At 44.2% G+C, this 276,380-nt stretch overlaps 6 protein-coding genes, 1 non-coding gene and 2 pseudogenes across 23 annotated transcripts; 5 read left to right on the forward strand and 4 right to left on the reverse strand.

Annotated features, from left to right (window-relative positions):
- Positions 1–2,304: 2,304 nt before the first annotated feature.
- Positions 2,305–59,983, reverse strand: LOC116269531 (poly(ADP-ribose) glycohydrolase). Of its 6 annotated transcripts, none has more exons than XR_004177150.1 (9): positions 45,097–45,616; positions 38,664–38,730; positions 36,772–37,758; positions 35,698–35,881; positions 26,309–26,431; positions 26,098–26,181; positions 12,429–12,503; positions 9,646–9,719; positions 2,305–5,013 (listed from the first exon to the last, which is right to left on the reverse strand). XR_004177150.1 is itself a non-coding variant. In XM_031652687.1 (9 exons), exons 3-9 carry the CDS (start codon positions 38,699–38,701, stop codon positions 4,999–5,001), a joined length of 1,506 nt encoding a protein of 501 aa, XP_031508547.1. In that variant the 5' UTR covers positions 38,702–38,730; positions 51,907–51,913; positions 59,973–59,983; the 3' UTR covers positions 2,305–4,998. The 6 variants fall into 6 exon arrangements, 5 of the variants coding, with proteins under 5 accessions (XP_031508547.1, XP_031508543.1, XP_031508546.1 ...); XM_031652687.1 differs by lacking the exons at positions 9,646–9,719; positions 45,097–45,616 and adding exons at positions 51,907–51,913; positions 59,973–59,983; XM_031652683.1 differs by lacking the exon at positions 9,646–9,719 and having other exon boundaries at positions 45,097–45,611.
- On the forward strand, positions 6,086–6,418 carry LOC108587585 (annotated as a pseudogene).
- TIMM23 (translocase of inner mitochondrial membrane 23) lies at positions 45,605–83,217 on the forward strand. Of its 3 annotated transcripts, none has more exons than XM_003903616.3 (7): positions 45,605–45,890; positions 48,623–48,681; positions 55,712–55,805; positions 56,034–56,118; positions 58,492–58,550; positions 61,800–61,910; positions 82,680–83,217. In XM_003903616.3, the coding sequence occupies exons 1-7, from the start codon at positions 45,785–45,787 to the stop codon at positions 82,793–82,795; spliced, it is 630 nt and encodes a 209-aa protein (XP_003903665.1). In that variant the 5' UTR covers positions 45,605–45,784; the 3' UTR covers positions 82,796–83,217. The 3 variants fall into 3 exon arrangements, with proteins under 3 accessions (XP_003903665.1, XP_031508549.1, XP_021798931.1); XM_021943239.2 differs by lacking the exon at positions 45,605–45,890 and adding an exon at positions 45,936–46,137; XM_031652689.1 differs by lacking the exon at positions 48,623–48,681 and having other exon boundaries at positions 45,618–45,890.
- LOC116269586 lies at positions 57,781–57,981 on the forward strand. Its single transcript, XR_004177207.1, has one exon. It is a non-coding gene; the product is annotated as a small nucleolar RNA SNORA74 (small nucleolar RNA).
- Positions 83,218–84,544: 1,327 nt separating the features above from the next.
- Positions 84,545–108,495, reverse strand: NCOA4 (nuclear receptor coactivator 4). Of its 7 annotated transcripts, none has more exons than XM_017962784.3 (11): positions 108,311–108,426; positions 95,801–95,893; positions 95,058–95,212; positions 93,655–93,795; positions 93,383–93,471; positions 92,974–93,082; positions 92,078–92,167; positions 91,418–91,561; positions 89,947–90,933; positions 89,135–89,275; positions 84,621–86,059 (listed from the first exon to the last, which is right to left on the reverse strand). In XM_017962784.3, the coding sequence occupies exons 3-11, from the start codon at positions 95,196–95,198 to the stop codon at positions 86,054–86,056; spliced, it is 1,848 nt and encodes a 615-aa protein (XP_017818273.2). In that variant the 5' UTR covers positions 95,199–95,212; positions 95,801–95,893; positions 108,311–108,426; the 3' UTR covers positions 84,621–86,053. The 7 variants fall into 7 exon arrangements, with proteins under 7 accessions (XP_003903661.2, XP_003903662.2, XP_003903663.2 ...); XM_009214366.4 differs by lacking the exon at positions 95,801–95,893 and adding an exon at positions 104,660–104,723; XM_003903612.4 differs by lacking the exon at positions 95,801–95,893 and having other exon boundaries at positions 84,545–86,059; positions 108,311–108,495.
- A 2,631-nt stretch (positions 108,496–111,126) lies between these two features.
- Positions 111,127–123,526, reverse strand: MSMB (microseminoprotein beta). The gene is given in 4 exon segments (NM_001112650.1): positions 111,127–111,356; positions 116,458–116,563; positions 117,477–117,582; positions 123,492–123,526. Coding segments are annotated over 4 exon segments (345 nt in total). The 5' UTR covers positions 123,495–123,526; the 3' UTR covers positions 111,127–111,226.
- Positions 123,527–184,139: 60,613 nt separating this feature from the next.
- On the reverse strand, positions 184,140–192,870 carry LOC108587583 (endogenous retrovirus group FC1 Env polyprotein-like). Of its 4 annotated transcripts, none has more exons than XR_004177151.1 (4): positions 189,678–192,870; positions 186,753–186,818; positions 186,221–186,466; positions 184,140–184,968 (listed from the first exon to the last, which is right to left on the reverse strand). XR_004177151.1 is itself a non-coding variant. In XM_031652691.1 (3 exons), the coding sequence occupies exons 2-3, from the start codon at positions 186,278–186,280 to the stop codon at positions 184,489–184,491; spliced, it is 540 nt and encodes a 179-aa protein (XP_031508551.1). In that variant the 5' UTR covers positions 186,281–186,466; positions 189,678–190,879; the 3' UTR covers positions 184,140–184,488. The 4 variants fall into 4 exon arrangements, 2 of the variants coding, with proteins under 2 accessions (XP_031508551.1, XP_021798925.1); XR_004177152.1 differs by lacking the exon at positions 189,678–192,870 and adding an exon at positions 188,502–189,668 and having other exon boundaries at positions 186,753–186,821; XM_031652691.1 differs by lacking the exon at positions 186,753–186,818 and having other exon boundaries at positions 189,678–190,879.
- A 10,496-nt stretch (positions 192,871–203,366) lies between these two features.
- ANTXRL (ANTXR like) lies at positions 203,367–249,202 on the forward strand. Its single transcript, XM_031652693.1, is given in 17 exon segments — positions 203,367–203,968; positions 208,492–208,563; positions 210,127–210,198; positions 212,249–212,330; positions 212,449–212,482; positions 213,482–213,558; positions 213,636–213,704; positions 214,065–214,145; positions 214,230–214,290; positions 219,029–219,127; positions 225,870–225,942; positions 226,463–226,541; positions 228,185–228,274; positions 229,514–229,552; positions 230,567–230,748; positions 232,303–232,384; positions 248,672–249,202. Coding segments are annotated over 17 exon segments (1,920 nt in total). The 5' UTR covers positions 203,367–203,726; the 3' UTR covers positions 249,158–249,202.
- A 17,186-nt stretch (positions 249,203–266,388) lies between these two features.
- Positions 266,389–276,350, forward strand: LOC116268647 (annotated as a pseudogene).
- The last annotated feature ends 30 nt before the right edge of the window (positions 276,351–276,380 follow it).

Here is a 276,380-nt window from a genome sequence, read left to right on the forward strand (position 1 = left end):
AGCTAGAAAATACTAAGACACCCTGGAGAAATTGGGCCTCACAAATATTCAGACATTTCACGGCTATATGATGCCTAACGTAACAAGCACACGGAGGTGTGCACAGGTACTACTGTGAGCACACAGAGGAGTTTTTAGTAGAGGCTGAGAGGACAAAAAAGGATACTCAGAGGAGATAAAAAATGAGCTGAGTCTTGAAGGCTGGATTAAGAAGCAAGCAAACACCATGACAGAGAACCACAAGTAATTTAGAGTCATTAGACCATCAGGTTTGGAGCAGGAAAAGTGGTATGAAATGATGCTGGAGAGGTGGGCAGAAGCAAGGTCATGGAATGCCATAAATATCACCAATAGAGCTGAAAAGAGATGAAATGCCATGGAAGGTTTTAAGATCTATGCTTCAGAGAGATCATTGTGTGTGAGCAGCATGAAGGATGGATTTGAAGGGACCAACTGCACACAGGGGTCGGCTAGGTGACTGTTACAATATACTAGCTGAGTCACGACAATGGTATGGAGGAGACAAGTATAACAGAAATAGAGGCAAGACTCAAGAAGTATTTAGGAAGTAAAATTATGACATCATACTATAAAATGAGGAAATGGTAGATCAGCAGAAAAAGGTGGCTGAGGCAGAACAGGGCAGCTAGGATGATGAACCAGTTCTGGCTTGAGTGAATGAATAGATAAATGGTGGAACCATTCACTGACAGAATTTGGAGAGTGGCCACAAGGCTAGTTTTAGGTACTTGTGGAATATCCAGGTGAATAAATCCAATAGTCAATTAGAAGCTGGCAGAAAGAAAGAGCAGAAGAAAAAAGATTTGCGCATAACCTGCATTAAGTGATATTGAAAGTTCTCACTATGTTAAGTGCTAGGAACATAACAAAGAACAAATCACAGCCTTGTAAAAGGAAGCTTATAGAAGATGACTGTAAAACGTCAATTATAGAACTCTGAGTGGTAATGATGTACCAATGTAGGTTCATCAATTGTAGCAAATGCACTATTCTAGTGGGGGATGTTGACAATGGGGGAGGGTGTGCATGCCTGGAAGTGGGGGATATATGGGAAATCTGTGTATTTTGCTGTGAATCTAAAACTGCTCTAAAAAAAGAAAGTCTAGGTCGGGTGTGATAGCTCATGCCTGTAATTCCAGCACTTTGGGAGGCCCAACGCAGGCGGATCACCTGAGGTCAGGGGTTTGAGACCAGCCTGGCCAACATGGCAAAACGCCATCTCTACTAAAAATATAAAAATTAGCCAGGCAAGGTGGTGCACACCTGTAATACTCAGGAGGCTGAGGCAGGAGAATCGCTTGAACCCAGGAGGCGGAGGTTGCAGTGAGACGAGATTGTGCCACTGTACTCCAACCGAGACATCTCAGAAAAAAAAAAAAAAACAACCAAAACAGTCAACTGCAGAAGTGATAGTCATGCTGAATACTAAAAGTCAAGCAAGCACTAACCAGGCAGCAGGGAAAGAGGGTCAAGGCCAGAAAAGATACAGTGACATATGTATCCTAAAGTGTAACTGTTTTGGACATGCTGCCCTTGAGGAATGGAGTAAGACTAGCTTTTCCTTTGAGATAACAAGAAAGAGAAGCATAAAGTATGTTGAAACCCTTAAAATGAAGAAACTGAAAGAATTTACCTTTTAGATGTCCTCAAATCTCTCCAAGAGGTATGAAGTAGGAGCAGACGGATAGTGGAATGTCAGTAAACATTAGAAAACAATGAAAATGTTTGGAATCCTAGAGTAATGAGGAAATATATAAAAGATGGCAACAGGAAACAAAGGCCTACTTAAGATTGAATAACATGAACTCTTAGCAAGGCCTATCAGTAAGATTTATTATTCCCTCTCTCCCTCCTTCCCTCTCTCCTCTCTCCCTTTATTTCTTCCTCCTTCCCTCCCTTCCCCATTACAACTGTGTTGTGCAAAGTGTGCTCCATGGAATACTTGCTACAAAGGAAGTCAAAAGCTGTTACACGGAAGCTGTTTATAAATAAGTTTGGGGAAAAAAAAAAGGGTTTAATTAAATAAAGCCAAGCATGTTTCTTTACTGTAACACTCCTCAGAGCTATTCCCAGGAGGAGGATATAATACGCAGTACATTCCCCCATCTTAACCATTAACCCTTTACTCATGAAGTGTTAATATTTGCATAATACAACCTAGGACACAGTGGACCAGAAGAAAAGGGATGAAAGCAGTGGAGACTCAAAAAACAGAAAGCACAGTAGGAATAAGGGAATAGAAAACTAGGAGGCTGTGGTGGGAGAAGAATTATGAGTTCATGACTTCAGAGAAGGAGCTGGCTCAAGGGATAAGCAGGTCCAAGCTCTGGTCATTTGTGGTCACATGAGTTAATAAAGTAGAAGGTCTCACACTCAGACTTGGGTCTGACTAGTAAATGGTTCATCAACATGAATATCAACTGAAACGAAGTTGCCCAAGGTGATGCCAAGTAACAGGAGAGAGGAAAAGAGGTGTCAAAGATGGGCAGATAACAAGAATGGGAAGAGGGAGTACAACCAGATGGCAAAGGATTCAAAGGAACGAAGACTGCTGGAAGCTGGTAGGTGCTCTCCCTGAGACTGTGCTGTTGCTGCCTTTTTTTTCCCCCAGTAGAAACAGGGGTTCACCATGTTGGTCAGGCTGGTCTCAAACTTCTGACCTCAAGTGATCTGTCTGCCTCAGCCTCCCAAAGTATTGGGATTACAGGCGTGAGCCACATGCCCAGCCATGTGGTTCTAAATGATGCCAGATCTAAGGCTATGGGCCATTAAGGCCACCTTTTGCTAGAAGGTTTTCCTCTTCTTTCTACCTTTAATTCAAGTCTTTGAACTTACCAGGCCTCCCTAGCTTTACTCAATTAGTTTTTACAATGAATCTTCCCCTTTCCCTAGCCATTTTCAACTGACCTAATGTTTGGGTAGTATGTTTAATCTGATTCAGCTTCTTTCCTAGGTGCAATGTCAAAGACCGACTCTGATGGCATGTGCCACGGCCCATAGATAAAAGTGAGATGTCACTTAGTTACTTAAACTCCCTAAACCTTGGTTTTCCATTCTTCATTTGTAAAACAGAAATATTAATAGTATCTAACTCATGAGGTGGTTGTTAGAATTAAATCAGATAAAGCATACTGCTGACACTATAGCTGGTACATAGAAAACTCTCAGTAATAAGCACTACCACCTCCATCGCCACAGATAACCAAATAAGATGATCCAGCAAACACAAAGGAGATATCTACAGGGAGGATCTTGTAGAAGGGTGAGTTTGAAATGAGACAGACCTATGCCTGCAACAGATAAAAGTGTCCAAGAGAAGTGATGCTGGAAAAGTCTGCAACTTAAGCAGCAGGCATGGAAGAAGGAAAGGATTACAAAGGGAGACAGGAGCCAACCACCAGGAAAGAGGCTATGCATATGGTTACTTAAGGCAGTGAGCAGTTCCAACATTACACTCCCAGTGGAAGATGCCGTTTGTTTATCTTAGAGCTAGGCTTCTCAGGACTGAGGCAGATTAGACCAAGAGCAAGACTTCAACATATATCACTTTGGAGTTCATTTGAAAATATTCCGTATTTCACTATGCTGGAAATGGCCCCTGTTGCAGAAAATGTCTTTTTATAATGCTTTTCATGTAATCAGAGAGCATTTGTGGCAACACGGTACTATGTCACTCAGCTTACCAAAAACTTCTTTAACACACTATATAAAGAAAAATTATTTCGCTAGCTTAGAATCTGACAGACCCTTGTACTTAATGATTACCTGTCATTATCATCACAATAAATCGAGGATGAGTATTTTTCTCTACTAGTACTAATAGTAAATAAGGAGAAAGACCATTGGCTCAGTCTTTGGTAAACCATAGCACCAACAGCACAGCACCCCCTCATATAAAAGGACCAATGGATCTATTTAGTCTTTGATGACCAAGTTTACCGCTTGTTTAAATAGGCTACACATTGAAACAGTATATAAATTTGAAAAACAAATCTAACGTCCTATTTTCATTTACTCATTATTTCTACCTTCAGATAAAAATACTATAATAGTCCTTCCAGGGTTAAATATGAAATGTTACTTGTAGATAAAAATGTTCGAAGCATACTCAAAAAGACTACAGAATTTATTTTGATAGTAGGAACATAAGAAGAATAAATGTAAATTAATTTAACAGGAATTATAAATCAAGGCATCATGTTGAACTGTGTTAATAAAATACAAACAAAACAAAACAAAACCCAAAACACTTCAGAGCTAGCTGATAAAGAGAGACACAAATCACGGGCAAGATTAAAACATAAAATTATTTTCACTCGTCTAACAGTAGATTTTTGGATAATGAAATCAACACCACAGCAACATTTAAAAGGAATAAATTCTACTGCTATTTGATCCAAATGAAGGGTTAGAGTTATAGGACAAACTAAGTACTAGCTTAATTTAATTATTAGAATGTAAGAGAAAGTCCACTGAATGAATTTTCACTTTTGAGTATCTATAACTTCTAACCGCTTTGTCCACTACATAACTACAATCCAGATAGTGTTTTGCAAAAACAAAATAACAACTCTAACTTCATCAGTGATCTAGTGCATAGAGTGCTCAACTAAGACTGATATTCCATGGTAACTCATCAAGTTTATAAAAGCAAAGTGCCTTGTTCCAAATGGAGTAATCTGTCCTTTGGGATATGCACTATTTAGATATCATAAATATCAGACTCTCAACATATGTCCCAATTCAAAAGTACACATTACCCAAACCAGGGAGAGAAATTCCACATATTCCATACAAATCTAAAAGTCACAATTCATCTGTTTCAATATTTTAGTGACTCTGATTAGCTCCCTTTTGGCTCCTATAGTTCTTATGAATTAAATTGAGCTGTAAAGTAATGCAGACCTTATGATTCCAGAGACTGTGAGTCACCAAGGGAAGAGGTCCAAAAAGGTTAAATTTCCACTGAACTCCAAATCAGAGGTTCGAAAGCTAGAGAGATAAAGACATTAGCTGTAGTCTTATGGAACATTCAAGGCTGCTTTCATTTGATTAGGAGTTTGGTACAGGCTCTTTGTGACAAATATAACAAACACATTTCATATTTTTTAAGCTTTGAAGAAAATCCCAGAAAACAGATTATCTATGAAGAATGTTAAATCAATCTAAGTAATAATGTGTTTCTATACATTCAGAAACTTACTTCGGTGTTATCAAAAAAACCAAACCAAAACAAAACAAAAAATGATCACCAAAAGGCTATCACGGAAGGAGGCCACATTCCTTCAGTTACTGAAAAACGAAATCTGTTGTGATTTAAAATGGTAGTTACAACAATTTGCTGCCTTAGGTAAGCTTTTCCCAAACTATTCTAAAGAGCACTAACCCTCCATGAAATGTTTATAGATAGTCTGGGGATAAAGGGGTGGAGAGAAGAGGAATGAAGAGAGAAGAAAAATCCTCTAACAACATTTTTGTTCTAAAATTTTTAATACACAAAAATACTGAGTATATTTGATACAGTTATAATTACCATGAGATAAGCTACTCATAATAGCATGCCACACCTCAGAAAGCCAGGATGTTCACAGTATACCACATATGTATGAATGCATTGATGCTCAAGTGATGCATAAACATACAACTATTGTGTTTTACGTTATTGAATCATAGCTGATTTGTGCTATGATTTTTGCCTAATAATTTCAACATATATTTTAACTTTTTATTACATAATAGACATAAATCAAAACTTAATTTCTTCCAGCCATTACTCTGTGTCCATGAAATAACTTTTTTTGTAATCTGTTTTAATACAAGTTTATGTTCCTTTTTCTGAGTTTCTACTGATGCTCTGGCAATACATTATAATTTTTAAAGTTTTCCATAATCACAAGTTCAAAAACTGTTATTTTAGTTAAACACAGGTATAATAATACATGCCTCAATTTTGGAGACAATGAATTATGTTGTACCTGTTTTTAAAATTTTAAATGGCCTTTCTCTTTCTGCCAACTTGGAGCCTGTGGAGGCCTGCTGGGAACAGAACTTCTAAAAAGCAAATATGTCTGGAAGGCTGTGGTCCAAGGCCATTTTTGCTGAGTATAGGTGGAGTCTCCAGAACCAAAGAGAGCACACAGCTCTTTTTAAAATTGAAGGTGTTTATGCCCAAAATGAAACAGAATTCTATTTGGGCATAAGATGTGCTTATGTATACAAAGCAAAGAACAACAAAGTGACTCCTGGTGGCAAACCAAACAAAACCAGAGTAATCTATGGAAAGGTAACTTGGTGCCAGGGAAAGAGTGGCATGGTTCACGCCAAATTCTGAAGCAATCTTCCTGCTAAGGCCATTGGACACAGAATCTGTGTGATGTTGTACCCCTCAAGGATTTAAACTAATGAAAAGTAAATAAATAAAAGTGGATTTGTGCTCTTGAAAAAAAAAACTAAAAAAAAATTTAAATGATAGAGTTCTGAAGAAAAAGATAGCTTAGACATAACATGATGAATTTAATTTGCATCATTCAGAACTCAATATTATGTCCCATTTACCTTTTAAATTAAGTAGCACATAAACAAAAATGCAAGTTCAATACTAATAGAATTACACACTCTTATTTACAGTGATAGAGGCTTTAAACAGTCTTTCTCTGACAAGTTATAGGACAAGAGCTCATAGGAGAATGCATAGTCAATATTTTAGTAACGATAGCGAACACAAAAGATGCAGAATTTCTAAGTTGCAATAATCTATTTTGTATGTATGATTTGAAGTGAAGACTTTATGCTATATATGTATATTTAAATTGTAGTTTACAAACAGAAATATATTACTAGCCTCATTACAGCAACAAAATCATTCTAAAGTCTAGGTTTTTCATTTTTTACTTTTAAATGTCCTGTCATTCCTGTACTCCTATCTCTCACTCTCCACCTTTACCAGCCACAGATGCAAAAAACAAAACCAAAACCAAAACCACTCATTTTGTTATTTATGATAGCCTTCATGGAAAAACCAATGGAAGGATGAAACGAAAGGCATATACATTTCTATCTTTTCAATTCCAGACATAAAACTCAACACAGAAAGGAAGATGAAACAGTCACTAAAATCCTTAGGCTTCCTTTCAACGATTAATCCATTTTCTTAAGAAGTTTGCTACATAAATCAATTGCAGATTTAAAGCTCTTTAGTTTAACATTTTATACTTATTGTGAAATATTCAAAAAGTATATAAAAATATATATGTATAGTCTAATGAATAAATATAAAGCAAACATCCAAGTCCAGAAATAGAAGCCAACATCACAGAAATAGAAGAAACCCCCTTAAAAATATATCCCCCATGCTCTTCTTCAGTTACTACAGCTTTAATGTAAGTTTCACAAGTTAATACACTACGAATGAAATGAAACAGTGCCACAGGTGTTGTAAAAGAGGAGTATTTGGCTGGGCACTGTGGCTCATGCCTGTAATCCCAGCACTTTGGGAGGCCAATGTGGGTGGATCACCTGAGGTCAGGAGTTTGAGACCAGCTTTACCAATATGGTGAAACCCTATCTCTACTAAAAATACAAAAATTAGCCTGGCGTGGTGGCAGGTGCCTGTAATCCCAGCTACTCAGGAGGCTGACCGGGTAGAGTCGCTTAAACCTGAGATGCAGAAGTTGCAGTGGGCCGAGATTGTGCCACTCCACTCCAGCCTGAGTGACAGAGGGAGACTGTCTCAAAAACAATAAAAGAGAAGTGTTTAAAAATTCCTCCAAGATACATTGATAGAGGCCTTTTCTAACATATAGAACATTTTGTCCAACTTTCCAGTGAAAAATGCCAGGAGTAAGTATATTGATTCATTTAGAATATAAATTACAGAAGTGTTTGAATTTAATTTTGTGGAACACCACACAGGAGGGCCATAAAACACAGATTGTGTGTTTGTAGCACTTCCAGCAGCTGGCAGTGAGGAAGACCAATATTACCCCTGAAGATGCAGAAAATACTAAATAACAGCCATTTTGACTCAGTAGCACCTAAATATATAAATATAAATAACAAATTAACAGATTGCTCTCTGTGATCTTTGCCAGTTTCTAAAAAAATACCAAAAGCTGAGGTACTACTCCTTACTTCCATTCCTGTAGAGGTGCTCACACACCAGGGTGGGCTTCTGGGCCCCTTACCTCTAGTGCTAGAGACCAGAATGTAGGTAATTACAGTGCCATGGATTCACAATGACTGTTGATATAAACTCCTCTTGTTGTAAGGTAGTTTGAGTTACAAAATCCTTTACTTACTGAATTAATCAAAGAAAGGTTTTAAGGAGATAAATATCAATGGCCTCAAAATAAACGTAACTGCAAAATATTAATCTTAATATGATGTGAAATTTAATTATTTCCCTTAATAAAACAAGCCACTCAGAGTTCAATGTCACATTTAAGTAAAGAATTTCCAAATTCTGACTGGGAGCAGCCACTCACACCTGTAATCCCAACACTTTGGGAGGCCGAGGTGTGCAGATCACTTGAAGTCAGGAGTTCGAGACCAGCCTGGCCAATATAGTGAAACCCTGTCTCTACCAAAAATCCAAAAATTAGCCGGGCGTGGTGGTGCGTGCCTGTAGTCCCAGCTACTCAGGAGGCTGAGGCACGAGAATTGCTTGAATCTGGGAGGTGGAGGTTACAGTGAGCCGAGATCGTGCCACTGCACTCCAGCCTGGGCGACAGAGTGAGACACTGTCTCAAAACAACAAAAAATTAAAAAATAAAAACTGAAAAAAAATTGCCAAACCCTGCTAATAAACAATGTTTAAGAACCCTTAGTTTAAGGCCGAGTACGGTGGCTCCAGCCTGTAATCCCAGCACTTTGGGAGGTTGAGGAGGGGGGATCATGAGGTCAAGAGATTGAGACCATGATGGCCAACATGGTGAAACCCCGTCTCTAATAAAAATACAAAAAATTAGCTGGGCATGGTGGCGCACATCTGTAGTCCCAGCTACTTGGGAGGCTGAGGTAGGCGAATGGCTTGAACCCAGGAGGGGGAAGTTGCAGTGAGCCGAGATTATGCCACTGCATTGCAGTCTGGTGACAGAGCTAGAATGCATCTCAAAAAAAAAAAAAAGAACCCTTTATAGGCCAGGCAGAGTGGCTCATGCCTATAATCCCAGCACTTTGGGAGGCTGAGGAACGAAGATTGCTTGAGTCCAAGAGTTCAAGACCAGCCTGGGTAACAATGGTGAAAAATCATCTCTACAGAAATCTGTATAAAGACAATTTTGGGTAACAATCTAAGTAACGGTGGTGAAAAATCTGTCTCTACAAAAAAATACAAAAAACTAGCCAGGTGTGGTAGCACATGCCTGTAGTCCCAGCTACACGGGAGGCTAAAGTGGGAGGATGTATATAGCCCGGGAGGTTGAGGCTGCAGTGAGCTGTGACAGCACCACTGCACTATAGCCTGGCTTTAAATTAAAAAAAAAAAAAAAAGAACCCTTTATAAACAAGCCTTCCTACTGCAGAACAAGACACTGAAAATGCAAATCAAATATAATTTATTTGTTTCCCTTGCACTAAAAACCTTTGCTTCCACCAATCCCACCTACATATATGTCTGACACTTACTTCTCACTAACCACTGCAAGCATGGGCAACGTTGTCCCTGTGGATCACGACTTGGTAAAGTTCTAGAATAATATCTGGAGATTTGATGGATAGAAAAATACACAAGTGTATTAAACATCCAAGGTATTTTGTTAAGTATACAATAATGACAGAATAGCAAACAATCACAGGGAGAACCACCTTCAAATCTCTAGATAGGCTTTATACAAATTTCCTCAAATCTCTAACAAACACAGGAGTGGATGAGCAGACAATTTATCAATTTGATGGAATATTGCTGCAACCATTAAGGCTAACCATTATAAAGTTATATATCACAGAAGATTTTATAATACAGCATAAATTTTAAACATACATTTATATCTAGCTATAAGACATCATATATATATGGGCAAAGACTTAAAGAATACAATAAGAAATGAATACTTAGTGTAGTTGCAGGGACTTCTCTAACCCTCCATATGTTTACAAAGTAAATGCAAATCAGAAGGTCTGGTTGGGAGCGGTGGCTGACACCTGTAATCCCAGCACTTTGGGAGGCCGAGGTGGGTGGATCACTTAAGGTCAGGAATTTGGGACCAGCCTCACCAACATGGAGAAAACCCATCTCTACTAAAAATACAAAAATTAGCCGGGCAACGTGGCGGGCACCTGTAATCCCAGCTACTTGGGAGGTTGAGGCAAGAGAATTGCTTGAACCCGCAAGGCGGAAATTGCAGTGAGCTGAGATTGTGCCGCTGCACTCCAGCCTGGGTGACAGATGAGACTCCATCTCATAAAAAAATAAATAAGTATCAGAAGGTCGAAAATGCAAGGACTCTTCTCTCTAAAGAACTGTAAAACTATCATCAGCACCTGAGTAATCATTTCATATTTATGATCTACACTAAACACACCAAAACTTGCTATCTATTACCCGTTTCAGGCATGCTTCTGGGCAAGGTCACCAGATAAAGGGGAAACAAGGTCCTGTCTGAGTATTCTGATTAAGAAGAGAGAAAAAAATGACTACTCCATAGCAAGGTGACAGAGGTATTGTAACCAATGGCATGTTTTACTGCCATCTCAAGGTATCAAATTATACATTACTTCTTACCCCAATTAACCACTATATCCAATTTAAGCCCAGAAAGTTACAACACAAATGTTATGTCCTGATAACTTAAGTGACAAGGATAACGATTATATCAATTTGATCTACTTTTCATTGCATCAGATATTACATTGCTGTAACAGTGAAAGACATTTAGATTCAAGGATATCTGAGATATCCAATTTCCAGACACAAGGATAAGGCTTTCATTATTTACTTTATGTCTGCCTTGCAAAAGCCATATAGGTCAAAAGCTCAGTAAGACAATCCTGAAATTACTGGTACTACCTTGAAATGCAGAATTAGTTTGGATTCTATTAACCTGATGTAAGAATTGCCCTTAGCACCTAGGTTTGTTGCAGAAAGTAACAAATTAATCCTAAAACTCAGAGTGAAATGCAAAGAATCCAAAAATAGCCAAAACAAATTTGAAAAAAAAAACGAAGTTATAGGACACACACTTCCTGATTTTAAAACTTACCACAAAGCTATGGAACCAAGACTGTGTGGTACTGGCACAAGGATAGACACATAGATCAGTGGAGTAGAACTGAGGCCAGAAACAATCCTTACGTCAACTGATTTTGAAAAGGTGCCAACACAATTCAACAGGGGATAGAAGAGTCTTTTCAACAAATGGTGCTGGCACAACTTGTTATGCACATGCAAAATAATGAAGTTGAACTCCTACCTTATACCACATATGAAAATTAACTCAAAATGGATATTCACATGGAAAATAATAAAATTGGACCCCTAATTTACATTACATACAAAAATTAAATGGGCAATGGTCATAGTGTAAGAGCTAAAGCTATAAAATTCTTAGAAGAAACATAAATCTTCATGATCTTAGATTAGCTTCTTAAATATGATCCTGAAAACAGAAGAAAAAATAAACTAGACTTCATCAAAATTAAAAATTTTTGAGCTTCAAAGTGTACCATCAAGAAAATGAAAAAGGAAAAAAAAAACAAAAAATGGGAGAAAATATTTGAAACTCATATATCTGGTACGGAATCTGCATCTAAAATATATAAAGAATGCCTAAAATTCAATAATAAAGACAAAAAATTTGAATAGATATTTCTCCAAAGAAAATATACAAATGGCCAACAGACAAATGAAAAGACTCCCTCTGCTAATGGTACTGTGAAAGTGATATTCCTATCCACTACTGGCAGCATAGTAAATTGCTACAATTAATCTGTGGAAAAAGGATTTTATGGCAAAACTTTTTAAAAGATTTTAAAACAAATGTTTTGTGCCCTTTGACTTAGTCATGTAACTTCTGGAAATCACCTAAAGAAACAATATCAAATATGGGAAAATATATATACATATATAATGATGTTGTCACAATGTAATTGGGGGTGAAACTGGATGCAACCTATATGTTTGAGAATATGGGAACCATTATATTCTCAAAATCTAAGCATGGACTGTTATACATTCCTTGATAATGCTGATAATGGTATGAAAATATAACAGAAAATGTGTATTCTAAGAGACTAAAACAAAATTCAATATTAACTCCTAATTATATTTATCCAAGACATATATATAACAGCAAATTTATAAAACTAAAAGATGATAATTATCTTAGTGTGGCTGAATTATGGGTATTCTTCTCAAACCTTCTTATAGAGTAGTCAATAATATTTTCATAAAGAAATAAGGATACTTTTACCTTATCCCAGAAATCGATCAAAGCTGTAAAGTCCCATTTCTTAGAATACGCCACATTGTATTTCAGAATAGCATCCTGTGGAAAATGCAGAAACAAAACGTCATGTTATGGACAAGTGAATGACCCATGAAAAGCCTGTCTCTTATGAACTACCTCCAGTACATTTCATAATGTTAGACAAGCTTCCTACAACCTCCCCCTGCTACTGATATGGACATCAGTAGCTACAGACAAACAGAATGAATACTAATTTATTAGTCACTTAAAAAAATGAGATTAGAAAGGTCAAGTAATAGGTGAAAAAACACAATTACACCCTAAAGCATGTGCTCTAAATAGGGTGATGCGCTCCAAATAGACAAAAACTGGATCTTGAGGGATAAAAAATGAACTTGGATATCACAATTGTTGGTGGTCCTTGAAAGCGTCACATTATATATACACAGAGATACATAGTGTATTTGTAGTATGAAAATTTCATGGGTCAGTTAATAGGGTTGAGATATAAATTTTTTTTGTAAAAAACAAAAAATAAAAATTTCATGGGACGAGATTAGGAAAAAATATTTAAAAATTTTTTTTTTTCTTTACTATAAGGTATTTTTATACAATATATATAAATAATTATCTTCCTCTAGCAGTTCACATAAATTACACATTTATGTAGAATGAAAAGTCAAAATATGCCATCTACTGGTGTAGTTTTTAACTGTTTGAATAGGCAATACTATACATCTGGTTTCCGAGTCTGGTATGCATAAGACAATCCATTAGATGCGCAGAAAGAACAATTTATTTATAATTACCTTTTATCTCATCCTTTTAAATATCTACTTTGGTCTTATTTTATACTGTACATATTACATTAATAAAGTAAAAGATATGCAGAATTTATAAACAACTATTTATCTTGGTAATACACACTCAAAATTTTTTTTACTGAGGTACACAAGTCTGAAAACCACTGTTAGATTATTACTATAAATCTTTCAAATTTCGTTATCATTGAATAAGTTTTAAAAAAATTAATACTCTGTCAAAGCTTCCTGAATAGTACTTCATGCCATACTAAGCATCTAGGTTAAAAGATGAGCCAACAAAATGTGTCTTATTTACTTGGAATCAAGGGACATCCAAGCTCCTTAAGAAAAGAAAAAGAAAAATCATCCATAAAATAAGATAGCAAGAAAGAGTCTTTATTTTTCGCTCACAAGCCATAACATAACATTTTCTCTTAAGAATTAACAGATTTTAGGCTGGGTGTGGTGGCTCACGCCTGTAATCCCAGCAGTTTGGGAGGCCAAGGCAGGTGGATCACGAGGTCAGGAGATGGAGACCATCCTGGCCAACATGGTGAAACCCCGCCTCTACCAAAAATACAAAAACTAGCTGGGCGTGGTGGTGTATGCTTGTAATTCCAGCTACTAGGGAGGCTGAGGCAGGAGCATCACTTGAATCAGGGAGTCAGATGTTGCAGTGAGCCGAGGTCACGCCACTGCACTCCAGCCTGGGCAACAGAGTGAGACTCAGTCTCCAAAAAAAAAAAAAAAAAAGAATTAAGAGATTTTGGCCTGCACGGTGGCTCATAGCACACTTTAGGAGGCTCATAACACACTTTGGGAGGGCGAGGTAGGTGGATCGTTTGAGTCCAGGAGTTCGAGACTAGCATGGGCAACATGACAAGACCCCTAGAAAAAAATACAAAAATTAACCAGGCATGGTGGTGCATGCCTGTAGTCCCAGCTACTTGGGGGACTGAGGTGGGAGGATTGCCTGAGCCCAGGATGTTGAGGTTGCAGTGAGCCGAGATCGCACCACTGCACTCTCCAGCCTGGGTGACAGAGCAAGATCCTGTCTCAAAAAAAAAAAAAAGAAAGAAAAAAAAAATGAAAAGATTTTAAGGATTTTTTTTTCTAATCACTGGTATCTAATTTCAGAACCTCACAAAGTATTAAATAGAAATATGTATCAATAGGTGAATGAATAAAAAATGCATATACTGGAGCAAACTACCAATATACTGAACAACACGGATGAATCTCAAAAATCTTCATTTTGAGGGAATGAAGCCAGACATACCTACTATGATTCCATTCATGCAGAATGTAACTATAGTGAAAAAGAACAGATTAGTAGTTGTCTGGGGCCAGAGCAGAAAGCGGACTGGACTGCAAAGTGGGGAGAGGAACCTTTGGGGATGATACAAACATTCTGTATCTTGATTATAACGGAGCTTCATGGGTATGTGTAAATGTCAAAACTCATCAAATGACACACTTTAAAAGGATAAACTTTCTTATCCATACATTATTATTCCTCAAAGTTGGTAAGGAAAAACATTTTAAATGGCAATTGCATTCTAATTCTTCACTGTAATTCTCTAATTCTTTTAGTGTTTTATAATTAGCATTAAGCTCTGGCTCGTATTTATTTTCACTTCAGTCTTCAAGTCTCAAAAGTAGTCTATCATGAGGTCGCCTGTCATTAGAAAAACTGGATCCTACTCTGTACTCTTGAGTTATCAACTACTGAGTAAGTTCTTTTTAGTTCCTAATTCACAACAAGCACAAAAAATTCTTTATGTGCAAATTATCACACACATTATTTATATAAGTACTACTGTACTTACATGTAAAATCAACTTTTGAGGACACTATTACTTTTTAAAATTCCGAATGTCTCTAATCCCTCTAAATCCAACATCAAATGATATATAAACGGCAAAAAGATCATTGTATTCAATTAGAGGGATTTAATGTTTCCCTCTTCCTCTCTCAAAGCATTCTTTCAGCGAAGGAAACAATTACCATAAGCAGATAGAAAAATATCTTGATGGATTACTCCGTTCTATTGAATCTACCATAAGAGAAACGCAAAAAGGAAATTCAGATTAAAGCAATTACCCCTTCCTGAAATAATCATGGTGCACCAAGGAATTGCTAGAGAGGTAAGAAGATTGTGTGATTTAGAACACTATAGTTAATCTTTCATTTAGTTATTTTTTTTTGAGACGGAGTCTTCGCTCTGTTGCCCAGGCTGGAATGTAGTGGCCCGATCTCAGCTCACTGCAAGCTCCACCTCCTGGGTTCACGCCATTCTCCTGCCTCAGCCTCCCAAGGGGCTGGGACTACAGGTGCCCACCACCACGTCCGGCTAATTTTTTTGTACTTTTTAGTAGACAGAGGGTTTCACCGTGTTAGCCAGGATGGTCTCAATCTCCTGACCTTGTGATTCACCTGCGTTGGCCTCCCAAAGTGCTGGGATTACAGGTGTGAGCCATCATGCCCAGGTGCCTTTTTTTTTTAAGATGGAGTTTCGCTCTTCGTTGCCCAGGTTGGAGTGCAGTGGCGTGATCTCGGCTCACTGCAACCTCCACCTCCTGGGTTCAAGCGATTCTCCTGTCTCAGTCTCCCGAGTAACTGGGAGGCGTCCACCACCACGCCCGGCTAATTTTTGTATTTTTAGTAGAGTTGAGGTTTCACCATGTTGGCCAGGATGGTCTCGAACTCCTGACCTCTGGTGATCCACCCGCCTCGGCCTCCCAAAGTGCTGGGATTACAGGCCTGAGCCACTGCTCCTGGCCTCACTATAATTATTCTATTTGTGTTTGAAGAAATATAAAAATTCTTAAAAACAGCCTCTGTTTAGAAGAATAAAAATAAAGAACCTAAGATAGTGTTCTTCAAATGGACTCTGGGTAATATTCCTGAGTAGCCTGCTTCTATGTGAGTTTATAATTTTGTTTTTAGAAAATAACAGCCAAATGACAACATGCTATAGAAATGAAGGCTGGTACTATTAATAGACAAAAATAGTGAAAAGACTGAGCTGTCCTTCTATACACCACAGTACAGGTATGTTAAATTCTAAAGAACCTTGGTCCAGATGTGGTAATGACATGCCTGTAATCCCAATATTTTGGGAGGCCAAGGCAGGTAGAGCACTTGAGCTCAGGAGTTTGAGACCAGCATGGGTAACATGGCAAGACCCAGTGTCTCAGTCAAAAAATATAAAAAATTAGTCCAGTGTGGTGCCATGCGCCTGTGGCACACGCCTGTAACATTATACTAAAACTAAGTAAACTCTAGCAGAACTTGAGATTTTTTTCCAGCGACTCAGGAGGCTGAGGCACAAGAATCGCTTGAGCCAGTGAGGTGTAGGTTGCAGTGAGCTGAGATCGTGCCACTGCGATCTGATGTTCTACATAAGGATCCCATCTTTGTTTCCACCAACATCCATCAACTGTTCATGATTAGTAGGAAAAGTAGTAATTGCAAAATAATTTCTTCTTTATGTAGTATTTTAAAGAATTTCTCAGCAAACTATTTTGGTGTTTGGATCAGTGGTTTGAAAATTTCTGTGCAAAGAAAGGAACAACAACTACAAATTGTTTTCACTGTGATAATAAATACAAATCAAACGATGGTTCATTATACTTGAAATTAAAAAAAAAAAATCAGGACAGGCGCGGTGGCTCACACCTGTAATCCCAGCACTTTGGGAGGCCGAGGTGGGTGGATCACGAGGTCAGGAGACGGGAGACCATCCTGGCTAACACGGTGAAACCCTGTCTCTACTGAAAATACAAAAAATTAGCCAGGCTTGGTGGCAGGTGCCTGTAGTCCCAGCTATTCAGGAGGCTGAAGCAGGAGAACAGCGTGAACCCAGGAGGCGGAGCTTGCAGTGAGTCGAGATTGCACCACTGCACTCCGGACTGGGCAACAGAGCGAGACTCTGTCTCAAAAAAAAAAAAAAAAAAATTCAAACTGACGTATCTGTACAAGCACTACAGATATAAGGAGTTAGCTAGGAGCAGTGACCCACGCCTATAATCCCAGCCAGCACTTTGGGAGGCAAGGCCAGGTGGATCACTTGGGCCCAGGAGTTGGAGACCAGACTCGGGAACATAGAGAAACCCTGTCTCTATAAATAAATAAAATAAACAAAATTAGTCTGGACATGGTGGCATGCACCTGTAGTCCCCGCTACTCAGGAGGCTGAGATGAGAGGATCGCTTGAGCCTTGGAAACAGAGGTTGCAGTGAGCTATGATCGCACCACTGCACTCCACCCTAAGTGATGGACCGAGACTCAGTCTCAAATTAAAAAAAAAAAAAAAAAAAGTATAAAGAGTTTATATTTAGTTTTATGTTTGTATACACATAATTAACATTATACTAAAACTAAGTAAACTCTAGCAGAACTTGAGATTTTTTCCATTTGAAGAGTTTGCTTTTTGTAGTTGTGAGCCGTATTGTTGGTAATGCTGAAGGCAGGGTTGATTGCTCACTTGCTTGATACTTGCATTCAAGAGAATCTAAATTGTGTTGCGGAAGGGACTAACTGTACTCAAGGCTAACTTTAAGTATTAAAATAAGGCTGCCCCTAAAACCTTCTTAGTCACACAGGATCCCTGTAACCAAAACAGTGTATGTTCCAGCTGCAGAGAGCAGACTGCTCTCAGCTTGCATAGCACCTTAGGATTGGGAAGAATATACAGATAGGGAATGGGGTGGAGAAAGAAGGATGGAAATGCTGTCATCCAGGTGACTTTAGGGTCCTAAGGAGTGGAGAAACACAGCACTGGGAAGGTCTTCACGGATCTGTGTAGGAGGTTCCTTGTAGATAAATGACTGATCCCCCATCTACTATCCCCAGTATGTAATGGCTGAATTAATATGTAATCAACTACATTGTATCTAAAGCCTTAGAACTAGTCAGGTGCTCCCTCCACTTAATACCATTTCTTACCCTGTAATCCTACCTGATCTTTAACAAACCATTAATAATTCTAAGGAAAATCTCTATTTTGTTGTGCTTTTTTGTAACTGTTTTAAATAAATCAATTGTACTGTAAAAAATAAATAAATAAAAATAAAGAGTCTGCTTTTTTTTTTTTTTTTTAAGAGCCCATTAGAAGATTGAGAAACACTGTCCCCAAGGAACAGAGCCTTCAAAATACATTATGGCATAACATATCAATGTTTTCCATGTAAAGAAAAAAAACAGGAGCTACAGAAATGTATAGAAAGTTTAACAATAACTTGCAAGTGAGGAAAGAGAGAGACCCTCTCATACTGTTTTATATTCAGTACCTGTTTTAAGAAAAAAACAATGAAGTAAAGCCACAGGCAGGCAGCCCGGCACCAGGCCCGGAAGCAGGCCTGGGTCTGCCTGGCCTAAACCCAGTAGTTAAAAATCAACTCATGACTTAGAAACCGATGTTCCTGACATTGTATAGAAGAACATTGTGAAACTCCCTGCCCTGTTCTGTTTCACTCCGACCACCGGTGCATGCAGCCCCATCACATACCCGCTGCTTGCTCAAATCAATCACGACCCTTTCATGTGAAATCTTTAGTGTTGTGAGCCTTTAAAAGGGACATAAACTGTGCACTCGGAGAGCTCAGATTTTAAGGCAGTAGCTTGCCTATGCTCCCAGCTGAATAAAGCCCTTCCTTCTACAACTCGGTGTCTGAGAGGTTTTGTCTGCGGCTCGTCCTGCTATATTTCTTGGTTCCCTGACCAGGAAGTGAGGTAACTGATGGACGGATGGTGGAGGCAGCCCCTTAGGCAGCTTAGGCCTGCCCTGTAGAGTATCCCTGTGGTAGACTCTGGCCAGCCTGAATGAGGCGATCCAAAGAGAGCTCCCGGGTAGGCAATTGCCCCGGTGGAATGCCTTGCCAGAGCAGTGTGTAGCAGGCCCTTGTGGAGGATTAACACAGTGTCTGAACACCGGGAAGGAACTGGCACTTCGAGTCTGGACATCTGAAACTTGGTAAGACTAGTCTTTGGAACTTGCCCACTCCATCTGAGTGGAAGAGTGGCCTGGTCTGATCACCCACGGTGTGCCTGTATTGGCACTTTTGTTCTGGTTTTGACTTGACTTGGTAAGACCAGTCTTTGGAACTTGCCCACTCCATCTGAGTGGAAGCGTGGCCTGGTCTGATCACCCACGGTGTGCCTGTATTGGCACTTTTGTTCTGGTTTTGACTTGACTCGAATTGCTGGATACTTTGGTTTTAGTTTTGACTTGGCTTAGATTTCTTGGTACTTGGATTTTGGATTTTGTGGTATTCTGATTTTAGTTTGGTATAAACGATAAAAGTGTGTGTGTGCTCTCTTTACCCGTTCTTTGTTTTGTGGTGAGTGTGTGTGGTGAGTGTGGTATTTTGTCTTGAGAAAACATGGGTCAGGTGCAAAATAAGCCCACCCCACTAGGAACTATGTTGAAAAATTTTAAGAAAGAAAAAAAAAGGGAGGAGGCAGAATTTATATTAAAAAAATGTTCTATGGTAAATTCTTGTCCTGAAATAAATTAAGTGGTTATTTAAAAAAAAAAAGTTTGTAATAAGTCAAAAAAGTTGAGACATGTCAAAAAATTGTGAAAGTCATGAAAAAAAGGTTATAAAAAATGTTTATGCAAAAAATATCATATAATTTAAAAGTAATAAGGCCTCCTGAGTACAGTTATGTACAAGGTGTATTAAAAAAGTAAAATATATCTTTAATAAAAAGATTATAAGGAGGCATAAGAATGTGGATTTTTACCTACATTAAAAGGTTAAAAAACTGTTTTGAAAGTTTAAGCAAGTTTTAAAACGTTAATTGTAAAGCAAATTCTGTATGTAAACACATTAAAGTTAAAAAGGTATCATTCAGTTTTTTCTGCGAACTAGACGTTAAAGTAAAAATGCAACAGGTTTTTCTTAAAACATCAACCCGCTCTTTAACAAAAATTATAAAAGGTTAAAAAGAGTCTATAAAATCTTACCTTATGGTCAAACATGAAAAATTGGATAAATAAGTCTACAAGGTTTTATTAAAATTAATAACACACTAATATAAAGGTAAAATTTAGCTTATCTGGTATAAAAATCATACAAAAAGGATTATTAAATATAAAACGGTATTTAGCTTTTTTGGGTCTAAAACTAGTAAAAATAGGTGCTAAAGGAAACATTCATTTTACTAGAAGATCATAAAAGTTAAAGACTTAAAACAAACTTTGGCAATTAAGACAGCATACCAAGATGCAACAGCCTGGTTGAAATGGATCAAATATTCCATCTGCACATTAAACAAAAGCAATTGTTATGCTTGTGCACACGGCAGGCCAGAGGCCCTGACTGTCCCCCTTCCACTAAGGTGGTCCTCCAGTCAACCAGGCGTGGGCTGCATGGTAGCTCTTTTCCAGGATTCTACAGCCTGGAGTAATAAGTCATGCCAAGCTCTCTCTGCTATATCCCAAAGTCCCTGCAGGTCAGCCCCCGAGGGCCATCCAGCTTCCCCCAACACTAAGTCCACTTCATGTCTCTCACGGCAGGAAGCAAACTTAGCATTACTTGGAGACCTGAAGGGATGCAGTGAGCTCAAGAATTTTCAAGAGCTTATCAGTCAGCCCTTGTTCATCACTGAGCGGATGTGTGGTGATAGTGTGGTGGACCTTTACTGGGCACTCTGCCAAATAATTAGAGTGGCATTTGTGCTTTAGTTCATTTGGCTATCCCTTTCACCCTGGCGTTTCATCAGCAAGAGAAAAAAAAATAATAATAATACATTGTAAAGTTGAGAGAAGCCTCTTATAGATCTTACAACTCTCACATCTATTTAAATGCAATTGGAACCCCGCAAGAAATACCAGATCAATTTAAAGCTTGAAATCAAATAGTTACAGGATTTAAGTCAATATTTTGGTAAATGACAGTCAATAAAAATGTAGATTAGATAAACTACATCTATTACAACCAACAATGAGTTTTTCATGAGTTAAAAAGAGTTTTTCTCATGAGTTTTTCATGAGTTAAAAAGAAAAACTCATGTCGGATGCAGCCCTGAGGCTACCTGACCTGACAAAACTCTCTACACTCTATGTGTGTGTCGGGGGGGGGGGGGGGGAGGGAGGTTGGGGCTTGAACCCAGACTGTCTCTCAAAACAACTAGACAGGGTTTCCGAAGGCTGGCCCCCGTGTCCAAGAGCCCTGGCAGCAACGGCCCTGTCAGCACAAGAAGCAGATAAGCTAACTCTTAGGCAAAACCTAAAGTCCCCCCATGCTGTGGTAATTTTAATAAATACCAAAGGACACCATTAGCTAATAAATGCCAGACTAACTAGATACCAAAGCTTGCTCTGTAAAAATCCCCGCATAATCATCGAAGTTTGCAACACCCTAAACCCCGCCACTTTGCTCCTGGTATCAGAGAGCCCAGTTAAACATAATTGTGTAAAAGTATTGGACTCAGTTTATCCTAGTGGGCCCAACCTCCGAGACCATCTTTAAACATCCAGTAGACTGGGAGCTGTACATGGATGGGAGCAGTTTCGCCAAGCCTTGCAAAGTGACTCTGAAAAAGATGATAAGCCCTGCTCCAGTCACACCCGGAAGCTGACTGGTCCACGCAAGGCCGAAACACAAGGAAACTCATCGTGGGACTCATTTTCCTTAAAATTTGGACTTGTACAGTAAGGACTTCAACTGACCTTCCTCAGACTGAGGGCTGTTCCCAGTATACAGACATCAAGTTACTGAGGTAGGACACAAGACTGCTACAGTCCTATTATTTTATTTTTTTATTTTTTTGAGACAGAGTCTTGCTCTATAGCCCAGGCTGGAGTGCTGTGGCCGGATCTCAGCTCGCTGCAAGCTCCGCCTCCCGGGTTTACGCCATTCTCCTGCTTCAGCCTCCCGAGTAGCTGGGACTACAGGCGCCTGCCACCACGCCCGGCTAGTTTTTTGTATTTTTTTAGGAGAGACGGGATTTCACCGTGTTAGCCAGGATGGTCTCGATCTCCTGACCTCGTGATCCGCCCGTCTCAGCCTCCCAAAGTGCTGGGATTACAGTCTTGATCCACCGCGCCTGGCCAGTCCTATTATTTTATGGTTATTATAAGTGTACAAGGACTCTAAAAGAAACTTGTTTATATAATGACACCCAGTACAAAGTATGTAATCCAGGAAGTGACCAGCCCGATGTGTGCTATGACCCCTCTGAATCTCTCATAATCACAGTTTTCAAAATAAAATTAAGGAGTGGTCCTTTTCTAAGTGACACAGGTAAAGTAATAGCTTAAAAAAAAAAGGGGGGGTCGCCAAAAATGTAACCTTAAAATTTGAGGCCTGGCCCGGTGCGGTGGCTCGCGCCTGTAATCCCAGCACTTTGGGAGGCCGAGGAAGGCAGATCACAAGGTCAGGAGATCGAGACCACGATGAAACCCCATCTCTACTAAAAATACAAAAAATTAGCCGGGCGTGGTGGCAGGCGCCTGTAGTCCCAGCTACTCGGGAGGCTGAGGCAGGAGAATGGCGTGAACCCAGGAGGCGAAGCTTGCAGTGAGCCAAGATCGCACCACTGCACTCCAGCCTGGGGGACAGAGCGAGACTCCGTCTCAAAAAAAAAAAAAAAAAAAAAAAAAATTTTGATACCTGTGCCGCTATGAGTAATAAGCAGAATGGGATGGGATGCGGTTCTCTAGATTGGGAAAGAAAAGTTACACAGCAGAAAATAAGTATATCTGTCAAGAATTGTATTTATGTAAAATGTGTCAATACTGGTCTTATGTCATTTGGGCTACTTGAAAAAAAAATTAAAAAGATCCTGTTTCGCTCCAAAAAGGAAAAGTCAGCCCCTCCTGCATGAGTGGGAGCTACAACCCTTTGGAATTGGTAATCACAAACCCCTCAGACCCAAAATGAAAAAAAAAAAAAAAAAAAGTAACATTAGACATTAATGAAAAAGGACTAGATCCTAGCGTAAGCATCCTAATAAAAGGAGAGGTTCAATGAGACTCTCTAGAACCAGTATTTCAGACTTTCTATGATGAATAAAATGTGCCAGTACCTGAGATTCCAGGAAAAACTAAGAATTTGTTTTTGAGGCCGGGCGCGGTGGCTCAAGCCTGTAATCCCAGCACTTTGGGAGGCCGAGACGGGCGGATCACGAGGTCAGGAGATCGAGACCATCCTGGCTAACACGGTGAAACCCCGTCTCTATTAAGAAATACAAAAAACTAGCCGGGCGAGGTGGCGGGCGCCTGTAGTCCCAGCTACTCGGGAGGCTGAGGCCGGAGAATGGCGTGAACCTGGGAGGCGGAGCTTGCAGTGAGCTGAAATCCGGCCACTGCACTCCAGCCTGGGTAACAGAGCAAGACTCCGTCTCAAAAAAAAAAAAAAAAAAAAAAAAAAAAGAATTTGTTTTTGCAATTAGCCAAACATGTAGCCCAGCCTCTAAAAGTCACTTCATGTTATGTTTGTGGAGGAAGCCTAACAGGAGATCAATGACCACGGGACGCCCGAGAATTAGTTCCTACGGACCCAGCTCCTGATGAATTCCCGGCCCAAAAGAACCACCCTGACAATTTTTGGGTTCTAAAAGTCTCAATTATTAGACAGTATTGCATAGCTAGAGAAGAAAAAGAATTCACTCATCCTGTAGGGCGGCTTAGTTGTCTTGGGCAAAAGCTGTACAATAGTACCGCAAAAACAGTTACATGATGGAGTTCCAATTATGCAAAAAGAAATCCATTCAGTAAATTTCCAAGATTGCAGACTGTCTGGGCCCACCCAGAATTCCACCAGGACTAGACTGCCCCCACCAGGTTATACTGGATAGGTAGACATAGAGCCTACACTAGGCTGCCTGACCAGTGGACAGGTGGTTATGTTATTGGCACTATTAAACCACCTTTCTTCTTACTGCCCATAAAAACAGGTGAACTTCTGGGCTTCCCAGTCTATGCTTCCCGTGAAAAACGAAGCATAGCCATAAATAATTACAAAGATGATGAATGGCCCCTGAAAAAATCATACAATACTATGGACCCGCTGCTCGGGCACAAGATGGCTCATGGGGATATCGGACCCCCATTTACATGCTCAACTGAATTATACGGTTACAAGCTGTTTTAGAAATTACTACTAATAAAACTGGTCAAGGCTTGACTATTATGGCCTGGCAAAAAACAAACAAACAAACAAAACACTCAGATAAAAAATGCTATCTATCAAAATAGATTGGCTCCCGACTACTTGCTAGCAACTAAAAAAGGGTCTATAAGAAATGTAACCTTACTAATTACTGTCTACACATAGATAACCAAAGGCAAGTAGTTAAAGACATAGTTTAACATATGACAAAACTGGTACATGTACCTGTGCAAGTGTGGCACGGACTTAATCTGAGAGCCACGCTTAAAAATTAGTTCCCAGCACTAAGAGAATTTAAAACTCATAATAAAAGTTATAATAGTAATAAAAACCTGCCTACTGCTCCTTTGTTTGCTACCTGTATTTCTTCAAATGATAAAAAAGCTTCATTGCTACCTCAGTTCAACAAAATGCTTCAGCACAAGTGTACTATACGAATCACTATCAATCTACTGCACAAAAAGACATGAGTAGCAAAAATAAGAGTAAGAACTCCCACTAATAAAAAGTGTGAGTCTCCAAAGGGGGGAAATGAGGAAAGAGACAGACCCTCTCATATTGTTTTATGTTGTTTTATATTCAGCACCTGTTTTAAGAAAAAACAAAGAAGCAAAACCAAAGACAGGCAGCCCGGCACCAGGCCCAGAACCAGGCCTGGGTCTGCCTGGCCTAAACCCAGTAGTTAAAAATCAACTCATGACTTAAGAAACCGATGTTCCTGATATTGTACAGAAGAATACTATGAAACTCCCTGCCCTGTTCTGTTTCTCTCTGACCACCAGTGCATGCAGCCCCATCACATACCCTCTGCTTGCTCAAATCAATCACGACCCTTTCATGTGAAATCTTTAGTGTTGTGAGCCCTTAAAAGGGACATAAATTGTGCACTCGGAGAGCTTGGATTTTAAGGCAGTAGCTTGCCGATGCTCCCAGCTGGATAAAGCCCTTCCTTCTACAACTCGGTGTCTGAGAGGTTCTGTCTGTGGCTCACCCTGCTACACAAGTCTCAGTAGAAAATATTAAGAAATCTGAGAAACTATACACAACAAATTAAGTCTCTGAAAGAAAATAAAACCCATTTTCATGGATGTATAAAAAATTCTATCACTGTCTATATTTATAAAAACATTAAAATTTTCATGGCTATAGTGCCCCCCAATATAAATATATATATACATATATACACACACACGCATATTTTAGATATTAGAAAAACAATCTAATGGTTACCCTTGCAGTCTTAAATGAAATATAACAAAAATAAATTATTGCCAAAATATAAGATTAATAAATTATTAAACTGCTAGGAGCTACATTAAGAGCAATAAAAACCAGAAAGCTTAACGTATACTTTAATCATTAGGAAACTCAGCTTCCCTTTGGGCAAATATTGCTGAAGTCATAATTCTTTCCTGATTTACTTTTAAAGATATTTCAGAAACACGATAATTTTAAAACAAAAAATAAAAGAGAAGCTTGGACTGAAGGAAATTGGATGGGGAATCAAGAAACAGAGGTATTACTCTTGGTTCTCCAAATTATTCTGTGTGGCTCCAGGCAAGTCATTTTCAACTCTCAGTTCTTCTCATTTCCTAGTAGAATGTCTCTAAGGAGCCTTCCTTAGTGCCAGGAAGCAAGCACTTTGCATCTAAAGAATGTTGCTACCTGAATCTATTAAGACCAAAAAGTCTTTGAAAGAGGAGAGGAAGGGCCCATAAAGAGGCAAGAATGGTAAAAACAATATACCTTCAAGTTTTGGGGTCGTGTAAATTTGTTGAGAAGTGCAGTCTGAATGAGCTCCCACCGGCTCCCCGCAGTTCGCTCACCATTCTTTTGGAAAAAAGAAAAACACATGAGGAAGTTATTCTAAGTTCTTTTACATCACAGAATCAAAGGTCAAACAAGCAAGTACCAAACCATTTTTCAGAGATTAAAAGAATCTCGGTTTTGTTCTTACCTCATCTTCTACTGGGTACAAATTTTGTTCTGAACAAGGCATTTTAACATGCTTGTTATCCCACGAATCTTTATAATGTGTTGGAAAAGGTTTAGGAACTTCTCCTGCTCGCAAAAGATCTACCTGAAATTGAGGGTAAACAAAATTGTCAGTGCATAAAAACTAAATTTATCTTCTATAAAATAATCCAAAGTAACCAAAGCAAATGCTGTAAAATAAAGACCAGCTCCCAGGCAAGAAATCACCAAAGAACCCTTCAGCTCTTCCCATTTCTCACCTCTATTCAATCAGGTTCCAAGTCACCAGACACAGTACATATCCTAGCTCCATACCCCCTAGGAATCCTTCCTTGCCTCAGCTTTTACTAAGTGCTTCCTATCCTTCTGCCTAACTCCAGCTGTTGCTAGACACATCCAGCCCCCATAAAACCCTTACCCTCACTTTGGAATAACATTATCTTTCTAAGGAATTCCCAGGCTTCTAATGCTATAATGCCTATACTCTGATTATGTCATCCTGATTTTCATATACTTTCTTATCAAAACACTATTCATTCCGAACAAGTCTTAAACACTTAAAATTCCTTAAACATAGCAAATTCATTTTCATATCTACATCCCTGTATACATACTACTGTGGCCTCTCTTTTTAATACCACTACTACCAATTGCCACCTCCCCCACTGTATCTGGTTAAATCTCTATTGTCACCTTCACAGCTCTGCCAAATTTTCATTACCTTTATGAAGTCTTCAGAAACTTCAAAGTAGGCAGCTATTTATCTTGTTTTGTTAGATTATTATCATGCTAGAACACACTTGTTTTCTTTCCCTCATTAGATCCCAAACTTCCTGAAAATAACCATATTAACTTTGTATTCTGAATACGTAAACTAGAATCTGGCATGTATACATGTGTATGCACATACATGCAAATATATATGTACACACATATGCTACTACAGTAACTATTAAGTAAAAGTTTGAGGAAATGTTACAGTAGGTAGCCAGTCAGACATGAGCAGGGCAGGACAGGGCTCCTACCACCACCGGGAATGTCAGACAACCTTCAAGTGATGCACAGGCAGCTGTGAAACTGCCTCTCTAAAATAACTGGATGCAGCTGGCGCCAGGGAAAGGAGTCACCCAATAGATAGAAAAATCTGAAATTGGTGATCAGCAGCTTCCTGTTAAGATCTTAGGAGCTGGGCAAGTCAGCCCCAGCATGTGTACTAGGAAGCAAAATGGCAAAAGTTTAACTGGTATATGACCTTATAAGAACACTCGACTGGTAAGGGAAGAATACCTCAAGCGAGCATGTGTACAACTCCAGTAATCACACTGCGCATGCAGACAGCCCATCTCAAGGGAATAATCAGGGGAGAAGGGGCCATAACCCCCTGGAAGCATGCCAACATATAAAATCTCAAGTCAAAGGTCAAACTATGTACTTGATCTCTCAAGTCGCTTGCTTGGCCCTTTTCCAAGTGTATTTACTTCCTTTCATTCCTGCTCTAAAGCTTTTTAATGAACTTTCACTCCTGCTCTAAAACTTGCCTTGGTTTCTCATTCTGCCTTATGCCCCTCAGCCAAATCCTTTCTTCTAAGGAGGCTAGTATTAGCATTGCTGCAGACTCATATAGATTTGCCACTGGTAAGAGAAAGAGATTATGGTTTAAAGTTTAACATTATGCCTATTCTGGATATTATAAATAAAAGAAATCACATAATATGTGGCCTTTTGTGTCTGGGCTTTTTCGCTTAGCATAATGTTTTCAAGAGTAATCCATGTGGTAGTATGTATGAGTACTTCACTGCAGAGTATAATCACATAAATAAATATATAATTTCACTTGTAGTATGTTATGAATATAAGGAACATTGTGTTATGAGACCAGCTCAGATTTAGTTTATCTGGTAAACTTAGGTAAAGTTTCCTTGAGGAATGGTAACTGAGCTTAACTCTAAAGGAAAAAATTAACAAGGAAAAGGGTGAAACAAAAATAAAATTCTAAGCCCCCCAACCAACTGAATGGACCCCTCCCTCAGTCAAGGGCATTCTAAAGCAAACCCAAAACACTAGTTCAGGCCATGATGGGAACAGGTGGTTGGACATGCTTCATTATACCTTCCTCCCTTTGAAATTTAGACATGACTGACCAGCATTAACATTAAAACAGGTACCTTAAGCCTGACAAGGCAGACTCTTTATAGCAATTAAGATACCAACAAGACAGATACCAGGCCCTGAAAGAAACAGAAATACTTTACTCTAAAATATATTCCTTTGAAATATTTTGAAATAGCCCTGCTAAACTGTCTCTTGTGGGGAAAATCTACATTCTGTAGAGCAAGGGTCCCAAACTCCCCAGAATGCAGACAGGCATGGACTAGCAGTTTATGGCCTGTTAGGAACCAGGCCGCGTAGCAGGAGGTGAGTGAGGCTGACCTCTGCCTCCTGTCAGGTCAGTGGCAACATCAGATTCTCATAAGGGCAAGAAGCCTATTATGAACTGCACATGTGAGGGATCTAAGCTGCACACTCCTTATGAGAATCGAACTAATGCCTGATGATCTGAGGTGGAATAGTTTCATTCTGAAACCATCCCCTAACCCATGGAAAAATGGTCTTCCATAAAACTGGTCCCGGTGCCAAAAAGTTGGGGACTGCTGCTGTAGAGAATCCCCTTCCGTTTCCAGGTCTTCCCTGATCCAGTCCAGGAGAGAAGTAATGAAGTGTCTGATAAGAGCTCTGAAGCCTGTTATCTACAAGCATCATCTCCATGATAAAACCTTGGTCTTTAGAAACCCTTCTTAACCCAGACATTCCTTTTTCTATTGATTTCAGGTCTTTAGATAATAACTCTCTTAACCAACTGCCAAGCAGAGAATCTATGATCTGGAAGCCCCTTTCGAGTTGTCCTGCCTGCTGGACCAAATCAATATGCATCTTACATGTATTGAGTGATGTCTTATAGCTCTCTAATACATATAAAACCAACCTGTAGCCTGACTACCTTGGGCACACATACTCAGGATCTCCTGGGGCTGTGTCACAGGCCATAGGTCACTCATATTTGGCTTAGAATAAATTTCTTTAAATATTTTACAGAGTTTAACTCTATGCATCAACATTCCTTAAAAAGGGAACAACTATGGAAAGAAGACTGTCAAATAGACAGCTTCATAAAAACATCTGCTGAGACAGAGCAGGGAGCTCTCTTACGGGCCTGCTGGGGTGCCCTCAAGCAAGGAAATAAAAGAAAATCTCAAGTCCTTTTGTTAGGAATAATGCTCAAAATCCTAAGGAAATTGAACACTCAAATAAAGGATTCTTAGCAAAGCAATTTTACTTCTGCGCAGGAGTGCCTCCTTGGCCAGTCGCCATGAGAGCACACCTGAACAAAGGGGCACAAGAGCCTTTATTCCTGACGCAAGTCCTGCCTCTGTACCCTTTCCCTATTGGCTGGGGTTGGGTCGTACAATCTAAACTAATCCCGGTTGGCTAAACGTTTGATTTTTTTTAGATAGGCGGGCATGTGAAAGAAAGCGGAGAGGAAAGGGGAAGGCATGTCTGTAATGAGCTAGAAAGTTAGTTCTCTTTCCAAATAAGGAAAGGAATGTCAGCTGATATTGATAATGCTTGGTACTGTGGCATGCCTGGGCATCTAATAAAGGCAAAAAGGAAAAAAGGAGAAAAAGAAAAAAAAGGGAGGGGAGTACTATGAATTAAAGAATAAACGATTGATCAGGTTATTTGAAGAGAAACCTCATCATATCCCAAACTTCAAGGGAAATTCCAGGCACCTAGCTAGACTTGAGAAGTAAATGAGCCACCAGATTAACAAGGAGGTAATAACAGCTTAAACCAATAGCCTCTCATGGAAGTCAGAGCCACAAGATGTGTTGCTCCCTATAGAAAATAAAGATAACATCTTGACAAAGGTCTCTGAGTTATTTTTCAGAAACTCAGACTCGGCCAAATGGAAAATGCTAACCACCATCACATAAGGGGGAACTGAAGACTGAACTCTGACTGACGTTCTTTGTTCTAAATTTCTTCCTGAGGGGCCTGGAGACAGTGACACCCACGTGCCAAACCTTAACATTCTTTTCTGCTGATTCCAAGTTTCTAGACAAAGCCTTAGTTCCTTAACCAATCGCAAATCAAAGAATCTCTGAATTCTGCCACCCCACCTCAAGATATCCTGCCTTTTGGGACTAAACCAACATATAACCCCCACATATTGATGTATGATTTTGCCAGTAACTTCTGCTTTCCTAAAATATATCTCTACCTTAAAAAAATCTTGCTTGTATGTCACTGGGGAGGTCAAGTTTTAAGCAATAGTTATCCTATTCTACTTGCTTGGTGTCCTGCAAACAAACACCCTTATTTCTCTTGCTACAGATGTCAGTGTCGGTGTTTGGCTTTACTGCACTGGAGTGCACCCAGGTTCAGTTTAGTAACACTGCAACTTAAGAAAAATAAACTGGGCCGGTGGCTCATGCCTGTAATCCCAGCACTTTGGGAGGCCGCGGGCAGATCACGAGGTCAAGAGAGCAAGACCAGAGACCATCCTGGCCAACATGGAGAAACCCTGTCTCTACTAAAAATACAAAAATTAGTTGGGAATGGTGGCGCATGTCGGTAGTCCCATCTACTCGGGAGGCTGAGGCAGGCGAATCACTTGAACCCGGGAGGCGGAGGTTGCAGTGAGCGGAGATCAAGCCACTGCACTCCAGCCTGGCGACAGAGCGAGAATCCTTCTCAAAAAAAAAAAAGAAAAGAAAAAGAAACCTGTGAGCTATCTATATAGGTGATCATTAAAACCACAAGGGTGGGTGAGACGAACCAGAGAGAGAGAGAAGAAGAAAGGACCTACGAAAAAGGCTTGAGGAACTCCAACAACACTTACTGGTCACACACAGAAGAATAGCCTAAAAGGAAAATAAGAATTGGCTAAGGAGGAAGAAATTTAGGATTATATTGTGTCACGGAGCCAAAGGATGAGTATATTCCAAAGAGAAAAGAAATGTCTATAGTGTCAAATGTGGCCAGGCACAGTTGTTCACGTCTGCAATCTCAACACTTTGGGAGGTTGAGGCTAGAGGATCACTTGAGGCCTGGAGTTCAAAATCAGCCTGGGCCAACATAGCTACAAATTTAGAAAATTAGCAGGTGTGGTGGCACATGCCTGTAACCCCACCTACTCAGGAGGCTGAGGTGGGAAGATTGCTTGAACCTAAGAGTTGGAGGCTAGCCAAGATCACACAACTGCTTCTGCAATCCAGCCTGGGTGACAGAGTGAGATCCTGTCTCTTAAAAAAAAAAAAAAAGGCCAGGAACAGTGGCTCACACTTGTAATCCCAGCACATTGGGAGGCCCAGGCAGGTGATCACCTGATCTCAGGAGTTTAAGACCAGCCTAGCCAACGTGGCAAAACCCCGTCTCTATTACAAATACAAACATCAGCCGAGCTTGGTGGTATGCACCTGTAGTCCCAGCTACTTGGGAGGCTGAGGTAGGAGGATCGCTTGAACCCGGGAGGCAGAGGTTTCAGTGAGCCGAGATCGCACCACTGCACTCCAGCAGCCTGGGTGATAGAGCAAGACTTCATCTCGGAAAAAAAAAAAGTCAACTGTGACAGAATCAGCAGTTATGCTGAAAGTATTTTCACCCTCATAAGAACGTCCTAAAGGTGATTTTGTAAAGATGTTCCATATCATCTGATAAAACAGCATAGGTACCAGTTGAGCTTCACACAAAGGGGAACATACAGGCAATATGCTTTGTGTGTGGCTCTGTGTGTGTTTGCATGCATGCACACATGCATGTGTTTGTTGGAAATTGACCACTAAGTGAAATTTCAGATTGCCTTACCTTTCTAAAACTAAATGTTGGCTTTATTTTATTTTATTTTTAAGAAACAGGGTCTTACTCTGTCATCCAGGCTAAACTGCAGGGCTCAAGTAATCCTCTCGCCTTAGCCTCATGAGTAGCTAGGATTACAGGCCTGTGCCACCATGCCTGGCTAATTTTTTAACTTTTTGTACAGTTAAAAATGTACAGACTATGTACATTGTACTATGTTGCCCAGGCTAGTCTTGAACTCCTGGCCTCAAGCAATCCTCCTGCCTTGGCGTCTTAAAGCGCTGGGATTACAGGTGTGAGCTATTGTGCCCAACTGTCATTTTACTATTTCAAACTCTGTAACTATTAACATCTGAAATCTTAATAACTAAACACTGCTATTAAGTAACTGTTAATTACATTTATATCTTATTATCATATTCAGGAATAAGAATCTAGAAGAAAATACAACAAATTGTTAAACTCTGGGAATAGGACTGAGAGATGGGTTTTCTGAGTTACATGCTTTCATATAATAGTTGCATATTTTTTACAATAATCTTGCTTTACTGTTGTAATAAAATAAAAGATTTTAAAAACCTGAGGGTCACTGGGTACCTAAGAAAGAAACGTTAACTATAGAGATTAAATAATGATGGCATAGGATGGTTGGGGTTTTCTTTGTGGGAGGGTGGGAGAGAGGAGGAGGAGAAAAAAGCTAAAAATATCACTTAACACTCTCTGTCAATCTTTTCTCCAGTTCCTCACCTTTAACATTATCTCAGTAATCTAGACTAAGAACCTTAATTTTACATGCATTATCAACAACTCCTTTTTATCACTCATATTTAAGAATTCACCATATTCTATCAATTTTACCTCAAAACAATGCAGCCTTCTATTTTCTTTTTTATCTCTAGGACTATTACCTCAGTGATTTTCAAGCTCTTTAAAACAGCAGAATCCTTTTTTTCCCCTAAGAAATTTGACATAAAGTCAGTTAAAGTCACACCAAAGCTATTTTTAGAAATACAGTTTTTGGTAGAGCGCGGTGACTCACGCCTGTAATCCCAGCACTTTGGGAGGCTGAGGTGGGCGGATCACCTGAGGTCGGGAGTTCGAGATCAGCCTGACCAACATGGAGAAACCCCGTCTCTACTAAAAATACAAAATTAGCTGGGCGTGGTGGTGCATGCCTGTAATCTCAGCTACCTGGGAAGCTGAGGCAGGAGAATTGTTTGAACCCGGCAGGAGGAGGTTGCCGTGAGCCAAGATTGCGCCACTGCACTCCAGTCTGGGCAGCAAGAGCAAAAAACTCCGTTGAATAAAAAAGAAATACAGTTTTTATAGTAACTTTTACTTACTCTAATATCAGTAAGTGATGACAAGACAGTTTTAAATACAAAGTTAGAAATTAGGAGTTAGGGATGAGAGTTAAAGCTTACATCAATCTACCATTTAGTTTACATTTATCTCTCTCACACATCTGATTCACGCACCTATACAGTTGCAAATGGTAACATTTTACATACTATTTTGATATTAAGCTAACTCTTCAGATAAACGTAGCAAGGGAACCTTGGCTCTATGGTCTACACAAAAATGGGTTATCTTGACAAAAACAGCTGGCTCAAATGTGGAATTAAGCATCTTCAAATTTGATTGTGTAGTTCTTTTTTAACAAGTTTTTCACTGTTAAAAATATAATTTAGAAATGAAATTTGCATCAAACTTCAGAAGAACCCCTGAAGCAGCTCTATGTAGCACAATTCGGTACATACTGTTGCCTTACTTACCTCTTATCTGGGCTCTTACATTACCTCTCCCGGCTCCCAGTGTATCCTCACTTGTTTTCCTTACATGTAGCTGTCTGATTAATCTTGCTACAGCACAAATACTGTCTGCACAGACATGACTTAAGTCTGGTTCCTGGCACTTGAAGCTCTCTGTGATATGAACCCAATCCAATTTTCAAGTCTCCTCCTCATTCCCCACCCAAATTCCACACTACAGCAAAGGCACTGTTTTCCACTTCTGAAACAGATAGTTTTCAACCACACAGCCTGTTCTTATCAATCTTATATATCTGTCTGGAAGTCTCCTATCTTACTAACTCCACCTCAGAAAGTTATGCTCATCTTTTAGAGCTCAGCTCAAACCCTGTAACTCTGCTCAATGTTACTCGCACCTCTAAATATGCTAAGGAATTCTGAATTTCAAAATAGTTAATCACATCTACACTAAATTGTATGTTAAGAGGGATCACATCAATTTTTTTAGTACTGCGCGTGAAATCTATATAAAACCTGACTAATAAATGAGATCAATGTTTAAAACTACCCAGTGAGTGATGGCAATCTAAAACTGGATTATGGTGATGGTCACACAGCTCAATAAATGGACTCTATCACCAAATTGAGCACTTAAAATGGGTGAATTTTTACATACCTCAATGAAATTGGTTTTTAAAAGCAAGAACACACAGAAAGTATAAAAGAGGTAACTAAGAACTAGGAGAAGCAGGGAAGGAGGTTTAATTATTTAATATGTACAGAGTTTCTGTTAGTGTAGTGTTATGATATTCACATTGGTTTTTGTCCAGGTTCTTGGCTTGTAACTCCCATAAAATGTTAGTATTTTGTTATGTTTTGTTACAATGTTGTTATAATGTTTTAATATAATGTTAAAACAAAGACAGTAACAGCCCTTTCCCAAAAGAAACCCCCTTCTTGCCTGGGGACTAGACTGCCATTGTAGAACTAACAAAGTAGGCACAAGATTAGAAATTATGGTTTAGGGGTCGTGCAGCTGGGGGCTACAAGATTCCGACCCTCCCTAAATTGCTAAGATCAGTGCTTGGGTATTTTGCAGACCCTGCACTTGATGGATCAGCTGGCACCTGGACCCAGATGGATAAACTGGCTCATTTGATCTTGTGGTCCCCACCCAGGAACTGATGCAGCACAAGAAGACAGCTTCAACTTCCCATTATTTCTTCTTGTGACCCAACCAATCAGTACTCTTGACTCACTGGCCTTCCCCAACCCACCAAATTATCCTTAAAAACTCTGACCTCCGAATGCTCGAGGAGACTGATTTGAGTAATAAGAAAACTCTGGTCTCCTGCAAAAAAAAAAAAAAAAAAAAAAAAAAAAAGGCACAACTGGATAATGATTTAAGGACACTAAACTATGCGTAACTTTGAAATTTAGGGATGAATGCAGGATTGTGCAGTGGGTACACAATACTATCAACTGAGTAAAAAGACAGAAAAAGAATCCAATGAGGTTTCTTAAAAATACTGGAAAAAAAAATCTTCACCATCAGCTGACAATGATTGCTAATGATTGCTAATTTGTTAGGTTCTACATTAAGTAGGTTATTATTACATCGTTCCATACTGTAGGATTCTCAGTATTTTATATATGCAGAAAACAGAAGAACTTTCTAAGCCTTGGTCTGTTTCTCACTTAATAAATATCACAATAAATGAGGACTTCCAGTCTTCTCTCATGATAGATAAGAGGTGCTACCTACCCGAATAGTTACTGTGTGATTGGCAGATGGTCTCAAGAGAGGCAGCCGGATCCCACATCGAGGCATTCTTCTCATTTCCTCAATGGGAGTTCCAAGCCACTTCTTATCTGGAGAAAGGTGAGGCGGAACGTATTTAGGGATCTTCCTTTCTGTTCTTTGATGTTTGGTTTCACATTGTTCTTTTCTAAGGTCAAAACAAATGTATTTAGTCACAAATTATTTGCTGTTTTAATTCCCTTAGATACACAAGCACAAAACTTACCCAGATGTTATTGTTTAAAGTATGCCATACTTGGTCACTCATTTCATTATGTTTTATGTTTATAATCAACAGAAAAACTTATAAAGCTTATAAAACTCAAGAGCTTATTTTTAACAGTCTGTGGAAGAAAGTTCCAAACACATGTAAATCACCTTCTCAAAACAGAAATGAGTCATGGTTCACAGTATCATCTACACAGTAATTTTCAATGAAGTGAACTCACTATTGCATGCTGATTGCACTATCTCATGAAACTCAGATCACAGAAATCATGGATGGGATTTAAGAGTCCATATGGGGTAATGGCAAAATATAAGCTTTGTAATATGACACACCTGGATTTAAATCCCAGCATTACCACTCAGAAGGCACATGATTCCAGCGAATTCTCTAACCCAAACCTCAGTTTTCTCATTTAGTGAGTATAATACCATCTGTCTGCCTGTCACGGCATTAAACAGTGTAAAAAAAAAAAAAAAGTGTAATACACAATGGCCTACAAGAATGTCTGGCTGAAGAAACAGTAGCTACTATCAACCTAGTATTTTCATGTTCTAGTAATTCCCATAAATACCAAAAGGAAGCTCATGAAACTAAAAATCTGATTTCTAATACTCATTTTATTTCTTGTTTTCTGTTTCTAGCCTTTTTAGAGTTTAAACTTTGGAGTCTAGGTTTAAATTTCGCATAAGTAGTTAATAAGAAACAAAACCATTTTTTTGCTTTACTAGAAATCATAGCTTCGTTAAACTCCCTTACAAAACTATAAAGCATATTATGCTATTGGAGAGATATTCCTCACAGAAAATTACCTTCTGTCCTCTGCTTTGGGCAGTCTCATGAAATGATCTGTGATTTTAGAATCCTTTCTTCCATGTTGCTTGGAATTTCTGCATTCTACATTCAGGCTAGAAATATTTCCAGGTAGTTTAGCATTTAAATCATTCATTCCAGTGCGACTCTCTCCTCCTTCAAATTGGAAATGTAATCTAACTTCATCTCCCTTAGTAGAATACCGTTTCCTAAACTCAATGTCAGCGTCTCTTGCTTGGAACCTTGAAGGTTTATTTGTTGTTTGGGAGGAACTACCATCTTCTTGTTCATCAAAACCCGGACTTGTCTCCTCATCTGCTTCTGAGTCTTGACAACTATTTTTAGAATTATCCACATCCATCGGTGACTCGGGTTCACTTTCCTTCTCAAATGGAGGAGAATTTCCTAGGCAACTTTCTTGTCTACTCAATTTGTTGTCATTTTTTGGTCCAGTACCAACATCCTCAGAGCCAGCATCTGACAATGGACTCTCTGGCACGACGTCTATCTCCTCTTGCTGACAACTTGCACAGTCTTTCCCAGGATGGCAAGACTTGCTGCACTTCTGGTGGCTTCCGGCTTCTTTGGCCTGTTCATCTTCTGTAGTCTGCTTTGCATTTACAAGCTTTACCGTTGTGAGAAACTGTTGATTGTCTCTATTTTCTTCACTATCTGTGTCACTGTGATCATCATTTTGAGGTGACCGATCAATGTTAGCATTACTAAACTGCTCTGGTACCAGGGTTAGTGTTTGAGGCTCACTTTCCAAAAGCTGCTCCGTGTGTTTCCCTTCATTTTGCCACTTACACATCGCTGCAGTCTGATGCTGGTTCAAATACTGTGTACTTTTTTCAGTGGGTGACTTATCAAGACTTAGCTGAGAAACATTTTCTAATTTTTCTACATTATGTTGGTAAAAGTTATCTTTTTGTACAGAACTCATCATGGATTCTATTCTCGTATTGTTGTTTTCTTTACTATCCAAACTACAAGAGAACAGAAAGAACTAAAAACAACTTATAATACAAAAAAGTCACTTATCCAATCATACCCCCAGTGTCACAGCAGTAATTAAACTCCCTTTAGTTACCTGAGCACACACGTCTTCCACGACTCCATGCCTTTGCATGTGCCCCAGTGCCCTCCCTGCAGCTGCGTATCTGGCAAACACTTGCCTTTCCTTCAAGTCATAAATGTCACTCACTTCTCTATGCAGTCTTACTTTAGGGACCAAAAGTAAAGTTGAACATTTGTTTCTTCTACACACTAACCACCACTGTGCCTTGCTCATACCTTTACTATTGCATCCATCACACTAGGCAGTAAGTATGTGTTTTTGTGTGTGTGGCCACTGCTACGCTGTAAGTATCTTAAAGACACAAACTGGCCAGGCGCAGTGGCTCATGCCTGTAATCCCAGCACTCTGGGAGGCCGAGGCGGGCAGATCACGAGGTCAGGAGATCGAGACCATCCTGGCTACACCTGGTGAAACCCTATCTCTACTGAAAATACAAAAAATTAGCCAGGCGTGGTGGCGGGCGCCTGTAGTCCCAGCTACTCGGGAGGCTGAGGCAGGAGAATGGCGTGAACCCAGGAGGCAGAGCTTGCAGTGAGCCGAGATCTCGCCACTGCACTCCAGCCTGGGCGACAGAGCGAGACTCCATCTCAAAAAAAAAAGACACAGACTATTCCTGTCTCATCTCGGTATTTCAAGTATACAGGACCGTCCCTGACACAAAGGACTCTCTAAAAAATTACTTTTAAGGTGATTTTGAATTAACATAGATAAAGGAGAATAGAAAAGCATGAACAAAGAAAGAAAATACTAAAGCAACAAGATAAAACATCCATGTATTATTATTCATTTCTCCATATAGGAATGTCTCTATACCTTTCTGATTCCGCTGTCTTGATTCCTTTAGTGTCCATCCAACTGGTAATAGTCTTTTGTTTGAAAACTATAAAAAAAAATGTATATTCATACATTCCTTCAAACAGAAAACACATACAGCATATTATACATGCAAGGAACTATGCTAGGTTCTACAGGTTAAACAAAAGATTAATAACTCAAGTATTTGCCCTCAAGTAATACCAGTGAGATAGGAACATAAATGTTAATACATATGACACAGGGTAGAAAATGAGTGGTGCCTAAGAGAGTTGGTATGGCCTAATGGATAACAGCATAGGCTATGGAATCAGAACATTTGCATTCAAATCCTGATTCTCCCATTAGCTTCCTAAGTTACTCTGTGAGGGGTCATTTCTCCGTATCTTAGATCCCTCATTTGTAAACGTGCAAAATAACTATCTCTCATGAGACAAGGCTTAATTTAAGTAAAAACAGTTTATATAAAGTGTTTAGGGCATTATCTGGTTTATGCTTAGTAAATGTTGATTCTTAATTATCATTATTATTAAAAGAGGTCCCGATAAGGTTATTTCCCAGGAAGACACTACTTCGGTGAATAGGAGAAATTGGGGCATAATCGGTAAGATTTCTTTGGAAAAGGTAAGGCTTGAATTATGCCTTGAAAAGTAAACATGCAGTCACATAAAAAGAAAATTATAAGCAAAGGCACCAATATCGGGGAAATATAAAGAACTTAAAAAGAAAGCAAAAGAAAATATGGTTGAAAAGTCAGCCAGGATCATATCATACAACAGGATCTTGAATGACCCACAAAGAGAAGTACAAAAAAATGTGTTGAAAGATACGATTCCTCTCATCTGGGAGGCTCACAGTCATGCATGACAGCCTGGAGGATAAATCTGAGGGGCAAGAGTGAAGAGCTTATTGCCAGAAACCAGGGAGAAAGCTACTAGTCCAGGTCAGTGGTTCCTAAACTATTTGGATCATCAGAAAGCCAGCCACACTGAATCAGAATCTATATGTGAGTAGGATGAAGGCATGAGGGGAGCTGGAATCTTTTTTTTTTTTTTTTTTTTCCAAAAGTGATTTTGATAATCCACTAGATTGAACAATGACTGGCCAAGAACATAAACTAGTCCTTGTGAGAGTAGTAGAAGTGAGGAGAGTCATTACAGACTTCACAATAAGAGGGGAAGTTAAAAGTGACTTTAAGCTTTGGGCTTGAGAGACTTGAAAAATGATGACAGCCTTAAGTAGAAATATGGAATATAAGAGAATTGTGTTTAGGGAAAAAGCATGATTAGGTCAATTCTGCCTATACTAAATTTGAGATGCCAAAGAAGTAACTAGATAGAAAACAGTATCACTACTTCTGGCTTCCTAAGGTTTCCTTCCCAACACACCAGCAGATAGTAGCAACAGTAGAATTGATAGCTCAGGAGAGGGAGATGCAATATAAATAAATACAAGCCACATTTTATATAATCATTAGAAGTAAGTATGCTGTCAAAATTTAATATATTGAATAGGGATTAAATGTACATCATATTTTAGTATCAGAAATAAAATCTTAAACATTCGCAAATGTTTAAGATTTGAGATACTCACTAAATTGAATGTAAGAATCTTAGCACACTGAGTCACAGGATCTTTCTTATTTACCTACCTCTCCTCAAACACCATATTGAGCAAAACAGATGCAGGCTCAAACAGACGAAAATCAATGGTTTATTTTTCATTGAGATAATGGCATAATCAAAATACATTTCAGATGGGGAGAATTTTATACCAGAAAAATATTCAATGCTATATAATCTTTACCTTCCACAAAATACTTATAATCCAACTAGTAAAAATCTTTGATTAGTGTTTCAAAAATAGTTTCTATCACAAAAAAGTAATCATGCATAGTGATTTCTTATTGTTAAACACCATTACTTCAATGATTTTATTTAGCATTTCTGCAGCAGATCAGGCTTCAGAGAAAAAATGAGCCTCAGTCAGAGGGAGTAAGAGGATAAACCATCTGATTCTGAAACTTTTTCTATAGTTCTGTATTCTCTATTTATTTTCTTTATATCAAATACAGCAAGTATAGTTTAGAAAATCCTCAAATTGGGCCGGGCACGGTGGCTCACGCCTGTAATCCCAACACTTTGGGAAGCCAAGATGGGCTGATCACGAGGTCAGGAGATCGAGACCATCCTGGCTAACACGGTGAAACCCCGTCTCTACTAAAAATACAAAAAATTAGCCGGGCGTTGTGGCGGGCGCCAGTAGTCCCAGCTACTCGGGAGGCTGAGGCAGGAGAACGGTGTGAACCCGGGAGGCGGAGCTTGCAGTGAGCTGAGATCGTGCCACTGCACTCCAGCCTCAGCGACAGTGTGAGACTCCATCTTTAAAAAAAAAAAAAAAAATCCTCAAATTACAAACCAGTAATATGCCAAAACATTCATTTTTTGAGTTGGTTTAGAAGTTAAAACATCTTTTTTCCATAAATATAAGGATTAATGTTAAGATGCAATGACTAGGTTCCTAAAACACACACGAAGCACATACTCCAGTGATAAGTCCACAGAACCTAAAGACTGCACACATCATTTCATGAAAAACCAGGAGTGTTCCAGTGATGGTGAGGAAGAGAGCTCTCTCCTGTAGCCCTGACCCTGAGAATGTGTTTTCTCTCCAGTTTCAGGTTTCCTGAAGCCTGAGGAAGGGATGAAGGAGGAAAAGCAAGAGGCGAGGAACCAGTATCTTCTGCTAATAAAACATTGATCAGTCCTTCTTAGGGCCTCAGAGAAAAGACTGCTTACTGCTCTTTGCAATATCACCACTTCTGGCTTCCTAAGGTTTCCTTCCCAACACACCACAGGACTGTGTCAGAGCTTTATCCCTCTTACTCCTGAAGCATAAAATGATGCTTTCCAGGTTTCCTGTGAATTTTAACTAGAAATAGTCACAACAAGGCAAAAAGAGTGGCAATAAGAAGTGACGAAGGTACAAGATCTAGAGTCAGATCATCTTGGATTGAGATCTTTGTTCAGTCACTTACTAGTACCATCTTGGTCAAGTTGCTTCACTTTGTTAAGCCTTTATTTACTTACCCAGAAAATGAAGCTAACACCACCTACTTCTAAGGGTTATGTTGATCAATTAAAATGCAAAAATTAGAGAAAATATTGTGTTCAGTCTCACAAAACACTCAACAAATATGTTATCTCCCGACATTTCCACCCAGTCTTTTTTTTCCCCACTGAGATCAGTAATTCTTCAACTTTGACTTCACACCATTTACATTTATTCTCATCAGTAACATTACTCAGTAACCAGTGCATTTTAATCAGCAGGTCATTCAATTAACAGCTATAGATACAGCCAAAAGGCACAAAATGCAATAACATTCACCTACATTTCAAAGGCACGCTCCACTTTCACAAAAAGTCCATAGCAACACATCTGGATAAACCCTTTATCATCACAATGTGAATAACATCCTGAGTTCTGCCAATATGCAGGTTTGCAGATTTTTTTTTTTTCTTTTTTCAGAAGTGGGGTCTCGCTATGCTGCTTAAGCTGGACTGGAACTCCTGGGCTCAAGTGATCCTCTTGCCTTAGCCTCCCAAGTAGCTGGGACTACAGGTGCATGTCACCATGCCCAGCAAAATTTGCAATTTCAGTCAATATAAGAAACGTGCCCAGGAGGATAAATAATGTAAAATTTAAAGATACTGAGTAAATATCCATTTCTCTACCCCACCTACTTGTCCTAAGATAATTATGTATAAAAATTTAAATACCAAGTTCCTAAAGGAATCCCAAAAATTCAAACAATGGGCTTTTGATACAAATATAGTCTTTGAACATTGTTAATTGGTGTCCTGTCCCAGGTATATAGAAAACATTTAAACACGTGAAATACAGCCCCAAGTATTCATTTGGTACCTCTTCTGCAGAAATCTAAAGATCCAACCAGTGAGGACTGACTGTCCTTACCCCTATTGCAACTAACTCCTCCTTCTTTACATGAAAATAAGGTTAATGAAACCACAAATTATCCAGTCACAGGGGCTGAAGTACACCTGAACACACACCTGAAGTTCACCTTCAGTTCCCTCTCCCCTATACCAAGTTCTCTGAAATCTACATCCTAAATTTTAAATCCATCCCTTTCGTATACCCTTTAAACACATCACTTATTAGACAACTGCCATGTTTCTTGCAACTAGTCTCCCTGTCTATAATCTTGACTATCCAGTGTTCTACAAACTACAAATGACCAGTCAATTTTCAATGAAATAGCACAGACAATACACGAATGCATCACACATAGTAAAGTTAAGTATTATTTCATGGAGCATTTATTTCAGTTATAAATATGTCTTATTTGCCAGGTTACATATATTTCTAACTCTGTGTACTAGATAAAATTTATGCTGTGGGTTACAGTTAGAAAAGTCCAAAAGCCACTGTTTAAGCCATATTTTCTAAAATATTAACCAAATGGTATTCCCAAGCTTAAAAGTTTTTTAGTGGTTTCTCCATTAACCACAGAATAAGGTTGAAATTCCTTAAAATGGAACTTGAGTTTCTTCATAAGCTCCTGCCTGTCACTCAACCTCATCTGACACTCCTCTATCATCTTATGCTCCAGTCTTACCAACTTTTGCATGTCTTATTCCCTCTGCGTGTATAATTCTTTCTCCTCCTGATTTATACAGCAAATCTTCCTCATCCTTCAAGGCTCAGTGAAAGTCGGCTTGGTACTGCCCCTAAGTATGAAGACATCTAAGTGTACACTCTTCATCAGAGAACTGCCCGAGCTCTGCCCAGCCTCTTACACTGTTAACGAATGCATCCTTTTTGAAATGCTCTCCTTTGCCTGACACAACACAAGCCAGGCTTTCCTTCCACCTCTGCAGCCGCTTCTCTTCAGTCCACCCTTGAACTTTGGTGTTCCTAAGGCTTCTGCCCTAGGTCAACCTTTCCTTTCTCTACATGTTTATATGTTATCTATGCCCATAGCATCCATTATAATGTTTATGTCAAGAACTCCGCAATCTACTTTTCCAGCACAGAAATATTTCTTCTCAAGCATCCTATTCTTTCATGAATCCATCCCCTTCCCTATTGCCAGCATCCAGGTCTAAGTTACAATTATTTCCAACCTAGATTAGCTCCTTAACTGGGTCTTGAGGCTCCACTTGAGTTCCTTTCCAATCCATTCTTTATTGTCCACACACCAGCCACACAGACTTTTCAACAAATAAGTCTAATCAAATCACTCCCCTCCTAAAAACCCTTGAGTAGCTTCTCAATGCCCTTAAAGCTCAAAATCCTTAGAAATGTCTACATATCCAATTTGATTTGACTTTTTTGTACCACCCTGCAGCCTCATCTCTCAGTCTCCTGCGTTCACTCTATGTATCAATTACACTTCTGTTTTTGTTTTGTTTTGTTTTGTTTTTGTTTTTCTGAGGCGGAGTTTCGCTCTTGTTGCCCAGGCTGGAGTGCAATGGTGCCCTCTTGGCTCACTGCAACCTCCGCCTCCCGGGTTCCAGTGATTCTCCTGCCTCACCTGCCTCAGCCTCCCGAGTAGCTGGGATTACAGCTGCCCGCCACCACGCTCGGCTAATTTTTTTTTATTTTTAGTAGAGACGGGGTTTCACCACACTGGTAAGGCTGGTCTTGAGCTCCTGACCTCAGGTGATCCACCAACCCCGGTCTCCCAAAGTGCAGGGATTACAGGCGTAAACCACCGCGCCCGGCCTCAATTGCACTCCTGAAACACTCACTCACTTCCTCCTCATCTAACTTCTACTCATTCTAAAGTCCTCAGAATAAGCATCTCATCTTCTGGAGGACTATTTTCGATCCCATAAATTAGGTTAGGTAGAACAATCTGTCCTTCATGTATCAGAACATCCATTACATTTTATTATACTAACTTTTGCTATTGTCTATCTCTCCAGATAGATTTTAAGGTATGAAGGCAGAGGCCAAGCTTCTCTTGTTCAACACTGCATGCCAGGGACGGGTACAATGCCAGCTTAAGACTAATAGCTCTGCACCCTGGGACCCAGAATCTGAACAAGTGAAGTTGTTTTCTTCCTATCTAGAGGCCAAAGGGCCCTACTGTTTCACATACACAACTACATCTCCTTGACGACTAAGGCAATTTCTCAATCAAACCTGAAGAAGCAAACAGGTGGTGGAGTCTCCTGCCATTTTCCGCCCTGTGAGTGACTGCTCATCAGTTTCTCACATCAATAGCACTGGGAAAAATGCGGCCCCATTCACCCACTAGTGGCTTTGGTAGCTCAGCAAGTGGACCTCAGCATGATAATGCACACAAGACCAGAAAGGAGTGACTGGAGCCCCTGGGTCCTCAGACTGAGACCAGAAGGTTCCGGCCGAGGCGAAGAACAAATATTTTTATTTTCCCACGTACCAAGCGAGGTGGCGCTGCCTCTGTGCTGTCCCGCCCGCCCTGGGACGCAGGCTGGCGAGGACGGTGGGACCCTGAACTGCACGTGAGCGTCCTTGGGGTCGAGGACGCGCCTCTGCCTGCTGGGAAAGCTCCGGGCGTCCGAAGCAGCCGGCGAAGTTGGAGCGGCGCCCCAGCGGGGTCGCTTGGTGCAGGGTTCACAGCCGGGGCCCGCATTCATGCTGGGACCCGCAGCGCACTGTCCCCGGGCCGGCCCGGGCGGAGAGCCTCATTCACTAACCGTGAGAGGGATGGACTGCACCTCCTTCTCCGCGCCTCCCCGCACCATTCCCTCTCCGCTGCTTCCTGCTTCTGCAGTTGCTGACCGCCGGCCTCCCAAGTCAGGCCGTAAACAGTCTCCTGCAGTCCCTCTTCCACTGGCACCCCACCTGCCTCAGAATGCGCCGCTTTGATTCGGGATTCGTTCCCTTTCCCACCACCGGAAAGCTGCCGTCAGGCGCTTCCGGCTTCCGGGGCGCACACTGCCGCAAAGCGGAAGCGCGGCGCTTAGGGGGAACCGGCGCCCGGAAGGTCAGCGTGTGAAGGAGGCGCTAGCAACGTGGGGGTTAGCCGCTGTTATTGAGGAGCAACGGCCCAGCGGACCACCCAGACTCGAGACAGCGGCGGGAACCACTCGGTTTGCTGAGATACCATGGAAGGAGGCGGGGGAAGCGGCAACAAAACCACAGGGGGATTGGCCGGCTTTTTCGGAGCCGGCGGAGCAGGTTACTCGCACGCGGATTTGGCTGGCGTCCCGCGTAAGTATGGGGCCTACCTTGCGATTATTTCTGACTGGTTCTTGCGTCTTCACTAAAGTTGCGCGTCCCATGTTTTATGTTTTTTTTTTTCCTTTCTGGCATTTACAAGCTTCAGCACCAGTGGTGGAGTTAGTGTGTCTGCATGGCTGCTCTTTCAAGATCGAAAGGCCTTAAAAAGGGCCACGGATCTCCCGGGGAAGCTGTCCGTGATTGACCTGGACTCGCGAGATGATGCATGTTTTCTTAGGTTTATATCCAAGCCTCGTGTCTTTTGTGTGTGGTGGGCCGTGTGACTGGCCCTTGATTAAGAGTAGAGCCCAGCTTTGGGAGTAAATGTATTCCAAATAGCAAGCCGTAGTTAACTTTTTAGTACACAGCGACGTATTCTGAACCCCCAAGTAGCCGTTAGGGCAGAACATTCAGTAGTATTGCATATAAGTGAGAAATAAGTATGACTTGGGACAGGCTGGGAAACCATCTCTAGGAGCTAGGAAGTAAGCTGAACTTTAAAGGTGATATATATAGACATGAAGAAAGAAGCCACGTAAGAATTATAGGAAAGGAAATAAGCAACAACATAAAGGATACAGAGGCATAAATACCTTACCTTTGCCTCTCCTCAGTCTTGCGAATATGTATTCCAGAACTTTGGTACTTTGTAACTGTGGTTATTCAACTGGATAAATAGAACTTGGACCTAAAGATAGGCAGTTGGTCGTGGATAAAGCCTTTACGAAAGTACTTTCTTTTTAGAGAATCCTTGTAATATTTTTCTAGGTGTTTTATACTAAAGGACAGCAACAACAAAATATGTTCAGACTGACTAGCGCAAAAAAATATAAAAGAAAAGACCTTTAATATCCCTGGTGTCACCTTTGTCAAAAAACGGAATCTACAACACAAGGTGTTCTGTTCTGTTCTGTTTTTTTTTTTTCTGTTTTTAGAGTCAGGACCTCGTTCTGTCACCCATGTTGAGGTGCTGTGGCATGATTATAGTTCACTGAAGCCTCGCACATCTGAGCTGAAACAATCCTCCCCTTTAAGCCTCCTAAGTAGCTGGGACTCTAGACACGTGCCGCCACGCCTGGCTAATTTTTTTTTTTTTTAACTTATTATGGAGATGGGATCTCCCTGTGTTACCCAGGCTGGTCTCAGACTCTTGAGCTCCAGCCATTCTCCTGTCTCGGCCTCCCAAAGTGCTGGGGTTCCTAGGCCTGAGCTACCACTCTACCTGTTTAGAACACAGTTTCATATTAATCTTAATATCTCTGAGTTTCAGAGTACAAACGGCATACGCTTCCTTAATGTGACAATATTGTTACCTTAATTTGATTAAGATTTGAAGGTAAATTGAGGGACCAGGGAATGAACACCATTTACTAAACTTTTACAATGTGCTAGCTAGTTTTCTGGGGGCAGGACTATAGTGGTTTTTTTGTGTTTTTTGTTTTGTTTTGTTTTGAAAAGACTCTTGCACTCACAGAGCTTACATAATACTGAGGTAAGCCAACAAACATAAATTAAAACATTACAGTTAGTGGTAAGGGCTGTAAACGGGAATAAAGCAGAGTCATGAGATTGTGATGGAAGCAGGATGCCATTTTAGAACGGGTTAGGGAAAACATCTTAAGGGAGTTGACATTTGAGCTGTGACCCAAATATAGTACAGATGCTTGGGAGGCAAGTATCCAGGAAATTAGCTAGTGCAAATGTCCTGAAACAAAACAAATTTGGTATGTTTAAGGAACAACTCTTAGGCCACTCTGTCTTCATAGTTACAAGGGAGTTGAATCAGCTGACGATTGTGAAATCAGAGAGGTAGGGAATGACAGCTAATGTAGGGTTTTGTAGGTTATGGTAAGGAGTTTGGATTTTCTTAAGAAAAATCACTGTAGTTGCTATGTAGACTGTGAGTTGAAGGGGCAAGAGAAAGCAAGGAGTTAGGTAGGAAGTTGTTGCTGTGAGATATGATGGTTGGACTAGGATGGTAGCAATAGAGATAAGTAACAATTCAAAATATGTGATGAAAATAGAATAAACAGGACTTATAATTGATGAAAAGATCAGAGGCATAGGTGATGCATATATTTGTGAATTAACTGCTGAGATACAGAAGAATCCAAAGATTGATAGGTTTTACTGTTTTCAGTGTTAGTGAATTCAGGTCTGGCCCTCTGAAAGTTTGTATTTTCTTTTGCACAGACCCACATACCTGTGGTAATGACCCAAGGATTCTCACCCTTGCCACAGTAAATCAATCGTTAATAGTAATACGTGAAGGAACTGCCTTGAAATACTTACATACAACATGTACACAGTCAGAAAACCCAACCCAACCACTGTTTTCCCCATGGAATTGATTAGTCTTTTCTCAGTCTTATTTTGCAATTTACATAGTCACCAAGCATTCTTGTAGTAAATTGAAAGAAATTAACTATAAATGGCCTAGGCTACACTTCCTGTAAGTTCAGTTATCTGATCTATGACACTGCGAATATCTTACCTGGTGTAAAAGCCTGAGCCACCAGTGGAAAACCTGGTTTGGGATTGAGGGTCTGAGGATATCCTGAGTCAGCCCCCAAACTGACAGGGAGGATAAAATGGGAAAAAATTTTCGCCTTCAGTGAGCCTTTAAAAATTGCAAACACATGTAACAATCAGGAGCTGGATTAACTCTAACCGAATTAACTTAAAGAATGTTGTTGCAATGTGACATTTTGTTTTCTCTCTAGTAACTGGTATGAACCCTCTGTCTCCTTATTTAAATGTGGATCCGCGATACCTCGTGCAGGTAAGATTAAGATTTTACTAGTTTGGTGCATTATTTTACCATTTAAAAAAAAAAACGCCAAGTGCTATGCTGACTTGAACTATGACATGCACTTTTGGAGGCAGTAAGTTTCTGGTCTCCATTTACCCTTTTTTCCTCACAAACACTAGGAGCTTGGCCTGCATCTCTCTGAAATCAGTTAACTACCTTCAAAGGCTTATTTTTTTAAAACCAGAGCAGAATTAATTTTTGAAAGCACCCCAATAAAGTATTGGGGTACCTAATTACAAAGTGTGTGGGGTTTTTTTGTTGTTGTTGTTGTTTGTTCATTTGTTTTGAGATGGAGTTTTGCTTTTGTCCTCCAGGCTAGAGTGCAGTAGCGCGATCTCTGCTCACTGCAACCTCAGCCTCCCAAATTCAGGCCATCCTCCTGCCTCAGCCACCCGAGTAGCTGGGACTACAGGTGCCCACCACAGTGCCTGGATAATTTTTATATTTTCAATAGAGACGGGGTTTCACCATGTTGGCCGGGCTCCCAAAGTGCTGGGATTACAGACAAAGTGTGTTTTAAAGCTCAGTTTACAATATCAGGGTTCTTTTGACTAAGCATCAAAAGTTTCAAAGAGTATCTTTTTAAATCCAAGATATATTTCCTAATATGTCTTGGATATATTAGGAAAGCAAGGTTGATTTAACACCTGAAAAGTAATGTATTGTGCCAAATCAATTTATAATAAAGCAATCAAGGAAAGAATATAGACCACATGCTCATCTCAGTAGATTCACAAAAATCATTTGACAACATCCAACACCCCCATTTATGATTATAAAAACAAACTAGGCTGGGCGCAGTGATTCACACCTGTAATCCCAGCACTTTGGGAAGTGGGGCGGGCGGATCACTTGAGGCCAGGAGTTTGAGACCAGCCTGGCCAACATAGCGAAACCCTGTTTCTACTAAAAATACAAAAATTAGCCAGGCGTGGTGGTGCCTACCTGTAATCCCAGCTGCTTTAGAGACTGAGGCACGAGAATCGCTTAACTCTGGAGACAAAACTTGCGGTGAGCTGAGATCATGCCACTACACTCCAGCCTGGGCAACAGAGTGAGACCTTATCTCTAAATTAATAAATAAAACTAGACACAGAAGGGGCTTCAGCCTTATAAATGGCATCTAGAGAATATCCAAAGCTAACATAATTTAATAGTGAAAGACTGAATACCTTCTCCCTAAGATCAAGAACAAAGTAAGTATGTTTACTCTCATTTATATTCAGCATTGTCTGACCAGGGCAATTAGTCAAGAACATGAAATGGCATTCAAGTTGAAAAAGAAGTTAAAGTATCTGTTTACCAATGACATGATCTTATCTATAGAAAATCACAAGGGAAATCAGAAAAATCTATTAAAACTAATGATCGAGTTCAGCAAGTTGCAGAATACAAGTTCAATATACATAAATATGTTTCTAGACAGTCACAGTGAACACTACAAAAGTGAAATTACAAAAAACAGTTGATTACCAATAACATTAAAAAGCGAATACTTAGAAATAAATGGACCAGGTGCAAAACATATTCTGAAAACTATAAAACATTATTGAAATTAAGTGGAAAGACACATGCTATGGTCCTGAAAATTTTAATATTAACATGACAGTACTCACCAAATTAACCAACAGATTTAGTGCAGTGTCTGTCAAAATCCCAGCTGGCTTTTTTTGCAGAAATTGACAAGCTTTTATCCTAAACTTCGTACGGAAATTCAGGGGACATTGAATGACCAATGACTTTGAGAAAATAAATTGGAGGACTTGAACTTGTCAATTTCAAAACTTTCTACAGAACCACATCATGATAGTAACATAAGAATAAATCCATAGATTAATGAAATACAGAGTCCAGAAGAAAAACGTTGCTTTTCAACAAGGATGCCAAGATAAGTCAGGGGAGATGTTAGGACAACTGGAACCCATATGCATAAGAATGAAGTTGAACCCTAACCCTGCACCATATACAGAATGTTACCACCAAGTGAATTAAAGACTTAAATGTAAACTAAAGCTGTCAAACTCTTAGAAGAAATCATAGGCACAAGTAGTTGTGACTTTGGATTAGACAGTGATTTCTTGGATGTGACACCAAAAGCACAAGTGATAAAAAGAATGTTGACAGATTGTATTTAATCAAAATTTTAAAATTTTGTGATTCAGACAATACCAACAAGAATGGAGGCCAGGTACAGTGGCTCACACCTGTAATGCCAGCACTTTGAGAGGCCGAGGCGGGTGGGTCACCTGAGGTCAGGAGTTCGAGACCAGCCTGGTCAACATGGTGAAACCCTGTCTCTACTAAAAAATACAAAAATTAACCAGGTGCAGTGCTGGGCGTCTGTAATCCCAGCTACTTGGGAGGCTGAGGCAGGAGAATTACTGGAACCTGGGAGGCAGAGGTTGCAATGAGCCGAGATCACGCCACCACACTTTAGCCTGGGCAAAAGAGTAAGACTCTGCCTCAAAAAAAAAAAAAAAAAAAAAAAGAATGGAAAAAGGCCTGGTGCAGTGGCTCACACCTATAATCCCAACACTTTTGAGAGGCTGTGGCGGGAGGATCACTTGAGCCCAAGAGTTTAAGACCTGCCTGGGCAACATAAGAAGATCCCATCTCTGCGAAAAAATCACAAAAATTAGCGGGGTGTGGTGGTGTGCACCTGTAGTCCCAGCTACTAGGGAGGCTAAGGTGGGAGGATCACTTGAGTCCAGCAGGTCAAGTCTCAGTGAGCGTAATCAAGCCACTTAACTCCAGCCTTGGTGACAGATGGAGACCTTGTCTCAAAAGGAAAAAAAAAAAATTGGGAAAAGACAATCCACAGATTGAGAGAAAATATTTGTGTATTATGTATCTGATAAGGAATTTATATCTAGAATATTTAATTTTTTTTAACTCTTAAAACATTAGTAAAAAGTAATTACAAAATGGGCAAAGGATTTGAGTAGACGTTTATGAAGATGTAGAGATGTCTAATAGTGACATGAAAGCTGATCAGTAACATTAATTAGAGAAATAAAACCACAATGAGATACCTCTTTACACCCATGGGGATCAGTATAATCAAAAAGAAAATAATACATATTGTTGAGGATGTAGGGAAATTGGATTTCTGTACATTGCTGGTGGAAACATAAAATGATACAGCTGCTTTTGGAAAAGTCTGGCAGTTTCTTAAAGTGTTAAAAATAGAGTTACCTTATGACTGACAATTTCACTTACGTATACTCCATACTCAAGAGAATTGAAAACCTCTGCGCACATAAGTTGTGAGTGAGTGTTCCTAGTAGCATTATTCATAATCAAAAAATGGAAACAAACCAAATGTTTATCCACTGATGAATGGATAAAAAAATGTGGCATATCCATACAATGGAATATTATTTGGCAATAAAGAAGTATTAAATTATGCTACAATATAAATGAACCTTTAAAACTTCCTAAATGAAAGAAGCCAGTCACAAGAGACCCCATATTGTGTGGTTCCATTTATATGGAATGTCCAGAATAGGCAAATATATGGACAAGAAAGTAGATTAGTAGCTGCCAAGGGTTGGGAGTAAATGGGCAGTGACTGCTAATGGGTATGTGATTTTTTCGGGGGATGATGAAGATGCTTTAAAATTGATTGTAGTCTTGGTTGCATGACTCTGAATATACTAAAAACCACTGAATTGTACACTCAGTAAGTGAATTATATGGTGCATGAGATACATATCAGTAACTCTGTTTTCTCTCTCTTTTTCCTAAAAGACAAAGTCTAACTCTGTCTCCCAGGCTGGAGTTGCAGCAGCAGCATCATAGCTCACTGTAACCTCAAGCATAGCTTACTGTAACCTCAAACTCCTAGGCTCAAGCAGTCCTTCCACCTCATCCTCCCAGGTAGCTAGGGCTGCAGGTGAACACCACCACGCCTGGCTAATTCTTTTTTTCACATTCTTTGTAGAGATGATGTGATCTGGCTTGTTTGCCCAGGCTGGTCTCTAACTCGTGGCCTCAAGTGATCCTCCTGTCTTGGCCTCCCAAAGTGCTGGAATTACAGGCGTGAGCCACCATGCCTGACTTTTTTTTTTATTATTTATTTAAGAGTTATGCTTAGAACCTTTTATTTCAGAGTTGAATCACTAACAGCATCTGACAGCGGCTGCATTTCTTGTTTGTGTTAAGTGTTCAAATTGAAGCAAGTTGATGATTTGGACCTTGCCAGTTTAAAGCTTCGTTATTTTTGAAATGTTTTTCAAATGTTATATTTTAACATTGGGTGTTCATTGATTTTTTTGCATTAAAAGTGCCCCTTTGTCAATTTACTCAAAATTTCAAAACTAGTTGCATGTATTTTGCTTTAATGTTGAATCTACACTTAGAGGTTGTACTCTAGATCTAGTTACAAATTCAGTATCATTGTGGCCCTGCATTGCTAGGTGGGGCTTATTAAGGTTAGACATAAAATAGTTAGTATCCCCGCAAAAAACTTGTGAATTCATTCTTCATCATGAACATTTATCTTCCATTGGAATTCTAGAGGGACTTCAGACTTAAAAAAGTGTTTTATAAACCTCATCTGTTATTGGAAATAATTAAGGAAACCTTACATTTAAAAATACCTTAATAGAAATTACATTTTGTCAAACTTTTGTTTACACTGTTGAAGGTTAGAGACATCTTAAATAAAATAGTACCTTCAACTCACCATGTCGTGACTTTGGCAACAGCTTTTTTTTTTTCTTGTTTAATAATAGACACAGGGTCTCACTATGTTGTCCAGGCTGGTCTTGAACTCCTGGGCTCAAGCAGTCCTCCCACCTTGGCCTCCCAAAGTGCTGGCATTACAAGCATGAGCCACTGTGCCTAACCAACTTTTATCTGATGCAGTACTGTAGTTTCTCTTACTAATGCTTTTGTATCATCGCTACTCTTAACATCCTCATTAATTGTATCAAGTAATAAATTTTTTTGTTAGCCCAGGTGAACATCTGGTACAAAAATAAGGAAAATTTAAATATTTTTGACATCCATATTGTTAAACACACAAAATTATAAATTAAAAATATTTTTTCTTTTTTTTCTTTTTCTCTAGCAAGTACATTGATACCCATTCTTGGATTTATCTTCTGTGTTAACAAACTCTGGTACTTAGGGGATTTTAGTAATACTAGTGTCCTGGAGTGTTAGCAGGACAGGTTTAACAGGAGCTTTTTAGTAAATCTTCCTTACATTCAACATATTAATATACTTCGATAACAACCTTGTTTGTGTGTTGGACATTTGCTTGCAACCCTTGTTATGTTTTTATTTTTCAGTTGCTGCTAGCAGGAGAATGAGTTGGTGACATGCACTTGTGCTTGCTTGATAATGTTCATCACAGCCTTTTTTTTTTTTTTAAGTTTTTTGTTTGTTTGTTTGTTTGTTTATTTATTTATTTATTTATTTATTTATTGGAGATAGAGTCTTGCTCTGTCACGCAGGCTGGAGTGCAGTGGCGTGATCTCGGCCTCCGCTCCCCGAATTCAAGCAGTTCTCCTCCCTCAGCCTCCCAAGTAGCTGGGACTACAGGTGCATACTGCCACACCCAGCTAATTTTTTGTGTTTTAGTAGACGGGGTTTCACTGTGTTGCCCAGGCTGACCTCAAACTCCTGAGCTCTGGCAGTCCACCCACCTCGGCCTCCCAAAGTGCTGAGATTACAGGTGGGAGGCACCACTCCTGGCCAAGTTTTCTGTTCTTAATTAGTGATCTGTTTCTGGATTGAAGGATGTATATATTTTTTTTCTTTTCAGGAACCATGGCCTGAGAATAAAGGATAATTAGTTACCACATTGAATCTAGCATTTCAAAAAATTCAAACAAAAAGCACAGTTTAATACTAAGTCATTAATTTAAAAGTTGAAGTACCCAAAATTTATAAAACTCTATACAATTATACTATGACATGGGATGTATTCAGTTTTTATTATTGCCCAGCAGACCGTTCTTATGTGATGAGAGTGGATGTGCTTGTTTACTTTTGCAATTTTTGGTGAGGATGTGTACACATGCCAGAAAGAAAAAACCAAGGCAGAACCACAGTTTTCTGATCAGGAATACACTTTTCGGAATCAACGTTCAGTATTTGCCACAAGGATGTAGGAGAATGTTAATTGTCAGTGGTCTTTACTATGTTAAATGTAACACACTATGTGTCTTTGCCAAGAGTGTGACCTAGCCATTGGTGGCTTATTTTAACCATCTTTGCATGGAAAGCTTGCCAAAAATGAGTGTGTTTGTGTGTTTTTTTTTTTAATCCAGCAAGGTGATAGAATTTTGTTTGTTTGTTTTGTCGAGTGTGTTTTTCATAAAGGTGTATTGACTCTTCAAAATTGGTAACCATATTTTGCTCTTAAGAGTGTCATTTCTCAATCTTAGTATTTTGGGTGACCTTCCAGGGGTTCATGCCACAGTTTGTGTATACAATTACTAGAAAGAGGGTCTGTAGCTTTCTAAGAGTATCAAAGGAATATATACTCCTTAAACAGATAAGAATTCTTAAAGGGGGTCATTTGCCCTTGCATAATTGATCCAAACTGTTGTACTTTATTAGTTTTTGCTCATTTTTTTGAACATTTGGCTTTATACATGGAAAGATGCACAATAAATAGCTGCTACAGAATGAAAGTTGTTTGCTTCTTCCAGACTGCTTGTCTATTCTATTCTTCTAATAGCTTTCAGTATTCCTTTCTCTAGAGGTGTCCTTTCTAAACTTAACTTTTGCACAAATCTATCAGATTTAAGTTATGAAGGAAACAGTCTTTAATGAGACTCCCTTCTGAGAACTGTGTTTCCTATTTCATTTCACTTTGATTTAGGTATTACTGTTGCAGAAAGTTTTATTTTTATTTAAGTATAGGTTTGAGTTAATTTAAGGTTTACTCTCTGTGAAAAACTACTTTGAAATGTTAAAAAAGATGACTTTACAAGATTTGTATCTTGAGGGACCCTCAGCTTGGTTTTCATTATTATCCTTTTAGGATACAGATGAGTTTATTTTACCTACTGGAGCTAATAAAACCCGGGGCAGATTTGAGCTGGCCTTCTTTACGATCGGAGGATGTTGCATGACAGGTGAGTGTTACATACTTTTTTCTCAAGTGTGCTCAGTTCAAGTAGTTGAGGGTGCTTAAAATCAAAAGCAGTTAGAATGTTGGTTTCAGGGTTTTTAAAAAATATTTACATTTGTCTTTTTCTATTAAATGAAAAAGAATCAGAAGTGTAGCTATGCAGTTTTGAGTTTCTTTGTTTGTTTTTTAATGTAAAGCTCTCTTATCTGGGTGAATTGTTATGATTTACCAGGGGCTGCGTTTGGGGCAATGAATGGTCTTCGGCTAGGATTGAAGGAAACCCAGAACATGGCCTGGTCCAAACCAAGAAATGTGCAGTAAGTCTCATGTAACCATCTGATGTAGTGATACTTGAATATTAAGCTCTGTTTTGTTGGTTTGATGAGTACACCCTTGATATTATAGATGGTTAGCATAGTTATGTGATTTTTTGTCTTTGTTTTTTAATCTTACTCAAAAGCAACTAAGGAATCGGATTACTGACTCTAAGCTTTTAAAAAGGAGTGATTTTTTGAATCAGTGTCCCTCAGTCAGCTAGTGCTATGCCAGCCTGGCTTCTCAGCTGCACCTGTCACATTCTCCAACCCTGTGTGACATGCTTTTCAAACTGTTGAATTGCCGATGGGAATTTTGCATTGTTTGGGGGCATGCAGATCCATAGGAAATGGTAATGAAGACATAAACAGCTCATGAGAGTGATGGCTCAAGCTGCCATCATTTGACTTGAACTTCTTACTGCCTTGACTTTACGTTTCCGAAATGATGAGCCAGATAAATTTTAAATAAAACTTCTAGAATTAGGGTTAATTCCAAAAGGATAAGACACAGTTTTCTGTTAGAACTTGAAGTTGCAGAAAAGGGAAAGTACAGCTAAAAGGATTGGAAAGTATGTTTTCACCCTTCTTAAGAAGTAAACATGGCCAGTCCCTCCTGATACTCCTTAAACAATATGTTTAGTTTTGCCCATTTTTATGCTTCATATATGCTTCATAAGTATGTATTATTCGATGGCTACTGTTTTTGTTTTAGGACGCTTTAAACTCCGTCTTCCTTTCATATTGTTCAGCCAGCAGATGGCACCAGATGTGCTAGAACTAGACCATGGGAAACTGGAACGCCTGTTACATTGTGGGGTTTTTTGAGAGACACAGCCTTGCTGTGTTGCCCAGGCTGGCGTGCAGTGCCGCTGTCACAGCTCACTGTAGCCTTGACCTCCTGGGCTCAAGTGATCCTCCCACCTCAGCCTCCCAAGTGACTGGGACTACAGGCACGTGCCACTGTACCCAGTTAATTTTTTAATTTTTTGTAGTGACGTGGTCTCACTGTGTTGCTCAGGCTGTTCTCAAACTCCTGAACTCAGGTGATCCTCCTGCCTCAGCCTTCCAGAGTACTAGGATTATAGACATGAGCCACTGCGCCTAGCCCTGTTTTTTATATTCCTGTTAACTGTGTGGATCTCTGTCCATGCTTTGCCAGCCTAGATCCTTCAGTATTTTTATTATTTGTCCTTTGCTTCAATAATATTTTTAACTTTTTGTATTATGGGGAATTTTGAATATATAAAAGTAGACAAAAGACATAGCATAGTGAACACATGGACCATAACCCATCCTCAACCATGGCCAGTTCTATCCCATCTCCTTCTCCTCTCCCATCTTGTTTTGAGACAAAAATCCCAATATCATATTAAATACAAATTTGGAAGTAGATCTAGAAAAGACAACTTAATTCCTTTCTTAAAACGAGTTATTAAAATGCTTGTTAAAAATGAAAAAATAATGGCTGAACTTAAAATACGTTAGTAAATATGTAACATAATTAGAAACAATGTACTTCTGTTTGTAAACTTGACTGATTTTTTAAAACAACCTTTCAGAAGCAATACAAATTTTTGTTTCTGTAGAATATTAATTAAATGAGTTGTTTAATAATTAAACTGAATGAGTTCCCTCACTCTTTGTTACTGTATTTCCATAATTTCCAGCAGTAGTCAGCCATCTGGACAGAACCATTCCTGGAATGGTGTTACACTGCTGGGAGAGGAATGTCTTCTCTTCATCCGGTTGCCTCCATCACTGTTCTGGTGGTGTCTGGCACTGGTGCAAGGCAGGACTGTGCTTCCTTGAGCGTGTGCTGAGCATTCACCTTGGCTGCTTGGTTCTAGTCTGGGAGCAGACCCAGGGTGCTTTCCCCGTCTATCCCAGTTAGATGGCTGATTCCTTCTCTTTAATTCTACTTTATATTCTGTACTTTGATATTCTTTACTTTGATTCTCTTTAACATTCTAAGCATATGTTCCCCTTCCAAAAAGAACCTTTTAGAAGCTAGCTCGTCATAGTTAACAGTGGCATTTTTTACGTGGTTTAGTTTCTGTAAACCTCTGTAAAATACATTCCAGGCTGTCATTCAAAGCCTTACATATATTTAATGTGTATTCATTATATTATACATTTAATAATAAGAGTTTTCCTCAGTTATTGCCCAAAGTCTTGAAAGTTTTAACCTAATTTTCACTTATGTAGAGTAAAAACTATCCTTATTGAAATCTGAGATATTAAGATATATTTTAGAATTTAAAAAATTTTGAGCCTTGGGTCTAGAAATGTTAAATAGCTATTATTATTGTTTTTAAAGGTTATTAGAGAAATAATGATTCTAAATACAGATTCTTTCTCTTTCTGCCCTGGTAGGATTTTGAATATGGTGACTAGGCAAGGGGCACTTTGGGCTAATACTCTAGGTTCTCTGGGTAAGTAGAGATCTCGTTTGATAAATTGTTAAAGAAAGAATGTACAAATATCATGAACAATTTAATCAGCTGATATTCTGGTCCTAGGATATGAGACAATTATGTTTAAATCCATTCCATGCATAATGTAGATACTACTTAGGGAAAGACCATGAACTAACTTATGAAATAATCTCAGGTGCTGATACCATTCTGAATACCATTTCTGAATTTTTAAAATCTTTTGAACACTGCACACTCTCCTTTCCAAGCACAGCACCCAATCATGTTTAAATGAAATCCAGATAATTTAGGTCCAAAGTAAAGAGCTTGGTATATTAGGCAAGGTTCAAGGTCCTGTAGTGATACAAGATACATTAATCCGGCCCTCTTGCTATCTTTTCTTAATAGCCTGTTCATTAGTCTGTTTACCTGAGTAGATTCCAGGCACCTAATTGCCAGAATTGGAATAGGTTCTTTGTAGATAATGAAAACGTTTGCAGTTCTAGGCAAAAGGTAATTTGGTAGTGCCTAATTAGAGCCTAATGCTTTCATACCATATTATGAATGATTGATCACTTGGAATCTATCTCTTATGGCTTAGGTCCTGACATCCACAATTTTCATACTTTATGAACTTAGTTGGAAATCTCAATTTAAATTGTGGCAGATTAAGGAGGGGAAGACATAGAAAATTCATTGATACCATAGAAAAAATGTTTATTATGGCAGAGTAAGGTCCTACCTTGTCACAGAATTTGGAAGCAGTATATCTTCACACTATAAAGCCAGTTTTCACATTTTGGATCCTAAGAGATGGCTGCATTCATAAGTTTCTGATGTCTGCATTCCTCCCACCCTACTACTGAGTCACCCCCCTCTGTTTCTTTTGATTACTTGTATACCTAGTCAGCCCAGCCATCCTTGTCTGCCTAGGACTTCAGAGAAAAGTCCAAGAAACCATGTTCCAATAACCTCCGTCACCCCCCCGCCCGCCCCGCAGTCCTGGACAAACTAGGATGACTGGTCACCGTCTGCATACCCATTGTGGTTATGATCAATAACAATGTTCTGCTCATGATCAGTTTCAGTTAAGTAAGCTGAAGAGGAAGATGAACTTTCATAGACGTATAAAAATACTGCAGTAGAGGAGTTGTAAGGCTGAGCATGGTGTATTGTTGCAAGGGTCAAATGTAGCTATAATTTTGAGAAAGAGCTTAAAAGTTTAACCTACTCATTCCAAATAGGAATCTGTAAGAGCATAGAAGGATGGCTTGGGGGAAGATACTTTAAAATGAAATGGTGCTGGTGTTATAATATGTGAGAATCAAACCTCACATTTTTTTTAAATCTATTTTTTCTTATACTAGAAATATGTATGTGTGTCTTTAATCCAAAGTACAGAAATTATGGGTAGCATATAAATTAAAATTTTAAATATACTTCCTGAGACTTCCTAGTGGTACTTTCTAGAAATAGCTACTATTGATGTTTCTTCTGAGTTCTTCCAGCGTTTCTCTGCATAGCCAGTTAGTCATGTACCATGTGCACATGTCCTTACTTTACTTGTTAGTGAAAATGATTCTTCTGGTTTTTAAGTTACTGTATACCATTATATCAAAAGTTACTCTCTGAATCAGTTCAGATGGTACAAATGCTCTTGATGGTCATTTTATTTGTTGCCAGGTGTTTGCTGTTAGAAACTGTACTAGTGATCATTCCGTGTATATCTTTGGATAAATTTATCTAAATATAATTGCCGTACTGACTTTTGTGTTGAAAAAAACAGTTTTTCCTCTGCTCTCACACTATAACAGTCAACATAGGATATTTCTGTGACCAGTTATGTGGGAATATTTCCCCACATACCAAGTAATGTCTTTTGCAGTGGACACCGGCTGGGTGTCCTCCCATTTCAGTTCTGCCTGGAGATAGCATTAGATCAGCAGGTTGAGCACTCTGTCCCACAAAAATGAGCCCCACTTTGGATACTTCTGATACTGATTGCAAGCCCCAGGTTATTTTACCTGTGCTTCTGGCCAACCAACTTTGTCAGGGTTCCCACAACCCCCTCTTTGGGTTCGATTAATTTATCAGATTGGCTCACAGAACTCAAAGGAACACATACTTAACATTTGCCTACTTATTATAAAGATTTTTTTTTTTTTTTTTTGAGAAAGGGTCTTGCTTTGTCACCCATACTAGAGTGCAGTGGAGCTCACTGCAACCTAGACTTTCTGGGCTTAAGCAAGTCTCCTACCTCAGCCTTTCAAGGAGCTGGGACTACAGGCAACATGCACCACCATGCTAGGTAATTTTTTAAAAAAATTTTTTAGAGAAGTGGGTATCCCTATGTTGTTGCCCAGGCTGGTCTCAGACTCCTGGGCCCATGTGATCTTCCCACCTTGGCCTCCCAAAGTGCTGGGATTACAGAAACTTTGTGAGCCACCACACCTGGCTGGATATTTTTAAAGGATACAGATAAACAGCCCAGTCAAGGAATGCATAAGGTGAGGCCTGGATGGGCCCTGAGTGCAGGAGCTTTCATTTCACTGAAGTTGGGGTGCACTAGCCTCCTGACATGTGGGTGAGTTCTTTCTAGCTTTCCTGCAAGGCCCACAAGTTCAGCTGTCTAGAAAGTCCTCCGACCCCATCCACTTGGGCCTCATGTGGAAAATTGATTGAATAGGCATGACTGAAGCATGGACAACCTTGTAGAACTGTGACTGGACAAAAAGGGCATGCTCTACTACTAACAGACTGGACGCAGAAACCCAGCAAGGCCTGTCTGCCCAGATTCTCCTTGGCCTTTCTGTGCAGCATTTCTTCTTCCTGGGTATGGGGTATGATCTCTTCTGAAATGGGGATCCTATGGCCTGCAATCAGACAAGGTAGGTCATAGAATTTCTTTATGACCAGTTCCAAGACAGAAAGGTGGGGAAAGATTAGAGTCCTGCTGTGAGGAGAAAAGGGAGCAGGTGAAAGGAGGACAGAAGAAGGTCAGAGAGATACTCTGTTTTCTGAGGCTGCTTCTGAGGCCTGAAGTGCCCCAGTAATACAAAAAAGACCTTCACCTTTGTCCCTCTGAAGCTGTTCCAAAGCTGCTTCCAGAACCAAGGACAAATACTTTAATAAGTGATTGTTTTAGTCACTTAGGAAGGGCTATGGGAGTTATGAGCTAGGAACCATGGATGAAAAACCAATATATGTATATCATAATATCGCACTTTATCACTATTTTGTTGCTGAGCACTTCCATTTCCTCTTTAGCTTTGCTCTATAGTGCATTTGGTGTCATCATTGAGAAAACACGAGGTGCAGAAGATGACCTTAACACAGTAGCGGCTGGAACTATGACAGGCATGTTGTATAAATGTACAGGTGAGTACTGTTGAATGGAGAGCCATCTCTTAATACGCTTGAAGTGCGCTTTTTAAAATTCATGGTTTTCAAGGAAACTACACTCTTGCAGTAAAATCTAGTGTTCTAACTTTATGGTTATTTTGGTTTGGTTTGGTTTTTAATTGTGGTAAAATAAACCTAAGATTTACCTTCTTAACCATTTTTTAAGCGTACAGTACGTTAGCAGTATAGTCGCATGATTGTATAGCCAATCTCGGGAACTTTTTCATCTTGCAAAACTGATACTCTATATCTATTAAGCCTCCTTCCAATTTACCACTCTCCTTAGCTCCTGATAATGTCACACTTTCTATCTCTGAATTGGCTGTTTTAGGCACCTCATATAAGTAGAATCATACAATATTTGTCCTTTTGTGATTGGCTTATTTTATGTAGCATAATATCCTCAAGGTTCGTCCATGTTGTTGCATGTGCCAGAATTCCCTTCCTTTTTAAAGCTAAATAATATTCATTCTGTGTATGTATGCCACGTTTTGCATGTGCATTCTTTTATCAAGGGATATTTGGGTTGCTTCTACCTTTTGGCTCTTGTGAATAATGCTGCTACGAATGTGGATGTACAAATACCTCTTCAAGATCCTTTTCTTTTTTTGGATATATACGAGAAGTGGGATTCTTGGATCATATGGTTTGTGGTGGTTTTTTGACATTAAGAGGATAAGATTCTTTTCTGTATTTTTCATTCATTTTAGTTTAGTTTTTTTAATCTTGGACAGACTAAGCAATAGAATATTCAGAATTGGTTTTGTTTTAAACAATAGTTTGACCTGTGTGACATCAGCATATTAAACTATCACAAGACACCCAAGGTCAAAGCCCAGGAATGACTTCCCTGTAAGTCAGTTTAGAGCATCTTACTCGTATGATCATCTTACTCTACTGGGAGATCAACATGTTGCTGTCAAGGGTCAGATAATTCTCTTCAGTGATAAATTTTTACTAGTTTAGAAGCATACGTTCAAGTAATGCCTAATTTAGCTTTTTTATTATGTTGATACATCTTTGGCTACTTAATTTTTATTTTTACCAAAATAATCGACATACATGATTTTTTAAGTCAAGGTTTTTATCTTTTTAACATCTAAAAGATTTTAATGATGTGCGACAGTGTTCTATACGTCTCACCTTAATTCCCTTTTCCCAAAGGCAACTTTTAATTTTTTTTTTCTTTTGATATGGAGTCTCACTGTCACCCAGGCTGGAGTGCAGCAGCGTGATCTCAGCTCACTACAACCTCCACCTCCCAGAATCAAGCAATTCTCCCATCTCAGCCTCCTGAGTAGCTGGGACTACAGGCGTACGCCACCACATCTGGCTGATTTTTGTATTTTTAGTAGAGACAGGGTTTCACCATATTGGTCAGGCTGGTCTCAAACTCCTGACCTCAGGTGACCCACCCTCCTCCCTCCCAAGTGCTAGGATTACAGGTGTGAGCCACCATGCTCAGCTTATTTTAGTATTTTTTTAAAACAGAGTCACTCTTATCATCCAGGCTGGAGTGCAGTGGCACAATCAAGGATCACTGTAGCCTTGACCTCCTGGGCTCAGGTGATCCTCCCATCTCAGCCTCCTGAGTAGCTGGGACTACAGGCACACACCTCCACACCTAGCTAATTTTTTTTTTCCAGAGATGGAGTCTCACTATGTTGCCCCGGCTGGTCTTGAACTCCTGGGCTCAAGCAATCATCCTGCCTCAGCCTCCCAAGGTGCTGGGATTGCAGGTGTGAGCCACCATGCCCAGGCTGCTTTAATTCATTATTTTTTATTTTCATGTTTCTAAATAATATTGTTATCTTGATTTTTCTTGACTTTTCAATCTTACATATAGTCTGTTGACTTCCAAGAGGAAAGCTGTGTTAACTCCTTTAAGAACGGTACAAAATATGCTTTATTTGTACAAATTGTACAAAATACCACCTTTTCTTTGAGGCCTTCTCTTAAACACTGTAGTACATACAGTTTTGCACATACATTTTAATTGTAGGATAAATTGCTAAAAATAAGTTACTTGAGCAAATTATCTGCATGCTTAAAACGTGAATGACTACTACCAAATGACTCTTCCAGTACTTGCTAATCTTTGCCAGTGTTGTCATCTACCATCACTTTTTTTTTTTTTTTTTGAGACAGAGTTTCACTCTTGTTGCCGGGCTGGAATGCAATGGCACGATCTAGGCTCACCACGACCTCTGCCTCCCGAGTAGCTGGAATTACAGGCATGCACCACCATGCCCAGCTAATTTTTGTGTTTTTAGTAGAGACAGGATTTCTCCATGTTGGTCAGGCTGATCTCGAACTCCCGACCTCAGGTGATCTGCCAGCCTCAGCCTCCCAAAGTGCTGGGATTACAGGCGTGAGCCATCGCGCCTGGCCTACCATCACTTTTTTTTAAGGTAGGTAGTGAACTGTTTTAATGTTTTACTTTGCGTTTTCCTGGTTGCTTATGAGAATGAGCACCTTTTTTTTTGTTTAGTGGTTGGTGGCATACCCTTTCTCTATTTTTTTATCATATTGTTGGTTTGATTTGTTGGAACAGTTTATATATTATGGCAGTTAGCACTTTGCCAATTATATATTTTACATGAATTTTTACTTCCTGGAAAATTGTTGATGCCGGTAACAGAAATGTAGAAAGCATCCAGAGGTTCTTTTTGGTATGTGAAGTGTAATTCTCAAGGGCTGGTATTCAATTTAGACATTGATAAATAGAACCTCTTAACAATAACCTTAATGAGAGTTGCCTAATTTGTATATCCTTTTACCTTAAATGACTTTGTTTTTAAGCTGACTTTCTTATGGAAGGAAGACATAGGATTAACAGTTCAGGGTGTTTTGGAGAGGAAGGCATCACCTGTATCCTTTGGTTTCTGAGGACTTATTTCTGAGAATATGTGACAAGGCTGCTCTGAAATTCCTAAGCTTATTGATGATGGCAAAACTACAGCTGTTTCTTTTCCAATAGAGCACTGGTTATTATTGAATAGATTCTCATATGTCACAGGGAATCTAATAACATTTCACATTTTTGGAGAAAATTTATGTAATTCATTAAAGAAGCATTAGACCTGAATTAAAATCACATGAATATCAGAGGTCTACCTTTAAATTAGCCTTTTGGGGCCGGGCACAGTGGCTCACACCTGTAATCCCAACACTTGGGAGGCCAAGGTAGGTGGATCATCTGAGGTCAGGAGTTCAAGACCATCCTGGCAAACATGGTGAAACCCTGTCTCTGCTAAAACACAAAAATTAGCTGGGCATGATAGTGGGTGCCTGTAATCCCAGCTAGTTGGGAGGCCGCGAGAAGAGAATTGCTTGAACCCAGGAGGCAGAGGTTGCAGTGAGCAGACGTCGCGCCACTGCACTCCAGCCTGGGTGATAGAACGAGTCTCCGTCTCAAAATGAAATGACATGACATCATGAAATGAATAATTGAATGCAGGTGGTGCACTCCAGCCTGGCCGATACAGCAAGTCTCTGTCATGAAATGAAGTGATGAAATGAAATGAAATGAAGAAACGAATAATTATATGCCAGGTTTGGTGGCGCACTCCAGCCTGGGTGACAGAGCGAATCTCCATCTTGAAATGAAGAAATGAAATAAATGAAATGAATACTGACATGAAAAAATGAAATAACAAAATGAAGTGCTGGGTGTGGTGGCACACTCCAGCCTGGGCAATAGAGCAAGTCTCCGTCTTGAAATGAAATATGAAATGCCGGGTGAAATGAAATGAATAATGAAATGCCTAGTGTGGTGGTGCACTCCATCCTGGGTAATACAGTGAGTCTCTGTCTCGAAATGAAATGATATGACATGACATGATGAGATGAAATAATGAAATGAAATGAATAATGAAATGCCGGGTGTGGTGGTGCACTCCAGCTTGGCTGATAGAGTGAGTCTTCATCTTGAAATGAAATGAAATGAAAAATGATCAAATGAAATGATGAAATGAAATAATGAAATGAATAATGAAATGCTGGGTACAGTGGCACACTCTAGCCTGGGCAATAGAGCAAGTCTCCATCTCGAAATGAAAAACGAAATGGTGAAATGAATAATGAAATGAAATGAAAAACTGAAATAGATGAAATGAAATAATGAAATGCTGGGTGCAGTGGTGCACTCCAGCCTGGGCGATAAGAGTGAGTCTCTGTCTCGAAATGAAATGAAATGGGATGAAATGAAATAATGAATAATGAAATGCCGGGTGAAATGAAATGAAGAAATATGAAATGAAATGAATAATGAAATGCTGGGTGTGGTGCTGCACTCCAGCCTGGGTGATAGACTCCATTTTGAAATGAAACGAAAGAAATGACATGATGAAGTAAATATGAAATGAAATATGAAATGCTGGGTGCGGTGACTCATGCTTATAATCCTAGCACTTTGGGAGGCCAAGGCGGGCGGATCACCTGATGTCAGGAGTTCAAGATCAGCCTGGCCAACATGGTGAAACCCTGTCTCTACTAAAATACAAAAATTAGCCTGGCATGATGGCAGGTGCCTGTAATCCCAACTACTTGGGTGGCTGAGAGGAGAATTGCTTGTACCCAGGAGGTAGAGGGTGCGGTGAGCAGAGATCATGCCACTGCACTCCAGCCTGGGCGATAGAACGAGTCTCCATCTCGAAATGACATGATGAAATGAAATAATGAAATTAATAATGAAATGTGGGTGGCACACTCCAGCCTGGGTGATAGAGCAAGTCTCTGTCATGAAATGAAATGAGAAATGAAATATGAAATGAATAATGAAATGCTGGGTGCACTCCAGCCTGGGTGATAGAGCAAGTCTACATCATGAAATTGAAAAATGAAATAGATGAAATGAAAAAATGAAATAATAAAATGAATAATGAAATGCTGGGTGTGGTGGTGCACTCCAGACTGGGCGATAGAGCAAGTCTGTGTCTTGAAATGAGATGAAATGAAGTGAGAAATGAAATGATGAAATGAAATATGAAATGCCAGGTGAAATGAAATGAAATGAATAATGAAATGCCAGGTGTGGTGGCGCATTCCAGGGATGAAGAGCGAGTCTTCATCTCGAAATGAAACTAAGTGAAATGATGAAATGAGTAATGAAATGCTGGGTGAAATGAAATAAAATAATGAATAATGAAATGCCAGATGCAGTGGCACACTCCACCCTGGGAAATAGAGCGAGTCTCTGTCTCGAAATGAAATAACGTGATATGACATAGCATGATGAAATAATGAAATGCCAGGTGTGGTGATGCACTCCCAACTTGGGCGATAGAGTGAGTCTTCATCTCTAAGTGAAATGAAATGATGAAATGAAATGAATAATGAAATGCCAGGTGCAGTGGTGCACTTCAGCTTGAGCAGTAGAGCAAGTCTGTGTCTCGAAATGAATTGAAATGAAATAAATGAATAATGAAATGCCAGGTATGGTGGTGCACTCCAGCCTGGGCGATTGAGCGAGTTTCCATCTCGAAATGAAATGAAATGAAGTGAAGAAATGAAATAATGAAATGAATAATGAAATGCTGGATGCAATGAAATGAAATGAAGAAATAATGAAATGAATAATGAAATGCCAGGTGTGGTGGCACACTCCAGCCTGGGTGATAGAGTGAGTCTCCATCTTGAAATGAAATGAAATGAAATATGAAATGCTGGGTGTGGTGGCTCACATCTGTAATCCTAGCACTTTGGGAGGCCGAGGCGGGTGGATCACCTGAGGTCAGGAGTTCAAGACCAACCTGGACAACATGATGAAACCCCATCTCTACTAAAATACAAAAATTGGCCGGGCATGATGGTGGGTGCCTGTACTCCCAGTTACTTGGGAGGCTGAGAGAGGAGAGTCACTTGAACCCAGGAGATGGTGGTTGCCGTGAGCCAAGATTGCGCCACTGCACTCCAACCTGGGCAGCTGAGCAAGACTCCGTCTCGAAAAAAAAATAAAAATAAAGGAATAAAATAAATAAGCCTGTTTGATCTGACAGCTGCTAGTTTTTTCCTCATGATCTTTCTCTTAAAATAGATCTGTACCTACTGTGTTGAGCCTTTTTTTTTTTTTTTTTTTTTTTGACAAGGTCTCAGACTAGAGTACAGTGGTGTGATCATGGCTCACTGCTACCTCTTCCTCCTGGGTTCAAGTGATGCGCCCATCTCAGCCTCCCAAGATGCTAGGACTACAGGCACACGCCACCATGCCTGGCTAATTTTTTGTGTTTTTTTGTAGAGACGGAGTTTCACCATGGTGCCCAGGCTAGTCTCAAACTCCTGAGCTCAAGCGATCCACCCCGCCTTGGCCTCCCAAGTATTGGGATTAGAGGTGTGAACCACTGTGCCCAGCCCTCTCTTTTTAAAAATGTCTGTATTTGAAGAGTACATTGGGAGTTGGAAATAGTTTAGGTCAGCAGGGATTAGCCATTCCCTGAATGTAAACTTCTTCACTCGTGCTATACTTAGAGTGCCTAAGGTCATTTCCAAATCCATGAATCTGGAAGTTGAAGTTGTATTTGTATTCCCACCACACAAAATGTATGTCTGTGCCCTGTCTTCTTGGGTCTGTTTTTAACCAGAAATTAATAAGACATTGGTTTGCCTTTGTTAGAGTGATTTCAGTGTTTCGAGTTATTAAGACAGGAAGTGTGAGCCCATGTTGGAATTCTGGGTCAGCAGATTATTTACCTCTTCCACAATTGCAATGGAAATTGAAATCTATTTGTCACATGACAGAATTAATGAGTATTCTTTTTTGCTTTTTCTCTTCTGAGCCAAGAGCTTTCTTTTCATAATTTATGTTGGAGGTGTTCCAGACTATGTTATGTTACTACTGCAAGAAGGTCCTTGCCACAGAAAGTTAGACTGCCATTTCTTTTGATAATATCAAATATTCAGCCTTTTCCTCTGTCTTAAGAATGCATATAATATGCCTTAAATTAGATGCTAACTCAGTACATTCTTACATTCAGGGCTGCCCTTAAGGAGATACCATAGTGGCTTCCCTTATGTAAGAAAATGGAGTAGAGGGGGCTGAGCTGGAGCTTCCATGCCTATCTGTTGGGCTAGAAACACCTCCCACTCAACTCCAGCCATTTGCCACTCTGCATAGTGAGTGTACTTCATTTATTCAGAAGAAGCTGGGATCCCAGATTTTTATGTGAAATCTTCTGTTTTTAAAATATTTGATCATTTTCAACATAATTTGGCCCAACAAAACTGTTGCTGGCTTGATGCTGCCCTTGTGCTGCCAGTTGAAGTTTAACATTTCCTAACCCTAAAGACTTTCAAAGTGAAATTATTTTTAGGTTCTTAACAAGGTTTTTCTATGCCAAGGTAAAGTTTTCAAGGGCATATGAGGTATTTACTGTCTCACTCAGAGTTCTGTTTAAGTGAGCACATGGGCATGCTTGTTGGAGAAAGTGTTGTGAGCTCTTATGGATAAAGTTTGAAATGCAACCTATTTTCAATTTAAAAAAGCCTCTTACTCTCAGATATCTCAGGAAAACTTAGATTTTACAATCCTTTTAAGACTTAAGACTTTTAGGTCCGTGAAGTAAAAATGCTACCTGATATTTGTGGTGGATGAATTACTGAAAAACAGAATTCCTCAGCGAATCAGGTGTCTGATGAATAATAAACCAACCTAACAAAAAACTGCCTTTCAGAGGGAAGAATATAGAACGTGTAGTTAATTAAGCTATTTAAAACAGAAATGTTAGGCCTGGCACAGTGGCTCACGCCTGTAATCCCAGCACTTTGGGAGGCCAAGGTGGGCAGATCACGAGGTCGGGAGATTGAGACCATCCTGGCTAAGACAGTGAAACCCCATCTCTACTGAAAATACAAAAAAATTATCCGTGCGTGGTGGTGGGCACCTGTAGTCCCAACTACTAGGGAGGCTGAGACAGGAGAATGGCATGAACCCAGCAGGCGAGGCTTGCAGTGAGCCGAGATCGCACCACTGCACTCTAGCCTGGGCAACAGAGCGAGACTCCGTCTCCAAAAAAAAAAAGAAATGTTATGAAAAATTTGGAAATATTTGTCACTAGCTGTATGACATTTTGAAAAAGGTCCAGTTAATGCTGTGCTCATCTGTACAATTAGGGTATGATGATTATCAATTTACAGGATTGTGATGCATTTTAAATGAAACAAGTTCCATTAAGTGCTTATTGCTGAAGGTATAATTCAGTGAATGTTCGTTCCTTTTCTTAGAGCAGAATTTGGTATTTTATTTTCACCTAAGCCATTTTGGTTCAGTTCTTAAGGTTTTCTTTTTTTTAAGTTGAATGGTGTTTAGTGTGCCCATGTTCATAACAGCATATTATTCACAAGAGCCATACAGGCTAGGTGTGGTGGCTCATGTCTGTAATCCCAGCACTTTGGGAGGTCAATGTGGGCAGATTGTTTGAGTCCAGGAGTGCAAGGGCAATATGGGGAAACCCTGTCTATACAAAATATTAGCCGGACTTGGTGGTAGGCACCTGTAGTCTCAGTTACTGGGAAGGCTGAGATGGGAGAATCACCTGAGCCCAGGAGTTCAAGGCTGCAGTGAGCCTTGATTGTGCCACTGCACTCTAGCCTGAGTGACAGAGTGAGACCCTGTGTCCAAAAAAAAAAAAAAAAGATAGCCTCTAAGTGGCCAAGGCAGGCAGATGGGCAGATTGCTTGAGCCCAGGAGTTGGAGACTATCCTGGACAACATAGCTACTGAAAACAAAAAATGAGCTAAGCATGGTGGTACATGCTACTCCCGAGGCTGAGGTGGGAAGATCACTTGAGCTTGGGGAGATGAAGGCTGCATTGAGCGATGATCACGCCATTGCACTCCAGCCTGGGTGACAGGAGCAAGACCCTGTCTCAAAAAAGAAAAATGTGGTATATACATAAAATAGAAATTATTCTGCCTTCAAAGGAAGGAAATTCTGACAGATGGTGAGACATAGATGAACACTGGGCACATTATGCTAAATAAGCCATCCACAAAAAAATACTGTGTGATTCTGTTATGCCCAGACTGTTTATTCCCCGAAGAAGACCACCAGAGTCCAGAGTCAAAGCTAAGCAGCAAGGATCTTTATTACAGAGTTCAGACCTGGAACTCCTCACTTTCTTCGTGAAGCGAAGACGGGCAGGAAACTCCCCACTGACCTCGAACAGTGTTATACAGTCTAAGAGAAAAGTGGGCATAGAATTATTATACAATCGATATATGATTGGCTAGTGTTTGAACAAAGCGATTTGGCTAACTATGATTGGTTCCCGCCATTTCTGATATTCCGGTTCAACCCTTGGTGGGAGAGCAGTTTTACACAAAGGCAGTTAATTATATTGCGTCCAGGTTGCCCCAACTGGTTTATGGCAGCAAGAGTTTATCTTATTATACGTCTTGTGACCCTGCCTCAGAACACAAAATCTCTGAATGCGTGCAGAAAAACAGGTACTCCCACCAGAACTACACGAAATCTCTGGTATGTGCAAAGATTAGAGAGCGGAACAAAGGAACATAGAGGGTGTAGCCGGTGGGAAGCGGGTACACATCTATCTTTGTGTCCTTTCATTTCCCCTCATAAGTAACTGGAAGTCCAATCTTGCTTGGATTTCCAGAGTCTTCTGTCTTGACTCCACTTTCTGGGGTGCAGGAGAGGCAGGTGATGGCTATGGAGGACCATTAGTGAAGTGAGGTAGGGTGGAGTGTGCACGGAGGGCAGTCTGCACTAGCTAACAGTTTACCCTCCTGGGGGTTTCCCGGGGTGAGTTTTGTTCTCATAGAGCCAGAACCTCAGACACTTAGGGATTAGAGCGGCGCTTATTAGTGAGGGAGAGTCCAAATTGCATAAGGCATAAAAGCATAAGTAAGCTAGACATGGTTACGGCTATGGGGATGACGGCACAGGGTTAGCTTTAAGGGATTGTTCTTAGCTTTGTCTACAGTCCATGTAACCGGTGCTCCAGACGGCCCGAGAAGGTCGGATGTTGGGTCCACTGGTTTGACGTGTGTGTAGTGGATCCACGAAGCGATGCCTTCTACCTTGAGAGCGGTGGGAGTAGTCAGGAGTACTTGCAGTGGTCCTTTCCACCTGGGTTGAAGAGTTTCTTGCCGGTGGCGCTTGACTAGGACCCAGTCTCCCGGCTGGAACGGATGAGGCGTCGGCGGAGGTCCTGCCTTGTACAGTTCTCATAGTCTGGGCCAAATTTCCTGGTGAATTTTCTGTAAGGCTTGTAAGGAGAACAAGAGCTCAGAGACATTTTCAGTTTCAGGTTTGAATAAGTCATCTTTTAGACTGGGGACCAGGGGTGGGAGTCTGCCATACATGATTTCATATGGTGTGAGGCCCAGTCTGTAAGGGGTATTTCGGGCCTGGAACAGAGCGTAGGGGAGAAGTACTACCCAATTAGCGCCAGTCTCCATGGTCAATTTAGTTAAGGTCTCCTTCAGAGTCCGATTCATCCTTTCTACCTGTCCTGAGCTTTGGGGCCTATAAGCACAATGTAATTTCCAATTTGCCTCAAGAATGGAAGCCAAATCCTGATTTACCGTAGCAACGAAGGCTGGTCCATTGTCTGACCCTATTTGGACGGGAAAGCCATACTTGGGGAGGATTTCTTCCAAAATTTTCTTTGCTACAACCTGAGCAGTTTCTCTCTTAGTTGGGAACGCTTCTGTCCACCCTGAAAAAGTGTCTACAAAGACAAGTAAGTACTGATACCCATATTTTCCAGGCTTTATCTCAGTAAAGTCTATTTCCCAATAGATACCAGGCCTAGTTCCTCTACACCTAATTCCTGCGGCGGTCTGGGTTTGGGGGCAAGCGTTGTTCAGTTGGCAGGCTTTGCAATTTGTTGTGACATCGCTGGCCAGTTCAGCTATGCGCCTGATTCTGAACTTGGCGTGCCTGATTAAGTCTATCATTCGCTGGGCACCCAGGTGAGTTGTCCGGTGGATGTGTTCCAATACCTGCCATCCTAATTTCTCTGGCAGGATGGTTTGGTCATTTATATCAGTCCACCACCCATTTTTAACCTGTTTTAGGGGAAGTGTGTCCATCCATTCGCGATCCTGTTTGGTATAGTCGGGAAAACATGGCAAATTTCGCGGGCCAGGATCGGGGAGCTGGAGCGCGAGGAGCTGACTGGGAGCTTTTGCTATGCTCCTTGCGGTTTGGTCGGCTAAGAAGTTGCCTCGAGCAATTGGCGTAGTTGGTTTCTGATGCCCAGGGCAATGTACGATAGCCAATTTCTTTGGTTTCCACAAAGCAGTTAATAGAGCTAGGATCTCTTGCTTGTTTTTTTATTTCTTTGCCTTCGGCTGTTAATAGTCCCCTCTCTCTGTAGATGGCCCCATGTATGTGCGCAGTAGCGAAAGCATAGCGGCTATCCGTGTATACTGTTAGTTTTTTCTCTGCCCCTAGGGTGAGGGCCTGTGTGAGTGCTATCAGTTCGGCTCTTTGGGCCGATGTCCCTGGAGGCAAGGGTTCCGCCCAGATTACCTCAGTCTCTGACGTTACAGCCACTCCTGCATACCGCTGGCCTTGGTGGACGTAGCTGCTGCCATCAGTGAACCAGATGAGTTCTGTGTCGGGGAGCGGACGATCTTGCAGGTCCTCCCGCACCCCATGCACCTGAGCCAGTATCTCAGTGCACTCATGGAACGGGGCGTCCAAGTCTGGATTTGGCAGCAGTGAAGCAGGGTTTAAAGAGGTTGGGGGCAGAAAAGTTATTCTGAGGGGGTTTAACAGCAGTCCTTGGTAGTGGGTGAGCCGGGCGTTACTCATCCATCGGTCCGGCGGCTGCCAGAGGACGCCTTCAATGACATGCGGGGTTATAACACGCAACTCTTGCCCCATGATAAGTTTATCAGCGTCTCGGACCATTAGGGCGGTCGCCGCGATTATCCGCAGGCAGAGTGGCCAGCCAGCAGCCACTGAATCTAATTTTTTTGACAAATAGGCAACTGGCCTCTGTCAGGGGCCTAGGTACTGTGTTAACACGGCTTTTGCAACACCCTTACTTTCATCCACGTATAAGTGGAAGGGCTTGGAGACATCAGGGAGCCCCAGCGCGGGGGCTGATAACAAGGCAGTTTTGATTTGTTGAAAGGCCAGCTCAGCCTCTTCCGTCCAATTGAAGGGCTGCCGTTCCTTTGTTGCCTGGTATAGGGGCTTGGCTAACTCAGCAAATCCAGGTATCCATAACCTACAGAACCCTGCCGACCCCAGGAATTCTCTCACTTGCCGTGTCGACTGGGGTCTAGGGATGCGTAGGACTGTTTCCTTTCGGGCTTTGGTTAGCCAGCGTTGCCCCCCTTTTAATAGGTACCCCAGATAAGTTACCTCTGACTTGCAGATCTGAGCCTTTGTTGCTGAGGCTCGGTAGCCTAGCTCCCCCAGAGTCTTCAAGAGGTCCTCAGTCCCTTGAACACAAGTTTCCGGGGATCTGGCTGCTATTAAGAGATCATCAACATATTGCAAAAGAGTTATTTCAGGGTGTTGCCGCCGGTACTCACCCAGATCTTCATGAAGGGCTTCATCGAACAGGGTTGGCAAGTTCTTGAACCCTTGTGGCAGCCTGGTCCATGTTAGCTGACCGTTGATGCCCCTCTCAGGATCCGTCCATTGAAATGCAAAGAGTCCTTGACTTTTGGGAGCCAGAGGAAGGCTGAAGAAAGCATCTTTTAGATCAAGAACGGTATACCACTGTTTTTCGGGATGTAAAGCACTCAGAAGGGTGTATGGATTGGGCACAGTGGGATGTATGTCCATGACCCTTTTATTAACTTCTCTTAAATCCTGTACTGGCCTGTAGTCTGTACTGTTGGGTTTACGAACAGGTAACAGTGGAGTATTCCAGGATGAGTGGCAAGCCCGTAGGACTCCCTGGTCTAGGAGTCGGCGGATATGGGGTGTAATTCCTTCTCTTGCCTCCAGGGGCATAGGATATTGCCGAACCCGAACCGGGTCCGTCCCTGGCTTAACTTCCACAAATATGGCAGGTCGATGTTTAGCTAGCCCTAAGCCCCCAGTTTCTGCCCACGCTTCAGGGAAACGCTGGAGCCAAGAGTCAATTTCCTGATCGGGGGGCTTTTGCTCTTGATGGAGTCTGTACTCATCTTCTAAGGTGACAGTCAGGATAGACATTGGCCTGTTTTGGCAATCAGTTATCTTGGGCCCTTCTGGCTCAAAGTGGATTTGGGCCCCCATTTTTGTCAGCAAGTCCCTCCCTAGTAGAGGGCAGGGGCTCTCTGGGATGACTAGGAAGGAATGGGAGACTTTTCCCGTTCCTAAGTCTACAGTCCTCTGGGTTGTCCAGGGGTATTTTTTGATGCCTGTGGCCCCGTGCACCCAGGATGTTTTCTTAGACATTTTTCCAATTGGTTTGGTTGGGACTGAGCGTTCTGCCCCAGTATCGACCAAGAAGCGAACTGGGGACCCCTCCATTTGCAAAGTTACCCTGGGTTCGGGGAGGGGGTCCAAACCCCGTCCCCCCTAGTCAGAGTCCTGGGTAACGAGTACGGAGGTAGGGTTAGCTGGTCTCCGTTTCTTTGGGCAGTCTTTAATCCAGTGACCACGTTCCTTGCAATAAGCACACTGATCCTTTTCTAATCCTTGCCTAGAGCCTTGCTTTTTCTGCTTCCTGCTTTGGCCATTCCCTGCCTGGGGGAAAGCTGCTACTAAGACTTTGGTCATTTCTTTGGTTGCCTTGAACTGTTTTTCTTCTGGAGTATCCCTATTATTATAAACTCGCTGGGCCATCTGAAGGAGGTCCTGAATCTGCTTTCCCTCTAAACCTTCTAATTTCTGGAGTTTTTTTTAATATCTGGTGCTGCCTGGTTTACAAAGGACATTACTACCGCAGCCTGATTTTCCGGTGCTTCCGGGTCCATAGGGGTAAACTGTCTGAAAGCTTCCATTAATCTCTCTAAATACACAGCGGGGGTTTCTGTCTTACCTTGTAACACAGAATATACTTTATCCAAATTGGTGGGATTGCGAGCTGCAGCCCGGAGACCCGCCATTAGAGTCTGGCGATAAATGAGCAGTCGTCCCCTACCTTCTGCCGTGTTGTAGTCCCATCTGGGCCGGGTCAAAGGAAAAGCCGCGTTAATGAGGTCAGGATTTGCAGTTGGCTGGCCGTCATCTCCTGGAACCAGCTTTCTGGCCTCAACTTGGATTCTTTCCCCCTCCTCCGTTGCGAACAGGATTCAGAGGAGCTGTTGACAGTCATCCCAGGTCGGCTGGTGAGTAAACATGACACTGTCTAACAATGAGGTTAGATCTTTGGGATTATCGGAGAACCGAGCATTTTGGGACTTCCAATTGTATAAATCACTAGTGGAAAAAGGCCAGTACATGAGACGGGAGAGCCCGGTATCATCGAGCGATCCTATTTCTCTGAGAGGCAGGGCTACGGTGGAGTCAGGGAGTCGGGAAGCTTGGTCCCGCTGTACGCGGCCTCGCGTTCGGCCGGCCGGCCCCCCCGGGTTACTTTCGCTCTCGGCTGCTTCCGCTTCTCGGTTTCCCTCTACGGAAGCACCACCCTGGGGGACTGGGTCCTGCGGGATAAGGTGCAGATATGGTGGGGGAAGTGTGGGTTCTAACGTTAGGGGGTCCTGGCTGTCCGGCAGCACAGGGGCCGAGGGAGCAGAGGGAGTCCTTTGTCTTGTAGGTCGCGTTACTAGGACCTTGCAGGGCTCAGGGATGAATGGAGTTACCCAGGGCGGTGGGTTTTCCACAAGATCCTGCCACACTAGAATATAAGGAATTTGATCAGGATGTCCTGACTGCCCTGGCAGGAAAATCTTAGTTTTTACCTTAGTAATAATAGACAGAAAGTTCCTTCGGAGGGCCACCCTACGCCGAAAGAGGGCCACTCCGAATGGCAGAAAGTAACTAGCTTTCCCTTCTTTAGTTCTACGCTTAAGTTACGCCCCCGAGCCTTCACATCCTTAAAATTGGTAACAAGGAGTGAAAGCGGCGTGCTCTGGTTGTTGCCCATCCTTGGACTGCTCCTACAAAGAGAAGGAGGGACGAAAATGAGTGTGAAGCAGAGGGGAGTATCCAACAGGTCCGGTCCTGGAAGGGGAAGAAAAGGTTTTATGTTTCGTTTTGGACTTACACTTAACACTTAACAATAACGGACAGACAGTGAGAAACGATGAGCCTTCGCGAGCGCGTGTCGGACTTCCGACCTGAGTCAGACGGGGCAACCAAGGATGGAGGCCCCCAGATGGGCACTGGGGGACGTCTCCCACCAGTCCCGAGTGGCTGTCTTTTAGCGCGTCCGCCAAGACCGTGCCACTTACAAAACAGACCAATACAGATTACAGATTACGGATTTCGCGAAATTTCAGGGAGACAGACAGAGACAAAGACAGAGACAGTGACAAAGCCGGCTTACCTACAGATTAAGATCCATTGACTTGGGGGTCTGGTGGGCTTGGGGGAAATCCCGGACGAGCCCCCATTTGTTATGCCCAGACCGTTTATTCCCCGAAGAAGACCACCAGAGTCCAGAGTCAAAGCTAAGCAGCAAGGATCTTTATTGATAGGTTCAACCTGAACTCTCACTGCTCGTGAAACCTGCATGGGCAGGAGAGCCCCCACTGACCTCCCAACAGTGTTATACAGTCTTGCGGGTAGGGAATTATTATATTAAATCAGATATAAGTGGATTACAGGTTTGAACAAGGCGATTATAATCTTTGTTATGATTGGTTCTCGCTTTATTTTGATATTTCGTTCAACCTTTGACATGGTTGTTGTGCCTTTGGCCACCGTGCCGCAGCAATTATACTGCGTCAGGCCGCCCAACCGGTTTATAAGGCAAGAGTTTATCTTACTTCAAAACACGCTCCCAGACCCTGCCCTCAGAACTTACAAAAATCTCTAGTACGCAGAAAACAGGTACCACAGAACTTTACGCAAAATCTCTGGTATGTGCAAAGATTAGAGAGCAGAACAAAGGGTTTAGCAAGAGGGTGTAGCGGCGGGGGCGAGTACACATCTATCTTTGTGTCCTTTCAATTCTACTAATGTGAGGTACTTAGAATAGTCAGATTCGTACAGATAAAAAGTAGAATGGAAGATGGCTGGGATGGGGTGTAGTTATTGTTAAATGGGCAAAGAGTTTCAATTTTGCAAGATGAAAAGAGTCCTCTGAAGAAAGATGTTGGTACACCGAGCACCGTGGCTCACGCCTGTAGTCTCAACACTTTGGGAGGCTGAGGCGGGAGGATTACTTGAGCCCAGGAGTTCAAGACCAGCTTAGGTAACATAGGGAGACCTCATCTCTACAGAAAATAAAAAATTTATCCCGGCATGAGGGTGCATACTTGTAGTCCTCCCTACTTAGGAGGCCGTTGTGGGAGGATCACTTGAGCTCAGAAGGTCTAGGCTGCAGTGAGCCTTTACCACGCCACTGCACTCCAGCCTGGGCGACAGCAAGACCTTGTCTCAAAAGAAAAAATAAAGGAAAAGTAGATGTTGTTAGCACAGCGGTGTGAATGTACTTAATGCCTCTGAAATGTACACTTAAAAATGGTTAAGGTGGTAAATTTTATGTTACATGTATTGTACCATAATTCTTAAAAAAGTTTTTTTAAAATTTTAAGATTGCTAAACAGTCCCCAACAGTGGTATTTAGTAGTCATGTTAGTATGTAGGTAATACTGTTCCTCTAGAGCAGGAGCCATCAACTCCTGCTGGCCAGCTGCCTGTTTATTTGCTGTGTGAAGGCTAAGAATGTGTTTTACAGTTTCACATTTTTTAGTTACATTTTAAATAGTTATATAAATACCTACATAACAATAGCCTTTGACCCTCAAAGCCTAAAATGTTTACTATGTGGGCCTTTTAAGAAAGATATATGCTAATCTGTGCTTTAAAGTCATTGTCATTTGAATGCATTAGTTCTGCCACTCACCAGTCCTGTATCCCACAAACAAGGCACTTAAATATTCTGGGCCTCATTTTCTCATGTATAAAAGAGGTGGTGCTTGCCTATCACTTTGGAAGAACTACATAAGGATCCCAAAATATGGGAGGTAAAACTGAAACACAAGTCATATTTGCTTTGCTTTATAGAGTTTGACCATTGGCCTTATTTGGTTACTCTGTTCAAAGCAAGTACCTTTGCTTGTCAACCTCCTGTGCTTAGTTGTGTAGAGTTGTTTGAGTAAAGAAACCCTAAGAGACCCATAAACTTGCAAACAGATCAACCAATTGGGAAACCCTGGAATTAATGGAAACAGTTACAATTAGAACATGGCTGGTATGTGGTAAAAGGCCACCCTTGAGTAAAGATTAGCTATGTGTTAAGTACAAACACCAATGTTTAGTGTCTTCTTGTTGGAGATGATTTTTTTTCTCTTTGGCTTTTAAGAAGTAACTTCATTGATTTGAACTAAGTTTTTGATTCATTTGGCAAGAAAATAGAAAGCTTTTGGGGGAGTAAAATATTTAATATGTTACTGGTGTCCCAAATACCTTTTTTTTTGGAGACAGAGTTTCCCTGTATTGCCCAGGCTAGAGGCTAGAGTACAGTGATGCGATCTTTGCTCACCGCAACCTCCACCCACCAGGTTCAAGCGGTTCTTTTGCTTCAGCCTCCCACATAGCTGGGATTATAGGTGCCCGCCACCATGGCCGACTAATTTTTGTATACTTAATAGAGATGGGGTTTCACCATGTTGGCTAGGCTGGTCTTGAACTCCTGACCTCAAGTGATACGCCCACCTTGGCCTTCCAAAGTGCTGTGATTACAGGCGTGAGCCACCATGCCAGGCCTTTTTAAAATTTTTTTTATTTTTATTGTTTGAGACCAGGTCTGGCTTTGTTGCCCAGGCTGAAGTACAGTGGCACGATCTTGGCTCACTGCAACCTCTACCTCCTAGGCTCAAGCAATCCTCTCACCTCAGCCTCCCAAATATCTGGGACTGCAGATGCATGCCACCACGCCTAGCTAATTCTTTACATTTTTTGTAGAGATGGGTTTCACCATGTTGTCCACGTTGGTCTTGAACTCCTGGGCTCAAGCAGTCCGCCCACCTTGGCTTTCCAAAGTGCTGGGATTACAAGTGTGAGCCACTGCATCCGGCCCCCAAGTGTGTTAAAGCCTTATACATCCCATTTGTCAGTATGTTACCCCTAGTGCGTATGCCAAAGAGGATTCCCAGGGAAGCTTGTTATTTGATAGCTGAGAACTAATGTGAGAATCCTTCCATAATGGCCAAGTAGATACCATGTTCTTAGAATGCACAAAGCAAAGAACCGGCTAGAAGCAGTGGTTTTGCGGCTCTTTCCAAAGCCCATGGACTGACTTCACAGTCTTGTGGATTATTGACTGTAGGTTCAGGGGAGTTAATCTGAAGTTGAATATGTGGTCATAGGAAATAATGTCTGCAAAAGTATTGTGTTTTCAACTACCGGCCCGTCATCATTTTTCCACTGACAAACAGCGGTAAGGGCACCTTGGCTATTGCTTGGTTTTATGTTCAGAATGGGGTTTTGAGTTACTACATTTTGGCTACCTGCTTGGAAGAATCCTTATTACACTCAAAATTAGATCTAATAACTGAGCCATAGCAATGCTGTTGCAGATACCTTTAGCATTTATTCTCCTGTGCCTCATAGTTAATAATTTCCACATTAGGAATTTGGTCTAATTATAGTTCACTTTCAGTTCTGCAGCTTTTTACTGATTTACTAGGCAGAGACATGAGGTTGATCCTATTAAACTGAACAGATTATTTTGAGTGTACACTATTTTCCAATTATTACAATTTTTCAGCCACATTGAATACAGTTAGAAGTTTAACTGCTATACCTATAGTCTAAATATGGTAAGTTCACAAAGAGATGATGTGAACGTCAAGAAGATACCTCACATTATACTTTTAGTGGGGTTTTTTTGGGCTTCCTAAAAATATTTTTGGTCCCCCTACACATGTTTGACAGCTGTTTATAGATAATGTCTACAGTTTCTGTTTGAGAGAGATAATTATGACACTTAGCATTGGAAAACTAAGAAGAACGTAAGCAGGTCAGCTATCAGAAGTCTTCAGACTGGAGAGATTCCTGGAGGGGGAGTGGCCCTTTAATCCATCAGCTGAAGCCATCTGGTAGGACACTCATTGCAGAAATGGTTCTGAAATGTTCTAACTCAGCAACATCACTGAATGTCACAGAATTGACAAACACAGAGCTAAAGGGCCTCTAGCCAACCCCACAACTCCTCTGTACCTTTGTGTCCCTAACATATGACTTGGAACAAATACAGTCTAGGTACAAATATGGCTACCTGAAGTTTATGATCCCTACTCATGGAGCTGCATGAGGACATCACATTTTTTAAAAAGCTACTTTGGGCACCCCCATTCCTGAGAAGTGTTGTAGCTTGGTTTCCCTTTGCTACATAACGTTTGTAAGACTAACATTTAATAACCATACACAGTTGGGGCATTTTCTATTTTGAGAAATTTATTTGTAGCTTCCTCTTATTTACACCTGGGGACTATTTTTAAGTATTTTTGTTTCTCCATTGCAAGTGAAATCCTTGTTGCTAATCTTTTGCCATATGTAGAATTGTTCACTTGTTTTCAAGCAGGTAGTTCAATATCTGTAATTCTTGAATTCTTTTCAGCTAGCACGATGCTAGGTGTCCCTCACTGCTTATTAATTGTAGGAGATCGATGCATCAGTGTGCAAAGTGGGGGTTGGTCACTAGCACCTAACTCAAAGTGTGATTATAGCTATCTTTCCACTTTTTTTTCTTTTTTTGAGACAGGGTCTCACTCTGTCACCCAGGCTAGAGTGCAGTGGCATAATCTCAGCTTACTGCAGCCTCGACCTCCTGGGCTCAAGCGATCCTGCTACCTCAGCCTCCCAAATAGCACATGCTACTCCACTGAGCTAATTTTTCTATTTTTTGCAGAGACAGCGTTTTGCCATGTTGCCTAGGTTATTCTCAATTCCTGAGCTCAAGCCTGCCTCAGCCTCCTAAAGGGCTGGGATTACAGGTGTGAGCCACCATGCCTGGCCATCACTAATCTTCAAGGTTAATATTTGGAGGATCCATCCAGAGTCCAAAGGTTGTTAATACTCTTTCCAGATAGGGTGCCACCTTGTTTACATTACAGTCTTAAATCCAATGACAATGCTAGTGGAGTTCTAAATGATATTACTAGCAGGAAATGACTGTTTTAGTTGCAGCTCCAGTAATAAACTGCCATAGGAACAAGTTGGAAAGTAGTGGGGGGGGCAAATGTGAACATGAAAATGTCAAGTCGTATGTATTACACAAGTGGTATTACTTTAAAAACTTTTATCTCCTTTTTGAGATGGAGTATTGATTTATTTAAAAAATGGTCTCTCCCCATTTCACAGTTTTTTTTTTTTTTTTTTTTTTTGACGGAGTCTCACTTCTCTCACCCTGTTGTCCAGGCTGGAGTGCAGTGGTATGATCTCAGCTCACTGCAACCTCAGCCTCCAAGTAACTGGGACTATAAGCACACATCACCACACCCAGCCAATTTTTTTGAATTTTTAATAGGGTTTCAGTATGCTGGCCAGGCTGGTTGAACTCCTGACCTCAAGTGATCCACCCGCCTCAGCCTCCTGAAGTGCTGGGATTACCTGAGCCATGGTGCCCAGCCCATTTCACAGTACTTTTTATTTAACCCTATCATGCTAGGGCACTATGCAATATATGGCTGTTTCATTTTCCTTTTGTCTCTTTTTCCCAGGTGGTCTTCGAGGGATAGCACGAGGTGGTCTGACAGGACTAACACTTACGAGCCTCTATGCACTATATAATAACTGGGAGCACATGAAAGGCTCCTTGCTCCAACAGTCACTCTGAAGATTTTGCCAACTCATGAATGGAGGACACTTAGTATCTAGATCATTTTATAAGACAGTCTGGAGTTATCCTCTCTCTCCTACCTGCAATTAGTTTGAAAAATTGGAGATTTTGATTTGCTGTGATGAAAATCCTGGATGGTTGACCAAGACTGGCACTTGTTCCAGCCATTAGTGAGTTGAAGCCAAAGGCCTTTGGTGACTCAATGAGAACCATGGTTCTCTTCTTCTCTGGAGAAGATCTTGCACATATCTCTTCTCCTCCCCCATGAACTAGAAAACCACTTACTCCCAGAATTCAGGTCATGCTTGTCAGTACTATATCACCAAGTCTGTTCATTTAATGATCCAAAACTGTAATGTTGCACTGTATTCCAAATAAAGGGTAAAAAGAGAACTAAAGTTGTAACTCCAACACAGAAACATAGTGGTTGTCTCAATTTAAAAGTATCTACCTTGGTATAAAGTGAAAGGTACTCTCAGCATTTTCTGTCCCAATTGAGGCAAAACAACATCTTCATGTTTGTGTTGAAATGAGCTACTGGTGGCTGGGTGCGGTGGCTCACGCCTGTAATCCCAATACTTTGGGAGGCCAAGGCAGGAGGATCACCTGAGGTCAGGAGTTTGAAGATCAGCCTGGCCAACATGGCAAAACCTTGTCTCTACTAATAAAATACAATAATCAGCTGGGTGTGGTGGGCGTGCCCCTGTAACCCCAGCTACTCGGGAGGTTGAGGCTGGAGAATCGCTTGAACCCAGGAGGCGGAGGTTGCAGTGAGCCCAGATGATGCCACCGCACTCCAGCGCAGGCAACAGTGAGACTCCATTTCAAAAAAAGAAATAAGCTACTGGTGGCATTCACCAATAGAGCTGATGCTAAACCACCTCAAGGTATTTCAAGTTAACCATTAGACTAGCATACTAGAACAATCTTTCCAACGATCCTGCTTCATTCCATACATACTAACTCCTCACTAGGAATAAATCAGAGCTAGGTTTTGGTTTTTTTTTTTCGAGACAGGGTCTCACTCTGTTGCCCAGGCTGGAGTGCAGTGGCGCGATCTCAGCTCACTGCAACCTCTGCCTCCTGGGTTCAAATAATTCTCCTGCCTCAGCCTTCCAAGTAGCTGGGATTACAGGCACTTGTCACCGTGCCCAGCTAATTTTTGTATTTTCAGTAGAGGCGGGGTTTCACCATGTTTGTCAGGGTGGTCTCAAACTCCTGACCTCAGGTGATCCACCCACCTCGGCCTCCCAGAGTGCTGGGATTACAGGCGTGAGCCACCGTGCCTGACCAAGAGCTAGATGTTTTTCAAGGAAGCCTTGGGAAAACTAAAGGACATAAGGCCAAGCTGTTTAGTTTGAGTTTGTTTTCTCATCCACAGTATGAAGTTAATCATGTATAACTGCACTACAGGTTACATACATAAATATTACTGTATTAAATACCGGGTGGCTCTATGATTGGAGAAAGTAAACTAGGGCCTTTTTGGATGTATCTAGTAAGAGGAATCCAGTAGAAAGGCACTGAGTGTTAGCTGAAGTCCTGTAGGTTTTTTTTAATAGATACGAATAGTTTTCATAAAAGACTGAAAATGGAGGTTAATATACCTATTGTTTTCTAATTTTTCATAAAATACACTGGTTATTTTTATGCTCAAGCTGTTTCTCAGCTGGATTCCTAACCAAAAGTTACATTGTATAACACCACACTTTGTGACAAATAGTTTTACAAATAACACGCAACAACTATGGCTGTTATGCTTTTAATGGAGGCAGATACAAAATTCATCAATGCAAAAGAATGTTTCACATACTCATTAACATAGTGATTAATGTAAATTATATTTTGACTTGTAAAATACAGTGTGTTTGGCCTCAAAAAAGAAACTACAGAGCTGCAACTCAAGATAACTGGAAAGGCTCCTTACATTGTTTTTGCCCACCACCTTTGTTATAATACTCCTAAATGATATCTGGAGAGGGAATTAAAAAATAATACAAAGCTCTTTTCAGCTGTGGTTCAAAGAACTCTAGTGAAGCTGTATGGCAATGACATTGTGGGGCCATGAAGTTTCCCCAGAAGTATTTCCAATAAGAGGCAGTTAAGAAGCTTAATAGTTTCAAAGTATGGAAAGCAGCAAAGGTATCTTAGAGAAAACATAAACCCACTTCTCTCCTACAGACATTTTAAAGCATGGACGTAACTTTAAGGAGACTGAGAAAACATCAGTAGTTTTCACAAAGCTTCAATGACCACCCCAAGGCACAAGTGTTGAAAACGGCCTGTTCACTAAAACATCACTTTTGGAGGTACAGGTATGCTGTGCTTGCAGTGAGAGGATGACTTTATCACTAGTTAAAAGCACCAGGTGTCAAGCTCAGCTTCCATTTACACAGGATGCACCAATAATCCCTATGATAGTGAATGGTTCAAGTACTATACTACATTTCCAACATGTCTTTTGCCTATTTGCTTAGTCGGTACTGGGGTTCTTTTAAGCCCCATAGGTCTGTAGAATATTTTAAAAGGCTAGAACTACCTCAAAAATAGTCTTGAAATATTACTGAGTCCTTCTAAAAGAGCTCACTGGATATTTTAATAACATTTACAGAAAGACAAAATTTGCAGTAGCTGAGTTTCTTTTAAGAATAATGTAGAACTAACGTGGGCTAAAATGTCAAAAATTGCCAAGATTATTAATACATATTTTGGTAATCACTACTGACCAGGTTAATTTTTTGTGCAAAATACACTATATATTAATAGAACAGGAAAATCATTATTTCAGACCACTAACAGGAGAAAACCCACAGCAAAAGAAGCATCTGTAGGGCAATTAAACATTAGGGAAGTTTACTAGCTTTAGAATACATCAATACACTTTGATTACGGAAATAATTCATTTTTAAACAAGAGTGTTTTAATGTACTTTTAGTAATGACCCAATCTAAGGAGCCCTGGAGGTTTGTGAAAAAGACGTATCCACAAAGATGCTGCTTTTCTAGTGTGGGGTGAATTAATACTTCTGTAAGAAGGAGGGAACTGAATCACCTCAGCATGAATAAACAGCATTTTTCTTTTAAACAGTAACTCATAATCTGATGACTCACTTTGCTTTACTAGTTCAAAATTAGGCAGGAGAAGCACTAAGCTAACTGGTCAGACCCAGAAACACAAAGATTTGGCAAGCCGCAGTCATTCAGCTCATGATGTGTGATAATCGGCAGAAAGGCTGCTCAACTCTTGTCCATTCCTTCACATCTGTAAAGAAACGCCCACAGATAAGTTACTTCACTGAAGAATAAAAGCAAATTTTCCCTGCCTTAAAGCTCTGACTCATTTCCCAATATAGGTATAGCTTGTTATATTGTATTTTTTACAAATTGAGCGTTTGTGTCATCAACTGTGCCCATTAAAGATGGTAAACTTTTCATCGATAAATGTATGTCCTGAATGCCCACCAAACAGCCTTTCCGCATTTCTCTGCCCTCTCCTCAGGCCTCCCTGGTTCCCTGAGACAAACAAGATTGAAATTAGGCCAATTATTAACCCTACAATTGCATCTAAGTGTTCAACTAAAAGGAAGAGTCCCCATCTCTCACTCTATTTAAATCAAAAGCCAGAGCGAGAAAGTCATGTTGAAGGCCAAGAGAGGCTGAAAGCTGGGCAGGCCTTTTGGACCAGCCAAGCTGTGAACACAACATCAAAGTGTTTTTTTGTTGTTTTTTAGCTTCTCATTCTCTGGCTGAAAAGTTCTTGAAAAAAACGAAGTGCTACTCCAGTGAACAGATGAATGATTTAAAAAGAACAGCCTTATTTCTGATATGGAGAAAGTTTTAGTGGTCTCGATAGATCAAACTAGCCACAACATTCCCTTAGGCCAAAGCCTAACCCGAGTAAGGCCCTAATTCTCTTCAATTTTATGAAGGCTGAGAGAGGTGAGGAACCAGAAGTCATGTTTGAAGCTAGCAGTGGTTGGTTCATGAGGTTTAAGGAAAGAAGCCATCTCCATAGCAAAAATGCAGCATGAAGTGGCATGTTAACCAGAATAGCCAAGATCATAAATGAAAGTAGCTACAATATTTTCAGTGTAGACAAAAACAACTTCCTATTGCAAGAAGTAGTCATCTAGAACTCGTAGCTAGAGAGATAAGTCAATGCCTGGCTTCAAAGGACAGACTGACTCTCTTTGTTAGGGACTAACACAGTCAGTGACTTTTTTTTTTTTTTTTTTTTTTGGAGACAGGGTGTCACTCTGTCAACCAGGCAAGACTGCAGCAGAGCTATCATAACACATTGCAGTCTTGACCTCCCAGATGCAAGATTCTCTCACCTCAGCCTCCTGAGTAGCTGGGACTATAGGCACGCTCCACCATACCCAGCTAATTTGTTAATTTTTGTACAGAGGGTCTCTGTATGTTGCCCAGGCTGGTCTTGAACTCCTGGGCTCAAGCAATCTTCCTACCTCTGCCTCCCAAAGTGCTCGAATTGCAGGCCTGAGCCACTGCACTGGTGGCTAAGTTGAAGCCAGTGCTCAATTACTATTCCAAAAATCCTAGGGCCCTTAAGAATTACGCTAAATCTGGCCAGGCGTGGTGGCTCACGCCTGTAATCCCAGCACTTTGGGAGGCCGAGGCAGGTGGATCACGAGGTCAGGAGATTGAGACCATCCTGGCTAACATGCTGAAACCCCATCTCTACTAAAAAACAAAAAAATTAGTAGTCCCAGCTACTCGGGAGGCTGAGGCAGGAGAATGGTGTGAACCCAAGAGGCAGAGCTTGCAGTGAGCCAAGATGGAGCCACTGCACTCCAGCCTGGGCGACAGAGACTCTGTCTCAAAAATAATAATAATAATTATGCTAAATCTACTCTGCCTGTGCTCCAGAAATGGAACAAAGCTTGGATGACAGCACACCTGTTCACAGCATGGTTTACTGAATCTTTTAAGCCCTCTGTTGAGAACTACTGTTCAGAAAAAACATTCCTTTCAAAATACTACGCCCATTGACAGTGCACCTGGTCACCCAAAAGCTCTGATGGAGATGCAGAAGGAGATTAATGTTTTCATGTTTGCTAATAAAACATCCATTCTGCAGCCTATGGATCAAAGAGTAATTTCAACTTTCAAGAATTATTTAAGAAATACATTTTTTAAGGCCCTAGCTGTGTAGGTTCCTCTGATAGATCTGGGCAAAGTAAACTGAAAACCTGGAAAGGATTCACCATTCTGGATGCCACTAAGACCATTCATGATTCATGAGAGGAAGTCAAAACATCAACATTAACAGGAGTTTGGAAGAAACAGATTCCCACCCTCATGGATGGCTTGGAGGAATTCAAGACTTCAGTGGAGGAAGTAACTGCAGGTGTGGTGGAAACAACAAGAGAAGGAGAATTAGAAGTGGAGCCTGAATGTGTGACTGAAATGCTGCCATCTCATGATCAAACTTAAACGGATGAGCAGCTGCTGCTTATGGATGAGCAAACAAAGTAATTTCTTGAGATAGAATCTACTCCTGGAGAAGATGCTGTGTATTGCTGTATTATTGAAGTGACAACAAAGGATTTAGAATATTACATAAACTTAGTTGATAAAGAGCAACATGATTTGACTCCAATTTTGAAAGTTCTACTGTGGACAAAATGCTATCACACAGCATCACATGTTACAGAGAAGTATTTCATAAAAGGAAAAGTCAACTGATGCAGGAAACTTCATTATCTTATTTAAAGAAATTGACACAGCCATCCCAACCTTCAAGCAGCTACCATCCTAATCAGTCAGCAGCAATCAACATCAAGGCAAGACTCTCCAATAGCAAAAAGATTGTGTAAATGGCTCAGATGACCTTCAGCACTTTGTAGTAATAAAATACTTTTTAACTGAGGTATATACATTGTTTTCTTCTTAAGACATAATGTTATTACAGACGTAACAAACTACAGTGTATTATATACAACTTTTATATGCAATGGGAAACGAAGTATTTGTGTAGCTCACTTTATTGGGATATTTGCTTTATTGCAGTGGCCTGGAACCAAACCCACCTTCAAGGTAGGTCTATAAGCTATTAGAATCCACATGGGATTTGAAAATTCCCAACGGTTACATCTTGAAAGTTCCCTTTGAAGTATGCCTAGTTAGTTCATAAAGCAAATTCAATTAAAACACATGAACTTTTTATGAGCTCCCCCGTCCCACCCTCACTTGCCTAATATACATACTATTAAAAGGGGTATGGTTCAATGAGCCAAGTATGACTTCATATGTAAGACAAAACATTTATTTTATAAATAGCTATAAGCTAATTTTCACACTGGTAGCATGTACCCACCTGTAGAGGAGTTCGATATAACCACTTCTCTTTATCAACTTTAAGTTGCATACAGGCAAAGAGATCACAAACTGCAGGGAGGCCATAATGGTCTGGGGGGAAGTTATGTTCTTCCTGTAGAGGTGAATTAAGTAATACTTCCTGCAATAAAAGAAAAGAGTAGGTTGCTTCATGAAAACTAGGAGGCATGAGACCAACTTATCTTTCAAATAGGGTCTACAGAGAATAATTTAAATGTTGGCCATTCTCTCTAACAACCAAAAACAAAGGTGACAATTGTTATTTCTACCCCAAATATTTTCCATAAATAGCAATAAAACAGGCTAGATTCTTTTCTTTCCTGAAGGATGGGGCTTAGGCCTGGAAAATGCACAAAAAATTCATAAATCCTCCATTCCAAATTTAGTATTTAACATATTTAAGGATCTGGCCAGTTTGGAAGGTTTGGGATTATGAAATATAAAACTCCAGGCCAGGTGTGGTAGATGACGCCTGTAATCCCAGCAGTTTAAGAGGCCGAGATGGGCAGATCGCTTGAGCTCAGGAGTTCAGGAGACCAACCCCGGGCCAAAACCCCATCTCTACCAAAAATACAAAAAATTAGCCAGGCATGGTGGTGCATGCCTACAGTCCCAGCTACACAGGAGGCTGTAGTGCGGGCAGGGGGATGGCTGGAGCCTGAGAAGGGGAGGTTGCAATGAGCTGAGACTGCACCACTGCACTCCAGCCTGGGTGACAGAGACCCCACCATCTCAAAATAAATGAATAAATAAATAAAACTCAAACAGTGCTATTTTGATGTTTATGCTCACCTGGGCCTTCTTTCGAAGCAGCCACTTATCTTCTTCAGAGGATAACTGGCTGAGGTTGCCCATCTTCTTTCCTGGCAGGACCCAGTCAGCTGTGTTAAAGGAACACCAGGAAGTGTTCATGGGGCTTTTAAACTTTTGTTTGCCATCTCTGTCTTCAGTACTAGGCACTTCCTTGGGACTTCTTTCTTTGTATGGGGTCCTGATAAGCCACTCCGACAAGGGGCTGTTCTTTATGACTTGGAAGGAATCAGCAATTCTAGAAGGAATCATTGCCTTTGGTGCTTTAGTTTGTTCTATTACTTCTTTTCTAGAAGGACAGAGCCACATATTCAGGGAATCTTTATGCTTCTCAGGCTCAGGTTTGGGTTCCACAGGCATCCCATTTTTATCCTTTCCTTCTTTCTTCAGAAGCCATTTATACAGAGCCTCCTTCTCACAATTCTCATCACACACACACTCTGCAAAGCTTGTGCAGGGCTCATTGGCTCTGCACACTTCTTCTACCTTACACGGGTCCTGATGGTTCTGGACAAGCCAATCCTCTGTAACCATGCTGGGGGTGGACAACTGTTTCTTGGTCTCCAAGTGGTCATTCAGGCACTTCAGATTGCCCAGGTTTTCAATCTCCACACCTTTGGGCTGGTTTCCCTGACAGTTGGTACAGGAGTCAGTCTTGACAAGCCAATCATTCACATTATAGGACTGGAACAAGAGCTTAAACTTCTCACTGGTTTCACGACTGTCATTCTCAGGCTTCCGCAGCTTATGGGATTCCTGGGGAGTCACCAGCCAATCTGATAGGTCCATCTCATCTTGATCAGGAAGCTCTTGATCGCCAACCTTTTCCATTTCAGTGGAGAAAGAACTAGTAGTGGAATGGCTGTTACACTTTTGATAACTTGGTTTTTCACTCTTGAGGAGCCAGTTTTCTAAGCCCTTTAGGTTTCCCCAGACATTACTGAAGAAATTGCAGGCTCTGGGAGAAGTCTACACAAAAAGTACACAGTATTAGTTTGCCAGAACAATTATGACTACTTGGGAGATTCTGTCTGCACCTTTTTTTTTTTTTTTGAAACGAACTCTTGCTCTGTCACCCAGGCTGGAGTGCAGTGGCACAATCTCAGCTCACTGCAAGTTCTGCCTCCCAGGTTCACGCCATTCTCCTGAAGTAGCTGGGACTACAGGTGCCCAACACCACGCCTGGCTACTTCATCAAATTCTTGAGCCCCTACTGCATGCCAGATGCTAAACTGGTTTTTGTTTTGTTTTGTTATTTTTTTGAGACAGAATTTCACTCCGTCACCCAGGCTGGAGTGCAGTGGGGGCAATTTTGGCTCACTGCAGCTTCCACCTCCCAGGTTCAAGCAATTCTGCAACCAAAAACTTAACAATGACACATACTACTACTAATTAGTAACTAACCCCACCTACTGCTGCGTCTACTGTAGAAACAATAAAAGCAGCAACAGACCTGACTGTTCTCCAAGGTCTGCTTTTGGGTGAGCCAGTCATGGGGGTCGGTGCTAGGTATGTAAGGAGCCTGATGACCACTGGCAGGTTTGCTTCCAAGGAGCCATTCACTGAGAGGGACAGCTACAATACCGGATGCTGACTTCTGTTAATCATATAACAAGGAATGTCAAATGCAGTAGAAAGTTCACCAGAAAAGGAGAAAAGCCACTCTCTAATCTTGGCTTGCCACTGACCCTGGGCAAGTCTTGTGCCTTCCCAGAGCCTCAATTTTCACAATTATAAAACAAGAGACATAGCTGATCTCTAGGGCTCTTCTCAACTAAAACATCTAGAATCCTTTATTCACATTGCCATTCCTTTAGAAATAAATCATCTCTACAAATTATAAACAGGATCCCTCACAGAGAATCAGTATCAGTAAGACAGCTAATGATAATTTCCTGTGAACTATTGATAATTACTTTGTCTGTTAGCCCCAGCAAGATATCTAAATTTCTATTTGGCATTAGATCGCGAGGGAAGCATTCAATTTCATAAACTAACTCATTGCCACTGGTGCCTTTTTACAAATAGTAGTATTTTTTTAAAGCTATATAAAATGCAAAGGAAATATAAGCCAAGCAATGACTTAATTACCAAAAACAAAATGGTACTTTACCTGCTCTGGCATTGGGATATAGCCTCTCTTCTCCAGGAAGGGCCCAATATTTGATGAACTAGCATGAGCCATCAAGTGCTCAGGAATTTGCTATGAAATGAGATAATTTAATCATGTTATTTATGCTATGCTGCCAAAAAAGTGAAATTATAATTCCAAATTTCAAAAATGTTAAAGCATTACTATTTCATTAGAAATATTGTTGACACTAAATTCCATGACTTACAAAGTAGTTATCAAATTTGAGAATACTCTACCACATAACTATTACATAAAAAATCTTCACCAGAATTGGTTGTATTACCACTTTTAACAAGACCCAAATGTTTGGTTCTTTATTAAAAACTATTCAAGCCATAAATTTTACAAAAAATATATCAGAAGTATTTGGAGAGATACATGAGGCATTCCAAAAGAGTATCACTGAGTCTGTACTGCACTCCAAGAACTACCAACCTAGGCAACTTAAGCAGAACATGACTTTTTTTTTTTTTTTTTAGGCAGAGTCTCACTCTGTCGCCCAGGTTAGAATGCAGTGGCGTGATCTCAGCTCACTGCAACCTCCGCCTCCCGGGTTCAAGCGATTCTCCTGCCTCAGCCTTCCAAATAGCTGGGATTACAGGCACCCAGTTAATTTTTTAGTATTTTTAATAGAGACAGGTTTTCACCATGTTGGCCAGGCTGGTCTCGAACTTCTGACCTCAAGTGATCTGCCCTCCTCGGCCTCCTAAAGTGCTAGGATTACAGGCATGAGCCACCACGCCCAGCTGAGAACATGAAATTTTTGAAACTAATCAAATTCTCAAGAAAGTCACTACTCATAGTAATTTTTTTTAAGACCAGCTGTGATGCCACAGATATGAAAAGTGCCCAATGAAGCATATGCAATTACTCACAATGGTTTTGAGAGACCCAAATGTGGTGATGGTCTGGCGCAGAGCAGCTGTGTCAGCTTCAAAGAGCAGGATGGTTGAATCTTCAGGCTTAAGGGTCAAACTGCCCAGTCTGGGGAAGAAAAACAAAATTGGCTATTTTTAAGGAATATCTGTTTCATCAACTTCACCCAAAACAAAAGTCAAATTGTGAGTAATTTTAAATGATTATACTTCTCTAAGATACTCAACCAAAGGTAGACGGCTTATTCATGTATCAGCAAGTATAATATTAAATACATAAAGCAGAATGATCTTATCCTAGCAACATACAAGTTAAATACAACACATGCAATGAGTTACAAAATTGACTTTCTTTTAGTATACCAAAGTTAAAGAGTCAAAAGTTAAAATAAGCAAAAAGGGTTGTTACCTCTCCAGGCACACAGAGACTTGATTGGCTAGATCTTTGTTTTGGGTACACTCCAGTTGATGAGTAAGACAATTGAATTGGCCCAATAACTAAAAGAAAAATGAAACCATCTAGCCACAATGATACCAAGAGCACCAGATATACTCAAGTTACCAAACAGAACTTGAGATTAAACTTTTATCTGATCTATATTAACACTGCATTACAAGGAAGATACTCTCTGGCAACCAGAAGCCATGCTCAAACCAGTTCTAGCCATGCAGTCACCTTACCCAGTAGAGCTGCTGAGCCTGCTGTTGAAGTGTCTCCTCTTTAAGCTGATAAATAAGGTCCACCTGTTCATACAGCCACACCTCACGGCTTCTAAGACATTCCAGGTGACGGCTTATGCAACTGTGAATCTGAGCTTTGACCTAGGAAACACATACATGTTAGTTTCCTAGTGTTATAATCCCAAAGAATGATGTTTCCTGCAGAATAGTGAGGTTCTTAAACTTTTTTGGGGCGGGGGAGGGCTTGGGGGGGATCACAAATCCTTTTTAATATCCAACGACATCTATGAAGTATCTCCCCAGAAAAAATGCGTATTTTCAAGATTTTGCCTATAATGTCACGGTTTAGTGTTCCAAAGTCCACCCAAGGACCCACTAAAGCCCTATGGACCCCAATTTAAGAATCCCAGCCATAAAGGCATACCTAAACTCTAAAATCCTCCTGCAATACCCATCCTTCTAAGAGGATTAGGTTTAATTTGGGTGTCCTAATCAAAAGAAAATACAAGAATGTACCAGGAAATACTGATCCCCCTCAGTTTTCCACATAATTTAAAAACCTATGGTTTTACAAGTTTATCAGCAGAATAGAGAGAGAGTATTAACTTAATAGCTAGCCCCTTATCTCTTTTCTCACCCCACAGAATGAGCAGTCCATTTACAGCAGAACAATTTAGTAAAGAGATGTGCCACCACATGTCAACAGCTAGAAGACCACTAGGGTAGACAATTTAAGTAAAATTATAAACTAATGTTTCTGGAAGCATAAACAGTGATTCAAACAGGGCTAAATATAAAAATCCCAAGAGAAAAAGTCAAAACAGGCCATAAATTATCCATGACAATACACATAAGAAACTGTATTTTAAAACACATTTTTTTTTCCTGTTTAATAAAGTTGTGTTTCAAAGTCATGTAATACTTGATCTAACACACACAACAACAAAATACTACTGGAACCAACAACAGATTTCACTCTGGCTTGCCCTAACAGATAGTCATTTACAGAACAATGCCATTAACCAGTTAAAAGATGACGGGGAGGATGCTCAAGTGCATCCTTCATGCAATCAAGAGGACGCAGCTGAGAGGATACTGCTCACTCATTTCATATTTTACCGGTTACAGTGCCTGAGGAATCACACAGAGGAGTAATCAAAAATGCATGCTGAATAGAATTTTCTAGAATGGCACAGGGTCTTCCAGACTCTTCTAGCACCTGCCTTATTTCCCCTTGGGATGAAAGGCACCAGTGTATCAGGACAACTGACTGGGACCAAGTAGACCACGCAAGGCATGGGGTGAAATTTTTTGCTGGCACAGAGAAACCAAGTCCTTGGCCATGCTCTAACCAGCCCTGTGCCACGAGTCCAGACAAGAGAAGAGAAAAGCACATGTCACACCTCTCGCAAGTTATCTTTAATTTGCTGTTCAGCCCGGAGAACTCCACCAATAGCAAGCTCCAAGTCCCTCCGTGCATCACTACACCTCAACAGGGGTTCTCTATTACTGGAGCTGCCACTCTGGTCTTGGAAGGTATTCATTCTCCTCACTGCTCCTTTAAAAGAAAAAAATATATATAAATAGCACCATAATTACAACCAAAAACCACCTTTCAATCATCCCTCAAATGATCATTCCAGCCAACTCCCATTACTACTTAGATTACTTTCCAACACTGGAGCTAGCACATAAGATACTCTTAATAAATATTGTCTCCTCCCTTCCCTCTACCACTGTTCCTGCCATAAAACTCTAAAATCTACTTTAGTAACACTTTACATGTGAATAGCTATTTCTGGAAAAATACACTAATTGTCCTGAATCAACAGAGCATACAGTGTCCTGAAAAGTTAAAAGAACATTAAAATATAATTTTCTATTTATAACACACATATAGTCATATGAGGTATGTGTTCCTCTTTGTAGATTTAGAGATGAAGACTAAAAGGTACAGAAGGATCTTTGATTACTTTGAAAATAAGCTCCAAACAATCAAGTTTAGAATACTGTTTAGAAGACGGAATTTTTAATTTCCCCCTTTACGGTAGAACTTTTTTTTTTTATTTAGGAAGAACTTAAGAATGACTTCACAGCTAGGAAGCTCTCAAAAATATAACACAGGGCCGGGCACGGTGGCTCACACCTGTAATTCTAGTACTTTGGGAGGCCAAGGTGGGTCGATCACTTGATCCCACGAGTTCTGGACCAGCCGCGGCAAAACAGCAAGATCTCGTCTCTACAAAATACAAAAATTAGCCACACGTGGTGGTGTGCACCTGTAGTCCCAGCTACTTGGCAGGCTGAGGTGGGAAGATCACCTGAGCCCAGGAGGTCGCAGCTACAGTGAGCTGTGATCACACCACTGCACTCCAGCCTGGGTAAGAGGGTGAAACTCTGTCTCAAAACAACAAAAAAGAATACAACAGATATACAGATACATGTTTTTTATATAGAGAATATATGTAATATATAATATATAAAAGAATGTGCATTATATATAACAGATTATATGTGACAAAATGATTTCATATGATTCTCATATAAAGGAGAAACAGAAATTGGTAAATACAGAGTTCTCTAAAAAGCTCGGGTTTAGGAGCGATAGGAAACAGAAACGGGAAGAACAGCGTTAATGATAAAATGAGACTGCAACACAAGAGTGTCAGTAAAGCCATGAAGTAAAACTTGACAAAAGCTACTGGAAGAACAATGACATGATTTTTAAACACTGAGAAAATGACAGCAGTGATTACTAGAGCTCAGAATAGGTTCACTAAGCCCTGTGATACCAGTTATTTCCTTTTGGATTGTTTTACTAAACCGGCAAGTAAAGGTAATGCTGTAGACACCAAGGAATGACAAAAGACTTGTGGCAAAACTGTATGATATCACTGTGGACAAAGTGAATATCAGCTAAAGAGAAGCACAACTAAACTGAATAATAAGATTATTTTTTACAAAATACTCAAAGGATGACAGACTAAGGCCAGTGTGTAAAGTTTTTAGAGGCACATCCCTGTTTTTTCTAATTACTTGTATGAAAACATAGAAGACAAACATTAAAGCTGGAGGTAACATGGGGCTGTGACAGAAGCATTTCCCAAAACAATCTCTACACAGCTGTTCAATCTTACAAAACAAAATGTAAGTTTTTCACTTTAATCAGGGAGGGCAAGGAAAAGAATATTTTCCACCCTTTTTAAAGGGTGGAAATCTTTAACTGAAAGTAAATTCTCTATGAATTCACAGTGTGCTGGGTCTGTGGGAAAAAATAACTCACATACTATTTGACTACATTTACCAAAAGTATAGTGTTTGTCACAGGATTAACCTGTTCCATGTTTATTAGACTAAATTCAAAACTTATTTCTGAGTAACACGCTTTAGAAGAGGACACTTAGAAAAGGGAAAGAGGCCTCAAAACCATGAAAAACTTCTCCAGGAAGGAAGGCTGTTTAGCCTAGATAAGAGACGTCTCCAGGAGGACATGATTACCATTCTCAAGTACGTGGAGACCTGTCAACTAGAAGAATTAAATTTGTTTGGAACAGACACAAGGGGGTAAAAAAGGTTAATAGGAGGCATGTTAGGCAATATATCAAATAACTTCCTAACTGTCCTGAAAGCAATGACTTTCTCGGAGAAGCCAGCTTTGGGGTGAAAAGTGGCCCACCCAGGGCAGAGTCCTCCAAGTGGCTGACTGTCCATTTGAGACAAAGGAACTTTGCCAGGCCTTGACTGCATCTTTAAGACTAAGTTTAGGGCCAGATGCCTAGCTGAAAGCTGGATAGAGACAAAAGTGGTGAGTTCCTCCCTCAGAAATAATGTATTCTGAGAGAAGTGGGAAGAGCAGCAAAACAAACTTTCTGTCCACTATCTCAGCAAAAGACTCCGATTCAGGAACTAGAGTTTCTATAAGAAACAACAATTCAGGAAATTTTTAAACTTCCCCTTGCTGATTTTGTTTCATCAGTCTCTTTTTCCATAATCATCTCTTAAAAAGAAAGGGTTGCCTTAATTGGACTTCACAGAAATCCCTGTGGAAATTTTTCCAACCCTGGACACACCAACGGTGGTTACCTTGCATCCTCCTTTTGCATGCCATAAGCTGCCTGTGTTAGGCAGAAGCGTTAGTGTGCACTTGGAACTCACTGCAGGGACTATGAAAAATACCTGCATCACACAGGTGAAATGCTGACTCCGATTTGGAGAGCTGGAGTGTGACGGGCTGCTTCACTTTGCACTTAGGTCAGTCATGCAAGACATGTTTAGCAGTCTTTCAAATGTGTTACCCAGCCTTCTTCACCTGTGCCAAATTTCCCACTCTTAGATCCTCACCATTTGTGTGGAATGCCACAATGCCTAGCACAGTGTAAAATGTAATCAATAAAATTGTTGCTTCACAATGTCAAAACTCCAGAATTCCGGAACATACGGGAGACAAACTCAAACACATACAGTGCTGACTGTACTACTAGATTCCTAAAGCAAGTACTCTCAATTCAATCACAAGTATTAATATTACACAATAAGAGTAGAATATAGCAAGAGTTCACACACTGGACTTTCCCCTTATCAGCTATAGACAGAATGTAGGATGAGATTTAAAAGTTACAAAACTGATTTTTCCACACACAGTTATCACATTTTTTCAAATTAAAAGGAGTGTTATCCTTCAAAAGTCATCTTGAGAACTCATTTGTCAGCCACGAAGAAAACCTGTTTCATTTCTTTATGGTAAGTCCCAGGATGCTTGCCCCTTTGTTGCCTTTGGCTCTCTCTGTCCCTCCTCCTCCCTGTGGCGCAGTTAGAGCACTGTCAGCTTTCAGAGCCCAGATGCCAAGAAAGGAGCTGTGCAAAGGCTTGCCCTTTTGCACTGTGATGAAGAGGAAACCTTCAGAGCTGAAATGAAGAGCCCCAATCATGGGTGAATTCAAATCACAATGAGTTGAAGCCTAAGCCAGCTGTACGAAATGTTACATCCAAAGAGACTGGTATGAGGTAACTAGCTCGCATGGCCATTTTCAACAGTTATTCACCATTTGTTTCAGGTTCAAGAGCCAGAGTGGCAAGCATGACCATCAAGAGATCACTCTGGAGTCTGACAAACCTGAGTTCTGACTGTGTCTCCCAGCTTGAGACCCCTGAGCTAGTAACATAACCTCTCTGGGCCTCAATTTCCTCAGGAAAAAGGGAGACAAGGATGGCAGCTACAAAGGGGCTGCAGTAAGGTTAAAGTGAGACATTATTTGTCTACCAGCACTTAGCCTAGCACCTGCATACCATAAGCCCTCCATATTACAGTGGTTATTGTTATCAGGTTTAGCTGACAGGCTGTGAATAGGATCTGACAGAATCCTTTAGCCATTTATCAGGGCTATGACCTTGCACCATTTGCCCTTGTGGAACCTAACTTCCTAATTCATATGTGAGGAATACAGACTCACAGACTTAGGGGGAAGGAGATGGTGATTATTTAATAAATATTAGATTTCCATCGAGTCTTTCACTATACAGCATAGCAAAAGGCAATCTTTTATTTACTCCAAAAACTCAATAGTCTAAATCCTCTAATATATACCAAGTATGGATACTTTTGACTGTTTTCTTACCTGTAAAAAGAATGGACCAAATCAGCTCTGATCCTAATATTCAAATCAATAAAAGATTACTAAAAATGTCTTTTTATCTTCACCATTATAATCCAAAATATTGCCTTACCATCTTCAAAACAGGACTGCCTTAAACGTCCATGTTTGAGACAACATTAAAAGTTTAAGTGCTTTCTAAAACTTCCCTGCTTCTAGGATCCCTGTCCTAAATTTCGGGGTGGAGGAAGTAAAGGAGGAGGAGAGAAACACACATACCCTTCTAACAAATAACAAAACCTGGAGTTTCCTCAACGAGGAATTCCTTAAACTATATATGCTATGCTTACACAATGCTTTGCACAAATCTATTTGTAAAGTCTGAAGATCATGGGACCAGAATTGAGCAACTAACCACAAATGAAGCTAAGTCATTTTTAACCATAAAATTTTAACCATAAAATTTCCAAAGAGCTATAACTCTTGTGACCCACACAAACTACAATTTAAAGCTGAAAAATAGCTCCTCACAAGCCTCTTTAAAAAAATAAAAAATAAAGCTGAAAAAATCTTGGCCATCTCTTTAATATAACACTCTCATTCTACAGATGAAGCCACAAAAAGCCCAGATAGTTTAAGTGACCCATCTGAAGGGCCACAGCCGGAAGGGGTAAGATTTGGGTTCAGAACACAGTTCCCAAGGTCTAGTCATGGGTTCTCTCTCCCAGGTGAACTTGTTCTTCCTTTAGTGTATTATCACCCATAAAGTATTTTTATTTGCCAACACTAGAGATTAAAATTAACATTCCAATGGATTACTATTGAAATAACTTCCATTAAGATTTTCGGTCAATTTTCACAGTCCTCAGTAAATTATAACCACAATTATTCAGAATCTTCTGCCTTGGATAACAGAAACAAAAATAAACAGTACTGGTCGAGCGCGGTGGTTCACACCTGTCATCTCAACACTTTGGGAGGCCGAGATGGGCGAATCACCTGAGGTCGGGAGTTCGAGACCAGCCTGAATAAACAAGGAGAAAGCCCGTCTCTACTAAAAATACAAAATCAGCCAGATGTGGTGGTGCATGCCTGTAATTCCAGCTAATCAGGAGGCTGAGACAGGAGAATCGCTTGAACCAGGGAGGCAGAGGTTGCGGTGGGCCAAAGTCGCAGCCATTGCACTCCAGCCTGGGCAACAGGAGCAAAACTCTGTCTCAAAAAAAAAAAAAAAAAAACAAATAAATCAACAGTACCCTTGTATGTCATGATAAGCTCGGAAAAACCAAAACACTGCCAAATACCAATGCAAATGGTTTTGATTCAACGTCTGTATCACAGCCACTCCAGGCTTCATTTGTCTGTAAGAATGAAAGCTCAGACTAGATCATCTCTAACCTCACCTTCCAGCTCTCACATTCTCTGCCCCCCTTGCCACCTGCCCCTCCCCCTCCAAAGACCTCTACTTTTTACTTATTTGCCTGGCATCCTAGTCATTGCTAAAAGGCCAAGCGCAGCATCTATCCACAGGATACCTATGTGTTCTATGAGTACTACACTCGAAATACTAACTGAACAATATGGTTATCTTTGATGAGCCAACCTGCATTAGATCATCTGTAAAGCTTTTAGTTTAAAAAAATTATAAACTAAAAAATAATTTGCAATTTTACCTCGAAACTTTTTTCACTTCACACGTTCTTTCTTCCCTCTTTTTTAGAAAGGTTGTTTTTTATACAACTCATTAACTCAAGGATTATATACATGTTACCCTAGCCCCAGCCCACTTTAAATTCCTTATCAAGACAAGCAGTTTCTGAAATCCAGAACCTGGTTCTCTGTAATCTTTTTTAAACCACACAAACAAACGTTAATATCGCAACAGATTTAAAATAAGGTAATAATAAATTCACTATTGAACATTTTAAGATTTAACACTTCAGAGTTTACTAGGCTCAAATTTGTCCACCTTTACACAAGTAAATGAGAGCAATAAATCCCAGCACATCAATTTTCTAAAGTAGTAACTGAAAACCGACCGCAAGGCGTTTCTAATTCGAAAGCAACATTGACTCATGAGGCTTTCTAGATTTCCCAAAAGCCCTCTCCAAACGGCCTCAGGGGGCCCTCACCCTCGCCCTCACCCTCGCCCCGGTCGCCGCTTTGCACGCATGCGCGCAGTCAGCCCCGGGGTCCTGGCTCCCGCCAGGCGCCAGCCAGCCTCAAGGGCTCCCGCTACCGCCCCTGGGCTGCCAGACGTACCTCACAGCCCAGGTCACCGACGCGCCAGCTGCCCGGCAAACGACAGGCTGCTTTACCGCTGACCCGAGTGCGGAAGGTCCCCGAGCCCGGGCCGCGCCCCGCCAGCGCGTCACACAGCTGCCACCAGCGAACTGGAGCGCTCAAGCCAGGGCCGAGGAGGAGCGGAAAACTCCGCCCACTGTTGCCCTGCTCCCCACCAGTCCCCGCTGGCGCTCGCGGCCCCCGGGCAGCTCCCTCGCCGCTGGGCCTCTCCGCTAGACGCCTGCTGCCCCCGCCCGGCTTGTCAGGGTAAGGCCAGCTAGAGGGACCTAGGATGGCACCTGGGGCTCCTCTCCAGCCTCTCCTTTCCCGGACTTGCTCCACCCGATAATGGGCTCAACTCAATGAGAATTACATGAACCATAATGAATTATATGAACTAAAATGTTTAGGACAGTGCCTGGCATATAGCACTACCTACCTGTGACTATCATGCTTATGGTACTTCTCGCTTTCCCTTTTCTCTGAGATAATCCTCATAGCCTGCATATGCAATCAGGCCAAAAGATGAAATCTAGACAACGTTGTAACTCTATTACCTTTTAGTCGATTTTTTGAATGTAAAATACTTGCTCTTTTCTATGAAAATAAAGCTATTTTTGTTAATAGTAAGAGTAAAGCAAAATCACATGAGAAACACCAAAGGGGAACACTAAAGAACCATTACCCTAAATTAAGTATCCCGTAGATTTCAGATGAACAGAGTGGAAATGCCTGCTTTGTCTGTGATGCATACAATTTCTGGGACCCCAATCCAGGCATTCATTATCAAAAATAAGAAAATTTCTCCCTAATTCCAAATGCCTTCATTGGATAATACATTTCATAAAGACACAAAAAAACTTCTGAATGACTAAAGTTACAATTTTATGGTCCTTTGTACTAATTTACATCAATGGCAACAAAGAAGGAATTCTTAAGTCTATTAAAATATAACTCATGTCAGGAACTTTCATCTATTTTATGTGCCTCTGAAAAACGGCTGGTCACAATGTAAATACAAAGAAACTTTGTTGGCCATCACCTACTTAACTGATGGTCTCTGTTCCCTCTCTAAAAGATCCTGACCAATGCCCCAGCATAGTAAAGTCTTCAGCTACTGTATATTTTCACTGAGTTTCACAGCTATATTCATTTGTGTTTCTCCTCAAGCCAGCTGTAGCCGTTACTATGATGATGTGATTTATTAAATATTACATAAACATAAAAAGACTGAGAAGAAAATCATAAAAAATCTAAAATTCTGCACTCAGACCACTTTACACGTAGATTTTACTCCCTTATGCTTCAGTATTTGATCTTGTGTCTTTATAAAATGTTTAGGTTCTAAAGGGGAAAAATGCATAACGTATTTTACCTCTCTTCTGCTTCAAGAATTTCTATGCTGTCTCAAAACAACAACCATCCATCCCAAGTAGATCATCTCATCTAAAGCAGCATAGCTCTCCCCATTTCCCTACAGGATAAAGTCCAAATTTCTTTTAAAAGCAGTAAGGCTCTTGAGTTAGGGTTCTCCAGAGAAATGGACCATTATATAGACAGACATAGATATAGTCATAAAGATATATACAGACATAGATATAAGAGGGGATTTATTAGGGGATCTGGCTCATGTGATTAGGAGGCTGAGATGTCCCATGACAGGCTGTCTGCAAGCTGGAGACCCTGGGATGCCAGTACCATGGCTCAGTCCAAGTGCAAAGGCCTCAGAACCAGGAAAGCAGATGGTGTAAATCTCAGTCTGAAGCCAAAGGCCTGAGAACCCAAGGGACCACTGACACAAGTCCTGAAGCCCAAAGCCTGGGGAGCCTGGAGTTCTACTGTCCAAAGACAGGACAGGAAGAATGTATCCCAGCTCCAGCAGATAGATCTGCCTTTTCAGTGTTTTTGTTTTCTCTGGGCCCCAGCAGATTGGATGGTGCCCACACACACTGAGGTGGATTTCCCCCCACCTAATCCACTCTGACTCATACCCTAATATCCTCTGGAAACAGACACACCTCAAAATAAATTTCACCAGGTTTCTAAGTTTCCTTAATCCAGTCAAGTTGACACCTAAAATTAACCATCACAGCAGCTCTCTATTTCCTAGCCTCACTGTGGCTCTCCTGCTGTCTCCCAGAACAGCTCCCGCACCCTAATCTACTGGACAGCTGTTCTATGCATAGGATAGTTTGGTTTATCTTGTGCAGCTTGGCTATGCCAGCTCTCTCTGCCAGCAATGCCAGTCTCTCCTCTTCTCCCTACCTGTCTGCTTTTCAAGTCACCATCACTAACTACAAAGTCCTTCCTGACAGAGCACCTCATTCCTCAATACTTTTGGCCAGTAGACTTGGCTGCTCCCTCCTGCATGACCACTGTAATCTGTATGGGTTTCCCGCAGGACGCCTGTAACATGTTACCCTATTGTTACATGCCTGCCTCCTTAGCCTGAGGGCTCCATGAGAGAAGAAACCATGTCTTATTTATTTAATAGCTTTGTACATCCTAATACTGAGCAGACAGCCTGGTAGCGGTACCTTGGCATTACCAACCGTTCACATTCTATGTGTGCCACTGAATCGACATAAAGAGAAGAATGTACCTGGCATTGTACAATGCTTTGCCCTAAATTCAACAGAGGCCTAAGACATTTTGGACAAACGGATGAATATATGATAAATTAATGTTTAGGTTCAGACTAGCCACAGTAAGTATGGTATAGTTCTGCTTTAAACATAATCAACTTGATGTCCCACTAAGGCCTGTATTAACGCAGGAAGGTTTTTTCAGAGAAAGAAAATGTTTCTAGCACAACTATTACTTTTGGGATTTTTTCAAACAAGACAAGGCTGGCAAGGGTGTTGCCACTGAAAGTATGATCCCAGAATAAGTGCTGAGATAGTATCTTTCCTGCTAAGCTCAGCTTCGTGGATTCACACAAACAGCAGCAAGACTGTGGTTTAAAGGGGACACATTTACTGTATTTTACAGCCAACTCTGAATTTTTTTCTTCAGAGTTGGCGGTACCACAGAAATTCTAACTGAATTTCAAGTTGAATATTGGGGGGATGATATTCAACTTGAAACTTCTTGCCATAATATAGTGAAGGATAGGAAAACATGTTACTTACCTACTATCACAGTAATAATGCCATTTTATCCTGATTTTATATGGCAAACATTTTGTGGTTCTCCCTATAGAAGCCAACAAGTGATAAAATATTAGTATTTTCCCTCCTCTAAAGCCTGGAGGACTAGCAATAATGCCAAAATAAAGCTCAAAACACACCTGAGATTATCTTCTTTTGAAAGCTGTAATTGTCTCAGTATTTAAAGACTTAACTTCTCACCCATGACCAAACTGACAACAAAACCTTTTAACTTATTTTGTGAGCTACTCACTACTTCACTGAACCAAACTGCCATATTTGTAGAGCACTTAGGTAATGCTGCATAAGAGGCATATTAAGCCCCAAAGGTGTCCCCAAACACACTGCTAACCCCAAAGAGGAACATCTTGATTAATTAAGTCAAGCAAAATTAGGGATGACAACTTGGGATAAGAATGACTAAGAGTGTACAGTCATTCATATCAGAAGTTAAGCACTGCAATGTTATGATTTAACAATCAAAGAAGATAAGCTAAGAAGGACAATATGGCAGCTCCTCTAACTGACATGCATGGAGATAGTATAATGCCTACTAGCTAGAGCAACAGTGGTCAACTGGACCCCCATTCCAGCCTAGACCACCGTATCGTTCATGTGCGTTCTATGTTGAAGCAATGTGTCCAGACATAATTACATGAAAACAAAGTCAAAATGAAAACCTTGGATGAAAATTTTAAAAGGACTAAAAAATAGCAAGAAGAGTAATAAAAAATGTCATGGCCTTCTACAGTTCTTCCATGAAACTGAACTTAACCCAATGCATACATATTGGTTGGGTGGTCTGTTATAGACATTTTAGGCTTTCCTTTGCAACCTAACCAGTATGTGAACAGAGGCAGTGAATTCACTGCTGATTTCAGTAATGCTTGAGAAAGTGCTCTCTGAACCAGCAGCACATTCCACTGTATATCCTAAAGAGTGACAAATCTTCATTTTCTGAGGCTAGGTATACTTTGTTGGAAAGATCTGATGACTAGTATATGTAAAGCACTTAAAATAGTGCCTGATGCACATAAGAGCGATGTAAGTATTAGCTATTTTTATTACTTTTTGTCAAAGAACAGGATATAACAAAGACAGACATAAAGTTCATCAATTTCATTACCATCATCTCTCTCTAGGACTCCTGCAGAAACCTCGTGACTGCTACCTACTCTTCCCCTCTACCCCTACTCTTCTCCTCCTGCTGCTCCTTTAGCATAACAAGGATGCTTCTTCCTCAGAGCCCTTGCACTTTCCTCCAGGTATCAAGCCCAGGCCTTAACTTCCTCCAGGTGTCTGCTCAGAGGTCATCTTCTCAGTGAGGCCATTCCTCACCATCTTTTATTTTTAAAAGTCTTGCCTCCACTCCCCCTCAATATGCTTTATCACTGTCCATAGTACTAACCACAATCTGGCACGTAGCAACCATTTTTCTGATCTCCCTTCAGAAAACGTACTAGAAGGTAAGTTCCACATGGCGGGGACTTTGTCTTTTTGTTCACTGTTGTATAGTAGGTATTCAATAATTAATTATTGAGTAAATGAATTCAGTAAGTATTTACATCTAGTCTACTATGTGCCAAGCCTTTTTTTAAAAAACTCATTATCTCAATTAGCACTCACAAACCATTAAAGGGGCTATTATCATCACAATTTAAAAAAAAAAAAAAAAAAGCAGACTTGACAAGGTTAAATATATTACCTACAGTCACAAACTTCCAAGTAGAAGAGCCAAGATTTAATCCCAGATCTGAGTCCAAAGTCCCTAACCATACCGGGTATGTTGAAGGAATCATTAAGTACTAAGGTATTATGTATTCATCCAACAACTATTTATGGAGTACCTCAACTGCCACTACTGTGATAGTCCCTGAGAACACAATGGTGAACTTGCCACCTAGAGGAGAACTCGTGTCACCGATTTGCCAACAAAGCAGAAAATACTAATTCTTTGAAATAAGAGACAGAGTTCAAAGTCCATCAGCAGCAGCAATGACTGGCACTGAATACTAACACTATGTGAGGGAAAGTATTATAAAACACTAACTTAGGGACTCTCAAACCGGGGGAGGGATATGTGTCAGGATATACTATGGAGTTTTATGAAACCCCTACACGGGCTCCTGAGATTCTGGCACAGCTATGCTGATTTAATAAAAACAGGGGTCAGGGGTATCATGTAGTTCTAAAATACCTTCTCCGCCTTTGAGAAGGACATCTTCCTTTCCTTCAATAGCTCAACGTGTTTTTTCTATTTCCGAAATGCCTGTTTGCACAAAGGTAATAATGTGTTTGTAGAGATTTATTTAGATAAAAAGTATCACAAAACTTTCCAAGAGTAGGATTTTCCTCAGAGACCCAAGGACAAAGGCTCCCTGGAAGGGAGGGAAGGAGAAAGTGAAAGGAATGTTATTGTGCTGGACTTTACATACATTATCTCATTTACTTATCTGAACAAATCTGCAAGCTAGCAAATCTTCAAATGAGAAAACCAAGTAAATTGCCTAAGCCACAAGGCAGCAAATGAATCTCCCTCCATTGCATCATTAGGGTAAGCCTTTCTCAAACGGTCTCATGTACTTTAAAGTCTGGAAATGTCACAGTAGGATCTCAGTACAGAAATGGGCCAACTATGACTTCCTGTACCATCCTCATTCCAATAAGTAACTCAAGAGTCTCTGTAAACTTAGTTCCAAATTACCAAGTGCGTGGTGGAAAGCTAAGTCCATCCAAAAGGCAGTTACTATGGTGAACCCGACCCTGATAGACACAAAAAGGCACAGTTAAAAGGAAAAAAGCTCTGCCTGTGGGTTCACATAAATTCTAGCACTCTGACTTCTGTCATTCTACTTCTGCCATTCTTGATGGCATCATTCCACATTAAATGCCGTGCCACGTAAGCTTATGATTATTGTTGTTCCCAACACGAGAATTTAGTTCCATGAGAATTAGGAGTGTGTCCATTTTCTTCATTGCTATCCTCAACATCCTGAACATACAGGCACCAAATAAATGATTGTTGGTGGATGAACCAATGAATGAGCAAGCCTCACTCTTCTCATCTGTAAAACAGAGATAATCAAGCTACTTTTCGGGATTATTGGGAGAACTAAATGTGACGGTATGTGTTTAGCACACAGAGGGCCAAAAAAAAAAAAAAAAAAAAAAAAAACCCAATATCTTATTTGTATTTCCACCTGACAAGCTAGAAATGGATTGTGTTCTGGGCTGGTTCGGCAAAACAGACCTTGCCACGCCCCAGATCCAGGCAAGAGGCGAGAGAAATAGGAAACTTGGAGCTGTCACACCTAAAACCAGGGGAAGGCCGGGGGGCGGGGGGAGCAGGAGGTTTCTAGGCCGGGAATGAGGAGGGTCGGGGAGGAAAAGGCAGGCCCGGAGCCCGGCGTGTAGCGGGAAGGGGAGAAGGCAGGCCCGGGCCCGGCGTGTGGAGGGAAGGGGAGAAGGCAGGCCGGGACCGGCGGGCAGGCAGGAAGAGGTGCCTGGGCCTGGCGTGTGGAGGGAAGGGGAGGAGAAGGCAGGCCGGGCCCGGTGTCGGTCAGGTCGGGAAGGGGACGGACAAGCCCGGGGCCAGCGATCATCCAGCCTCCACCCGGCCCACGGCGTTCTTACCAGGTCCGAGTGCCTCTCCGCGCGATCCGAGGAGACCTTGGGTGGACTGAGACACGGCCCCACACTAACCTAGGTCCCAAAAGGCGGAGTTCTCGCGACAACGCAATCTTCCTCTCACGCCTCTTGCCAGACGTCTGAAAGTCTCGCGAGATCTCCCCTCGGGTCAGGCAGAAGCCCTTGACTGCCCTCTAGAAGGCGCAAAGCGCAGGCGCACACTTTCTCCCAGCCCCCTTGACTGCCCTCTAGAAGGCGCAGAGCGCAGGCGCACACTTTCTCCCAGCCCTTGCACAACGTCCCTTAGCCCTTCGTGAATAAATCGAAATTAAATGAAGCAAATATTTTTTGAAGGCAAGTTTTGTGCGGAGGACCATTCTAAGTGATTCAAATGCCCTCACAAGGTAGATATTATTTAACTTGAACGTTCAGATGCAAAAATGAATATCGTAAGACACAAAAGGCCATATGTTGTATGATTCCACCTTTGCAACATTTGTTTTTCTAAAGTAAATAGGCCGGGCGCGGTGGCTCATGCCTATAATCCCAGCACGTTGGGAACCCGAGGCGGGCGAATCACGAGGTCGGAAGATGGAGACCATCCTGACTAACACGGTGAAACTCCTTCTCTACTAAAAATACAAAAAATTAGCCGGGCGTGGTGGCGCGCGCGTGTAGTCCCTGCTGCTCGGGAGGCTGAGGCGGAATTGCTTGAACCCGGGAGGCGGAGATTGCAGTGAGCCGAGATCGCGCCACTACACTGCCTGGGCGACAGAGCAACACTGGGTCTCAAAAAAAAAGAAAAGAAAAGAAAAGAAAAAAATACATTGAGTAAATAAATAAATGTCAGAACCCAGATTCTTTATTTCTTTTCTTTTTTCTTTGAGACAGGGTCTGACACTGTCGCCCAGGCTGGAGTGCAGTGGTGCAATCTCGGCTCGCTGCAGCTTCTGCCTCCTGGGTTCAAGCGATTCTCCTGCCTCAACCTGCTAAGTAGCTGGGATTACCAACGTGCACCACGATGCCTGGTTTAAAATTTTTTTTTGTAGAGACAGGGTCTTGCTGTGTTACCCAGACTGGTCTCGAACTCCTAGGCACAAGCGATCCTCCCACCTCACCTGGGATTACAAGCATAAGCCACCACGTCCAGTTTACAGCCCGGATAATAACCCACATTATTTACTTGTGACCAGATGTTAAAATAGCACTTCTTTCTGCCTCAGTTTTGACAGAGGTCCTCCATACTCAGTTGCCAACTGCTTCCCCACATTCCTCAGCAAAGGAGATGTTCATAGCAGGGTTTTATGGATCTCACCCAAGAGTGACTCCTACAAGGGGCAAGGCAACCTCATTAGAAAACAACAGGAGACACAGATTCTGATGCAGAAGCTAAGATAACAGCCATAGGCTGTGAGTGGAAGGAGAGCTGTGGAAAGAGAGGCCCACAAAAGTCCCATGAAAAGTCAGCCTAGAACATTACCTCAGGCAGAAGGAGCCCTTAACTCTCCTGTCCCCCATTGCCTCTCAATTCAGATGCAGCCCCTGGAATGAGACTTTGTGTAACTCAAAATGTAACTCAGACCACTTTTTTAAACTATCCGAAGGTGACCAAGAAAGCTTAGGGACCTGTCTAGATTGCTCAACTGGCCCACATAGCATGTTTGAACAGATAGGGGACAGGGGAAAATAAAGCTTTTTATCAGTTGCCCACCGATTGTTCAACAGATGACTGTTTGCTCATTTCTGATCTGTCACGTACACACAGCTAACTCCAAGCCCCAGGAGAGCAAGGTTCTCTCCTGAGATCTCTCTGGTTCACTGCTTTATCCCCAGGTCCAGAGCACTGCCTGACCCAGGTGCTCAGTACAGACCTGTTGAGTTAACAGATGTTTTCTAACACAGAAACAATCAAAAGAGAATCGATGTTGTCATTGCTTTAAGCCACTAAGTTTTGGGTGGTCTGTGTGTAGCAAGAGATAACTGATACTGGGGCCTTGCACCCAGGCCACGCTCTATCTGCAAGGCAGAGCCTCTGGCCTTTAATTCCCCTCAGGCTGCATGTGGTCTTGGGGGCACTTTCTTCAGGCTGTCTTGTTCTAAACTGCTTTGACCTCAAGCAAACACAGAGGAATGTGGGGGACACATCACAGAAGATACTTCCTGATGAAGAGGAAGGAGGGATAAACAGGAACACTGTAAAGAAAAGAAGGGATCTAATTCCAGCTTGAAGACACACATTTTTTTCATCATTCACCAGACAGCAGGACACGGGCAGCAGAATGCAGACATCAGAAACAGTAAGAGTGGCAGTGGTCCCCCAAGTAAGGGATGCACAATGACCTATTATAGAGCTTAGGAAAAATAGAACTTTTATTCATATTTATTTTGTTTTGTTTTGTTTGGGTTTGGGTTTTTTTGTTGGTTGCTTGTGTTTTGAGACGGAGTCTCACTCTGTCACCCAGGCTGGCGTGCACTGATGTGATCTTGGCTCACTGCAACCGCCGCCTCCCAAGTTCAAGTGATTCTCCCGCCTCAGCCTTCCGAGTAGCTGGGACTACAGGTGCCTGCCAGCATGCCTGGCTAATTTTGTATTTTTAGTGGAGATGGGGTTTCACTATGTTGGCCAGGCTGGTCTTGATCTCCTGACCTCAAATGATCCATCTGCCTCGGCCTCCCAAAGTGCTGGGATTATACGCATGAGCCACTGTGCCTGGCCATTCATGTGTATTTTTGTCTCTCTTTTAAAATGTTTTATATTCTTTATAATGTGTATTAAATCAATGCATACACAAGTTATAAATTAAAAGTACACACATATTCAAGTTTGCTCAAAAATCTTTTTACTGATAGGCATGGCTACACAATCATAGACCAGAGGAGAATGACGCCTGGCCTGGGAGCCCTGTGCCTACTAGAAGCACATTAGAGTATCCATTGATCGATAGGACAGGTCTTTTTTGGGTTCTTCTTCTCCACCACAATATACTTGCATTCCTCCTTCTTGAAGATTCTCTGGCATTTATTTTTGTCATAACCCACAGGTGTAGCAATACTGTCATTGAGACAAAACAGGGGCCTGTTAGAAGAGGAAGGACCCCCAGCACCCTCTCCCCAGTGCCAGCTCTGTTCAGGAAGTCACCTATGCTCCAACTTAAGGGCACCCTTTGGCTGGCAGCCCCAGAGTGTGGCCTCCAGGAACCTGGACCACTTTATACCATAAAGTCACACAGCCCACCCCTACATTCCATCCTGCAGGCACAGAAGGTCAGCAGTAGGTGCTGACAGGCCCAGGGGCAAGTCTGGCTACTCTGGAAAGTGGCAGCTTGTTCCATGCTGGCTCCTCCCACCCTCCCTGTTCAGGAAGCGGCCAGCATATTGTTGCTAGAATGTGGAAAGGAAACAAATCCCAGCCCTGACTTGGAGGCCTGTTGGCAAAGGAGCTCTCTCAAGCAACCGGAGCCATGAGTCACTCCGGGCCAGTGTCATGGAGCCCAGGGAGAAGCTGATGAAAATCAGAGACCACCTCTAATTGAGCTGCAGTTCATAGAAATATTTTGAAGAGTTCTGATGAGATGAGATGAGATGAGATGATACTAATGCTGGAATATTTATTATTATTACTTTAATTTTTTGAGACGAATTTCACTCTGTCACCCAGGATGGAGTGCAGTGGCACAATCTCAGCTCATTTCAGCCTCCGTCTCCCAGGTTTAAGCAATTCTCCTGCCTCAGCCTCTTGAGTAGCTGGGATTACAGGAGCGCGTCACTACGCCCAGCTAATTTTTATATTTTTAGTGGAGATGGGGGGGTCTCACCATGTTGGCCAGGCTGGTCTCGAACTCCTGACCTCAAATGATCCACCCGCCTTGGCCTCCCAAAGTGCTGGGATTAGAGGCGTGAGCCCATGCCCAGCCCAATGCTAGAATATTAAGTGGAAAAATCAGCCCACAAAATTGTAATATAAAATTCGATATCCACTATGTAAAAGAAAAAAATATAGAAAAGAGACATAAAGAAATGATGACAGGAGCCCAGGCATGGTGTCACATGCCTGTAATCCCAGCTACTCAGGGGGCTAAAGTGAGACGACAGCTTGATCCCAGGAGTTTGAGACCAGCCTGGGCAACATAGTGAGACCCTGTCTCAATTTTTTAATACAAATAAATAAATAATATAGAATATTAATAGTTATTATCTTTACGTAGTCAGGATTATGAGTACGTTTTTCTTCTTTTTTCTCCTATACTTCCCCATGGTTCTATAATTCATATGTTTTACTTAGAAAATTGGGGGAAATGTCATTTAAAACCTTTCATGTTTAAAGGTGATTGCTGGCTGGTAGGAATGTAAAATGGTGCAGCTGCTGTGGAAAACAGCTTGGCAGCTCCTCAATAAGTTAAACAAAAAATTACCATATGACCCAGAAAGCTACTCCTGGGCATATGTCCCAAAAGAATTGAAAGCAGGGACTCAAACATTATATGCCAATGTTTGTATATTGATAAACATTGTATGCTAATATTCAGAACAACATTTCTTACTTTAGCCAATAGGCAGAAGCAACTCAGGTGTTCAACAAATAAATGGATAGGCAAAATGTGGTATGGCCATGCCATGGAATATTATTCCGGCAGAAACAAGAATGAAGTACTGATACATGCTACAACATGAATGAACCTTGACAACATGCTGAGTGAAATAAGCCAGACACGGAAAGACAAACATCGTGTGAATTATATGAAATATCTAGAGTAGGCAAATTCATAGAGATAGAAAGTAGATTTGAGGTTACCATGGATTTTGGGGGATGGGGAATCTGAGTTATTTTTAATGGATATAGAGTTTCAGGTTGGAGTCATTAAAAAGATTTGGAAATTAAGTACATTCATAGTACTGTGAATGTACTTAATGCTGCTGAATTGTACGTTTTAAAATGGTTACACTGACACATTTTATGTAGTATACATTTTACCACAATAAAAAAAAAAGGTTAAAAATAAAGTCGTGCTTGTTGAAGAGATACAATTCTTTTAGTTGGTGGTAGGAAGTGAAATGGTGAATCTCTGCTGCCTGTGTGCAAGTACAAGTTGGTAAGGCAAAGGGCGTATTACTGGATGCTTATTTCAATGCAAACCAGACTTAGCTGTATAGATGAAACTGCAGAGAGAGAGAGGGAAGAGAAACTGTCAACATCGGATATTCAGCTATCCAGAATCAGTGGTTGGATGACCTTGGCCTTTTGTCTCCCACTGCCTTTTCCTCACCCAAGTCAAGGAGCTAGCCCTGGGTCCAGGCAGCGTGGAGCCCAGGACATCTCCCATGCCCTGCCCTGGAGCCTCTGCCTGGGCCCCCAGCCTCAGGCTCCACTGCCACTGAGCACCTTGAGATCTGGGCAGCGTCCCACAGAGGGTGCAGTGGGTCCAAAAACTTCTTCCAGAAAAAGCTTAATCAAAGTTTGTATTTTTCCATGGAGGAGAAAAAAGTTGATGAGAAAAACAAACTTGGTAGGAAGTGAGGCATTTCCAGGGAAGAAGGTGTTGATTCATTTCCCCTTTGTGGAGCAGTGTGCCAAATGGAATAGGCAACATGGCAGGAGAAAGGGAAAGGGCACTTTGAAAACTGACCAGGTGTCAGTTACTGTCCCAGGCTCACATGACACAGAATTGGCACAGAGAAGACCTTAAGTGTTTGTTGGGTTAAAGAATATATATACAGAATCTCATTTAATTCTCATAGCCACCTGATTATACCTGATTATACTGTGAGGAAACAGAGGCTCAGAGACATTCAGAAACTTACTCAGGGTCACACAACTAGTATACAAGGGAATGGAGATTCAGACTCAAGTTACTCTGACTCCAACAGTGAGGTTCTTCCCTCTTCACTGCAAGGAGCAGCCTGGCTCTTTTCCGTACCAGGCCCACGAGAATCCCAGCCTACAGTGGAGAATCTTAGAAGAGGGCTGGGATGCCAAATCTGGGTGACATGGATACTTTAGCCGCCAGGGAGCTGCGCTCCTTTGTGAGGGAGGGATCAGTCACCAGTGATTCACCTGGCTGGGATACAATCACACTCTACCAGAGTGACATTAACACTTGATATAAAGACAATCACAAATCCCTGGAGCCACAAAATCAAGGCTCAGCTGTAATACCCAGTGATCTGGCCAATGCGATGCCCAGGAGCCTGCTCTGAGCAGCCAGCCATCTCCCAGTCCAATATTCCTCTGTTCCATTGGCACCTAGCATGGGGCCTGCTCAATAAATGTGGATGGAACTCTCCAGGCACTTCAGGTTCAGTAGGACTCAGGTGTTCTGATCTAAGTTAAGTGCTTGCTTCTCTACTCAGGGTGTCCTCATAAGATTCTCGAGGCACCTGTTAAAATTCAGATTCCTTGGCCCCTCCCCTACAGATTCTGATCAGTCGGTTCTGGGATGGAGCCCAGGAATCCGTATTTTGTCAAGCTTCCCAGGTGAGTCTGTGATTAGACAAGTTTGGGAAATGCCCCTTGACACCAATGCTTCTGCCATCAGATCCATTCCTGTTCCTGCAAAACACTACAAGCCAAGGCTACAGGAAGAAGTTAGATGGATTTGGGGGGTCGGGAGTTAGGTAGCTGGTATGGACATAGCTGCTGAGGAAACAGGTAAATTAGGACCGCACTGAGGGTACTCTGTGTTCTGTCTGCTCAAGATCTAGACTTCTGGTGTCCATAGCAACCCAGCAGAAAACATCTGCATAGCCTTTAGGTTGACGTGAGTTAAACTTGAGCAGTGAAGCAGCATAAGTTTTATGGTGCAAGGCACACTACAGATCCTCCCTTTACCCCTCACATCTAATCCCTCTGCCTATGCTCAGAGCCACTGCTGTTTTTGCACATCTACAAGGCCCAGACTAAAGTGATGACCGGGCCAATCTCTAGAATAGTGTCAGACCACTTAGATACTCTTTCCTGTCTTCAGGAGCCCGTCTGGAATAAAGCTACTTATCAAGTTTCAAAAACAACAGAAAATAAATCAGACTGAGGTGGAAAACAACCCAAGTGTCCATCAACAGATGAATAGAGATGCAAAATGTGGTCTCTCCATATTACAGAATATGATTCAGCCTTGAACAAGAAGGAAATGTTGACGCATGCTACAACATAGATGAACCACGAGGATATTATGCTAAGTGAAATGAGCCAGTCTCAAAAAAGCAATTACTGTATGATTCCACTTATATGAGGGACCTAGAGTAGTCAAAATCATAGAGACAGAAAGTAAAATGGTGGTTGCCAGGGGCTGGGGAGCAGGGGATGGAGAGTGACTGCTTAATGGGTACAGAGCTTCAGTTTTGGAAGATGCACAAGTTCTGGAAGTGGATGGCAGTGATGCCGTAACAGTGTGAATGTACTTATTGCTGCTCAAGTATACATTTAAAATTGTTAACATGGTACATTTTATGTTACGTATATTTTACCACAATTTTTTGTTTTGTTTTGTTTTTTTGATACGGAGTCTCACTCTGTTGCCCAGGTTGGAGTGCAGTGGCGCAATCTCTGCTCACCGCAAGCTCTGCCTCCCGGGTTCACGCCATTCTCCTGCCTCAGCCTCCCGAGTAGCTGGGACTACAGGCACCTGCCACCAAGGCTGGCTAATTTTTTTTTTTTTTTGTATTTTTAGTAGAGACGGGGTTTCACGTGTTAGCCAGGATGGTCTTGATCTGCTGAACTCGTGATCCGCCTGCCTCGGTCTCCCAAAGTGTTGGGATTACAGGTGTGAGCCACTGCGCCTGGCCCACAATTTTTTAAAAAGAAACAGGACTGAAAGCTAACCCCCCAATACCACAACACCAAGAGTAAGCCCTAACATAAATTATGGACTCAGGTGATAATGATGTGTAATGTAGGTTCATCAGTCATAACAAATATACCACTGCAGTGGACGATGTTGGTAACGGGGAGGTCGTGCATGTGTGAGGGTGGGAGGCATATGGGAAATTTCTATACCTCTGCTTAGTTTTGCTGTGAATCTAAAACTACTCTATAAAAAGTCTATAAAAAACTAAAACAAAAACTAAACCCCTGAAGGTTGGAATTTTGCAAGAGGGAGTAGCTGTTCCTCAGAGAACAGCTATATCCCCCTCTTGGCCAGCACTGGCTTGAGACTTACAGGGTGCAACAGATAATTTCTGTTTCGTAGCAAGTGCATCTCTCACAGTTGTCAGTCTGCCACTTCGAGTTTATCGGGTGTTTGTTTCCTTTGAGATCCGTGCATTCTAAAACAATACACACAACAACATCAGTGCGAGTCATGCAATGAGAACAAGGCTTATCAGGACATTGAGTCCTGCCCCTACTATCTACACCCCTCCCAGAGAGAGAGGAGCTCAATGATTTTAAAGGTATCTAAGAATGGTGCTCCTGTATTCACCCATAGCTAATTCCAGTACTGTTCAGTTCATGCTGCTGATGTTTTCTTACAGAAAGCTTACATCCTTCTAAGTTTTATTTCAGAACAGATATTTCAAGAAAAAAATAAGGCCCTTTTTTTGAATCAGGTAACCATGTGAGCCTACGGGTACTTGGGACTATGTTTTTTCCTGCTGGATTATCTCTGGATAAGTATCTTACTTCTACACTTCCCTTTGCTTTGCATCGGTGGTTTTCAACCCTGGGATGTTTCAACCCACATGTGAAACATCGTGGGTACTTGAAAACCACCCATGTCTCAACTTTACCCTAGAATAATGAAATCAGTATTTCTGGGTGCAGGACCCAGGCTACTGTGTTCTTAGAAGGTTCCCCAAGTGAGGCCAGGCACAGTGGCTCACGCCTGTAATCCCAACACTTTGGGAGGCCGAGGCAGGCGGATGACCTGGGGTCAGGAGTTCAAGACCAGCCTGGCCAGTGTGGCAAAGCCCTGTCTTTACCAAAAATACAAAAATTAGCCAGGCATGGTGGCACACACCTGTAGTCCCAGCTGCTTGGGAGGCTGAGGAGGTAGAATCACTGGAACCCAGGAGGAGGAGGTTGCAGTGAGCCGAAATGGTGCCACTGCACTCCAGCCTGGGAGACAGAGCATGACTATCTCAAAAAACAAACAAACGGAAACACAAAGGCTTTCATCTGCAGACAGGTCCATCTGCCAGGCTGCAGTAACATAATAAACATTGAAAAGCCAAGATTTACCCCTGGTAGAATCTCCTGGAAATCTCTCATTAGGCATGAAAGAGCACGATGCATTGCATAAAGTCACGAAGGTGGCAAAGATCACGAAGCCGCCCAGGAGAACATTCTGTAATGTGAAGAAAGGTCAGGGTGGAGAATGAATTAATTCAGAGGATAATCCTTGACTAAGTGCTGTGTACCAGGACCTCGGCTGGGTTCTGGTGAGAGGTTATGAGGTGGAGTTCCTAACCTCGGATGACCTAGCGAGGGAACAAGACCTGCACAAGTCACTAGCATGAACTACAGAAAGAGGCAAACAGGAGTCAACAGGCATGGGGCAACAACGATAAGTGTGCTGTTTCCTTGCAGAGGAAGTTCAGGAAACCCTTACAAATAAGGCAATTTTTAGCTGCTTTGCAGCATATGTAAGACTTCAAGGACAGAATGAGGAGTTTCATGAGAAGAATGAAATATTAACAAAGATATAGAAGAGAAGCAACACAAATATATAGTTGAAGGCTTATTGTAGTTAACTGGATTAGTTGGAGATATGACTGGAAAAAATTGGGGCCAGGCTATAAACACAGACTGTGAGGCTAAGAACTTCATTTCCCAGGTCATAATGGCATCTTTTATGACTCCATGAACAAACCAGTTAATCTCTACTGAAATTTAGAACAAGGAAAAGTATCTAGTTGACTTTGCCATCTTTTTGAGATGAGCTAAATAAACAAACAAACCTTAACATGGTAATTTCTGGGAACTTTTGAAAGGGAAGATGGTGTTAAATAAAATGTATAGGAGGCCATTGGTGTTTGGACTGAGCTCCTGCACTAGGCCCAACAGACCAAACCAAAATGCAGTCGCCCTTGCTGAAGTTCTCTGCCACTAAGCCAAAACTAAGTTGCTTATCCAACCTTCTAAGAAATTAGGAGAGAGTGAGAGGTAATAGCCAAATGCCCAACAGGCCAGTTTTAGCTGACATGATGAGAAAGTCCCCTCTGCTTTAACTTATAAGCAAAGTCACTTTGAAAAGACCAATTTACTTTTTGTTCTCTGTTTCTGCTTTTTCTGGCTCTTTTCTGTCTATAAAGCCAAACTTCTCTGGTCAACTCTGTGGAACACTCAATCTATTTTATGGAATGAGGTATTGCTGATTATAGACTTACAAGTAAAAGTTAATTAAGGGCCAGGCATGGTGGCTCATGCCTGTAATCCTAGCACTTTGGGAGGCTGAGGCGGGTGGACTGCCTGAGCTCAGGAGTTCAAAACCACCCTGGGCAACATGATGAAACCCATTCTCTACTAAAATACTGAAAAATTAGCTGGGCATGGTGGCACGCGACTGTAATCCCAGGTACTCTGAAGGCTGAGGCGGAAGAATCGCTTAAGCCTGGGAGGGGGAGGTTGCAGTGAGCCAAGATTGTGCCATTGCACTCCAGCTTGGGAGAGACAGTGAGACTCCTTCTCAAAAAAAAAAAAAAAAAAAAAAAAAAAGTCAATTAAGATCTTTAAACTAAATGTGTTGTAATTTTGTCTTTTGACAATGGGAATGAAGGCATTTATTCTGCAAGATTCCTGAAATTTATTATGAAGTGATGTTACTTGAAGTAGTATGTTACTCATATAAGAATAGAAAGATAGGCAGGGCACAGTGGCTCACTCCTGTAATCTCAGCAATTTGGGAAGCTGAGGCAAGCAGATTGCCTGAGCTCAGGAGTTCAAGACCAGCTTGGGCAATATGGTGAAACCCCATCTCTACAAAAAATACAAAAATTAGGTGGGCGCAGTGGTGTGCCCCTATAGTCTCTGCTACTTGGGAGGCTGAGGTGGAGAATCGCTTGAACTCAGGAAGGTTGAGGCTGCAGTGAGCCATGATAGCACTACTGCACTCCAGCCTGGGCAACAGAGCGAAACCCTGTCTTAAAAAAAAAAAAAGGGGGGCAAACACAGGGATAAAAATAGAAAACCCAGAAAGTTCCAAAGGTAGTTGGATAAGATAAAAAAGAAAAAAGAAAACCTAGAACGTATAAATGTACGTAGAAGTTTATTATAAAATAAACATGTTATTTGAGTTCTGTGGAGAGCGATTATTCAATAAATGGTATTAGAACAAGTGGCGAACTATTTGGGGAAGAAACAAAGTTAATTTCCTACTTGAGTCCCCATTAGTGAAATGAATTCTAAAAGGATTCAAGGCTTAAGTTTTTACAATAAGATCATAAAATAATCACAGCATATATACATAAATACTTATTCTAAGCATAAAAGAAAAATAGATTTGAGAATATAAACGTCATAAGAACATAACTGAAATTAGAAAGATATCAAATTTTCAGAACAATATCATTACATACCAATGGGGGAAGAAAAACATCTTAAACAGAAAAATGGCAAGAGAAATAAAGTGGCATTTCACACACACACACACATACACACACACAGAAATGACGAATAAACACATGAAACAGTTCAACTTACTGATAACAAAATAAATGTAAATACGTAGATGAAATATAAACATAATGGGATGGTGAGAATAATCTTTTAATTTATAATACCCAGAGGGAAATAGAGACATCTATGGGAGGTGATATGCACAAGAATGACTTACTTTGAACAATTGTTATGGAGAACAATTTGCTACGATATATCCACATTCTTAAAACCATTTACGACATTTGATTTCACCTTTTCGTCTCCAAGATGTGATCCTAAAAATGGCACAGACACAGAGACAGGCTCCTCCACAAGGATGCTCACTGCAGTGGAAAAATGGAAAGAAACAAAATGCCCAAGAACAGAGCTGGTGGAGAACAGTGACTCAGAAAAACACCTGGTTTGAGCCAGCAGGGTAGAAGGTGAAGTCACATGAGCAAATGATGACCACATGTCACGACATGAAATGAAGCAGGCTATGAAATACGTGATTCCCGTGATGCGGAGAGAGATGCTCAGAACACACTGAGGGTTTTGTAGCAAATAACAAGTCATTTTTGGATGGGAGGATTAAGACAATTTTCTTCTTTGGACTTTTCCTCTTATTTTCTAAATTTTCTACAATAAAATGTATGAGTTTTATAGCCAGAAAGAAAGAAAGAAATTCTTTAAAAACAACACAACGCTTGATACATTCAGCTCAAGCCAGGACTTGGAGTGGTACTTGTTCTGTTTCATTCTTCTTTTGAGTAACCTTCAGCTCGAAATCAGGGTGGAAACCTAAACGTTTTTTCCCCCAAAAAGCCAGCCTTGTTGACAGCATTTTTACTCCCTTCATGCAGAAAGAGGGCTCCTGGGGGACTGGGGATCACTGGAATCTTGTGGATCTTGTTTCACTGAGTCACAAAGCAGGAGAGTCAACAGGGACAAGCAGGACTGCATCCCAGGACAAGTGACATGTGCAAAATCCCCAAGTCTCCTGCAGCTCTAGAGCAGAGGCATGAGATTGAACCACCAGGGGAGAGTCCAAACATGGTGACAGCAGAGAGCAAATTATTTAATTTTGAGATTACCCACTTGACAGAAATAGCCTAACACTGACTCTCTCTTTCTCTCTCTCTGAAATTTGGTTTTCCTCCCCTGTAAAAAGAGGGGTTCTCCCACTTGGGTAAGCATTAGAGTTACCCAGGGAGTTCATAGGAAACACACAATCTCAGGGTCAGTGCCTCAGTATCTTTACCTAGTCTCCCAGGTGAGAACCCAGGTACAATGACCAACCCAATGCTGCTATAATGTGCATATAAATTTCTGGGAGTTTATTTTGTTTTGTTTTGTTTTGTTTGTTTTTGAGACGGAATCTCGTTCTGTCACCCAGAGTAGAGTGCAGTGGCGCAATCTTGGCTCACTGCAACCTCCGCCTTCTGGGTTCAAGTGATTCTCCTGCCTTAGCCTCCTGAGTAGCTGAGATTACAGGAGCGCACCACCACGCCCGGCTATTTTTTGTATTTGTGGTAGAGACAGAGTTTCATCATGTTGGCCAGGCTGGTCTCAAATTCCTGACCTCAAATGATCCGCCCACTTCAGCCTCCCAAAGTACTGGGATTATGGGCATGAGCCACTGTGCCTGACCAGAGAGCTTGTTAAATAACCTGCAGATTCTGCTTCAGTAGGTCTTCAGACCTACATGGAAACTCCCAGGTGATGCCCACGCTGCTGGTGTGAGGCCCACCCCTGAGTAGAGAGGCTCTAAAGCTTCTTTTCATTCCTGTCTTCTATTCTGCCACCAGCCTTCCCTCCCTTCATGTCTTCCATTCCTGCATTTAGTAATCCTGAGCTCCTGATGTGTGCAGGCACAGGAGATTACACCACGATGCCAGAATGGGCTTGGGTTTTCTAGATGGTGCTGCTAGCCTTGAGGTGAAGCAGACTGGCAGTGCTCTTAGAAGTTGTGTCTCTTTAGGTAAATTACTGCTCCTGGAAGGGTCTTATCCCACGATCAAGAGTTGCGGGTCTGGCCAGGCATAATGTCTCACACCCGCAATCCCAGCACTTTGGGAGGCCAAGGTGGGAGGATCACTTGGGCCCAGGAGTTAGAGACTAGCCTGGGCAACATAGCAAAAACTCATCTTTACTAAAAATAATAAATAAATAAATAAATAAATAAATAAATTTAAGTTAATAAAGAGTTGGGGGTCCTCAGGATCTTAGGCAGGCAGCGGTATTGCCAGCTCCGCAGCTTACTAAATTCACTGTGAGGCTGCATGGAGGATGGGCTGGAGGAGCCAGGCGAGTGGAGATGGGGAGGACCTCCCACCCCACTGTTGTTTTACCATCCCCAGTTCTGCCTCAGGACAGTTTCTGAGAGTTCCTTTGTCTTGCGGAGTGGCCCAGAGGAGGCCCAGGGTCTCCTCCTGAGGACCCTCTCTGGCCTCCCTTGGCTCCTCCCACTTGGCTGGCTGCTGCTTGCCTCATCTCCCTTGCAGCCCCAAGAGCAGCCCAGTTCATTCCCTGGAGTTAACAAAGAATGTTTTAAGAAAGATCAAGTTTAAGACACAAGAAAAGCCTGCAAGGGTTTTTATAAATTTTGAAGCAAAATTCTTTCTTGGCCAGGCACAGTGGTTCACACCTGTAATCCCACCACTTTGGGAGGCTGAGGTGGGCAGATTGCATGAGTCCAGGACTTCAAGACCAGCCTGGGCAGCATAGCAAAATCTTGTCTCTAAAAAATACAAAAATTAGTTGGGAATGGTGGCGCTCTCCTGTGGTCCCAGCTACTTGGGAAGCTGAGATGGGAGGATCAGCTGAGCCCAGGAAGGTCGAGGCTACAGTGAAGCGTGACCACACCACTGCGCTCCAGCCTGGATGACAGAGTGAGATCCTGTCTCAAAAACAAACAAATAAACAAACAAATAAAACTCCCAAAACCCAAGATTCTTCCTTAACACATGATAGTCAAAAAGGCCTAGGGAAACAATTCCCGAACTTGAGTAAGCATTAAAATCACCCGGGCAGCTTTTAAAATTGATGCCCTGTTCTCACTGCAGCCCAATTAAATCAGAGTGTCAGAGTGGAAGATGGGTGTCAGTGTTCTTCAAAATTCCCCCAGGAGTTCCACTGCCCAGCCAAGTTTGGGAGCCCCCAGCAGGGAGAGAGGGATGCCTGGGTTCCTATCTCAGCTCATTCACAGGCTTGCGGTAAGACCCCAGTGGCAGCTCCTTCCCCTCCCCAGGTTCAGTTCCCTCATCTCAAAAACAATGCAGTCATGTAGCTCTGAAACTATTTTTAATTTCAAATTTCTCACATGGGACCCAAGAATCAGAGACACCTATGAAATCTAATTGATCCCCAGAATACTGGAAGGAGAAACAACTTACTTCTTAGATAATAGAACTGGTGCTAAACTCATTACAATTTTCGCAAGCTCCCAGACACTCGTACTCTGCACATTGAATTGCAGGTAATAACAGAAGATTCCTAACTAGGTCACATTTACCATTCAATGCTATGTGGTAGAAGCACACATCACAGCATATTAAAATAAGGAATACATATTCTCTTTTGCTTTTCTAACCTTTATATATAAAACCAGTTACCTACCATTGTGACAAGCAGGACTCCTTATAGACAGGTACATCCAGGAAAAGCTGCATCAAACTTTTATACTGGAGAGGGCAACCACGCATTCGACATCATTGGGAATAACAAGGTGAGAACACATTGAGTGTTTACAGAGGGTTGACTAGTAAAAGGAAAGTATGGTTTCAGATGATTTATGAGTTATTAATCAATCAGATCTCCACCCAAGTTATGTGTTTACCTTGTCCCCACCCCGATCTGCATTTGCTCCTGACCTAAACGAGCAGAGGAGGAGAGAACTCCTCTTTGCTGAGCCTTCACCCTATACTGGTGGATTGCTAGCACATGACGTGTCCTTATTTGATTTTACACACAAAGAAACAGAGCCTCAGGGATGCCAGTCACAACAGCCAGGTGGTGAAGGTGGGTTTTGTGAAGGCATAAGAATAGCCCACAGGTCACTCCATCAGGCCCATTAGGCCTGGATCTGTGGCCCAGATGACACTGCCCTTAGGGTATGGCATGAGAACAGAAATGGGTCAAGCCATCCTGCAGGGCACAGGAGAGCAAGAACTACATACAGAGTTTCCCTGACAAGCTCAATCACTGGACCTTTCTAGAGCCCTTCTTGAATCTGTAGTCTACTCCCTGCTGCATCAAGCAAGCCTTCCTTCTCTTTGTTCCACAGTGGTCTCCTCCCAAACAACCACGTCTGCCCTCGTCATAGCCAGGATGGTCTTTGGAGAATGGCAACAAGCAGAACCTCCTAGGGTGCTGGAGGGACTTACTACTTTATCTCTTTGCTCTGGCCACCACAACAAAACACTGCAACTGGGTGGCTTTGACGAAAGGAATTTATTTGCTCACAGCTCTGGAAACTAGAAATGTGAGGTCAAGCCACTGGGGAAAGCTTGTTTTCCTCTGAGCCCTCTCTCCTTGATTTGCAGATGGCCACGCTCTTGCTGCCTCTTACATGGCATGCATCCCTGGTGTCTCTCTCTGTGCCCAAATTTCCTCTCCTTATAAGGACACTAGCCATATTGGATTAGGGGCCACTATAACTATTACATTTTACTTAAGCCACCTCTTTAAAGGCCGTGTCTCCATTGCAGCCACATTCTGGGATATTGGGGGTTAGGGCTTAAACCAATGAATTTTGGGGGGATGCAATTGAGTTCATAAGACAATTTTATCCCAAGAAGTCCCCTCACACCCTGCCACAGCTTGCTACAGTTCCTAAAATTTAACCCCGAGATCCCTCTGCCCACAGATGAGAGTTCACGCTCCTAACCAGAGGGTCCTTGAGGCTCTTCTGAGCTGGCCACAGTGGCCCTTTCCAGCACCATCCTCTACCCTCCCTAAAATCAGCCTCACCACCCCTAACGCAGCTTGGGGTCACTCTCCTGCTCCCTAGAAGAGCTGTAGTGCTGTCTGGCTGCCTCCTCACTCACCAAGGGTGCCACACACTTCTGCCTTCACCTGCATAAGTTAAGTGTTCATTGATTAAATTCCAGGAAATTGGGGCACATTATGCACTGTAGCCCCTTGGTTTCTTTTAAAACTCCAAGTTTGAAGAACTTCCTATAGTGTGAAGTGGAAAGTTCTGCCTTACATTGAGAGCAACTAGGACTTGCTGCCCTCACCTCCTTGCCTCCAGGGCACAGGCACTAACCTTGGCTCCAAAACACTCTCATCTCAACAAGTCCTCTTCAGAGAGGGTTCAAGGACACTGGCATCACGCAGAATCTCCCTAGGAATGGTGGTGTGGAGGGTTCTGGCTCTTAGGGCAAGGGTTTCTGGAGTCCAGTGTGCAGTGTCAGTGCATGGGGGCCATGACTGTGACTGGTAGCAAGGTGGTCTTGCTGGAGCAGTGTGGTTTCAGTGCTCTACCTGACCTTATGCCAAGAAAGCCTGTGTCTCTGGCCTTTAGTAGAGGCTTGAATTATCTAATAAATCTCTTTCCACCTCAAATGACCTACAGCAAGTTCTATTGTTTGCAATTAAGAACTTTGTGACCAAGACGGTGACTGTGACCTATTGCTGTCAGTGTCCCTTCCAGTGACCGGCAGGGTGCCTGGCACAGAGCAGCTGCCCAGAACAGGATTTCACCTGGGTTATCGCAGGTATTCCCTAGTAAAAAGTATCCTGGCAAGACCAGCCCACACCACTGCTGACATGAGCTTATCTACTCCAACCCTAGGGGTTGAGAAAGGGATGTTCAGAGCAGGTGTGGCCAGCTGCTGCCTACAGGGAAGAACATAAGTGAAATGAGCAGCGCTCTCTGGGTGTGTGACAGCCAGTTCTGTCCAAACCTGCTTGATCAGTTTTCAGTGTTGATCCTGCCTCCACTGTCACCCTTATAGATGGAACCAGCTTATTTTTCTTTTAATTATTTATTTTTCTTTTTATTTATTTTAATTTTTTTAAAAGACATAGTCTTGCTCTGCTGCCCAGGCTGGAGTGCAGTGGCACCATGATAGCTCATTGTTACCTCCAATTCCTAGACTCAAGTGATCCTCCACCTAAGCCTCCCAAGTAGGTGGGACTACGGGTGTGTGCCACCACACCCAGCTAATTTTTAGATTTGTTTGTAGAGACAGGGTCTTGCTATGCTGCCCAGCCTGGTCTCGAACTCCTGGGCTCTAGTGATCCTCCTGCCTCCCAAAGTGTTGGGATTACAGGCATAAACCACCATGCCCAGGCTGATTATTATTTTAATGGCCACATTTTATTCCATGGAATGATTTGGGCCATCATTTATTTGGTCAGGTTCCTCTTGTTGAACACTCAGGTTGTTTCTGACTTTATTTTCTATAATTAGAAATACTGTTGAAATCCAGGTCCTTCAGATAAAAATTTCTCACACTTACACTAATTTATTTAAGAGAAATTCATAGAGGCCAGGCAAGGTGGCTCATGCCTGTAATCCCAGCACTTTGAGAGGTCAAGGTGGGAGGATCACCTGAGGTCGCGAGTTCGAGACCAGCCTTGCCAACATGGAGAAACCCCGTCTCTAGTAAAAATACAAAATTAGCCAGGCATGGTGGCGCATGCCTGTAATCCCAGCTACTTGGGAGGCTGAGGCAGGAGAATCACTTGAACCTGGGAGACGAAGGTTGCTGTAGGCCGAGATCACGCCATTGCACTCCAGCCTGGGCAACAAGAGCGAAACTCCATCTCAAAAAAAAAAAAGGATATTAATAGAGGTAGAATTTCTGGGTAAAAGAACATTATAATTCTCTTAGATTATCACCTATTACTCTGATAGGTTTGAAATATTTTGTCTTAAATTATTTTTCTTTGCTAATTGGCAAGATTATACTTTTTCTTTTTTTTCTTTTTTGAGACGGAGTCTCACTCTGTCCCCCAGGCTGGAGTGCAGTGGCTCAATTTTGGCTCAGTGCAAGCTCCGCCTCCCAGGTTCATGCCATTCTCCTGCCTCAGACTCCTGAGCAGCTGGGACTACAGGCGCCCACCACCACGCCCAGCTAATTTTTTGTATTTTTAGTAGAGATGAGGTTTCACCGTGTTAGCCAGGATGGTCTCGATCTCCTGACCTCGTGATCTGCCTGCCTCATCCTCCCAAAGTGCTGGGATTACAGGCGTGAGCCATCGCGCCCAGCCTAGACCTTTTTCTGTATATGTATTGACCAGTTGTGTTTCTTCTTTGGTGAATACCCTGTTCACTCATGTCCTTTAGCTATTTTTCTGTTTGGGGTATTTATATTTTTCTCCTGGATTAGTCAAGGCTCCTAATATATTAAAGCTATTAATCTTCAAGTGTCACGTGTTAAAATATTTCCCTGATTTTTTTCATGGTCAGCACATCCATTCTGGAGTTAAAACTAAGGAATGAGAAATTTTCATTTACATTTTTATCTCTCAAATGATATGTTTTGACATGTAGAGATTTTAAACTTTAACTCTGACTACAGCCACGCTATCCCCACCTGTGGGTCAGCCCTACAAGCCCCAGAGAACACCTCAAGATCCATGGAGTCACACAGCCCTTGGGCTGATGCTGTGGCAGGGGCTGCCATTCATTCCCGGGCTTTTTTGTTTTGTTTTGTTTTTTGTTTTTTTTTCTGAGACACGGTCTTGCTCTGTAGCCCAGGATGGAGCACAGTGGTGCGATCTCAGCTCACTGCAACCTCCGCCTCCCGGGCACAAGCGATTCTTGTGCTTCAGCCTTCCCAGTAGCTGGGGCTACAGGCATGCACCACCATGCTTGGCTATTTTTGCATTTTTAGTAGAGACGGGGTTTCACCATTGCCCAGGTTGGTTTCGAACTCCTGACCTCAAGTGATCTGCCTGTCTTGGCCTCCCAAAGTGCTGAGATTACAGGCATGGGCCACCGTGCCCCGCCATCATTCCCAGTGTTAAAAGAACCTTAGACAAATTAAACTTAACAGAGTTTGATTGTGCAAAGAACCATTTGTGTGAATCAGGCAGCCCCCAGGAAAAAATAGGTTCAGAGATACTCCTGCGCTGCCTCATAGTTGAAGATTTATGGACAGAAAAAGGAAAGTGATGTACAGAAAGTGGAAGTGAGGTACAGAAACAGATGGATTGGTGACGGCGTGGTGTTTGGCTTATTTGAGCCCAGTTTGAACAGCTGGCCGCCTGTGAGTGGTTGAAGTCTGGCTGCTGTGATTGACCGAGACTCAGCTACTTGGTACGAAAGTAGGTGACAGCCTATTTATGTCCAGTTAGCTTACAGTTCACTATGTACGGATAAAACTTTAGGGTGAATTTAAAATATGTGAGGAGAAGGCTTTAGGCTAAACTTGATTTAACACCAGGATTGGTGGGGGCTCCCCTCACCAGTCTTCAAGCTGATGACTTGTCTCCCATCCGCTCCCTCTCCCATCCTGCTCTAGAGCCTTTCCAAACCATGATCTCTTCTCTTAAACCTCTCACCCAACTGCCTACTTCATACCCAGAAAATAATCTTACTTGGTATCTCACAGAGACCACAGGTGAAAACTGCACCCCCACCCCCACCCTGCACATTGCCCTCCACCAGCTCCTGTTCTTTCCACTTTCCCTCTGGGTGTCTTCCTTACCCCAAATACGCAATACGGATCCCATTCCCCCCTCCCCGTTGGCCCCCATTCCTTCCCAGGGACCCCCCTCCATAAAAGCCAGCCTCCGTGACAAGCAGGCATGAAGGGACAGATGGAAAAGTGTTCAGTGTTTGAGGACTGCCCAATTCCCAGCCTGGCAAAAGCCAGCCTCCCTGAGGGTCCACTTACACCCTGGCAGTTTTACTTTGTAGAGCCCGATCTTTGTAACACCCTGTGGCAGGACCCGTTTCTGTATTCGTCAGGATTCTGTTCTGTTGGAAACTGAACTAAAATGAGCATGGGCAAAAAGAGACGTTTTCAGCTCAAGTGTTAAGTCCAGAGGTGGACCAGCTTCTGGACGGAGGGGCTCAGTCTAGGACAGGCATTATGAGAGTTTTCACTCTGCAGAAACCAGAAAGACGGACTCTGCCCCCACCCGTGGATTCATTTCTTCATAATCTCTTGCTTCAGAAATATAATAAGACAAATTCTCCATGCCAAAAGATGCAGTAGAGGGTCTTTTTACAGCCACAGAAATGCTGTAGGGTGAACCCCCTACATGGGGTGAGGGTGACGGTAGGATAGAGATCCTGGAGATCCAGGAAAAGAACTGAGCTGGAAAAGGAAGCCACTAATAGAATAGCGAGAAAGAACACTGTAAATGCTGTAAGCCACGGCTACTCTGGATAAGGTGTCACAAGAGTGCACTGGAATGCATTGAGGCTGACAAGCCAGGGACCAGGAAGACTGCCTGTGAATAATCTTTCTTGTTTTCTGTAAGGAACTTGGAAAGCTTATCCAGAGAGGTGTGAAAACAGCAGAGAAAACACTGAGACAAAGAAACGGGACGAAAGCAAACATGTTCGGGATTAGCCACTGAGAAACCTAAGAAACAAAACCAAGTTTTGTCCCAGAGAAAAGGAAGACTTGGGCAGCCCCTTGGAGGTCTGGAAGCTTCTTGTTTGTCAAGTGAATTAAAGGGTATTTGGTCAAGGAGCGTGTGTTTACAGCTTAGAGCAACTATGCACAGAACCCAGGAACTACCTGCCTCCCACACTTTCAATGTGTTGTCCCAGAACCGCTCCCTTTTGTGAAGCTGATGTTTGTCTTGTGTTGAATGTAACACGGTCACAAGAAGGCTCTGGTGACAGGGAGCTTGTATTTTCTTTCTGGATGTGGTATTCAAAGCGTTGAACAGCACGTATGGCTCAACCATTGACCCTTCAGTTCAGCTGCCAGCAGTCAGTCTGGGGGACCCTACTGTGCCAGGTTCTACTCCTTCTATTTCTGAATGATGTTGAGGTCTGGAGGGGCCAGGAGATCCGACATGCTGAGTGGGGGCACTCAGGAGTCTTGGGCAGCAGCCACGTACCCACCAGTATATCTGAACTGATCTATACCAGCATCACAGGCCCTCATTCTCCTCATAGAGCACATGCAAAGTAAATGCAGTCACTGAATTAGAGAGAAGAATGCCAGCCAGCAACCTTCTGTCCTTACCATGAGCAGTGCCTTCCAGAACCACCCCAGGGTGGAGGGCTGAGAGGTGGGAGGGGAGCCGGAGCCTCTCATGTCCACACATGCATTACCTTAGGGATTTCACGGCAACACAACAAAACAGGCCTTCTCACCCCCACTTTACCAGTGGGGCATTGAAGTTTTAGGATGGGAACAACTATTCAGGGTTTTCAGATAGTGAGAAGGAGCGAGAATTTAAACCCAGGCCTGAGATGTAGCAGGGACCCCTTTTTAGGAGCCTGTGCCACTACCCCCAACTCCACCACCAAGCATGAAAATAAAGGAAAACCTTGAGTGCCTTCAAGGGAAATTTCAGGCATCCAGCTAGCCCTAAGAAGTAAGTAAGTAACTTGTTAGGCAGGAAGGTAACAGTAGCCCAAAATAATAGCCAAGGAAGCTAGAGTACAGAGATGTTTAGTTTCCCTTTAGAAACTAAAGATAACAAACATCTTAACACACGTCCTTGAGTTTGTCATTCAGAAACCTGGACCTCCACTTGGACCCCCACCAAATGGATCTGCTGGCCTGCAGACCTCAGATAGTGGGAGCTGAGGACCGCACTCTGACCAGCTTCCTTCATTCTAAATTTCTTCCGGAGGGACCTGAAAGCCACGCCCATGAGCTAAAACTAATACTCTTTTCTGTTAACCCTAAATTTTCAGATGAGATGTCGCCTCCTGAACCAACTACAAATCAAAGAATCTCTGAATCCACCTATGACCTGTAAGCCCCTGCTTCAAGATATCTCACCTTTTTTGGGCCAAACCAATGTGTAACCTCCATGTAGATTTACAATTTCGTCTAACTTCTGCTTTCCTGAAAATTTACCCCTGCCTTTAAAAACCCTTACCTGTGTGAAAGGAAACTATGTTGCCCCCCACCAAATAGCTAAGTTAAAGAGAAAATTCAAGCTGGGAACTGCTTAAGACAAATCTGCCTTGCATTCTACTCAAAAGTCATCCCTCTGCTCACTGAGATAAATGCATATCTGATTGCCTCCTCTGGAAAAGCTAATCAGAAACTCAAAAGAATGCAACCATTTGTCTCTCACGTGTCTGTGATCTGGAAGCCCCCTGCCTGCTTCAAGTTGTCCTGCCCTGTCTAGACCAAACCAATGTTCATTTTACATATGTTGATTGATGGCTCATGTCTCCCTAAAAGGTATAAAACCAAGCTGTGCTCTGACCACCTTGGGCACATATCGTCAGAACCTCCTGAGGGTGTGTCACGGGTGCATGTCCTCAACCTTGGCAAAATAAACTTTCTAAATTAATTGACACCTGTCTCAAATTTTCATGGTTCACATCTGCTGCAGCAGGACGAGCGGCAGACAAAACTCCTCGGACACTGAGTTAAAGAAGGAAGCGGTTTATTCAGGCGGGGGCATCGGCAAGACTCCTGTCTCCAAAGCCGAGCTCCATGAGTGGGCAATTCCTGTCCCTTTTAAGGGCTCATAACTCTAAGGGGGTGCGTGTGAGAGGGTCACGATTGATTGAGCAAGCAGGGGGTACATGACTGGGGGCTGCATGCACTGGTAATTAGATCAGAACAAAACAAGATAGGGATTTTCACAGTGCATTTCTATACAATGTCTGTAATCTATAGATAACAGAATTGATTAGGTCAGGGGTCGATCTTTAACTATCAGGCCCAGGGTGTGTCACCAGGCTGTCTGCCTGTGGATTTCATTTCTGCCTTTTAGTTTTTACTTCTTTCTTTGGAGGCAGAAACTGGGCATAAGACGATATGAGGGGTGGTTTCCTCGCTTACTGTCAGCCTTCAGAGAGGTCAGGATTTGAGCATGAGCTGCTTGGTCCCCCTTGTTCAGGGCTCTGTGAATAAACACCTTCCTTTCTAGTGCTGCAACCTCAGTGTGGATATCTGGACTTAACTGTACTGGGCAAGCAGACCCAAATTTGTCAAGCACATCCGAGTGAATAAACCACCAAACAGGCTTTGTATGAGCAATAAAGCTTTTAATTCACTTGGGTGCTGGTGGGCTGAGTCCAAAAATAGAGTCAGCGAAGGGAGATGGGGAAGGATTGCTTTATAGGAGCTGGGTAAGTAATGGAAAGTTACAGTAAAGTTGGTTATCTATTGTTAGCAGAGGAGGGGGTCACAAGGTACATGTTTGGGAGATCATAAGACTCACTGTCCAGAAGAAGAATGTCACAAAGTTGATTAATCAGCTAAGGTAGGGCAGGGACAAGTCACAATGGTAAAATGTTGTAATTTTGGTTAATCAGTTAAAGCAGGAACTGGCTGTTTTACTTCTTTGTGGTTTTTTGGCTGCTCCAGACTTCTTGGTTCCTGCAGGCCATCTGGATGTATATGTGCAGGTCACAGGGGTTATACTGGCTGAGCTTCAGCTCAGAGGCCTGACACAATTCAGTTATATAATAGGCCTAAGGGCCCAAAAGCCAGTGCTCTTTTTTTTTTTTTTTTTGAGATGGAGTCTGTTGCCCAGGCTGGAGTGCAGTGGCACAATCTCAGCTCACTGCAACTTCCACCTCCTGGGTTCAAGTGATTCTCCTGCCTCAGCCTCCTGTGTAGCTGGGATGACAGGTACATGCCACCATGCCCGGCTAATTTCTGTATTTTTTTTTTTAGTAGAGATGGGATTTCACCATGTTGGCCAGGCTGGTCACAAACTCCTGACCTCAAATCATCTGTCCACCTTGGCCTCCCAAAGTGCTGGGATTACAGGCGTGAGCCACCACACCCAGCCAAGCCAGTGCTCTCTTTACAGCCAGGGCTGCCTCCCTCACACACCTGGCCAAAGGGCCGGCAGCATCTGCACTCAAGTGAAGAGATCTAAGCACCTTTGAGCCCCGGAGCAGCAGGTGGAGCTGCCACCAGCATGGGGCCTTTCATGCAGGGGATCCCGCAGCCCTTCTCCTTCCCCTTCCTCCTCCCTTGACAATGTGTTCAGGCCTCCCACGGCCTTTGGCATCAAGAAATTCCAATAGATGTTAACCAGCCTAGTAATTTAGTACAGCGTTAGCACCGAGTCACAAGGTTGAGGACATGCACCCATGACACACCCTCAGGAGGTTCTGAGCACAAGGTTCTTGTGCCCAAGGTGGTCAGAGCACAGCTTGGTTTTATACCTTTTGGGGAGACAGGAGCCATCAATCAACACATGTAAAATGAACATTGGTTCGGTCTGGAAAGGCAGGACAACTTGAAGCAGTCAGGGGGCTTCCAGATCACAGATACATGAGAGAAAAACGGTGCTATTTCCAAATATTTCCAAACTACTCTCTTTTCCAGCTACTCACCAGGAAGAAAGTAAATGCCTGTCAGACATAGTTACGAATTTCCTCCTGTGGCTGGGATGAAAAGGAACTTACTGCTGATTGGCTGGGGGTGAGTACCTGGCCAATCAGGTGCTCACCCTCACCCGGTCTCAGATTCCTCTTTGGCAAATGAGGGAATCAATTCTCTATCAAGGGGTAGCAAGTTCAAATGCTCAGGGGGCAGGTCAGGTAACACAACCCAGTGAAGCCGGTATGATGTTTGTATATGAGGTACTTAGGAGCCTCACTTTCCTAAGTAAATATGCTTTCTCCTATTTTTCTTGAAATGCATACCAGTGCCAGTCTGTTTCTCTTGAGAAAAACGTATGTATAAAAGTTACATTTTTAGGCCAGGCGTGGTGGCTTATACCTTTAATCCAGAACTTTGGGAGGCCCAGGTAGGAGGATTGCTTGAGGCCAGAAATTCAAGAGCAGCCTGGACAACATAGTAAGAACTCCATCTCTACAAAATAAAAAGATTAGCCAAATTGGAGGCTGAGGCCGGTGGATCACCTGAGGTCAGGAGTTCAAAACCAGCCTCTATAACATGGTGAAACCCCATCACTACTAAAAATACAAAATTAGGCAGGGTGCGGTGGCTCACGCATGTAATCCCAGCACGTTGGAAGGCCAAGGTGAGTGGATCACTAGCTCAGGAAATCGAGATTATCCTGGTTAACACGGCAAAACCCCGTGTCTACTAAAAATACAAAAAAAGTTAGCCAGGTATGGTGGCGGGCACCTGTAGTCCCAGCTACTCAGGAGGCTGAAGTAGGAGAATGGTGTGAACTTGGGAGGCGGAGCTTGCAGTGAGCCGAGATCACGCCACTGCACTCCAGCCTGGGTGACAGAGCAAGACCTTGTTTCAAAAAAAAAAAAAAAAAAAAAAAAAATTAGCCAGATCTGGTGGCTCATACCTGTAATCCCAGCTACTTGGGAGGCAGGAGCATCACCTGAACCTGGGAGGCAAAGGTTGCAATGGGCCGAGATCGTGTCATTGCACTCCAGCCTTGGCAACAAGAGCAAAACTCCATCTCAGACAGGACAGGACAGGACAGGACACAACATGACATGACAAGATGAGAAGAAATAATATGTCTTTCACAATAATCTTTCAGAAAATAAAAAAGGATGGGCCGGGCGCGGTGGCTCAAGCCTGTAATCCCAGCACTTTGGGAGGCCGAGACGGGTGGATCACGAGGTCAGGAGATCGAGACCATCCTCGCTAACATGGTGAAACCCCGTCTCTACTAAAAAATACAAAAAAAAAACTAGCCGGGCGATGTGGCGGACGCCTGTAGTCCCAGCTACTCGGGAGGCTGAGGCAGGAGAATAGCGTGAACCCGGGAGGCGGAGCTTGCAGTGAGCTGAGATCCGGCCACTGCACTCCAGCCTGGGCGACAGAGTGAGACTCCGTCTCAAAAAAAAAAAAAAAAAAAAAAAAAAAGAAAATAAAAAAGGATGGATCTTGCTCCAACTCCTTCAATGAGGCCAGTGTTACCCTGATACCAAAGCTAGACAAACACACCAAAAGAAACAAAAATTATAGAACAATATCTCTCATGAATATAGATGCAAACATACTCAATAAGATACTAGCAAACAAAATCCATCAACATATACAAAAGATTATACACCATGACCAAGTATGATTTATCCCAGAAATGCAAGGTTAGTGTGACATCCAAAAATCAAGTAATGCTTTCTCTAGTATGTGGTGAGATTTTTAAAATTAATTAATTAAAAACAACAAAACCCCCAAATCAGTGAATATAATGCACTAGATTAATAGATTAAAAGACATCACATTGTCATTTCAATAGATACAGAAGCATTTGACAATAGCCAACATACATTCATGGTAAAAATTCTCAACAAACTAGGAATAAAAGTAAACTTCTTCAATGTGATAGAGGGCAACTACAAACAATCTACAGTTAATGTACTCAATAATGAAAGACAGAATGTTTCCCACTCAAATATAGGACACAGGCAAGGATGTCTACTCTTACCACTTCCATTCAACACTGTACTAGTAGTCATAGCCAGGGCAACTTTAAAAGGGAGTAGAGGGAGAAACAGAGAGAAAGGTAAATTAAAGACATCTAGAATGAAAAGGAAAACATAAAACTGTATTTATTTGTAGACCACATGATCTGTATGCAGAAAATCCCAAGTAATCTACCAAAAAATTTTACTGGAATTAATAAATAAGTTTAGCAAACAAGGTTCAGGTACACAAGGCCAATGTGTAAAAATCAATTGTATTTCTACATACTAGTAATAAACAATGTGAAAATGAAATTAAGGAAACAAAATTTCATTCAAATAACACCTAAAAGAATAAAGTACTTAGAAACGAGTTTAATGAAATAAATGCAAGACTTACAATAAAAATTATAAAACTTTGCTCAGAGAAATTGAAGAAGATCTAAATTAGAGGCAGCAAACTACAGTCCATGGTCCTGATCTGGCCCCCTGTTTGTTTTGTAAATAAAGTTTTATTGAAACACTATTTTTTTTTTGAGACAGAGTTTTGCTCTTGTTGCCCAAGCTGGAGAGCAATGGCATCATCTCAGCTCACTGCAACATCCACCTCCCAGGTTCAAGTGATTCTCCTGCCTCAGCCTCCCGAATAGCTGGAATTACAGGCATGCGCCACCATGCCCGGCTATCTTTTTGTATTTTTAGTAGAAACGGGGTTTCTCCATGTTACCCAGCTGGTCTTGAACTCCTGACTTTAGGTAATCTGCCAGCCTCCCAAAGTGCTGGGATTACAGGCATGAGCCACCACGCCTGGCCAACAACTGCTGTTACACTACAAAGCAAAATTGAATATAGCCGACAACACCACAAATAATTTTACTATATGGTTCTTTGCAGAAAATTTGCTAATCCCTGATTTAAATAATCCCATGTTCATAGATTAAAAGACTATATTGTTAAGATGGCAGTCCTCCCCCAATTTATTGATAAATTCCTGCCAATTTAAAAAAAATTAATGCCATTCATAAGAAAGTGAGTCCATTCCAAATACTGTGAAATCAAGGGAAAAAATTAAAAAGTCAGTCCTGGCTGGGTGCAGTGGCTCACGCCTGTAATCCCAGCACTTTAGGAGGCCAAGGCAAGTGGATCACCTGAGATCAGGTGTTCGAGACCAGCCTGGTCAACATGGTGAAACACTGACTCTACTAAAAATACAAAAATTAGCTGGGCATGGTGGCATCTGACTGTAATCCCAGCTACTAGGGAGGTTGAAGCAGGAGAATCACTTGAACTTGGGAGACAGAGGTTGCAGTGAGCCAAGATTGTGCCACCGCACTCCAGCCTGGGCAACAAAGTGAGACTTGGTTTCAAAAAAAAAAAAAAAATAGTCCAGCAGGTTTTTGTAGAAATTGATAAGCTTTTGCTAAAATTTATATAAAAAAGGGAACGACCTAGGATAGCTAAATATTTTGAAAAAGAACAAAGTTAAAAAAAAAAATTACACCAGACACGGTGGCTCAAGCCTGTAATCCCAGCACTTTGGGAGGCCGAGACGGGCGGATCACGAGGTCAGGAGATCGAGACCATCCTGGCTAACACGGTCAAACCCTGTCTCTACTGAAAAATACAAAAAACTAGCTGGGCGAGGTGGTGGGCGCCTGTAGTCTCAGCTACTCGGGAGGCTGAGGCAGGAGAATGGCGTAAACCCAGGAGGCAGAGCTTGCAGTGAGCTGAGATCCGGCCACTGCACTCCAGCCTGGACGACAGAGTGAGACTCCGTTTCAAAAAAAAAAAAAAAAAACTTACACTATCCAATTTCAACACTTACTATTGTTAAAGAAAAATTTTGCACCAGACACTTGTCAAAAATGTCAAGACAGATTTTATTCAGACTACTGTAGCAGGGAAGAGACACTTCAGCATTAATTGAGCTCAATTCTACCCAACCAGAAGGCAGGAGGCTTTTTAAATGCTAGGATGTGTTAAGAGAAAAGTACTGAAGGATGCTAGTTGAGGGGAGGGAGGTTTGGTCAATAAGTACATTGACTAGATTGTGAACTTGTGCTTATCAAATTGTGCACTGGTGCTTATCAATATCAGGGTCCTACCCTACCACCAAAATTGGGAGACAGAGGCTCTGTCGTACCTAATAATTACATTTCAAAGCGATGGCTCCCAGGTCCTTGGGAAAGACATTCCTGTGTTATAGAAGATACATTTCCAAGAGACAGAGAAAGGATTTCTAACTGCCGGTTTTCTAAAGTAAATCCTTTAGGAAAAGGGGGTTCAGGGGCCTATATTCAGGCTTTGCCTGGAACAAATCATAAATCATAAATTCTCTGGGCAGCATTGAATTTTATTGGGCAGAAACGTAAGGGGGCTGAGGTCATCATCCTAAGGACATGGCCATGAACTGTCAGAAACGATAGTGTTTGTTGAAGTCTCTTAGTGTCGGAGGTGGATGAAATCATTTGCGCTGAGAGTCTGCAGTTTGCTTTTTATTTATCTTTTTTTTTTTTTTTTTTTTTTTGAGACGGTGTTTTACTCTTGTTACCCAGGCTGGACCCAGGCTGGAGTGAAGTGGTACTATCTTGGTTCACTGCAACCTCCGCCTCCTGGGTTCAAGTGATTCTCCTGCCTCAGCCTCCTGAGTAGCTGGGATTACAGATGTGCCCCGCCATGCCTGGCTAATTTCTGTATTTTTTTAGTAGAGACAGAGTTTCACCATGTTGGCCAGGCTGGTCACGAACTCCTGATGTCAGATGACCTGCCCACCTCAACTTCCCAAAATGCTGGGATTACAGGTGTGAGCCACTGTGCATGGCCCAGAGTCTGCAGTTCTTATAGGCCAAGATTGAGGCTTAGTTGAAAATGGGGGCTTAGAGGAGCCTGATTAAAGTTCGGTCAGGGAGAACCTTTATCACTACAAAGCCACAGCAAGCAAGACGGTGTGATACTAGCATATGGGCAGATATGCAGATCAAGGAAATAGAGAAATTGAGAGTCCAGAAAGTGTAAGAATTAAAGAAAGAGGAAATAAACACAAAAGATGGCTTGCTAGTTAAGACAGGTTTATTTTAGAGAAAACAAACCTGAGAGGAGCTTTTGTCCAAGTTAGGTTAGAGGCACACTTTTTTTTTAAAGACTAAGAGTTTTTAAGAATTTAGGGTGGGAGAGCTTTTTAGAGACTTGGACTCCTTTTGTGTTGTTGTTGTTGTTGTTGTTGTTGTTGTGCTTATTTGGGAGGGAGAGTTGTGTGTTTGTTTTTATATCTTTTTTTTTTTTTGCAGTTGCAGGCATACCCCTCGAATTTGCTTTTACCTTTTTTATTTTAGTGCACTTGAAGGGAAAGGAATGTGCTTATTAAGGCCTACTGTTTTACTGGGGCCCATTGAATGAGGGTAAAGTTTGGCAGTTACCCAAGAGACTTTTTCCCCACCTTTTTTGGTGCCTGAGCTGTTTTATTTTTATTTTACTATCTGTTTTTTCTGGCTGCTTGTAGAAGAGAAGTGATTTCCTTGAAATGCATGAGGCTAGAAAGGGAGCTGGAATTTTTTTTGTTGTTGTTGAGACAGAGTCTCGCTTTGTCGCCCAGACGGGAGTGCAGTGGCCGGATCTCAGCTCACTGCAAGCTCCACCTCCCAGGTTCACGCCATTCTCCTGCCTCAGCCTCCCGAGTAGTTGGGACTACAGGCGCCGCCACCTCGCCCAGCTAGGTTTTTGTATTGCGAGCTGGAATTTTTAAAGTGATGGTGTTTGTCCGAGATGACGGTGCTCCTGCTCTGTCAGAAAGAAATCCTACATTTGTGGTCAGTTGATTTTGACATTCAGCAAATATTTTCTGAGCCCTTATTGCCAACCAAGCATGGTACTAAGTACTGGAATTGCTGAGATAGTTAATATATGGTTTCTGTCTGAGATAAATCTGTTTTGTGAGAGAATATTTTGTGTTAAGAGAAACATGGCAAAGCATCAAGCAGTCGTCGATCTGCCTTCAGTTTTTCCACTTACAAAGCAAGAGAGTTTGACCAAATCATTATTCTCAAACTTCAGACTTCTTAAGAATCACCTGCCCCCAGCTTAAATCCTAGGTCCTGCCTAATCTTAGGGCCTAAACTTTTCCCCTTCATGACTCTGATCTGGCTTCTTTGGCCTTCCTGATGTTCCTTGAACAAATCGAGCAAATTCTTCTTTTTTTCTTTAAATAAATTTTTAATTTTTTAAACTTTAATAAATTTTTCATGTTATTCAAAGTTGGTACAGAATTGCTAACATTTCCATAAAATAATTGCTATGCTTCCATTGAAGGACAAAATACCACAGAAAGGAATGCAAGTTTGCAAAAAATTGTAGCTCATCTTAAGTTTTCAAATACTTTTGAAGGCTAATGCAGCAGCTGGCAAAGTAACACACAGTACACAAAGAACAGTGTATTTTACAGAGTCAGTGATGAAAACAGACAGCTCTTCAGCAGATATGCTTCATTTTTTTCATTTTCTAAACAATAACTCTTTGAAAAACACATGAAATCAAGATCATAGATGTCTGAAGAAATTCTGGCCCCTGGCTTTTGCCCTGGCTGCCCTCTCTCCCCCAGATAGTCATAGTCTCACTCCCTCACTTCAGGTCAGAGCCCACAACAGCACTCCCTCCCACCACTTTCTTCTTTCATGCTGCATTTCATTCACAGTTCACCACTGCCTCATTTTACTTTATGGATTTGTGTGTTTATTGTCTGCCTTGTTCACTAAAGTGCCAGTACCATGAGGCAGAGACTTGACATATCTTGCTCACCACTGTATTCCCAGCAACCCAAACAATGCCCAGCACTGTTGCTCAGTAAGTACTTTTATATAAATGAACAAATGAATTATAATAGTAGTTGCTTTGCAGTTGAAGGGCTGGAATAGGGAGAGCTGGAGATCTTGTTTTCCTCCCTCCCTCCCTCCCTCCCTCCCTTCCTCCCTTCCTTCCTTCCTTCCTTGACACTGAGTGTCACTCTGTTGCCCAGGCTGGAGTGCAGTGGCACAATCTTGCCTCACTACAGTCTCCATTTCTCAGGTTCAGGTGATTCTCCTGTCTCAGCCTCCTGAGTAGCTGGGACTACAGGCATGTGCTACCATGCCGAGCTAATTTTTGTATTTTTGTCGAGACAGGGTTTCACCATGTTGGCCAGGCTGCTCTTGAACTCCTAACCTCAGGTGATCTGCTCACCTTGGCCTTCCAAAGTGCTGGGATTACAGGCATCAGCCACTGTGCCCAGCTGGCTTTATTTTCATTTTACACTTTCTGTATCATTTACATTTTCCTAATCTCCTGAATATATCATTCTAAAGAATACCAATATGGCTGGGCATGGTGGTTCATGCCTGTAATCCCAGCACTTTGGGAGGCTGAGGCAGGCAGATCACAAGGTTAGGAGATCCAGATCATCCTGGCTAACACAGTGAAACCCTGTCTCTACTAAAAATACAAAAAAACAGTTAGCCGGGTATGGTGGCAGGCACCTGTAGTCCCAGCTATTCAGGAGGCTGAGGCAGGAGAACGGCGTGAACCAGGGAGGTGGAGCTTGCAGTGAGCCAAGATGGCACCACTGCACTCTAGCCGGGGTGACAGAGCAAGACTCCGTCCCCCAAAAAAATTGATATGGGTTATTGGGAAGTGAGATTTGGGACTAAATGTATTTCTTTGCATACTCCTATACTTTTGACAATATTAATAAATAGTATTTTTAAAAACAGGGTCAGAGAAGGCCTGCAATTTAAATGTGTCTCCTCCCTTTCCCATAAAGTTCTGATATGCAGAACTTTTTGGAGAAGGATGACAAGACCTAGGCAAGGGTTATGGGGGGCCGGGGAGGGGAACAACACCCAGGTTGGGAGGGATGTGCCTCCCTACGATATGCATTCGAGAGGGCTAAAACCATTGTCATTGTTTTAGGTTCATTATAAACACCTGTACAAGGAAGACAGCACACAATCAGCTATTTGCAAATACTCAGAAATCATAGTGCATGGGGGCTGTACTATTAGGAGACAATATGTGATATGGACTGAATGTTTCTGTCCACCTGAAATTCTTATGTTGGAGCCCTAATGCCCAATGTGCCTGCAGTTGGAGGGAGCGCCTTTAGGAAGTAACTGAAGTTAAACGAAGTCGTAAAGACAGGGTCTCATGATAGGATTTTTTTTTTTTTTTTTGAGACGGAGTCTCGATCTGTCGCCCAGGCTGGAGTGCAGTGGCCTGATCTCGGCTCACTGCAACATCCAGCTTCCGGGTTCAAGCGATTCTCCTGCCTCAGCCTCCTGAGTAGCTGGGACTACAGGTACATGCCACCATGCCTGGCTAATTTTTGTATTTTTAATAGAGATGGGGTTTCACCATGTTGGCCAGGATGGTCTTCATCTCCTGACCTTGTGATCCACCCGCCTCGGCCTCCCAAAGTGTTGGGATTATAGGTGTGAGCCACCATGCCGGCCCATTTTTTTTTTTTTTCTAAGTATACCATATCTCTATTAAGTTGAATAGAAACACTAACAAAGACTAGTACGCATAGTGATTATAGATGAAGATAGGTAAAAAAGAAAAAGGGATACAAGGGCGCATTGAATTTATGACAATGTTGTCTCAGTACCACAGCAGGAGTCAACTCACCCCAGGGCTGGCTTCCCAGGGCCGGCTTCCCAGGGCCAGCTCCGGGAAGCCTGACCTGCTCAGCCTTGACGGTATTACTGGTTGACCGGCACAGGGGATCCAGCTGGCAGGACAGGCTGTAGCTCTCACCCTCACTGGGCTGCTCTCTGGCCCAGAACCAGGCCCCCGGTTCCTCCCTGGGGTGAAGGCTGGAATGATTTGCAGCCACCTGAGCAGCTGGGTCTCCTTTTCTGGGAGTTCTTCTTATTCCCATCCACATAACCACTCATCGCAGTGTCTAGCATCACCAGGTCAGTGAGGAATGTGCCAAGGATGGGAATAATTCCCTTCTTCTGCTGATGCCACCTTGCATGGGCTCTTTGGGGACTCACCTCCAGGGTGGCTGACTTGGAGTTCCCCACACTTATGAGCAGATCCCTGTTCAGTGACTTGTCTTTGCTGCACAGCTTTGAACATTTTTCTGTTGCTTTATCTTGGCCACTCAGAGCAGAGCCGCCACAACCCCCCACCCCACAGTCCCTGGGCCAAAGTGGCCCAGGTTAGGGTCCCTGAAACAAGAGACACTGGAGAGTTCCCTCTCCCTCTGTTTCTTTTTCTTTTTGCAGCTGTGGACACCTTTCAACACTGTCTTCTTGGCCTTTAAATCCTTTGCTTTGGCTTCGGCTTTAGGAGGGACAGGAGTTTCCTTCTTCACTTTCGGCGCCATCTTGTGAAAAGGGAAAGTTTGCTTTCTAATACCATTTTCACTTCTCCTCTCTTTCCCTCTGCCCCCCGCACCCTCTTTCCAGGAGCACAAAGAGGTCATGTGAGCACGCAGTGGGAGGGTGGCCACATGTGATTAACAATGGGTACACTTTGTAAACCATCTAGATCTCATACAGTCATATCTTATGATTTCCCATAATTAGTTGGTCATGGTTTGTAACTCCTGACAAACATTAAGGTTTTAGTTTTAGAGAGATTTTATCCTTTTACACTGAATAACAAAAAAATACATCAGAGGGAAAGTTGCTGCTTATGATAGACCAGAGGCAGTTTCCGTCTCATTTGCCCCTTGCCTCAGGTTGATTACTCTCATTTTCGCCTTGCCTCGGGTTGATTAGTTAGTACATGAACGTTCTGCCTAGTTTCCTGGGCTTACATATTCTGTATCCTCAACATGGAAAGGTGATTCACAATATGTAGCTTGAACAAAAATACTTTTAGGTCCAAGATACTTGTTTTACACTGTATTTTTTCATTAAACTTTTCTTTTTATCTTTCCTTATGTATGTATTCATTTATTTGTTAAAAAATTGAGATGAGGGCTCACATGTTGCCCAGGCTGGTCTTGAACTTCTGGGCTACAGTGATCCTCCTGCCTCAGCCTCCCAAAGTGCTGTATTACAGGCATGAGCTACCACACCCTGCCCATTAAACCTTTCTTTAAGAGTTTTATTTTCAAAGACAGGGCATTGATTGATTGATTGATTTAGAGACGGGATCTTTCTATGTTGCCCAGGCTGGTGTTGAACTCCTGGGCTGAAGCAATCCTCCCACCTTGGCCTTCCAATGTTGAGATTACAGGCATGATCCACCATGCCCAGCTGGACAGAGCATTTTAAAATGCAAATGTGTACTGACCTCATCAGTAGGAGGATGCATTCTGGCACCCCTGTTCTTCACCTGTCCTCCAATCCTTAAAAGGCCACACTGCATAAAGTCAACAGCAGATAAATGTTTGCTGAATTAAAGGATGGATAAAAAAATTAATAATGAATTTTTGCATAATCCAATATTCTCTTTTATATGTCTAGAAGAAGTTTCTTTGAGCCTATTAGATCCTGGGAATCTTTTAGGTGAGCATGATTAGAGAGCTTGTAGGTTGCTTTTACACATATCTGGCATATTTGAGTCTCGTATCAAAACAATAGAATTTTGTGGATCGTTTCTTGGTATCCACCCCAGACCTCAAGAGTGTGGGCTGGATCTTAGGGATTGTGAAGTCTTCATTTCCCTGTGGTGAGACGTGGGGCATGACTTTAGATAGTGTGAGGGAAGAAGATCTCCAGGCACTTAAATAGAATGGAGAAGCAGGATGGGATTTGAGAGGAAATCTGATTTTGAAGAAAGGAGAACTGGAGTTGAGTTGGTAATTAACTAGGCACCTTAAAGGTCATTCAGCATGCATTTTGGGAGGCTGAGGCAGGTGGATCACCTGAGGTCAGGAGTTCGAGACCAGCCTGACCAACATAGTGAAATCGTCTCTACTAAATACAAAAAATTAGCCAGATGTGGTGGCGGGTGCCTGTAATCCCAGCTACTTGGGAGGCTGAGGCAGGAGAATTGCTTGAACCCGGGAGGCAGAGGTTGCACTGAGCCAAGACTGCACCATTGCACTCTAGCCTGGATGATAGAGTAAGACTCTGACTCCAAAAAAAAAAGGAAACTTTGTCCACCAGAAAACAGTTCCTGCTTGTTTTATTTGTTGTGCCATAAACACGCCTGGGGTGAAGACACAGCCTCTGTTTCTCAGGGGTTAACCCCACACAGTTCCCTCAGCACAGGCACCCTTTTCTTAGATGCTTGCAAAGTCCCATTCCTTCCGTGCCTGAGCACACAGCCCATCATAGGATCTAGCCCTCTTTTGCCTTCTCCAGTCATCTCTACCTTCCCACCTGCCATACTACCAGAAAAACAAAATAAAGTAAAATGTCAATAAAGACATTTCTTCATCTGACTTGTCTTAAAGTCAAGAGGAGGAGGGTGTAAGGCAGGATCAATATTTAGTTTGTCCCAGAGTCAAAAGGAGGAGGAATTAAGGCAGACAAATATTTAATTTGTTCAACATTAAAAGGAGGAGTGATTAAGGTAGATAAATAAGGACAATATTTCAGGTAGATAAACATGAAATCCTGTGTTTATTTCCCCCAGACTAACTGCATAATAATGGGCTGGTGTCCACAGGATTAGTCAACAAGGTTTGCCTTGTCCTCCCACCCTACTCTCCCTCTTGGTACTCCTGGGCTCAGGGAGGGTGCTTCCTGCAGTGATTCCGAAAGGAATGACCTAGACTGGGCACTGTGACTCATACCTGTAATCCTAGCACTTTGGGAGGCCGAGGCAGAAGGATTGCTTGAGCTCAGGAGTTGGAGACCAGCCTGGGCAATATGGCGAAACCCTATCTTTATAAAAAATACAAAAATTAGCCGGGTGTGGTGGCACATACCTTTAGTCTCAGATACTCAGGAGGCTGAGGCGGGAGCATCACTTGAGCCTGGGAGGTTGAGGCTGCAATGGAGCCATGACTGCGTCACTGCACTCTGGCCTGGGCAATAGAGTGAAAAACCCTGTCTCAAAAATAAGTAAAATCAAATATTTTTAAATGCATAATTTAATCTAATCACAAGCAAACCGCAGACAAACCTATTTTACAAAGTAACTGGCCTAAACTCTTCAAAACTATAGAGGCCACTGAAGAGCAAGAAAGGTTGAGGAGCTGCTTCACATGAAAGGTGATTGAAGAAATCTGATGAGTAAATGTAATCTGTGATCCTGGATTCGAACATAGAATATTGGGACAACTGGTGAAGTTTGAATATTGACTATGGATTACATAATATTATTTTATCAACTTTGAATTTTCTGATTTTTGATAAATGTTCTGAGATCACATTTAAAAAGTCCTCGTTCTCAGGAACTCCACATTGAAGTGTTCATAGATAAAGGGACATGATGAATGCAAATTACTCTCAAATTGTTTTAAAAAAAAAGGGTATGCGTGGAGGTGAGGGGAGAGAGAGACAGATGCTGGGCACAGTGGCTCAAGCCTGTAATTTCAGCACTTTGGGTGGCCAGGCAGGCAGACTGCCTGATCTCAGGAATTCAAGACCAGCCTGGGCAACACAGCAAAACTCCATCTCTACAAAAAATACAAAAAGTAGCCAGGTATGGTGGCGCGTACCTATAGTCCCAGCTACTTGTGGGGGCTGAGGTGGGAGGATCGCTTGAGCCCAGGAGGCCAAGGCTGCAGTGAGCAGAGGTTGCACCACCACACTGCAGCCTGAGTAAAAAAAAAAAAAAAAAAAAAGAGATAGGCCGGGCGCGGTGGCTCACGCCTGTAATCCCAGCACTTTGGGAGGCCGAGGTTGGCGGATCACAAGGTCAGGAGATCAAGACCATCCTGGCTAACACGGTGAAACTCCATCTCTACTACAAAAAATACAAAAAATTTGCCGGGCGTGGTGGCAGACACCTGTAGTCCCAGCTACTCGGGAGAATAGCATGAACTCGGGAAGCAGAGCTTGCAGTGAGTCGAGATCGTGCCACTGCACTCCAGCCTGGGCAACAGAGCAAGACTCCGTCTCAAAAGAAAAAGAAAGAAAGAAAGAAAGAGAGCGAGAGAGAGAGAGAGAGAGAGTAAATGATAGCTGAAATGGAGCAAAGTGTTAACAGCTGGGAAATCTGGGTGAAGGGTATATAGTTTTTTGTTTTAACTATTCTATAACTTTTCTGTGCAAGTGAAACTAGGTCAAAATTTAAAGTTTTTTAAAGGTCCTCTACTGGCCAAGAAGCACATAAAAAGACGTTCAATGGCCGGATGCAGTGGCTCACACCTGTAATCCCAGAACTTTGGAAGGCTGAGGTGGGTGGATCGCTTGAGGCCATGAGTTCGACACCAGCCTGGTTAACATGCTGAAACCCTGTCTCTACTAAAATACATAAAAATTAGCTGGGCATAGTGGCAGGCACCTATAATCCCAGCTGCTCAGGAGGCTGAGGCAGGAGAATCGTTTGAACCTAGGAGGTGGAGGTTGCAGTGAGCTGAGATTGCACCCCTGCACTCCAGCCTGGGCAGCAAGAGTGAAACTCTGTCTCAAAAAAAAAAAAAAAAAAAAAAGTGGTTGGGCGCAGTGGCTTACGCCTGTAATCCCAGCACTTTGGGAGACTGAAGCAGGCGGATCATGAGGTCGGGAAATCGAGACCATGGTGAAACCCCATCTCTACTAAAAATACAAAACATTAGCCAAACGTGGTGGTCGGCGCCTGTAGTCCCAGCTACTCGGGAGTCTGAGGCAGGAGAATGGCATGAACCCAGAAGGCAGAGCTTGCAGTGAGCCGAGATCGCGCCACTGCACTCCAGCCTGGGTGACAGAGAGACTCCATCTCAAAAAAAAAAAAAAAAAGGTTAAACGTGCAGTTACATTTAACCCAGTAATTCTATTCCTAGGCATACACCCAAGAGAATTAAAAACATACAAAAACACATACTTGTACACGATTGTTCACTGTAGCATTATTCACATAGCCAAAAGGTGAAAGCAATCCACATGTGCGTGAATGAACAGGAAAATGTGATTTATCTATACAATAGAACATTATTCAGCAAAAAAAAAGGAAAGAAGTACTGATACATGCTATCACATGGGTGAACTTTGAAACTTTGAAAATATGATGCTAAGTGAAAGAAGAAAGCACAAAAGACCACACATCATAGGATTCCATTTATATGAAATGTCCAGAACAGGCCAAAATATAAAGACAGAAAGTAGATTAGTGGCTGCCTAGGGCTGGGGAGGATGGAGAATAGCAGGGTTATATTTAAAGGATACAGAGTGTCCTTTTGGGAGAGATTAAATATTCTAAAACTGATTGTGGCAATAGTTGAACAATTGTAAATATATTAAAAATCACCGAGGTGCAAGGTGAATTGTATGGTATGTGAATTCTATCTCAACAAAGCTATTACTCAAAAAGTGTTGTTTTTAAAATTTTTTTCCTCTTTCTTGAACTCCCATAGTTCCACCAAAAAGTGTTCTTGTTTGTTCTCCAAAGCATTCCAGTTTGTATAATAAATTGTATGATCACTCTACTTAAGTTTTATATAGGACTCAAAAGCAAGCCTGACTTGATAATGGAGTTTTACTGTTGCAATAGAAAAAGGATATGAAGTAGGGGCATTTTCTGTCAGAGAAGAAGTGGAAAGCCTGGCTCTTCTGGCCTGGAGGAGTCAAGAAAGGAGAAAACAGCAACATTAACAATAAATAATAGTATCAATAAAAAGAATAACAATAGCAAACTTCTATCAGATGCTTACTCTGTGCCAGCATAGTGCTAACTGCTTACATAAACAATCTCCTTTGATCCTTACAGTATCCCTATGAAGGATTCAGACCTTGCATTCTTTCCCATTGTCCATGCTCCTCCAGGAAGCAGTGGTCAAGCAGCGGTTCCTAATCTCCCCCTTCTACTCCAAAGTCCCAAAGGGGGAAGTGGGTGGAGGACATAAGATGATTACTCACAAGGTACCCCCAATTTCCTTCTCCCCCGTAACCTCCTCCTGAAGAGGCTGGAAAACCAAATACTCTCTCTCCCAGCCTTCCTTGAGAATAGAATGTGACTTAGTTTTGACAAATTAGACATAAGCTTCTGCTAGAGCTTCTGGGGAAGACGTTTTGTTTTCAAATGAAAGGGACCAGCACAAAAGAAACACTGCCTGAGCTCGTTGGTCTCACTTATACATTCCTTAAACACGAACATGATGATGGAGCTGAGGCAGCCATTTTATGATGATTAACTGAAAGGGATAAGAAAAATAGGCCAAGTACAATAGAAGGAAAACACAGAGAGGCTCTTAATGACTTCACAGAATTGCCAAACCATTGATACCACCCATTTCAGGACCTTGTGAAAATGCTTACGGTTTATGTTACTGTTAGAGTTTCTGTTACTTGCAGCCAAAAGCATTCCTAGTCAAAACAACATGTTAAATTAAAGGAAAGCCAACAACAGAGGGGCTCTGTCCATCTGAAGGCCTGGCAGGGTTTTCTGCCAGGGGCCTGCAGCAAGCTGGAGGTGAAAGCACAGCCATGGCAGAGAGCAGTGGCCGGCACAGAGCCCATGTGTGATATGCTGGTGATGTTGAGGTTCCAAGCCCCTCCGAGAGGCAGGCAGCACAGAATGTAGCTAACTCTGCCTGGAGCACTTGGCAAAGCAGGCCTCCCTGGATGGGTGAAGTGGACCTCGCTGAACAGGAATAACAACCAGAACTGAAGCAGCAGCATCACAAGACCACAGTGGGGCCAATTCACAGGGAAGACTACCAGCCTGAATGAGTCAAAACCAGACCACTAATTCACACCAAATACACCAAGACAAGGGGCCCAGGAACCCCAACAAACTTGGCTCTCTGTAAGACCATCAAAGGCACTAGGGATTCCTGGCCTGTACTATTGGAATTGGACAAAGGAAGGAAGAGGCAAAGACATAGGAACAATTGTGGATTTCTCTGGAAGAGATTGAATCCTCCTGAAGACTGTTGTATAAATTGGTAAAGAATGAGATTGGCAAGAGTAAAGTCCACTTTTGGCCGGGCATGGTGGCTCATGCCTGTAATTCCAGCACTTTGGGAGGCCGAGGTGGGTGGATCACGAGGTCAGGAGATCGAGACCATCCTGGATAACACAGTGAAACTCCGTCTCTACTAAAAATACAAAAAATTAGCTGGGCGTGGCAGCAGGTACCTGCAGTCCCAGCTACTTGGGAGGCTGAGGTAGGAGAATGGCGTGAACCCAGGAGGCGGAGATTGCAGTGAGCTGAGATTGGGCCACCGCACTCCAGCCTGGGTGACAGAACAAGACTCTGTCTCAAAAAAAAAAAAAAAGAAAAAAAGGGTGAAGTCCACTTTCACCTTATACTTGCCCTGCTTGCCCTTTGGATGGAGGCTCATAAGAAAGATTAAATCCACCACAGAAGAATAAAGAAGTGCTCTGGTGGGTGCGGAAGAGCATGTGTGAGCTGTGGTCTGGGTAATATTTGGCTCTGCTGCACAGTCTTCAGTCTTCGTAGACTTCTGTGAGTGCAGCCAGGCCAGAAGCAGGGGAGGGTTCTGGTCAAAATGAGTCTTTTCTGTTCGGGCTTTCCATTATAAGTGAGCTAGAGACCCAGGTTAGAATAACAATAGCTTCACTTTTTAAAACTCTTGCACCCAGACACTGTGCTAGTTGCTTTGCACATACAGTCTCATTCTAATAATCACAACAATCCAGGAAGGAAGAAATAACTACCCCATTTCACAAACGAGGAAACTGAAGTTCAGAAAAGTGAGCTGCACAGCTACTCTGTAGTGGAATTTAAACACTGATCTTCCAGATGCCACCACGTGACAGAAACCATGCTTTATGGAGAATGGTGAGGGAAGTGGAATGTGGACCTGGAGGGAAGACCTGTTGGGCTCACAGCATTCAGGTTTATCACATACATCATTATCACATCACATCATTTATCATTCATAGGAAGAGTTTGTTCTGGAGGTCTGCAAGGAAGAGGTATATGGGCAGCAACATATCCAGTTATCACAAATCTTTTCTTTCCTTTCCTCTCATTCAACCATGGAGTCAGATGCTCTAGTGCATTGGGGAGACAGGAAGCAAGGCAGAAAGCCTAGCTAGCTAGTAATGCTCCTCGGCTTTCATTTTGAAGGAGAATGAGAAAGTTTTCAGAAAAAGTCAAAGGGAGAAGAGTGCTCCAGGGAAGGAGCAATGGTACTGAAAGGAAGCAGGATTGTGAACCCCAAGGAGAGCAGAGGAAAAGCTGGAATTCTGTGTGCAGGGGGATCTTTAGCCTCTCCTTCCAGAGGCCCCTTGGGACATGGAAGGACCCCAGAGAGGAAAGAGTGAGGGGTGCATTCAGGAGATGAGACCAATAGTCCCAGGGCTCTCACTTTCCCAAAGGAATCCCGTGTCCCAGGATCTCAAGGAAATAGCAGAGTCACTGGATACAAAAGGGACTACCTGGGCAGAGACAACAAATATCTCTCCAGAAACATGAGGAGACAGAAGACAACATAACAGCTGGATGTGCTGACTCACACCTGTAATCCCAGTGCTTTGGGACGCCAAGGTGGGAAGATTGCTTGAGCCCAGGAGTTCAAGGCCAGCCTGGACAACATGGCAAAAGATCATTTCTACAAAAAATAAAAAATTAGCCAGGCATAATGGCTCGTGCCTACAGTCCCAGCTACTTGGGAAGCTGTGATGGGAGAATAGCTTGAGCCTGGGAGATCAAGCCTGCAGTAAACCATGATGGCACCACTGTACTCCAGCCTGGGCTACAGGCTGGAAAAAAAAAAGGCCTGTCTCAATAATAAAAAAGAAGAAAAGAAGAACACACATAACCCCCAAATCTACATAATCCCTATAACTTTGACATGTCCTGGAGGAGAATGAGAGAAAGAAAAAGAAATAACAGGCATCCAGATTGGAAAGGTAGATGTAAATTTTATCTGTTTGCCTATGACAAGATTTTGTATATAGAAAACCCTAAAGATTCCACAAAATAACTGTTAGAACTAATATATGAATTCAGCAAAGTTGCTAGATATGAAATCAACACACACAAAACAGTGGAGTTTCTATACACTAACAATGAAAAATCACAAGAGGAAATTATGAAAATAATCCCATTTACGATAGCATCAAAAAATAATAACATGCAAATTAACCAAAGAGGTGGAAAAGTTTGTACACTGAAAACTACAAAACATTGCTGAGAGAAATTAAAGCAGACACAAATATATGAGAAGACATCCTGTGGTCATGAATTAGAAAAGACTAGTGTTGTTAAAATGTACACACAGCCTAAAGCAATCAGATGCAATGCAATCCTATCAAAATCCCAATGGCATTTTTTTGCAGAAATAGGAAAAAAATTCCTAAAATACATGTGGAATCTCAAGGGAACCTGAACAGCCAAAACTATCTTTAAAAAAGAACAAAGTTGGAGGGCTCGCATTTCCTGATTTCAAAACACATCACAAAGCTACAAGTAATCAAAACAGTGTAGGCTGGGTGAGGTGGCTCATGCCTGTAATCCCAGAACTTTGGGAGGCCGAGGTGGAGAGATCACTTGAGGTCAGGAGTTTGAGACCAGCCTGGCCAGCATGGCAAAACCCCGTCTGTACTAAAAATACAAAAACTCACCAGGCGTGGTGGTGCACACCTGTAATCCCAGCTACTTGGGAGGCTAAGGCACAAGAACCACTTGAATCTGGAAGTGGAGGTTGCAGTGAGCTGAGATAGTGCCGTTGCACTCCAGCCTGGGCTACAGAGTGAAACTCCGTCTCAGAAAACACCTCCAAAAACCACAATGTGGCACTGATATAAAGACAGACATATAGATCAATGTAACAGAATAGAGAGTCCAGAAATAAACCCTTGTACATATGGTCAAATGATCTTTAGCCAGGGTACCAACACCTCACAATGGGAGAAGGACAGTCTCTTCAACAAATGGTGTTGGGAAAACTATATCCACATGCAAAAGAATAAAGTTGATAGCGGGGAATGGTGGTTCATGTCTGTAACCTCATATACAAAAATTAACTCAAAATGGATTAAAGGCTAAATGCTAAAATGTAAAACTATAAAACTCTTAGAGGAAAACATAGGGGGAAACTTCATAAGATGAGATTTGACAATGATTTATTGAATGTGACACTAAAAGTACAGGCAACAAAATCAAAAATAGATAAATGGGACTACATGAAACTTTGAAACGTCTTTATGTCAAAGGAAACAATGAGCAGAGTGAAAAGGCAACCTATGGAATGGAAAAAAACATACTTGTGAATGACATATCCCAGGAAGAGTTAATGTCCAGGATATGTAAGGAACTCTTACAACTCAACTACAACAAAACAAATAACCCAATTAAAAAATGGGCAATTGATTGAATAAACATTTCTCCAGTGAAGATATATAAATAGCTAACAGGCCTATGAACACATGTTCAACATCACTAATCATTCAAGAAATGCAAATCAAAACTAAAATGAGACATCACTTCACACCAGTTAGGATGTCTAGTATCAAGAAAACAACAACAAATGCTAGCAAGGATGTAGAGAAACTGGAACCCTTGTGCACTGTTAGTGGGAATGTAAAATGGTGCAGTTGTTATGAAAAATGGTAGGGAGGTTCCTAAAAAAATTAAAAATAGGCCGGGCGTAATGGCTCACGCCTGTAATCCCAGCACTTTGGGAGGCCGAGGTGGGCGGATCACGAGGTCAGGAGATTGAGACCATCCTGGCTAACGTGGTGAAACCCCGTCTCTACTAAAAATACAAAAAATTAGCCGGGCATGGTGGCGGGCGCCTGTAGTCCCAGCTACTGGGGAGGCTGAGGCAGAAGAATGGCGTGAACCCAGGAGGTGGAGCTTGCAGTGAGCCAAGATCGCGCCACTGCACTCCAACCTGGGCGACAGAGCGAGACTCCATCTCAACAACAACAACAACAATTAAAAGTAGAATTACCATATAATCCAGCAATCCCGCTTTGGGGTATATACCCAAAAGTATTGAAAGCAGGATCCCAAAGCGATATTTGCACACTCATGCTTGTTGCAGTATTATTCACAATAGCCAAGAGGTGAGAGCAACCCACATGTCATTAACGGATTTTAAAATGTACTTATACATACAATGCAACTGTATTGTTGCAAATATTATTCAGTTATTATAATGATATATAATTATTAAAATTGTAACATTATTCAACCTTAAAAAATAAGAAAATACCGTCACATGCTACAACATCGATGAAACTTGAAGGCATTGTACTAAATGAAATAAGTCAGTCACAGAAAGACAAAAACTGTATGATTTCACTTATTTGGTATCTAAAGTAGTCAAATCCATAGACAGAAAGTAGAAGGGTGGTTGCCAGGGGCTGGAATGAGAAGGAAATGGACAGCTGTCCAGTGAGTGCAGAGTTTCACTTTTGCAAGATGGAAAAGTTTTAGAGCTCTGTTGTATATCAATATGAATAAAGTTACCACTATTGAACACTTAAAAATGGTTAAGATGATAAACTTTGTACGTGATCTTAGCACAACTTTTTTTTTTTTTTTTTTTAAAGACAATTTTGCTCTTGTCACCCAGGCTGGAGCGCAGTGGCCCAATCTCGGCTCACCACAACCTTCGCCTCCTGGGTTCAAGTGATTCTCCTGCCTCAGCCTCCCGAGTAGTTGGGATTACAGGCGTGTGCCATCACACCCAGCTAATGTTTTTGTATTTTTAGTGGAGACGGGGTTTCACCATGTTGGCCAGGCTGGTCTCGAACTCCTGATGTCAGGTGATCCACCCACGTCGGCCTCTCAAAGTACTGGGATTACAGGCATGACCATTGCGTCCGGCCTACCACAATGTTTTTATAAAAAGGAAGGAAATACTGATATCTGTTACACTATGGCTGAACCTTGAAAACATTGTGCTAAGTGAAAGAAGCCATATAAAAGGCCATGTATTATATGATTCCCTTTAGATAAGCCTATTCAGAATAGACAAATTCATAGAGACAAAAAACAGATTAGTGGTTGCTAGGGGATGGGGGAATAGGGGACTGCGGGTGATAGCTAAAGGTTATGGAGTTACTTTTTGAAATGATCAACAGTTCAAACATTGGCTGTGATGGTGGTTAGACAACTCTGCGAATATGCTAAAAAGCAGTGATATATACAGTTTAAAATGGTATGTTTCGGCCAGGCATGGTGGTTCATGCCTGCAATCCCAGCGTTTTGGGAGGCCGAGGCAGGAGGATTGCTTGAAACTAGGAATTCAAGACCAACCTGGACAATATAGTGAGATCCCATCTCTACAGAAAACTATAAAATTAGTTGGGTGTGGTGGTGTGTGCCTGTAGTCCCAGCTACTTGGGAGGCTGAGGCAGGAGGGTCACTTGAGCTCAGGAGTTCGAGATTACAGTGAGCTGTGATGGAGCCAATGCTCTCCAGCCTGGACAACAGAGTGAGACTCTGTCTCTAAAAATATATATAAAGAAACAAAATAAATGGCATATTTTATAGTATTTGAATTATATTTCAATAAATCTTTTATTAAAATTTATAAAGAACACAAAGATAACTTGATTAAATCAAAAGGCACATTCTATTCTTGAATAGGAACATCCAAAATCATAAAGATGTCAACTCTTCCTAAGTTGATCTATAAATCTTTCTGGAAAAGACCAACAAGGTACTTTTGGTACTAGACAAGCTGATTCTAACATTGAAAAATAAGCAATAGTTGACTGAATAATTCTGAAAAAGAACAAGAAGGGGTTTATCAGGTTTCAAAAGAGAGTATAATAAAATAATTAGTAGGAAAAGCAAAATTGAAACGGGGTGTGTACAAAACTGGGAGCCAGTCAAACCACAGTGCTGACCAAGGGGGCTAGAGCCAGCTGTGGGGTTCCTAGGTGTTGGAGTCACTCAAGAGTAATTTTTTTTTTACACTGAAACTTATGACATATTTGTTTTTGACCTACAAAACCAGTAGTGTAAAGTGATTCAATTTACTACTTGAGGTGACCAAATGAGGGAAAAATCAGAGTTGAATTCAAAGCTTTTTGTCAATGGTCAGTGACAAAGAAACCATGTATCCAGTTGGAGGGCCTTAAAAACTAGTCCTAGATACAAAAATGCAATTCAGGATTGTTAGGGGATGCAATTGAAGAGGAGCTGAAGCTGCTTGGACATGAGGTGAGGAAAGCCCCAAGTAACAGCTGTTGCACACCCTGGTCTATCTTGGGGCTTTCTTCGATCGGTAACGTGTTGGTAGGGGCCGGGCAAAGTACAGTGAAAGACACTGGTTTTGGCTTAACCATGCAGGATCAGAGTTGATCACAGAGACCCATGTGGAAAAAGGGAATTGTAGTGGATGCGAAATGCAGTTGCCATTATGCAATTTTTATGGGTCAGTTCTCAGGTCGGAAGCCAAGCATGTCATTATGAGGCATGGCATATAAATTCAGTGCAGCATCCTTGATTGAATCTGGGACTGCGGAAAAATCACTGTAAAGAATGTCACTGGAACAATTGGGGAATTTTGAATACCTGTTAAGAAATAGTGTGTGGATATTGAATTTTCTGAGTGTGGTAATTATAGGTAATTATATTATGGTTATATAAGAGAATATTTTAGTTCTTGATAGATAGAAACTGAAGTAGTCTGAGATGAAGTGACATGATGTCTATATCAAACTGCTTCTGAAAAAAATTTAAGCAGACAAAAAGTAAATGAGGCAAAATGTTAACAGTGGTTTAGTCTAGATAATATATGTTTGGTATTTTTTGGTTTTCTTTCTCTCTTTGTTTCTCTCTTTCTTTCTTTCTTTCTTTCTTTCCTTTCTTTCTTTTTTGATGGAGTTTCACTCTTGTTGCTCAGGCTGGAGTGCAATGGTGCAATCTCAGCTCACTGCAACCTCTCTGCCTCCTGGGTTCAAGCAATTATCCTGCTGCAGCCTCCTGAGTAGCTGGGATTATAGGCGTGTGCCACCGCACCTGGCTAATTTCTGTATTTTTAGTAGACAAGGTTTCACCATGTTGGCCAGGCTGTTCTCGAACTCTTGACCTCTGGTGATCTGTCTGTCTTGGCCTCCTAAAATGCTGGGATTACAAACGTGAGCCACCGCACCCGGCCAGCAGTTTTCAAAATTAAAAAACAAAACAAAACAAAAACCTGAGAGGAGGCCTGGGTGTGATGGCTTATACCTATAATCCCAGTGCTTTGGTGGGCACAGGTACTTGGAAGGCTAAGACAGAAGGCTTGCTTGAGCCCAGCAGTTTGAAGCTGCAGTGAGCTATGATCACACCATTGCACTCCAGCCCAGGTGACAAAGCGAGACCCTGTCTTAAACAACAACAACAACGACAAACTTGAGAGAAAAGAACACTAGCATACATATGGTCAGCTGGATTTCTGTTTCTCTGTCAGACTGCAGGGGACACTTACCAAAAACAGACAGGAAGAATTAGGGACATGATCACTGGTGAACATGCTTTAAAAGGTAGATGCTAAAATGGAACCAACAGGGCAATACAGGGCCTAAGGGTCAGCAGTCTGCAGTCACCTGCTGGGACCTTGTATTTGTCCTTGTTCTCCAGTTCTCTAGGGGCGGGGAGCATTGACCCTCGGTGCCTTTGTTCTCCCTAAGGTTTGTTCTCATAAAATTCCTTTATAATCTCACCTGTGCGCAACATCCCCCTGTCCTTGTCTCCATTCTCTTGTGCCTTGGGGCACTGAAGCCGGTTCTGTTTTGCTTTGTTTTTTTGAGATAGAGTTTCGCTCTTATTGCCCAGGCTGGAGTGCAATGGTACGATCTCAGCTCACCACAACCTCTGCCTCCTGGGTTCAAGGGATTGAACCACCGCCTCAGCCTCCTGAGTAGCTGGGATTACAGGCACCCGCCACCATGCCCAACTATTTTTGTATTTTTACTAGAGACAGGGTCTTGCCATGTTGGCCAGGCTGGTCTTAAACTCTTGACCTCAGGTGATCCATCTGTCTCGGCCTCCAAAAGTGCTGGGATTATAGGCACGAGCCACTGTATCTGGCCAGAAGCATGTTCTTTGGTTTAGAGTCTAAGTAAACAACTACAGCAAGGGGAGCAGAGGGGTGGCTCACACCTGTAATCCCAGCACTTTGGGAGGCTGAGGTGGGAGGATCACTTGAGCCCAGGAGTTCAAGAGCTGCCTAGGCAACATAGCGAGACCCTATCTCTACAGAAAATTTAAAAATTAACTGGGTGTGGTGGTGCATGCCTGTAGTCCCAGCTACTTGGGAGGCTGAGGCAAGAGGATCTCTTCTTGAGCCCAGGAGGTTGAGGCTGCAGTGAGCCATGATGGTATCACTGCACTCCAGCCTGGGTGACAGAGTGAGACCTTGTCTCAAAAAACAAACCTATAGCTGTGGTTCTTCAGCTTGCTTATGCAGGATGTGTATAAAGTGAGTATCTGTCTTAGCTGTACTTATGTCAGGGAAAAGGCATGAGGATTTAAGCGGCATTTTAAAAGGTCACTTAACATCTCAAATACCTGGAGCCACTGGAAACTGACAGCTGACCGTGCTGGAAACTACAAAATGACAATTACTTACATGGTGAAGGAAGATCTGAAAAGAAAACATCAGCTACTCTGCTTTCCTGCCTCTTTCGTAATAGTCTCAACTGCTTATTTATGAGATGTGGTTTGTCAAGATGATGAAAGGAGCTGAGAAGATTGGGAAAGATGCTAAAACATGAACAGGCATATTCTTATGTGAACCTTTGTGATTTCCTATGAGCTCTTCCTGCTTCACCATGAAGGTGGTGGGCATCATGAGGCCAGCGAAATTTCCTAAGAGTTTATGGACCCAATATTCTTTTTCATTTCTTAGTTACTGAAGACACTAATGAAGCAATAATTGCTAAGAGGGCATTCTGGTAGCAGTCACTATCAGGGCTATAATAGCTACCTTTAGTGGAGTGCTTAGTGTCAGGATCTGTTTTAGGCATTGAAATAGATTATGTCTTGTCATCCGCAGCACAGACCTGTAAGCCAAGCATCACTATCCCCATGATACAGATGGAGAAACACACTCTCAGTGAGATTAAGGAACTGGCTCACGCATATAACTAGTGCGGGCAGAGTTGGGTCTTTACCACTGATGCAGTGTGGATATCTGTCCCTCCAGATCGCATGTTGAAATGTGACCCCCAGTGTTGGAGGTGTGGTCTAAAAGAGGTGTTTGGGTCATGGGGGTGGATCCCTCATGAATAATTTAGTGCCTTCCCTGCAGTAATGCGTGAGTGCTCTCTACTAGTTCACAGAGATCTGGTTGCTAGTCCGGGGCCTCCCTCCTCCTACTCCCTTGCTCCCTCTGTGGCCATGTCACAAGTGGCTTCCCTTCCCCTTCAGCCGCTACTGGAAACTCCCTGGAGCCCTCCCCAGAAGCAAATGTTGGCACTAAGGCTTCCTGCGCAGACTGCAGAACCGTGAGCCAAATAAACCTCTTTTCTTTGTAAGTTACCCAGCCTCAGGTATTCCTTTATACCAACGCAAAATGGACGAAGACACCCATTGAGTTCTGCTGCCCAGAATGGAGAATTATGACTGGTACTGCTGCACATATTCATTCAATGAGAAACTATCTCAATTACACCGAACATCTAGTTGTAGAAATGAGAAGAGGTACCTGCTGAACATTCTGGAAACTCGCTCCTTTTTTGTACTGTGAGTTCAGACTGAACAGGATCAGCAAGCATAACTGTATCTGTGTTCCATGCCTTATCCTCCAGCAAATACCAGGAACATTCTGGAGTTGAAGCTGTTTCCACTAACAGCCAGAGAACAGTCCAGTCCTAACGGAGGTGCCAGGGATGGTGTGTCCTGGAGAGCACTGAATTTCCTGGAGACAAAGTCTTCTGGAGTATTTCTAGGAAGCACAACTTTTTTTTTTTGAGACGGAGTCTCACTCTGTCACCCAGGCTGGAGTGCAGTGGCACAATCTCGGCTCACTACAACCTCCACCTCCCGGGTTCAAGCAATTCTCCTGCCTCAGCCTCCCTAGTAGCTGGGATTACAGGCGCGTGCCACCGCATCCGGCTAATTTTTTTTGTGTGTGTATTTTTAGTACAGATGGGGTTTCTCCATATTAGTCAGGATGGTCTCAATCTCCTGACCTCATGATCTGCCCGCCTTGGCCTCCGAAAGTGCTGGGATTACAGGCGTGAGCCACAGTGCCCAGCTGGAAGCATAACTTTTCAACGTTTGTGCAGATAACACCCTGAGGGGCCTGGCCCATGACTACAGAGGAACATCGTCTATGATTGAAATAATTAAAAGACCAGAGTTCCCTGCTAACTTTGAATATGATTTGGCCAAGCGCCTGGTCTTAGAGAAAACAAGAGCCCATCAGCAGGCAGGTCTTTATGGGGAAAAGGTGCCCCTCTTTGTGCTCTCTATAAAGACAGGGAGACGGCTGGTGGACTTGTCAAGGGATGCGTTCTCCAAAAGCAAGGAGTGAGATGGAGTTTGAGGCGTATGATACCGATTAGAGATCCACACCTAGGAAGGGAAGGAGGAAAAACTGATGGGGCAGAGGAAAAAAACTTAACTGTGTTGTGGGCCCAGCACAGCCTCAGTCTACCTGAAGGGCACTCTGAAGCAACCATGTTCATCAAGAGTGTCCACTTCAGGCCGGGCGGTGGCTCACGCCTGTAATCCCAGCACTTTGGGAGGCTGAGGTGGGCAGATCAGGAGGTAGGAGATCGAGACCATCCTGGCTCACATGGTGAAACTCCGTCTCTACTAAAAATACGAAAAAATTAACCGGGCGTGGTGGCGGACACCTACAGTCCCAGCTACTAGGGAGGCTGGGGCAGGAGAATGGCGTGAACCTGGGAGGCGGAGCTTGCAGTGAGCCGAGATCGCGCCCCTGCACTCCAGCCTGGCGGACAGAGCCAGACTCCATCTCAAAAAAAGAAAAAAAAAAAAAATTGTCCCCTTCAGACTGGAATGATGAGGCCTGTGTATCCTGCTTCACCCAGTGACTGAATGAGGCTGCCCCAAGAGGGCAGCAGCCTTGGGTGACCCAAAATCACCCCCAGACCAAGGACCCCCAAAGAGCCAAAAGCTAGAGGCCACCCACTGACCGCAAGCCCTGCAGCTAGGCAGCACATCTTCTTTGGTGGGGAAGATGGAGGAGGGGGTGAGTGGAACAACTTCATGCCTTCCGCAGTCTTCTACCCAGGCTCTTCCAAGCTCCCCATAGCATCATCCTCTTAGGCAACATCTTTTACTAAATATTGCATTAGATGCTAGTGGCATCTGTCCCATATCCCTTCAGCCCTCCCTGTTTCATCTGCGGCTGTGGTTGACAGTTTTTATGCAAGCTAACAGCTTCTCCCTCTTGCCACTGGGGTCAGTTAACTTTCAGTTACAGACAAACCTGTTTAAAACGCAAACAGGCATATACCTCTTAGAAGAGAACAAAAATGTGGCCTTTTCAGATCTTAGACTTTAAGAAATTTTGGAACCAGGAATTGACAAACAGTGCTTGGAATTCAAGGACTGAACTGGCCCCAGGCATTTCTAAAAGAAATTCCAACTCAGTAGAGAGAGTAATTTGAACTTGCATTTCCCATGAGCAAACTTTCATGATCCTGTAGCTATAACACGACTGGATAGTGAGAACATAACCACTGCTGGTATCATCCCAACTTGTCCGCCTACAGTGTTAGCCTTTGGGCTTCCTGGGATATCTGAGTGGCAAGTTACCCATGAAATACATTAGGCAAACAGGATTCGATGAAAGAAGGAGGAAATTCTTTCCACACTTTGGATGTTTATATTTTAGATCTAAATTGCGGCATGTACATACTGGTTCTTTCCTTAATCATTGGCTTATTGCAGTTGAAGTTCACATTAATAAAGGAATGTTTTCTGTGTAAAGAAAGACAACCCTGCTGATTTCCTGCTGTAGGACAGGCTATCCTGGAACTCGGGCAGGCTGGGCAGTTGTCTACACCCAACCCTGATCCTCTTAGTGTTTCTTCAGATGTTAGGCCTGCACCTTCAACTACAAATTAGGCAAAGCTAAGAGACATACATGACTAATTTCATATATTAATTTTATATATTCCTATATTAATTTCCCAAAAAGATTTTAAACGAAGGTTATACAATGAAGCTAATCAAATAGAAGTGGCAAATCAAGATAAGGAAAGAAAACCAGAGATTTCATGGGAGCAAAAGGGCTGTTGTAACCGCATCAGAATGTGGGCATGAGGTCCTAGTTTCCAGAGCAGTAAAAACAAAACAAACAACAACAACAACAAAACACACACACACAAAAAAAACCACCAAGTTACACAGTTCTCATCAGAAAGAGGAGCGCATTCCAGATTCTTAACAGAGATGCATTTTCCCTCCCAAATTTCTAAAATTTAAACATTAACAAATTTATTTTTATTTTTTATTTTTATACTTTAAGTTCTGAGATATATGTGCAGAACGTGCAGATTCGTTACCTAGGTATATGTGTGCCACGGTGGCTTGGTGCATCTATCAACCCGTCACCTATGTTTTAAGCCTCTCATGCATTAGCCATTTGTCCTGATGCTCTCCCTCACCTCGCCTCTGCTCCGACAGGCCTGTGTGTGTGTTGTTCCCCTCTCTGTCCATGTGTTCTCATTGTTCAGCTCTCGTTTATGAATGAGAACATGCAGTGTTTGGTTTTCTCTTCCTGTGTTAATTTGCTGAGGATGATGGCTTCCAGCTACATCCATGTCCCTGCAAAGGACATGATCTCATTCATTTTTGTGGCTGCATAATTTTCCATGGTACATATGTACCACATTTTCTTTATCCAGTCTATCATTGATGGGCATTTGGGTTGATTCCATGTCTTTACTACTCTGAATAGTGCTGCATGTACATGTACCTTTATGATAGAATGATTTATATTCCTTTCGGTATATACCTAGTAATGGGATTGCTGGGTCAAATGGTATTTCTGGTTCCAGATCCTTGAGGAATCAACACACTGTCTTTCACAATGGTTAAACTAATTTACATTCCCACCAACAACGTAAAAGCATTCCTATTTCTCCACAGCCTTGCCAGCATCTGTTGTTTCTTGACTTTTTAATAATTGCCATTCTGACTGGCATGAGATGGTATCTCACTGTGGTTTTGATTTGCATTTCCCTAATGATCAGGAATCTTGAGCTTTTCTTCATGTGTTTATTGGCTGCAAAAATGTCTTCTTTGGAGAAGTATCTGTTCATATCCTTTGCCCACTTTTTGATAGGTTTGTTTTTCTTGTAAATTTGTTTAAGTTCCTAGTTAATTCTGGATATTAGATTTTTGTCAGATGAGTAGATTGCAAAAATTTTCTCCCATTCTGTAGGTTGCCTGTTCTCTCTGATGATAATTTCTTTTGCTGTGCAGAAACTCTTTAATTAGATCCCATTTGTCAATTTTAGCCTTTGTTGCAATTGCCTTTGGCAATTTTATCATAAAATCTTTGCCCATGCCTATGTCTTGAATGGTATTGCCTAGGTTTTCTTCTAGGTTGTTTATGTTTTTGGGTTTTACATTTAAGTCTTTAATCCATCTTGAGTTAATTTTTGTATAAGGTGTAAGGAAAGGGTCCAGTTTCAGTTTTCTGCATATGACTAGCCAGTTTTTCCCAGCACCATTTATTAAATAGGAAATTCTTTCTCATTGCTTATTTTTGTCAGGTTTGTTGAAGATTAGATGGTTGTGGATGTGTGGTGGTATTTCCAAGGTCTCTATTCTGTTCCATTGGTCTATATGTCTGTTTTGGTACCAGTACCATGCTGTTTTGGTTACTGTAGCCTTATAATATAGTTTGAAGTCAGGTAGTGTGATGCCTCCAACTTTGTACTTTTTCCTTAGGATTGCCTTGGCTATGTGGGCTCTTTTTTGGTTCCATATGAATTTTAAAGTAGTTTTTTCTAATTCTGTGAAGAATGTTGATGGTAGTTTGATGGGAATAGCATTGAATCTATTAATTACTTTGGGCAGTATGGCCATTTTCACAATAGTGATTCTTCCTATCCATGAGGATGGAAGGTTTTTCCATTTGCTTGTGTCCTCTCTTATTTCCTTGAGCAGTGGTTTGTATTTCCCCTTGAAGAGGTCCTTCATGTCCGTTGTTAGCTATATTTCTAGATATTTCATTCTCTTTATAGCAATTGTGAATGGGAGTTCATTCATGATTTGGCTCTCTGCTTGTTTATTGTTGGTGTATAGGAATGTTCGTGAATTTTGCACATTGGTTTTTGTATCCTGAGACTTTGCTGAAGTTGCTTATCAGCTTAAGGAGTTTTTGGGCTGAGAAGATGGGGTTTTCTAAATATAAGATCATGTCATCTGCAAACAGAGACAATTTGACTTCCTCTCTTCCTATTTGAATACCTTTTATTTCTTTCTTTTGCCTGATTGCCCTGGCCAGAACTTCCAATACTATGTTGAATGGGAGTGGTTTTTAAATTTTTAAATGCCTAATTAAAAAATAAAATGTGGCCAGGTGTGGTGGCTTACTCCTATAATCCAGCACTTTGGGATGCCAAGGCTGGTGGATCACCTTAGGTCAGGAGTTCGAGACCAACTTGGCCAAGATGGTGAGACTCTGTCTATACTGAAAAAAAGAAAAAAAGATACAAAAATTAGCCGGGTATGGTGGCAGACACCTGTAATCCCAGCTACTTGGGAGACTGAGGCACAAGAATCGCTTGAACCTGGGAGGCAGAGGATGCAGTAAGCCGAGGTCACGCCATTGCACTCCAGCCTGGGTGATAAGGAGAAACTCCGTCTCAAAATAAATAAGCAAGTAAGTAAATAAATAAATAAAATCTAACATTTCGAAGGTAAATTTCTCATGTGGAACTTTACTTTTCAGATACTGATTGATAATGCATGATACTGATTGATGTAATGTGTAACAATTTTCCAGCATAGATAGAAGTAAATTTTCCATAGCTTGGCTAAGCATGGTGGCTCAACTTTAATCTTAGCACTTTGGGAGGCCAAGGTGGGAGGATTGCTTGAGCCTAGGACTTTGAGACCAGCCTGGGCAACATAGCAAGACCCCATTTCAGCTTTTAAAAATAAAAGAATAAAATTTAAAATATATATATATGTATCTCCTTCAGCCCTTATAGGGGAAAGAATGTGGGTTTTGTTTTCAGGAAGACCTGGGTTTAAATCCCAACTTCACTAGTCACTATTTGAAGGAGCTAGAGAAATTGTTTACTGTCTTTGAAGTTCAGTTTCCCTCTCAGGAGAGCAGAGATGATGAAATCTTCATCACAAGGTTGTCACAAGGATTACATACAATAACATACGTAAAACTCTAATCTGGTACTTAAGAGATGTGATTTTCTTTTCCCATACAGGCATGCTCTCTCTTTTTTTTTTTTTCTTGGTGTATCAGTCAGAGTCCTGCTAGAAAAAAGATTGCAGAGGTATAACATGTAGCACAAGGATGATTTTCGAAGTTGTAGATGTTTATGGGATGGCGATGTTCCCAGAGACTTGCAGGAACAGGGAGCCATTCTCACCTGAGCAGTAGGGATGGGACCCATCATCAGAGTCTGGGGAGGGAATTGTGGCCAGGGGACAGGGAGGGCCCCTGACAAAAACTTTGGTAAAGGCATACCACTATTGCTAAAACCATGGCCAGTCGGGGAAGGAGCCAGGGAAATCCAGGCCGTAGGCTCTCTCTCCTCCTACATCAACAGCTGCTGCTACCTCCATCAGCCTAACCCAGCTGGAGGCCAGGGGGAGAGGTGACTTAAGTGATGTGGTCTGTATAAGTCATCCTCCCAGGGCACAGAGCAGGGTGGGGAGGAGTAGAGTGGGTCTAAAAAAACAATCCAAGACTGTCCAGCACACATGGATGAAAACCTTGATGCAAAAGGCAAAAGCAGGTCATGGAAGTACAGCTAACTGAAAGGGATTTTGTGAGGATTTGGAGTTTTCCTGTGATGACTCAGAGTACTTCCAGGGAGTACACGTATAAATACGCGCATCTTGCATCAGTCTGGCTTTGGGATGCAGAGAGCACACAGTGAAAACTGATGCTCTCTACCAGGGCCAGGCTTGCTGTAGCTTCACACTCCTCCACACTTTAGAAAACCTGCAGGTGACCAGCAGGGAAGATGCGTCTGATGTTGCCTTCTGCACCCCCTGTCCACCCTGATAAGATGTTATCAATGACAATGCGTGCCCGAAACTTCATTAGCAATTTTAATTTCACCTCATCCGGTGGTCCTGTGATCTCGCCCTGCCTCAATATGCTTTGTGATGTTTTATTACCTTGTGAAGTATGTGATCTCTGTGACCCACATCCTATTTGTGCACTCCCTCCCCTTTTGAAAATCGCTGATAAAAACTTGCTGGTTTCACGGCTCGGGGAACATCATCGGTCCTGCTGACATGTGATGTCTCCCCCGGACATGCAGCTTTAAATTTCTCTCTCTTGTGCTCTTTCCCTTTATTTCTCAACCCAGCCGAGGCACTTAGGAAATAGAAAAGAACCCACGTTAAACATCGGGAGCGGGTTCTCCCTATACACCAGAAGTGGCTCGTCCAGGCTCTGCAGGCTGAGTCCATAGACTGTCAGAGAGTTGGTACTTCGCTGACTGAGGCCCCACATCACAGGGGTGGGCCAAGGTCAGTGAAGCCCTGCACGTATTCAAAGAAGTTATTTCCACTTATCACCACCAAGGGGGAGAAACAGGAATGTTTTGCCTACTATGAAATGAGTAATGAATGGACAAATAAATATTTCTAAATAGCATACTCTTCATGTAAACCTACCTTGCTAAAATAACTGAAAAATTTAAAAACACACACACACTTCTTTTTTAATGCTTTATTTTGGTAAAATATATATAACATAAAATTTATCATCTTAGGCTGAGGGCAGTGGCTCATGCCTGTAATCACAGCACTTTGGGAAGCTGAGGCGCCTGAGGTCAGCAGTTCAAGACCAGTCTGACCAAAATGGTCATAAGTGTTGAAGGAGATATAGAATTTTTTAAAAATTTTATTCTTTTATTTTAAAAAGTTGAAATGGGGTCTTGCTATGTTGCCCAGCCTGGTCTCAAACTCCTAGACTCTTATGGCCTTTTTTCTTTTTTTTTTCCTGAGATGAAATCTGTCTCTGTTGTCCAGGCTGGAGCACAGTGGCATTATCTGGCTCACTGCAACCTCTGCCCCCAGGTTCAAGCAATTCTCCTGTCTCAGCCTACCAAGTAGCTGGAATTACAGGCACCCACCACCATGCCTGGCTAATTTTTGTATTTTTAGTAGAGACAAGGTTTCACCACATTGGCCAGGCTGGTTTCAAACTCCTTGATCTCAGGCGATCCTCCCGCCTTGGCCTACCAAAGTGCTGGGATTACCGGCATGAGCCACCACACCTGGACCCCTTCTTTCAATTATTTTGGGTAGATACCTAGAAGCAGAATTGCAGGATCATATGGGAATTATATGTTTAATGTTTCGAGGCGCTACCATACTGTCTTCCACATCGGTGTGCCGTTTAACATTTCACCAATAGTGCACAAGGGTTCTAATTTCTCTATATCCTCATCAACACTTGTTACTTTCTGTTTATTTTTGATTTTTGATAATAGCCATCCTAATGGGTGTGAAGTGGTATCTCAACAGGGTTTTGATTTGCATTTCCGTAATGATTACTGATATGGAGCATCTTTTCATGTGCATATTGTCCATCTGTATATCTTCTTTGGAGAAATGTCTATTCCAGTCTTCTGTCTTTTTTTTTTTTTTTTTTTGAGATGGAGTCTCACTGTGTTGCCCAGGCTGGAGTGCAGTGGCATTATCTTGGCTCACCGCAACCTCCACCTCCCAGATTCAAGTGATTTTCTTGCCTGAGCCTCCCAAGTAGCTGGGATTTCAGGCGTGCATCACCACACCCAGCTATTTTTTGTATTTTTCATTGAGATGGAGTTTCACCATGTTGGCCAGGCTGGTCTCAAACTCCTGATCTCAAGTGATCCACCCACCTCGGCCTCCCAAAGTGCTGGGGTTACAGGTATGAGCCACCACACCCAGCCTTCTGCCCATTTTTAAATTGGGTTGTTTCTTTTATATAATTGAGTTGTAGGAGTTCTTTGTATATTTTGGTTATTAACCCCTTATCAAATATACGATTTGTAAATATTCTTTCCCATTCTGTGGGATAACTTTTCACTCTGTTGATAGTGTCCTTTGAGGCACAAAATTTTTCAATTTTAAGGAAGCCCAACATAACTATTTTCTCTTTTGTTTCCTATCCTTTTGGTGTCATATTGAAGAAATAATTGCCAAATCCAATGCCATGAACCATTTCCCCTATGTTTTCCTCTAAGAGTATTATAGTGTTAGGTCTTACATTTAGGTATTTGATTCATTCTGGGTTAATTTCTGTATCTGGTGTAAGGGAGGGTCCAACTTCATTCTTCTGCATATGGACATTCAGTTTACACAGCATCATTTGTTGAAAAGACTGTTCTTTTCCCATTGAACGATTTTACCACCCTTGCCATTTGACTATATATTGGAAGGTTCATTTCCAGGCCTTCTATTCTACTCCATTGGTCTATATGACTAGCACCGCATGATTTTGATTACTGTAGCTTTGTAAAAAGTTTGTTTTTGTTTTTTTTTGGAAATGGAGTCTCGCTCTGTCACTAAGGCTGGAGTGCAGTGGGGTGATCTCAGCTCACTGCAATCTCCACCTCCTGGGTTCAAGTGATTCTCCTGCCTCAGCCTCCTGAGTAGCTGGGATTACAGATGCGCACCACCACACCCAGCTAATTTTTATATTTTTAGTGGGGATGGGTTTTCACCATGTTGATCAGGCTGGTCTTGAGCTCCTGACCTTGTGAGCTGCCCGCCTCGGCCTCCCAAAGTGTTAGAATTACAGGTGTGAGCCACTGCGCCTGGCCAAAAGTTTTGAAATAAGGAAGTGTGAGTCCTCCAATTTTGTTTTTATTTTAAGATTGTTTTCGCTATTTGAGGTCCCTTGAGATTCCATATAAATTTTAGGTTTGTTTGTATTTCTGCAAAAAAAGTTACTGAATTTTTGATACGAATAGCATTGGATCTTAGCAATATTAAGTCTTCCAATCCACAACCATGGGTGCCTTTTCATTTATTTGTGTATTTAATTTCTTTTATAAGTGTTTTGTAGTTTTTAGTATGCAAGTCTTCACACTAAAGTAAACCAAGGAAGTTAAGTTCACTCCTAAGTATTTTATTATTTTTGGTATTATTGTAAATATAATTTTCTTAATTTCCTTTTTAGATTGCTCATCATGAGTATATAGAAATTCAATTGATTTTCGTGTGTTGATTTCGTATACTACAACTTTGCTAAATTCAATTATTAGCTCTGACAGGTATTTTGTATAATTTAGGGTTTTCTACATGTAAGATCATGTCACCTGCAAATAGAGATAATTTACTTCTTCCTTTCTAGTCTGAATGCCTTTTATTTATTTTTCTTGCCTAATAAGTCTGGTTAAAACTTCTAATACTATATTGAATAGAAATGGTGAAAGTGGGCACCCTTGTCTTGTTCCTGATCTTAGGAGAGAAGCTTTCCATTTTTCTCCACTGAGAATAAAGTTCTCTATGGATTTTTCCTACATGGTCTTTATTATGCGGAGGACACATACACTTCTTAAGTGCTTTCCATGTGCCAAGCATTTCTAAATGCTCTGTATATATTATCTCCTTAATTGCATATAACTCTGTGAAATAGGCTCTATTATCCCTCTTTTTTTCAGATGAGAAAACTATTGCATGGAGAGGTATGTTCTCCCTGTAAATGAGATGATTTCTGTATGTGGGTTTTATTTTTACATATGGCAGGTTGGTTTTATTAAAATAACGATTTATTTAGTTATATTAAACTTTAATTTTAAACAAACCAACTTTGTAGCATTATCAATCGCCCCATGTTGTGAATTTAGATCACACAATCACTTATTAGATGACAGACTGCTGCAGTACAGTGCTAAAAGTCATGATTACTACATATCCTACTTAGAACACAACTGTTTGGATTTTTCTTTTTTTTTTGAGACAGAGTGTCTCTCTGTCACCCAGGCTGGCATGCAGTGGCATGCAACCTCAATTTCCTGGGCTCAAGTGATCTAAGATTCTTAGCAAATACATTTCCACTTAAAAATCTAATATATAGGCCGGGCACTGTGGCTCATGCCTGTATTCCCAGTACTTTGGGAGGCTGAGGCAGGTGCATCACTTGAGGTCAGGAGTTTGAGACTAGCCTGGCCAACATGGTGAAATCCCGTCTCTACTAAAAATACAAAAATTAGCCAGATGTGGTGGCGGATGCCTGTAATCCCAGCTACTCAGGAGGCCCAGGCAAGAGAATCGCTTAAACCCCGACAGAACAATATCCTGTTTCAAAACAAGGAAACAGTTTTTTTGTTGTTGTTGTTTTGAGATAGAGTCTTGCTCTGTCGCCCGGGCTGGAGTGCAGTGCTGCGATATTGGCTCACTGCAACCTCTGCCTCCCGGATTCAAGTGATTCTCCTACCTCAACTTCCTGAGTAGCTGGAACTACAGGCACACGCCACCATGCCCAGATAATTTTTATGTTTTTGGTAGAGGTGGGGTTTCACCATGTTGGCCAGGATGGTCTCAATCTCTTGACCTCGTGATCCACCTGCCTCTGCCTCCCAAAATGTTGTGATCACAGGCGTGAGCCACCGTAGCTGGCCTATATATATATTTTTAATATATATATAATATTTTAATATTTTTTAATCTAACATATTAATGTAATTTTTAATATTTGTAAAAATCATAGAAAACCTTCCCAGATAAGAACAGCTACTACCACTTCGTAACGTACAATAACTCAGTTAAACAGCTTAAGAACTCACTGTAGTTTAGTGGTTAAGACCCAGCACTCCCAAGCTATATGATCTGGATTCAAGTCCTGCCTCTATTATATATACATGTGACTAGGCCACTGCACTCCAGCCTGTGCAACACAGCAAGACGCTGTCTCAGGAAAAAATGTTTTAAAAAGAATGGTGAAAATGTAATACGTCATTTGGGAACATGTCCTAATAATGTAATAACATATATGTAGAATAAGTTCATTTTTATAAAGCAAGCATATAATTGTACAAGAGTACAAAAAAAAATGGCCAGGCATGGTCTTGTAATGCCAGCATTTTAGGAGGCCGAGGTGGGTGAATCACCAGAGGTCAGGAGTTCGAGACCAGCTTGGTCAACTTAATGAAACCTTGTCTCTACTGAAAATACAAAAAAATTAGCTGGGTGGGCATGGTATCAGGCACCTGTTTAATTCCAGTCACTTGGGAGGCTGAGGTGGGAGAATTGCTTGAACCCAGGAGGCAGAGGATGCAGTGAGCCAATGGCATGCCACTGGACTTTAGACTGGGCGACAGAGTGAGACTCTGTCTCAAAAAACAAAACAAAACAAAACAAAACAGTAGCAAGAAAGGCCAGCTTGGTACCCTATGCTGGTCTTTTGACTCACCTTGGCTCGCCAGACCTGGTCCCACTCAGGGCAAGCAATTGGGTCCTCTCCCACCACTAAGGCCGACAGCAGCTCCTTCCAAATCTGATGCTATCAGGCAGTGTTCTCAGCATCTTCCTCGCTCAGGTGTCCAAAGGGCCCTAGCCAGCAAGACACTGGGCTCAGTGTGTGCCCGGGAGGGAGCAACTGGGTCTGTGGCCTGCACCCCTTGGTCAATCCAACTCGGCCACCCTGAGCAGGACTGAGGGCTGCCCCAAAGCTTCACAGTCGGGGTGGTTGCAAATTACATTCTAGGCTGTCTTAGGACTATGTATTCTACGTATTGCAAGCATTTTTTTTTTTTTTTTTTTGCAAGGTGGATGGATGAAAAGAGAGAGAGAGGGAGAGATAAAGGAGCATGGGCGAACATTCATTGTAAAATCCCAGTGGTGGACAGAAGTGTGTTTGTATTCATTGCACAATCCTTTCCACTCACCTATAGGTTTGAAGATTTCAACAATAAAGGGTGGAAGAAAACCAAGGAACTAAAGAAGAAAATCATACTTGGACATAGACAACCAGAAGTCATGATACATCCTGGGTGACAAGTGACTGATGAGAGGCACAGACCAAGCCCTTGGGCTTCAGGGAGTCAGAGGGGCTGGTCATCAGGGAAGGCTTCCAGGATGAGGTGCCCTTTGAACAGGGCTGTGCGGGACAGGTGGGCTTGACCCTTCAAGGTGAGGCAGTGCTTGCAGAGTGCCTATGCCCCACCTGTTCCCACCTCTGCACAGGGCGCCCAGAGCAGGGAGTGGCCCCTGGAGGGCCTGGAGTTCCTGCTAAGGAGCCTCAGACACCTGCCAGGCTTGGAAGGGAGGTGCCTGTCAAAACCCTCCAGCCGTGTGTTGGGGTGGGCTCAGGACTGGCCTGGAGCAGTGAGGCCAGCAGAGGCCTCTGCCAGGCTGGATATGAGGCCTACGACTGAACAGGGAAGTCTGGGCTGCCTGCTCTCTGGAGCCCTCCTGGCTTCTTGGTGGCAGCCTGCTGACAGGGCTCATTCTGCTGCATTTGGGTTTCAGGCTCCTGCCTTGGCCTTTCCCTGCTGTGACCGTCACCCTCCATGTGGGGCAGCTTTGCCCAAGTTAGCCAACAGCTGACAGTTCAGGGCTGTGACTGCCAGGCCACATGGGCAGAGGCAGAGGGCCGAGCTGGTGGGCAGAGGGCACCTGTCACCTCGACTCAGCTGCCTCCAGGGAGGAGTGACGACTCACATCCTCACCTGGGGTTGACAGGGCTGCTCACACGCCACAGCCTGTGCATGTCCAGGGGACATCATCAGAGGAGCACAGCTGTCACAACTGCTGCACGACTGAGTGGCTTTAAATCAGGAGCAGCAGAAAGAGACCCCGAGGGGGAGGGGAGCTCTCTACGTCACCCCAACCCTCAGCTCTGCATCAGGAAGAGGCGAGGTTGGGGACAGAGGCCAGGACCAATCATGGAAGTGTCAGCACAGCTCCTGTTTTGGGGATCTACCAGTTCCCAGCTGTGTGCCAGTCCCCGCATACCCCAGTGCCTTGGGACTCACAACAGGCCCTAGAAGTGAACTCCGAAAGCTCCTGTGTTGGGAGAAAAGCTGAGTGTTGGGAGAGAAGCTGAGGCAGGGCTTGCATGTCTCCTAGACTTGCTAGCTCCTTGCTTCTAGCACTCTCATTATCTCAAGCAGCTATATGTTTCTCATTCACTTGATATACCGTTTCCTTTCAACCCCCACATCCTCACCATCTGTTTCTTTGTTTGAGCACCAATAAATAGCATGGGCTCCCAGAGCCCGGGGCCTTTGCAGCCTCCACACTCAAGATGGCCCCCTGGTCCCACTTTGTCTCTCAAACTGTCTTTTTCTCACTCCTTTGACTCTGCTGGACTTCCTCACTCCCACAATCTGGTGTTGGGTCTCATCACCCCAACACTCCAGGACCCCTGCAGGCCGCTGGGCCTACAGCACTGATCACACCAGGGCATGGCCAGGTGCCGCTACCTCATCCTCTAGGGGAGAGGCTGCCAAGAGCCAAGCACTTGCTACCCAGAGACCCCTAGAGTGAGGAAGGTCTCAGGCCAGCACCCATTTTACAAAAGAGGAGCTGAAAGGAGCAGGTCCCTTCTCACCAGGCTGCCCGAACTCTCACCTATTAGCAGCCTGCACTACCTCTGCCTGAGGGCAGCTCCAGCCAGGACTCCACGAGCACAGGCCTGTGGCACAGGCAGGGGGAGGAGCAGCCGGGCTTTCCTGTGGGCAGAGCCTGCAGGCAGCCCTGCTGGCATCTCTGGGCCCAGGAATATAGGACTCCAGGTCAGTGGCACCTGGGCAGGGGACCCCACAGCCACCTCAATGCCTTTCCTCACCAGCCCTGCCTTTTCCTGACAAGAGCTGCAGCAACACAGTAGGGAGGGGAGTCGGCGGCTGTGGACAGCCTTCTGCATGAGACACATTCAGGGAATGCAAGTCACTCAGAGGGGAAACAAGGAAGGGAGGAGGAAGACTAAGGTGCGTGCAAGGGGGCAAACCCCTTGGCTCTTCCCTTTTCCTTTTCACACAGCCCAGCTGGAGGGCAAGCACCTCAGGATTATGAGCACCAGGGGTGCACACACAGGGTCCCACACAGTTCTCGGAACTCCATGGGGCGGGGGCTTACTATGCTCACTGCACCGGGGAGGGACCTGGAGCTCAGAGCAGGTGAGCAACTTGCTCCAAGAGGCAGGGCAGGGGTGGCCTTGCAGAATCTGCACACAGAGCTCTCTGAGGCTCTCGCCCAGCTCTGTTCCCCCTACGGGACCACCATAGGGATGGCAGATGCTTAAACCTGGAGTTGAAATTTTCCATCTGCCGAATTGCCTGCAAGAAAATGAAGAAATATTGAGCCTGGACAGTGAAATGTTACCACTGATGCTCTAAGACCTTGTAAACTAGAATAGATTCTTGGAGCTCAAGGGATCTATACATTTCTAAATCCTGCCTGCAAGGATGTGTGTCCTTCAGGCACCATTTTCTGAAGCTTGTGGAGACCCTCTTTTATTTTCTTCCTGAAAAAACTCCAAAATGGTGGTTGACGTGGAAAGACATGAACTGTTAAAAATTAGCTCCCAAGTTATCTGGGAGTCACTGTTCATTGTGCAAGGCCTCCTGGATGGAGGAGGAGGTCAGGCAAGGGCTCTGTGACATTGACCATAGACTTCAGGCCTTATGATCTCATCCTAGTTCCAGGGAATGCAGGCCTAGGGAATCTCACCAGGGCCCCGCTTAGACCATCTCTGGTGACAGTTGGAGCTTCCCATGGATGAGCAACTGTGAGTTAGGAACCGCAATGGGGTCACATTCCTAACCCTAACCCTAACCCTAACTCTGAAACAGGGATGGGCAACTGAGAGTCAGCGACTGACAATGGGGTTGACATTCCTAACTCTAACTCTAATCTTCACCCTAACCCTAATCCTGAACCAGGGATGGGCAACTGAGAGTCAGCCACTGACAATGGGGTTGACATTCCTAACTCTAACTCTAACCCAAACCGTAACCCTAACAAAGACTCTCTTGTGTTGGGCTCTCCATCCTTTGACAGGTAGGGCTGCATTTGGGAAAAGTCATCCTGCCAAACCCCCAGCCCTGCACCCAGCCCCGACGGCCCCAGACCCCTGACTCTGACTCAATTTCCTCCTCTCTCTTTACCCTGCTACAGGAAATACCAAATCTGCTTAATTGGACTGCCTGGTCTCCTTGACTTTCTGTGCCCCTGAAATAAAAAGACCAAAGGCTGGAGAGGCAGCCCCGACGGCTATGCATGCAGGGGCTGAACACTGATCTGCAGGCTGGCTGGGAGATGTGGCCTGTCAGTTGCTGTTAAAACAGACAGAATGGGCTGGGGCAGCCAGGACTGGCTCTGGTGGCAGGACTGGGATGGGCCAGGGACTTAGGGTCAGGCTAATCCAATGTGACAGGCTGAGCCTGCACAGCAAGGCTGGGCAGAGCATGGACCCTGAAGGATGGCTTCCCACTGTGGGCAGAGCATCCCTGCCATGGCCGGAGCTCTGAGAGCCCTGCCCTGCCCAGCCCAGGAGGGGAGGAGGCCAGGCCCATCCATACCCAGAAGAGTCCACGGCCTGGCCTTCCTCTGGCCATGCCCAAACCCCGCTCCCTGTCTGGGTCACCCACCACAGTCCTCCCCCATAGACTTGCTTTTTACCACCTCACACCCACTCCAGTCTCTCTGCCAAACCCACAGCGCAGGGCACACAGATCCAAGCCTCCCCCCAGCTCAAGATGCGGCAGCCCACCTTGTATCCCCTCGAAGCTGCAGGTGGGGTCCAGGCCCCCATCCAGTCCTCAGTGTCCTCACCTCTCCTGTGCTTCACCTTATCTGGGCCAAGTTTTGGGCATGTGCATTGGAAGTGCCCTCACCTCCCGCCAAACAGGAAGTCTGCAGTGCACCCTGCTGGGCCTGGGCACCTTGCTAGGCCACCTCAAGCCACCTGAGCTTGCTCCTCCTACCTCTCTCCAGTTTCCCAGCCTGGCCTGGAGCTCAGAACCCCACTCAGGGACTCCCCTGTCTGGTCCTGCCAGCATCCCTGTGCTAAAGCCCCAGGAATCTCACCACCGGCTCTGACCCTGTCTCCCTCTCGCACTGGCCAGGACAGGGGGAACAGGCACAGAGCAGCAGCCCGCACAGGTGTGTGTTCACAGGACGCCCCCACCCCTCCGCCAGCCCCTGCACCCCGGGAATCCTCACAGCCACCTCCCAGAGAAGGAGGCAGGGCAGAGAGAGGGCAGGGGAGTGTGAAGTGGGGGAAGCTGAGAACTCCTGGAGCACAGGGGCCTGCAGGTAACCTTGCAGCCATGGGTAGAAGGATGCAGGGGAGCCAGGGCTAAGGTCAGGGTGGGTACTGTGAGTTGCCTTGTCCGGCCTGCCCTGTGTGCTGGCAGACTCCCAACCAAGGTCTCCGGGGATCCCTCAGCTCCCTGGAGCCACCTCTGGCTCAGCTCATCAGGCCTCCCTTTGGGGCTCAAAGCAGCACTCACTTGTCTGAGGTGAGCAGCAAGACAGTGTTGCCGTCCATGGAGTAGGTGACGAAGGACATCCGCATATTTGGTCTGAGACGGAATCAAGTGCTGGTGAAAAGCCGGAGGCACCGGCTCAGAAGCGAATGATGCCAATTCCCCACCTCCCACCCCAACTCTGTTACGAATTCCCTGTTATGATTGACAGGAGGCTTGACGCGGTGACTTTGTGACCTGCTGCTCTTCCCAATATCCTGCACGTTGACAACGCCAGTGGGAGGCACAGGACCTTTGGAGGGGCTACAAGAGGAAGCCTCCATTTCCCTTATAACAGCCCTCATGGTGTCCCTTAAAACTCCCAGATGCTGCCATTTGTTCACTGGAAGAGTTAGCCCAGGAGGACATTGCTGTGGGTGAGGAAGTCAAGGACTGGGAGGTCAGAGTGTTGGCAGTGAGAGGTCATTTGTGTGACACTGAAGTCTCCCAGGGGATAGCCAATCTGGAAGGAGATGGAAACTGCAGTGTTGCCAGAGTCCTTGTGAATGAGGGACATTCTGGTTCTTTACTGCTGTGCACCAGACCCCCCTCATTTAGGGACACAGAACAGTCCCATTTTATTACGCTCACAGGTTCTGAGGATCAGGCACTCAGGGCAGAGTAGGGAGGGCTTCCTCAAGTCTGGGGCCCCAGATAGGAAGGCTTGAGCAGCCCGACAAGACTTGAAGGATTGGGCACTAGAATTATCTGGAGGCTGCTCCACTCACAAGTGTGGCTCCTGGGCAGGAGGGCTCAAAAGCTGGGCTCAGCTGGAACTGTGAATGGAGACCCTGCATGTAGCCTCCCGGTGTGACCTGGGCTTCTTCTCAGCATGGCAGCTTCAGGATGCTTGGGCTTTTACAGGTGGCCCAGAGTTCCAAGCGTGAGTATTTCCAGTGAGCAAGGCAGTAATTGTAAAGTCGTTTATGATATCACTTTGGAAGTCACACAGTGTCACTTCCACTGTACTCTATTGGTCCAAGCAGTCACAGCTGCCTAGAGTCAGTGGGAGGAACACAGGCCCCCTCTCTAGGGCAGCAGTGTGGACGGGTTCACATCCCAGTGTCAAAACTGCTATACGACCAATGCTTTGAATGGCAGAGACATTAGTGTGTGGAAAAATGTGGACACTGATGATGGGATTCAAGTTGGACTCAGAAAAGTTAGACTGTGATAGTTAGAAACACCTTAATTTTATTTTCTTCATTTTTGTATGCAGAAGTAATATATGGGCCAGGCGCGGTGGCTCACGCCTGTAATCCCAGCACTTTGGGAGGCCGAGGCGGGTGGATCACGAGGTCAGGAGATCGAGACCATCCTGGCTAACATGGTGAAACCCCGTCTCTACTAAAAATACAAAAAACTAGCCGGGCGTGGTGGCGGGTGCCTGTAGTCCCAGCTACTCGGAGGCTGAGGCGGGAGAATGGCGTGAACCCGGGAGGTGGAGCTTGCAGTGAGCCGAGATCGCGCCACTGCACTCCAGCCTGGGCGACAGAGCGAGACTCCGTCTCAAAAAAAAAAAAAAAAAAAAAAAGTAATATATGATTAAAAATCCTTCTTCAATAAGTCTAAAATAGATCTTTCAACATATTTAACACAAAAATTACAAGTGACAGCCAAGCAGAGTGGCTCATGCCTGTAATCTCAGCACTTGGGAGGCTGAGGATGGCAGATGACTTAAGGTCAGGATTTTGAGAGCTGCCTGGCCAGCATGGCGAAACCCATCTCTACCAAAAATACAAAAACTAGCCAGGCATGGTGGTGCACATCTGTAATCCCAACTACTCGGAAGGCTGAGGCAGAAAAATCACTTGAATTTGGGAGGCAGAGGTTGCAGATTGCAAGATTGCACCATTGCATGCCAGCCTGAGTGAGACTGTTTCTAAAAAAAAAAAAGAAAATTACAAGTGATAAAAAGCTCTGGGTTAGTGGACTTTGGGGGGTTTTGTCTTGCTTTGGAGTGGTGTTTAAAATAATGGATTATTTTAAATAAGTGGTATTTTAAAATGGGTAAAGTTGGTGTAATTCCTCCGAAAGCATATTAGGTTTTCTTGCTTCACATCCTTCATGACTCTTGGTAGTGCCATATTTTATATTTTTGATTTCTAATTATGTTTTGATGTCGAATCAAAAGACAAAAGTATTGTCTTAATTTGCAGTTTCCTAATTACTAAAGGGTTGTTCATCTGTTCACATGATTTTGGGTGATTCGTGTTCCCTCCTTTGCGAAGTGCCTACTCATGCCTGTGTGTCTATTCTTGATTTGGGTGCTCGTCTTTTGCATATTGATTCATTCACATTCTTTAAATTCTGAATACTAATCCAATTGTTGCAAATATCTTCTTGCATGGTGTGGCTTGTTTTTTCACTCTATTTGTTGTCCCTTAATAAAGCAAAAGGTGTTCATCTTAATCAAGTTGTTTGTCATTTTCTTTTTCTTTCTTTTTTTTTGTTGTTGGTTTTTTTTTGTTTTGTTTTGTTTTGTTTTGAGACAGAGTCTTGCTCTGTTGCCCAGGCTGTAGTGCAGTGGTGTGATCTCGGCTCACTGCAACCTCTGCCTCCCGGGTTCAAGCAATTCTCTGCCTCAGCTTCCCAAGTAGCTGGAATTACAGGTGCCCACCACCACAACCGGCTACTGTTTGTATTTTTAGTAGAGATGGGGTTTCACCATCTTGGCCAGGCTGGTCTTGAACTCCTGACCTAGTGATCAACCTGCCTCAGTCTCCCAAAGTGCTTGTTATTTTCTTAAACTTTAAGATTTGCTCTGTTTTGTATCTTAAGAATTTCTTCCCTGTTACAGGTGAAATACGTTTTATTTTCGTGATTGGTGCCAGATATTTGATTTCATTTTTTGCCATGTAGATAACAAATTGTCCCAGCTCCATTTGTGGAAAATTCCATCTTTTCCCCACTGATCTTGTCACTACTTGTGTTTCAAGTTCCATATAGATTTGACTCTGTATTTATTTATTTATTTATTTATTTATTTAGAGATGGAGTCTCTCTCTGTTGTCCAGGCTGTGTAGTGCAGTGGCACGATCTCGGCTCACTGCAACCTCTGCCTCCCAGGTTCAAGCAATTATAATGCCTCAGTCTCCCGAGTAGCTGGGACTATAGGCACTCACCACACTGTGCCTGGCTAATTTTTGTGTTTTTAGTACAGACTAGGTTTCGCCATGTTGGCCAGGCTGCCAATCTCTTTATCTATTGGCTTATATTGATAGCATCCATACCACACTATCTTAATGACTATGTGGGGGAAGACTGTATTACCGTCCATTACTGTCCCTTTCCATTTAAGGGAGGGACTGTGTTCCCTGCCATGTTCGTTGCAGGTTTTGATTGACCAGTGGAAAGTTGACAGAAGTAATGTGTGCCACTTCTGGACAGAAAATGTTTAAGACTCTAGGTATGACTCAGGTGACCCCAATAGCCTGGTGCCTGAGCAACTAGGATGTGCAGCATTCCCTTGGGAACCTGGGATGGATACTTGGGAGAATGATATATACACATGAGAAATATAGTTGGTGCTTTTCAGATGATTAAATGAGGAGAGGGAAGGGGGTACCCAGAAGATAACCCAGCCTCATTTGACATATACCCAAAGTTCTACAGCAATTCTTCACACAATATGGTCAATCATCCACCTTTTTTTCTTCTGGTAATTATTGGCTATTTGCTCTTTGACATAAATTTTAGGATCAGCTCATCAAGTCTCCTCTCCCACAAAAACTTCTTAATATTTGATTACAATAACATTTAATTTTTTAAAAAAGTTTTTAAAAATTATAATTAATTTATAATTTTATAATTTTTTTAAAACAAGAATAAGAATTGTGCTGACTAGTTCTCCAACCCAATGTTGACTAGTGATGGAGGCATTCTTGATTTTAAAGAGAATGTTTCTAACATCACAATTAACAATGATATTCATTGAAGACTTTTGGTAGAAATTCTTTATCAGATTAGAAAGTTTCTCTACTAATCTTGGTTTGCTACGAGTCACAAATTAGTGTTGAATTTTATCTAAATGCTTTTTCTGGTGTTTTGTGATGAACATGTATTTCTGTCCAGTAATGTAAATTTAGTATGTTTAGATACATTAATGCATGCAAAACCAATTTTAAAACGTTATAAATAAACCTAACTTGGCCATGATATTTTAAAGCATGCCAGATAGAGTTTACTCATAATTTATAACTTTTTGTTTATCTATGATCATGAGAGAGATGGGTCCATACTTTCCGATTTCTGTGCTATCCTTATCTGTTTTTGGTATTAGGTCATAGGAGACTCATAAAATGCACCTGGAGGTTTGCTCTTTCTCCCAGGAAGGACTTTGAACATGATAAATATAATCGGCTCTTTGAATATCTGGTATGGTATCATCCTTGTGTTTTCTTTTGGGAAGACTTTAAAACGATATAATTTAATACTTCCTGGATGTTATGAATTCTGTCTCCCCCAAAATGTGTATGGTGAAGCCCTAACTGGTGATGTGACTGTTTTAGGACATAGGGGCGTTAAGGAGGTAATTAAGGTTAAATGAGGTCATAAGAATAAGGCCTTAATCAAATAGGACTTATGTCCTTATAAGAAGAGAAAGAGACACCAGAGTTTTCTCTTCAAGCATGCACAGAGCAAAGGCCATGTGAAAACTCCATGAGAAGGTCTCTGTTTGCAAGCCAAGAAGAGAAGTCTCATTAGAGACCAATCCTGGTGGCTGGCACCTTGATCATAGACTTTCAGCCTCCGGATTGGTAGCAAATATATTTTTATTGTTTAAGCCCCCCAGACTGTGGTATTTTCTCATGACACCCAGAGCAGACTAACACTTATTTATTTATTTATTTATTATTATTATTTTTGAGACGGAGACTCACTTTGTCGCCCAGGCTGGAGTGCAGTGGCGTGATCTCAGTTCACTGCAACCTCTGCTTCCCAGGCTCAAGCGATTCTCCTGCCTCAGCCTCCAGAGTAGCTGAGACTACAGGGGCATGCCACCAGGCCCAGTTAATTTTTGTATTTTTAGAAGAGACAGGGTTTCACCATATTGCCCAGGCTGGTCTTGAACTCCTGCAAGTGATTGGCCTGCCTTGGATCCCAAAGTGCCAGGCATGCCTGGCCTTAACACTTATTTAGTGTTTCTATTTCTGTCAAATCATATGACATATTTTTCTAGGAATTTGAACATTTATTAGTATGCCTTGTTATAAAGTTGTTCAGAATGTTTAACTCTTATATTTCTGTGCTATCTGTAGTTACATCTTTTTAATTCCTATTATTGCTTAGTTGTGGCTTCTCTTTTTCTAGGCATTCTAGACAGGGAGGATATTGTCCCTAAGGGAGTGAAAATTAGTCTTGGGTGGGTCTTACTCTTTTAAAGTATAAAGCACAGATATGTATATAGTACATACTCTTTTAAAATATAAAACACCGATATGTATACAGTACATAAAGGGCGAACTAGTATATATGTGGAATCAAATTTTCATGGAGGTTAGTGGGGAGAGGCTATCAAGAAAAATAAAGCCTAAAACATTTCCCAGGATGGGAAGATTATAATGAAAAACAAAAAAGGATAGGAAGCACTGTCTTGTTTTCTGATCATTTTCACTATTGTCTATGTTAGCAAACCTTTCAAATAACCTTTAGCTTTATTACTCTCTATTGTATTTTTTGTTTTCTATTTATAGTTATTTATTTAATATCCTCTACCTTTCACTTTCTGTGGGTTCATTTTGCTACTCTTTCTCATATTTTCATTTAGATTATTAGCTCTTTATTTTCATCCCTCTTTGATGCAAAATAAACCTAATAGGCCTCAAATTTCCCTCTAAGTTTCTCTTTCACTGAATCTCATAAGTTTTCATATGTAATATTTTATATCAGTTGATTTTAATATTTTAATTTCAGTGTTGACTTCTATTTTGATATATTCAATTTTCAACTTCCAATTTTATGTGGTTTTAAAAAATTCTTTTTGTCATTGATTTCCAGCCTAATTGCATTATAGTCAGAGAACATGGTCTGTAAGCTACTATTTCTTTGAATTCTATTGAAATTCATTTCAGTACATGATTTGGGGGAGGATTCTTTAGAAGACCATTAAAACCAAGTTTATTAATTGTGTTGTTCAAATCTTCTAAATTTTTAGTAACCTTGTGTCTACTCGACACATGCATGTTGAAATTTCTCAAAGGCATAGTGGGTTTTACAATTTTTCCTTATAGTTTATGTTTTTTGTTTTATTTTATTAGGTGCGTGCAAGTTTAGAATTGTTACGACTGTCTGGAAAATGCAGCTGATTGGGAACTGATCCTGTTAAACCCTGGTCACGCTTTCTCTATGCTGAAGACTCCCAGTTCCTTTTGGTTTCCCCAGCATCCCGGTCATATCTCTGTATCTTTTCCCATCCATCTGTTAAACTTTTTTATGTCCTTATGTATTAGATGTGTCTTTTTAAAGTATATAGCTAATTTTTGTTTTTGTTGCTTTTTTTTTGAGACATGGTCTCACTCTGTTGCCTAGGCTGGAGTGCAGTGGTGTGATCTTGGCTTACTGCAACCTCCGCTTCCTGGGTTCAAGACATTCTCGTGCCTCAGCCTCCCGAGTACCTGGGACTACAGGTGCGCACCAACACATCCGGTTAGTTTTTGTATGTTTTTGGTAGAGACGGGGATTCACTATGTTGGCCAGGCTGGTTTCGAACTCCTGACCTCGAATGATCCACCTACCTTGGCCTCCCAAAGTGCTGGGATTACAGGCGTAATCCCACCATGCTCGGCCAATTATTTTTTGAGTCAGGGTCTCACTCTGTTGCCCAAGCTAGAGTGTAGTGGGGCACTCATAGCTCACTATAACCTGAACTTCTAGGATCAAGTGATCCTCCTGCCTCCCACAGTCTGGTACTAGGACTCTAGGTGTGCGCCACCACACCCAGCTAATTTTGTTTTTTGTGATTTGTTTGTTTGAGAGAAAAGGTTCTTGCTATGTTTTACAGACTGGCCTCAAGCAATCCTCCCACATCTGCCTCCCAGAGCTGTGGGATTACAGGCATGAGCTACGGTGCTGGATGGGATTTTTTCTTTTCTTTTCTTTTAGCAGACAAATTCTGACTTTAAATGGCAAGTTAAGTACATTGTGGGTAGCACAAAACTGCACCAATCAGATCTCTGACTGTGGGGAGTATGACTAGGGGAAGGGAGTGTTTTGGAAATCCACTCTCTACCATCACAATGGGCCACCACATTCACAGAAAGACCACACCCCTCACAGGCTTCTTCTCGCCAGAGGCCAGCAGAGATATGAAGGCAGGCCCATGCCTAGGAAATCTCAGACTCCTCAGATGGCTCAAGGTCTCCCCAGCTGCTTGGATAAATTTTCCTGGAACTGGCCTCCCCTCTGAAATTATTCTTTCCTTTTATTTTCAGAAAACTCCCCATATCGGTGATGGTCATTATTTTCCGTATCTAGCCACTCACCTTAATCAGCGTGTTCCCAGCTTCTTTGCTCACCATCATTTCTTGAACTCCACTCTTCAGAGTTGTTTCCTTCTTTCTGAAATACATTCTTACTCCTTTCATCAAGGTTGTACAGGTTGTAAACTCACACTTTGCACATCTGATGATACCTTCATTTTGTGCTCACACTTATTTATATTCCAGATAGATACAGAATTCTATTTTTGAGACACCCAAGGACATATCACTGGTGGCCGTGGCAACTTTATCATTGGTTTCACTGCCAGTCTTTCCTGGGTAATCTGTGTTTTGAGTTTGGTGACTTCCAAATTGTTTTGTTTTTGATGTTCTGCATTTCGGATTTGATGTCTCTGTTCCTCAATGTTCTCTCTTCCATAAAAGAAAAGTTTTGCTTTAGCACTGTCAGAGGCAGTCAAACCAGAGGAATTCCATTGTGAGTGAGGGCTAGGAAAATGAGGCGGGGACTTGCTGGGCTGCATTCTCAGAAAGCTAGGCATTCCTAGCCTCTAGATGTTCATAGTTAAGGGAACAAATTAATAATGTTTACTAAAGAGACCAAGACTTGGGAGTGTCCAGATATCCCGATATCTGGAGAACAAAGGCATTCCTAATTTTGCTTTAAAGATAATAATATTGATTCTTGTAAAATATAGTAATTAAGAAAATTAATCCTTTATCACAAATGTAATGTAATGGGGAGCCGAGCAAGAAGACATGACGCAGATGAAAACAGAGGTAGCCTTTACTGGGCTCGTGGGCAAGGTTCACCAGTCCCCTAGGAGGAGGGCTGAGGAAGTCTCTTGCAGGGCAGGTATCAGCGGCCTTTTATAGGGCGTGGTAGGCGGGGTCTATAGGTTTCGATCTCTGAGGAATGACTTGTCCAGGAGTTTGTGCAGAGTGGGGAGTTTTGGCGGGCTCAGGGTGCTTTTCGCATGCTGAAAAGTCCTAGCAGGAAGTCCCAGCGGGTAAACTCCTGACAAGGGGCCCGCTATGTCAGGTGGTACTGCCATGCTGGGTCTAAGTCCCTGCCTAACATTCTGACCTCTTTCTAATAAGAAAAAGAGGCGACATGTTCATCTGGCTGCTTCCTGCTGGTATAGGTCATTGTGGGGTTCTTCGGAGGTCGGAACTTGGGTATAGGGGTGGAGTAGCATCTGATTGACAGTGACCCGGGAGACTTCCTTTATGTGGTCCTGGACGAAGCGGAGGACACAGGGAGCTATGAATAGCAAGAAGCCAATGATTAGTAAGGGGCTTAGAAAGGGTAGGACCCAACCGGCTATAGATGACTGCCACCACCCAAATGAGGGCCCCAATCCGAAGTTTCTCTGGTGGAGTCCTTCCCGAATCTTTTCTAGAGTGAGGAGATTGGTTTCTACTAGTCCTGATTCATTGATGTAGCAGTAACATTCTTCATTGAGGAATATGCAGGTGCCATCCTTATCGGCTGTAAGGAGGTTGAGTGCCCAATGGTTCTGGGCTGCCACCTGGGCGACTGAGGTGATCTGCCGTTGGAGGGAAGCCAAGGACTCCACAGAAGCTTCGATTGCTACCTGTAATCAGGTTGAAAGGTCCTGAGAGGCCTGGACAGAATGAGTTAGGGCTCCGGTTCCTAGGCCAGAGGCTATGAAGGATGAGGCTAAAGAGACCCCGATCATCAATGGAAGGAATACTGCCCTTGCCTGGCGGGGGTGGGCAGAGGGCAGGAGGGAGGATAGCTCAGCCTCACTGTATAGGGTGAGGCTGGGGACTAGGGGGATGGGAACACATAGGGTAGTGTTGGGAGCATGGAGGGTTTTTGATAGGGTGGAATTGCACCAAAAATACCCACCTGGAGTGGTGGTTAGATTTGGAGGTGCAGATCCTGTCCAGTTGCACCAGGAAGCATTGGGGGTGGAGTAGTAAAAGGGGAGTTGTTGCCTAAGTGGGTCTTGGAACAAGGGGACCTCTCCCATGGTTCGGCCGGGAAGGGGAAAGCAGAGGGTTAGGTTAGAGGAGTTGAAAGGACTGGCTAAGGGTACCGCAACCAGTGGGGGCTTATTCAAGGCTGCACACAGGAAACAACGAGAGATGTTGTGTACTCCGGCCATGTGTACTACTTGAGCCCATTCCCTGACTAAGGTTAGCCATGAAAAAGGGTTGCTGCTGTCCTGGGGCTTGATGCCTGGGTTGGCTATAGCTGAGATGGCTTTCTCCTGTTGTTTGATGTCAGAGGCCAGGCTGACAAGGCTGCTTACGACCCTGATGTAGACCCTAAAGATCCTGAGTCGGGCCACGGGGTAAAGGTCATGGACCCCTTGGTAAAGGCGGGCCTCAACCCCCGACGCCCACCTCAAGTCCCAAGGGTCAGGGATGGTGAGGAAGAATGTAGACTTGTCATACTTGTCACTCATAGTCAGTTGCACAGAGGAAGTGGGCTGCTGCCAGAGGATTTCTTTGTCGTCTGGAATGGTCTTGTGCATGTTGCAGTAGTGACAAGGGCAGCCTCCACTTGTCTCAACCCAAGTGGATTGACAGGCATCGTTCGTCTGATCATATATGAAACAAATGACTGGGTACGGAGGGGGGTACTTTTGGGGGATACTCTGGAAGGTGGATATGTTAAAGGTTACTTGGCTTTGGCACCCTTGAGGCTGGCAGTCTACTGTGGCTATGGTGAGGGAGGCTCATGCGATCTCCCTGGGTCCAGGTCTCGGTAAGGTAGAACCTCCACTGGAATGGATTGGTGGGGGGAGTTTGGGCAGGAGTCTCACTTAGACTCGGGAGGACTAGGTGGCCGAGGAAGGTTAGGCAGAGGGTCGTTACCTGCGCGTGTGAGTCGTAACTTGGTAGGGGTAACAACCTGAGTGGTCCAATTGGAATCATGTTGGGTGGGCGGCTTTTTCAGCTAGGACAGGTGATACCAGGAGGAAAGACCAAGGAGCTTGGCAGCGGTGGGAGTGGTGAGGATTATGGCGTATGGTTCTTCCCACCGTGGAGATAAGGCTCAGGGTTGCAGCTGCTTGACCAGGACCAGGTCTCCAGGTGCTACGATGGTGGGATTCTCAAGGGCTGGGGAAGCGGGTGCAGGGAGACACCGGTCCGCGTGTTTTCTCAGAAGCTCACGAAGGAGGGTTAAGTAGGGGGGGTAGGAGCCTAAGGGAGGGGAGAGGGCTGGCAGCTCCTGGAAGAGGAACGGGCATCCATACAGCAGCTCAAAAGGGCTGAGCCCTGTAGGGGCCCGCTGAGCTGCCCTAAGATGAGTGAGAGCCAAGGGAAGGAGAGTCACTCACGAGAGGCGGGTTTCTAGAGTGAGTTTGGTTAGATGTAGTTTAAGGAGACCTTTTGTGCGTTCTACCTTTCCAGATGACTGTGGATGGTAGGGAATGTGGAGCTTCCAGGTAATCTGGAGTGCGGCTGCCACCTGCTGGGTGAGTTTAGAAATGAAGGCCGGACCATTGTCCGATTGGATGGATCCGGGGAGACCAAACCTGGGGATGATGTGCTCTAGGAGAGTGGTTGCCGCGACCTCTGCAGTTTCCCGGGTGGTGGGGAAAGCCTGGATCCATCCTGAGAAGGTGTCAACCAGGGTCAGCAGGTAGCGGAATTTTTTATGGTGGGGCATGTGGGTAAAATCAAGTTGCCAATCTTACCCTGGCTGGTGACCCCTTAGCTGATGAGTGGGCCCTGGGTGCCTGAGCCTACCTTGGGGGTTAGCAGCTGAACAGGTGGCACATTGCTGATGTACCTTCCTAATTTGGGCCTGCAGTTAGGGGAGGTGAAGGATGGGTTCCAGGAAGTTATACATAGCCTTAGGCCCTATGTGGAGAGAGCGGTGTATGTCGGTCAATATACGCACTGCCTGAGTCTGAGGGAGCGCTACTCGGCTGTCAATGAACACCCACCCATCCTTGCTGTGGGTAGCACTGGGATGGGCCATCAGGGTTTGAAGCTCCTGGGGAGAGTAGTCGGGGGAATATGTGGGGGAAAAAAAGAGTAAAGGTGCTGGGGTAGGGAAGGAAGTGAGGGCAGTGGCCTGTGTGGTGGAGTCAGCTAGATTGTTACCCTGCGACACAGGGTCCTTAGAATGCTGGTGGCTTTTATAGTGGATGATGGCTACCTCCTTGGGGGCCTGGAGAGCATCAAGCAGCCTCTTTATAAGTGGTCCATTGACTACTGGCGTCCCTTTGGTGGTAAGAAACCCACGCTCTTGCCAGAGAAGGGAGTGGGTGTGTGCAATAAGGTAGGCGTATTTGGAGTCTGTATAGATATTAACCCTTTGCCCTTCGGAGAGAAGTAAGGCACGAGGAAGGGCAGTGAGTTCAGCCTCCTGGGAGGTGGTGCCTAAAGGCAAAGGCCTGGTTTTGACCGTCTGGGTTGCTGTTACGCCAGCGTATGCCGGCTGCCGTGGCCATCGGGGGTTAAGACAGAACTCCCGTCCACGAACAGGGTACGATCTGGGTGTTCTAATGGCTGTTCGGAAAGACCGAGGTAGGCGGGCGGCAAGGTGGTGAGAACCTCTGGGCAGGAACGTGCGGGGGCGGAATCGCACCTTGGAGTGGGCAAGAGGGTAGCAGGGTTTAGAGGGGGTGAGGTGGTGAGGGTGATATGAGGGTTTTCAGTGAATAGCAGGTGGAACTGTTGAAGCCAGGATGGGGTGAGGTGGCTGAGACACTTGTGTGTGATGAGATCTGACAGTCGGTGAGAAGAGTAGACAGTAAGAGAATGTCCTAGGGTGAGCTTGAGGGCCTCCTTGGTAAGTTCTGTGGCAGCTGCCAGGGCTTGCAGACAAGGTTGCCAGCCCTGGACCGTGGGGTCTAACTGCTTGGAGAGATAGGCCACAGCCTGGTATGTGGCCTATACCAACCGGCTGGGCTAGGAGGCCAGTAGCTACCTTTTGGCGCTCCTTGGTGAATAGATGAAAAGGCCGAAGGGGGTTGGGGAGAGAGAGAGCTGGGGCAGAAAGAAGACAGTCCTGAAGCTTCTTGAAAGAGTTGGCAACCAATGAGGGGTTGGACAGCGGTCCAGTGGGCGCTTCCTTGGCAGCCTGGTAAAGGGGCTTGGCTAGGACGCCGAAGTTGGGAATCGAATGCCTGAAATACCCTACCAGTTCCAGGAAGGACAAGATCTCTTCCGCATCCTGAGGAGGCTGGAGAGTTTCAATGAAGCTTATTCTATCCGCCATGAGGCTTTTTGTAGTGGGTGTCAGGAGTATGCCTAGGTAGGTGACAGAAGGGGTGCAAAGCTGAGGCTTGGCCGGGGTAACCCGATAACCTCGGCCGGCAAGAAAATTTAAAAGTGTAGCAGTATCTGCAAGGGTGCTCTCCCAGGAGGGACTACATAGTCATAAGTCATCTACATATTGCAATAGTGTGCTGTGGGTAAGGGGACAGAGGCTAACACCCTGTGCCAGTGCCTGTCTGAAAAAATGGGGGCTATCTCGGAACCCTTGAGGCAAAACAGTCCAAGTCACCTGGGAAGAAATATGAGTGTCTGGATCTTCCCATGTAAAGGCAAACAGAAAGTGACAGTCAGGATGTAGGGGAATGGTGAAGAAGGCATCCTTTAGGTCAAGGACAGTAAAATGGGTGGTATCAGGGGGAATGCGTCAGAGAAGTGTATATAGGTTAGGAACAACTGGAAAGGTGGGGACTACTGCCTCGTTGATGAGGCATAGATCCTGCACGAGGCGGTAGGCCCTGGAGCTTTTCCGTACAGGGAGGATAGGAGTATTGCATGGTGAGTTGGCAGGGACTAGAATGTGCTGCTGGAGCAGGCACATGATGATGGGTTTTAGTCCCTGTCGGTGCTCAACGGAGACAGGGAACTGGGGTCTAGAGGGAAACTTGGAAGGGTCCTTCAGCCGGATGCGGACTGGAGTATGGTGCTGGGCAATGATCTGGATGGAGGTGTCCCACACCTTAGGGTTAATGGGGACCGGAAACGGGAGTAGGGCGTCAGCCTGGCGGGGTTTATCAGGCGAGAGGAGGGGAAAGAAGAATGTGAAGTGTGGGGAGGGGTTGGGCCGGAAGTGAACCGAGGCCCCTAGCTTGGAGAGGAGGTCTCGTCTTACACAAGGGGACTGGGCACGAAGGAATGATAAGAAATGAGTGCGAGAAGAGGGAGCCATCCAGGTGGCAAAACAGAGGAGGAGTCTGGCGGTAGGTGGAGGGAGTGCCGTCAATTCCCATGACCGTGACAGTGGAGGGGTGGCTGGGGCCACTGAAGGAAGGCAAAACAGAGTAGGTAGCCCCCATGTCCGTAAGGAAGGATATGGACTTACCCGCTACCTGGAGCATAACCCTGGGCTCGGTGAGAGTAAGAGGGGTTCCCGAGTCTGGGCCTCTTCAATCTTCGTCGGTGTCGAGGAGCTGGAAGACGCCTCCAGTACCTGGAGGAGGGTCGTCACGTGGAGGGGTAGCGACTGTCTTCAGGTTGGGGCAGCGACTGTCTTCAGGTTGGGGCAGTCTGACTTCCAATGGCCTATCTGCCGACAGCTCAGACAGGGGCGAGTTGGCTCCTTACGGTTGGGGCACCGCTTGGCCCAGTGGCCTTTGTTGCCGCACTTGAAGCAGGCACCAGGTGGCGCTCGGGGAGTACCTCCTCTCTGAGAGCTCCTGGAGCCAGCGGGCCTCAGGGCTGCTACCAAGGCCCGGGTTTGGAGTTGTACCTTCTGTTTTAGCCTGGCCTGTCGCTGGGCCTCAGCTGCTTCCTCCCTGGAGCTGTAGACCTTGAAGGCCAGTTTGACTAAATCCTGGATGGGAGTTTGAGGGCCGTCCTCCACCTTTTTAAATTTTTTCCGGATATCCGGAGCCGACTGAGAAATAAAGTACGTAGCCAAGACGTTCCTCCTGCGGGGAAGGCAGGGTCAAGGCGGGTGTACTGAATGAGTGCCTCAGTCAGTCAGTTAAGAAAAACGGCTGGATTCTCATCTGAGCCTTGGACTACCTCCTTTAATTTATCAAAGTTGACTGACTTATTGGAGGCTGCCTACATGCCAGCAAGAAGGCACTGGACCATCATGTCTCGGCGGCGGCGGCCTGCCTGCCCAACCTGGTAGTCCCAGTCGGGCTTGGCTGAGGGCACCGCCTCGGTGCCGACTGGCATGGCGGGGTCAGTTAAATGAACCTGGTCAGCATGCTGCCTGGCTGCCGCTAGGATACGCTCCCCTTTCTCAGAGGACAGGGTTGAGGTCATAAGGACATGAAGATCATGCCAGGTGAGGTCATACGCCTGGCATAGGTATCTGAACTCTTTGATATACAGAGTGGGGTTGGCTGAGAAAAAGCCTACACGCTCTTCAATCTTAGACAGGTCTGCCCGCGAAAACAACACATGGACCCGGACCACTCCTTCGGCACCTGCCACTTCCCGCAAGGGGCACAGGAGGTGGGTCCTGGACCGCGTATGGGCTGAGACAGGCGAGGAGGAGGAGGAGGTAGGAGAGACAGGGTCCGTCAGGTTTGGTGGGGACACAGGAGGAGTGGAGGGAAGGGGTGGTGCCGACGAGGATGGAGAAGCTGAGGGGTCAGAGTAAGGGGGAGGTTGAGTGGGGGACCGAAGTGGGGTCAGGGAAAGAGTATCAGGGGGCTCAGAGAAAGAGGAGGAATCGTCCTTCTCCTTGCTTGAGGGAGTAGATTTCCCGAGCAAGACCTGGGCCAACGAATATCAGACACAGAGGTCTGGGCGGGAGTGCAAATCCCAAAAGGCCTGAAGGTAGGCTACCTCGGACCATTTGCCTAGTCGCTTGCAGAAGTTGGTCAGGTGTGTGAGGATGTTCAGGTCTAGAGTGCCTTCTGCAGGCCACTGAGACTGATTATCTAATTTATACTGCGGCCATGCCACTGTGCAGAAGAAAATAAGCTGCTTTCCTTTTAGGTCTTGGCTGAGACCTAAAGTCTGGAAATTAGCCAAGAGGCACCCCAGAGGGGATTTTGGGTCTGGTTTGGACTGGGCAGCCCCCATGATCCTGAGGCGGGCAGTCCGGAGGCAATGGGAGCGTCCTCCCACTGCCAGGAGGAGTGTGGGGTATGACGGCTTCCGGGGAGGTCGGATGTCTCCTAATCCCTGGTGCCGAGGTCACAAGTGAAGGAGGAGGGAAGCCCTGACAGGGCGGCGTTTTGGGGCAGGGACTCCTGGAGCCTGCAGGCCGGGGGAAAACTTACCCAGGAGTGATGGAACTGAGTCTTGGATTTGGAGAAACCACTCCTAGCTCAGAGAGGAGGTCCTGGCTCCCGGAGAGGAGAGCCTGCCCCGACAGGCAGGGGTCCGGGGAGGGGTCTCCTCCCGGTTTGGGCACCAATGTAATGTAATGGGGAGCAGAGCAAGAGGACATGAGGCAGATAACAGAGGTAGCCTTTATTGGGCTGGCGGTGGAGGTTCACCGGTCCCCTAGGGCGAGGGCTGAGGAAGTTGCGGGCGGGGCCGGCATCAGGGGCCTTTTATAGGGTGAGGTAGGCGGGGTCTGTAGGTTTCGGTTTCCTGAGTTAGGTTTGGATCTCTGAGGAATGAGGTGTCCAGGAGTTTGCGCAGAGTGGGGAGTTTTGGCGGGCTCAGGGTGCTTTTGGCGCTGAAAAGTCCCGGCAGGAAATCCCAGCCGGTAAAGTCCTCACAAGGGGTCGGCCATGTCAGGTGGTACCGCCATGTTGGGTCTAGGTCCCTGCCTAACATTACTCCTTCGCAGAGCACATCTTCCCATCTACACAAGCATTGTACCTAGGATGGGGGCTTTACTCCTGTTACTTTTGGGAACGTCCCACTCTATGGAGTAGCTGTACTTTAACCACTTTACTTTCTTAATAAACTTGCTTTTGCTTTGCACTGCAGACTCGCCCTGAATTCTTTCTTGCGTGAGATCCAAGAACCCTCTCTTGGGGTTTGGATGGGGACCCCTTTCCTGTAACAGGACCATCTCTAAAGTTTTGACATATATTCTGAACCCAACTTCCCCCTCCTCAGACTTATGTTTGTTCTTGAGGATCTCATCTTTGCAACAGACCCTCCAAAGCCTTGGAGAGAAACTTGGCGCTTCCTCACGGTATCTCCCCGCACCCACTCACCCCTACCACGTCAGAACACCCACTGAGTGACGGAATTAATGAATGAGGGAGCAGAGACTCGGGGTGGTTTCCCTTTCAGAACTTCAAGAATTCTCCCTTCTCCAAACGAAGCTGCTTTGCACCCTGGGCTCAAGCAAGGTAACCCATGCACACTTGCCTGCAACAGCACCAAGAACTGCAATTACCTGAGACTCTACCCCACCTACCCTCACTCCCCACTGCAGGGGAAACCCCAGGTCCTCCAAATCCCAGCGCAGTCTCCACCCACATACGGTCATTCCGTCCAGACCATGCCCTTCTGCCCTGGCCCCCTCCCACCCTCCAGGGGCAGTTAAGTCCCCCGACATCTCTATGTTCTAAGGGTCGCGGAGCCACCCTTCCTGGCAAAGTGATGAGCGGTCGCAGCTGGGGCCAGGGGAGCAGAGGCATAGGGGCGTTCCTGGAGGAGCTGGGCTACTTGGGCACTGGGGAGGTACCGCTCGCGGGGCCTCCAGGTCGCGCGGGGAGGGAGGGTCGGGAGGCCACGGGGGTCCTCGGCGAAGAGGGAGCCACAGGCACGGGGCGCGTCGCCGCGGCCCCCCTGGCCCAGGAGCGAGAGGTCCGGGAGCCTAGAGCCAGAGGGCGGCAGCGAGAGCTGGAGCCGCCTTCAAAGGACGCCCTCGCCCTCCCGCAGGCGCCGGCGCCCGGCCCAGTCCGAGCCAGCAGAGGGCGGTCCGCGGAGCTGAGCCCGGGGAGGGCTGGGCTGCCTAGCTGATCAGAGGCTTTCTCCCGGGTTGCGGGTTCTCTGGCCTGCGGCACCCTCCGGCGCCGGGGCCACCCACCCACAAGCCCTGCCCGGAAGGCGTGTGCAGCCAGGAAGGCGGGGCCTGGTGTCCTCAGGGCTCTGGCGCCAAGTTCAGAGCCGCGCGCTGGGCGCTTGGCGGTGGCGGCCGCGTTGGCATCTCCCTCTCTGCGCGCCGCCTGACAGCCTGGGAGAGAAGCGCCCTCAGGTGGGCCAAGACCTGGAGAAAGCGGGAGCAGTCAGCGGGGTCCATCTCATTTCCCCTGCCTTTCCCCACGGTAGCGCTCTTGAGTCCTGACTTTGACTGTGGGGTCATTCCCTTCCCTCTTTCGCCAGCTTCCTCCCGCATTCTCCCAGGTCCTCACTGAGTCCCATTCCCGTTCCTGTCCCCTGTCTTTCTGCCTCTTGTCTCCTTGTCCCATCCCGTTTCTTTCTCCTCTCATCTCTCTCTTTTTCTTGTGTCTGCTTTATTGGCTATTTCCCTGTCTTGTCTCTTTTCCCTCTCTCTCTCTTCTCACTCCCTTTTTCACTCTCCCTATCCTCCGCTCGCTTTTTGCAAGCAAGAATTCTCCCTTCAATTTATTTTTTCACCTAGGGAGACATGTTGGGCTGCAGTTCTCTTCATCTACCCATCCCTCCGTTCATGACATATTGCTCCATTATCTTCTTGGGCTGGCTGCTAGGGTAAGAACCATGCATCAGACCCAGATCCTTTCTCCAATAGATTATATCCAAAGATCTGGACATGTAACATGTTCAGTGCCTTTTTCGGGGTAAAATACATAGATGATCAAATTATAAATCTCTTACTTTTCAGAGTTACCTGAAAGAAAACATCTGGTTTTAGAGTCACAGCTTGATTGCATTCTTTCCCTGACCTTTTGCCTTTCACTAATAGGCACAGATATTGCAGGAGTAAGCTAAGCCTTGCAGAAGCATTTAAGGGACACCAACACCTGTGCAACGCCAGGTGCAGGGGAGGGAGGGGACAGGATACAGAGCTGGCTTGTGGCAAGACAGTGGGAGGCCAGGGCTTTCAACCTGAAACATTTGAGGGAGCCTGGAAATAAGAAAATAACAGTAAATTTCTAAAATATGTAGTTGCCAATGACACTGATGTACGGAAATGAAGTTACCTAATTACTCCTGAGAGAGACATTAGATATTTTATAACAATAATTGTAGGCTGGGCATGGTGGCTCACGCCTGTAATCCCAGCACTTAGGGAGGCCGAGGCGGGTGGATTACGAGGTCAGGAGATAGAAACTATCCTCACTAACACGGTGAAACCCTGTCTCTACTAAAAACACAAAAAAATTAGCCAGGCGTGGTGGCGGGTGCCTGTTGTCCCAGCTACTCGGGAGGCTGAGGCAGGAGAATGGTGTGAACCCAGAAGGCGGAGCTTGCAGTGATTGGAGATAGCGCCACAGCACTCCAGCCTGGGCAACAGAGCGAGACTCCATCTCAAAAAAACAAAACAATAATTCTGGCATTTGAAATTAATGTTTTTGTGTACATTAGGTAGGAGGACCAAGATAAAAATATTTTACATTAATGTTAAAAATTGTCTTAGCTGCATACTAAATGAAAAACTCTAGAAAAGCAAGTCAGATTCATTTATGAGGGATAAAATAGAAGAATTATATATGAAGGCATTTTTTTGCTGCTTCTTGTTAAAAAATGTAATCTTGTCAGATGTGATTTCATTTTTAATGAGTTTTTATGATATATGTGTATATTCAAACACAAACTGTACATATATTTGTATGTGTGTGTGTGTGTATATATATATATATCATTAATAACCAGCTAAAGCTTGAAGTTGGCATTCTTAGAAATAATTTAACCTGATGCTATAGTTTGTTGTGATCGTTGAGCTAATTTAACTTTTCAGTTGATGCAGAAAAGGAAATATGGTCATAGAGAAATCACACAGAAATGAATAGAGATTAAATATTATGGAAGTGGATTGCAGTGTGTTTAATGAAAGAATTTGCTCATTTTAGATCAAAGAGTGTTGGACAAAATCATAGGTCTGTGCATTGAACTTCGATTTATGAGACTTTTTCTGGAATAAAGAGTTAAATTCCCTTTTAAATCATCTAACCACTGACCTCCGACACATCAGAATTCTAGGGAAAGGGGTAAAAGACATGCTTTTCAAATCATCGTATCTGCTTGGTTTAGTGGATTTCTTTTCAGAAATTCAGTGGGTGGCACATTTTGTAAAGATTTAATCACATCTTTTTTTTTTTTTTTTAACTACAAGGTCAAGTCTTGAGTTTCAGTACTTTTATCCTAGGGTGATGCTATCGTAGGAACCTGGGAAGGTTGGAAGGTGTAGCTGAAGTAAAATCACGGACTTTTCCCTTGAAGGCTGCCAGTGGAATTGGGACCACCATCTTGGGCTCCACCTTTATTCTCTAGTTGTATTAGGAAGAGAGCTGCTGTTCCTGTGCTCTTGCTACCTGGCATGCGCAGAGCCCTGCTGAGTCCTGTCAGTGAGCCCCTGAAGTGAAGATCACCGTTCCTGTTTTACTTATCAGGAGACGGAGGCCTAGAGTGGTTGCCTGAGGTCAGGCAGGTAGCAAGTGGCAGGGCTGACTTAGAATACAAGTTATGCCCTGGAACCAGAGTAAGGAGAGCTAACTCAGTCCCATTATGTGACTTCCATGTTACTGCAGCCTCAGCACATATTATGTCTGATATATCACTCCACACAGCACCACTCATTGCCTGTTGGCGTTGTTGGGTCATAGGCAATGAGTACTTGCTGTTGCTCCCTGTTCTGTGTCCTGGCCATCTTCAGCCATGTACATGGCAGACTCTCAATCCGCACAGCAGGGCCCACTGAAGCACCGGATCTGCCTTCTGCTTTCACTGGCCCTGCTTCTGCATGGTCTTGGGCATCTGAGTGGGTGATGGGATCGCATCCACCCCTATGAGGGTCCATGTGGCCAAGCTGTGTTGTACTAGGGCCGCCCTCATTGCAGGACTGGGGGCTGCCTTATCCTGGGACTCCTGCACTTGGCTTTCCTGGAATACAGCAGGCATTGCTGCTAGAGGGGTCCAGGCATAGCTGGCCATGGAGCCCATAGCGGCTGGCCAGGAAGTGCTCATCTCCCCAGCACCACCAGCCAGCCTCTGGGAAAGCCTGGATCACCTTCAGTGTTTAGTTTCCTCAATATGCCAGAGCCAGGAGGATAACAGGTGTATTCCCTTTCTTACGAAACCCCAGGACCTTATAAGCCATCAGCAGAAGAGGCCCATAAGTGATTGTCCTCTGGAATCTTCCAAAAGGGTCTGAGAAGCTTCTCCAGAGACTGGGGACACCAAAGGATTGGAAGACAGGAGGTATTTTCTGCTCTTGTGTGTTTTAGCTGAAGAGAAAGGTAGATGCAGCAAAGCACTGCATGGGGGGTCGGGGGTATATGGTGTTTTTGAATAAGATCTGGTGCCTGACCTGCAGCTCAGAACAGCTGGAGGCTGGCCAGTTGGCTTGGGATGGGTGCCTTCAGACATCTCAGGAAAAAGAGATTATCCAGCTGTTTGCCAAGAGTTCTTTCTTCTATAGTTGGAGCGGGAAGAAGAAAAATGCCCAGGCCGTTTGGTCATTCATTAAACATTGTTGGTCGCTGGTCCCTGAGAGCTCAGGAGTGATGGGAAGGCCTCCATGGAGTGGACTCTATCCCTTTGTACTCAGTGTGATAAGAACTGATCCCCCTAACATTTACTGAGCCAGGCTCCTTAGCACTTTGACTATACTAATCAATCTAATCTTTCCAACAATCCAGTGAAGAGAGAGCCAAGGTGACCCTCTTTACAGGTGAGAAAGCAGAGGCATGGCGATGATCCACACTTTGCCCAAGGTCACAGGTTGGATACAGCAGAGCTGGATTGGAGTCTCGGTTACCTGGAACAACCTGGTTAAGGTATAATGTGGGAGAATGTGGCCAGTGGTTCCCAGATGAGTGAATGATCAGTACGCAGTCAGGGCCCAGGGGATGGGTGATAAACCAAGAACCACGAGCTTTTAACATGGTGGGACTGGTGAGACTTCATCTCCCAGGCTGCAACACCTGCTGAGTTGGGTAATAGCGGACCCCAATTTGTGGCCCATGTGGGTTGGGAGCCTTGGGGAGGTGTGCTCTGTGTTGGTGGGGAAGGCGAGGCATGGTTAGATCCCCTGTAGACTTGGGGAGCTCAGTTTCAGAAAGTTTCAAAGATCATCACTTGATTTCCTGTGATCTAGGGGCTCTCAAAGCAGTGGGGGAGACCTGGAATTAAATCTGGTTCTTCCAAGTAGGAAGGATGTGGGGTGGTAATGAGAGAGAGATGTCTGTGTGGTTCAGAGGGAGGTCTTGCTGAGGTCAGAGGGACGAGAGCCAAGAGGAGCCCTTCCCAGGACACTCACAATGACAGAGTGACGAGGGTCAGTAAAGAGTGTCAGGGGGCAAGAGCCCAGGTGTGAACTGAGCCTAATGAGGAGAGCTGACGACTGCAAAGCATCTTTTCATATCATGTTCAGTGCAAGGAGAACAAGGGCTTCATAGATCCATCGCCGTCTAGGGCAGCTGGTGTCTGTGAAGGGGAGGAGGGCACAGCCACACTGTGCCCACAGTGGTCTGGACAGAGGAGGATCTGCAGGTGCAAAGGGCGCAGGCGGGTCCCCGGAGGAAAGCAGGAGCCAGGCAGCGCTGGGCTGCTGTGTGTGCTCAGGGCCCTGACCAGAGAATGCCCTGGCCAGGGCATGGTGTGACCTGGAATGAGATCCCCCATCTGAGGTGCTGTGGGAGAGGCATTGGGGATGAAGCCTGGAGGTGGGTGAGACTCAAATCTGATGTTAACCCTGGGAATGATCCTAGAGTAAGCGGAAGGCTGTGAGTCTGTAGGCAAGGGAGAGACGGACATGAGGGGCAGCCAGACTCATGTCATTTTCCACCTTGAGGGGCTTCAGTCTGGCCCTTGTTCTGTTGGGGTTCTGGAGGACATCCTGTGCCCTGGCCTCTCTGACCTTACTCCATGTGGTGCTGATGCAGCGACAGCAGTGACCCTCGCGGGTCCCGGGTGGGATGAAAGGTCCCCAGATAGTTCCTAATTTTCTCTCCTCCTTTTCTTTCTTGTTACTATTATTATGTCTCCTCTTCCTTTTTTCATCTTCCCTCTCTTTCTCATCATTATGTATTTGTCTTCTCCTTTGCTCTCTCCTCCTCCTCCTCATTCTTCTTACTCAGATCTGGATGTTAGCATTGGAGTGTGAAGCTGGGTGGGGTATCTAAACCAGCAGTTGGCAGTGACCAAATCCACGATGGTCTCTAAAAGCTGGGATGCTGCCCTGAGTTTATCAGGATGACATTTGGCAGGTTGAAGATAAATTCACTTGGATCAAGACCTCATGTGGTTGTTGTGAAAATTAAATAAAATAAGGTGTAGGAGCATCTGTCATGTAGGCACTTACGTAGTCAATAAATGATAAGTCTTAATCTTATACCGTGAAGCATCCTGACAGCAAATGTTCTGTCCTGCTGTGACACCTTGTGTCCCCATTTTTAGTGCTGAGAAGAGGGTTGTCACATCCTAACTCAGGGCATGCTGGACAGTTCTCCTGTTCAGGGCGGCATGGCTGTGGTTGGCAAAGTTTGTCTCAGCCATGAAGGCAGCCCAGCGGGGCGCCTGCAGAGGTGGTGCCGGGTGCAGCAGAACCAGAAGGATGACACAGGCAGGCTGCTGTACCTAGGAACAATACTAGCTATACTGGGGAGATGTGTGTGCGTGTGTGTGTGTGTGTGTGTGTGAAAAAGAGTAAGCATGAGTTTGCAAGCCCGTGTAAGGGAGTGCATGTGTGTATTTGAGTATGCGTGATTGCATGTGTGTGTGAATGTATATGCATGTGTGTAAATTTGTGTGTGTGGGGGTGACTTTATGTGTCTCTGAGTATATGTATATGTGTGTGTATGTGTGAGTGCATGTGTGTCACTGTGTGTGTGTCTGTATATGTGACTGTATGTGTGAGTGTATGTGTGTGAGTGTGTATGTCTCTCTGTGGGAGCTCATGGAAGCTCAGCAATGGGGCTTCAAGCAGACCAGTTTTTCCTGGAGAAAGGGGGAAAACTGGCTTCATCCAACTAGTCGTACATGTGTAGGTCTGGGATGGACTGGAGAGACAACTTAGCCCGAGCCCATTTTACAGATGGAAAGCTGAGGCTCAGAGAGGTTGAGCGCTTTGCTCAGGGTCATTGAGAGGAGTGACGTTTCTGTATCTGCCTCTTTGGGAGACAGTGGCTGAAATTCATCTCTGATGTGAGGCACCCCCTCTGAGGAATCTGCTCAGAAAGGGCATGGGAGCTGCAGTATGTGGTTTGCATCCTCTCCATGCAACAAAGGGCCTGGACTTCCAGCAGTCACAGAGTAGTCTGCAGGGCAGGGTAGAGATGTTCCACAGAAGCTGGTCAAAAGCTGGAATATCATTAAAGATCACAATATACCACAACATCAGGTTCAATTATTTCTAAGGAGGCAAAGCAACTACATATTTTAGAAATTTACTGTTTATTTCTCATTTCCAGTCAGTCTCACCCAAAGGTTTCAAGTGCAAAGCCCTGGCCTTCCACCGTCTTCCCATAACCCAGGTCTGTATCCTGTCCCTTCCCTCCCCTGCACCTGGCATTGCACAGAAGGTGTGGGTGGCAATGTCCCCTAAAAGCTTCTGCAAGGCTTAGCTTCCTGCTGTGCTGTCTGTACCTCTGTGAGTAAAGGCAAAATGTCAAGAAAAGGATTCAATTGTCTTGTATCTAAAACCAGGTATTTTCTTTCAGATGACCCTGAAAATTCAGAGATTCATAATTTGATCATCTATGTATTTTTTCCCAGGAAAGGCACTGAACGGGTTACATGTGCAGATCTTTGGATATAATCTATTGGAGAAAGGATCTGGCTGATGACGCCAGCACCTAGCACAAGCCCTGGATGAGAATAATGGGGCACTACAAGATGAACAGAGAGAGGGATTGGCGGTGGCGGGAGGGAAGGGATGCAAACAATTATGGCCAAGAAGTCACCTTAGGGGAAAAACCTAAGAAGAATTTTGGCTTGCAAAAGAGAAGGAAGCCTATAGAGTGGAAGTGGGCGTGAGGGGAGAGGCTGAAAGAGAGACAGAGGGAAAAAGGACAAAGGAGGACAGGGAAATAGCCAATAAGGCAGACACGAGAAAAAGGGAGAGATAGAAACAGGAGAGGACAAGGAGACAAGAAGCAGAGAGGCAAGGGACAGGGACAGCAATGGAACTCAGAGAGGACATGGGAGCGAGCTGGAGGAAGCTGACAGAGGGAAGGGAAGAACACGCCCCGCCGCCGTCAAAGGCAGGACTCAAGAACGCTGCCCTTCGTGGAAGTGAGATGGGCCCTGCTGCCTGCGCCTGCTTGCTCTCGGTCTTGGCCGACCTGAGCGCGCGTCTCTCCCGGGCTCTCAGGCGGCGCACAGGGAGGAGGCGCAGACGCGGCCGCCACCGCCCAGCCCAGCGCGCGGCTCTGAACTTGGCGCCAGCGCCCTGAGGACACCAAGCCCCGCCTTCCTGGCTGCACCCGCCTTCGGGGCGGGGCTTGCAGTTGGGCGGCCCCGGCGGGGAGGGCGCCGCGGGCCAGAGAAACCGCAACCCTGGAGAAAGCTCCCTGCTGATCCGCCGGGCGGCCCGGCTCTCCCCCGGCTCAGCTCCCCGGAGCCGCCCCCAGCTGGCTCGGACCAGGACCGGCCCTGCAGGAGGGCGAGGGCGTCCTTTGGCGGTGCCCGCTCTCGCTGCCGCCCTCTGACCCTGGGCGCCCGGACCTCTGGCTCCTGGGCCTGCCGGACCTCAGCGATAGGCGAGGGCTGCGCCCGGTGACTGCGGCTCCCTCAGCGCCGTGGACCCCCGCGGCCTGCCGGCCCTCCTTACCTCACTGAGGCGGGAGAATCGCTTGAACCCGGGAGGCGGAGGTTGCGGTGAGCCGAGACGCGCCATTGCACTCCAGCCTGGGCAACAAGAGCGGCCTGGCGGCCTCGCTAGCGGCACCTCCCCCGCATCCGAAACGCTCAGCTCCTCCCGGGAACGCCCGCGGCCTTCACTTCCCAGGCCCCAGCTGTGACCCCGCAGGAAGGCGGGCTCGGCGACCCCAGAACATAGAGGTGTCTGGGAAGTTAGCTGTTCCCGTAGTACGGTGGGAGGGGGCCAGGGTAGAAAATGACAGTTCAAGTGCCTTAAAATTAAGAACTTAGGCGTTGTTTAAAAAACAATAAATGGAGTGAAAAAATCAAGCCACACCGTAAAAGAAGATATTTGCAGCAAGTGATAAAGGATTAATATCCAGAATATATAAAGACTGTTACTGAATCAATGTGAAAGAGAAAAACACCTAAAGCAAAGACATCTAAAGCCAAGACCTCTAAAGCCGTCACTAGGCACTTCAAAGAGGAACCATGAACGACCAAAATGAAGTGAGTAGGTGACCAGTTCCCATTAGTAATTAGGAAATCGCAAAGTAAGACCACAAAGAGGGTTGTGAGGGTGGCTCACACCTCTCAACTCAGCGTTTGGGAGTCCAAGGCCAGAGGATCCCTTGAGGCCAGGAGTTGGAGACTAGTCTGGGAAACATAGCAAGACCCTGTCTCTACAAAAAATAAAAATAAATAAAAAAGTAAATCACAAGGAGATGACTAACCACCAGGCAAAAATGTTAAAGTATGCTAATATCAACTGTTAAGAGGAATATGAAGCAAGATAGCTCAAATACACTTTTGAAGGAAACATACCAGGCTTCATTCATTCTGAAATACCCCTTATTTAAGATACTCCATTATATTAAATAATTCCAAAACAAAAAATCAAATAACAAAACCAGACTAACCCAATACTTTTTTCACTTGTAATTTGTATGTTACACATATTGGAAAGATATGTTTTAGACTTATTAGGAGAAGGATTTTAATCGTGATATCACCTCTCAGTACAAAATAAAATTGATTAAGATGTTTCTTATTTTATTTTATTTATTCATTTATTTTTTGAGACCGAAGTTTCCTGGTTGCCCAGGCTGGAGTGCAGCAGCTGACCTGGCTCTCACCGCAGTTTCTCCTGGGGCCATTCTCCTGCCGCAGCCCTCCTGAGTAGCTGGAACCACAGGCTCCGCCACCACACTCGCTAATTTTTTGTATTTTTAGTAGAGACAGGGTTTCCCATGCTGGGCTGTGGCTGGTCTCAATGCCCGACCAGGCATCCGCCTGCCTTGTCTCCCAAAGTGCTGGGATTACAGGTGTGAGCCACCACGCCCAGCCCCTACTGCAGTTTTGACACTGGGATGTGAACTCGTCCACACTCCTGCCCTAGAGAGGGGGCCTGTGTTCCTCCCATTGACTCTTGGCAGCTGTGACTGCTTGGACCAATAGAGTACAGTGGAAGTGACACTGTGTGACTTCCAAAGTGAGGTTATAACAAGTTCTACAATTTCTGCCGTGCTCACTGAAAACACTCTTGGAACTCTGGGCCACCTGTAAAAGCCCAAGCATCCTGAAGCTGCCATGCCGGGGAAGCCCAGGTCACGGAAGGTTACATGGCCTCCATTCACAGTTCCAGCTGAGCCCAGCTTTTGAGGCCTCCTGCCCAGGAGCCACACTTGTGAGTGGAGCAGCCTCCAGATAATTCCAGTGCCCAATCCTTCAAGTCATGCGGGCTGCTCAAGCCTTCCCATCTGGGGCCCCAGACATGAGGAAGCCCTCCCTACTCTGCCCTGAGTGCCTGATCCTCAGAACCTGTGAGTGTAATAAAATGAGCCTGTTGTGTGTCTCTAAATGTGGGTGGTCTGTTACACAGCAGTAGAGAACTGGAATGTCCCTCACTCACAAGGACTCTGGCAACACCACAGTTTCCATCTTCTTCCAGATCTGCCATCTCCTGGGGGACTTAAGTGTCATACAAATAACCTCCCATTGCCAACACTCTGGCCTCCCAGTCCTTGACCTCCTCACCCACAGCAATGTCCTCACCTGTCACCTGGGCTAACTCTTCCAGTGAACAAATGGCAGGGTCTAGTGGTTTTAAGGGACACCATGAGGGCTGTTATAAGGGAAATGGAGGCTTCCTCTTGTAGCCCTTCCAAAGGTCCTGTGCCCCCCCTCTGGTGTTGTCAATATGCAGGATATTGGGAAGAGCTGCAGGTCACAAAGTCACCATGTCAACCTTCCTGTCAACCATAAAGGAATTCTGTCCCCAGGGTGGGGGAAGGGCCAGGCAGGTAGCTGGAGGCAAGTCTCCCAGAGCCAGCTGCTGACCCTAGTCCCTGCGATCTGGGGAGGTACCTGGTGAAGGGCCGCAGTGTGCACTGGTGAAAGGGCAGGAGGAGGGGTGTGGCCCTTGGGCATAAGGGGAGGCGCCAGAGAAGGTGGCCAGAGGTGGCCTGTGCTCAGCCTATCTGGGCCCTGGCACAGGCACCCAAGAGTGAGGTGGGGTCACAAGGACGGCCAAATAATGAGGAGCCATGGCCGCTGGGGGCCCTGCTTCCTGCTCTTCCTGCTGCTGCTTCCTCCACCACTTTTTAGAGCAGGAAGCCTTCGGTACCATGGACCTGGCTGGAGAATGTTTCAACGCCTGGCCCTGGGCTCCAGGAGGGCCCACCACCGCCATGGCCCAGGATGGGGGCAGCACTTGCGCCAGGGGCAAGCAGGTCACAGATGCCAGGGCTCATTTGACCTCTACTTCATCTTGGACAAGTGAGTGTCCCTTCCAGCTCTGGCTCTGGGTCACCCTCAGGAGCCACCACCTCTTTTTCACTAGGGACAGGACGCCACTCAAAGAGATGCAAGCTTCCGTCACAGAAGCAGGGCCAGCCCTTTGGTCAGACCAGACCTAGGCCTCCTGATCTTCTGAGGCACAAAGAATGCCATGGCTGTCTTTTCCCTGGTGCTTCATCTCCTGGATGAGGAAAAAAGCCACCAAAGGGGTTCTGGATGATCCCCTGTCCCCCCATCAGCTGGGTCAGCATCCTCATCCTCAGGCTGCTGCAACAGCTGATTGCTCAGACCTGCTTCTCAGCAGTTCTCAGAAGTGCACTGTGGATGTTTGGAGTTTTTGTGTTGTTTTGCTTGTTTGTTTTTCACGCAAATAACTTCTATTTTACCGGGCCCCAGAGAGATTGCTTTGTTGCCTGTGTTGGTCATTCTAATGTCACTGCTTAGAGAAGGCCTTTGGTTGGCTGCTTCTAAGTGCTTCTTCTACAACTTGGAGAGCCACGTGATAGTTCCTGCACTTTCAGGAACAGTTGGGTCTGTTTCAGGGTGGCCCTGGGGAAACTGGGCTGTGTATTAGGCACCTTCTGGCTCACCAGGAAGGAAAGAGGCAATGTTCAGCTTTGGAGAGATTGCCTTGGTTCCCTTTCCCACTCCTCCTGCTAGGTGGGAATACTCTCTGTGCTTATTCAGTAGCAGCAGTGGTGCAGTCTTCAGGAGAGCAAGTGCTTTCTGGTCTCCAAAGCCCTTTCCCTGCACTCCTGGCACCTCACCACAATCCTGGGCTGTGAGTAGTGCAGGTATTTTTCTCTCTGGTTCCTGGACAAGGGCGGCTCCTGGAGGTTGGGGAAGCATCCAGAGACAGCTGGTGTGACAAGACTCCGGCTTCCTGTGCCGCACTCTTTCCAGCATCGCAGGTTGAAGTTCCTCTGAATTTTCTCATTCCCCCAGATACTGATGCTTAGGGGACGTACACCCCAGCCCACCAATTCCTATGGTTTGTAACTGCTCTGCTACTCTTGGGGAAGGAGCAACTCCGTTCTGGAGACAGGCAGACTCCACTCACTAGCCACATAGTCTTGGGCGAGTTGCTTCGTCATTCTGTGCCTTTGTGTCTCCCATCTGTAAAAAGGGTATCTTCATTTTCACCTTGCCAAGTGTGATGAGGATGAAGGGAGAATTTGCAGGTCAGAGGCAATGACAGAGGATGGGGATGAAGGGACCTGCCAGGAAAGGCAGAGTCACAGGCTGGAAACTCATAGGAAATGCAGAGGCCCTGATGCAATCCCAGACAGACTGGATGAGGGGGAATGCAGAGGGAGTGCCTAGAATGGATGTAAAGGGAGCAGACAAAAGCAACCTTAATGATTCTTCCTAACAAGGCTAGGGGTAAAGGGTATTGCCCCATTGTAAGGAGGAGGCAATGAGGCAGGCCATGGCCAGGAAATGGCCCACCACAGCCTCCAGATAGACATCCATGGCGCTGAATTGAAACTCTGGATTGTGTGACTCCAAAGCCCATCCAAAGACCATGCAGCTGGGCGGGACCCTGAGAGTCTTGCAGTAGTCCTCCTGGCAGAACAACATCTACTGCCTGCAGGGAGGCTCTTTGGTCATTCATGTCCAGCTTATTCATGAGACTCCTTATTCATTGGTTCATTCATTGGATTGAGCTGGAAGAAAATGAATCAGCCTCCCATGTGCTTCTATTCTTGGCCAGGTGACCTTTTAGGCCTCTAAGTGGGAGTGACCCATTGTATTTTTTTGAGTAATTTTTTAATTGTGGGAAAACATACATAACAAAAATTTGCCATTTTTAAGTGTGCAATTCAGCGGCATTAAGTACATTCACAGCGTTGTGCAGCCACCACCATCCATCTCCAGAAATGTTTCATCATTGCTTATTGAAACCCTATTCTCAGCCGGGAGCAGTAGCTCACTCCTGTAATCCCAGCAATTTGGGAGTCAAGGTGAGAGGATTGCTTGAGTCTAGGAGTTCAAGATCAGCCTGGGAAACATGCAAAATCCTGTCTATACAAAACATATAAAAATTAGCCAGGCATGGTGATGTGTGCCTCTACTCCCAGCTACTCAGGCTGAGCTGAGGCAGGAGGATTGCTTGAGCCTGGGAGGTCAAGACTGCAGTGTGTCAAGATCACACCACTGCACTCCAACCTGGGTGACAGAGTGAGACCCTGTCTCAAACCCCATCCACACCAAAACCCAAAACACCTCTATTCCCATTGAACAATAACTCCCCATTCCTCCCTTTCCCCAAGCCCTAGTGACCTTTAGTGTATTTTCTCTATCTATGACTTTGCCTATTGTAGGTACCTCATGTAAGTGGAGTCACACAATATAATCATACAAACATAATATTTGGCCTTTTCTGTCTGACCTTTTTCACTTAACATAATGTTTTCAAGGTTATTCCATGTTGTAGCATCCATCAGAATTTCATCCCTTTTATGGCTGAATAATATTTGTCTGTATGTATATGTACCACATTTTGTTTATCTTTTTTTTTTTTTTTTTGAGTTGTAGTCTCATTCTGCTGCCAGACTGGAGTTCAGTGGCGCGATCTTGTCTCACTGCAACCTCTGCCTCCTGGTTTCAAGCGATTCTCCCTGCCTCAGCCTCCTGAGTAGCTGGGACTACAGAGGCATGCCACCAGGCCAGGCTAATTTTTGTAGTTTTTAGTAGAGACAGGATTTCACCATATTGGACAGGCTGGTCTTGAACTCCTGACCTCGTGATCCCCCCGCCTCGGCCTTCCAAAGCACTGGGATTACAAGTGTGAGCCACCACACTCGGCCCGTTTATCTTTTCATCTGTTGATGGACACTTGGGTTGCTTCTGCCATTTGGCTATTGTGAATAATGCTGCTATGAACACCGGTGTACCCATATCTCTTTGAGTCCCCGCTCTCACTTCTTTTTGGTATATACCTGGGCGTGGAATTGATGGATCCTATGGTGATCCTATGTTTAGCTTTCTGAGGAAATGCCAAGCTATTTCCCACAGGGATTGCACCATTTTTCTTTCCCACCAACAAAAGTCTAACGTTTGTTATTTTTTAGTTTTTGATAATAGCCACCCAATGGGTGTGAAGTTGTATCTCCTCGCTGCTTTCACTGGCATTTCCCTAGTGACTAGTGGTGTGGAGCATCTTTTCATGTGCTTATTGGACATCTGCATATCTTCTTTGAGGAAATGTCTGTTCAAATTCTTTGCCCATTTTTTTGTTGTTGCATTTTTTTATTGTTTCTTTTTCGTTGTTGTTGTAGGAGTTCTTTGTATATTCTGGATATTAATCCCTTATCAGGTATATGAGTTGCAAATATTTCCTTCCATTCTGCAGGTTATCTTTTCACTCCCTTGGTAGCGTCTTTGATGCACAAAATTTTTAATCTGGACACAGTCTCAACTTTTCTATTTTTAATTTAGTTGCCTGTGTTTTTGGTGCCATATCCAAAAAAATCCCCAAATCTAATGTCATAAAAGTTATGTTTTCTACTAAGAGTTTAAAAGTTTTAGCCTTTACATTTAGGTCTTTGACCCATTTTGAATTAATTTCTGTAATGGTTTATAGAAGGGTCCAACTTCATTCTTTTGCATGTAGACATCCAATTTTCCCTGCACCATTTTTTGAAACTACTGTTCTTTCCCACATTGAGTGTTCTTAGCACACTGGTTGGAAATCATTTGACCACAGACATGACAGGTTATTTCTGAGCTCTCTATTCTGTTCATTGCTCTACATGTCAGTCCTTATGTCAGTGCCATAACAGTTTGATTACTGTAGCTTTGTAATAAATTCTGAAATCAGGAAATGTGTATCCTCAATTTTGTTCTTCTTTTTCAGATTTTTTTTTGTTATATGACTAATGTCCCTTGAAATTCCATATGTAATTTAGTGCAAATTTTTTATTTCTGCAAAAAAATGCTATACAGATTTTGATACAGATTACCTTCTGATTCATAAGCATGCAATATCTATCCATTTATTGTGTCTTTAAATTCTTTCAGCAATGTTTTACAGTTTTCAGTATACATTTCTTTTGCTTCCTTGTTTAAATTTATTCTTAAGTATTTTGTTCTGTTTGATGCTCTCATACATGAAACTTTTTTGGTTGATTTTCCATATTTGGATTGTTCATTGGGGGCTTTTCCAACCAATACATTCTCTCCCATTTCCACTCTACACAGTGCCCCACCTAACCTGATCAGCCACCTGGATGGCCAGCAAAAGCCCCACATCCCAGGAAGCTTCTCAGTCCCAGGCAGATGGGGCTGGGTGGTCACCTTATGCTGACCACTCAACTGGTGAAACTCACGACCTCGGATGATCCAGTGGCCACTGGGGGGTGTACCCCAGCCTCAGCTGTGCTGGGGTCAGGCGGGCTTGTTAAGAGCCTGCTGGGAGGCTGGGGGCGGGGCAGACACTTGCCCACCTGACAGATGCACTCATCTCCCTGACCCACGTCTCCTGTCTCCTTTTGTTTTAGGTCTGGCAGCGTGAACAACAACTGGATTGACCTTTATATGTGGGTGGAGGAAACAGTGGCGAGGTTCCAGAGGTACAGATCTCCCACATGGCAGCCTCCCCTGAGCTGCAGAGAGCTTTTCCTCTGGAAGGCAGGCAGAGGGCACATCCCATCAGATGGGGTGGGCATGGGAGTCCCTCAGTGGGGGACACAGAGCACAAGGTGGCATTCTGAAGCAGGAATGAGGCCAGCGTTCACTGGTTCCATCGGATCTCAGCAGCCTTGACTGGCTCCTGCCTGTGAGCCCCGGCATATTGCAGGAGAGGCAGTTTGCCCTTGGGGACATCACACGCTGGGAAGGGACAATAGGCAGGGAAACCAGTGACTCAGTCCTGGAACCCCGGGTTACACAGTGCTGAGGGCTCAAGTAGGGGACAAAGAACTCACCTGGAAGGTTGAAGGAAAAAGCAGGAACTCCTAAGGACAAAGTCAACGGTGGCTTCCAAGGATGTGCGTCTTTGAACTGGGTCTTGTAGGATGGAAAAGACAGGGACCTGTGGTGGAGTGAGTGGTCTTGCTTGGCTGGGAATGAGGTTAGCTCACGGAGGGCTGGGAGAGGACTGGGCAGGTCAGCTTGAGGCCAAAGCCACAGGGGCTCATTGTGCCAGGCCAAGGAGCTGAGATTTCCTGCTGTGAGCCATGGAGAGCCAGAGAAGGCTCTTGAGCAGAGGAGTGGCATGATCAAGATGGCACTTAAGGAAGAAAAGTCTGATGACTGTGGGTAAAATGAATGGGCAATAGGGCAGGAGCCGTTAGGAGCTCTGCTGGGGACATATGACAGCACTGTCACTGAGGGCTACTGAGGGTCAGCCAGCAGGAAGGAGGGTCAGGGAGAGGAAAGGGAGGCCGTGTGCATGGCTGCCAATAGGGAGTCGCTCCTCTGAGGTGAAGGAGAAATGAGGGAGAGGAGGGAGAGGAGGGAATGGGGTGAAGAGGCAAAGAATTTTCCAGTAGAAGGGAGGCCAGCTGGGAGGGCTGTGTGTGCATCTCCCTGCCTGTTCATTATAAGGTATATGTGTCCGTGTGTGTGTGCATGTGCCCGTGTGCGGGTGCCTTCTGTGTGTGTGTTCATGTGATTGTGTGCATGTGTGGGTGCGTGTGTGTGTGTGTGTGCATGTGTGTGTATACGTGTGTGTATGGGTGTGTGTGTGTGGTGTGTGTGGTGTTACATTAAGTTACATTAAATTAAAACAGTTAGTGCCAAATTACATTAAATTAAAACAGTTGGTGCCGAAACCCGACCTGGGAGGACACCCTTCCTCAACATCCCCTAGGGGTCTGCGTGCCTCTGCGTGTGTGTGCCTGTATGTGCATGTGTGTGCATGTGTGTGCGCCTGTGTGTGCATGTGTGTGCGCAAGTGTCTTTGGGGTGTTGGAAGTGTGAGGATGCAGTGAGTTGCCATCCTGACTCTCTCTTCTGTGGAGCCCTTGTCTCCACAGGCCTCAGGGTCCTTCACTACATTTATCTCACCTCCTTGTGTCCAGCAAGGGACTCCAAAGCGGAAGGGTTGGGGCGGGAAGTGCGGAATTGGCCTCACCACCCTGGCTTCTGAGCCGGTGCCTCTGGCTTCTCACCAGCACATGATTCCTTCACAGCTCAGATATTCGGATGTGCTTCATCACCTACTCCACAGACGGCCAGACTGTCTTGCCACTCACCTCAGACAAGTGAGTGCTGCTTGGATCCCCCAAGGGGTCTGGTCAGCTTGGCCAGAGGGAGCTCCAGGGAGCTGAGGGGCTCCCGGAGACCTTGGTTGGGAGCCTGACAGCACCCAGGGCAGGCCGGTCAGGGCAACTCACAGTACCCACCTGACCTTAGCCCCGCTCCCCTGCACCCTCCTACCCATGGCTGCAAGGTTACCTGCAGGCCCCTGTGCTCCAGTTCTCAGCCTCCCCCACTTCACGCTCCCCTGCCCTCTCTCTGCCCTGCCTCCTTCCCTGAAAGGTGGCTGTGAGGATTCCCGGGGTGCAGGGCCAGAGGGTGGGGTGTCCTGTGAACACACTGCATGCTGTTTGCTTGTTCCCTGCCCTGGCTAGTGGGAGCCGTAGACAGGTCAGAGCTGGTGGTGGGAGTCGTGGGCTTTAGTGCAGGGATGCTGGCAGGCCCAGACTGGGGAGTCCCTGGGTGGGGTTCTGAGATCCAGGGCAGGCTGGGAACATGGAGGGAGGCAGGAGGAATAAGCTCAGACGGCTGGAGCCCAGGCCCAGCAGGGGGCACTGCAGAGTTCCTGTTTGGTGGGAGGTGAGGGCCCTTCCAATGCACATGCCCGGAACTGGGCCCAGAGGAGGTGAAGCACAGAAGAGAGGTGAGGACACTGAGGACTGGATGGGGGACTGGCCCCACTTGCAGCTTTGAGGGAATACAGGGTAGGGGAGCTTGAGTTTGTGTGTCCTATGCCTGTGGGTTTGTCAGAGACACTGAGTGTGGGTGTGAGGTGGTAAAAGCAAAGCTCATGGGGAGGACTGTGGTGGGTGACCCAGACAGGGGAGCCGGGTTTGGGCATGGCCAGAGAAAGGCCAGGCCGTGGTCCCTTCTGGGTATGGATCCTCCCTCCTGGGCTGGGCAGGGCGGGCTCTGCAGCTCCTCGCCATGGCAGGGCTGCCCCACAGTGGAAGCCATCCTTCAGGGTCCATGCCTGCTCCAGCCTTGCTGTGCAGGCTCAGCCTGTCACATTGGATTAGCCTGACCCTAAGTCCCTGGGCCTGTCCCAGTCCCACGAGCCAGTCCTTGGCTGCCCCAGCCCATTCTGGTTCTGCTCTAATAGCAGCTGACAGTGCCAGCCATCCCCAGCCAGCCTGCAGATCAGTGTTCAGTCCCTGCATGCACAGCCATCGGGGCTGCCTCTCCAGCCTTTGGTCTTTTTGTCTCAGGGCACAGAAAGTCAAGGAGGCCAGGCAGTCTAACTAAGCAGATTTGGTACTTCCTGTGTCAGGGTAAAGATAGAGCAGGAAACTGAGTCAGGGTCAGGGGTCTGGGGCCGTCGGGGCTGGGTGTAGGGCTGGGGGTTTGGCAGGATGACTTTTCCCAAATGCAGCCCTACCTGTCAAAGGATGGAGTGCCCAACACAAGAGAGTCTTTGTTAGGGTTACGGATTGGGTTAGAGTTAGAGTTAGGAATGTCAACCCCATTGTCAGTGGCTGACTCTCAGTTGCCCATCCCTGGTTCAGGACTAGGGCTAGGGCTAGGGCTAGGGCTAGGGCTAGAGTTAGTTAGAGTTAGAGTTAGAGGAGTTAGGAATGTCAACCCCATTGTCAGTGGCTGACTCTCAGTTGCCCATCCCCAGTTCAGGGTTAGGGTTAGGGTGAAGATTAGAGTTAGAGTTAGAGTTAGGAATGTCAGCCCCATTTTCAGTGGCTGACTCTCAGTTGCCCATTCCCGGTTCAGGGTTAGGGTTAGGGTTAGGAATGTCCGCCCCTGTGCAGTTCCTGACTCACAGTTGCTCATCCATGGGAAGTTCCCACTGTCACCAGAGATGGCCAAGCAGGGCCCTGGTGAAGTTCCCCAGGCCTGCATTCTCTGTAACTGCGATGAGCTCAGAAGGGCTTGAAATCTCTGGTCAAAATCACGATGAGGAATAAGCAGGACAAAGCCCTTGCCTGGCCCCCTCCTTCATCCGGGAGGCCTTGCACAAAGAACAGTGGCTCCCGGAGAGCTTGGGAGCTGATTTTTAACAGTCAATGTCTTTCCAGGTCAACCACCTTTTTAAATTTTTTTCAGGAATAGAATAAAAAATGGTCTTGACCAGCTTCGGAAAATTGTACCTGATGGACACACATTCATGCAGGCAGGATTTAGAAAGGTATAGACCCCTTGATCTCCTAACTCTAACTCTAACCCTAACCCTAACCTACAAAATCTTAGAGCATCAGTGGGATCATCTCACTGTCCAGGCTCAATATTTCTTCATTTTCTTGCAGGCAATTCAACAGATTGAAACGTTCAACTCCGGAAGTAAGCACCTGCCGTCCGCATGGTGGTCCCATAGGGAGAACAGAGCTGGGCGAGAGCCTCAGAGAGCTCTGTGTGCAGATTCTGCAAGGCCACCCCTGCCCTGCATCTTGGAGCAAGTTGCTCACCCTCTCTGAGCTCCAGCTCCCTCCCTGGTGCAGTGAGCATAGTAAGCCCCCACCCCATGGAGTTCTGAGAACTGTGTGAGATCCTGCGTGTGCACCCCTGGTGCTCATAACCCTGAGGTGCTTGCCCTCCAGCTGGGCTGTGTGAAAAGGAAAAGAGAAGAGCCAAGGGGTTTGCCCCGTTGCATGCACCTTAGTCTTCCTCCTCCCTTCTATGTCTCCCCTCCGAGTGACTTGCATTCTCTGACCTGTCTCATGTGGTACAGAAGGCTGTCCGGGGCCCCCAACTCCCCTCCCCACCGTGTCGCTGCAGCTCTTGTCAGGAAAAGGCAGGGCTGGTGAGGAAAGGCATTGAGGTGGCTGTGGGGTCCCCTGCCCAGGTGCCACTGACCTGGAGTCCTGAACTCCTGGGCCCAGAGATGCTGGCAGGACTGCCTGCAGGCTCTGCTCACAGCAAGACCCAGCCCCCTGGGAGCCTCCCTGAGCCTGTCTGTTACAGGAGGGCCCAGCAGCTCCTCCTGCTGCCCGTGGGACAGGCCTGTGGTTGTTGAGTCCTGGCTGGAGCTGCCCTCAGGCAGAGGTGGTGCAGGCTGCTAGTGGGTGAGGATTCAGGCAGCCTGGTGGGAAAGACTGTGCCCCTTTCAGCCCCTCCTCTGTAAAATGGGTGCTGGGCTGAGACCTCCCTTACTCTAGGGGGTCTCTGGGTGGCAGGTGCTTGGGTCTTGGCAGCCTCTCCTCTGGAGGATGAGGTGGGGGCACCTGGCCATGCCCTGGAGTGGGCAGTGCTGTGGGCCCAGCCACCTGCAGGGGCTCCGGAGCTTCTGGAGGTCACTCCTGGTGCCTTTGCTGAGCAGGCCACTCTTTGTTTCTTCTACAGACAAGGTTCCCAGCATGATTATTGCTATGACTGATGGAGAACTGGTGGCACATGCATTTCAGGACACTCTCAGAGAAGTGAGTCCAGTTCATACTTACCAGCATTTTGCTCCATGAATTTTGATGACTAATACTCAATGCCTTCTTTCCCTTAGGCTCAAAAAGCTCGGAAACTGGGGGCCAACGTTTACACCGTGGGTGTGGCCGATTATAAGCTGGACCAGGTAATTCCAAACAGGTGACCAGGCGCCACTTTCGAGCCTAGTGGGGAAAGGCGTCCCAGGTGGCTTTCCCAGGGCCACCCCGAGGATGGTTGTCTAAGCTGCCCCAAGTGAGATGGGCCAATCCATGGCCACTGCAGAAGTGATTGACAGCATGTTGTACAAATCCCACGATGCCAGAGGGGAGGGTGGAAGAGCTCCCCGCTCCCCAAGAGTGGGCTGCTGGCTGGAGAAGCCTGCAACATTCAGAGCCTGACATTCTGCTGCCCCCAAAGCATGGGGGCAAGACACTGTCCCCTGGGCCTGGAGTCTGCTGCATCCTCACCTCCTGGCGGGGATCCAAGCCAGCTCTGCTCTCCGTAGATAACAGCAATTGCAGACAGCCCGGAGCACGTGTTTGCAGTGGAGAATGGCTTCAAGGCCATGAGAGACACCGTTGATGCTGTGAGTGGGCGGAGGTGAGGGCTGGGGCCTGGCTCCTGTGACCAGGCTCCACTCTCCCTGCTACTTACCTCCACTGTGTTCCAGCTCACGTCAAAGGTCTGTCTTGATGTGACATCGGTGGAGCCTCCCACTGTGTGTGTAGGAGGTGAGAGCTGCGGAGGCCCCGCGGTAGCCACAGGGTGGTGTGCATGGGTGCAATCGTGTATGGAGTGTGTGCATTTGCTTGGTATGTGTGGGGGAGGATGTGTGTGGGGGAGGATGTGTGTGGGGGAGGATGTGTGTGGGGGAGGATGTGTGTGGGGGAGGATGTGTGTGGGGGGGGATGTGTGTGGGGGTGTGAGTGTGGTGTGTGTATGTGGTGTGTGTGTGTTTGGGTGTGTATGGTGTGTGTGTGTAGTTTGTGTGGGTGCAGTGTGTGTAGTATGTGTGGGAAGGTATACTGTGGGAGGCTTGATGTGTGTGAAGTCTGTGGGAGAGGGTAATACGTGGTCTGTGTGCTGTGGAAATGTGTGTGATTGTGCGGGGTGTGTAGATGTGCTGTGAGTGTGGTGTGTGGGGTATGCATGAGTGATGCATCTGTGTGTGTTGTATGTGTGGGGTGTATGTTGTGTGGGAGCTGAGGTGCTGTGTAATATGTATGTGGGGGTGTGAGTGTATGTAGGGGGCATATATGCATGTGTGTGTAGTGTATGTGCAGTGTGTGTGTGGCATGAGTGGGGGTCTTGTGGGAGTGTGTGGGAAGGTTGCCTGGTGTGTGGAAGGCTGCTGGTGTGTGGGAAGGCTGTCTGGTATGCAGGTATGTGGAGTCCAGTGTGTGTCTGTGTCATATGGGGAGTTGGAAGTGTGTTGCTGATGTGTGTGGTGTGTGTATGGGATGTGATGTGTCTTCGGTATTTTTGGTGTGTGTGTGTTTGCTATTTATGTGTGTGGTGTGTGGGTGCGTGTGCTTTGGGTGTGTGGTGTGATGTGTGTGGTATGGGGTGGGTTGAGTGTGTTTGTGATGCAGTGTGGATGGGTGGGTGGGTGTGGATGTGTGGCCCACATGGGTGTAGATGTGAAGGTGTCTGTTGAGGTGGCAAGAGGGAATATGTGGGGGTGGGAGTGTCCAGTGCCTGTGGCCACCAATTGAGTGTGCTGTTACCTCCACAGCAATAAGTTTAAAAGCAAGAAAGAAGACATGTGTGAGAAGCTCTCAGGGAAACATGGCCGAAATGGCATGGAGCCGCAGGTAGCAGACCACAGGCCAGGAGCAGCTGAGGGCTCCTCCCAGGGAAGGCCAGGCAGGTGCAGAACTGAAATATCTGTAATTTACCACATCAGCAAAACGGGAAACAGGAACCAAGCGGTTATCTCAGGGGATGAAGAACAAGAAGTGGGGGCGTCAACATGCCACAGCACCCTGTAAGCGGAAGGAAACCTCCATAGCCCGACAAAGGCGTCCACACAAACACCCTCGGCTCACCTCAGTCCTACAGGATCAATCCCAGTGCCTGTCCATGCTGTCTGGGACATAGCGAGGATGCCCTCTTGCCAGCCGGGCTCCCAGCATGGGTGGTGACAGCCCTGTGAGGGCCTCTGTGATGCCTCTGTCTGTGCTGAGATCTTTCTGTGCAGGCTGGGACTCTGCATGGCCAGCAGTTGCACAACTGCGGCTGCTGGAGATGAAGGGAGCCCTGGGTGTCCTCCCTCCATGGGGACAGCACGAGGCCCTTCACAAGACCACCAGGCCCTCCAGCAGCTGGGCTCTGGCTTCCCTGTTCTTCACTGCAGGGTGCCCTGGCAGTAGGCTGTGGGGCACACTGTCCTTGTCTGAGCTCTGCTCTCCATGGGCACACGACCAGGAGTAAATTGTCCAATTCCAGCGAGCTCCAGCGGTGCCTCTCATGAACAGAAAGGACACTGTCAGGCCTGTTGTGAGTCCTAAGGCACTGGGCTGTGTGGGGACTGGCACAGGGCTGGGAGCTGGTAGGTCCCACAAACGGGAGCTGTGCTGACATTTCCATGATTGGTCCTGGGCTCTGTCCCTGACCCCACCTCTCCCTGATGCAGAGCTGAGGGTGGGGGTGGAGTAGAGAGAGCTCCCCTCCCCATCGGGGTCTCTTTCTGCTGCTTCTGATTTAAAGCTGCTCGCTCAGCGGTGCAGCAGTTGTGACAGCTGTGCTCCTCTGATGATGTCCCCTGGACATGCACAGGCTGTGGCGTGTGAGCAGCCTATCAGCCCCAGGTGAGGATGTAGTCATCCTCCTCCCACAGGCAGCTGAGTCAGGGTGACAGGTGCCCTCCTGCCCCACCAGCTCAGCCCTCTGCGTCTGCCCATGCTTGTACAGCAGTCACAGCCCTGAGCTGTCAGCTGTTGGCTGCTTGGGCAAACTGCCCCCATGGAGGGTGAGCAGTCACAGCAGGGAAAGGGCTTGAGGCAGGAACCTGAAACCCAAAAGATACAGCAGAATGGAAGCCCATCCGGCTGAGGCTGCCACCCAGAAGCCAGGGAGGGCTCAGAGGGAGCCAGGAAGGAGGCCAGGGAGGAAGGCATGCAGCCCAGACTCCCTTGTTTAGCCCTGGGCCTCATATCCAGCCTGGGAGAGGCCTCTGGTGGCCTCACTGCTCCAGGCCCATCCTGAAGCCATCCACCACACATGGCTGGAGGATTTTGACAGGGACCTCCCTCTCTAGCCTGGCAGGTGTCTGAGGCTCTTAGCAGGAACCCCAGGCCCTCCAGGGGCTACTCCCTGCTCTGGGAGCCCTGTGCAGAGGTGGGACCAGGTGGGGCATAGGCACTCTGCAAGCCCTGCCTCACCTTGAAGGGCTGAGCCCACCTGTCCCTCACAGCCCTGTTCAAAGGGCACCTCATCCTGGAAGCCTTCCCTGATGACCAGGCCCTCTGACTCCCTGAAGCCCAAGGGCTTGGTCTGTGCCTCTCATCAGTCACTTGTCACCCAGGATGTATCATGACTTCTGGTTGTCTATGTCCAAGCATAATTTTCTTTTTTAGTTCTTTGGTTTTCTTCCACCCTTTTATTGTTGAAATTTTCAAACCTATAGGTGAGTGGAAAGGATTGTGCAATGAACACCAACACACCTACAACCACCACTGGGATTTTACAATGAATGTTTGGTCACGTTCCTTTCTCTCTCTCTCTCTCTCTCTTTATCCATCCACCTTGGGAAAAAAATGCTTGCTTGCAATACATAGAATACATAGTCCTAACGCAGCCCAGGATGTAATTTGCAATTACCCTGTCCATGGAGCTTTGGGGCAGCCCTCAGTCCTGCTTAGGCCAAGTTGGGCTGACCAAGGGGCGCAGGCCACAGGCCCAGTTGCTCCCTCCCGGGTGCACACTGAGCCCAGTGTCTGGCTGGTCAGGGCTTTTTGGAAGCCTGAGTCGGGAAGACGTTGAGAGTATCTGGCAACATCAGATTTGGAAGCAGCTGCTGTCAGCCTTAGCGGTGGGAGAGAACCCCATGCTTGCCCTGTGGGGGCCCATGTCTAGTTTCTCAGAACAGGGCACCAAGTTGGCATTTCCTGCTGTCTCTCACAGCCTCAGTGCCCCCACCAGGCCCAGGCTGTTCTGAGGGCAGTGTAGTATCCATCAAATGGGTGCCTACAAGGGCCGGGCTGGCACCTTGAGCAGGAAGAGTAGGCCAGGCTCAGCCAGCTGATGTCAGCAGTCAGCGTTGAGGGCCTTGAAGTGAGGTGGGCCTCGGAGCTCCTCATCTGAGGAGCATGGTTCCCTAGGTCCCAGCCAGGAGCTGACATGGAGAAACAAACCCACTGAGGCCTGCATTTCCCATTTTCCAAGGAAGCTAGAAATCTAGATATTTCTGGGAAATGTTCAGGCTTTCAACTGCAGGCTCCCATTCTGAAAGCCTCAGAAAGCATGTCAGCAGGCCAGCTTCACCCACAGCCTGCCTTGAAGGTGTGACGCTGCAGGAAGGCAGGAAGCAGGGTTCACAGGGCTTTCTAGCAGGTGCATGAATCAGGGGGCACCCAGGCATCAGCAGGGATTGGTATCTGTGAGGGGCCTGGGCCAGGAGGCAGGGGTGGAGGCCAATGCCCTTGGCAGCTTCAGACCTGTGGTAACCCGGCTGGCTCCTGGGGCCAGCCCTCACCTGCCCTGTGCCTCCGGTGGTCTTTGGCTCATGGCAGGAGTTGCCCTTCCACAATGGTGGAAGGACACACTCCCCTGAGCCTCAGGGTGGGTGCCCTGTGGTCCTTACTGGTTCAGGAAGAGCAGGAGATGAGGAATCACCTGTAGGTCTCTGGAATCACAGTTAAAACAGGGCTTCTGTGATGGATTCCCCTGAGCAGGGTCCTAGGTGACTCGCCTGCCGCACCCGAGTCCTGGCCCTGTCACTGTGGGTGTCCTGCCTGCCACAGGCACACAGAAGACAGAGGGGAGAGACCCCAAGTGTTCAGCAGCCCTGAAGGAGGCATCCAGGCCTGGGTGCCCAGCTGGGTGCATGAGACATGGTGTCTTCAGGCAGCATTATGGCTCCGCTTACACCTTACATCAGGGAGGGCCTGGCTGAGTGCACGGCCTGCACACCTGGGGCCCGAGGGAACACCACGAATTTCAGGGCAGGAATAGCACTCTGAGCCTACCTGTGCCGGGACCAAGGCCTTTCCTTAGCGTTTTGGTTCAGGAATGGTAGGGAGAGGGCCCTTGAGTGTTTGAGGCCCAGACGCCTCCTCCTGGACCCTCAGTGACACCAGGTGAAGATTTGACCCAGTGGGCACATAGATGTTGGTTCAGACGCAGCTCTTTCCTTACAGGAGCCTCTGCGAATTCGGTTTTGGGGTTGGATCTCCAGGAACAGGGAGGTCAGAGGGGAGGCAGTCCCCTACTCTTCCTCACTCAGACTTTTGAACGTTGTCCTTGCAGAACCCTACCATGTGGTTGTTCATGGAAATGGCTTTCAGAATCTAAAGAAACAGGATGAAGTTATTTGCAGATTTATCTTCAATGAAAGCACTATCGTTGGTGAGTTGTCTCCTCCAGTGCCTCTGAGTCATATATTTCCCACACAATGCTGCCTTCCCCACAATAAGCCTCCCAGCCTTAGCTTCCCATTCCCTTGGGCCGGTGGTTAGAGGCCATGAGGACAAGTGGAAGGAGGCACTGGGGCTCAGCCACCTCCTTCATCTGCCAAGTAGGGAAGTAACAAATCCCAAGAGAGCATCTCAGATCAGGGCTTCCCCCTCAGTGAGGCTGGAAGGACTCGAAGCCCACAAGGCTACTCATGGGAAATGGTGGCAGCCCCGGAGGTCTGAGCCTGGCTGGCCAGGTGCACCAGTAGCTTGCCCAGAGGGGTGTATTTACCTTGCATTGAGGGAGGATGCCAGCCTGTAGGCCTGGGCCCTGGAATCCTGGCTCAGGCACACATTGACTGTGTCACCTTGACCAGATGAGTAGTATTCTACTCTGAGCCTCTATTTTCTCAATTTAACATGGAGCCAATATGGTGCTGGCTGTGTATCCTTTAACTGAAATGGTTGGGACCACAAATGTTTTAGTTTCTTAATTTTTTGAGGTTTTGGAATGTGTGCATTATGCTTATGTTTCAGCATCCCAAACCGCAAATTTGAAATCTGAAATTCTCTGTTAGGCATTTCTTTTGAACATCATGTTAGTGCTCAAGAAATTTTAGATTTTGAAAACATTTTAGTGTGGTTTCATATTACAGATGGTCAGCCACAGTTGCACCTAACTATGCAAATCCATAAGAGCAGTTGGTTACGTGGAAGGGCTATAGACTTTAAAAATCCTGTTGTTGACTATAGTTAGGCATCAGGGGACCTCTGTGATGGTGGAGTGGCCTGAGGAAGCGCAGAGTCCAGGCAGGCTGTGCCCTGGGTGCTGGGGAGGGGCGTGTGCTCTTCCCTACTGAGTGCCTGGGGTGCAGTTGGATTTTTGCATCCTCCTTGATCTTCCCAGGTGGCCCTTTGATACATTCATTTGATCTGATGATAATATGTTCACTGACATCTAATTCCAGGGCCATGTGGTAATCCCAGGATGACTTCTCTTCCCCCAAGAGGCTTCTTGGCCATTTTCCTCTTTTCCATGAATACATAGGAAGGGCTGGGCCTGTCATCCCCACATTCCCACTCATTAGAATTGTGTGGATGGTCTCAAGGAATTCGGTTTTCACTGGGTTATACTTTCTCAGGAGTGTCTTAGGGACTGAGCATCCCCTTTCTAAGGAAAGGTAATGCTTATTGAGCACTTACATCAGATATTGTGCCAAGTGCCTTACACACAGTATCTCCCTGAATCCTCAAAGCAGCCTCACAGAAATTCCTTTGAATGTGTCAACCTAAATAACAGACAGACAAGGGCTCTTTACAAGAAAATGATGTTCATCTGAGAATGGGCATCACAGTGGGAATGCGCATCCATAGGAAACTACATGCATATTCAGGAAGGTTCGATTTGACAAGAGATGTGAGGAGGATTACATAATTGTTTGAGTTAATTCTTCTTGGCTACTAAGGTCAATAATAATAGAGGTGACCCCAGTGTGAGGTTGCATGGGCAGTAGCTGGGCAGATGTCCTTGCAAAAGTTGCAATGGTCTTTGTACAAGGTTGTAGTTTTGCAGAGACTTGTGATGGTTTTTGTTATCAGGTATACAAGCTCGTGAATCCTCTCTTCATAGACTTCCCCATCTCAACTTGCCAGGATTTTTTTTTTAAACATATTAACTCCATTTTGATTTTGACAATGTTCACAGTTTCTTCTTTTTGATGAAAATCTTTTGGCTGCTCATGGTGGCTCACGCGTGTAATCCCAGCACTTTGGGAGGCTGAGGCAGACAGATCATGAGGTCAGGAGATGGAGACCATCTTGGCTAACACGGCGAAACCCCATCTCTACTAAAAATACAAAAGAAAAAAAAAATTAGCCGGGCGTGGTGGCAGATGCCTGTAGTCCCAGCTACTCAGGAAGCTGAGGCAGGAGAATTACCATATATTTTACATGAGCACTCATTTATTTAAGTCATTCTAAACAGAATTCCTTAAGGGATTTCTGGATGACTATGTCAGATTTTACCAAGTAGACACAACATAAAACTTGTACGTATGTGTAAACACACCTAAACATATACATACACACACAAAGATTTTATAGCTTACATTTTAGAATGTTAGTCATAAGACAATGGAGCATACAAACTCACCAGTTAATAAAAAGCCTGTTGTGGCAAGGTGAGGTGGTTCATGCCTATAATCCTAGCTCTCTGGGAGGCCAATGTAGGCAGATCGCTTGAGTTCAGGAGTTTGAGACCACCCTGGTCAATATAGCGAAACCCTAGCTCTACCAAAAACACAAAAAGCTAGCTGGGTGTCATGGTGCAGGCCTATATTTCCAGCTACTCGAGAGGCTGAGATGGGAGGATCACTTGAACTTAGGAGGCAGAGGTTGCAGGGAGCCAAGATCGTGCCACTCCACTCCAGCCTGGGTGACAAAAAATTTTAAAAACATAAAAAATAAAAGTCTGTTGAATACAAATTATATGTCTGACAAAGTTAGTTACTGTTCACATGGCTAAACTTTATTTGCCCTTATCAGTAATCCAGTGAAGGCTACTGATAAAAATTTTGAGTAAAACAGTTTTTATAACAGTTTGGTTTTTAACAAGCTGCTTTTTTTTTTTTTTCTTTTTTCAGCTTCAAATGAATTTAGAGTTAAATTTTCAACGTTTACATTTAGCTATGACTGGTTGAATTAGATGATAAAAACAAAATCTCCAAGTAGCCTTGAATGTATCTTTTGTTTGCTAGTCCAGTTTGTTTGACTGGGAAGGAAAGCATCTTAGCAGTTTTGGTTAGTACAGTGTTGGGTTAGTATAGTATTGGGTTAGTGTAGTATTGGGTTTTCCTTTTTTTTGGTCCCTGCACGTCACACAAAGCAAAATTTTTATGCCAGACTGAGACATATTACTGCTCTGAGTTTAAGATTTTGACCTGTTTAATCCAAGAGCCTAACTTTTATAAACATTTATCTAGTCCTTTTTTCAAACTATTCATGTTTTAATTAACTGCTTCATCACTCTAATTGTTAGACAAACCTAAATTTACATTTCTAAAAAATGTCTAGGTTGTTGGTTACCATGGAGCTTTTGTAATTTGTAAAGTGATTGATTTGAATGCCCCTTTTGGCGTTTTTAAGAAAATCTTGGCTGGAATGCCATAAGCAGTGAGCTTATCGCAATACCAGTAGACAAGTCTGCAGATTTGAAGCATATAGACAGAAATAGAGATAGAAAGAGAATTTAGAGGATTCTACATGTTAACTCTATATTGGCAGAGTTTTTTAGAGAGTTCGAATAATGACTATTTGGCTCTGAATTTTCCTTGATGGAATTTGCCCATCCGTTTTAAAATGTGCAAAAAATGGGCCATAGTATGTAATTGGCTGGAATCCCAGAAAATCTGGCATGCCTTAATGCTTGAGAATCCCATTCCATTTCTTTTTGATCTCTCCAGTGCAAAGAAAATCCTGAAAATCTCCTGTCAGGAAAGGTCAGGAGTTTGGACTGGTGCTTTGGACAGAGGCAACTGCCCTAGTGGCTTTTAGTTAGCCATCCTGCCTCCATTATTCAGAAACTTATTTTTACCAGGAGAATATTTTCAGAAACAAGCAAGAGAAAAGAGCCAAATCAATTACAGACACACAAAATCATTGTTCACAGAGAACCAAATGATTCACAGAGAACCAAATGAGCTCAATGAACCAAAATCATTGTTCACAGAGATTTTAACCCAGGTGTGCAGCTCAAACAAAATATTTAATTAGGAATGCAGAACTAAAAGTGAATTTGCCAGAAAAGACATGCCTCACAAACAAATGTAAATTATGTAGAAACAAGGGTGCTCAAATCAGAAGAACACTTGTCATTATACCAGAAAGAATTTACCAGAAAAGACAAAACATTGTTATCATTTCAGGAGGGATATAAGGTCTTTGGTTACAGTGGCCTTATCTAAATCAGATGCTGAATGATGTCAAGAGCTTCTACCCAAAAGTAGGAGGCTCAGCCTGAAAGAAGACTCAGGGCAGAAAAAGCAAGTCACAGAAACAGAGAGCTCAAAGGGCTCAAGTGACGACTGCACACCAGTTCCAAGAATGGCTGATTTCTTCCAATAGTGGTCCTACTCTAGGTCTACTTCTGGACACCATTTATGTCAACCTGAACAACAGAGTTTCTCTCTAAAAGAAAACAGTACTTATTCAGGAACAGTGCCCGGCACTGGGAATATGTGTGCCATAGTAATGTGCATAATCAGGGAGGTAACAAAAGACAAAGGCTTTTAAAGGAGAAATGAAGATTACATAATTGGTTTGAGACCATTATTCTTGGCCAAACAGATCAATAGCAAGGGTGACACTAGTTCAAGGCTGGACAGGCAGTTCTTGGGCACATGTTCCTGTGGACGTATTTTTTTTGTGTTAAGTTTGCAATGGCTTTTGTGCGAGGTTGTGGTTTTTGCAGTCTTTTGTGATATTTTTATTACCAGGCATATAGGCATAAAACCCTCTCTTTGTAGCCTTTCTTAGCCCTATTTTTCATGGATTTTTTAACACAAATGACTTTATTTTTTAACACAAATGACTTCATTTTAGTTCTGACAACTTTCCTGTATGGATGGAGAACTACAGAGAGAAGCATGATGGAAGAGCCTGCCCAGGGCCATACAGTTCATGTTGCAGGGCAGGAAAGCAGACCCAGGCGATCTGCCTGCCCTACCAGGGCCTTCTGCCTCCCTGTGATGGCAGCTGCTGGGAAAGGGGGTACCCAGCCTACCTCCATGAAGGGCATTCAGCTGCCTCCTCTGTGGGCCTGTGGCTGCACTGGCTTCCCACCCTGGAGGTTACCGTCTACCTCTCCATACACAGGCCAGCACTGACGTCTCGCAGCGGGGAGCCCCTGCCACAGCTCTGGGCACCTGCATAGATGGCCATTCTGCTCCTGGTTGATGGCTTGTCCAGGAGTAAAAAGAAGCTTATTTTTAAAAATAATTGAGAACAACCTTTAAACCTATTTTCACTATTAGGAAGATATCCCCTGAAAATGTCCCTGGAGTGTTGGCCACTACTGAACACGCCTCCCCTGCACCCCCCACTAGATGGCAGCGTGCCTTCCCTGGCGACTGATGCCAGCCTGGAGGTGCAGGTCAGGGAGAGACTTCCCTCTGTCCTGCATCTGTCCCTGTGGGGAAGCAGGGGCAGAGCCTGGTTCTGGCTTCTGGAAGCGCCTGGATGCAATTTTTGACAACCTAAATAACAAACAGTGTCTCTAAACAGAAATGCTATTTATTCAGGACCAGGGCATTGCAATGGAAAACACATGCCAGAGTAAACTATGTGCATATTGAGGGAGGTGAAAAAAAAAGCAAAAAAACAGAAGAGTTTTTACGGGAAAATGAGGAGGATGCCATAATTGTTTTGAAATCATCCTTGGCAAAAATGTTGATACCATGGGTTCTACCAGTCCTAGGTTGGCCAGGTAGTTGCTGGACCCTGGGAAGCCGGGGTCCTGGCAGCCAAGCCCAGTAGGTAGAGAGCTGGATCAAGGCCAGCAGGCAGATGCCCACGCCATCCCCCACAGTTCAGGAAGTGTGAAGAGGGCCTGGGCTCAGGAGTGAGAAGGTTCCATGTCTACACGTTATAGAACTCTCCTGAGCCCACCATGCTCCCACAAAAAAGAGTAAATAAATACATAAATAAATAAAAATGGGAAAACAAAATTGCAGACTTAAAAAACAAACCCAGTGCCCTCCTAAGGCTTCCTCATCTTGGTAAATTGTGTTGCTGTCCACCTGGTTGTTCTGGTCAAACTCTCAAATGTCATCTTTGACTCCTCCGAGCTTCCTCTTCACATCCATCCCACCAGCAAGTCCTGTTGCCTCCGTGTTCAAAATATATCCTGGATCTGCCCAACCTGGACAGATTCACTGCACAATAAATAAAACCCCAACCCCTTTCCAGGGCCCAGGAGGCCCTGCCCCCTGTCCTGGGTCACCTCTTTCCCTCCTTGACAAAGTCAGCGAGTCACTGCCCAGAGCATTGGCACATGATCTTTGCCTGGCTGGCTCCTCATCTTTTTAATCTCAGCTGAAATGTCACCTCTTCAGAGAGAATTTATTTTTCATGGAAGTTTACAACACTATACAAAATAACAAGAATTGTGCAATGAACCTACTTTCAATCATTCTTAACCTGCCCCCACGTGCTTTCCTTGGTACCCTTACCACAGAGTATTTTGAAGCAAATCCCTGGCCTTGCATCATTTCATGCTCCTCTAGACCAGAAATTGTGGCTCTACAAGAGAGGGAAGTCACGCATAATGAAGCGGCTGTCCCTTCCCTCTGGTCCCCTCACCTCCTCTGGTCATGGACATCACAGCGCATTGCACTCTTTATCATCTGTTTTGTCCTGTTTATTTTATTTTTTTTAAATTTTGTTTTCTGTGTCCCATGCAATCTCTAAATGTGAGTCCTTTGAGAGCAGGGACTCTGCCTGCCTGTTCCTGTTACACAGCAGAGCGCTGCACAGGGCCTGGGTGTGATGGGTACTCACAGGGGTCTCTGTAAGAGGAAAGCAGAGCCCAGATGCCGGTCCTGGGCCACAGGGTCAGCTCTGCGTGCTGAGGACACACATGGGGAGAGACAGTGGTCAGATGTGTGCATTGACATTCTTCCCATGTCATTTCCTTTTAAATGAACATCCAATCAGTATGGACAAGACTTCCAAAACTTGCCCTGGACCAAAGACAGAAAAACCTGGCAGGAGGCCCTATAGGGTAGGAGGCCAGGGGGTCAGGGTTGGGCACAGTGAGGTATACAGAATGTGGATGTCCCCCCCCTCCGCCACCCTGCTGGGGCTGCACGTGTCTGTGTGGCTGGAGCCGAGAGCAGCCTCCTCCCCACATCCCTTGTTGGCCCCAGAGGTATTCAGGGATCTGCAGTGTTCTAGGGTCTGTGAGGAGGGCAGGATGCAGGAGATAATTGCCCAAGGAATGGTACCTTTGCTTCAGGTTGCGTAAGGATTCATAGCAGAGCCTGTAAATACAGAAGAGCCAGAATGGTGACACCAAGCAGTGGTCCCTGGTCATTTAGGACATGTCACAATGGCATGAGACCCCATGCAGGGCCCCTCACTGCCTGACCCGCTTACCCTTTGGTCATCATTGCTGAGTTGACCTGCAAGTGTTTGGGGAATGACCTCTCATGACCCATGCTGTCCACTGGCCAAGGGCAAGAACTGCATCTCTCCGGGCTGGGTCTCGCCATCTGCGTTTTCTGTGCTTTAGGGAGTACTTTATTGAAGTCAGCTTGAACAATGGCAAAACATTCTTCAAGAGCAATGTCAGCGTCACCAGCAGCACATGTGTGAGTACCAGGATGGGGCTGCAAACACGTATGAGGACTGTCCAGAGCCTCTGCACTGAAGGAGATATGCCTGGGAAGGACGAAAAGGGCAGGCAGTTCCCAGGCAGTCAGTCCCAGAAAGTAGCTGAAAGCTCTCCAAACAGGAGGCTTCCAGATGGTGCAGGTGGGTGAGGCTGGGAGGCTGTCTGCCAGGAGCCAGAGTCCAGCACCTGTAGGCCAGGACCTCAGACCCAGGAGCACTGGAGGATTCCACACACTGCCGTCAGGGTGTGTGTGTGCCACTGAACTGGTGCCCCAGCTGCTGATCTGATTGCAGTGAACTTTCTCATGACCCTGGCCCCAGGCCTGCCGCAGTAGCCGCTTGCTGTCATTTCCCAGATGCCTTCAGCCCCTTTTCTGCCTCTCCTCCTTGCTCAGGCCTCTGAGATGTCCCTCTCTGCTCCCTCGCCAAGCCCTGCAGTATGTCCCTTCCTACTGCTGAAGGGAAGGCTCTCGGGCACTCGGACCTGGGCTCAGCTCCAAGAAGCCCCTGGGAATGGAGGTGCTGTGCCCCAGGTGCCTGCTCCTCAGAGCTCCGTGTCTTTGGGCAGCTTGGCCCAGGGCCGCATAGGCAGGAGGATGCTGGAGGTTGGAGGCCAGAGCCCTCCCACCGCCGTACCCAGTCTTGCTTGAGACGCGGGTGTGAGAGCCCTCCTGGGTCTCCCTTGCCTGTCCTGCACATCCCACACATGGATCTGCAGGCTGAATACATGCATTCCCCATCAGGAATCTACTACTAGTAAGCCCGGCTACTGACAAGCTATCAAGGCCGCCCTGGGGCTCCCCCACCTGCCTGCTTGTGCCGTACTCAGCCTCAGTGGTTCCTCTCCTTCAGCCAGCCGGGTGCCCGGCAGTCATCTTCCCTCGCCTCCTCTCCTCTCCCCTCCCCTGCCCTCCTCTCCTCCTCCCCTCCCCTCTCCAGCCTTCTTTCACAAGTAGAGCTCTGGATCTGGGAAGTACAAGCAACCCTCGTTCCTCAAGATGCAGCCGGGGACCCTTTGTGTGAAGAACACCCAGAAAGTGTTCAGTGCCACACCCCATGTGGCCTGGTTCTGAGCCAAGACTTTGTGGAGCTCTCTAAACCTCCACAGAAGTGCCCCAGGAGGGCTCTTCCCTCACACAGGTGTGGAGACTGAGACTCAGAAGCCCGGTCGTGGATGTGCCCACAGAGCCTGAGGTGGGGAGAGGCTGTGGGGACCGGAGTCTCTGCCCTGCTCCTGCACCTGCACCTCTGCCAGCCCTTACCCCCCACCCTACCGTCTTTGGTACTTTCTTAGATTTTGTGGTTCTCACAGAAGCCCTGTGCTGCAGGCAAAGTGTGCAGTGAGGGTTTATCAGACCATGGAAGCTTCCGGGACTTTCTTGTCAGGGCTCTGGGGCAAAGACTTTCAGCAGGGCCAGAGAGAGGGTCTGTAGCTCTCTGGGGCCCAGCCCTGGCCGCTGGCCCTACTGTGGTACCCGGATGCGGGGCCAGCTAGGGAGAGTGAGGAGTGGGCAGATGGCTGCCAAGTGGTGGGGACCGGGAAGAGGCCACCCAGGCCCTCCCAGGCCTGGCATTCCTCTATCCCTTAGGTGTGGTTCATGGTGCTCTCTTTCTCCACCAGGGCATTTTCAGCAACTGGCTCTAGTTTTTGCTGCCTCTGCTGCTTCTGCCACTACTGCTGTGTTGTCTCTGGCGGCTGTGCCGCAAGGAGGCAAGTGCTCCCTGCCTGCCCAGCCTTGGGGCCCAGGCACAGGCCCGCCCTCTGAGGGACTCTAACATGTGACTGCCCCGTGATCCCACCTGTGGGAAGTTTCCCCTCCATCAAGCTCATCCATGACCCGGGGTGGCAGACCTGGCTCTGCGTTCCCGGAGCCTAGCAAGCCTGGGCTTCTGCAGGGCCTCCTGCCTGGGCTGGTCACATAGAGCTGGCCTGGGATGCCCTGGACATGGGGCTGAGGCCTGTCCTGGCTCCTAGAGAGTGACCCCAGAACCCCTGAAACCAGGGCTACCTCCAGACATAATCTCTGGACTTCTGGAAGCCTCAGATGGACAGGGCCAGGAGGTGGCCTCTGTGGAAGGAGGAAGAAGGTCCATGAAGAGTGCAGTGGTGAAATGGAGAGTTGGTCTGCTAGCCTATCCTGTGCTGAGGAACCGGCATGGATCTTGGCACATGTCTGGTGCCTTCCCCATTCCTTCATCTGTCTTTACTGAGCTGCAGCTTCCCCTGGGCCCCATGCTGGGCTGGGGAGGGACAGAAATGAAGTGGCCACCATTGCCCATAGGCGGCTCACAGTCCTGTCCTGTCAGGGCTGAAGGTGAAATGTCCACCCCACAGGAGTGGGAAGGGCTCCCTGTAAGGCAGAGCAGGACCCAGAAGCAGAGATGGAGCCTGGGGCAGGGAGGATGGAAGGGGTGCTGGGAGCTGGGGTTGGCAGACCCAGCTCCGAGAGCTGCAGAGGACAGAGCAAAGGGAGGAGAGGACAGAGCTCAGCCCAGGGAACACGCAGGGCTCATGTCTGCATAGGGAGCCACAAGGGGAGGAAGCCGGGAACTCAGCCATGAGGCTGGGAGGTCAGGGAGGGCTCCTGGGGACAGACAGGCTCTCCCTGAGGAAGGGAAGTGGGGCGGACGCTCTCTTCTCCATGTGGCTGTGGGCAGAGAAGGACACTTGTAGGGGCTGGGCCTCTCTAGGGATCTGGTTCCCGGCCCGGCTGACCCCTAGGAACCCCACAGTGGCGGTACGGGGTTCCCCTTGGGTAAGGTTGGAGGCTGAGGCCTGGGAAGAGGAGCCTGCCGGGTACAACTTCACAGGCTCAGTGTGGCCAGAGTGACACCCCAAAGGCAGTGCTGTCTCCTGGTGCTCCAGACCAGGGTCCCAGCTATGTGCAGGGCCAAGGCAGAGCCCGCCCACCCCCATCCAGCTTGGGTTTGTCTCTTTTGAACATTCTAGACTGTCAAGGAGCCACCACCTGTGCAGAAGCCAGAAAAGGTAAGTCACAGTTTTGGTCTCGATATTGTCACATCCCAAGGAGCCCACCGACCTTCACCAAGAGTGCTATGAAGCATGCGCCCCATGACCTCCACCTGCCTGGGCAGAGTAGAAGGTGACAGAGGGGCAGAATGGAGCCTGAGAAGATAGGGAACTCACAGTGATGTCCCCAGCACACCCTTCCCGCTCCCTGCACCCCTTAACATGAGCCTTGTCACCAATTCACAGCCTGGGCCAGTTTCAGCAACTGTGATGACCTGTCCTGAATGAATGGGTCTCTTCTGTCAATGCCCCAAGGACCTTTTGTAAGATGCTAAGGATGGAGGCGCTCGGGAAAAGGAGCCCCGCGTTTCAGGGACCTGGCCCTGTCCCCAGGCTCCAGAGGCGGCTGTGGCTCCATTTGGCCTCTCTGGATCCATGTCTCCTGGCAGGAACGGGGCTGCCACAGGTTAGCCTCTCGGGACTGCAGGGCTGGGGATGGGGGAGTCTGGCCCGGGCACCAAGCTGGGAGGACACCAGCCCAGTGAGCATGGGGCCAGGAGTCGGGAAGCAGGTTGTGGCTCACCTGGGTCGAGGGGGACCCAGGGGGCCATGGGCAGTGGTGAAGTGGCTTGAGGCAGGAGGCCCTGGGCCTGGGATGGGGTGGGAACAGACCTCCCTGGCCAAGGGTGGCCTCTGCGGTGCTGCAGAGTGGGCTCGGGGAGGCTGCATCTGCAGCCAGATGGATGTGGACAGTCACCTGCAAATGCTGGGACCATTGCACAGCCCCCAGAGCAGACCTCTTTCAACAAGGGCGGCCACAGGAGAACCAAGGGGACAGAGTCGAAGTTGTTGGCATTTATGAGAAGAGCATTGTCTGCCAACTAGGAGGAGTTTGCATGTTTCACACATGAAGGACCCTCCCCTGTGGTGTGGGTTTCTCTCTGGTCCTTTCATTCCCCAGACACACATCTGGGAGTGGCCAGCACTGTGCCCCACCAGCACTGTCAGCAGATAGTTGTTTTCCTTTTTTAGGAGCCAGAGCAGGAGAAACCACCACCTCCACCACCACCATCACCACCACCGCCTCTGCCTCCACCACCTCCGCCCCCACCTCCGCCCCCAGCTCCTGTAAACACCTGCCCCACCGTGATTGTTTGTTGCTGTGCATGCCAAGGAGTGTGCGGGATGAGAGGGACAGAGGTGAGAAGGGCACAGTGGAGAGGGGCTGTGGCCCCAGGCTGGGACTGCAGGAGGAGGGAGCAGCTGGGTCCCACTGTAGAAGCCTGGGCCCTGGAGGAAGGCAGGCTCTATGGGGGCTGGACTTTGGTCACTTGATGCCGGGAGAAACCAGATGCTCACCTCACCTTGCGCCCCAGTGGCAGGCATATATGAGGGCTCCTGTCCCCTGCACCACCAGGTCTGTCCCCGCACATTGAACTCCCTCTCTAGAAGGATCCATGTTTCTGAACAGTGGCAACTTTTGATGTCTGATCAGTCCCTGGTTCCCACAGGGGCACCTCAGCTCTGGCAGTGGCCCGGGGCTTTAAACCACCTGTCTGCAGGTGCATGGGTCAAGCAACCTGAGTCACAAAAGGTCATGTAGATCAGAAAAAAAAATAGAATTGACCAGTCCTGACACGCATTCTCACCACCACGAACACTGCAAGGATGCCAGGGGCACCTGCCAGCCCGGGCAGCAGGATCTTCAGGCAGTGAGGAAAAGCTGTCCCTGAGCGGGCTTGTCGCCTGCTGAGATGGGCTGACAGGCACTGCAGGGAGGGGAGGAGGTGGAGACCCGAAAGCGCCCTCACAAGACACCTGTGCAGGAGCTCAAGCCCCGGAGCCAACACGACAACCACTCTCCCTGAGGAAACCTCCTTCACGGGCGGGTACAGGCCCATCGTGCTGAGGGGAACCCAGCCAGGCAGCAGCAGGGGCCCTGCACAGGGGTAGAGAGGGCGCCTGGGTGGCTGGTGTTGAGGGAGAAGGACCCCAGAGTTCCTGCCTGGCCTGCCCCTCTCCCCCTTGGTCCTGGCTCTGTCTGTGGTCAGATCTCTTGCTTCCTCCTGGGAGTGTCAGGTTCCTCTGCCGCCTCAGTGGGTATCTGGGGAAGCCAGACCTGTCTCTCCCTGGAGTGTGGGGCACAGAGAAGCCGAAACACAGCCTCCGGTGAGAGGAAGTCACCTGCCAGCGGCCTGCAGTGCCTTGCAACACACGGCCCTCATCCCATCCCCACCAGGGCCCAGAAAGGCCTGACTGCAGCACCAAGGGCTGCCCATTATGGGTCCTGGGCTGTTTTCTGGCCTGTTTTTTCTCTGTCTTCCTCTTCCTCTCTTTTCTGGTGTCAGGTACCTACCCCCTGAGCAGGGCATGGTCCTCTCACCTGCCTTCCCCTGTGTGCCCCCAGCAGTAAGAAGACTCCTCCCTTCCATGAGCTCCTGCCCAGGCCCCGTACCAAACTCATGCTCCCCTTCAGGACCTCTGCTTGGAACCACAGGCTCCTCCTGCCTTTGGACTTTTTGTCTGAATTTGCCCCTGTCGTTTTCTCTTGCTTCCTTCAGCAAATACTGTTTTGTTAGATTCCAAAACTCTCTGTGGCCACAGTGACCATGTCCCAACACACAAGGCTGCCAGGCCTCCTGAGGGGAGATGGAGCTTTGTCTGGAGTGTGTTCTGGGACAGATCATGGGGGCTGGGGAGTCCTGATGCCTTCTGGGTAATTGTCAGCCTGCATGTGGCTTCCTGCCATTAGCCACTTTGCTTTTCAGGGCCAATCTGGATGCCTTTTGTGACCTACTCACCCAGGCACCTTGCCAGGTGCCATGGATGTGGTGTCAGCGCAGGGACCAGGTGAGCAGGGGTGCAGGGACACACTTGATGGACAGAAGGCCACTGCTTTTCCCCTGACCGCTGTCCTCTGGGATTGTGGCTCAGAGAGCCATGTCAGGCATCTGGCAAGGAGGACGGCACAAGACACACAGAAACGGTGCCCGTGGGCATCCCAGCCAGTTTCTGGACATGGGACCCGAGCACTTCGTTTGTTCATCACCTGGGGCCGGGAGTGCTGGCTAGGATGGCTAACGGGGTTGTTGGGCAACACTGACTGGTTCTAATAGGCAATAAGGATTCCTTCCTTGGGTCATTGCCTTGGGACCATGGGGAGGACCAAATTGTTAAGATTTTCTCTTCGTAACTTATTATGAATGAGGGCTAAAAATTTTTTATGAGGCCTCAGTAATGTATGGAGTCCTCCCGTGGGCCAGTTGCTACCCTAGGCCACGCTTTCACTGTTTTCATCCTCCCAGCAACTGTACCAGTAGGTGCTATTAGTATCCACTTTACTGAAGGGGACGGAAGTGCTGAGAGATTAAGTGGCACGTCCCTGCTCCTAAAGTCCGTGAGTGATAGGGCTGGATGTGCACTGGGCCTGGCTCCTGCCCTTACTCTGCACTGCTCTCCTTTTGGATCAGCACTAAGGGGCTTCTCCGCTCAGGCCCCGGGGCCCTGGAGAGCCCTGCTCCTGGCTCGGCCTGGGGCTCATCTGCCTGTGCCTCCACAGTCCAGCCCTTTGCACCTGGAAGATGATCTCATCCCCAGGGTTTATAGAGGGACCTGCACTGGCCAGGCCTCCTGCATCAGGCCAGCACAGGCTCTCAGTGGCCAGGTGGCTGCGCACTGAGAAGGCCTTGCAGGCTGCAAGCCTCTGGACGCTGCTGATGAGAAACAGGCCAGGAGCCCCCGGGAGGCGTGCTGACACCTGGCAGGGCATCGCCGGTGTCAGAGGCATGCAGGGCTCCTCCAGCCGCTGGGCTCCCGGCTCTGTGCCTCTGCACAGGGCTCTCAATCTCAGCCACGCTTGCACAGAAGCTCATTTCCGTCTGAGGTCCCACGAGGCCTCTCCACATTGACACAGCCCAGTTCCAGTCACACAGCACTAGTCCAGCCTAATGCCCGGAACAGGTGAGACACTTAGGTGGGAGGGATAGAGCTTGATGGCTGAGTGTGAAAACAGGCACCTCAAGCAGAGGGAAGGCAAGAGATGGGAGGGTGGGCATAGGAAAGGGCCAGAAATGGCCTTACTGTCCAGTGTGGTGACACAGGGGATGGAGCAAGTCTCTGGAATTGTCTCATTCCCGAGGGCAGCTCTTTGAAGCTAAGGTTTAGGGGTGGGGTGGTGGGGGGCAGAGTAATTGCATCACAGAGGGCACTTACCACTGCTCAGGGCTCTGCCAGGCTGCCACTGTCATCGTGTGAAGTCCACCTTGCAATTCTTGGAAAAGGAGAGACAATCCCTGTTTTACTAATGGCAAAATAGAGGCCCAGAGTGGCCCAGAAAGTTGCCTAAGGCCACCCAGATAGTAAGTGGCTGCCTCCAGCGCTATCAGAAATCAACCCCATATCTGTCCCTAACCCAGGGAGGCCCATAGCTATGCCTTGTGGACCTGGGCTCCTTCTAGCTTCTCTGCCACAACCTAATTCGACCTTGTCCTTCCCAACTGTAGTCCTGAACACCCAACTGAGTGTCTTGTAAGATTTCTGTCAGGTACCCAAGAATTCAGACAATCTGGCAGGAGTTCCCGGTTCTCCTCTTTAAGCCTTCGGTGTGCTGGCCCCAGGGTCTAACGTGAGTCATGCACTAAAGAGGATGCGTCCCCCTGAGACCTGCAGCCTGTTTCAGAGCCACAGGGTCAGCCTGTAAGCCTAGTCCTGAGTGTACAGAGCCAGACACCAGCCAGGCTGCTGGCGAGCTCAGCAGCTTCCTGCTTGGAGACACTGGGAATGTGACCTTCCTGCCTGAGCCAGGGGGTCCCTGAGTGAGAAGGAGCCCTGAGGCTGGAGGAGAGAGAGTGCATCTCAGGGAGAAACCGCTGGAGACCAGACTTGGGTGGGTGGCTTGGCCCCAGCCAGGCGGCCCAACTGCAACTGCGGGGCTGTGGAGGCATCAGTGAGACGTCCTGCCCAGGACAGGCGTAGGCTGTCTGTCTCTTCACGGCAGAGTGAAGAGGCCACCTGTGTGCTGCGCACCCCTCTTTCAGGATCTCCCCTCAGACAGAGACTCACTCAGGCCCTCAGCAGTGTGGTGGATCCTGACAGAACCAGTGCATGCCTCTTTCTCCGTCCATGCCCCGGCCTTGTGGGGAGGCTGTTTCAAATCCTTCTTCCTGACTCTGGCATGGTGGCTGACCAGGGTGTATGGAAGGAGCCGGGATAGCTGATGAGTAATTCCACAGGATAAGGTGGTTGAGGAATCACAGTATGTATGGAGGTGAGTTTGATTCAGAGCTCGAGTCTCTCGGCGGCTGTATTTGTATGAGTGAGCCGCTGAACCTAGATGTCCCCAAAACCCTGTCTAGCCGGTCTCGGCAAAACCCCAAAACATCCTATACTCCTAGCAACACAATAGAATTTTAAGGTTTGCCATTATTAATTCTTAGATGGTAAGGTTGGGCCTTGTTTGTTTAATTTTGTTATAAGAGCTTTTTAATTGAGGTTCTCTGGTTTATCCTTCTAGTTCCTTTTAATAATTTTTTGATAGTGTGTCTCTTCTAGGCTATCCTACTTGCATCGTGACAAAATGCAGCAAGACCTCGAGGCCTTTGAACTGCAAACTCACCTCCCATCCATGCTGATTTTATCCTCCTCTACCTTATCCTGTGGATACCATTATGCTGGGCCGGAAGAGAATGCTAGATCCATCAGGGATGCTGCTTAATAACGTGAAAACCTTTACCTCTGTTTACCAAATGTAGTATTCACAATGATATAACAGCCTTTCCAGTGAGTTTAATTCGTGTGCGCACCACAGCAGGAAGCCCTTTAGAAACCGGATCTCATTTCATTCTCACAATACCCAGAGGACTCATAGCTGCCATTCATACCCAATCTTAAGGTGGGCCAGACACTGTTGCAAGTATATTCCACAAACTAACATATGCCATAACTCTATTGCGGGGAGGAAGCTAGAGGCCCTACAAAGTTAGGTAACCTACCCAGGGTCACACAACCAGGAAGCAATAGGACAAGCATCCAACAGCCTGGCTCCAGGTCCTTACTGTGTGCATGGCCACCTCTCTGTCCTGCAAGGTAATCACTACTGTCTGCATTTCACAGCTGTGGACACCGAGGCTCTGATGTTTAGTGATAGGCTCAACATGGCAGGATCATTGAGTGGTAGAGCCGGGCTATGAACTGACCCAAGGGGAGGCTCATGTCTGAGTCGGGTTCCACCCCATGTCCTGCTGTCAGAGTGATCTATGGAAACACCTGCAAGTTCATCTCTCTCTTCAGTGCAAAATGTCACATAGAAGGTCCTCAAATAACATTTCATTCAACGTCATATGAACGCTGAGTGAGAAATGATGATGCTGATGAGAAAAAAATCCATTCCCGGCTGACGTCAATGTCTGTGTGGAGTTTGCATGTTGTTCCCATGGCTGCAGGGAATTTTTCTGGGTACTTCAGTTTCCGCTTACATCCCACAGATGTGCACATCAGGTGGATTGATGTGTCTCTATGGGCTCAGTGTGAGTGTGTGGGTGTGTGAGTGCACGTGCAAGGACATGACATCCTGTCCAGGGTTAGTTCCCACCTTGCACGCTCAGCTGATGGGACAGGCTCCAGCCTCCTGCGACCCTAAGCTGGAATAACTGAGTAAATAATTATGTTATTTGCTTTTATTAACTTTTCTTAAGGGTATGTATAGCTCACATTTATGTCAATGTTTAATATTAGAAGCATTTTGGTTTTTATTTAGAAGTTTGATGATGTCTTCATGACTAGATATATGCCACAGGATCTTAAATTTCTAGTATCAATTAATCTATGATCCAGCTGGTTTTCTTGTACCCTGTTTCACTGGAAGTCATGATTTCTAAGAAACTATCGACAGCTTCTAATGAGGATTCACTGAAATTTACACATGATACATTTGTGAATATTATTATCTTGATTTCACACTGTCACCTGCAGACCTCCTTCTAAATTCGTGCTCACGTTTGCTGGGAGAGTTGTTCTGGGTAACAATTGGAGCTTAATGCAGACGGGCCTTAGGATGCATTCATGACCATGGAGCTCCTGAGCTCTCCTCCTGATCATGCGCCCATGGAGGGCACTAGACCAAGGGACAGGCGTGGCAAAGCCAGGCTGGCTGTGGCCTCCAACTGTCCAGGAATCCCAGCTTGCAGCCGTTCTTGAAGCCAGTACTTTTTGGGAAAGTTTCAGATCATAACTTTGGTAGTGCAATTACAGCAAGCTTTCCTTCAACTCCTCAGCACCACCCCTCCACCCCAACACACACACACACACACACAGACACACACACACACACTTCTGTAACATAATCAGGAAATCCAAAGATTGAGCCAAAACTCCAAAGCACTGGCAATTAAGGTTTCTGATTGTTTGCCAATCACTTCAGGAAATATCCCTTCACCTTAGAGTGGTTGAGCTGATGTGAGAAGTGATCAGTTGCTGGCTTAGATATCTGCAATCAGTAGAGAGGCAGTGAGGAAGGAGACCCTCTCAAACTCCAGGAACCTCCTCATCGCCTTACACTTACCCCACGGATTCAGGGGGCTTGGAGGTCTCCTCTACTGTGAGGCACCCAACCCTGCTCCTCTCCATCAGTGCAAGTGCAGACCCATACCTTAGCGCTCCCTGTATCTCCTGGGATAGGCTGGGGCAGAGGAGAGGAGGTGGCCTCAGTGTTAGTGCCCTGGGTCCTGCTCCGGAGGAAATCAAGGGGATCCCTCAGCAGTGGGTAAACACTAGGTCTGGAATTATTGTGGTTAAGTTTTTACTGGAATGTTTTGCAATAAATAAGTAGAAACAAAGGAGGTGGAAATAAATATGAAAGATTCCTTTCTCTTTACAACAGCCACAAAAAACGTAATACCTATGTGTAAGTGTAACACAAATGTACTGACCATGATGAAAAGAAACCATAAAACCTTACTTATTGGTACAAGAGAAATTTGAAAATATAAAAATCTAGAGCACAATGTCAACTTTCCCCAGAGGAATTCATGAGCTTAATATGTTATTTTAGTGAAAATTGTAATGAAATATTTTTAGGGAATTTGATCAAAATGACAAGTTCACTTGGAAAAAAAAGACAGTTAAGAATCATTAAGGAATTTTTAATACAGAAAAGCAGTGAGAGAAGATTTGCCTTATCCAATGTTAAACATTAAGCTCCAAAATTTAAAATAATGAAAAACGAGAGGCTGATAAAATAATGGACCCGAATCGCGCAAACCCGCCCTGGAATAAATAGAGTGTGTGGCTGTGGTGGTAGCCCCTGGTACTGACAGTGTGTATGCAGGTGAGCTCAAGTGCACTTACGGATGTTTAAGGATTGTTTGACATATGTCAAAAGAAAAACATCAGACAAATTAAATGTAACAGAGTTTAGTTGAGCCCAAAAAAACAAAACATGATTCCAAATAGGGCAGCCCCCAGGGTCAGGACAGACTTAGAGAGGTTTCAGGGCTACCACAGGGTCAAATAAGATTTCTGAACAGAGAAGGCAAAACAGCGTAGAGAAAAGGGAACTGAGGTACGGAAACAGCGGAATTGGCGACAGCTCTGTGTGTCCTCCTCATTTGAACAGTTGGCTGCTGTGAGTGGCTGAAGTGTGGCGGCTGTGAATGGCCGAGGCTCAGCTCCTGTTATAGAAGCACACTTCACAGTTGGGTTTTCAGTTTTTTAGGTACTGAGTTAGGTTGTGTTCATATGTGAGAACTCAGATATGTGAGTATGGAGGCTTTCTCAGGCCAAATTTTAGTTTTATTTAACAATTTCACTCTTTTGAGAGGCCTCTCAATTTGGAGAGGTTGACCAAAACTTTGGGCATTGATGCCACTCTCTGTCACCATCATAAATGAGTTATTTGATCTCAGCATGGAATTCACAAGTCACAACATCATGCCAGTTCAATACTTTTGTCTGCTGTTGCTGATTTAGTGGAAGTGAGACCACTTATGCTCAATGGATGGTTGCATACAAAACATCGAAGGTTTCAGAGGGTGCAGTGGACCGCAGGGACTATTAGGATGACTACAAAAAGGATGATATCCAAAGACCAAAGTGAACTCCTTAACAATATTTCTTATGAAGCAAACTGTCCCAAATCAATCAAGTCACGGTTCAGGCAGTACAGGCATCTCAACAGTATTTCAGTCGATTGGTCATAGTCTTTGTTCAGGATGTACAGGCCATAATTCACTGTAAAATGGCCTGATTTATAGAGGCATTCAACTTTGTTGTTAGCCTGGTAACAGAAGCATGGTAGCCTGGAAAGTCACTAGAATAAATATAAAGATTAGAAAACCCAAGTTTGTCATCCACCATTTAGGATGCCTGCAAATCAACTGTCAGTTGCTCCCATGAGCACATTATGTGCTCATTTCTCTTGAGAGATTTTCTTAATGTATTTGGTGGCAGAGTCCAAGAAAACAGTAATACCAGCCACCTTGTAAATTAAACTTTCTGTAGTAACAAGATCAGAGGAGAGATAGGTACAACATTCACTTGTGTTCAGTACCAAACACAAGCCCTCAACTGTAGCAAAGAGGAGATCTGAAGCTGCATGATGTTCCATGTGAATGCATGTGTCATCATCTCTCTTTTGGAGTATGACTTTTACCCATGGTTCACGTCTGGCTATTTGATATGGCTAACTCCTGCCTTTCAAATACCTTCCCATGGAAGTTCCCATGATAGCTCCTGTGATCAGAAGCAAAAACAGTCAATAACTGAAGTTAGCACCAACTTCGAAACAGACAAAGAGGAGACAGTTTCTACTGAGGAAAGATTTCAGTTGGTTTCCTGGGCCCTCACTCTTTCTGGTAGTGGGGAACCCACTGCATGAAATTTAGAGCTAATCATTAAATTGGGAAAATTCTTAAATTTTATAGCCAGGCAGACCTCCCAGGGGTTCAGCAGAATGGAATAAGCAGATTCTCTGCTGACTCAATATAGGCCCTTAGGGGTTGGAAAAGTGGGCTATTTAGTTGTATTTGAGCAAGGGTTTGTTAATTTGTTCACCCATGGGCCGGCACGGTGGCTCACTCCTATAATCTCAGCACTTTGGAAGGCTGAGGTGGGCAGATTGCTTGAGGCCAGGAGTTTGAGACCAGCCTGGCCGACATGTCAAAATCCCATCTCTACCAAAAATACAAAAATTAGCTGGGTATGGTGGCACATGCCTGTAATTCCAGGTTCTTGGGAGACTGAGGCATGAGAATTGCTTGAACCCAGAAGGCACAGGTTGTAGTGAACCAAGATCATGCCACTGCACTCTAGCATGGGGTACAGAGGGAGACTTTGTCTCAAAAAAAAATTGTTTGCCCATTAGTCTGCATAAAAAGGCTCTTTGTAATTTCCTTTTACACATGCTGTAAAGGTATATAACCACATTTAGTTTTTAAAAAGTACCCTACTGAATTTAATCTGGTGACATTATACAAGCAATTACTTGTACCCATATAGGTAATTCTCAGGCCTTGAGAGACTAGTGCCTGGAGGCCAAATATACCTTTTGCAGGTATTACTTGAATAGGTTTTCTGTATTTGGTAACAATCAGGTTGTTAATTGGAAATGTTAGAGTGTTGTTTCTAGCAAGTGCAGAAAAGCGAGTAGCAGTGATGTTTAGTGTATCAAGGATAACTTTCCACTCTTCCTTTGGAGTTTCAGGGTGATTCTCTTTCGGAACATAGAGTGACACTGGTATTAATGGAATTGTTTCTTCATTTTTTTGGTTTTAGCCCACAAACCCATCGCTCGGGTTTTATGCTGGAGCGGAAGCTTGAGCTAAAGCCATCCACTGATTACGGTCCCATGAATTTTCTTGTAGAGAAAAGGAAAGGATTAGGACTGCAGGAAATGAGGGGGAAAGACAAAAGCTTAAGGTTTCCATGATGTCAGAGAAATCTTAATTTATGATCTTTGAAAAGTTGTCCATTTCTAGGATGTTGTCTGCTTCTGATGAGAAATTTCTCTCATCAGGTTTACCTTAAAGATATACAGTCCCAAGAGTCTAAAGGGGCCTTTCTGAGTTATGAAATGTGGACCCGAGGTCCAAGTCCCTGAAGCCTCACTGCAGTGTGGGTAGTGACAAGGACTTGGTATGGTCCCTTCCAGTGAGGTTCAAAGCAATTTTCCTCTGATGTCATTTCCAGAAGATCCAAGTTACAGATTCTCGACCATGAAGGGCTTCATTATTCTCAGTTAGTGCACCATAAAAAGCTTCCTTTACCTGGTGAGAATACACTTTGACATAATGCATTAAAGCCTTCCAGCTTTAGGCATATCAGAGTTTAGGAGAGTGGGAGAGGCATGCGGTTCTGTTACTAGGAGCATATGTCTTCCAGTGACAGTTTCATAAGGTATCAACTTATGTTTTCCAGTAGGAGCGAATCTGATTATCATCAAAGCCAGTGATAGTACCTTTGGCCAAGGCAACCCAATTGGCTCAGTTAACTTTGTCATTTTTAGTTTTAAGATGTCATTTGTTCTTTCAACTTTTCCAGAAGACAGAGGGCTAAGGACAATGATAGTGCCATCATGTCCATATATCTTATTGAAGTGCTTTATAACTTGCCCAGTAAAATGAGTTTCCTTATTGCTGGAGATTTCTCCAGCAAGTTGCCAGAAGGAAACACATTTTTTTCTGATAATTTCTTGGCTATTGTCATTGCATCAGCTTTCCCACATGGGAAAGCCTTTACTCAACCAGAAAACATACAAACTGCTACAAGGACATACTGATAGCCCATTAAGGTTGGCAACTGAATGAAGTCCATCTGTAAGTGCTCAAAAGGTGGGTGGATCACGAGGTCAGGAGTTTGAGACCAGCCTGGCCAATATGGTGAAACTCTGTCTCTACTAAAAATATAAAAAAATTAGCCAGGTGTGGTGGCGTGTGCCTGTAGTCCCAGCTACTCAGGAGGCTGAGGCAGGAGAATCACTTGAACCTGGGAAGTGGAGGTTGCAGTGAGCCGAGATCATGCCACTGCACTCCAGCCCGGGTGACAGAGTGAGACTCTGTCTCAAAAAAAAAAAAAAAATGCCCATCAAGTGGCGAAAATATACTACCTGAAGTTTTTATTGTTTTCGCAGGATTATGAGTTTGACAAATCAAACATTGATTATAAACCATTTTAGCAATTTTGAAACAGTTATCCCACCAATATTTTTTCATAACGTGGATTCTGTTTCAGAACAAGTTGTGGAATGCAGAGCTTTTAATAATAGAAACTTCAAAGACTCAGGAAGGGCCAGGCAGCCAGCTGAGCCCTCTGTGAGTCTATGCTTAACATTGAATTTACATCCTTTAGATACCAAATTTGTTTTTCCAAATCTGCAGTGTTTATTGAGTAGGTCATCATGAGGGAATTGACTTGGATCAATCTTACGGAGTTAATTAATTGTATATCCTAACAGTTTCAGCACTAGCTGATTTGGCATAAATATCTTCTAGAGCATTCCTTTTATGTTCAGGTTCAGTTTTACAGGCATGAGCTTTGATCTTAATAATGGCAATCTCTGATGGTAACCAGGTAGCAGAAAGGAGTTTATCAACTTGGAGTCTGTTTTTTTTAATGGGGATCCCACTAGAAGTAAGAAACTTTTGTTGTTTCCATAACATGCCAAAATCGTGTACTACTCTTCTATTTGGGTAAATATTTACTGACTTGTCCTTAGCTGTAGGACAGGCTTGGGTGAGAGCAAAAAGCCTGTGGGTTGAGCTGACTTCAGTTGAGGAAGAGTTCCCTCCTCTATTAGCTCATTTTGGGTGGTAATGGCATATCCTGCCTGATATTTTCTTTTGAGTTTTTGGCATAGGACCTATGAACAAAAAAACAACAACTCAGGATTAGCCGATGTACTGTCTCGTAAATCAACACAAGAGGCCACTGTTTCCAATACTGCACTTACACAATGTGGTCATCACCGGAGTCAGGTGGAGTTAATACAATAGCAGGCTTAAGTAGGTTGCAGCATTTTAGATGGAGATTAGAAGACAGGAGGAAGAATTTCATAAGAGGCTAACTGGCTTGCTGAAAAATGCTGTGTTTGGTTGAAATTTAATAGACTCTTCACAGCATGTTGGACTTGTGAATTGAGTTCATTCCCTAAAACCAGCTCAGATGAAGCTTCCAACTTGGCTGCTGCTACTACTGCTTTTAAGTGATTCGAATATGCCCTAACTACTGGGTCTAACTGCAGGCTGGAATATGCAGTGGGCCTGTTTCCCCCCTGTTCTTGAGTAGGAACTTCCAATACCTGATTGTTGTGTTCATGAACAACCAAGATAAAAGGTTTAGCGTAGTCTGGAAGTCCTGAAGCTGGAGGCTGTCATAAGGCCATAGTTAAAAGTCTGGACTGTCTTTCCAAGGTAAAGATTCCCATACTGCATTTCTAGTGAGCTAAAACAATGGTGAGGCGATTCAGGGAAAATTTGGAACCCAGGATCCTCAATATCCTGTGAGTCCAAGAAAACCTCTTAAATGTCTTTCGGTTCCAGGCTAAGGAAAATGTTGAATAGTTTTTAATTCTCCCAGGCGAGAGGGAAATCCCATCAGCAGTCAAGTCATGTCCCAAATAGTGAACTTTTTCTCTTGAAAATTGAAGTTTTTCCATCAGGGCCTTGTGACCTTTATGTGTGAGTTGCTATAAAAGGTAAATTGAGTCAATTTCAGAGCGCTGTTGAGCGGGAGAGCATAACACGTCATCTACATACTGAGTAACAGCAGAATGTCCAGAAGACTGTAGGGTTATTAAGTACTGAGGCAATGCCTGGGAAAAATAGAAAAGGCCGGGTGTACTGCTGATTTTTCCGAGTGAAAGCAAACAAATGTTGACTCTCTTTATGAACTGGAATGCTAAAGAAGGCTGAGCGGAGGTCTATTACCATGAACCACTTTAAATCAGTGGGTACATTAGATAATAAAGTATTTGAATTTGGGACTATGGGAAATCTTGGTATTATAATTGTATTAATTAGCTATAGATCTTGAACAAATCTTCAACCTCATTCATTTGGTTTTTTAACTGGTAGGATGGAAGTGTTAACAAGGACTGGTACGTGGAACTCTAAATCCTAGGTTAGTTAAGTCTCCTACAATTGTTGAGAGCCCTTTAATTTCATTAGGTTTTAGTGTATATTGCAGTAATTTAAGGAAAGACTTAGAATGACCAGTTTGGACTTTTATAGACTCCACACTTTTAATTCTTTCTCTCTCATTTGAGGTAGAGACCCATGAATATTCCGGGGTTTTAGAAAGGTGTTTCGTTATGGGCCTGAGTTTTGATCTTATCGATTTGTCTGTAGAGAGCACAACTGTTCTGGTTCAGGAGACTCAGGAATCTCTACGATTGCTTCTCCCTCTGAGGAGAATTGTATGTGCCCTTTCAACTTTGAAAGTCCTGCCCTGGCAAGTTTACTGGATCAGTATTACATAGTAGAAAGGTACATTTTACTGCAAATAGCCCCAAGCTGATTAGACAGGTTCAGATACAGAAGCCTCTTGAACTTGATTTGAAACGCTCACCACAGAGATGATCTTTTCACTCCAAGAGATTCGTTGGCTTATTAAAGTAGGGTTTATGCTGGATAAGGCGACCCTGGTATACACCAGCATTGCACAGGATTCCCAGCTTAAGTCTTGTTTTTCTATGTTTATTTAAAGGTATTTTGGGGAGCAGTTTACCAGAGAATCCCTGAGCCTTGTCTATTTTTATTATCCTGAGCGTTAAAATCTCTTGGGTCCCCTCTAGTGGTGAACCAGTTCAGCCTAAAGGGAGGAGGCTTGGTGGTGGACTGAGACAAAAGTCAACAATCTCCTTTCCCAGTGTCCTGGGTGTTTGCAATGAAGGCATCTACCCTGGGGTAAGGCATTCCTTATTCTGGACCTCCTGCTTGTGATTTAAAATAAAAATGAGAAGGTCTCTTTGGTCTTGGCCCCGGTAACTGTTATAATTGGAGAGGCATAAGATTGTTAGCCTTTTCGGTTTTTTCTTGCTCTAGAGTCTTCTCAAAATGTTCAGCTAAGGCCACCAATTCAGTCATGTCTGTAACTTTCCATCCTGGCTTATGTGTTTTAATGGAACTGCCAAGTTCCTAGGATGGAGTTCATTTGTAAATACAGCAGTTAATGCCATTCCAGTCCCTGAAGGAAATACTCCTTGCTATATTGAGCACAAAATGTTTCAGAAACAGTGTTTCTAACAAGTTCTGTAATCTGAAACTGGTTCCTCCTGCTTTGGTCTGCAGGGTTGGATGATGCACCAGTCAATTTTTTCTGGAATGATCTTAGGACCTGAATGTAAAATGTTTTCAGCATTTTTTCTAGCTCCTTTTACCCTTTCTCATGCAGGGGTTTTCAGGGGTCTTTAATATCCTCCTCAGGTCCACCCCATTCTGCTGCTGCCATCCATTTCTTAGCTTCTCCAGGCCCTAATATTATGTGAATAAATTGGCTAAGGTCAGGGAGCCATTCTAAATTCCTCAGTAAACCCTTGAGGCTTCATCCTTGGGTCAGGGAAGTCCTTTACAGTGGCTCGAAGCTCAGTTTTAGGCCATGGAGTAAAGGTGTTTATCGCAGGAAGACCTGGCTGATCAGAAGGTCTTTCTTTGTAAGCATCTGGGTGTTTTGTTTTGTTTTTTTTCATCTTCATGGTAAAAGGGTAACTTATTAAAAATGTTAGTGGACTCACAATGTGTGAGTAGAGATGGATAAAAAGAAGGAATAGCTGTGAGTAGAGATGAATAAAAGGAAGGAACAGGGGCTGGGCAGGGTGACTCACCCCTGCCCTCACCCAGCACTGGTGTCAGGGTTGATGGAAGGCAGGGAGAAACGAGTGGACAGCAGTTAGCAGGCCCCTGGAACCCCATAGCTGGCACTTCCCCCTCCCACAAAGATGAACAGAGGCAGCCCCTCACAACATCACCACAGGTCCCCCAGGCTGGGTAGGCAGTGCCAGGAGGAGGGGCCACCTCCTTCTGGGAGTGGCATTATCCTTTCTGGTTCCGCCATGCCTTCTAACCATGCCAGAAGAGGGTGTGAGCACAATGGCCTTGGCTGCCCCCAGGAGGGGGCAGAGGAAAAATGGTTGGGGGTGAGGCCTGAGTGGACAGAGGAGAGCACTGAGCAGATGCCAAGATCTTGCCTGGGCCGTATAGTCTGGGTGGTGCCCAGGAAGAGTGAGGTGGGGTTTTGAGCCCCCATGACAAAGCCACCTCTGTAAGGCCTGGACTGTGGCCCAGCACTGATGAAGTGACCTATGCTCTGAGATCAGTCGGCTTGTGGGCAGGAGGGCAGTGGTGGGTGCAATACAGTGCTGAACCTTCCTGAGCCCCAAGGAAAGGTGGAGAAATCATCCGTGTGCCTCTAGGCAGAGGTCTGGGCCAAGCCCATAGACTCTCTGGTCGCTCTTGCTCTGGGTTCGGCCTTGAATTTTGTGTGTGACCTGGGGCAGGCAGGATGAGGGTGCTGTTATGTGAAGGGACCCCAACTCTGTGCTGCAAGGAGAGAGAGAGGCTGGAGAAAGAGAGACTCAGCTCTAGTGCTCTGGGGCTTTGGGACCAGGGTGCTCCCCTTCAAGGAAGGCAGCTTGTCAGAGGCAGCATCAGAGCTGAGGCTGAGGCTCAGGATGGCTGGGCTTAGATGTACAACATGGAGAGGTAAGGAGCAGAGCCCTCAAGGCAGAGGAGCGAGGGAGGGTGCCAGGGCACAGCCAACTCTTTTAGTAGCTGGGATTTGATTGCCTGAAGGCAGGGTGTGGAGACCCCAAGAGCCTGGCAGGGGAAGGTCTGGCGTGCAGGCTGGGTGGAGGGACTGGATCTTGCCAGCAATGCAGAGCATTTCTGGAGGGTATGAGCTGGGAGGGAAGACGGTGCCGGGAGGACTAGATTTGGGGATGGGTGGAGCCAGGGAGAGCAGGCTAACACATTTGGGTTGTACTAAGGAAGCCTGAATCCCTGAACAGGTAGCAGGAGCCCAGTCAGGCATGGAGGAGGGTGGACAGGCAGCTGCAGACACAGGTGGCTCAGGACAGGGTCTGAGGGGGCACAAGGGGAAAGTGAGCATCATCCTGGATGGGGATTAGGAGGGCAGGGCAGGGAGAGGGAAGGGGTCCCAGGACAGCCCTGAGGGAGAAGGCCACAAGCCAGTGAGAGAGACCATCTTTAAGGAATCCAGCATTTGAGGCATTTGTCACTCACATGCCCAAGGGAGGCTTCTTCTTATGCATGAATGACAGGTTCAAGCAAGCTCAAAGTCTGCACGCTCTGGGGAATACCTGGTGTGGGAATGGAGGGTTTCCTGGGGACCATTAGGGGCTGAGACTGGCCTGGCAGGGGACCCCTGGGATTCCAGATAGCCTGGGAAGGGTGGCCTTGAGGAGAAGGAGCCGAGCAGGCCCCACCAGGGAAAACACAGGCGTTGATGGCTGCTGCTCCTGCCGTGGTCTGTGGGTATCAACAAAGTACCCACATCACAGATGGGGAGGTCAAGGCGAAGTGGCATATGCCCACCGGCATCCTGGGAGCCTGCTGCAGCCCTCCAGCCACAGATGCGGAAGGGGATGCAGTTACAGTCCTCATGCATGCATAGCAGGGACAGGTACATCTAGAAGGACAGGGCAATTCCCACAACGGGCTCAGCCTTCTGCCAGCACATGACCAGAAAGACCAAGCAGGGTGGTCACTTTAGCTGGGAGCAAGGATAAGGGGCTTCCTGGAGGAGGCCACTCGGGAGCTGAGTCTGAAAAGGTGAGCGGCAGTTCACTGGGCAGACAACATTAGGAAGAACATTCCAGAAACAGAGGACAGCCTATACAAATCGAGAAATGGGAGAGCTGAGGGGCTCTGAGAAAGATTGTTATCTATTTGCCTGCCTGCTAAGCTCCAAGAGAACAGCCTTGGGGAAACCTAACCTTTCAATTTGTTTTCATGCTTATGAGATAGCTTCTGGAGCTCCAGCCATCACACTCATACTCCAGGAAGGAAGAAGGCAAAAGGGAAAGCAGCTTTCTTTAAAGCAATGCCCAACAATTCCTGTTTATATTCCATTGCCAGAATGCATTCACATGGCCACGTTGCTCAGCAAGGGAGACTGGGAAAAGGCCATTTTACAGCTGAGCACCTTGCCTCTTTTTTTTTTTTTTTTTTTTAAATTTTAAGTTCTGGGATACATGTGCAGATGTGCAGGTTTGTTACATAGGTGAATATGTGCCATGGTGGTTTGTTGCGCACATTACCTCTCTTAACAAAATCAGGTCTCGTTAGTAAGGAAGACAGGAAGAATGGACTTGGGGTGACCAATCCGTGTTTGGTATTGCTGGGCCCATTTGAGAGATGGGAAAGCCATTCCCAAGAGGTTGAGTGACTTGCCTGAGGTCGGAGGCTAGATTAAACCCCAGTCCCTTTGACCTTACTTAGAGTAACCCTGAGGGCTTTTTAGAAAGGCCCAGATCAAGTCTTCAGACAGGATTGCCCCGATCGTTGGCCTAAGAAGCCAGCAGAGAGACAGGCATCGCAGACGAACCCAAAGACAATCTCTGTGTGGCTTGCAGCTGTGTGGGTGGTGGGTTGGCTGCACTGGTGTGTGCCCAGGATGAAAGCAAAGCAGCTGCTTCTGCAAGACAGAATTAGCTGTTCCTACGGGTCTGTGTCATCCTTCCCAAACCAAGGGAACCGTGGAGCTGCTGCCTTCTCAGCTCATCACCCACCCAAGGGACCCTGGAGCCAGCCTTGAGGGCTGTGGTAAGCGCTCATCCCTTCCACATGCTCGCTAGAGCCTTCCAGGCCATGCTGGGGCACAGAGGTAATTGGGACCTCCTCCTAGCTGCCAGGCGGAAGCAAACAATTTCAACCAAGGGCTGAGGGAGTCCAGAGTCAGAGACCCAGGGCTGCCTGGAGAGGCAGAGAGGACTTTTAACGCTAGAGCCAAGTCTGGAAGGAGGAGTCCAGGCTGGAGACAGCACCCAGGGGAGAGAGGAGGAGCTCAGCAAGGCCCACCCTGTGGGTCCTGATGGGTCCTGGCCCCACCCCTTGAGCCAGGCAGCCGCAGCCTTCTGAGCCCAATTCCAATGGCATCACAGTGACCTTCTCTCTCTTCTCTTCCCTACAGGGGAGGTACCTCAGCTTAGCTCTTGCACAGTCCCAATACGCACAGGCTCCCTGCTGCCCAAGGATCTGCTTTCCACACAGCCAGGAGTCCCTTTCCCTACCACAGGCTCCCTGCCGCCCAAAGATGTGCCTGAGACACAGCCCGGAGTGCCTCGCCCTCAAACAGGCTCCCTGCAGCCCAAGGATGTGCCTGAGACACAGCCAACACACCCGGGAGTGCCTTGCCCCCAAACAGGCTCCCTGCAGCCCTAGGATCTGCCTGAGACACAGCCCGGAGTACTTTTCCCAAGCACAGACTCTGTGCAGCCCAAAGAGCTGCCTTCAACCTGGCCGGCAGTGCCTCCCCGTCACCTGCTCCTCCAGGTGCCACCTCCTCCCTGCTAGGTGCTCAAGGCCTCCCTCCAGGATCCTGCCGCTGTTGTCCCCACTGCTCAGGCACACTGCAGAACCCCCTCTGTCCCTCCCTCCCTCGGAGCCCAACTTCTAAGGCACCAAATACCCAAGATTAACAGGCTTTTGTTGCTGAACTGGACATATACATTGGAGTCTTTTCTTATGGTCAAAGGAGTTGAATTCTTGCTGATCAACGAAAGTGTTTGTCACCAGGGAGCTTGTCCTATGAGTGAGCTGGATTTATACTGCACCTGCCACGACACAGCGCCCTGGTGCCGTGGGGATGCCAGGCATGGATGCATTCCACTCCCAACATCCCCGACTTTATCAAGGGCTGGGACACATGAGGTCTTAGGCCAAATTCTCCATTTAAAAAGCCCAAAAAGTCTTTGAAATAAGAATTCAATGCTGTGTCTCCCTCTCCAGATTTTTGTTTGTTTGTTTTCTTTGTTGTTTTTTGAGACAGAGTCTTGCTCTCTTGCCCAGGCTGAGTGCAATGGTGTGATCTCAACTCATTGCAACCTCCACCTCCCAGGTTCAAGCGATTCTCCTGCCTCAGTCTCCTGAGTAGTTGGGATTACAGGAGCCTGCCACCACGCCTGGCTAGTTTTTGTATTTTTAGTAGAAATGGGGTTTCACCGTGTTGGTCAGGGTGGTCTCAAACTCCTGACCTCAGGTGATCCACCCACCTCGGCCTCCCAAAGTGTTGGAATTACAGGCGTGAACCACCACACCTGGCCCCTCCCTAGCTTTTTGAAGGGAAAAATACTTGCATATCTCATTTCCTGTACTCCTCATCTTCTTGTCCCTGGTTTCCATTTTTTGGCTACTCAAATTCTGAATGTTTCCCAGAAGGCAGTGAGGCCCTTTCTGGAAATGCTAATTATCTTCCCAGATACCCCACACCATCCCCAAGACCAGGCAAATTTCAGGTAATCCTCCTCATTTCACTAGAAAAGATAAACTTCCCTCCTTAATCATTTGTCCCCATAGAAGAAGCCACAGCCCCAACAGAGATGAGTGTCAACAGGCAGTGTCCTACCGCCCACCGTGTGCACATGGTGGCTGCATGACTGCCCAAGGTGCCACCCACACAGGCCATGGGCACCCCACATGGGGTTCCTGAGCATGTCAGGAGGGGACCCCCTGGGGGGCTATGGCTGAGGTTGTCCAGTCATCCCGAATCTATCTTTGAGAGTAAATAAACAGCTCTCCACCTCCCCCATCTACTGGAATGAAATATTTATGCTTTTCCATAGAAATTCTGAAAGACAAGTACAACTTAAAAATATACCAGGTTTGGATTTTAAACAGTATTGACTAATTTGACAGTGATAACCACACTGTCCCCCCTCCCTTTTTCTTTTAAGACTTTATGGCTTGCCTATGTGTGTAGGGCTTTGGGGGCTTTCTCTAGGTCACATGACTTTGACCTTCAGTGCCATCATCCCGAAGAGTTACTCTTTCTTGTCCCCCTTCTCCGTCTTGCACCCTCCTGTCCTGCCGCAGCCTGGAGTCTGCATCTGAGTCCTGCCAGCTGCCATGATGGGAAGCAAGTCTCTCTCACTCTTCCCCAGCCCCTCCCCTCTGTGTCTGCACATCTGTCTCCCAAGCTGGTTATGGGAGGCTTTTCCAGGCACACAACGCCCTGCACAAGGTGTCCAGAGAAATAAGCCAGGTCAATGTTGAGGAAATGGAAGAGGGTGCTAGAGCCCTGGGGGTGGATGGGACCCAGTCATTTGGTTTTTCCCTGTTTGGAGGCTCGTTCCCGGAATAGCTGTGGGTACTCAAGAACATGCTGCCCCTCCACACTTCACTTCTCAACATTCTTCCTGGAATAGGAGGACTGGCTACATCAATTTTTTGTCTTGCTTTGTTTTTGAGAGAGTTTTTGTTTAACAAAACAAAACACCTCTAGTCCTATAAATACAGAGATTTTCACAAAGAATTGAGCGTTCCCACCTCATTGCTAAGATAGGTGGAGATATTTATGATAAGGGCACCTGGTACCTGGTGAGCAGGTGCATGGCCTGTGTGCAGCGCAATGAGACAGGGTCCAGAGAGGTAGGATGCATGCCCTTGCAGGTGTGGGAAGGGACAGCCAGCCAGACAGTACACCCTCTGGCGCTAGACTGCCTGGCCCAGCTGCCTAATGCCTACAGCCATATACAAATGTGCCCAGAGCAGCCAAGGCAACTTTACAAGGTGCCTGGGACTGTGTATCTCTCAACACTAAGGGAGAAAATGTTTACTGTACTCACGACACCAGGAAAAGTGTGGGAAAGCTTTCATTAGGCAGAAAGGGAGTTTAAATAACATGAAAGTGTAGAGAGACTTTATTTCTTCTGTGTTACCCATGTGGAAACATAAAGATGTTGCTTCCCATCCCTGCAACTCTGAGACCCCATAGGAAGAAATGTATGTGTAATTTCATGAAGAGCTTTATGTGATCCTGGTGAAATAAACATACCTGTTTTTTAATGGGGATTGAGAGCCTTTGGAGTTTAGCCAATGTGAACTCAAGCTAGGGCCTGTCATCCTTCCTCATCCCTCAAGGGAGGAAGTCATATATTAAGAAGGTGAGCTCAGAATACATCAGAGGGGAGGGCCCCTCCACTCTGGCCACCCACAGGGACCCTCCCAGGCTTTCTGTATTGAACAGTGACAGTAGGGGCAGGTAGAGGGAACTTTGCCAGCCATGCTTCCATGGGCCACTCCTGCCCTGCCTCCTCCTCTCCAGTTGAGTTGATCGCCCAGCTTTGGCATCAGTCAGGGGCTCCTCACCCTAGTGAAGGGAGAAAAGGGACACAACCCTTGATCATGCAGGTGGGCTGAGTTGCAGGTGGGCTGCCTTTTTGAATTTTAGATTCAGGGGGTACATGTGCACGATCATTACATGGGTATATTGTGTACTGGTGGAGATTGGGCTTCTAGTGTACCCATCACCCAGATAACGAACGTTGTTTCCAATAGGTAGTCTTTCAACCCTCATCCCCCTCCCACCCTCTCCCCTTTTGGAGTCCACAGCGTCTCTTATTTCCATCCGTATGTCCATGTGTACCCACTGTTTAGTTCCTACTCACAAGTGAGAACGTGTGGTATTTGATTTTCTGTTTCTGAATTAGTTCACTTAGGATAACGGCCTCCCTCTCCATCATGTTGCAGCAAAGAACATGATTTCATTTTTTATGGATGCATAGTATTTCATAGTGTATATATACCACATTTTATTTATCTGGTCAATCATTGGTTCCATGACTTTGCTATTGTGACTATTGCTGAGATAAACATACTAGTACAGGTGCCTTTTTAGTATAAGGATTTCTTTTCCTTTGGATAGATACCCAGTAGCTGGACTACTGAGTCATATGGTAGTTCTATTTTTAGTTCTTTCAGAAATCTCCATGCTGATTTTCATAGATGTCGAACCAATTTACTTTTCCCCCATCAGTGTATGAACGTTTCCTTTTGTCTACATCCACAACAACATCTGTTGTTTTTTGACTTTTTAAAAATAGCCATTCTGACTGGTGTAAAATGATATCTCAGTGTGGTGCTAATTTGCATTTATCTGATAAATTAGCAATGTTGAGAATTTTTTCATGTGTTTGCTGCTTATATTTCTTCTTTTGAGAAACGTCTTCATATCCTTTGCTCAATTTTTAATAAGGTTGCTTGTTTTTTTCTGTTTAGTTGTTTGATTTCTTTATATATTCTGGATATTAATTCTTTGTTGGAAGCGTAATTTGCAAATATTTTCTTCCATTCTGTAAATTGTCTATTTACTCTGTTGATCATTTCTTTTGCTGTGCAGAAGCTTTCCAGTTTAATTAAGTTCCATTTGCCTATTTTTGTTTTTGTTGCATTTGCTTTTGGGGTCTTTGTCATAAATTATTTGCCTAGGCTGATATCCACATTTTTCCTAGTTTTTTTCCTAGGATTTTTATAGTTTCAGGTCTTGTTTGGGTCTTTAATCCATCTTGAATTAATTTTTGTTTATAATGAGATAGGATCCAGTTTCACTCTTCTGCATGTGGCTAGCCAATTTTTCCAGCACCACTTATTGAATAGGGTGTCTGTCCTTTCCCCACTGTTTATTTTTGTTGACTTTGTCAAACATCTATTAATTGTAGGTATGTAGCTTTAATTTTGGGGCTCTCTATTCTGTTTCATTGATCTACATGTCCATTTTTTGTACTAGTACCATGCTTATACTACAGTGTTGTAGTATAGTTTGAAGTCAAGCAGTATGATGCCTCTGAATTTTTTTTTCTTACAATTACTTTGGCTACGTAGGCTTTATTTTGTTTCATATAAACTTCAGAATTTTTTTTCTAGTTCTGTGAATAATAATGTTGAAAATTTGACAGGAATTGTGTCATAACTATAGATTGCTTTAGAGAATATGGTCATTTTAACAATATCGATTATTCCAATCCATGAGCATGAGATGTTTTTCCATTTGCATCATCTATGGTTTCTTTCATCAGTGTTTCATAGTTACCCTTGTAGAGATCTTTCACCTCCTTGGTTAAATGTATTCCTAGCTAGTTTTTTTTTTTTCTTTCTTTCTTTCCTTTTTTTTTTTTAGTGTGGCTATTGTAAATGAGATTGAGTTCTTGATTTGGTTCTCTGCTTCCATGTTATTGGTGTATACAAATGCTACTGATCTTTGTACATTGATTTTTATCTCATGAAACTTTGTACCAAAGTTGTTTATCAAGTCTAGGAGTCTATTGGAAGAGTCTTTAGGGTTTTCTAGGTATACAATCATCTCATCAGCAAACAGAGATAATTTGACTTCCTCTTTTCCAAGTTGGATACCTTCCATTTCTTTCTCTTGCCTGATTGCTCCAGCTAGGACTTCCAGTACTATGTCAAATAGGAGTGGCGAGAGTGGGCATTCTTGTCTTGTTTCAGATCTTAAAGAGAATGCTTTTAACTTTTTCTCATTCAGTATGATGCTGGCTATGGGTTTGTCTTATATGACTCTTAATTATTTTGAGGCCTGTTCTTTCGATGTCTGGTTTATTGAGGGTTTTCATCTATTGATCATATGATTTCTGTTTTAGTTCTGTTTATGTGATGAAGGATGTTTATTAATTTACTGTTTTTAACCATCTTTGCGTCCCTGGAATAAAGCCCACTTGACTGTGATGAATTACCTTTTCGATGCACTGCTGTTTTACTAGTATTTTTTTTGCTATTTTGGCATGTACGTTCAGCACCGCCCCTTCCATCAGGCCCCACTCCCACCTGCTGCCTGCAGCCTACCCGGTGAGCTCAGCTCGGAGACCAGGGCTGGGCCTGGGCAGAGGGGATGAGGGAGTCCCATGCTTTATGTGCAGGAAACGTGGGTCTGGGCTGTTAACAGCAAAGCCTTTGTATTTGTCCACTAGGCTGTTAACAGCAAAGCCATTGTATTTGTCCACTAGGGGCCAGAACAAAGTTCCACACACTGAGTGACAAAAAACAGACACTTTTCCTGAGAATTCTGCAGGCTGCAAGTCCAAGGTCAAGGTGTGGGGGTCGTTTCCTCTGGGTCTCATGGAGCCGGGTTTGCTGACGGCCGCCTTCCTCCTGTGTCCTCCCATGCTGTTCCCTCTGCGCATGTCTGTTTCCTAAACTGTTCCTGTAAGGACACCAGTCGTACTGGATTAGGGCGCACCCTAATGACCTCGTTTAACCTTTACAAATCCTCTCCAAACACAGTACAGCTGCATCCTGAGGAACCAGGGGTTGGGACTTTAATATATAAATTTTGGGGAGGACACAATTCAGTGCATGCCAGGCTTTATCAGCAGCACTACCCTCCCTAAGTGGTAATTTCTAAAAGACAATGGGCTCTGGGGAAAGACTCCAACACGTTTTGAAGCCAAAAGGCCCCAGTTCTGGCTGGACTGCATCGTTGAGGGTAGTTTGGGGGCCACAGACATAAAAGAAGTTTGCTTTGGAAAAGAATGGTTATCATCTTCAAAAAAAAAAAAAAGGAAAAAAGAGGGGGTGGAATTTATGTAAAAGGAGTATTATATGGTAAATTCTTGTCCTGAAATAAATTAACTGGTTGTTTAAAGAAAGAAATATTTGTAACATGTCAGAAAGTTGAAGCACATCGAAGAATTGCCTGCAAAAGTCTTAAAAGAGAAAAATGTTATTAAAAAAAGAATTTATGCAAGAAATGTTGTATAATTTAAAAGTAAGTAGGCCTCCTGAATGTAAAACGAAAAAAACCAAAAAACAATAAACAGTTTAGGTGCAAGGTTTATAAGGAAAGTAAAATATAACTTTGCTAAAAGAATTATAAGGAGGCATAAGAATACAAATGTTTACCTATATTAAAAGGTTAAAAACATGTGTATTTTGTTTTAAAGGTTTAATCAAGTTTTAAAATGTTAATTGGAAAGAAAATTCTGTGTGTAAACATTGGCTAAAGTTAAAGAGGTATTATCCAGTTTTTCTGTAAACTGGACATTAAAATAAAAGCATAGCAAGTTTTTCTTAAGCACCAACCTGCTTTTCAGCAAAAATTATAAAAGGTTAAAAAGAATCTATAAAATCTTACCTTACGATCAAACATTAAAAATTGGATAAATATGTCTACAAGGTTTTATTAAAATTAGGTTTAACATTAATAACACACTAATATAAAGGTAAAATTTAGCTTATCTGGTATAAAAATCATACAAAAAGTATTGCTAAATGTAAAATGATATTTGGCTTTCTCTTGTTTAAAAACTCATAAAAATAGGTGCTAAAGGAAATTTCTCAGTAAAAAGGCACTAAGGACTATAAAGTCCACTGCCAAGGTCCCCCCATTTAAAATAAAAGGTCAATTTCTTAACAATTAAATACTTGGTTTATCTTCCAATTTCCTTTCCCTCAAAAACTGCAAGTCTTTTAGCACATGTACCACCCCTAGAATTTCCAGTAAACCAGCACCAGCCTGAAGATCACGTTCTCATCAAAGGGTGGAAAGAAGAAAAACTCGAGCCAGCCTGGGAACGACCCTACCTTGTGCTGCTAACCACCAAGACTGCTGTTTGTACAGCAAAAAAGGATGGACTCATCACACCCGAGTCAAGAAAGTGCCACCCCCTCCAGAGTCATGGGCCATAGTCCCATGGGAAAACCCTACCAAACTAAAGCTAAGAAAAATTTAACTCTTTTCATCTATTCTATTATTCTTTTTTCTTTCCTCATTCTATTGCTGACCATCTAGTTATTAACATAACCAAATCAATTTTGCCTCAAACTATTGCATTTAATGCTTGCCTTATTATACCCTGTGAAGACTTGCCAAGTCAAAGACAGCTTTCTACTTCAGAAAAGTACTTCTGTCCCTCCTGACTTTCCTCAGACTGAGCATTAGTAAACTAGGACCATTTAATCTGGGGAGATTTCAATAAAGACCCCAGTGCCAACCAGGAGTCTTGCCCCCAATGTAGAGCTTTTATGCTGTAGTTGGTCCAGCATTCTGTGGACCACTAAAGAGCAAGGATGAATTGCCCCAAGCCGTTTTTGTAATTTCCTAAAATCATACATTCATTTTACTAGAGGATCATAGAAGTTAAAGACTTAAAACAAATTTTAGCAATTAAGATAGGATACCAAGATGCAAATGCCTGGTTAAAATGGATCGAATATTCCATCTGCATGTTAAATAAAAGCAATTGTTATGCTTGTACACATGGCAGACCAGAGGCCCAGATTGTCCCCTTTCCACTAAGGTGGTCCTCCAGTCGACCAGGTGTGGGCTGCATGGTAACTCTTTTCCAGGATTCTACATTCTGGAGTAATAAGTCATGCCAAGCTCTCTCTGCTATATCCCAAGGTCCAGCACCCTGCGGGTCAGCCCCCGAGGGCCATCCAGCTTCCGTCTCCCAACACTAAGTTCACTTCGTGTCTCTCACGACAGGGAGGAAACTTAGCATTCCTTGGAGACCTGAAGGGATGTGATAAGGTTAAGAATTTTCAAGAGCTTATCAATCAGTCAGCCCTTGTTCATCTCCGAGCGGATACGTGGTGGTATTTTGGTGGACCTTTACTGGGCACTCTACCAAATAACTAGCGTGGCACTTGTGCTTTAGTCCATTTGGCTATCCCTTTCACCCTGGCATTTCTTCAACCAGAGGGAGAAAAAAATAAGACATTGTAAAGTGAGAGAAGCACCTTATGGGTCTTTCAATTCTCACATCTATTTAGATGCAACTGGACTCCTGAAAGGAATACCAGATCAATTTAAAGCTTGAAATCAAATAGCTACAGGATTTAAGTCAATATTTTAGTGGGTGACAGTTAATAAAAATGTAGATTAGATAAACTACATCTATTAAAACCAACGGCAACAAGCTTTTCATGAGTTAAAACAAACAAACAAACAAAAGAAACTCATGTCGGCCCCAGCCCTGGGGCTACCTGACCTGACAAAACCCTTTACAACCTATGTATCAAAAAGAGAAAAAATGGCAGTTGGAGTTTTAACCCAGACTGTAGGGTCCTAGCCAAGGCCAGTGGCCTATCTCTCAAAACAACTAGACGGGGTTTCCAAAGCCTGACCCCCATATCTAAGGGCCCTGGCAGAAATAGCCCTGTTAGGACAAGAAGCAGATAAGCTAACTCTTGGGCAAAACCTAAATGTAAAGTCCCCCCATGCTGTGGTGACTTTAATAAATACCAAAGGACATCATTAGCTAATGAATGTTAGAGTAACTAGATACCAAAGCTTGCTCTGAAAATCCTCCCATAACCATTGAAGTTTACAACACCCTAAACCCCACCACTCTGCTCCCGGTATCAGAAAGCCCAGTCAAACATAATTGTGTAAAACTATTAGACTCAGTTTATTCTAGTGGGCCCAACCTCCAAGACCATCCTTAAACGTCAGTAGACTGGGAGCTGTACATGGATGGGAGCAGCTTTGCCAACCCCTGCAAAGTGATTCTGAAGAAGATGATAAGCCCTGCTGCAGTCACACCTGGAAGCTGAGTGGTCCATACATGGCCAAAGCATGAGGAAACTCATCATGGGACTCATTTTCCTTAAAATTTGGACTTGTACAGTAAGGACTTCAACTGACCTTCCTCAGACTGAGGGCTGTTCCCAGTGTATACATCAAGTCACTAAGATAGGACAAAAGGTTGCTACAGTCCTATTATTTTATGGTTATTATAAGTGTACTGGAACTCTAAAAAAAAAGAAAAACTTGTTTGTATAATGTTATTCTATACAAGGTATGTAGCCCAGGAAATGACCAACATGATGTGTGTTATGACCCATCTGAGCCTCCCACGACCACAGTTTTTAAAATAAGATTAAGAACTGAAGACTGGTGGGCATTCATAAACAATATGAGTAAATTGTTAGCAAAAAAAAAAAAAAAAAAAAAGAGGTGCCCAAACAAGTCACCTTGAAATTTGATGCCTGTGCTGTCATTAATAATAATAAGTTAGAAATAGGATGTGGTTCTCTTAATTAAGAAAGAGGCTATATGGCAGAAAATACATACATTTATCATAAATTAAGACTGTGTAAAAATAAATGTGGATACTGGTCTTGTGTCATTTAGGCTACTTGGATAAAAAATGAAAAAATCCTGTCCACCTTCGGCAAGGGAAAAGTGGCCCTTCCTGTACCAGTGGTCAGTGTAACCCCTTAGAACTAGTAATAACAAACCCCCTTAATCCTCACTAAAAAAAGGAGAATGTGTAGCCCTAGAAACTGATGGAGCTGGACTGGATCTTCAAGTAAATATCATGGTTTGAGGAAAAGTTTATAAATGCTCTCCTGAGCTGGTATTTCAAACCTTCTATGATGAACTGAATGTGCCAGTACCAGAAATTCCAGGAAAAACAAGAAATTTGTTTTTGCAATTAGTGGAGCATATAACCCAGTCTCTCAATGTCACTTCATGTTACATATATGGAGGAACTGCAATAAGAGATCAATGGCCATAGGAAACCTGATAATTAGTACCTACAGACCCAGTTCCTGATGAATTCCCAGCTCACAAAAAAAAAAAAAAAATCACCCTGATAATTTCTAGGTCCTAAAAGCCTCAATCATTAGACAATACTGCATAGCAAGAGCTGGGAAGGACTTCACCCTTCCTGTAGGAAGACTCAGCTGCCTTAGGCAAAAACTGTATAATAGTACTACAAAAATAGCCACCTAGTGAAGTCTTAACCATACTAAGAAAAATCCATTTAGTAAATTCCCAAAGTTGCAAACTGTGTAGACCCACCCAGAGTCCCACCAGGACTGGACAGCCCCCACTGGATTATACTGGATATGTAGGCATAGACCTTACACCAAATTACCTGACCAGTGGGCAGGTAGTTGTGTTATTGGTGTTATTAAACCACCTTTCTTCCTGCTGATAAAGACAGGCGAACTCCTGGGCTTCCCTGTCTGTGCTTCCTGTGAAAAGAGAAGAATAGCTATACAAAAAAAAAAAAAAAAAAAAAAGATAATAAATAGCCCCCTGAGAGAATCATACAATATTATAGGCCTGCTACTTAGGCAGGAGACAGCTCATTAGGATACTGGACCCCCATTTACACGCTCAACCGAATCATACAGTTACAAGCTGTCTTAAAATTAATCACTAATAAGACCAGCAGAGCCTTGACTATTCTGGCCTGGCAAGAAACTCAGATGAGATATGCTATCTATCAAAATAGATTGACTCTTGACTACCTGCTAGCAGCTAAAAGAGAAGTCTGTAGAAAATTTAACCTTACCAATTGTTGCCTGCACATAGATGATCAGGGGCAAGTAGTTGAAGATATAGTTAAAAACGTGATGAAACTGGCACATATTCCTGTACAAGTGTGGCACGGATTTGACCCTGAGACCATGTTTAAAAATGGTTCCTAGTGCTAGGAGGATTTAAAGAGTTATAATAAAAATTGTAATAGTAATAGGAACCCGCTTACTGATGCATTATTTACTACCTGTACTCATTCAAATGGTAAAATGTTTCATCGCTAGTCTAGTTCACCAGAATGCTTCAACACAAGTGTACTACATAAATCACTATCAATCTGTCATGCAGGAAGACATAGATAGTGAAGATGAAAGAGAACTCCCACTAATAAAATGAATGAGAGTCTCAAAGTGGGGGAATAAGGGAGGAGACCATCCCTCATATTGTCTTATGCCCAATTTCTGCCTCCAAGGAAGAAAGTAAAAACTAAAAGGCAGAAATGAAATTCACAGGCAGACATCCCGGTGCTGCGCCCTGGGCCTGGTAGTTAAAGATCGACCCCTGACCTAACCAGTTATGTTATCTATAGATTCCAGACATTGTATCGAAAAGCACTGTGAAAATTCCTGTCCTGTTCTGTCTCGTTCTGATTGCTGGAACATGCAGCCCCCAGTCACGTACCTCCTGCTTGCTCAATCGATCATGACCCTCTCATGTGGACTCCCTTAGAGTTGTAAGTCCTTAAAAGGGACAGGAATTGCTCACTTGGGGAGCTCAGCTCTTGAGATAGGAGGCTTGCCGATGCTCCCGGCTGAATAAACCCCTTCCTCCTTTAACTCGGTGTCTGAGGAGTTTTGTCTGTGGCTCATCCTGCTACAGCTGAGGTGGAAGAATCACTTGAACCTGGGAGGCAGAGGTTTCAGTGAGCTGAGACTGTGTCACTGCACTCGAGGCTGGGTGACAGGGAGAGTTTGCATCTCAGAAAAAAAAAAAGAGGGATGCCAAATCAAACATAAAAATTACAGAAGTCTATCATAGGATATCTGGGCATGGTGGCTTATGCCTGTAATTCCAGCACTTTGGGAGGCTGAGGCAGGTGGATCATGTGGTAACAGGAGATCAAGAGCATCCCGCCCAACCATGGTGAAACCCTGTTTCTACTAAAAATACAAAAATTAGCCAGACATGGTGGTGGGCGCCTTTGTCCCAGCTACTCGAGAGACTAAGGCAGAAGAATCACTTGAACCCAGGAGGCAGAGGTTGCAGTGAGCTGAGATTGCATCACTGCACCCCAGCCTGGGCAACAAGAGCGAAAACTCTGCCTCAGAAAAAAAAAAACAAAAAAGAAATCTGTCATAGGATTATATAAGGAGACCAGTTTTATTTATATAGGAACTACCTATCTTTTGACTAGGTCTCTGAGCTCTGGGCAGAGCCCACACTGAATCCTGGGTCTCCAAAAAGGGAGAATTATTTTGAGGCTAGACATGTGATGCTTTCACAGTGCACTTAAAAAGTTTTTTAAACGAAGACACTTCTAATGTCTAAACTACACTCTTCCTTAAAAAAGGCTTTGGTACAATAACTCTTTTAGTCAATAAGTCAGGTAACACAATAAAAAAGCAAGTAGTTTAAGAGCTGAGATGAACTTGTCTGTTTATACTCTTGGTGTTTCATAAGGAAAAACAGGTTTCTCCCCAAAAGGGGGTCTGGTGCCTTCTCTGCTTTCTTGAAGGAAAGCCAGGTTATTATAAACTATAATATTTTAGGTCCCTAATGCAGCAGAGTGTGCAAGAGAAAGGAGAGACAGCAGAAGTAAGTGGAAAAAAACCAGAATTCAGTCAACTGAGAAAAAAAATCTTTAGCTAAAAAAGAGAGAGAGTGAGACAAAGTCCTGGGAGAAAAAAAATGTATGTGAAGGCCTTTTCAATACAAATACACACATGCATACACACACACACACATGCACACACACACACACACATCTTGGAGTTAGCTTTTAGTTAAGCTGACTTTTCATCATTGAGCTCCTTTAAAGAAATCTTTTTAAATCTCATTACCATAATTCAGCTAGAACAAATTGCTGCTATTTCAGAAGTACCAAGTATCAAACCAGAAATGGCTTGATTTAGGAACCACAGCTAAGCTGTCATGGTGGAAAAAAAGAAGCCAGAGCCCTTAGCTATGGAACTGCAGTGTGGGGTGACAGCCATTGCCCTTTCAGTTTGGCCTGGCTAGCAAAAAGGTGGCCTTGTTATGTAAATAAAGCCCCTTAAGTAGTCAAAATAAAAAATCTTTCCTGTTTTTTTTTTTTTCTTTTTTTGGACATTTTTCTCCCCCACCACAGTGTGGGAATTTAGCCACTTCAGAGGTCTTGTTCCCCATAATTTGGAAGTTTCCTCTGGGTTTGATCAAGTTGGATAGAGTTGATCAATCCCAATGGAAAAAAGATTGAAACAACAACAAAAACAAAAACAACAACAACAAAAACAATTAAACAAAAAAAAGATGGCACAACTTATCCAACTACTGAATGCTCCCATGGTAAAGAGACATTAAAACCAACTGGTTGTTAATCTTAACTTTAGCCAAGACGAACCCCAATTCAATTACCCATCCTTAGGTAAGGGATGGGTCTCAGGCTGAAGGCCGCTCTCCACCATCCTAGAAGCAGGAAAAAACTCAAATTTGTCTTCCCCATTGGAAGCAAGCTCAAACTCCATAAAGGAGTTACCTGCATTTCATCGTCATCACAGCAGGAAAAACTTGCCTTTCTTGTGTTGGAAGCTAGTAAAACTCCAACAAAAGGAGTTGTACAGCAAAATAAACTTTAGATCTTGATCAAATTTTGAAAGATCAGTGATTCTCTGGAAGGGGTGCTTCCAGGCCTCAGCAAATTGTCCTGTTGGTTTGAGCCATAGAGATAGTTCAAGCTGGTACTGAGCACCGATAGGAGATTTGTCAAAGTTCAGGGATGCCTCTGCCCAGAATCTCTTCATGATTGCCAAAATGTTAGCCTTGAATATCTGAGAAAGGTCTCAGTTAATTTGGAAAGTTTATTTTGCCAAGGTTGAGGATGCACGTCTGTGACACAGCCTCAGGAGGTCCTGATGACACGTGCCCAAGGTCGTCAGGGCACAGCTTGGTTTTATACATTTTAGGGAGACATGAGACATCAATCAATATATGCAAGATATACATTGGTTCTGTCAAGAAAGGTCAGACAGCTCAAGCAGCCAGAAGGCTTCCAGGTCACAGGTAGGTGAGAGAGAAATGGTTGCATTCTTCTGAGTTTCTGATTAGCCTTTCCAAAAGAAGCAATCAGATATGCATTTATCTCAGTGAACAGAGGGATGACTTTGAATAGAATGAGAGGCAGATTTGCCCTAAGCAGGTTCCAGCTTGACTTTTCCCTTTAGCTTAGTGATTTTGGGGTCCCAAGATTTATTTTCCATTCACTGTGTATGTGTGTGTATGTGTATGTGTGTATATACATATACACACACAAACAAATTGAAAAATCTCATTAAGAACAGCAAGCGGTATGGTATTTTTAACTTGCCCTGTTCTATTCTCATCCCCTCCTCACTGGCTCCACTGCAGCCTTGAAAATTAATAGCCCATAATTACAGTGAAGACCAATAGCCTGGCAGCCACTGGAAAGACAGAATGAGGCTGGATTTCCTTCCAAGCCTCATTCCCAGAGAACTGTCATTTGCCTTGGCTGATGGTTTTCAGAAACATCACACTTCCAGGATGTCTTTATTTGTCCTAAGAGCTCACTTAAAGCTTTTTCCCTGAGGGCATTTGTCAAAAACATTTAAAGGGCTACTCCCAAGTGTAGGGCTGCGTACATGTTCAGTAAAGACCTGGAAAGGCTCAAAGCTGTCACCTCTGACTGACCTTGAAGCTCTGGGCAAGCAGGAAGTGAAGGCTAAGGTAGAGATGTAAACTGCCTGGCTGAGAGTTGAAGAGTAGCCCCAGACTACAAAATTATTTCAGAAGGCTCGTTAAACACTGAACAACAATAACAAACAGCAGAAACAACAGCAACAACAAATGGGGGTATAGAATCTGATTTACAAAACTGTCACATTAGATCAGGGGTCCCCAACCCTGTGGGCCATGGACTAGGTCCATGACCTGGTGAGGAATTGGGCCACACAGCAGTAGGAGCAGTGAGCAAGCAAGCGAAGCTTCATCTGTATTTACAGCTATTCCCCATCATTCGCATTACTGCCTGAGCTTTGCCTGCTGTCAGATCAATGGTGGCATTAGATTCTCATAGAAGCACCAACCTTATCATGAACTGAACATGTGAGAGGTCTAGGTTGCATGTTCCTTATGAGAATCTGATGCCTGATAATCTAATGCACTTCCCCTGCAGTGTGTGCATCTGTCACTGTCTCCCATCATTCCCAGATGGGACCTCTAGTTGCAGAAAAACAAGCTCAGGGCTCCCCCGATTCTACATTATGGTGAGGCATATAATTATTACACATTACAATGTAATAATAATAGAAATAAAGGGCACAATAAATGCAATGTGCCTGTTCCGGGCACAGTTGCTCATGTTCATAATTCCAGCACTTTGGGAGGCCAAGGTAGGTGGATCACCTGAGGTCAGGAGTTTGAGACCAGCCTGGCCAACATGGTGAAACCCCATCTCTACTAAAAATACAAAACTTAGCTAGGTGTGGTGGCGGATGCCTGTAATCCCAGTTACTTGGGAGGCTGAGGCAGGAGAATTACTTGAACCTGGGAAGCAGAGATTGCAGTGAGCCTAGATGATGCCATTGCACTGCAGCCTGGGTGACAAGAGTGAGATTTCATCTCAAAAAATAATAATATAAATAAATAAATAAATAAATAAATAAACAGATAAAATGTACTTGAATCATCCCAAAACCATCTCCCCTACACCCCTGGTACAGGAAAAAATCATCTTCCATGAAACTGGTTCCTAGTGCCAAAAAAGTTGTGATGAACTAATTTACACTCCTATCAACAGTGTTTTAAGTTTTCCTGGCCAGGTGCAGTGGTTCACACCTGTAATCCCAGCACTTTGGGAGGCTGGGGCGGGTAGATCACTAAGGTCAGGAATCACCGAGGTTGAGACCAGCCTGGCCAATGTGGCAAAACCCGGTCTCTACTAAAAACACAAAAATTAGCTGGGCATGGTGGCATACATCTGTAATCCCAGCTACTAGGGAGGTTGAGGCAAAATAGTTGCTTAAACGAGGGAGGCAGAGGTTGCAGTGAGCCGAGATTGTACCACTACACCCCAACCTGGGCGACAGAACAAGACTGTGTCTTAAACAAACAAACAAGCAAACAAACAAAGAAACCCAGTGCATAAGTGTTCATTTTTTTCCACAACCTCATCAGCATCTGTTATTTTTTGTTCATCTGTTATTTTTTGTAAATAGTCATTCTGACTGGTGTGAGATGGCATCTCATTGTGGTTTTGATTTGCATTTCTCTAATGATCAATGATGTTGATCCTTTTCTTACATGCTTGTTGGCCACATGTATGTTGTATTAGGGTACTCTAGAGGGACAGAACTAACAGGATATATGTATATATGAAAGGGAGGTTATTAGGAGAAATGACTCACATGATCACAAAGTGAAGTCCCACGATAGGCTGTCAGCAAGCTGAGGAGCAAGGAAGGCTGTGGTGAATCAGTCCAAGTCCCAAAACCTCAAAAGTAGGGAAACTTATAGTGCAGCCTTCAGTCTGCAGTGGCCAAAGGCCTGAGAGACACTGGCATAACACTGATGTAAGTCCAAGAGTCCAAAAGCTGAAGAACTTGGAGTCTGATGTTCGAGGGCAGGAAGCATCTAGCATGGGAGAAACATGAAAGCTGAAAGACTCAGCAAGTCAAATCCTTCCACGTTCTTCTGCCTGTTTTATTCTTGCCACGCTGGCAGCTATTTAGATGGTGTCCACCCAGATTGAGGGTGGGTCTGCCTCTCCCAGTCCACTGTCTCAAATGTTAATCTGCTTTGGCAACATTCTCACAGACACACCCGGGAAAAATCCTTTGCATCCTTCAGTCCATTTAAGTTGACACTGAATATTAACCATCACATATGTCTTCTTTTGAAAAGTGTCTGTTCATGTCCTTTGCTTACTTTTGGATGGGAATTTTTTTTTCTTGTAAATTTGTGTACATTCCTTATAGATGCTAGATATTAGACCTTTGTTGGATGGATGGTTTGCAAAAATTTTCTCCTGTTCTGTTGTTGTCTGTTTATTCTGTTGATAGTTTCTTTCACTGTGCAGACATTCTTAGTTTAATTAGATCTCATTTGTCAATTTTTGCTTTTGTAGTAATTTCTTTTGGTGTCTTTGTCATAAAATCTTGGCTCGTTCCTACATCCAGAGTGGTATTGCCTAGGTTGTCTCTCCAGGGTTTTTGTTTTTTTTTTTCTAGACAGAGTTTTTGTTCTGTCACTCCAGGCTGGAGAGGCAGTGGCGCCACCTAGCTCACTGCAACCTCTGCCTCCTGGGTTCAAGTGATTCTCCTGCCCCAGAGGATCGAGAGCGATGACGAGGAGGATCGGATCCGATCTGATCTGACTTTGAGCCTCGATCGAGCGATGATTTGTCCGTGATGATTCCGAGCGATGGTCGGATCCGCCGCCCGCCGCGCCTGCCGCCGCCTGCCTGCGGCAAGTGCGCAAGCAAGTGCGCAAGCAGCGCAAGGCAAGTGGCGATATTCACTTTATTCGGTTAATCCGTTTCACTGCCACCTTCACCTCGGTTCAACCCTGCCCCTGGCACCTGCACCACTATGTCGGAAGACTTTATTTTATGAGACTGTTTTCTCCGAGCAGCCCGGTTGGTCTGAACTCCTGACTTCAGGATCTGCCTGTTTCACTTCCTGATTTCATTGCATGATTTCACCGATCAGCTGGTGCCTTACATCTGAGTTAATTTTATGGCTGGTTCATTTCAATCTCCTGGCATAGCCAGTTATCCCAGCACCATGCATTGAGGTAGAGTTCCTTTCTCCATTGCTTGTTTTTGCCAGCTTTGTCAAAAGATCAGATAGTTGTAGGCACGCAGTCTCCATTTCTGGGCTCTCTATTCTGTTCCATTGGTATCTGTTTTTGCACCATACCATACTGTTTTAGGTAATTGGAGTCCTGTAGTATAGTTCGAAGTAGGGTAGCATAATACCTCCAGCTTTGTTGTTTTTGTTTAGGATTGCCTTGTCTATTCAAGTTCTTTGTTTTCATTCCATGTGAATTTTAAGATAATTTTTTTCTAGTGTTGTGAAGAATGTCATTGGTAGTTTAATAGGAATAGCATCAAAGTTATAATTATGTTGACCATTTTAACAATATTGATTCTTCCTATCCTTGAGCATAGAATTTTTTCCATTTTTTTGTGTCATCTCGAATTTTTAGAGCAGTGTTTTGTAGCTCTCATTGTAGAGATCTTTCACTTCCCTGATTAACTGTATTCCTAGGTATTATATTCTTTTGTGGCAATTGAGAATGGGATTGCATTCCTGATTTGGCTCTTGGCTTCACTGATGTTGGTGTATAGGAATGTTAGTGATTTTGTACATCGATTTTGTATCCTGAGCCTGCTGAACGTATCAGCTTAAAGAGCTTTTGGGCCAAGACTATGGGGTTTTCTAGATATAGGATGATCTGCCAACAGGAATAGTTTGACTTCCTCTTGTTCTATTTTTATGTCCTTTCTTTTCTCTTGCTTGATTTCTCTGGCCAAGACTTCCAATATTTGCTGGAATAGAATTGTGAGAGAGGGCATGCTGACTGAGCCAGTTTTCAACAGGAATGCTTCCAGCTTTTGCCCATTCAGTAAGATACACTCGGGTTTGTCATACATGGCTCTATTATTTTGTGGTATAGTTCCTTCAATACCTAGTTTACTGAGAATTTTAGCATGATAATGGATGTTGATTTTTATCAAAAGCCTTTTTCTGCATGTATTTAGATAATCATGTGGTTTTTGTCTTTAGTTCTTTTATGTGACAAATCACATTTATTTACTTGTGTATGTTGAACTAACATTGCATCCCAGGGATAAAGCCTACTTAACTGTGATGGATAAGCTTTTTGATGTGCTGCTGGATTCAGTTTGCTGAATTTTGTTGAGAATTTTTGCATCGCTGTTCACCAAGGATATTTGTCTGAAGTTTCCTTTTTTTTTGGTTGTGTCTCTGCCAGGTTTTGGTATCGAATGATGCTGGCCTCACAGAGTGAGTTATGAAGGAGAAGGAGTCCCTCCTCCTCAACTCTTTGGAACAGTTTCAGCAGGAATGGTACTAGCTCTTCTTTGTACTTCTGGTAGAATTCAGCTGCGAATCTGTCTGGACTTGGGCTTTTTTTGGTAGCCTATTTGTTACTGATTAAATTTCAGAGCTCATTCATTATTGGTCTGTTCAGGGATTACAGTTTTTGCTGGCTTGGTCTTGGGAGGGTGTATGTGTCCAGGAATTTATACATTTCTTCTAGATTTTCTTGTGTGTGCATAGAGGTATTCAAAACATTCTCTGATGGGTTATTTGTATTTCTTTTGGATTCAGTGGTCATATCTCCTCCATTGTTTCTGATTGTGTTTTACATGGATTTTCTCTCTCTGTTAGTCTAGCTAGCAGTCTATTTTATAAAAACAGGATGGAATTTATTTTATTTTACCAGTTTTTGCCTATAAAAATGAACTTCGGGTACACTCCTGTAAACGTATATGGTGTTTTACTGGATGCAATTAAAAAATGAAAATTAAGAGTTGATGGTTAGAGTTTTTTCAGAGTCTTTTTAAAGTAGAATTTTCATCTTTTCACTTATAGGTAAAAAGCGCAGACTCACCATTATTGAATGTGGGTGTGATATTAACATGATGATTGATCTGGCTAAAGCAGCAGATCTGGTAAGTCAGCAGGGGCAACCTGGGGTGCTGATGGAGACTTACAGCGTTGTGATAGGTTATTTACCCTGTGATAAAGGGAAGAGAGTTTATGATTATTAAAGGAAACATGGTCATCATCAGGGATACAGTAAATGTAACTGAATTGATGATGACAATAATAATAGTGATAAATGTTGTTATATTAATAATACAAATGGAATGTGCACAATGAAATGTATTCCAAAATCTAAAAGCAAATGACAGGATGGAAAAAACCTTTAATGAACACAGCTAATAAGAACTCATTAACATGCATACATATATACGTACAAATATATCATAGTAAGTACCGTTTCTTCTTGGACCTTTCCTGGCACTGTGCTAACTGCTTTCTACAAATTTAGCTTACGTAAACCCTTGATACACCCTTGAGGCGAGTAGGTATTATCTGTAGTTTACATAAGATGAAATAGAGCCTCCCAGCAGTTAAGTAACTTGTGTGAAGATGGGACCCTTGTTCCTGATGGTTCTAGAACCTTCATCCTTAATGATATTGCTAAAGTAAGTACATGAATTGCCTGAAGAAGAGGTCAGAGTTTATCAATAGAAAATTTAGATAGTACTCAATGTGTGGAAAATGTACAGGCTCTTGCATTTATGGAAATGATAATGTTCACTATTTCTGATATTCTATTAACTATCTTTTAAATTAGCAAAAATAAAATACAAATTAGCAAAAAAAAAAAAAAAAAAAAAAAAAAAGGCCAGACGCAGTGGCTCACGCCTATAATCCCAGCACTTTAGGAGGCTGAAGTGGGCAGGTAACCTGAGGTCGGGAGTTCAAGACCAGCCTGACCAACATGCAGAAACCCCGTCTCTACTAAAAATACAAAATTAGCTGGGTGAGGTGGCGCATGTCTGTAATCCCAGTTACTTAGGAGGCTGAGGCAGGAGAATCACTTCAACCCGGGAGGTGGAGGTTGTGGTGAGCCGAGATCACGCCATTGCACTCCCGCCTGGGCAGCAAGAGTGAAATTCTGTCTCAAAAAAAAAAAAAAAAAAGTAGCAAAAAAATAAGCCATATTGATTAGGAAGTGCAGGGTGACAGATACCTTGTTTTTTTCATTTTTATTTAGTTTTTTCTAGAGCTACAGATTTTATACTTTGGCCCAGGAAGACTCCTAAAATATAAAGGAAAAAGTAATACAGATTTTAAACTTGTGCCGTTGTAATGTCAGAAACATTCAAATTTTGAACATGTAATGCTACTATTAGTAAAAATAAGTGTAATTAATGTAAACTTGTATAAAGATTACTAAATCTTTTATACTTGAAAAGATTGAAATAGTTCATAGAAGTCATTTGTTTCTCTTTTATTTAAAATGTAGCAAGTTTCTAATTTTAAAGACGTACGTATTAAGAGATGCCTTTACTTTTTTTATTTTTAGTTATTATGGATGCATAATAGTTACACATATTTATGGGATACGTGTAGTATTTTGATAGAAGCATACAATGTGTGATGATCAAATCAGGGTAGTACAGGTATCTGTCACTTCAAACATTTATCATTTCTTTGTGTTAGGAACATTTTAATTTCATTCTTTTAGTTATTCTGAATTATATAATAAATTATAGTCACCCTATTGTGCTGTTGGACACGAGAATGTATTCTAACTGTATTTTTGTACCTGTTAACCTTTCCCTCTTTGTCCCTCCCTCCCTGCTCCCCTTCCCAGCCTCTTAACCATCACTGAGAGAGATGCCTATGTAAATCTTTTTCAGATTTTCAAAAGGAGCACACACATTTGGTAAAGCACTCTAACTAATGCAGGGTATACACAATGCGCGTTTTCTCTTTCCTTGCTGTAACCACTGTGTCTCAGGTCCCTGCAGAGCGGTATCCTTCTAGATGCATATAAACACACATGCCACCCTTTAAAAACACAAATGGTAGCTTATTTTACACACTCTTCTATGCTTTGATTTTTTTCGTGTAATATATCTTGGAGGTATATAATCAGTAAGTACTGTAGCTCTGCCTCCTCCTTTTTAATATAATATTCCATTCTATGGATGCACCATAATTTATTTAGCCTAGGTTATGTTGATTGCTCTGCTCTGGGTTGTCAAAGCCTCCTGACTACGGCAAAGGCACACACAATACGTGGATTTGGGTGTGTACGTGCGTGTGTGGATTAGGGGAGTAACACTGGCTTAGATGACAAAGATTGGCGGCTGAGGGACTGTTTGGTCCCTGTTCTTCCTGACCCTACAACCAGCCTCTTACCCCTTGGCACTCTGGCATCAGATGTGGTGTGAGGATTTTCCACCTGTTCTTCGAGCTGGTCCAGTGTTGCTGGAGAGCTCTGCTTGCTGCCTTGGTCTGCAGTGGCAGTTGTGCTTTCCTGGAAGCCCAACTTCATATATTCTGTGATTTTGGGTTTTGAATGTTTCCTAGTTTAATCAAAGGTGGGCATTTCTGTTTTCCATTTTGTGTTATTTTCAGTTATCCATGGAAAGATAAGAACAGAACTGTCTTTAATATTAAAACTAGAAGTTTCCAGGAATCAATTCTGAAATTATTTTGCATCTTTGAAGGTCTTAAATTTTAAAAATTGATCTTATCTGCTTATATTTTCTTATATACTACCATTCATCGTAATCTTACTGTTTTTTGACTTAATTCTAAACTGGTAGCTATTTAAAAAATTTTCTGAGCTATTGAGTTATACAAATTAACATACAAGATAGAGGTGTACACTGCATACTTCCCAGCAAAAAACAGATTTTATGTGTGTGTGTGTGTGTGTGTGTGAGATTGAAAGAAGAGGTTGGTTTTCTGTACCTATTTAATATATTTCATTGACTATCACTTTCTTCCCATTCTTTGGATGTCAGAGACCTGTTATTTGGCTTAAAAGTACATTACAGAAAACTTCATTTCTTTAAATTAGGATTTCATAGGTAAGGACCAGGTTAGACCCAGCCTTTTCTGCATTACTTCTCATGCATTAGAATTCTTAAAATGAAAGTTTATATCCTAGTGGACATTGTCTTACGGTTGCCTTTTAGAGCAAGTCAGAGGGTGGTGGTTTCTCTGGGTGATGTCTGTGTAGTCATTTGATTTAGTCTGCAGTGGGACTTTTCTGTCGAGGGCCAGATAGTAAATATTTTCGGCTTTGTGGATCATATCTTTTACAGCTACTTAGCTCTGCAGTTATAGTGCACAGGCAGCCATAGACAATATGTAAATGAATTAATGTGGCTGTGTTCCAATAAAACTTTAGTTACAAACACAGGTGATGGGTGGATTTGGCATGTGGGCCAGTTGCCAACCCCTAGTGTAAGTGGTCTGTTTTGGTCGTTTCTTTGAGAAATGATGTGTTCTGTTTGTAGGTACTGATGCTTATAGATGCCAGCTTTGGGTTTGAAATGGAAACCTTTGAGTTTCTGAACATCTGTCAAGTACATGGCTTTCCTAAAATTATGGGAGTTCTCACCCACCTCAACTCCTTCAAGCATAATAAGAAACTGAAGAAGCCAAAGAAGCGATTAAAACACAGGTTCTGGACAGAAGTTTACCCAGTAGGAAGAGAAATAATTTTTAGATGCTAATGTTATAATCCATTTAAAATAGACTGAAGAGGCTGGGCACAGTGGCTCATGCCTGTAATCCCAGCACTTGGGGAGGCAGACTCGGGCGGATCACTTGAGGCCAGGCATTTCAAGCTCAGGGCAGTATGACCAAACCCCATGTCTACTAAAAATGCAAAAATTAGTCAGGTGTGATGATGCACGCCTGTAATTCCAGCTACTTGGGAGGTTGAGATGTGAGAATTGCTTGAAGCTGGAAGGCAGAGGGTGCAGTGAGCTGAGATTGTGCCACTGCACTCCAGCCTGGGTGACAGAGTGAGACTCCGTCTCAAACAAACAAACAGAAAGACTGAAGAGACGTTACTAAACGTCTCTAGGATTTGCCTCCTGAATTCCCTTTGTGTTTGTGTTCCCAGTCTCTGGAAGGTTTCCCTCAAGAGAGTGCTTATTCTGGGCCTCTTGGTGTATCTCATTTGTCTCTGTACCTGCTGCACCAGGCAGTGTCTGGGTGTTTGGGGGTGGCAACTTAATAGAGTACATCAGAAGTTTCTCCCAGTTACAGGACCAGGCACTGCCCCTTCCTTTCCATACTGCTCTGGTCCATCGGCCATAGAACAGTTTCTGTGCTCAGAGGCCTCACCTCCCTCTCCTCACCATACTTAGATGGATGCCCCTGCTCGGCTGCAGAGCAGTCTGCCTCTGTGGGGTTCTAATAAGTCCTGAAAGAAGCCAGCAAGGCTCTGGAAGCCTCAGGACAGTGGATTTGCTGGAAGTCTCCCTTCTCAGGATTGCTTCTTGTTAGAGCTTTTATTTTGTTGCAGTATTGACGAGAATTTAATTGAAATGAATTTTTAATTTTCCTTTAATGTTTAGGGTGCCAACTGTTCTCCCTTTCTGGAATGGTGCATGGAGAATATCAAAACCAAGAAATCCACAATCTGGGCCGTTTTATTACAGTTATGAAGTTTAGGCCTCTCACATGGCAAACTTCTCACCCTTATATCCTGGCAGACAGGTAAAAAGTGATTGTAAATTTCTTCTTCCTGGGCCATATATTTCAAAGCTAAAAAGGCTAGAAAAAGAATAGTGATAGGATTTATTTTGTGCCTGTTTGAATAGTGGGGGTAGAAGTGTAGTTGATGGGAAATGTCTACTTATATCATTGCTCAAAGATGCTGTGCCTTTGGGAGTAAATTAGCTATGAGATGTTTAGGACAATGGGAGGACTTGGAAGCATTTAAGGCTACAGGATGTGGCCCCATCCTACGTTCATCCTCAGTTTTCAGTGATGCTGCCTTCATGCCTGGGTGCTTGAGTCCTCGTGTGTGCCTTCAGTTTCCTTCCTTTGTGCTCTTCTTTGTGCTGTGATTTTTCTCAGCCTGGGATATCCTTTCTCCACCTGCCAGAATCCAAGCCACAGCAAAAATCCCAGAGCACAGGCTCACCCTCTTCCAGAAAGGGATTTTCTGAATATGTTCTTCACTCTTCCCTGACCCCAGGTGGACGTCATCTCCCTGTCTGGTGTCTTATGCAATGAATGTCACTTTCATCCTAGAGACAGTTGTGTGCCTGCCCCTTGTCCTCTGCTGGATGGTGAATGGTGCTTCCTTGTTTCTGCATTTTCTAGTTTTCTGAATGACATGCTTAGTGGACAAGAGTGTGATGAGTCATTGACACATGAAAGGAGGTATAGGAACTTTTGGCATTCATTTCTGCTGTATGATTGAGTTTATTTTTCTAGGATGGAAGATTTGACAAACCCAGAGGATATCCGACAAACATCAAATGTGACCGGCAGGTGTCACTTTATGGTTATGTAAGAGGAGCACACTTGAAAAATAAAAGCCAAATTCACATGGCAGGTGTTCTCTTTTGTAGAACATACTAGAATTACATATAGGATTCTTGGGATGGCTTCATTTCTCAGAAAAACTGGAAAATGACCAAACAAGGGAAGATGGCCTTGCTGGAGGTTTTAAAAGTAAGCCAGCTGTGTGTAGGCCTGCAAAGGTGTTACCGAATCCCCTCTTCTCTGACCTCTTGTCTTGTAGCTAGAGGGCCACTGTTCCAGTGTGGCACAATGCCCTTCTTTAGGGTCATGGGTTCAGCCCTTGGACTGTGGATCGTTGTTAAACCCCAAGTCAACAGTAGATACTTACTGACTTCCTGTCAGCTGAAGCTGGCTTTTTGGGTCCTGTCTTCCAGGGGTAGAAGATTTTGCCATGAGTGATGTCAGTTTCCTCCCAGACCCTTGTGCTCTTCCTGAACAACGAAAGAAGCGCTGTTTAAATAAGGAGCAGCTGGTTTATGCGCCTCTTTCTGGAGTTGGGCGTGTGCTGTATGACAAAGACACTATCTATGTTGACCTTGGTGGCAGCCACAGTTTTCAGGCATCGGTGAGATGGGGGTCATTGCTCTGAACTCTCATTATTCTTTCCGAGTCTATTTTTTTATCAAAAAAAGTAATGTAGTCAGCTTTTATCTATTGAAGATTTTTCTCTTGTACTTATAATAAAGGCCCAAATGCATATTGTAAATATGTAGAATAAAAAGAATACCTTTTTTTTCATTGTACCAAGCAGAAGCATCCTGTCCTCCATGCCTCCTTGATCCGTGGCCCCGGCGCGGGCCCTGCTGCCTGTGTGGCACCTGCACGGCTTATCTCCATTTCTACAAAACCAGTGTGCTCGCCAGCTCTCATTGGTCTTTTTCTTTTTCTCATTCACAATGGTCTCCTCATTCTTTATTTTAAAGCAGATTTCCAATGTTTACGTCTTAGTTCTCAAGTAGAATTTTATTGGGTTAAAATCAGGGCTATTTGAAAATTTAGAAAAGCTAGCATTGTTGTAGCACTGGAACTGAGATTTTTCTAGCTAGGTGTTTAGGTTATCAGGTTATATACTCACTGAGCTTCGGAAAAGTTTAATGGATATGGAGATCCATTTAAAGCTTTGTTGTAAGGATTTTCTTCTCTGGTTTTTGAGGCATTAAGAAAGGTTCTCAGGAAATATGTCTAAGATAATTTTGAAAGCTGAGTGAAACCAGTGTCTCCCCAGGATCTTTGTGCTTTCCTCACGTGCCCTTTCTTGGTGGTGTTGACGAGGTGGGGCCCACCCATGAGCTGGTCCAGAGTCTCATCTCTACCCACTCCACCATTGATGCCAAGATGGCTTCAAGTCAGGTGACGCTGTTTTCTGATTCCAAGCCACTTGGGTCGGAGGTTATACATAATCAAGGGGAAGTCTGCTTTTTTTCTATTTTTAATAAAAAGATATGTTACAGAAGATCATATCACCTGTAATTCTGCCATCGTAACACATTTTGGTGGGATTCATTCTATGTTGCTTTGTTTTTCTTTGTGTGTGCATATGTCTCTGTCGGCTCTTCACTTAGCTGACATTATGAGAGAGTCTTTTCTAGAAATAAAATACAGGATACATTTTTCAACAGACCCAAATATTCCTCAAATACCACGCCATCTTCCGTAGGTTGCTTTCTTGTTTTTTAAGAGACCTGAGGCCACTCGACTTTCTTTTGGAGGCCAAAACACTAGAGGAGAGTCAGGGAGTTTGTGGCTGTCCAGAAGCCACATGCCTTGTCTCTGAAAGTTGTATTTAGATTATGTTGTATTATCTCCCATGCATAGGTTTCCAGTGATATGTGGCTTATGTGAATTACTTTTCAGCCTGGGTTTGGAATTTATATACCTTTATACATAGTGGATGTTTGCAAAACATTGGTTTTGTTGTATTGATTTATGACTCCCAGTAAAATTTATCTGAAAATTTGAGATAATCTAGTATGTAATTTGTTACAATATGCATAAACTACCTATCACAGTGCCTGACATATGAGTGTTATGAGCTATTTTCATTTTTGCATATCCTTCTAGTTATCCTTTTTCTACAAGAATACTCTCTTCTAATACAGTTACAGGTAAAATACATAATTTTATTTCTATATTCTGAGCATTTTTTTTCTATGCAGTCTTTATGTATCGTCATCATTTTGTTGTTACTGGTGTTTTTTTGTAATTGTGGTTTTTTTGTTTTTGTTTTTGTTTTGAGATATTTTCTTTAACTTGTGAAGTAGAGCATGGCATACAATGTTATATTCTCACTATTT

Source organism: Papio anubis, chromosome 11 (assembly GCF_008728515.1).
Source record: "Papio anubis isolate 15944 chromosome 11, Panubis1.0, whole genome shotgun sequence".
NCBI classification, from domain to species: Eukaryota; Metazoa; Chordata; class Mammalia; order Primates; family Cercopithecidae; genus Papio; species Papio anubis.

Excerpts from the sequence above, each read along its gene's own strand:
- NCOA4 (XM_009214365.4), bottom strand. Across the intron at positions 93,796-95,057 it reads TTAAAGATAACTTGCGAGAG|GTCAAAGCTCAGATTCACAG; the intron begins GTGTGACATGTG and ends TGTGTTTCCTAG. Across the intron at positions 92,168-92,973 it reads TTGGGTCTCTCAAAACCATT|CAAATTCCTGAGCACTTGAT; the intron begins GTGAGTAATTGC and ends CTCATTTCATAG.
- LOC108587583 (XM_021943233.2), bottom strand. The coding sequence starts at position 185,877 with ATGCACAAGACCATTCCAGACGACAAAGAAATCCTCTGGCAGCAGCCC. Across the intron at positions 184,969-185,246 it reads AAATCTAACCACCACTCCAG|GTAGCAATCGAAGCTTCTGT; the intron begins GTGGGTATTTTT and ends ACCTGATTACAG.
- LOC116269531 (XM_031652683.1), bottom strand. The coding sequence starts at position 45,313 with ATGAATGCGGGCCCCGGCTGTGAACCCTGCACCAAGCGACCCCGCTGG. Across the intron at positions 38,731-45,096 it reads AGGCAGCGCCACCTCGCTTG|TTTTCAAACAAAAGACTATT; the intron begins GTACGTGGGAAA and ends TTTTTTTTATAG. Across the intron at positions 12,504-26,097 it reads CACGACCCCAAAACTTGAAG|GATGCTATTCTGAAATACAA; the intron begins GTATATTGTTTT and ends CATTTTCCACAG.
- TIMM23 (XM_003903616.3), top strand. The coding sequence starts at position 45,785 with ATGGAAGGAGGCGGGGGAAGCGGCAACAAAACCACAGGGGGATTGGCC. Across the intron at positions 56,119-58,491 it reads TCCAAACCAAGAAATGTGCA|GATTTTGAATATGGTGACTA; the intron begins GTAAGTCTCATG and ends CTGCCCTGGTAG. Across the intron at positions 58,551-61,799 it reads TAATACTCTAGGTTCTCTGG|CTTTGCTCTATAGTGCATTT; the intron begins GTAAGTAGAGAT and ends TTTCCTCTTTAG.